Genomic DNA, 256,207 nt, shown 5'->3' on the forward strand with positions numbered 1-256,207 from the left:
GTTGGCCTCTTGGTGATAGGCAATCAGTGATAAAACTCTGTAGCCCAACTTTGTAGGCCAGTGCTTATTACTTAGTGTTGTCATCTTGTGTGTGTGGTGTTCATGTAGATATAATTTCAAGTGGTTTGCATTGTGAAAATAGAATAATTAAATGCTATGCAGCCATGCAAGCATTAGAAAGGAAAGTCTAGGCTAATAGTTCTTCATACTTCTGCAGCACTTAGCAGATATTAATTTTCTGATTTCAGCATTTAGCTGCAGTTATCATTTATTTATTGTTATAGGCTATCTTTGTGTTGGGGCGCAAATTAACGGCAGGATGCCTTATTACTTTTTCAAACTGTTTATTAACAAGGTTAAGTTTAGAGTGATTACATGGGTGCGTACGGTCCAGCGTTGTGAAGAGCTTGCTTCCTGCGGGCTGCTGGACAGCGTCATCAATTAGTGGCAAGGGGTAATTGTCCTTGACTGTCTGTGCATTCAGCTTCCGATAATCGACTACAAGTCTCGGTTCGCTGTTTTTCTTGCATAACTTCCTCATAACTTCCTCCATGACAGCAAATGGGTACAAGGAAGTGCTGTGCCAGTTCATACTAATTTTCAACTTGGTCACTGAGAACATAAAACCCTCGAAAATGCGAATATGAAAGCTTGGCACCTAGAGCTAGTGCATTGGATTCAACTGCTGAAATTCAGTTCAAAATTTACTAGTAAGATATCAGGAACAACCTAGCAATTCTATGTTGGGATATCACACTTTGTACATGCAATGCTGGCTTGCTGACACCATAGACAAATCCAGGCAGTTGTTTCTCTCCAATAGAATGACGTAAGAAAAGCTGTGTGTAGAAAAGCAGCTGGCTAAACTGTACCACTGTAAGCATTGCGTTTTCTCTAGGTGTTCCCTCATTCCTCTTCTTTTTTCCAATGCAGTTGTATATGGGTCCAGTGTTGCTGTGTCCTCAGCCGCCATCTTCCCCGTGGAGCATCCAGCAACTTATCGGAAGAGTCAGGGCCGATCATGGAAAATGGAAGGCCATTACCATTGTCAATACTGCCCGTACCGATCAAAGTTTTCTGCTAACCTTATAACACATGAGCGGACACACACGGGAGAGAAGCCTTTCTGCTGCTCTTTTTGTAATAAGTGCTTTACGCAGAGGAGTGGCCTAAATGGGCATTTGAGGACACACACTGGAGAGAAACCATTCCAGTGCAGTTTCTGTTCAGAGTGGTTTGCCTATAAGAGCACCTTGCAGTCACACATGCAGAAGCACTTTATGTAGTTGGCAGCACGCTGCAGCGTGACAGCTAGGACATTTGACTGCATTTAGAGCTGTGCCATGCACATTCTTAGCACATTTTGCTAGCATAGCCTTGTCCTCTGCCAGTTCAGCTTCTTTCCAAGAGTTGTGATCGGTTTTTGTTTAGGTCACTGGGAACGTGCATGTGCACTTAGCCCAAACACACGTGTTTTCAGAATTTCATGTGCATTATATTCATATCAGTGTTATGGCCAAATAATCCGCATTCAGTAATTGCCTTCTCCATCTTTCATGCTACTTTAATGGTGACTGGTGTCAATGGCAACAGTGGCAACTACTGTCTGTATTTCATGGCTGAAAATACATTTATTGCTTTTTTTTGGGTGGCTTGAAAAGTTCGCCACCAGAAACTTGGATGCGATGAACTCTCTAACCTCTGTGGACATGTCGAGCATGTGGTGGAACTGCTTGGATACCTTGTGATGCAGCTTTTGATGTCGATCACTAGAATGCAGCCTAGTGCTGTCAAAATCATGTTAGGCAAAGAATAAACTTTTGAGGACTATAGCATGCTTTCTTTTGTTGTGACTGAGCACTGAGGTATTTCCAAATGTTCCCAGAGAGAGACACTTAAAATTCAGTGCAGCAGACAAGGCGATGTCAAAAGACAAAATGAGCTTGCGTTCTCGACTCGTATGCTGCACAGAGTTTCAAGCTGCAAACCTATCATAAGTTCAGTATTCTATTTGCTGCGAAATTGAATTTATTTCTAAAGATAATTGGAACTATTTATAAGCATCCTTAATAAAGTAATAATATGCTGAATTCTGCAAGTTAATCGGTATATAATTAAGTCTTGATGCAACTGTAAAATGCTGTGGTTTCTTCACACAGTGAACAGTAAAGAGGGTTTCTTCACACAATGAGCAGTAACGAGAGCAAGAAATAGTTGACCTTCAAGAGGTTTGTACTTCCCACTGCTGGGCTACCTTTTTGTGCTTTTGATGACTGGTGTGTTTACCATTGTGTGTGTCTAGGTCGCGTTTCAAAATCTTCGGAATGCCATCATGGTCCCTGAAATTTGCATTCACACTTCCAACAGAGGTTGCCTCTTTTGACTGAACCCTCTGTATGAGACAGACTGCAGCTCAGCAGTGGTCAAGGTCGCAGTACTCTCAGTTGCTTTTTCCCACATGCCACAATAACCCGCAAGTCATGTGACCTGTGGGTCCCATCAGTTCTTGCTACTTAAACACACGGCTCAGTAGAGAGGTTTTGAGGCACATCGACGGTAGCATGTACGTACTATATCATTCACGGCGCATTTGAAGAAACAAATGGGAGTTTCGAGGTGAAACCCATGATTTGTTTACTTATCTTTAAGCCAGTTGTTTACTGGCAGCTGACACAGCAAAGAAAGTAGAAAAAAACCTGCCATCTAAGTCATTTGCTTTTTTTTTTAGCAGAATTCAGCAAATTATCCATTTTAGTTGCAAGAGATCATTTCCATTTGATGATTTTGTATCAGTGCTTTTCTCTTGTGCAATAAGTTGCTTGTGTGCACATGTCTTTGTTGTCCCTGATTTTGTAAGTGATATATGTTTTTACACTTTCTGAAATGCACTATCTAGTTCTCTAAAATTCACTTTAAATTGTCAAATGAGGATAACGGGTCTTAGCCTATCATCCAAGTCGTTTCCTTTTTTCATTTGTTGCTGGTTTAAATTTCTGTGCAGTGTGTGTTATATAAACATTCGTAATGTGATTATTTTTTTTCCTAAATGAAATTGCAGTGCAGAATTTCAGCTGTACTTGAATTATGTAGTGAAACAGTTTTCTCTGTGATAACTGACTGTGCAGTGAGCGGTATGTCTGTGATATTTTTGTTTGATCAAGCATTTCAACACTATACCCTGAGATCTTCTATGCTTGTCCTAAATGTTGACATTTATGTGAATGAAATCTTCAACCTATCATTGTCATTCTACGCAGCATTAGTATGTGCCAAAAGAAGCAGAAATTTTATATTACTGTTAATCACAGGGATGACAGCCATCCTTTCATCTCTTCAGGGCTGAAAGCCTTGAAGTTTAGGCTTTAAAATAACATATTTTTCTTTTTATTGGCAGGACAATACTCTGCCTTATAGCATTTCCGCCTCTCAAGCATGTTCCTGGTTTATCTGTGTACTTGTCATCAGCTCCCATTGTGCGATTTAGGAAACTTTCAGTGTGTGACTATATTTAATCGCTGCCTTTGTTATCAACCTTGCGTTTAAATGACCTTGCTCAAAATGGCTTTTTTGATACCTGTAATGTAATGGTTACTGAAAACGACTACATTCTGGTGCTCTTGAACCTTGTGTAGAGTTTGTAGTGCAGTTTTTGTATGATGATTCTAGCACTCCCTGAAAGGCTATGTGCTGTCATGAAATATGCTGGCATTTCTTCAAATACTTTTAGTTGCCACTGTCCATTTCATAAGCATTTATTGTGAGCTAAGAGGAACATAAAAAAAATTTAAGGTTGATATTTTTCATTGCCAAGTGGAAATATTAGAATGATTTTTTAGAGTTGTTTGTTTGTATGATTGTTTCTAGTGTGTTCTTATGTGGTTAAGTTCCTACACTGCAGCTTGTATTATTTTAGCACTTGTGATAGCAGTTATGACATCTGAGCTCTTACCACCTGTGCATAGCCTACTTGAAAAATCTGAAATCAGAGGTAACAGTGTGCCAGTGATGGCAGATTGCATTGTGTGATATTAACAGCTGTGTCTGAAAAGTGGTAAAAAAAGCATGGTGAACTAAATTGTGCCAAATATTAAAAGAACTTGCTTAAAATTTCATCATTCATTGTTGTACTTGCAGTTGGTTGCTTACACAGGTACGTTTTTCATCAGACACTGTCCCAGCAGCTATTGCCTGTAATGTTGCACTTAGCAGCCCTGGGCAGTGTTTGGAGTTCAAATTCTTTGCCACTTGCTATAGGGATTCCAGGGGTCTTATAGTATTAGTTGCATGTTTTCTTTGTTTATAATTATGCATTAGACGTCATAATACATGGTTCACTACGTGGTATTTGCCTATGACCATGAAATAATTTATAATTATAATGCAAATCAGATCTGTAGTTTTTGCTGTATTTTTTCATTGTTTTGGAATGGTTTCAAAATCGCAAAGAATTTGTATGCTGACCTGGAATCTGCTGGCATTGTTATCATCCTAATGCCAGCGCTCTGTAGAGGCAGTTTTTGTGAGTATTCAAGTGAAATTTAAAAGCTTATCATATAACCTATAGTTTCCAAATATATGTTTTTAATTGCAGCTCATAACCGGTCAGGGCAACAGCTAATTGCACTTTCTTAGCCGCTCTTCCCCCTCCCATGTAGAACAGGGAATTTGGGCAAGCCTTCTTATTGGGCATGCCCAATCGACCTGGGCAGGTCTGTATTTTTTTCTTCCTGCCATATCGGCATGTACAAATTAAGGGAGGAGAGGAGGAGTGTCATTTTTATTCTGCGATATATTCGGTGTAAATGAAGCGAGCTTAAAAATTTTTGCAATGCAGTGGCAAGCGATGGAATACTGATCGCTCGTGTGCTTTCCATAACTATGGTACTTATCACTTCAAGGTCCCTTGTACCTACTTGCTTTAAATTAGTCATCTATGCAGTATTAGTATGAATTCAGATGTTTTATTTCTTAAGCTTTGCATCAGAAAGGGAAAATATCCTTTTTTTTATGTATCTTTCCAAAGTTATTTATGCATTTTTTCTTGTGTTGGCATTGTTTTTAAGAGTCTTGCATTTTGTTCATTCATAAACGCACAATATTGGGTGAAGCTCGTATGTTTGATTTGAGGCTCTCAGTGCCTACCGTGTTTTTCATTATTTTGTCCTATTCCTTCAGCCTGTGATAAATCGATGGTCTGAGCAAGACTTTGTGTACTGTTCGGCTCATGTGTGTACTAATGGCATGATCTCTGGCCAGCTACATGTATCAATGCACATGGCTGGCATACTGACGGTTAAGCACCATTTTACGGGTTTTGAAAATTCTCATGTTGATGAAGTATTATTTTTGCACCAGAAGCCAACGCATTCAGTTTGTTTTTATTACAACTGACACCGGATATGGGCTATTACTAATATAGCAAATATTGAATGTTTCTCTTGAGCTACCTAAAGGTTTAGGAATGCTTGTACAAATTTGAGTTTCATTATGTGATTGTAATTGAATAAATGCTTGATATGTGTTTTGTTTATTGCTAACAAAGCTCATGTTTATTTTTTTGGACAATGCCACTATAGAAGGCAGTGTATTGGCAATATTATGCGATGGAAATATTTTTAACACCTTCTGTGTATCTGTTCAGGTTTCTCAGGTATGATTGATGATCCTTAGCCAAGTGGGATCACATTTTGTGTGCTAGTTACTGTTTTGTGCAATATTCGGTTGCATATGTTTGAGACAACATGCATTCATCAGCAGTGAAATGGGAGTCTTCTCTTTATTGTGACACTGATGAATATACACAGAACTGATCACATGACTTGTGTCAAGTGCGCGATGGCAAATTGAAAACATAATGCTTGTTTTGTAAGCAAGCTGACGTCAGACCTGCACAGTTTTGCAGACAAAAAAATAGAGTACAGTTCACAGCCAGTTGTTGATTCGAAATCTTATCGGTATCTTTATGATCTAACTGTAGTGTGTAGTTCTAAGGTGAGGCCTGGTGGCTTCACTGCCTTGGCCACTATTTTATGGCTGCTGCACCTCTGTCGACTTGACTGGCGACAGGTGACGCATAAGCTTGCGGCTTCTCCGGTGTTGTGTCAATGTCCTTGCGCCGATGACTGTTGTCCCGCCTCTGGCAGTAAGAAGAGGTGGTGTCGATTCCTGCGAATGGCACAGTTGTCTGTCCCAACCCAGTAGGACCTTGGTGCTTGGGATGGTCGAAGGATGATTCTTGAGCTGTATGAGGCAGCATAATGCTTGTCAAATTATCTCTCCTGCCTGTTTCTGTACCTCTTATCTTTCTCCTGGCAGGAAGTAGGACGCAAGGTTTAGCTAAAACTAGATGCAAGGTATTCTTGAGCGCAATTGTCGGCTCATGAAAGGTAGAGCTGGGCTGTAACCCATAGGACCTGGCAAATTCTGATTGTTAAATAAGATAATGTACGGGTCTTCTGCTTTCTTCAAATGTAGCTTCAATGTCCTTACCGTGCATTAAGCTTTGCCGTTGGCTTGTGGGTAACAAGGACTATAATCGGATACAACTCAAGAACGAAATGAGAGCTTCCTGCCAATGACAGATTTTCATGACACCGTGGTTAGTCCTACTAAGCCTTTGTTAATTCCCATTTACCTACCACCCCCTGCAATTTCACCCTTGCAAGTTAAAGGTATTAACCACGATGTTGTGAGAATCTGTAGACACTCTCGGCTGGAGAGTCCCCTTGAGGGGCATTAGCCACTTGGTTCTTGAGTTTCATCCGGATATTGTTGTGACGTGCGTGAATCCATACACTTTTGAAAAATTCTTGAAAGCAAATGAGGCAAACTGTGGCCTGTTGTCTGATATCACTGTGTTTGGGGATGCCATGCCAAGCGAAGATTCTGTTTAGACGGTTGATGACCGCCTCTGATGACATGTTGTCCTTCAGCAAGGCCAACTCTGGATAATCTGGAGTGATAATTCATGACAGGACATACAGCATGTTTCATCTCGAACAAGTCGCCACCGACTTAATTTATTGCTATGGGAATAATGCACACTTTCGGTTGCACATACGCAGCAGCCAGTCGTAGCTTTCAGTACATCTTTGCTGAACCCAGGCCACCAAGCCAATTTTCTTGCTTTTGCTCTGCATGGGACAATACCGTGGTGTCTTTCATGAATTCGTTCAATAATTTCTTCCACGTGCTTCATGGCACAACATCCTGAGCATCTTTTAGAAACAGTTGATTGCAAACTGAAATGTTGCCATAGACCGGCCAGAACTGTTCTGTAGCTGCTGGTAGCCTTTCTTTTCTTGGCCACCCTTGCTGGCAGGCTTCTAGCAATAATGAACACTGGTGGTCTTTTGAAGTGAAAAGCTTCACTATGCCAGCTTTTCGAGGCGTCAGCGGGGCCGCAAGTTTGACCTTGAATGTAGCTAGACGTCACTGTGGCCGCAAGTTTCACCTTGAATGTAGGTAGTCGGGTTCGACACATGACGTCAGCTACAGCAGCGACACCAGCGGCTGTTACACGACCATCTTGACTTTGACCCTCGACCTTGACCTCCGGTCAAGCGGGAAAGCGTCTGCCAGCATCGCATGCGCATGTCATGAAAGTGGGTTCAGCATAAAATGCTGGTGCACTTTGATACTTTGATGTGTTCTGCAATGCCTACAGCAGGCCGAAGGAAAAAGAAATAAAAATTGATTTTAAGGAAAGCAAATTACGCCCGCTCACATATCTGGGTGGACACCCCAGCTGCACTGTAAGGGAAGGAAAATGAAAGTTGCTTTTAAGAAAAGGAAATGATGCCTGTCTCACATTGCACCATTTCCTTTCCCCAAAAAACCATTTTCTTTTTTAATTCGGCTTTCTGAAATTATCTGCAGGGTTTGCCCATTGTTTGGAACCAAATTTGGTTCCTTATCTCCGCATACAACAAGCAATAATACAGTTGTAAATTTCATCGAAGCTATATTAAATATATACTGTCTTGTGTGAGTGCCTTTAATGTCATTTCGAAGAAAGCAAGATGTTTAACAAATAACAAAAAATCCCTACTACTGTGTTTTAGTCACTATGGCTATCTATGGCAACCGCCAGTTGCTTGACCACAAACGTAGCCAGGGAGATGCAGCTTTTCGCTTTCGGATAGGGTTAACCAGATCTAAACCACCAGCAATTTTTTATTTCTCTGCTCGTGTGATGTCAAACATACCTTCTGTAGCAGGAAACCCTTGAACCATTCTATTAATGAAAGCAGACGCTTCACCTTCAGTCAAGGCGCCTTAATTGTGCCATGGTTATCACCGCTCTGTCGTACTCTTGCTGAGGTGTCTGCTGTCACAATGTTAGTGTGAAGCAGTGCCTATTGAAGCACATTCTGCATCCTTGGATCCATGGTGGCGTGGTGTCCATAGAATCATGGCGTAGCAGTGGAAGTAGAGGCCCATGATCTGTTTCGAACACAAATTTCATACCCTGTCCAAGCTATTTCCGTGACCTTGCAAAACACTTGTTCTTGTTGTAGTCCCCGAGACCAGTCGTGGTCTTTATATAGAAGGCTGTGTAGAGGTGCACTCGCTAGAGAAAGAGGAAGAGGGAAGGTGCACTCATTGGTGCTGCTTCTGGAAGGAACCTAGCAAGATGGGTCATCATTCCCAGACTAGAACGAACATCTGTTACGTTCTGTGGCCGGGAGAATTCTGTGACAGCCGGCACTTTTTCAGGACGCGGCTGCTCTGCCCCAGCTCCAAAAATCATGCCAAGGAAGGACACTTCTTTGACCGAAAAAAGCACTTTTCCTAGACCATAACGCCTTCACACTATAGCCTCTCTAGCACTTTTTGTAGGCGAGAGCCATGTTATGCCTTATTCGCGCCATACACCGAAATATCCCCCATGTAGTTCAAAACATAATCTAATCCTTTCAAGACCTGCGTGAACTTTCTCTGAAAAATTTCTGGTGCCAACGTAACACCGAAAGGCAGTTGTCAGATGCAACATATGCATATCCATCGGCAGTACAAAGGGAGTCCTCTGTTTATTGTGACGGTGTTCAATATATACAGAAGTGACCACATGATTTGCGTCATGTGCTGGACAGCGAAGTGAAAACAGTATGCTTGTTTTATTCACAAACTGGCATCTTAGCATATGCCTTGCACTAATGCTGAAACATGAAAGTCATGCAGTTTAGCAAAACTGCCCATTTCCTTGTGTGCTTTATTCATCCTTGTCAACGTCATTATCAGAACAAGTCCACTACCTGATGATGGTCTTATTCAGCAGTCTGGGATTGCCCCTGCAAGGCACAGGTATTCTTGTGTAAACCAAGGCCAGGTGCGGATTTTAGGGGGGGGGGGGATGCAGGTGTGACCACTCTAGCCCAGGGGAGAGATTTTTCATACAAAAATCACGCTAACTCCATCCTTTTTTTTCAAGGAAAAAAAAATTGGAAGGCACACATAAGCTCAGCCTTAAGAGTATGACGCGATAGCTTTAGTGGGTTAATGCCCATGTACGCAGAAATGTGTAAATTACACAGAATTGCATCATTCTCTACTTAATATTCATACATCCGTGGGAGTTCTCATACTACTCTTTATGCAGTGGTGCAGCGGTTAAGCAATTCATCACTGCTGTGTGATAGCAGGTGCTGCCATTGGCAGAGCTTGTGTGACTCAGGTTGGCATTCCTGAGCGATGAATCATTAATTTAACTGCAACCTGTCATGGTGAGCAGTTTGCTCACAATCCGATGGGCTGGTTGTGAGGAAGCCACGAGGTCACGTGACATAGGTGGCCCACTTACCTCCTGGGTGAAAATCAGCTGCATATGAGTACTTGTTAATGAGTGGTTGCTTTTCAGCTTTATGTCCATTGTGATGAGCCACTTATGTCATATAAGCACTGGTTTGTCATGCTTGCTATATTTGTGATCTTTACTTCCTGATTTACTGCTGCAGCTTGCATGTTGCAGTAGTAGAGACAGCTTTCAGTGCAGTCCATTTCCAGTGTTTATTAGTCTTTCGGCCCTGTCTAGATCATAGCTAGCTTTTTTTTTGTTATTACATTCCAACCTTTTGTGCAAGCATCCACATAGTATACATATTGTTGTTTGACTGAAATTGTATCCCTTCCTCTTTACAGTGGAGACATCATGACATTGAGTGCAACGGTGTGTTTTCTGAAGGGAAGGGGCTTTTTTTTACGCAGTGCTTTGGCCTGTTTTACATGAATCCTTTATTGTGTGGACAAAGTGCTGCACTTTTTTGGCAAGATTTTGTTGCCAAACTGACAAGGAATCTTTCCACAAGCCTTTTAAGTTGCATGTTTACCACTGCCTGCTGCATATTTTCATGTCTAATTTTTTTTCTTTATTATTGCCAGTTTATTATTCACTTGTTCCTTGAAACTTTCTCTATGTACCTGCGGTTTTGCTAATTGAGGCTTGTTTACAAGCTTTCAACAGTGTTCTTAGGTATATATCTCTCCCCATCCCACTTCAATCTTTCTTTTTTTGGGTGTCCTGCTATAGTGTTGTAGAGCTGATGGAGTTTCGGTATTTTTCAGGCTGATCCTTGACAGCCTGTCATTGAGCAGAAAAAAATTGCTGCAAAGCCATCATCAAATGACTCTGTGGTGAATAATGAACCCTGTCTGTCTGGGAACTTCAAAGGAGCCTTGAACAAGCTTCTCGTGAATCTGCATTTTCACTTTGTAGCAGGACCCGCTGCGGTGGCTCAGTGGTTAGGGCGCTCGACTACTGATCCGGAGTTCCCGGGTTCGAACCCGACTGCGGCGGCTGCGTTTTTATGGAGGAAAAACGCTAAGGCGCCCGTGTGCTGTGTGATGCATGATGCATGTTAAAGATCCCCAGGTGGTCGAGATTATTCCGGAGCCCTCCACTAGGGCACCTCATTCTTCCTTTCTTCTTTCACTCCCTCTCTTATCCCTTCCCTTATGGCGGTTGCGGTTCAGGTGTCCAAGGATATATGAGACAGATACTGCGCCATTTCCTTTCCCCCCCAAAAAAACAATTATTATTAAACCAATTATTGTAGCAGGGATAGCATTCTGGGAAACACAAGGCCAGTTCATGCTTTGTGTATGACGTCATATTCTTTTGCGCTAATCATGAAACCATCTGAGGTGTTGCATACCCTGGATACCTTGTGATTGGATACCTTGTGTGTATCCAATTCACTTGCATTATATCATTGAATTATAGTAAGTCCTTGCCTGTCACCTAACTTGTTTGATTTTTTCCTTTACGAAATTTGTAAAATTATACATACTATTAGTCACCATTCTTCATTTTGCATACAACCTAAAAGGAGCCCAGCAGTTTTCACCTGCAGCAGCGAGATAATGACATGGTCCTGCTTTAGTTTAAAACCATGGAGGAGCTCCTCAAGAAAAACTTTTTGCTTGGCTAGTTGGTGCATTTTTTTTGCCATGTCTGCCTCTCGTGTTCGTCCTGTGTTGCACTGACTCGTTATCGTAGAACATGAAGGAGATGCATAGGGCCATGTTAAGTGGGGTGTAATTGTTATTTTTTAATGCCTTAGCTCTTGCAATTAGGTGTTTTTGTTCTCTACCTTAGCTCATTGATTTTTTTCTTCCTTCATTTTCTTTTGTGCTTACCTTGCGTGCACTGTGAGTCTTCTTGGCAGACCGACATTGTGCGCCTTGTAGTAGAGAGCTCCCTTCCCTTTCTTTCTTCACATATTTTTGGTATAGTTGTACAAAATCATTTGCAACTAATAGTTTTGTACATAACAGTTGTAATATAATACATGTAGCAGTATAAAATAATTCTAGGTACATGACACCTCAATCTGCTGTGTATGCATAACCACTGCACTTGTTACATTGTTAATTCAGTGCAGATATTGTGCTTATGTAGGTTCAAACTTGTGTCACAACATTCAATATATTTAGATATAGGGGTGTGTCGAAGAAGAGTCGAGCAGGGCGCTGTAGCTTTCTTGCTGTGAAGTGATATGTGCAAAACATGAGGGGTGATTCATCAGGAGCTTGGCTTTCGTAGTCTGATCACACGGCCGTAACTTTAGGTATTGGCTTGCCCATCACCTTCAGCATGTAGACAGCGCTTGATATGCTGCCCACCTGCAAGTGAGAACCAAGATGGAGTCTTAATTTTTTACTGTGAAACAAATGGAGACGTAAACAACTGGGGCAAACCTGAATGAGTAGTATGAAGAGGCAGATGAGGCCTACAGCAAGACTCTTTGCCATAAGGAACCTTCTAATTTCTGGACCACAGCCCTGCAAGATGCATAAAAATAGTGCGTCTCATGACATGAAAAGAACCAATTTGCAGAACCGCTTCTTAGCTCTACAGTTTGGCTATGCTGCGTACTGCAACAGTCTTCAAAGAACTTACTAGTTAAGGTGCTGCTGGTTTGCATTCCCTGCGTGTACTGACTTCTTGCCTGTGGCTTTCAAAGAAGCTGCTTTTAACTCCTTCGCATCTCTGAGAATTGTTAATTGTTAATGTGTGTTCATATCTCGCATTTTTTGTCTGCCTTTCGAGGGTTTGGATGCTGAGTAAAGGTTTTTTTGATAATTTATTATTAAGCACAGTTTTTGCCAACTGCTGTGCAATGCAGAAGAAAAAAGTTATGGAAGAGGAATTAAGCCACATTGTCTTTGTGTTTTCTGACATGGCATGTGCACTAAGTCATCTACATTGTAACCCCTGTTGACTAATGAGCATATCAAAATGCAAAAAAATACTGTTTGCTTCACAAGAGTAGCGACAGAGTCCAGCCGGTTTGATCAGTTAACACATTTCAACTAGTGAAGCTATAAGGAGTTAGCTCGGACACCTCACGGCAGTTACAGAAGCTACTCTCAAATGCATTTCAAATGTAACAGCAAAATAGTGGTACACAGTTGTGCCTTAACGCTGACTGGCAGTATTTTTTTTATTGTTAATGTGGCTACAATGGAAAGCAAGTATTTTGCACACTTGTTTAGTGTAAGCAGCACGCATGATGTGATAAAATTCAGGTGCAAATCAGCTCTTGTTAATGACAGTTTTTGTTATTTTTGTAGTGGTGACTCATTTAGTTGGAAATGCTAGATTGGTCTTACAATTTCTGCAGTACTCACATTTTGATAGACTGCTACCGCTTCCACGTCATTGTCATAGTAGAAACAGCTTCCCATATAGTCCATTTCCAGTCTCTCATAGTCTTTGGGCCCCGCTCCTCCACAGCACTGGAGCTTGATTTGGCGACAAGAAAAGTAAATATGTAATTCCACTCAGCAGAGGTGCATTCTTTCCCTGTGTTGTGATTGTACTCACCTTGACTTGGACATTATCCAAGAAGTATTCAACATCCACAAATGAATTCTTGGACTTCGTTATGAGTCTTCGAATGGCACTTGACAAGTAAATGTCCATCTGCAGAAGCAGCATAAAACATGCGCATACCTATTTGGAATGCACGCACAAATATGCAAGCGTGCACTGACTGTTCTGTACCTGCTTTTGCATTCTGAATCTTTGTTCCTTGTGCAGGCACCCATGCAATGCATAGCTGAAGAGGCGCAGTTTTGTTCTAACTTAGAGCTTTGGGTTTACATGGCAACAACTGCATTGAGGTGCCGGCTGAACTTGACGCCGTAATCACATTTTTGAGTTGGAGGTCTTCAATATACCTTAAAGATGTGTACACCTGAGGCATGTATATAACAGCTAGATTTCATGCTGAGGCTATGTCTGAACTGACCATTGAATGTATTGGAGTAAACCTAGAATTTTGTGTTTGCCAGCACTAAATTGAAACCACGCATATAAAACAGGATTCTGAAGCCACATAGAATGCTGCATGACAGTGCTTTACATTGCTTAACATACATACCGCTTCTCCTCTGGCATGCTTCCACACCAGGCCCATGACAGCCAACTCAAGGATGACGAAGAATACCATGCAAACATTGTACTGCCATGAAAAAAAAGGCATATTAAGTCCAATTCTGTAAGTTGTATAATTAATGATTCTGCATTTAAAATGTACAGAAGGATTTTCAAACAAGTGCATGCTCTCTCCCTACCATTAGCATGCACAAGTCTCACCATACGGGGGGAAGGGTGCAAAAGTTGATGGTAGCGCCTGTTCATGTCTTCTGCCCACCGGGAACAATATGGTACAAAACTTTAATTTGCACCCCCTTCTCCCTTCTCCCCCTCTGTGCACGCCTATGCCCCTCCCCCCTCCAAGAAAAGAAGCAGTCTCTGTGCACTTTGCTTGTGATGCAATTTAAGAACCCCTCCATTACATTTTTCATGGGTAGTGGGGAAAAAAAAACGCGTAGAAGCCAGAGAGCGCACGTAAAAAAATTCGTTATTGTCTGTCGTTCTTTTGATGTTTTTTACTTCTAGTAAGGGCAATATGCATCTCCGGAATTTGCAAGGTTGTGTGGCTGTTGTGAGTGTTCGCATGCACAGAATTAATGTCCTAAACGCCTTGCTATTGCGCTCCGCCTGCCTCAGCAGGTGTTGGTAGAAGAGAGGCAGTAGCAAAGAAGACGGGGGTATAAGGAGAGGGCGAAGTTTGGACACGCATGCGCATGCAGTTTTCACGCCAGCCCCTTTGATCATGAATAATAATAATAATTGGTTTTGGGGGAAAGGAAATGGCACAGTATCCGTCTCATATATCGTTGGACACCTGAACCGCGCCGTAAGGGAAGGGATAAAAGAGGGAGTGAAAGAAGTAAGGAAGAAGAGGTGCCGTAGTGGAGGGCTCCGGAATAATTTCGACCACCTGGGAATCTTTAACGTGCACTGACATCGCACAGCACACGGGCGCCTTAGCGTTTTTCCTCCATAAAAACGCAGCCGCCGCGGTCGGGTTCGAACCCGGGAACTCCGGATCAGTAGTCGAGCGCCCTAACCACTGAGCCACCGCGGCGGGGCATTTGATCATGCGCAGTTCTCATTAATTGCAAACTAGAAGTTGATTTTTTTTTGTAAGCTGCAGGTGCCAAGGAAAGCGCGGATGACAGAAACGCTTCGGAGCCAACCCGCACAACTGCATCTTGCACAGCATTTCGAGCACGGCGTTTGCCGCGGTATAGTTTCGTTTTCGCGCCGTCGGCCGTTCGCGCTCATGCTGCAGCGGCGGTGGATCTGCAGCAGACGCAACAAGATTTACGCCGCCCGTAAGGATGCTCGGTGTTGGTGTGTGTGTGCAACTCGCCATAGCTGCATACAACTCAAGAACGAAGCGGCAAATGCCCCTCAAAAAAGTCCCTCCAGCCAATGGCGTCGACCGATTCTCCCCCTTGACCTGTCCCCTTTGACCTGCTGGCGTACGTGAAATGGCAGGGGGAGGAAGATGAATGGTGAATAACTAAGCGTTTATCGGATTAACGGCGGAGTCATGAAAATCGGTCGACGCCGTTGGCTGGAAGGCCTCCTTTGAGGGGAATCTGCCGTCCAGTTCGTTCTAGAGTGGTATCCGACTGTAAAAGCCGCCGAATGCGGTGGCAGCCAAGCGCCGATGGAGTTCCGTTTTGCCGCGGTATGCCGTCGCCGTTCCACACGCTCTAAACGTAGGCTGTCGAAACGCCTGCACGCGATAAACCACTGTCGTGAAGTGACATTCGCGACGTAGCATACGCGAAAGCTGTCACAGTTGCAACTGACACCCGAACTTGTCAATATGTGTTTCTGTGGGAGCTCGGGCGGTACTGGCTTACGAAAACGTAGCAGCCGGGAAAACGCAGCACACACCTGACAACATAACAGCGCGGTGTTGTACAGTATCGCGCAAATGGTTGTTGATGGAAAATTTCGCCATGCGGTATGACGGGGACAGCTCTAGCTCTCTCTCGCCCCCCCCCCCCCCCCCCCCCTTCGCCGGAGTGATGCGAGTGGCCGCGGTCATGGTATACCTGCCTGACGTCTGAACAGAATCGAACCAATAGCAACCTCTTATCCGACATACGCACGAGCGTGGGACGAAGGAGGGCTGCATGGAGCTGAGGGCTGGAGGGAAGGAGACTGGAGCCGCCGCGGTGGCTCAGATTATGGTGCTCGGCTGCCGATCCGAAAGACGTGGGTTCGATTCCAGCCGCGGCGGTCGCATTTCGATGGACGCAAAATGCTAGAGGCCCGTGTACTGTGTGATGTCAGTGCGTGTTAAAGAGCCCCAGGTGGTCGAAATTACGCAGAGCCCCCACTATACGGCTCCCCTCTTAACCTGAGTCGCTTTGGGATGTTAAACCCCCAAAACTTTAGACTGGGCTATCCATTGACTGTAGGCGACACATATTGCAGCTCTAGGTCTGATATAGTTTTTCTTTGTGTTCTTTCTCCTGGCTAGATTCATGTTGTATAGGTCCCTGCGCTTCCAAAAAGAAAGCGTCAACTACGTACTATAGCCGCCGTGAGCAGAGCGATTTAAACAAAGCAGTCATCTTGAGAGGCTGCTTTTTGCTGCATAGCTCTTAACAATGCGATTTCCAACCGCATTCAGGGGTGCTGGAGTGATGCTTTTTCTTTTTTTTTTCGTGCAAATAATAGAGGAAACAAATATGTATTATAATGTGCGTGGAATCCGAGGAGAATTCAAGGCCGGCTCTCGGCAACTCGAGCTCCATTGAAGAGAACCGGAAATTTGTTCGGATTGTGCGGAGTTTCGTATTAGCCTTTTTAGCATACTTTTGACATTGACCGAAAAAAAAGTGCTGATATGAATTCGCATGAACCAGAAGGTTTAGTTACGAGAGATAGAATTAACGACAGTCGGGAGCATTATAAGCGAGAAAGAGCTGGGTGCAGGCAGGGGTCGACCTATGTCCGTCAACTTAATCATTCACCTCAAATCGAAGAAAGCACATTGCTCGTATAACTTATACATAAAAAAAAGGAGATGGCCGTGACCCAAAGTGGGCACACGAAAGTGAAGTGGCATCTGACCGCGATGAGGAGGCGCTTGTTCTGGAGGAAGGCTGCGCCGCAGCCCAAGAAGCCGACCAGCAGCAGGCAGGCGCCGACGAAGATTGTGGTCACACTGGCGGCCGAGTAGTTGTCGAACACGGCAAAGTACTCGGCGATGCGGCGCACTTCCAAGTCCGAGCGCAGCAGGCCGCCCAGCACGAGAAGCACGATGCCGAAGAGCTGCAGGCACGTGAGAGGATCGAGAGTTGCGCTCAGCTTAATGCGCGGTAGCGGTTAGTCTATACTTTAACCAAAGCGGTTGCGAAACTGCGCTGCAACTTAATAATATAATTGGTTTTTGGGGAAAGGAAATGGCGCAGTATCTGTCTCATATATCGTTGGACACCTGAACCGCGCCGTAAGGGAAGAGATAAAGGAGGGAGTGAAAGGAAGAAAGAGGTGCCGTAGTGGAGGGCTCCGGAATAATTTCGACCACCTGGGGATCTTTAACGTGCACTGATATCGCACAGCACACTGGCGCCTTAGCGTTTTGCCTCCATAAAAACGCAGCCGCCGCGGTCGGCTTCCGGTTATGTCTTGCGGCAATTTTCGAAAGTCAGCCTATATGCGTCGCCTACGTCTGCGACATGCGAGCTATCGGGCAGTGTTCGCCCCGATACTTCCACCTTGACCTTGCATAAGCGTTTCATTTATCCGCCACAGGTGACGTTGCAGAATTCAATATTTATGATCAATAATTGTGCTTGTTTTTCTGACGCATTCTGTGGGGAGTTTCAGGGCTGGCGTTTGTAACTGTCTGCAGTGCTCCAGGACTGCATGCATATGGTGAGGGTGAGCGAAAGACGTGCTTCAGCCAGGTTGGCCTTCCTTGAACCAAGCTTGGCTGGAGTGACTGGCTTCGGTGGGGCAGTGAATTCTGGCCAATATATGGACGCCACGCAGTACCATACTGTGGGGCGTTATACGCAGAACACGTGTAAAGAAAGTATCGGCACTGAATGCAAGCATGCTTCGATTCTTCTCACATATTGATACACAGCCGTCCCAAGATCGAAGGTCCGACATGTGGCAAATGCAAAAAAGAAAAGGCTAGAGCAGGGGTGCTCAAATTCGCGTTGATAACTTCGTTAGCTTGGCGTGGTTTTTAGCCTTCGCAGCGTCGAGAAAACAGCGCTCTCGCTTCGCGATACTACAAGGTATGTATTGATGTCTCTTTGTTCGATGGAACCATCCCGGACGCGGCGGCAGCATTTCGATGGAGGCGAAACGCAAAAGGCGTTCGTGTATTTTGCGATGTCAGTGCACGTTAAAGATCCCCAGTTGGTTGAAATTCGGAGACGTCCGCTACGGCACCTCTTTCTTCCTTTCTTCTGTTAGTCCCTCCTTTATCCCTTCCCTTACGGCTTGGTTCAGGTGTCCGCCGAGATGTGAGACAGATACTGCGCCATTTCCTTTCCTCAAAAACCGATTTTCAGTTTTCACTTAAGCTCCGCCTTAAGGGCATGACTCGATAGCGTAATGGGTGAATGCCCATGTATGCAGAATTGGCCATTCTCTGCTTAACATTCTTAGGTCCCCAGTAGTCATCATTCCTCTCTACTGCGCAGTGTTGCAGCGGTTAGGCGATGCCCCATTATGCTAGCTGCGATGGCAGGTGCTGCCACCTGTGGGGCTTCTGCGACCCATATTGCTCTTCCCGAGCAACATCTCGCGACCAGTCATTAATATAACTGCCACCTGCCACGGTGGTCAGTTTGCTCGATATCCGGTGGGCAGGTTGCGATGACGCCACAAGGTCACGTGACCTAGGTGGCCCACCTGGCTCCTAGGTTGCTTCTTTAGGAATTTTTCGTGGATTTTTCACTCATGGTCAGCGACGACGCTGGATTTTCGGCGACACGGGCTTCGCGTGATAATCTCCCGACAGACGCGTAGTAGCTCCGTCATATCTGCTAGTGTTACTATATAAATATATGCATCCTCAGCGGCCTCCTCAACATAAGCTGCTGAGGTGGCAGCCTCTTCAACATACTTCCTTTCGCTCACCTGTAACAGCAAGACAGCGAGACGTCGCTAGCAACATGATGTTCACATTGTGGTAATCTTGCTTTGATCGCAAAATATCTGAAATCGATTTCGATGTAGCTAATGCGTTTCCCATTCGCATATATGTGTTCCGACAGTGTAAACGCTCAGTGTAAAGGAAGTAAATACGAACTCGAGCTCTTTAAAAGCGAGTTTACCTAGAGATCTTCGCAAATCAATCGCGCAGTCACAGCGCGTGCTTAAAGCACGGCGTTTTCATGCAGGGCATCATACCTGTTTTCTTAGTTTAGTATTCACTTTCAAACGGCTAGGCGTGCGAAATAGCAAATCCATCTAACCATTAGGCCGAAATTCTTTGTTGTTTTACTTTTCGTCGGGCTACCAGCCGAAAGGCAGATGGGCTTTACCTTTAACCAGTGCTTAAAGTCTGGCTCCATCGAAGAAGAGTTCTCGAGTGAATCGAGCGCAAGTGGAGAGGGAAAGGGAGAAAGCGGCTGGCGATCTGTTTTACACATCGTTTTATACAAAAGGGAGAAATCATTGTTAAGTGCCGCATTGTGCTTAGTTAGTGACGCAGACCTGAAACAAACGATCCCCACGCTCTGGTGCTCGTTGCTGCGCAGCCTTGGAGTTGAGCGGCCAGCTCCGAGCTGACTCATGCTGTGAGAGCACGGGTTTCCTGTTTTCTTCCATCCTTGTAGTGCTACTAATTTTGTATTTTTTTTTCGTCTCGGGTTTTAGGAAACATGTTAATGATTTTTACTAAAAATCACAGCGGAAGTTTCAAAACCATTGACAAGTGTTCCGACCACCACTGGCAAGAATAAAAATGGTTTCTTGTTTGGGATTCATGTAGTCCCTAGATTCTAGCACGGGGGATCTCCCTTCCCTTACGGCGCGGTTCGGGTGTCCAACGATATGTGAGACAGATACTGCGCCATTTCCTTTCTCCCCAAAAACCAATTATTATTATTACTATTATCTCAGATCCCTTGTCAATTTTGGTTAGGGGTCTAAGACCCGCCGAGACCCTCCTGACTTGAACAGTGCCTTTAACCTTCCCGACGTCGCTCAACATTTCTATTCAAAACGTTTTTGATTAGCATAATTAGTCTACTCGCGTCCCAAGGAAGCTAATTAGTTCTTCGTTGCGAAACACAAACTGTTAATTTTTTACATACACATGCACGAAGTTTGGTTGTGCAAAGCATTTCCGAATGCTGAGAAATTATAACATCACAACTTCTCACAAAAGCCTTCGGGGTAACATAGGATCAAGTACTTTGTTTTTCGAAGATGCACACGACGTCAGACACCCGAAATCAAACGGTGTTATTACGGGTTACGAACGACATGCCGCCAAATTGTTTTAATAAATATTATTTACTTTCTTCTCTATAGGTAACATACAAGAGCGCCAAAGTTTCGATATGGCATTTGCTAAATTCGTCTGAAATAAATCAGTCAGATTCGGCTCGACCGCGTTGTGAGAAAAAGCTTCGAGTTCGCTTTGTGCACACAACTGTGCAGCGTCCGGAAGGGTTAAGGCGGTCACTCACAGCAGTAGCCTGTATGTGTGACAGCTCCTCAAGCCCCTATCAGTAGTTATTTTCTGCGCTGCGTAGATAACGGTCAGTATAAAAACTGTGATAAACGCTGCAGGCAAAACTAGCACAGCCAGTTCGCTTGAAGCCGCTTGGGCACATCAGATAACCATGCGGTGCGGTTGATCATTCGATATTTATGAGGGGCTTCATTCCCGGTAATTGGTTGCGCAACTTGCGCCGTCGGCGTGGTCTGTCGCAACAGAATACTCTCATGTTCTCCTGTTGGCCAACGAAAATGTTATCTGGGTAATCTGGAGAGTGGGCACTCGAGAGTGTGCCCTGTGCGGTCAAGTGGTACGGGTGGTCCTCGCCCAAGGTCGTTTTGAAGTGGGCGTGCTCGCATGTGGGTGGAGAAAGGGGTGAACTTATCCCGGTCATCTTTTCGCTCGATGTTGACTAGCTACGACGAAAAATTTGGCAGCTTTTATCGCACAGGACAGAAGTGCACTTTCCCGTATGCTTTTGCGTCCCTACGGTGACTGCGAAATTGTTGTTAATGTGTCTGTACTACCAGCAACGAATGAAACGCGAACAGGAGTGAGCTGAAGTGCCAACACAAAAACGCCAACATATTAGCTCTTGTAGAGGAAATACAAGTGAGGTTGATTAACACTTCTGAAGAAGACTTCACGCCTTCGAAGTGTAATTACCCTGCGGTAATATTCAGCTTTCCCCGGTTAAGAGCTTTTCATTTTGCTGTTCGTGGTTCAGTTGTCTAATATTTCGCGTTTCGTTCGTTGCTGATAGAACATAGGAATGTATTAGCCAGTGCTTAAAGTCTGCTGCTCCATCGAATGGGAGTCTCCAGTGATTCGAGCACGGGTGGAGATGGAACTAAAGAGGGAGAAAGAGAAAGCAGCTCGTGACCTGTTTTACCCATCGTTTTATACAATTTTAAAGGTCGTTGTTTGCTCAGTTTATGTCACAGACCTGGAACAAAGATTCCCACGATCTGCCAGTATGCTCGTTGTTGTTGTGTAGCCATTGGAGCCAGCGGCCAGCTCTGAACTGACTCGTGTTGGGAGGGCATGGGCTTTTTTTCTTCCGCACTTTGTGTAATGCTGCCAAATCACAGTGAAATTTTCCAAATGATATAGAAGAAATCTTTCGACCACCACTCATAAGCATAAAAAATTGTTGCCTCCTTCAGATTCATGCAGTCTCTGCATATAGAACGGGAGGTCTAGATCCCTTGCGAATATTGGTGGGGGGCCTGAGAACCCCCGAGACCCCTCTGAATCTAGGTATTTGTGTTAACTGAAGCTCAAAATGCATGGCAGCTCTAGCTGGCGATTCGTTCGCGTTGTTTGGAAGCAATGCTCGCTCTCTTTCTTTATATATACAATCTTTTTTGTCAACAAAAATATTATGGGGTTTCTGGCACTGTCCAAGGAACATTGCCGCAGTTAAATCGGTCTCTTGACGGTCTCTCCACCCCACAGGTGCGTTAATTTCCCTCGATGCTCATCCTAGCACTCTGTCTCAACGTCTTGGGGGGCATTTACTGTGAGTCGTCAGCCCAAGCCAAAGCCCTCATCGCTGCAATTCCCCCCCCCCCCCCCCCCCTTTTTTTTTAATGTGGAGATTCCGCACTCTCCGCTGTGGACGCTTCGAGCGCTCCATGCATGTCCTCGTGCACCGTCTGCTGCTGCGCTGCCTGTCGTGACAGTGCTGTGTGCTGCCACTTTGATGTCAAAGCACCATCTCTGATGTCACAGGTCGAGCCCTCTGACGTCACGAGAGCGAACGCTGTCCTTCGTTTGAATGTGGGATCCTGGTGATAACCTGAGAAGACACGCTCAACCAAGATGATCTTGTCCGTTTGAACCGCGCCCCTGAACGCTTTTCAGTCGAGCGTTTAAAGTTTTTTAGGGACTCCTAATCGGCAATGACAGTGAGAAGTTCGTGCCAGGAATGGTTTGGCAAGCTCAATGACTTTGTTTAGGCGGTTGGCTGGTGCTATCGTGTAGATTGGCAGGTGTAGTGTGCCACTGTCACTATACAGTAATGTGTGGCCTTACACAGCACATGCCTCTCTTTTCGAGTTCAAATCCGCGCTTCAAAAGCTCGTTAGGACACAGAATGGTTTTCTTCCTGCAGGTGGCCACTACAGGTACTCACCCATATACAGACGCTGCTGACGAGCAGGAAGTACCGAGCCACGTCCTGGAGCGCCATCTTGCACGAGGATGTCTCGGCGCTTGTCTCACCGCTCTCGCGCTGTCATCGCCACGGCCACGAACGTCTCCACCGGTGTTGCTTCTCGGACAAACAACATATCACTGAGGGGCGCATAAAAAATGGCGCGGGCCTCGACCGCGCCTCTCAGGTGTAACTGCCGGTGCGCGTGTGCCTACCTGGCCGCAACCTTATCGCCCAGCGCAAGCTGGTTTATCTCTCCTGTTTTTTTTTTCATTTCTCCGTCGTACCCTCGACCCACTATCTGTGTATACGTACCTGGATGTATTACACGTAGGTGAGAGAGAGGTCGCTGATTGAAGTGCGCGCTTTCCCCGCCCGTCAGCAGACGGGAGTGTGAAGACGTGACGTTCGCCATGCTATAGATGAGTTCTTTGAGCCGGACATGCCTTCGAGCTGTGCACACAAGGCGTCGCTGCAGGTTTAACGGTTTGCACGATCGACGGCCGACGGATTGCGTGTACGGTCGCTCTACAACTGTGCGTGCGTGCGTGCCTGCGTGCTGCTGAGTCGGCTCATAAATTTCTTACCTTTCGCCTTAAGCGCACGTGCATGACTCAAAGCCGCTCGCGCCATATCGACGCTTCTTTCGTGGGTGGCCCGTCAAAGGTCAGCAACGCGTAAAGTATAGCAAAAATGTAAGATCGCCTCACGGTCTTTGGCAGTTACATGCACCGTACACAGGCTGTTTAAACGCGTGAAGCTCGAAAATCTGTCGCCTTTTTGTCCTTTATTCATCTTCTCACGCACTATGGCACCCACTCTGCATCGCTGCTCGATGACTGCACTGCATCGCACGTTGTTTACGTCTGGTCTGCAGCTTTTACGAGAGGCCATAAAGAGCACTGAGACTTACGGAAGAAACAGTACGTACTTTACTGCCACCAGAAGAACGACGGGGAGTATAATGTGTTTTTTTTTTATTTTTCCGAAGCTGGGTGGAGCAAGCGGATAGCGATGCAAAAATTCGGCTATAAGGCGCATACATTTATGCTGAACGTTTATTCTGGATTGATTTATCTGTGCTTTAGAATAAAATTTAAAAAAGTGGCCCACATTTTCCACCGCTGTCTTCATGACACTGAACTGTTGTAATTGTACAAATAGGGGCTACGGCATATAAGCGAACGTTGGAAGCACAGGAAGGATCTAAATGCAAAGTATATAAGCAACGATGTTCAGGGGAGTAAAACTTATGGGCTGTGGTCTTCCGTAGTGGTCTTGTTGAGGTTCTTTAAGTCTCGCAATGTACAGGTCAACAGACTTTGTGTAGATATAAAGGCAGCCCAATGACAAACCTGTCCGACAGTACTTTGTTTCATATTCAGCCGGTCACAATGAACAATAGAACTGTTTATACAGGTATCACGCCTCGGAATCCAGAAGGATAGCTCGGGCACGTGCGGTAAAGACGCTTTAATGCATCCTATATAAGATTATTCGCTCATGTCTGCGCAAATTTTGTGCCATGCGCTTAATTCGGTCAGCCCCTGTATGAGATCCGCGCTATTGTCTAGTTGCGCATGATACTTTTATAACCGCCGCACGAGTGAAACTCCCGATCATAAATCAAAGAGCGATGCACGTACGAGGCGGCAGCCGACTGGGCAGAAAATGCATCACGTTCCTTTTTTTTTCTTAGGGGGTGGGTGGTGGGTGGGGGGAGTTACCTGCACAATGAACTTAACTATGCATTGGCGGGTACGTAGTACACCCTCCGTCATAAAGTCTTCTGGCCACAGCGTTCACTTGTAGTGAATGCCTCTTGAATGCTTCGCGTAGCAGAGCATTCAATGTACACGTCAGGCAGCAAGCTTTTCTAGTGCGAGAAAAACCTTCTTCTAGCATTTCAGGACCCTTTAGTCTTTATACCGTGATGGCACCATTATGCGGCTCAAGCGAAATGCCTTTGGCCTGAAGACTTTTGACCAAGACCGCACATATGCAAGCTACTCCCTCCCGATAAGGTCTCGGCTTGTCCTTTCATGTGTAAAGAGACAGCAGGATTTAGCAGAGTTGCTTGATCCTTTTCAAACGCGAAAGGCGCGGGTTTGATCCCGGCCGCGGCGGTCGCATTTCGATGGAAGCGAAATGATAGAGGCCCATGTGCTGTGCGATGTCAGTGCTTGTTAAAGAACCCCAGGTGGTCGAAATTAACTGTAACCCTCCGCTACGGCGTCCCTCATAGCCTGAGCCATTTTGGCACGTTAAGCCCCATAAACCATAAACCTTTCCAAATGTTAAAGGACGAGGGAGGGTGCGGTGGAGTAGTTATTGAGCTCTGCCCGCACCCGGACCGTAGATGTGGTCGACAAAATACAAGCGCCATTTTTCGCCTCACCTTACTTCGTCCCCTTTGATACGGACATGCCCGCGAAAATCTCTTGACTATAGGCAACTAATAAATACACACATATCACCTGCGCTGAGGCATTCTGAGCTATATTCGTGCAAAAAGGTGCAGCCCTCGAAGGATTCCCCCGTTGCAGCAATCCGCGGCCAAGACCCATGAGCTTTGTCCTTTCTTGATCAGCACACAGCATTCCTCAACTCGGCGCGTGCCACGTGAGGAAATGGTTATAAGATAAGAGGAGCCAGAAGTGGTCTTGCATGCCAGCTGAGGCACGTGCGCAGCCACGCAGCGGAAAGCGCACTCTTGCCCTTCTGAAAGCTCAGCATTGTAAACGCCAGTGACGAAAGGCTTCCGGAATCCAGGGAACAGCGGAAAGCCGGACTTGGGGTCGCCGTTTGCGAGACCTCCGTCTGAGCACAGGCGCCCTTTAACAAAAATAAAGATTACAGGAAGTTTTACTCGGAGCCAAGCTTTCTGAGTCGTTATGCGTCACCAAAGTTTCAAATCTCTTGAAAAGGAGAGGAACTTTCGCCCTCTCCGCTCCGAAATCGGGGATTTCCACGGATATGCTGCAATAGGTTTACTACAACCCTTAGAAGCAAACCTTTGGGTTGCTTACTTTTGACAGAGGCTGCATACGTCTTCAAAAAGGCATTAAGTGGTACATATATCACCGAAAGATATTGGATGCCGATAGTGGGCACATTATCGACAAACATTCCCGTCGGTGTCGTGGAATCGGATCCCACGGGCGGCATGTGGTTGTTTTTTTCTTCTACTTCCTAATCATCTTTAAGGCAAAAATGATTACACTACTAATCTTCCGTTGATCAATGCCACAAATAAAAATTCCCCTGTGCGTAGGAGAATTTTTTTTATGATTCCCTTGGTTTCAGTCACTGTTGGTTCCTTTCATATGTATGCTTACATTCGAGAGGACTTAGCACGCAGTAAGTATGCACCCCAACCCCTGATTGTGTCTACCGTCTTCTTTCCTCCCCTGTATGCCCCGAACCGAAGCGAATCTGTAACATTACCTTTTCTTCTGCAGCATTCAGAAGATCAAGGGGCTGAGAAAGACGAAAAAATTGCAACGTTTGTTGATGTATATAGTCAGTCGTTGACCTTGAGTCCGTTTTTGAACAAACATACTTGACAATGTACCATGATGGCGCAGCAAAAAAGTAGAGCGTTGCTGGCCAGGCTAAAGTCACGGCCTTAGCTACGACACTTCGATGTTTGGCTTCGCCATTATAAAGAGACAAAACTATGAAGGGAGCGGTTATGTCATGCGGCCGGCCTTCGCAAGCCAAGATTTCTTGAAGCCGTTCTCGCTCAGGTTTCTCCTGGCCCGAGTCGGCCCCCCGTGACTGCCGGGACAAGTAAAACGCACCACGAGCCGTTACGTGGGGTCGACTTTCTCCTCTTTGTTTTTTTTTATGACTACGCTCCAAAACTGTCACCTGGAGCATATGCTCCTTCCATTCATCTATACGTCTTATTCGCTCCATTACACCACTAAAGCAGTGAACGTTTGGATGACAAAAATACGTCCATTCCGGTGTATTTTCCAGTCTGCTATATCTGGCTGCTTTTCATCGCTATACAGCCACGTGACAGTCACGCATAAGTTAGGAAGGGTAGCGCAGACTCGGTAGTGCAGTGACTACCAACCGAATGAAGTTCAGTACCAGCTGCTGGCAAGGTAGATGCCATTGGCAGAAGGGTCACATCTGAAGGTCATTTGGCAACGAGCGCACCCTGGGCTGGCCATAGTGCTCGCTGCGCTGTTGTGTGCATCTGGCGTGAGCAGGGTGAAAGAGGTAGTGCGAGCTCTCTGTAACTGTCCAAAGAGCAGGTGTATTGGCATCCGCGTGTATACAGAAATGTCTATACAGTAACCTCAATCCGCGTGCCGCTAGCCCATAAGAACTGCCAATGACGGGATCAAGGGGGGGCGGTGGCCATCCCAAAATTTTTCAGGGCCACAGAAAAAAATTATAGGAGAGACTTAAGTTCCGCCTTAAGGGCATGGCGCGATAGCGTTAATGGGTTTATGCCCATATATGCGGAATTGGTCATTCCTATACTTTACATTCATAGACCCCTGGGAATCTTCATACCGCTGCTGGCGCTGAGGGTAAGAGATGCGCCATAGCCTGCGATGGCAGGTGCTGTCATCGGTGGAGCTTGTGAGACATAGGTTGCTCTTCCCGAGCAACCTCTCGCTACCTATCGTTAAGTTAACTGCCGCCTGCCACGGTGGACAGGTTGTGGTGTCGTCACAAGGTCACGTGACTGGCGCGTATCTTGTGCCGCAGCTTGGCCATATAGTGTGGCCACTCTACTCCGGCCGATTTTGTAGCGAGAGCTACACTATGCTAGCTCTTCGAGCTTTCAGCGTGGCACCCCGTGAGCTCCGTGTTGGCGCCGGTTGGTCACGTGGTGCCGGTTGGCCACATGGTGCGGAGCAGCTTTCCAGAAGAGGGTTGTAGCGCCGAAAAAGACAACGCACAGGAAGCGAGACGGGACAGGCGCAGCTGCGGAGCAGCTGCTGCTGCCGGCGGCGCGCCGGCGAAACCTGAAGCTTTAGCGAAACCGAGCTGCAACACCTGTGCGCATGCGCCGTGTCGAGTGGGGGGAGAGGTGTCGCAGCTGTATAAGTAGGCGGCTCGGCGGAGCCGCCCGGGCAAAGATGGAGAGCGGAGGAGAGGACGAGGTGAGCTCGACGCCTCTGATAGAATCCAGGGCTCGGCGTTGGAACGAAACCAAGAGGAGGCGGCGAGCCGAGGAGACGGAGGAAGCGCGTGCGATACGCCTCGATAAGCGGCGTAAGAACGACGCGGTTTGGAAGGCGCGCCTAGCGGCCGGTAGTGAAACCACGTCCAGGGACGAAGATGAAGAAGGAACACCCAGCTCTCGCGTCACTCCAGGTTTAACCAGAGCTAGACCACAGGCAATTTTTTTTCGCTCTCAACGCTGATGACGACAACGCAACGAGGAGTACACTTCGTGATAGCGCAGCCCGCGTACGGTCCCCCTCGTTGGTACGTGCAGATCTCACCACTGCATTTAGTGAACTTTTGAATGAAGAGCAACGCCACAATGGGGGGGGGGGAGGGGGGGGGGAGGGGGCGCCATCATTCCAACCTCCCGCTTCCTCGCGTCAAGGCACCACGAATATCCTGTCGCCGTCCCTGGAAAATGCGTATGCTTACCCTCCGTGAACCGGCTCTAAAATAAAAATGTTTTAATGTGCTAGCACTTAAAATGGCTATTCCTCGCATTTAGCAGACGTATGTTTGTTCGTCTGAAGCATGCCTTATGGCTGGCTGCCCACCTGCCCTCCAGGTTGTGGGCAAACTGCCCATCATGGCAGGTGGCGGTTCAATTAATGACTGGTCACGACAGGTTGCTCGGGAAGTGTAACCTAGCTGGGTCCACCTCCCGCATGCGAGGCAGACGCTCAAATCCTTAGGGCACCACAGCGGAGCAAAAAGTGAATTAATTGGAAAGCATTAGTTGGCTCATCTACACGGAAACCCGGCGTCGCCCCAAAAGTGGCGGCGTTACAAAACTCCTGATTGGTCGAAGTGGTGTGACGTCACGGAAGGCGGGAAAATACGAAATGTTAACCAGTAATAGTGAGTACTAGTACTTACAACAGCACTAACTACAAATGAATATAATAGAATTACAATAGAATTCAAATAAAATTAGAACAGAAGTAGGAAAAAATTGGAATACAATTGCAATGCTTTTGCATTACTTGCACGTAGGTTCCTTAAGTGCCTCCAGCATTTTTTTTAGAGACGTATTTCAGATAAAATTAATTTTCGACCCAAAATAAACACCTTGAAGAGATCTCTTACCCCTGTTATTCAGTCTTCCCTGATGAAACAGTTGAAAGAGATCTTAAAAGGACGGGTCCTAATATATAAATGTTAGATATTTCAACATTCACTAAATATTTATACTTTTCTTATCTATATATTGTTCAAAGGCATGTTTGTCTGATGTATACAAAACTAATATTGACATGGGCAGCTTTATCAACATGTATACACGAGAAGTGAGCAACAGCATTCAAAAAGTTTGCTCGGCTACTGAGCCGGAGTTCCCGGGTTCGAACCCGGCCGCGTTTCGATGGAGGCGAAACGCAAAAGGCGCCCGTGTGCTGTGCTGCGCGATGTCAGTGCACGTTAAAAATTCCGAGGTGGTAGAAATTATTCCAGAGCCCTCTGCTACGGCACCTTTTCCTTCTTTCACTCCCACATTCCTCCCTTCCCTTATGGCATGGCCAGGTGTCCACAGAGATGTAAGACTACTGCGCCATTTCCTTTCCTCAAAAACCAATTTTCCATCTTTTTTTTCAAGAACATAAGGAAGAGTAAAGGACAGGTCGCTACTTTCCTTCTCAAAACCCGCTCTTTCTCTTGAATAACTAGAGTAATTGGATACTCTATGAATAACCAGCTAGGACTGTGCCCAGTGGAGATGAGACGAAAATTAGCAATGAAAGGGGCGCGCGGGGAGGGGGACCAAAAGGAAGGACATTTGTTAACGGGTACACAGTGAAAAATGCACTCATTTTGGTCCGCACTAGCACCACCATCCTGAATAATTAGAATCTATTCCCCCAGTTTGGGTATACTGCCTTGCCCGCTGTGTTTACAGCTTAATTTTAAACAGAGGGAGGGGGAAGTTTTGCAAACATCTTTTGTGTTGCACAAGCTCGTGGTGGCCACTGCGTGCTTCAAGTAGGTAATTTTTGTATGATGCCATACTAATAGCCGTGGGGACAACAAAATATATTCATTAGGGTTTGTGTTGGAAAGGCGCACTCGATGCATTTGTAGAGTGGTACCTTCTTTTGCTATCAGAACAAAGGTTCGCCATTTAAAAAAAACAACACAAAAGCCATTTCTGCACACAGGTTATGCGACCAGGTGGACACAAGGATAGAAAAAAACTTTGCTATTGACCTCTCGGCCGCATTTTAGCTTACAGGGATATCAGGGCTGCCATGAAGGTGTACCACTCATAGTTTACATGAAAATTCCTGGAGACAGATGGCGATAAGTGGATACGATCAAGCTTTCTAATTCAGCTGTGCTCCAGCAACACATGGTGGCAGTGTGATGTCAATTATAGTAGAATATACTATAGTGTGTTCTAGACGTTATACGCCAGTGCAAGCCCTGTATTAGGAACCTATATGGGCGGTTGCATGCCATAGACTGTTTCATTTGGGAGACTTCCGATATAGCACGTCCGTATTACTTCCCAGTGTGACATAGATGATTGCATGTGGCATTTCATCTGCCAATGGTCTATAGCGCAACAGAAGAAATGAATAACTCGTTCACTTACGGACAGTGAAATCAACGAAACGCCATAGGCAACTGCTGTGTCACATTGGGAACGTTTTGAGCCAATCGTTACTGTCTTGCTGGCGTAATAACATGAACTGAATAGAAAATTTGGAGATGGCTATCTCTGAACACGGGAGTGTTATTAGAATCACCAAATGATAAAAGAGTTTAAAAATACGACTGTCCCTAAGTTCCCAATATAACCATGCATGCAAACTGCAGCAACGAGTTTACGAATCGATTCTAGTTAATCACGCGTCCCTCATAGCCAGAGTTGTCGAGACGTTAAACCCCATAAACCAAACCACCTAGTCAATCAGAAGACTGAAAGCAACAATTATTCTCCCACTGTGTGCTCACCTGGTCGCGTAACTTAAAATGTGAAAACAGCTTTCACGTTCCAATGCTTGTTGTCAGCAGCGTTTAGACTTTCGATGGAGGCAAAGCGCAAATGAAGCCCGCATGCTGTGCGACGTCAGCGCACGTCCAAAGTGGTCGAAATTAATCCTGAGCCCTACACTATGATGTCTTTCTCTCTTCCTTCTTCATCAGCTCAAGTGTCCACCGAGAATGGTTGGGACCCTTACTGCATCTTTACTTTCCCGATAATCAATGATTATTGCCACCATTCGCTGTTTGTTTTAGAGCAACTATGAAAGCCTAATTTTGAGCACCTGATAGAGTGCTTTTTTTTGCAGACAGTGCAATATGGCATACAGACGGCAACAAGAATAGCAAACGACATTCACGTGTTTAAGCAATTTTATTGAAGTAAACATTTCATATAAAATATACTGCACCATCCATGCCTCATAATTCGGACAAACAAGCACGCTTGCTTGATGATGTGCGATTCCAGCTGCAAACGTCGTTTCTTATGAGAACAGAACAAGAACAGAGAAAAAACAACAGCGACATAAGACAAAGGATACGCAAGGCTTTTCATAGAAATTTGAATAAACATAACAGTGCGCGAAGGCTTACAACCTGATTGTCACAGCTTTCTACACCCCTAGCAGGTTCCTGCTCCTTGCATGAAACGTCATAAAAGTAAATATGAACCAGCTGCTGCGAAATGCAGTATTTGGGCAGCAAAAAAAGAAAAACACTTTGCATTGGTAAACTCAAACACAACACAAATAAGGGTGGCCTGATAAAATGTCCAGCTTGTACAATGGCAAACACTACTGTGTGATTACATTTAATCTGAATAAAAAATGGGTTTCTTGGATAAATGAACATTGGGTTAAATAGATCTCTGTTAGGAAGCATGATCCTGACTAGGTGCCTTAGTTAACCAGGTGCGGGGGAAGGGTGCTTTGGGATAGCTAGCACAGCTATATACAAAACAATACAAACATGAAACTAAGGGTTTGACCTTGGCTATATGGTATGGTGAACGCATGATAAGCAAAGCCACTGCATGCACTAAATACTTTACCGCATCATATAAGTCATTAGTTGTCTTCCTAGACAGCACACTACTTGCATGCGCAGGTCAAGAGGTAAAACAAAGCCGCTTACTGTACAAACTACCCATTTTCATGACTAGGGAATCAATCAGTTGTGAGCACTGAGAACATGACAATGTTCACTTGAAGTAGGAACAAATATTGTCATGAAGTCCAACAAGTTAGGAGAATAAGAGAACAAATATTGTGCCAACAGCCGTGCTACATGCCACGGTAAATCTTACTTTTAAATTATAAAACTCTATTGCTTGAAAATTCCAGAATAGCAAATACCCATTGAGCAAAACTCCACATATGCTTGACTCGAGACAATGACCTGCTTAAATTCTTCAGAAAAGTTTTTCATTTTCACTTAATATACTATGTTGCTGGCAAAGGTTCCTACTATCACCGTGGAGACTTCACAGCGCAAAAGGCACTACACAAGCAAGATGCATGGTTTTATAACTGCTTCCTCAAAGGAAGTACAATAGAACCTTGCTGATAAATTTTTCACAAAACCATGAAAAAGAAATGCAATGCCGAGAAACAAAGAAGCTGAATACAGAATGTGAAAAAAACTACATCGTAGTACAACGCATTCTTTTGTTACTTCCCACAAGCGCAATGTGCTTCTTTCGAATTTTCAAGGTTTTGCACTTTTGCGATCATCGTAAATGCCCTGCAATGGTTTTCCATGTGCGCTGAGCAGCTTTTGGCAGAAAGGAAGGTAGCAGCGAGAAGGGAGCAAGTTCGAACTGCTCCTTTAATCCTGAACAATCATCATCTATTGGCATCTACAGATGATGCCTTTCAAGCTGCAGGGGACAAGAAACAAGCAGATGACAGGAACAAAAGCCTCAGTGCTGGGCCACGCAAACTGCATCTCGTACAGAGCTGCCCATGTGCTCTCTATCACGGCATAGTTTCGTTTTTGCTCCTTTTGTCCTCCGTACTCGCATCACAACGGCGATGGAGCTGCACCAACAACCGCAACAAAATTCATAAGCGGCATGCCAGCGCGGGGCACTGTGCCGGGAGCTGCCGAATGCCGTGGTGGTCAAGCGCCGATAAGTGCAGACTATCCCGCTTTGACCGTATCACTGTCACCGAGCCGTGCGTGCTAAATTTTGGCTGCCAAAATGCCAGAAGGAGGTACACCATTACCATGAGGTAACATTCACGATTTACCATGAGGGAACGGTGTCACAAGCGTGATGCAAGAGCTGAGTGGTATTGCACTGGTTTCTATGGGTGCTACGCCGAAACTCTCTCATGAAAACATAACAGCCAGGAAAACGTAGCACACAGGAACGTAACAGCAAGGTTCTACTGTATTGAGGGTACTGTGACCAACAACAGAATGGCACAACTCTGGACGGTAAATTATTCCAGTGAAATGCTCTGTTTGCAATGGGACATGATGGCTACTAGCACTGTTACAGCACAGCATGTAAGGCACCAAAGCATGCATGCACAATATTACGTGCTTAATTACAGTATGGAGATGCTGATTTGCATATGTATAAGTTTGTACTCCTGTCACAATATGGTGTGGTGTAAGTTTACTTAAAAGGCACTTTGCAAAAGGAGTCAAGCACTTCAGAAGAAAACGTAAAAAGTAGTGGCCACAACTCTGGCTACAAAAACAACAATGCAGGCATGACGGCAGTGCTGCTGCAGGAATGCAAAAGAAATGCACCACGGCCAGGCGGTCTGGAGATGGGGGCCACAGCCATGTGTAGTCTGCAGTTGTCTACAGCTTGCAATACAGGAATATTGCCAGAGATATGGCAACCACCTATAAACAGCAGACAAAAGAAGGTGAACATGGTAGCTCATATAAAGAGCCATGAAGCACTGTCATTTACTGCTCCAATGAAAACAAAGGCATCAAAATTTTCCGCTCGTATGTTAGCCCCATGCACATTCAAGTCAACACGCATCAAGGTGTCATCAAAATAACTGTTAATATTTGAAAAGAATCCCCAATTCTGTGAACCAAACAGACGCCATGTACGTCACCACCTCAGTATGCCAGAAAAGCCTCCATGACAATGGCAACGCCCTTAGAGCCACCATGAATTTCTAAGCAATTAAACTATCTAGCAGGGACGTGAGAATATTCGAAATTTCGAATGAAAATAAAAAATGTTTGCTGTATGGTTCACATTAAATTCGGGAAGCGGAGATTCAAAGTTACTGAATAGGCGGCAGCAGTCGCATATCGCCGACTGCCATAAATAAAGTGCTTAAAGCCAAGGGGGTCTCGGGAGGGTCGCGGACCTCTCCCACCAATACCGGCAAGGGATCTGAGACCCCCCTGCTAGGCTGTAGCGACTGCGCGAATCTAAAGCAAGCAACCATTTCTTATTCTTCTTGTCAGCGGTGGTCGAAACGTTTCTTCTCTGTCATTTCAAAAATTTCACTGTGATTTTTATTAAGATAATTAACATGTTTTCTAAAACCCGAGACAGAGAAAAATACAAAGTTGGCAGCCCCACACAAAGGGTGGAAGAAAAAGGGAAACCGGCGCCCTCACATCACGAGTCAGTCCAGAACTGGCTGCTCAATTCCAAGGCTCCACAACAACAGCGAGCAGACGAGCAGAGCATGGGGATCATTTGTTTCAGGTCTGTGACATAAACTGAGCGAACAACAAACTTTAAAAATTTATAAAGCTATGTGTAAAACAGGCTGCCAGCCGCTTTCTCTCCCTCCCTCTTCACTTCCATCTCCGCCTGTGCTCGAATCACTAGAGACGCTCCTTCAATGGAGACAGGCTTTACGTGCTGCATAATCTGACCATGACGAAACAACATCTCGGCAGGCAACTTACCTAAAGGACGAATTGAAAGTGCCAGGATACAGTGCAAAAACATCCTCGTCGCTTTATTATCTGCCATTTATTGTGTGGACTGGCTGCCGGACTTGAACATTATGCGTAATTCCGTAAGTGGGCTTTCCCACATGCCAATTTGGTTAAACAAGATGGCCGACCACCAACTTGGAGCAATCACAAAGCGAAAGAGCGCAGTTTCTTTCTATTCCCCCACAGTGCATTTCATACTTCATGCCCACACCCATGGCGCCTCGTCCTGTCACCTTCACAACATTTCTAGCGAGCACGGAGCAAGACTATACAGGAGGTGAAACTCCCGTCTGCGCGAGCGAGCGCAAGCAACCAGATAAAGTAACAGTTGTTGCATGTGCCGACGGGGGCGCATGCAGTGGCGGCACCTTGCGGCGCCTCGTAGAAGCAGCAGGGAAAAAAATTTTTTAAAATGCAGCGCCTGGGCAGGTGCTCCGGCGGCGCGCGCTCAGAGCGGACGACAAGCAGACGAGACGGGTGTTTACTTCAGCGGGCACGCCGTGACCTTGTATTTCAGTGGTTTCATTCCAGGCCACCAGGTGCCGCCAGCAGGATAGTGGCGCCGCGGGCTCGTGACCTTTTCTGGTCGCCGCAGACGGGGGAGTTTCCACTGCTATATAGTCTTCCTCCGTGGTAGCGAGAGCTCCACCACGCAGTTTTGTCAACTTTGATATGCAGGAAAGCCGACTTGCGGGATTTCGCATCGGCTCAAGGATGTGGGCCAAGTCAGGGTGACACCGGTGGGGCAAACAATGGTGTAGATATCTCGTCTATTGCATGGTGCAGTGTAGCCCATGCACATCTCCTTGCACTTAACAGCAGGAGTGAAGATAGAGCTCCCATCACTAGGGCCGAAAATAGCCCCGCCTTGTTGTTAGGCTTCGAGCTTTGTGCCAGCCTGCGGCGACGGTGGCTATTGGATGCATATCAGCCAGCCACCCGAACCCAGCTGCACATTGCTGGTCATTTCCTTTCTTTTTAAGAAACAGTATCGCCATTCCAACACCAATGTGTGTTCCTCTCGCTTACGTGCACATTGTTCTCACAATTTCCCAGCATGCCGAAACCACACGCTTGTCACGTGCTGTTCGCAAAGTGTGCGGTGAAGCCTTCTGAGAAGCATTGTTTAAGGGAGGGGGGGGTCATTCAATTATACGACCTTCGGATCACTCGGAGATTTGTTCCGGTCCCTTCAGTCCGAGTTAATGAGACTTTGCCGTGAAGTAGTACTCAGCCCATCATGTTATTTTATTTTAGTTGTGATGTAGTCGTATGTCATTTCACTGACTCAACTCTATGACTCCTTTCTTATGACCATATCAGAGGTTTCACTCTCAAGCTGCCTAGTCAAGGAGCATACATTTCTGTGCACATCACCTTTTTATATTGTGCCAAACCTAAATTGCTAAATTGGTTGCAATGGCTACCTGAAATTACATACACACACACACAAAAAAAAACTAAACAAGGAAGTCTATCCATTTTTTACATTTTTTAATCTCTTGCCCCACCAAAGAGACATTCAATACTCAAAGACTTTTTTTCTACCATTCATACTGATTCGAATTTGAAAACTAAATATTTGCATGCACCTAATATCTGCCTTAACCGAAAATGGATGAATTCGATAGTGAATCCGGGAATCATTAGTACTAGCTGAGCTTCCCTTTAGATGGTGTTAAGGGAAATGGATTGATGATCGACGGCAGTAAGATGCTATATGCCTTGCAGGTTTGTGGCTGCTTGATGACATTATCTGAACACTTCGCGAAAGGTTAACTGTTTGCTTACAATTAATACAGAAACACGCAACCAGAGAATTACTCATAAGAAGACTAACTCTAAGAGAAACCTGATGAAATCAGCTCTCTAGACTACCACTATGCATCCAAGATCACGTGACCCAGTGACAGTGAGCAGTCAAAAACTCGCAGCGGTAGACCACTCCGCTTTGAGTGGTTGCATAGCGGACTTCGGACAAAAGGGTGTGACACCACCTAGCTCCCCTGTGCACAGCAACATTCAAAGAAGGGACAGGGACAAAAGGCTGTTTGTTCCCCGTTTCACTTCTGCTCTTCAGCCTTCAGTGACACCGTCAAGTCATCTTACCCCAAAATGCCTTCAGTCATGGCTGCAACTCATCCCCTACCACTGCTGTCAAACGGAGAGATCTAAAATGGACATTGTTGGCATAAAGATATGCACAGTGCAGCAAAGTCCACAGCACCGATGTTCAAGAAACTTAATACTAGGCAGCATGCATTGCTTATACTCAATAGATGCAGCCATATCTTTATTATAACAGAGGTCACACAGCAGTTTGAAAGCATTACATCAGAACTGAAAGTTATTCCATTTAGAGCTTATTTACTGCATATTTAACACTGCCTTCCTAAGAAAAAGATAGAAAAATGCGTCATATAAGCATGGTGCCTTTGATTTCATATGATTTTATTCTTCATGTAAATGCATGTATTTCATTAAAATGCTGCCAATATCGACCTGCAAGAGTGGCCTTCTTTTAAGAGCAAGACCAAGTGCATTGCTGCACGAATCCCTTGCATTGTTTTAAGATTTCTGCCATCTTGACCATGCTTCCTTGACCTTATTTAAAGCTTGAGCAGAATGATGTGCGAATTTTACAAAATTCCTTACTTTAGACAAGACAGAAATAACGGCAGCGTCTAACCTTTGCAGCATGGCAGGTGACCTTTGCAGCTCTGCTTGACACTTAGTAAATAGATAAGGGGACTTCCCATTTCTAAAACATGCTTAGGAAGCTTAATGATTCTGCTCTGTGCTGTCTGATAACATAAAACTTTACCAAAATTGTTCTTCTCTACATTTGTAGCTTTTCAACTCAGCTGTCTGACCAGCTAGAGAGAGGACAATGCAGCAGCCTTCTAATGCTTACTGTCTCTTTCAGTAAAAACAGTAATCACTCACTTGTCACTCATGCTACAACTGCTACAGAAATGGCATGACCAATATCTTCCTTGTGATGACAAGGGATGTTGGGTTTTTGAGAACAAAGGCCAGATGACATGAAACCTAGGCTGCTTGCACAAGTTCTATAGCACTTCAGGAAAAGAGGGTCATTCAGCCCTTTTAGTGTATATACGTTTATGCACAAGCCACCACTCAATCATGACCTCAGTTCGTTTGCTTTTGACAATAAAAGCTTGGTGGCATTGTTGAAAGAAAGGCACTACGGGAAATGGGCACCCTCATTGTTTTTGTTCCTAAACTTATGCTTCAAATAAGAGCTTGGAAGTAAAAGCACAATAAGGCATTCAAATCCAATTTCAAACATTCAAGTGAATAACATGTAGGAATCTGTGAAAGTCCTTGCTTTTCAGGAAGGCATGCAAGCCTACTCATCTTTGTGCGAAGAAACATGCAGCAATGCCGCCTTTATGAATGCCAGAGGGCACCTATAGTTTTCCAGCCATTGCGTATCTTCTGATTCCGTGCTTTGAGTCAACCAAAGAGACCAGTGAAAGGTGAGGAATGTGACATTTAGCCTCGTTAACTACAACACACACCATGTCTAATATGGTGTTTAAACAGTAGTGTGTGGTGCCCACAAGCACAACATGCAGCGGCAATATAAATGCAGTGGATCTGATACTGGTTATTGCAGAATTTTTACTCTCATTTTTATGGTGCAGAACAGTTCACAGATTCAAAACACAGCATTGTCATGACTATTCAAGCCAGTGTAATGCAGTAATCTGCAGCGTAATGTGACAAATACAGCACACTGAATCGTTTCTTGTTCCATTCCCTTCTCTGTTGCAATTGACCATTTGCGGAAAAGTTTCCGCGCATGCGCGGATGGATGGATGGATGGATGGAAGGTAGGAGCGCCCCCTTTGAAACGGGGCAGTGATTGTTGCCACTATGCTCAGTTTTTTTTTCCTTCATTTTTGTTTACTCTGCTGTAAGTTGTTAATACAATTTGCCATTTCCTTTAAAAAAAAAAAGACCGTCTTCCTACACTTTAAAACTTATGTGGTGAAGGCACAGCCAGCGCCCTCTGTAGGCGATTTGGTTTTGGTTGCAAAACATGAGCCGGCCGTGCATTCCTGCGCTGTAGTGTGCCGACTAGGTGTAACCTGTAACTGCCACGTACCCGCCATGCAGCTGCAACATTTTTCTATCTAAACTAACCACGCATTTTGCAACTGCGAGACTTGGATGTAATAAAAGCCTCGATAAGATACAAGACGCAAAAGACTAAGCTGTTGATGGAGCCAGTAAAGAGCGTATCCAGCACGTTTTGAAACGGGTGTTCCTGCTACATTTCGCGCTGCTACGTGCACACAGCTCGGTCATTCTAGAAGAGTTTTGGCATCGACGCACGTGTGTATTCGGTGAAAACTGGATGATATATGTCCTAGTATGATCATTCACCATAAATGCTACAATGTCAAGCTGTGCTATCTGAACAGCGGGAGCACGGCAGAGCGCAACCTCACGTATATCCGCGCATTCTAATGCTCCCGCGACCCATTAGCATGCAAAGCAACGCTCTGCCGTATCAGCACGAGCCGGGATCGAGATAGTACAACAGGTCGTTAACTAATCAGTTAAATGTGGCCCGCGGAAAAAGGTGCTGTATGAAGTTAGCAGAAACTCCTGCCCTATCAAGGAAGCGCAAACATAAATGCCTGCGCGCATTAGGAAACTGCATCGTTATACTCGCCCGCGCATAGGCCCACATTCATGCACATTTTCATTTGGTCATTCCGCGTTCCGATGAGGTAGCAGAGTGCAGGTATTGCCACACATGGTTGTTTTTCAGGCTACAGTGCGAAGTGCTCCGCCCCGTTTCTAAAAACGGAAATAGGATGTCCTCCTCCTCTATCATCCTCTTTCGTTGGAAAACTCACGTTTCCGGAAAAGAAACAACACTAAAACAACAAAACAAGCGCACGTGAAATGCTGAACGCTGCCTTGCACATGTTTGCTCGAGAAGACCTTTGCAACCAGAAGTGCCGGCAGAGCTTCCCTGTTTGCACGACAGGTGGCGCTTGCTTTTCCGCAAATGGTCAATTTGTCTCATGCAGGTTAGCTTTCATGAGTATGTATTTGTCCTCCACAGGGGAAAGTATCTTATAAGTGAGCAAATGGAGTACACAACCCAGTTTTGCTTATTTAGTTCATTTACAAAAGCCAACAGAACTATTTATCTTGAGGTGAGATTGCACAATGTTCTTCCTGCTCCATATGTGCATCTCTTGAGCTCAATTCCAGGTTCGTTATCTGACACTGTAACATGTACATGTCAACTTCAGTGGCACAGACGATGTGTCTGCAATGTCGTGAGCTCACCTGGGCAACGACAATGCCTAGTACCAGGAGACCTATCTTGAGACTTTGCTCACCGAGAAATGTGGCGATAGCTTCGCCACAGCCCTGAAACAAGTTAACAGCAAAAATATACGGCCATCAAGTAGCACTTGCTACAACCATAACTTTTGCTAACAATGTTTGACACATGCATATGTCAAGCACTCTTGCTGCTAAGTAGAACAATACATAACGGTACTTGAAACAGTGTAGCAAATATCCTTTTCAAGGTCCTGAACACAGAGGAACCCAGTGCAGGCAGAAAGGAGTAGCCCAACAACAACAACAATGCACGCACACACGCACGCGTACCACAGCCACTATTAGAACTACTGGACAAAATGCAAATTGCTGGCAGAGGCACATCTTGCCGAACCTAGTGCAAGCTGCTAACTGACAAGTGGCACACCTTAAGATGGATATTTTACAAAGCACAACCTTGCTCAAAGATGAAGCCAGACTGCCATGTAAGTGAAAAAATAAGCTGTTATGTCAGTGTTGTGCTGCGTAAAAAAAACAACTGTTCAAATGCTTTAAAGGTCTACATACATTATTTTGGATGCTTGTAGTTTGAGACCAAAGCTTGCTTGTTACTCTTTCCATTTTTATGTTTTCCAGCATATTGTGTGCACAACACATATGACATAAAAATGCAACTAAGAACATCAGTTAGAGAAGAGAGGATGATGAAGGGGAAGTAGTATGCAATGTGCATGCAATTATTTATTAAAGGAAATTATTAAACAGAGCTGGAAAAATATAAGGCTTAGACAAGACAGACATGACCAAGGAGCAAGGATGATTCTGCAAACACATTAAAACTCTGAACACTGCAGGATTCAGACTGCCACTATATAACACATAGCTCAATGATCAACTATGTAATCCATTCAATAAACATCTACATCTTTTATTTACTGAAGGCCTTCTTCTAATACTTTTCATTTCTGCTCCTCCAAGGCCTAGGTGCATCTGTATGTAGCACTCCATTCATTCCTTATGAGTAGTGCACCACCTTTTTTCACCTGAACTCATTTGCATTACTTTATGCCAAATCAGCCCAGCTTGCTCACTGCTCATTGACCCATAACAACATGAGCAAGATTTGTTAAGATGGAGGCAGTAATTGTGGTAACATGAAAGTGACATAACTTGTCCTCAGTATGATTACACAAGTTTCACATCATCCATCTGTTCACAGCTGAGTTTCGCCAATTAAGCTCAGCCAAAATGTGCAAACTCAGTTCCAATTATCTAAAGCCAGAATTGAGGGATATGTCTTAAATTTGCAGTTAATTAAATATTCATTTAATTTAAACATCTTGTGATCACTGTCTATATGCATCCTCTAACGCAGGCACTGTACAATAAATTTCACTGTAAGGCCTGATCAGCATAGTACACGTATGTGAATAACAGCTCTGCAAGTTGAGGCGCACTGTTTGCCTCAGCTGTGGACGGCTGCTGTTTCTGGATTTAACTGTCCTTGTTATTGTTATCTCTCTGAAATCATGCAGCATCACAAAAGCTAGCACTTGCATCAGCTCATCTGAGACAGAGTTTGCACAGCTGCTTTCGCATGGAAGCCGTATGCAACTGCTTTATAAGTAGAATCGACTTGAGTGACGTTAATTAAATGAGTGGACTGAGGGGTATAAAAGTCCCGAAGCTAATCAGGCTATGAGGAACATCATAGTGGATGGCTCCGGATTAATTCAAACCTCCTTCGGTTCTTTAATATGCACTGACATCGCACAGCACATGAGTGTTTTTGTATTTCACCTCCACCGAAATATGGCTGCCGCAGCCAGGATTAAAATCCCAAATTTTGGATCAGCACCAGAGCGCCGAAGCCACTGAACCACTATGACTGGTTAATTAACTAAATGAGTGATGGCAAGTGACAGTTTCAGTTTTTTTCTTCAGAACATGAAATTAAATTGAAAGGTAGCTGAGGCAGCTTTTATTAAGGCAAAAGCATTATGTGGCCCATTAGCAATGAAATCCGGTATCGGCGTCTAGGAAAAGTAGTCTGGAAGACCCCTCACTGATGTCATCAGCAAAGAAAGCAATGTGACGTCACGATCGGCCCTGAATAGGAAGTGACGTGGTGGCTTGCTTAAAGCAGCACTTTATACGTACGCGTATGTCGTGTGGTCTTTCCTAACGGCCTTGATGCTAAGGCCTTTGACCTAAAGGCCTTCACCGGAAAGGCCTTTGAACCATTAGTACTACTAGTTACTAACTAGTACTTACTAGAAAACAAATATACGTAGTTAACTAGTAGCCCATGATGACACACAAGTGCTTTTGCATTCACAGCATGCAAGTAGTCTTAAGTGCCCTCCGTAATTTTTGTGAACAGTAATTTTTCCTGTTTGGCCCAAAAGCAGAAACAGCAAAGCAAACTTAATTCCTTGATGCCATCATGTATGCATGTGGAAAAAAATGCTCTAGAAAGCTTATCTTGCCACAGCTTGAATGAAAGCAGGTGGGACTTGCAACAAAAGCCATCTTGGTTCGCAATAATGCCTGACAAAACTTATGCCTTCGGTTGCCTTTTCAGCATAACCGAGGGCTCGAAAGTGATATTGATGCCATTAGTGTGCATTGACGAATGAAAGGCATGATTCCTAGCAGCTTTTTCTCGTACTTTCTAGATATTTCTAGAGATCAAAAAAAGGGTAAAAGGATGGCCAGTATTATTAGTGCAAGACATGGTTACTTTGAAATTCTTTCAACTTTCCTTCAAAGAGCTGGTTTCACAATAGTGTGCAACATTTATATATGAGCAATGGCATAGATTTTTGAGGTTGTAAAAGTTCCAACAAACACTTTCCATGCTTACCAGGATTATATCCGCTAATGTAATCCACTAATACGCTAATGCATATCAGGTGTGGAGCTTGGAAGATGGCTACTCCCTGCTGTCATTAATTTATTTCATCACGTCACCTTTAGCCTACTTCTCGTACGTGTAAATGATGTCACATGCAGCTTCTGATTCTGGGGGTCGAAACTAGAACACCGGAGTAGATGTTCTACAATAAAAAACTATTCGATAAATCAAGACACGAGAACACTGAACAAAATATGAACAACTGAACAAGAAGAAGCCTGCCTGGCAAAAATTTTATTAAAGATACAAAGAGCCTGTACAGTACAGCTGGCACACTGTAATGAGAAAAGAGGCTTATTTGAGGACAAATTTTGCTCAGTCCTCCGAAGTGTTCCCCGCATTTTCCAAAGCAATAAGCTAAAATAGAACACAAAGTAGTAACACATGTCAAGTTTCTATGTCCTGTAATGTGAGAGAAATGCTGACTGGCCTAGATGCTTCAAACGACTAAGTGCTTCAATAAATACCACTTCAAATAGTTCCTACCACTTTGTGAAGGACCGGTGGGAGTGGCTTTGCCTCTGTGTAGCAGCTTGCTGGTATCTCCAAGCCATTCCTCCTGTAGTCACCTGGGCCCTTTGCCCCACAGCAGGTGAGCTGGAAAGTAAGAAGCCAAATTATACATCAAGAAAGAATAGTACAGGGAGTATGAACCATGTTTTGGTAACCAGCCAGCAGTAAGCATGATTGCAGTCTCATTCATTTGCATGAGTTTGAGGTATTAATAGCAAGAGGACTGCTGTATTGCAGACTGACTAAGAAAAAAAAACTGGCACTGACAGTTCGTTTCAAGCATTTATGGATGGAGACCACACAAAGATACAGCAACAGGGTAGTGTGGCGTGCGTTGCTTTCATCCTTAATTGATCATGCTGATACAACCACATCACACTGATTAAGGAACACCTTTTGTCAACAATGTACAGACACCTTACTTGCTACTGTGTCATTTAGTGGGGTTTTCATAACGCCTTAGAAACTCTTAAGCTCTGGAACATTTAAGGCAAAAAACTCCGCTTCAAAGATTTCAACTGCTGGTGATGGTAAATAGGCTGCACTTCATGACCCGCAAGCAAACCTGGTGGTCTGTCTACCCTTGAAAAAAAGCTGTACTTCCCTGTGTTGTCAAAATTCAAGTGTAATAATGAAAAATGACAGCCAACATAACAACTACACTTGTAGCATGTTTTGCTGAAAACGTAGCACTTTAGTTGTATGTTTTATAAAATGTCCATATTACTCAGTTTAAAACTGCACTGCAAATGTATAGAATTCTATACAGAAGCTGTTCACCTGGCCTTGCACGACAAGAAAGCGCTGCAAACACTGTACAGCAGCTTTTTACAAAATGCACATGACTCGGCATCAAGTATGTAGTTTTGTTTGAAGTGTGAAAATGACACACTGAAGTCTTCTGCACCCATTTATATGTGTGTGTGTGCTTAAAAAATAAAGAGGAAGAGGTAATAAATTAAATAAGAAACAACAGAATAACACTTTGGACTTTCACAACCAGCATGTCATCACTGCACACCAAGACGATAAAATTCTATGCATGCTTCAAGTTGGAAGTCAAATTTGTGCACACACCTAGAACTAATCTTCTAACAAAAAAGCAAAAATAAAAGAAGAAAACAATTTTAAAATAAAAGGCTTACGCCATGCTGCAAGTCGTGCAGGAAGTTTGGCAGCCCAGATTTCTTTGCTTCTATGAGTGTGTATAATGTCGAAGTGACGGTGTTTTCGAGCTGCAAAACAGAAGAGAGTCAAAAGAGGAGAAAAGCAAACATACGTGCACCATCACTCAATATCGTCCATTTTTCTCTACGTGATAAGTGACAGTGGGGCTCACAATGAGAGACAGGCTGGAAAGCTCAAAGGTGGGAAGGGGAGAGCGGACAATGAGAGAGCAGGGAGCACATGGAGACACTCACCTCGGCACTGTTTGCGTACTTCCAGACAAGTCCCATGGCCACTGTCTCCACGATTACAAAGCCAGACATGATGATGATGAACTGCGGGCATTGTACAATGAGAGATATGAGCACAGCTTTCACAGAATGGAGCCATTGAGTTTGAGGCACAGACTGCTATTGCATGTTATGTGTGGACATTTTGCTTTCACCTGAAGAAGGACAGAGGATAGATAATGGAGACCGAATGAACAAAATATGTTGGATGTCTGCATGCACATTACCATATGTAAGGTTCACTAACACAAATCATGAGCAACTAGCAATCTCTTTAGCTGTATATGCTCTGTATTAAAATAACAGAAGAAATGTAGTTTACTATGTGGAAGGAAGGATATGCCTCCATCACAAGGACACTTAGACAAAAATTATACTAAGGATGTAGGTGCCACAAAATCATAAGCACCTAATCTAGACTCAGTAAACCAGGTGTTTTCACACTTTGGGGCAGTCTCACTTTCCCCCAGTTTACACATACAAAATCAAAAGAAATAGGAAGAAAGAAAACATGACAATGTTGTGACTGAAATACAAAGATGACAATTCAGAAGGAAATATGTGCAACTGCTTGATACTGGTGTAAGCTAAATAAAAATGAAAGCTTGGTTTGCATTCAAAAACGGAACTTAATTTTACTTCTGCATCAAGCCTAAGAAACAATGAAAGGGAACATTTGTTTATGCAAGAACTGCCTTACTTAGGTAGTATTGACTAGTTGTATGGCAGTGAGATGATCCCTTTTAGTCTACTTATATCTGCACACCTACTTTCAACTTTGATCATATGATGGCAAGTGAAGCAACCAAGTTTTATGGTTGAATGCATTTTTTTTTACCCTGGTGCTCGAAATCTGCCACGAGTGCAATCCCACTTGCATAACAATCATTTTCAGCCCAACAAATCATAAGTCAAAGTGCTTTCAAAGTGCTGTGCAGTGCATTATTTGTAATGTTACAAAAATTGTTCTGCCATAATCCAAATGTAAGAATACCTCCTTTATATTGCGGTCTGATTTTAATGACTTCAGGCAGCAATATGGGTAAATTTTATAGGATAAGTGATTAACTAGGCACATGGATTTCAAACTTGAAGTACTTGACACAAGCCAAAAAATGTGCAAGGCATATGGTTGTCAAAATAGTAATTTTGTATCCAAGGCAGAAAACATATGATTGCTTTACAATTGCTCAGTAAAGCCAAACGTTATTAAACACCTTAATTCACCCAGATGAAAACATATAAATGGAATCCAAGTGGTTTCAGCAAAGGTCACCTGAGTGGAAATCGGCTAGTTGCATTAGTTTTAATTAACCAGCCCCAATCGAGTGAGGATTGGGGAGCAGTTAGTGCCTGTGACAGGACAAACGGAACACTGCCAGTCCCTGCTGGGAACCAGACAGAACATAAAGCTGAGTTTCAATGGAAACAGAGCATATCTAATATAAAAGAAATATCGGGCCCCATCCTCCTTGAGACCATTTGGAGGCCAATTGCACATTGTGCCTATTTACATAAGGGGAGAAGTTTCTGCAACTCTGCCGGAGAAGCTACGGGCCTGTGGTGAGGATTTCCACAAGCATGCTGTCTTCACAAACCAACCATGCAAGCCTAAAAGCTGATAACGCACACTCATGGCTGCTATAGCAGTGACACCATGCACCTAGTACTAAATGTGAGTTACTGGGCTCTGCTAGATTCACTGCGGAGTGAGATACAGTTAAGGTGCAGTATGTGCACACACAGGTGTGACTAATTAAATATTGCTGAATGGTTCCACTTCAAGCCACCGGGTATCGAATGTTATGTTTCCAGCTGGGACCATTTCTGCCCCTACTAATTGGGCTTCTCATAAAATCCATTTTGACACTAGCTCAACAGGCATCATTATTACTGCGATTCATTCTAGTTGGAACCTGCTCCAGAGTAACCTAGCCTACTAAGACCCATTCTACCTGAGACCACCTGATCTGAACTATTTTAAATGGGACTAGCGCCACAAACGAGTTTAACGGGGGTCTCTTAATTTATAGTGAAGTATTTTCAGCGTAGATATATAAACATCAGTGGACATAAATCTTCAGTTCTTGGATAAGCAATCTTTACAGTGTAATGCTTTTAATGGTGTACGCTATTGAATGTTTTGAAAACACTTTTATATAAAAATATATCCCTATTTCATTTCAAGCATTCGAACTGATTAAGTCTGATTTCTGGGCTCTTGTGAGTACAATAGCTGGAGTGTGAGCACTATGTGGTGCTACTACTTAAACATGTAGACAAGCAAATAATCGTGCCTGAGATACAAGACATGAAGTAGAAGATGATTTCTATAATTGGATACAACTCAAAAACGAAGCAGTAAACACCTCTCAAGAGAGGCCCTCCAGACAATGGTGTCGAACGGTTGTAATGAACTCACAGTTAACCCCAGAGCGTGACATCACAAGTGGCTGCCAGGTGTCATTATGAAATGGGATTAACCGCGACATCGTTGGTTGGAGGACCTCCTCTGAGGGGTGCTTGCTGCTTTGTTTTTCAGTTGTATCCAACTATAGCTGTAACCAACTCTTAGTAGGACCTTTCTTCACTGCGACCAGATCAAACAGGACCACTGCAATTGAGTCTAAATTAATTTAAGCTACAGCTGAGTATAACTCAGTCTAAATGGCTTGTTTAACTGAGACAATTTAACTTCACCACTACATCTGGGCCCGGAAAGTGACACAATACATGCAGTTTTTTTATTTGCAGCTCTTTAAGTGTCGCATATAACTGGATCTTGTTATGAACTGTTCAAATGCTCAGAAGACTGCCAGTCATTATTAATTGACACTCATGAAAACTTGGGTTCACTGAGTGTTTTGTTCCCTGTACTTGCATATGATCAGCATCATTCATCACGTTCTGTCCAGCGCCACTCACTCACCAGCTATTCTGAGGCATTCCCTGAATAGCTCTAGTGATGCAGTCGAAAGTTTGGAACAATAAACAAAATTCTGGTACAGTGTTCAAGATAAAGGACGAATTCCTCAACTCAAGGAACTGAAGTAGTAACAAAGCAAAAAGGTCTGGCACCACAAAACATAGCTGGAGGGTGTTAATGTGTCTGATAGCTGCATGCCTTCGAAAACATGAAGTAACGCACCATAAGCAGGAGCCAGCCAACAGCAAAGCAGGCACCGCAACAACCGCAAACACCAAACAGTAGCACTGTGACACCTGCCACAAGGGTAAACGTTGCGGCAGTTGGGTAGTTTGAGAATTTTCCCAAGTGGTCGTTGACATCGTGGAGGTTCGGGTTGTTGAGCACAATAGCAGCCACGACAATTGCCGCCACTCCCAGCAGCTGCACGAAGAAAAATGAGCAAAGCACAACTGTAGAATGGTATCACGTTCTGCACATGTGCAGACAGTCAACCACCTGCGCTGCTTGCCACGCATGCTATACGGATTATTTAAATGCTCTGTATTTCCTCCGAAAGGCATGCCCCTCCTAATGAGCTATTTAAGGGCAATCAGAAGGCTGCAACACCGCCCATTATTCAATTAAGCGCGTTGGTGCAACCTCACGCGAAAGGCTGTCGTCTAGCGATACACACGCACACTCATTCGTCGCTTTTGTTTCCGCGCTTGCAAATCAGTCTAGCTTCGCAAAAGTGAGCTCTCAGCCATTCTCAGCGCGCTAGGCTGTTGCGATGTGCGCGCTGTTGTCGGGCAAATACATGCGACCTTGCTGGATAAACCCGTGGCGGCAAAGCACCAATCTCGCTCTATCTGGTGGTCGCTGCGTCGAAACGCGCCTCGGGATGGCAGTGACACATCGGATGCATATTCATACGTACCGAGATCGTCAAGTTGAGGGCGCACAGGACGCCCTTGATGAGGCCCAGCCCGCAGGCCATGCTCGTTTCGGGAGGGCTCCTGTCCTCGGGCCCACTCCGACTACGCGCTCCACTTCACGTTGCGTCAAGATCGGCCTCCCGACATGACACGGACGTCAACCGCACGCACCAGCGCCTTCGCTCACATTCAGTTGACGGGCGCGCACCAGCACAGCACATACCACCGGCCTGCCGTCGGTTTCAGTCGTGACCTCCGTGGAAATTGCGGCAGCCGCGCACTTCCTCAATCGCGCTGACGTACGCCACGCTTCGGTAGTTCACTGCGGCCGTGCGCGAGCGCCTGCCTAACCGCACGGCGCGACTGGAAGTGAGGAACTGTGGAGCCCGCCCGTTGCAAGCTGCTGCTGGTGCTCCTGCGCTCAGACAATCAGGAAGCCGTGTTGCGGCGTTCCCGCATGCCCTCTGCTGCGACTCTCAGGCGCGGCTCGTGCAGCTGTCGTCGTAGTGCGGCGCGCCGAGCCATTACGTGACCTCTGCGAGCGTTCGCCTTGCCGCTCCGCGCGCTCGCTCTCCCCTTTCCGCCCTCGCAGTGGCAATCGGGAGAGCGGCCGACTTCTCTGCCTACTGTGACGGGGTCTCGTCTTTGTAGGGCATCGCTTGTTGCCGGCGATCAGTGGCGCGGCACGGATGATGCGATCGGCGACTCTTGCTGGTACAAGGAGATATTCGCGATAGCGTAAAATTAACGACGAAAGCAGTACTCTAGCTTAGCGACTTCTAGCGAAAAGAAAAAATAGCATCGGCTGCCGTTCGTGGAACGCTTTCAAGAACAGTCAAGTCTCTCCGCAACAATGTGAAAGAATGCGTGCACGCAACGCAATGTTTACATTACCTCGCGGTTCTCTTTAGAAGCCCTTCACTTTTCTTTCGCGAGGTGGCGCAAGTTGCCTTCCTCTTTTTGGCGCGAGTGGCTTACTTTCGCGACCATGGGTGAATTTATCATTTAAGAGCAGAAGTTACCCCAATCGCTTTATTAGCCGTGCTTAAGAACTTGAGACAAAGCCGACATTAACGCAAAATAAGCCACATTAATTATGGGCGTCAGATGTGCCGCGGTTACACAGGTTGTACCGTTGTACTTCTCAGTACAACGATGCAGATTCCATGGAAAAGCAAGCGTAGTAGGGGGAGGCAGAAAGTCAGGTGGGCGGATGTGATTAGTAATGGATACTAAAGCACAAAAAGAAGAGCACACGGAAGAAAGGCCACACACGACAAACGCTTTAGGTTAGATTAGGAACTTTGAGGGGATAAGACGGCCGCAGCTGGTTCAGAGCAGGGCTACCTGGAGGGATGATGTAGGCTTGTTCTGCATTGGACGTAGTTCGGATGATAATTGTGCTCCCAAAACAATGACAACAGAATAGCGACCGTTCAGATAACATGAGGTCGTATTTGCTTGCTGTCTCCGCTGTTGTACTTACCCTCGAGTGGGCTGCAAATTTACGCGTCGATTTAAAAGTGAAAACAGCATCCCACACAGCATATATACTGTCTGAGGTACGCCAGCACGCGAGCTCGCAATCCCGCTTTTCTGGCCATTGTTGTTGTGCAGACGCCGTGTATCACCTAATTTTCTATTGTCAACGAAGGTTTGTTGTTCCTGCTTGCGAAGATTACATGTCCATTGAAGTCCGGGTTGCAGAAGCGCTCGAGATGGTACGCGGGGGAAAAAAAAAAACACGAAACTGTCCGAAGTAAAGCGGCCAATGGTGCCGGTGCTCGAATGGTGCGAGGCGTTTCATGACGCGTAGTTCCTTTCTTTCGAGCGTCGACATCATCATCATCATAAACCTGACTACGCCCACTGCAGGGCGAATGCCTCTCCCATATCTCTCCAATTAACCCTGCCTTTTTGTCAGCTGCGGCCACCGTACACCCGGAAACTTCTTAATCTCACCCGCCCACGTAACCTTCTGCCGCCCCCTGCTAAGCTTTTCTTCTCTTGGAATTCACTCCGTTACCCTTAAGGACCAACGGTTATCTTGCCTTCGCATTACATGCGCTGCCCAAGCCCATTTCTTCCTGTTGATTTCGACTAGGATGTCATTAACCCGCGTTTGTTCACTCAGCCACTCTGCCCGATTCCGGTCTCTTAATGTTACATCTATAATTTTCCTTTCCATAACTCGCTGCGTTGTCCTTAACTTGAGCTTAACCATTTTCGTTAGCCTCCACGTTTCTGCCCCGTAGGTGAGCACTGGTAAGATACAGCTGTTGTATACTTTTCTCTTGAGGGATACTGGCAAACTGCCATTCATGATCTGAGAGAACCTGCCATATGCACTCCACCTCATTTTTATTCTTCTAGTTGTTTCCCTGTCATAAGGGATACACACGAAAAAAAAATGTATATAAATTTAGGTTCTTAAGGCAGTATAGTCATAACACTCGCGAACGTTAGGTACAGTCTTTGTCAAAAATATGCAGCCCAAGACGTTTGCTTCCAATCTGTGTAACGGGGCTTCTTAGTACATTCGACAGTTACTTAAATTCCTCCTCCCTTCATGAGATCAAGGTCCCCGAGTATGCAGGAGGAGCCGCACTGCAGCGCTCAGAAGCAGGCCCCTTGGGCTGCATACTTTTGACATACTCTACCCACTTATTGTATGTTACAAAGAGTGCCTTCCTATGCCAGCAGAAATGGTTGTAATTTCGACGGTTTTAGTTTTCTAGTGCCTGTCTATTGAATTATGGAACCGTATTTCACCTGAGTCATTCCACAACAGCGAACAACAATAACTGCAATGAACTTTGCAAGTATTTTTTTTCTAGGGACAAAATAGTACTTGGGAAGGCTATGAAAATATTTTGGTGCTACAGAGAAAAAGAAGGGTTTGATAAAAATATTTTTATTTGTTGTTTCATACAAATCATGTAGAGCGTTCAGCGCATACTGTGGTCTCTATTTTATCATGCAGCACAGACGCACTAGTCTTGAAAAAAAAAAAAGTTGATTCATGCTGATAAATGGCTGAAATTCATTTTAACTTTATTGTGACGAGAATAGTTTTGTCGCTTTAAATAATTGTAAGTGAAGCTTTTATGACCTGAATATGAATAGCCTTGCATGGTAAAAAAAGAGTGTATTTTAGAATTCGTATACATTTCTTCTCTATACTGAGAAAAGGACTATGTGTCTGGAATGCTTCAAATACGAGAAGACATTTGCCCTTACATCATTCTTAGTAAAGAAGTATGCTGTTATGTTGATGACCATGATGTAACTGCGGGCTGCTGATGGGAAAACATGGCTGCTTCCGTTTTCACTCTCGTTGCTTGTATAATAAAATATGGTGAAATTGGAGGCAGATAACATCCATGACGAATGGCAGTGATCGTGTAGAACTGCAAAGCGTGGCTTTAGGCCACGGAGGTGTGTAATTGGCGGCCTCTCTTGATGCCTTGAATAAGAAGGCAGGAGAAGACCATGGCGATGATCTGAAATTACAATAGCAGCTGGTTAGGCTGGAGCGTGATTCTGCGATTCACTCACTCACTCACTCACTCACTCACTCACTCACTCACTCACTCACTCACTCACTCACTCACTCACTCACTCACTCACTCACTCACTCACTCACTCACTCACTCACTCACTCTCCCTGACAAACCAAACTAGCACGGCTATACGAATAATATGTGGCCAGAACGCACCGCTTAATTTGTATCATTATAGTTACGCTGGTTACACAACCAAGCACATAATTCACATAATAATTGCAGGTCATTTGCAGGTCCCAGAAAATGTGAGGCGAGACTTACCAATAAAACTTCCTTTGATAGCAAGCATCCGGAGCTCATAGTTTCTAGCAGTTCAAGCAAATTTAAAGGTGCGTCGAAAACAGGCGAAATTTTTTCCGTCTCGCACGATGAACGCATGCTGACCGCGTGAGCAGTGCGCGCGGCGTTAGGGAACACTGAGGGCCAAGTATAACACTATTCGATTGAGCAGTGCATACGTACCAGAGCCAGGAGGGTAAAAAAGCTGATGAGTCCAAGGCCGAGTCCGTTGCGCAGAATGTACTTCTGCATCGCCTTAGAGCAGCCCTGCGCGAAACAAAGTCAAGGTTTGAAGCCTGCATGCTTACAGCTCTTCAAAAACAAAATCCCACCTTTAGCGCAGGAAAGGAAGCAAGAATGGAGAGGGTGACGGAGGAATAGTAGGAGGCCGAGTAACGGTCAAATTTCATCCGTTCGAACTTCCGGCTTATTAAAATTGACGCCGTGGTCCAGTCGGCATCGCGTTTTATTAAGACAAGCCCGAATAGCCACCTCTAATATTGAACTCTGCATAATTAGAAATAGTTTCTGTCCTTAGAGATTGATTTATCGATGCTCGACAGCATTACCATTTACCTAGCTTCTTTCCTTGCTGTTACGTGCAAATGCAACTGGGGCACGCCCAGTGGCCTGGCCCCTATTAAAGGGACACTGATGACGAATTGAAGTTGGCCTGTTTCTATAGGGTACGGCATTCTAATAACAAAAACTTCTCGCGCCGAAAACGAAGCATTTGTTAGCTAGAAGAGACCGGAAAACGAAATACAGGTGTCGCCACTACCGGTCGATTTCGGAAGTAAAATGCGTGCGTCGGCAACGATCTCCTTGCGCGGATCCCAGAGGCTATACGCTACACCGCCATTCACTTCAAAACAGTGGCAACCCTCCCTTTTCGGTAAGGAGGTCCCGAGTTCGAATCGACTGGCGAGAAGACTTTTAAATCAAATTTTCTCGCTAATAAATGCGTCTTTTGCTGGCAGACAAACTTCAACATAGCCAGACAAAGCTGGAAAGTATTTTTTAGTGATAACTATGATTGAATAAGGCCGTTTTCAGTGTCCTTTTAATACGGTCGGGATCGGCCAGCCGGTACGCGAGAGCGGTGAGCGGAAATGACGTGAACCACACTGAAATAAATCGTCTGCAACGATTTGAAAGCGTTCATTTTTTTTTTTGTGCGTAAGAATGACTCATGATTGGTCGGACAGCAAACACTAGAAGAAAAAATCGGAGCAAAATAGAATAGGAATCAAATATAATTCAGCAAATGTTGTACGAAGGCTGATTGGTGTAACATGTTAGTATCCTGGAAATTTCTTAGCAGCGCGCAAACTTCTTTACTAATGTAATGAAATATAATTATGTTATCCTGAATCTGAGATGTGGTGGGGGTCTGTGGACTTATATTTCCAGTCATATATTTTCAACAGGCGGCAACTGGTGCTCCGGCAAATCATGAGCAGATGTTACGTACAGTGATAATAATAATAATTGGTTTTTTGTGGGAAAGGCAATGGCGCAGTATCTGTCTCATATATCGTTGGACACCTGAACCGCGCCGTAAGGGAAGGGATAAAGGAGGGAGTGAAAGAAGAAAGGAAAAAGAGGTGCCGTAGTGGAGGGCTCCGGAATAATTTCGAGCACCTGTAGATCTTTAACGTGCACTGACATCGCACAGCACACGGGCGCCTTAGCGTTTTTCCTCCATAAAAACGCAGCCGCCGCGGTCGGGTTCGAACCCGGGCGTACAGTGATTCATAATGAGCTTTGAGGATTAGACTCTTGTCTCGAACACATTAAGTCCGCGGTCGCAGTCCACAGACAATAGTTCTATAATACACAGACTATAGTTTATGGCAGCAGCCCACATGGGAAAGGGCAAGTGAGCCAGCGCACGATCAGGCGCCATTCTTTATCTAGAGCTGTCGTTATAGCGATTGCCTCAAGGCATGAACGGAATGATTAAATGATTGGGAAAAGGTGTGCAGAACGAATGGGGTAGATATTGGGGCCCCTGTGTGAAAGCAGGGCAGGACATTGCCGAGTCGTTTAAGCTCAGTTCATACCTAAGAATTCTGCCATTCGCGAGCTTGATCTCGGCCTACGTAACGCGCAGGACATCGACCTGGAGTTTATCCCTTGAAACGAATCTTTGGTCGCGGCCCCCTGCCTTCAGCTACTGTACATTTTATACGCAATATTAGCAGTTGACATCGGTTATGGCATCATCTGCTTCGGACCAGTGTGAAGTCACTGGTTCTTTATAGCAGGACAAGGGACTTTTATTAAACTACAACCGAACCTTCGCGGCCACGAAAGCTTTTGCGTCCGAAAGTGTAGCTCAAGCAAGTTTGTGCGAGAAACCTTTAAATTGCATATATTCCACATTGCGGAGGCTTGCTTTGCGGCATGACTGCAAGAAAATCTTCACAAATGAATCATCATCATCATCATCAGCCTGACTGCGCCCATTGCAGGGCAATGGCCTCTCCCATGTCTCCAATGAGTATGTACTCTAAACATGAGTCACCGTAAAAGAGTAAGCCGTCACTACCGAACATGGTCAGGGCATGCTGCCCATGCCCAGGGTAGATTTCTGTCACCAGATATACGGAATACTTGCGGTCGGCAGCGGAACCGGGCGGCCTCTACAAAATATGAGAAGTTCTCGCAGTTACGAGAAATTTTAAAACGAGGTTTAAATCTCCTTTATTTACTGACCTTCCTCGGCGCCGAGTTTGAAAGCATTCTTCTATTGCTAGCTGCTTCAAGTTACTATGCTTTGGGGTGGGAATACGGCTCCGTCGCCAGCAGTAAACATGTTGATGATTATGGATTTTTATGGCGCAAGGGCGTCTATGGCCAAATAGCGCCATGGCACAAGATATATTTCTATTACTCAAGGTGAGGTCAAAGACCCATTTTCCAAGCATTTCACCTCTTACTAGCCCAGCACCAGGACAGGGGAAAGCTTGTACCCATTGTATCACCGGTAGGTACCCGGCGGCAGTGGGGATCTAACCCCGCACCTCCTGCATGCGAGGCGGATGCTCAACCACTCGGCCACCGCTGCGGTGCAGTAAACATGTGTATTTAGTAATCGAAATCTACCCCTTAACCTGGGTAGCACACCTTGCCCCTAAAAAGGAGTGCGTTAGAGGACGGCTTGCTCCCTGGTTACGCCCTTACAGGGTAATTCATGTTTGCAGTGCATCACCATAAGTACACAGAGACATGTTCAACACCCACAATGCCTTCTGTCGAAGGCTGCATACCGTCTGGAAAAGGTAGGGCCGTTGGCTGTCTCGGGGGTCGTAGCAGCTGGGAGGGATGGCCACGCCGCTTTCGATGTAGTCTTGGGGTCCACGGCCTCCGCAGCAACGAAACTGCGCAACATTTCGGTTACGACCTCTGCCAACAGTAGCCGACGCTTTGCGTCGTGCCAAGTGGTGCAACAGCGTTCACTTCGAGACTATGACGTTATCTTGGCGATGAAATACTAGATATAAACGTCGCAATGCTCCCAAAATGCTAATGCCTCGGCACCGGTGCGGTAGAGATGCATGTATGGAGGTGTACAGCTGTACTGAGGCACCAGCCTGTTTACATTAAGGTTTTGCAGCTATCTTCAGGGGTAATCATGTACTGCAGTAGTAGTGCTGCACGAATTTTGGACGGTCTGTCAGCCACATTCCTTCGAGCCCGTTGTGCCAATCGGTGGCGCGGGCTGGGCACTTAATTTTTTTTTGCCCATTCTAACATATGTAGCTTTCCTCCGTTATATACAAGGAGGAATCTGTGCTCACTTCAGCCTGCACGAAAAGGACCGTGTCCATGTCTTCCTCTTGGGCCTTGGGGTCCTTGTCCCTGCGTCCTCCCGTGATGACGTCCTTGAAATGTTCGTTTAAGGCGTTCTCCATCTGCAGGGCGGACAGTCGCACGAGTCAGGTCAAGCCTTTCATCTAGGGTCTTCATAAAGCAAGAGGAGAAGCTCAAGACCGCAGAATCTACGCACCACCGTGGGCGCATGTGTCTAAAATGTTAAGGGAGAAAGTGAGACTGAGAAAGAGTAAGTTCCAGTGATGTAGGAGAGATGAGTTACACATGTTGCAGGACTTGTTACTCCTGAAAAAGTTGCAACAACGAGTTGGGAAAAGAGGGAATGGAGAGTTGAAGAGACAATAAAGTAGATGTTGAGGGCCATACTGACACAGCCACGCTACTCTCGTACGCTCGAGTTGATCCACAGTCATCAGTGAAAAACGCTTGAAAAGTGCTGACCAGCTTGAAGCCGGCTTACGTGAGCAGCATTCTCGACTACTCGACGTGCAAGCTTCGAAACATTAGCTCCACAGCCATAGCTTGTGTTTCGGAGTACGGCCAGTAATAAATTAGGATGGGAAGAGCTTCTGGAAGCGGGAGTGAGAGCGCCTCAGTCGCTACAACTTCTGCGTACATTTTACCCTTAACGAGCACATTTGCATACGTGGCAAGTTGAACAAATGGAAAAGAAAGTGCTACAAAAAAAGCTAGAAGAAAGTGCGTGCAAAACAGAGGTCACTAGCTCACTAACAGAGGTCACTAACAGAGGTCACTAGCCAGAGGTTCATAGGGTTCTTGGCGTGGCAATTTCGTGGTCTGAAATAAAAATGGCGACATCTGTCTCTTTACACTGAATGCTCCATTGTTACCTTGATACCTACAAATATTTATTTATTTCAGCACCCCAGTCCTTTTATACGGGGCGCTGTACGGCATAAAAACAGTGTCAAACGTTTGCAGCCCACCCTCTTTTAGCCAAAGTTAAATGCAACGAAAAAAAAAACGACTTAGGCACATAGTACTAACCATCGCCTACGCGCAGTGCTGCAACAACTAAAAGATAGCACTTCCGTTTAGGTATTGCAGCTTGCACTCTTTGATAAAGGTCGCGCAGCGTGCGACATTCACCGCGAGTCACCTGTACGACCTTTGTTATGCGAGGCAAGAGATTAATTCGTGACCTTTATACGTCTTCTATTTGCAGCCACTATTCGTGAAATGAAAAAAAAATGGCTGCGAGTCTTTCAACATAGCCGCTTAGCTTATGCGCTCTAGGAAACGTACAGAATTGAGGCCACACACGCCAGACCATTCGTACAAATGTTCTTGATCTGACGTCCTTTATTCCAGACCCTCGGCTAGTTTAAGTAAGAGGCTCTTTTGTTACGTTATCTGGAGGTCTGAATAAGGCCTTTCGAATTGGGAGTCACTCAGAGTGAGGATATGTACATCGGTATATGCTTTTGTTTACCTTGTTAAACTTTCTTTGTCTATAGCATTCGTTCGCTGTTTTAAGCTTGTTTCGTTCACAGCACCGCATAGGCTCCTACTGGAGTTGGGCTTGATAAAACGGACAGTGAGGACAAATTGAAGCTGAAAACGGAGCTTTCATATAAGCCAGAAGAGGGCAAAAAAAAAAAGATAAGTTACAGGTGTCACCAGCCGGCTGATTCCGAAAGTAAGTGTGGTGCGTCTACAGAGTTTATCGGGTGCGGATCCCAAAGGCTAGGCAACATCGTCATTCACTTCGAAACGCTGATCACGGAGTCCGTTTCCATGTGCAGCCGGGGGCAAAAGTCTCTGGACCACGTGTTCCTCAAACGAAGCCCATAACTACGCTATTAGCCGGCGGTTGGAGACCCCACTTGTGAAGACGAAAGGACAAAATTTTGACTTTCACCTCCACAAGTGTGGCCTCCAGCCGCCATATAATAGCAGAGCTGTCGGCTTCATTTCAGGAATACGTGGTCCACAGACTTTTGCCCCCGACTGTACACGTCACAGGTTGTGATTCGAGTGGCGGGAAAACTTTTAAATGCAATTTACTCAGCAGTCAGTGCGTCTTCTGCCGCTGGGCTAATATCAACGTTAAAGAAGAGAGATATAACCGATTTTCACTAAGAACAATAATGCGATGCAGTTATAAACAGCGTATATTTAAAGCGGCTATAAGGAATATGTGAAGCTAGAATATAAAAATGATCAGTATGTCAAATCTTTTGGAATACACTAAGAGTCCAAATGATACAACCTAAGAGCCTGCGAGCATTAATCCTCATCAAGTCTTTTCGAGCCTGCTTACCGTTGAGCTGTTGACGTAGGAGAAGGCCAGGGCCATGACTGCAATCAGGAATACCGCGATGACCAGCAGAATGACGAAGTACTGCAAGAGGCGTAAGAGTCGCTGCACTTACTTAGAGTGCACTCTGGAAGCCACTCAAAGGCTTTGAATAACGTACAGCATTACGGCCTAACGCAAACCCTGCAGCGCTGTGGATTCTTGAAAGTTTGCCGCATCCAATCAACGGGCCCATTTCACGAAGTTTGTGGCTCCTGACTGGTTCACGCCATGGCTACAGCATCGCTGCAGGCTACCGTGGTTGGTCAGCGGTATAGCCAGTCAGGAGCTGATTCGGGTGGAGAAAACGCATCTAGACAACTCGAGCTCCCAAAAACGACGAGCGGTTTTTGATAGGCTTAGTAAAGCAATTTTTAGCAGCGTTTCTGTAAGAGAAAAAAAAACAGCAGCGTACTGTTGTGCTCTTGCACATTTCGGCAGTGCTGTTCATTTAGTTTTGTTGTCGAATTCTTGGCACACATTAGAAGCGTATATGATTCGTGCAGCTGAACATTTAAGTTGTTTAGAAAAAATAGTGTTAGCCGAGCTTGAAGTTTACGCATGCTTTGCACATTTTGCAAACGTCAACGAAGGCTGTTGTTTAGACCGGTTTCAACAGCCCTGGAGAATGGGCTTAAGTGTCAAGCGCGATCTTCGAATTCGGCACAAGTGACGGCTCACCGCTGCCATTTCCAAGCACAACGAATTCTATACTGAACATTTAGACATGGCAGCGAGCAATGCATCCTCAACGAATATTTCAGCGAAGCCGAAGCTTGCAATGGACGCTGTGTGCGCGGAAGTTATAAACCGTCGAGAGGTACACGACTCGTTTTAAAATTTGAGAAAGTTGAGCGTGGGATTGAGCTTTGATATACATAGAGCTTTTGTTTACTTTTTACAAATTTTTATTTAAAATGCTGTGAGAGACGTCGGGTCCGTTCAGCTGGACTGCACAGCAAGGCGGACATTATGTACCTGTTATGGATAAATAATTAGATTATTAGACGATTGAGCCAGCTTCTTACTTAAAAAAATAAAAAAACGCTCGCTAAAACCTTGTTCGCTATTCCTTTTGCATTATTTCACGCACCAAAATAGGGCAAGTGTGGAGCCGTAAAAACTATAAGCTCGCAAAAAATGCCGCTGCCGCAAGTCAGAAACGCTGTGGAAGAATCCGGGCGTGCTCGTGGCAAAATGTGCTCTTTTATTCTTGTTTGCGTGCTTTCGGAGCTTCCGTTGAGGCTTTGGCTGCGAAAAACTCAGCAAGTGTGAAGTGGTTGCACTCCGCTTTTGTGTAGTTGTGACAGGCGTTGCAGAAACTGCGGGCGTCATGAAAGGGGGGGTGGGGGGTCATTCGCTAATTCCTACGCGGCAATAATAATAATAATTGGTTTTTGGGGGAAAGGAAATGGCGCAGTATCTGTCTTATATATCGTTGGACACCTGAACCGCGCCGTAAGGGAAGGGTAAAGGAGGGAGTGAAAGAATAAAGGAAGAATAGGTGCCGTAGTGGAGGGCTCCGGAATAATTTCGACCACCTGGGGATCTTTAACGTGCACTGACATCGCACAGCACACGGGCGCCTTAGCGTTTTTCCTCCATAAAAACGCAGCCGCCGCGGTCGGGTTCGAACCCGGGTCCTACGCGACAGTGAGCACTGATTTCGGACAACCTTAACAAATATGCGGTTTTCTGAAGTGAAACCTGAGCATCCTCCAGGACCCCACGAAGCAGTATCTTTTCACAGAACAGCTAAGCAGGCCGTCGCTTTTCTTAAAGAGAAAAGACGCATTCGAACATGACTTCTCGCTTCCCTTAGCGCCTATAGTAACTTGGGTCATCTGCAAGGCCATGCTTATAGGCTAAGAGGCCTCCCCATCGCTTCGTAAACCGTAGGACGATATCTGTGAAAATTACAGGACAATGGCGAGAACGTATAGAGCGGTTGGCCTTTTCCTCCTGATCGCGTTAGGAGGAAGGCGGGCAGCTACCTTTTGGATCTTAAGCGTATAAATAGACCTGTGTTGCAGAATAAGCAGACCACGTTCTCCCCACCTCTATCCCCCCCCCCCCCCCCCCCCTGCTTTGTTTATCAACCTGTATGGTCCGCCTCAAGAATGAAATTAATTTCGGACCCCGCTATGGCCGGTGTCTGAGTGTGCTGTTCTCTCTCCGCGACTAGTCGCGCCAGTAGTTGCCTGACTGCCAAGTTGACTCACAGCGTATTGTCTGCCGACGTACTATCGGAGACAAAGGGCCTCCAAGACGCGCGAAAAGCGGACTGTGCGCATAGGTTTCACATATCTGCACAGAGCTGCAGTTCATTTCACCGCGACAGATTAGAGCACTCGAGTCCGGCCTTCGCCTCCGCCAGTTCCCGGGCTTGTAAAAATCGAGCTATCGTCTTCGATTGCCACTCAGGCGTCCTCCACGGAGCCTTTCATGCGCTCGATTGTACACGCTTTCAAAAGCGCTGCTTTAACGATGCTTGGTGCGCAGGGAGTGACCTGCACAGCGCCTGACGCACTTCCCGGTTATTTCAGGCAGCTCTTGTGTCAAGGCACGCGGGAGCAGGCGCTCTCGATCCTTGCACGCCGCCACCCTCCATGCATTCCCACGACGCCAGACGCGGCCGCAACGCGATAGCGCGCTGTCGTGGTCGCTAGGCAACCGATGGATGGAGTGGGCGAAGGGAAGAACCGTTATTGCACGTCCCGCTCCTGTCCTTATCTCCGCCCCGATACGCTCGAAACAGAAGAGGAACAGCGTCGCAGGGAAGAGAAATGCTCGCGATATCTGGGTGGCGTCAAAGTGAACTTGCACCACCACCAAGCAGGCATGAAGGCGGCGCCCTTTTGGTAAACACCTTCTGACATCTGACTCACTCCGACGGTTCGCGTCACGGTTGCTGCACCTTTAATACACTTAACCCTGATTTCACGCTGGTTTTGCAACGGCCAACCTCAAACGGCAAGCAAACAATGCAAAGGGACTGGAGACGACTCGCTATTGTCTCTGCTCGCCTCTCTTCGGCGGAGTTATCTGCACTCGAGTGCCAGATAGACGCGGGAGCAGCTCTCTGTTTTCGCAGTAATGCAACGCCGGCTGTACGCTTACCGCGAGCTGTGCGCCGACCACGGGTATTCTGCAGATGAGCTCGACGCGAAGCGGAAATCCAGCAAAACGAGATGTGTTTCCCTGGACGGGCGCGCCACGCGTTGCCTGGTTATGCTACACACAAAACACAAATGCGCATATATTGGAGCAAAAAAGGAGTAAAATGACCTCTGGCACGCTCCCTTCTATATAAAAGAAAGTACACTAGGGGAAAGTTTACTCACTTTTTACTCATTTCTCTTTAGAGTGTAGGCTTAAGCGCCCTACGCTAGAATCGCATCTCTTTAGAATTATTTCATTTTTCTTCACGAACATTTAAAGGCAACACGCGGGGCCCAAGGAAATGGCGTGGCTTTAACTCAAGCAATGTACGGATCTCCTTCTCGTTGCGTGGTGATTGGCTTCTACGTGCTATCGGCATGGGAGACAAGCGTTAGGGATCTGGTTTGGTTTGGTTTAAGCTAGGTTTATGAGGTTTAACGTCCCAAAGCGACTAAGGCTTTGAGGGACGCCGTAGTGGAGGGCTCCGGAATAACTTCGACCATCTGGGGTTATTTAACGTGCACTGAAATCGCACAATACACGGGCCTCTAGCATTTCACCTCCATCGAAATGCGACCTCCGAGGCCGGGATCGAACCCGCGTCTTGCAGGTCAACAGTCGAGCGCCATAACCACTGAGCCATCGCGGCGGCTCGAAAACATTGGTCTGCGCAGAAAAGACCATTATCAATGCTTCGCATCGCTTACGGCTGGTCCCCTTTACACTTACCCCTCCGGAATGACCATCTCAAAGAAAAGCGTCATAGACAACTCGTAGTTTTATTTGTGAGCCTGCGCAGTTATTCCACACTCTTCAGTTTAGTGGACGTTCACGTCGAACGAGAAACATTGCCCCTCACTTCTTTCATTTCATTTCTCCATTCTGCCTGCTATCGTTTATTTCCGCTGCCCCAGCTCAGGTGCTTCAGTATCGATGGCAGATGCCGGGGCTAGCAAAAATCTTTTCCTTCCCTTTTACTATTATTTTAATAAAAAAAAACCACGACCACCACCACATTCGGGTCACCTGGAGCTTGTAACTGACAGCACCTCGAAGCGTGCATGTAGTTGCCGAAAACACATCGTGAACGAAAAAAATGCAGTGGTCTTGTGCTTTTCTCAATAGCACAACATCAAGTACCGGTAAGAGTCGACGGCAATAACAGTGCGCACGAAAAGAAATTGCCGCAAGCGACGTTCCTGCTGTACACGGGAACAGGGCGATGCGAGGCGCTCCTGTCATCCAAACGAATCGGCGACTATTTACACTGCCAGGCTGTTCCCATTATTATGGCACAAGGGGGGTTGGTAGAAATCCCCTAGCTAGCGCGCATTGTATCGTAGCTGATCTGCACTAGTTGACTGTGCGCGCATGTTCACGTCTTGTCTGCTTGTCGGAAGCAGCGGTATCTATACTTTCGGAGTCAGCGTTTGGCGGTCACTGACTTTGCATAGGGCGCTGAACCGGCAAGACTGATACGTGACAGAATTGGTCCACGGCAGCGTAAGAATGCCATTGTGTGTACATCTCCGCGAACACCTGCGTACTACAACACCAGCAAAGCGCTACCTGACACGTGACCTGACAGCGCGTGCCGCGGGCCGCTTCTAAAAGCATTTTTGCAAAAGATATCTGTACGCCGCAACCCTCACTCCGTCCCCATAAAAAAAAAAACAAGAAAAGACTTCGAACGATCCAGTCAGTCTAGGCCCGGTGTTTTCGTGATATTGCAGCCGCGTATCTTGGCTTCCCTCGCCTCACCCGTCGTTCATCTGTGTCTATTTCTTTTCTTTTCGTGCGCACCGTATCCACAATTGCTATTATTATAATTCCAGGCAATGTCCATTATAGGACGAAGGCGTCCCCTATCTTCTGCCATTGTTTTCTAATTAGCCCTATTCTACGTGGGCCGCCTCAATTTTAACCCAGTAAAGCTCATAATCCCATCTTCCTTCCTGATCGCTGCCCCTGGGGTCGTTTCTCTTACCTTCCACTCTGTTGTTCCCACAGACCATGTGTTATCTCTTCGCCGTAGAACGTGTCGTGTACAAGTTCATTACTTCTTAATATCTGATGGGATATCATCAAATTGAGCTTCTTATCTATTCTCGCAGTTTTTCGTTACGCGGCTCGCTGTGCTATCCTTATCATCATCATCGGCCTGGCTACACCCACTGCAGGACAAAGGCCTCTCCCATGTCTTTCCAATTAACCCTGTCCTTTGCCATGGCTGCGCCCACCATATATGCCTGCAGACTTCTTAATCTCATCCGCCCACCTAACCTTCTGCCACCCCCTGCTACGCTTGCCTTCTCTTAAAATCCACTCCGTTACCCGTAAGGACCAGCGGTTATCTTGTCTTCGCATTGCATGCCCTGCTCAAGCCAATTTCTTCCTCTTGATTCCGACCAAGATGTCATTAACCTGCGTTTGTGCCATGGCCCACTGTGCCTTCTTCCTGTCTCTTAACGCTGCACCTACCATTTTCATTTCCGTAGCTCGATGCATTGTCCTTAACTCAAGCTGAACCCTTATCGTTAGCCTCCATGTTTCGGCCCCGTAGGTCAGTAGCGGTAAGATACAGCTGTTGTACACTTTCTTTTCTTGAGGGATAATAGTAAAGTGCTATTCATGACCTGAAAGAACCTGTCATATATGCGCTCCACCCGATTCTTATTCTTCTAGTTATTTCATTCTCGCTATCCGAATCTGCGGTCACTACCTCGCCTAAGTAAGCGTATTCAATTACCACTTCCAGCACCTCGCTACCAATTGTGAACTGCTGTTCGTTCCCTTGCTAGACTGCTTAACATTACATTAGTTTTCTTCATATCAATTTTTAGACCCACCGTTCTGCTCGGCCTGTCTGACTCATTGATGATGCTTTGCAGTTCATGTCCTGAGTGACTTAGCAAGACAATAACATCAGCGAATCGGAGATCACTAACGTATTCTCCATCAACTCTCATCCCCAACTGTTCCCAGTCGAGGCTTTTGAATACCTCCTGTAAACAGGTGGCGAATAGCGTTGACGAGATTGTGAATTTTATAGCTGACTTTATGGAAGACTATGGTAGTTGTTTAGCTGCTACAGATATCTTTCAGTATTTTTGCACATTGCTCTTCTACACCCTGATTCCGCAGTTCCTGTAGTACACTCGAGAAAGGCTAGCCCTCCAGCCGAAACGTCGTGAATTAAATCCTCCTTTATTGAACTTCTGTCCTTAATTGAACTTCAACGTTTTTTTTGTTGTTGGCATCCGAGCTTCGTCCCCATAGGTTGGTTCTGACAAGTCAGAATTGTTATATTGTTCTCTTGACGGATGTTGGTCAGTTGCTACTCATGTCGTAAGAGCGCCTGCCAAGTGCAGCCCGCTCCAGTCTTATTCTCCTTAATGTTTAAAGTCTCACGGTGCGGATATGCGCTCACTACGTTGCCTGAGCAGATGTACGCCCCTTGACTATTTATAAAGGCCACTGCCTTAAACTGTTGGTCCGTTTATAAAATGAGGTTGTATCGTGATAGTCTTTAAGCCTGCCGTGCAATTTGATACCTAGGAAGCCAACAGTGAAGGAAACAAAGGAAAGCATAAGGGAATGCTTTAAGCTTTCTTTTAATTTGTCATGTTAATAGGAAAGTAATAGTGTAATTAATTCATGGCTGAAAGATAATTGTCCATGTACACTGCCTGCTTTGATGCTCAAACGTGCTGTTACGTCTGGAGACGCCAACATGCCAAGAATATTCAAGCCACTGGGAATCATCAATCTACAGAGGCTTCAAACGGCCGTCGATGTGGTTGCAGCGCCACGAGTGCAGGTGGTGGCGTCTACAAGGGTCCTTCCCCCCCCCCCCCCCCCCTGCTGTTTACGGGGTGAAACGGCCCTCCGCTGTCTGAGAACGGCTTTGGTGAACCTGTCTTTTGTTCTCAACGCCGGACCCACCCGGGACGTTTCTCCCGGAGGGGACGACGGGGGAGCCGGCGAGCTGCGGGACTGCAAATGAGCCGTGGCAAATGCGGCCGGGTTTGACTAAACCAACGTCGCCGGAATCCTCGTGCTTCGAAAACAACTTCGTCTTAGACTGTGCTTTTCCTTATACGTGGAACCTTCTGCAAACTGCAGTGGCAACCTTTAGGTCCCACGCTCCACGTGAAAGCTTCTGCAAACTGCGGTGGCAACCTTTCGTTCCCACGCTACCGCTGTGAAGTGCAGGTGACTGACCTTCGACGCTGCCATGGGACCCCCTTCGGGCTATTCATCACTGAAGCCTGGACAGCGCGGACCATAATCTGCCAGAAGTGGCAAGAGTGTGTGGCTGGGGGCGTCCTGGAAGGCGGACCCGGAAGACTGGACACGTGATCTACATCACAGTGATTCGACGCATTTTTAATGAACTAGATTCCCCAACTAGGGACCTGGGGACAGCGGACCCTATTTAAGCACCGATCTGGCGTGTGTTCAGCCAGCTCCCGATTCACTCTTTCAATCTATGTATAAATGTAAATAAACCCTTCAGTCTCTTCTTCACCTCGAAGACCCTCTCATCTCTTCGTCAATCCCCCTACAGCAGACTCCCGATCCGGAACCCCGGGACACCGGCCTTGGCGAGAGACGGCACAGGCGAACCAGGGGCCCGCATCTAACAACTGGTGGCAGCGGTGGGATCGAAGCGCAATCCCCCAACACCGGTGGCCTGCTACAGGACAGAAGCCCCACACCTAACAGTGCGTTGCAATTCCTGCCATGAGTTACTCAGCAGAGCATTGCCACTCAGCAAATCACTACTTACAAAAGGTGTTCTTTATTAACTCCAGATACTTATTCCTAGTACCTCCGCTAAAAGCGCAGCAAGTAACAACGGTATGATTGTGCCCTTATGCCTGATGCATTTCCTGACTGGTGCTCTCCCATTGTTTACATGGAGGACTAGTGTCGCTGTGCAGACCCTACAGATATTTTATAGCATAGCGGCATGTGCTTCCTTCGCACAGTGGTTGCAGAATGCCTGCATGACTGCTGATGTTCCAGAGTTTTTTTTTTTTTGTACATAAGCATTGCATTAAGCTCAGTTCAAGCGGCGCGTGGGACACATACGGCGTAGGCTGTGCGTACTTGATGTGGGCTCTGCGTAAAACTGCCTATAAGAGTCCATTTGTACGACCAACCGTGTTCCTTTTCCTCGTCTTGTGCGTTTACCTTGTTTGATCTTTCTAATAACTATCTGTTTCCTGAAATGAGAAGCAGTGATCAAAAGGCGCGACTTTCCCGCTTGCTTGTTTTCACCTAACCCGCGATACTGTTGCAGCGATAGTTGTGTCGCAAGGGTCAATTCAATGACGTCACCACTCCAGGATCACGTGCTTATCTCCTGACCAGAGAGGACAGAGCACTGCCGCGTTCATCGGCTGGCCATTGACAGTGAGGTCACGTGATTGAGGCCCGTGGTTTTGGCGCCAGCGACGGTGGGCCCCTTATCATAGGGTCACGTGACGGTGTAAATGAGTACGGCTGTCCCCCGCTCCCAGCTATCAGTTGAGCACACTCACGCCGGTGAGCATGACGGGCGACTCGCGCATGGATCCGCAGCAGCCCAGGAAGCCGACCAGGAAGAGCAGGCATCCGATGAAGAGCCCCGTGGCGGCGGCGCTCCGCACGCTCTGCAGTCCAGCCAGCGGGGCCTCGTCCGTCGGGGCGCCCGCCAGCGCCACCGCCGACACCACGATCACGGCCAGGCCCAGCAGCTGCAAAAGGAAAGGCGCATGGTTTCGTTTACGGCCTCCGGATGGAAGGTTCCCGCTTCTGCGTGGCGCCCAATTTTTGAAACCAGAAATCTGCGACCTTTTTACGTTGTTAACAAGATACTTTTAGCATATGGCGAAGACGTAGTAGTGTAAGCGTATAACGAAAGAGTAGGGTGCCGGATGCGCATGCGCAGTGGCAGGTGCGCGCCCCCACCTGTCCACTGGTCAGGTGTTAGGCGAGGTGGCGCTAAAACTTCGTCTCTTCTCAAAAACTCCAAACGTTTGTCTCAGCGCGAAGGCACGAAGGACGAACATACAGGGACAGTACTCTCTCTGTAGCCCCGCCGCGGTGGCTCAGTGGTTAGGGCGCTCGGCTACTGATCCGGAGTTCCCGGGTTCGAACCCGACCGCGGCGGCTACGTTTTTATGGAGGCAAAACGCTAAGGCGCCCGTGTGCTGTGCGATGTCAGTGCACGTTAAAGATCCCCAGGTGGTCGAAATTATTCCGGAGCCCTCCACTACGGCACCTCTTTCTTCCTTTCTTCTTTCACTGCCTCCTTTATCCCTTCCCTTACGACGCGGTTCAGGTGTCCAACGCTATATGAGACAGATACTGCGCCATTTCCTTTCCCCCAAAACCAATCATTATTATTATGCTCTCTCTGTACTGTCCTTCGTGTCTTATCGGACAATTTTAGTGCAAGGAAGATGTATTAGCTTGGACGCGTACTGGGTCAGCTGACCGCCTATATACTGCGCATTCCCAGGGATAAATGCACGCCCCCGTGTGGCCGCTCCTGCTGGAGGATCACCAACAGCAGTGAGTTGGCGTACGACCTCTGGGTTGTTTTAAAGCTCTCCAATTCCTCGTAGAAGAAAACAGAATAATAATCGAGGAATGAAAAAGTACTCGGTGGACTACGGGGTCACGGATGTATTCTGATAAAAAAATAAACTGGAAGAGATTACAAGGAAAATAAATGCATCCACGGTAAACTCGACCTAGCCTTTTAAGGCTCGGTCCACCTCACCGAGCTTCAAGACTTCAAGATCAAGGCTTCTAAGATTCATTAACAATATTATGCGCTGATTGTTTTCATATCCACCAATTCTGGACAAGAGCATTTTTGAGCGGGAAACCGTTTATGAACGCAATTTTTTCATATAATCTCAGATTTCACTATGACAATCAATGTATCCGCAGATAACCCGACGGCAGTCTTGTATTTTTTTTTCTGTTCATGTTTTTGCTATCTTCAAAAGCTTTCCGCAGTGGTTTTCTATGGCAATCTTAACTGTTCGATGCGATCAATGGAAACACTTTAAAAGAAAGATTTTGCTACATTTCAGAATAGTGGTCCATTACCTTCAATATTTTCATAACAGTGTCTTACAGTTTTACAATTTTCAAAATTTTTGCCCAAGAAAGCTGGACATACTTCACGCACTCAATTTCTCATGTTCGAACATGCTCGTGTTCTAGACTTCCTTTGCTTCTCAAGCAAAAGAATTCGAAGCATGGCAGACATATTGAGACAGAATTGCAGACCAAAGGAATGCTCTATCCCTCATCGTGAAACCACCAAACGCCAGCCGGCTTGGTTACAAGAGCCAGAGCTGAGCGATGACGGAAAGTTCTATGCGCTATGAGCGGACAGTTCATTCGTCACTGTTTTAACCCAATGGAACGGTAAAGATCCTCCACAGGACACGCACAATCAGCCTTTAAGTTCCTTCAGCATATTCAGAAAATTAATTTCAACGTCGATTTCAATGTCAGCGTTCAAGCAAAGCGGTAAATACATCCTGCATAAACGTTGTTGCGAAGCGCATACGTTTAAAACACGCTCTTAAACAAAGCCAACGTTGTAGTGCATGCACTACAATTTCGCTGTTGAGATTGTACAGCTCAGTGCCCCACCGCCTACGTAACATTGTCATGCACTTCGTTGTAGCCACTCATTCGCAACACTGGGTCTACCGTTCTCATCTCAATTTATGATGCAGACACTACTAAAGTACTTGATGCGACGGTGGGGCGTCGAGATGAAAGGTCGCTAAGAAAATTAATTTCGAGAAAAAAAACAAAACACGAGTCCTTGTTGGTGTTAAATTTGATCGACTAGCGCAAATGGCTGCATCGGTGCCTATTCCGACGAGTGCGACAGGTGAGCCAGCAGTGATTGCAGCACTTCTGTGCAAGAAGTGCACAAAGTGTAATGTCGGTATCCTTGAGACCTTCAAAACTTGAGAGAGGTATTCGGTTCCAATGCTTAGTGTACTAACATGCAAAATAAACAAATTTCTCCCCATTGCGCAAGTTTTATTCGGTGCTTCAGCGCTTAATGTAAACCAGACCCCGAACTCGAAGCATTTTTTAGTCCTTGTATTTAAGTACCAAAAGTCACAGTGTAATGGTATGCTACGTGGGGTGTAGTGTCTCAGAGATGCACATTGGCTATGATAGACGCCACAGAGAAGGGCTACGGATTATTTCTACGGTTTTTTTTAACATGTTGTGACATAACACAGCGTTGACATCACACAGCATTGTTTCATTTCGTCTCCATCGAAATGCGGCGGCCGCGGCTTGAACTCGATCTCGTGTTCATGGACTGAGCCGCCAAATGCCGCAGCCACTAAGCCGCCGCATAAATCAACGGACAGCCTGGGTAACAAACCGTTTCATAAATAAAATAAACGACAAGCGCATTTTTATGTGCCACTTACTTCTGGCGGAGCTCGTCGAAAATGCAACTGAACCATATAAACATATAAAACAAACCCAGAACTTTCCAAATGAGGTTAAATGCAATTGAAAACAAGTGCCAAGATTCAAGTGCATGATGGAGGGTTAAAAGGGGTGCTGCAGTAGCATACATTTTTTTTTTCAGGCGCTTGTTTTTGTGCACAGTAAAAAATAAAAAAAAGAACGCTTCAACGTAAGAGCTTTCTATTATATAGCATGGATATTTCGAACTTAGCCTGCGTCCATTGTTTTCCTAGAACACTCTGCGCGAAATTCTTCGAAACAAACGTCCAAGCACAGCTTGAACTCCACCAGTGAAACGCATGTGCCTGTGATGAGCTCGAGGCAAAAAGAGGTACAAGATCCCGTGCAGCTGTTATGAATTTCTCACTTCGCCTCACTCCTGAAGTGCTAAAAGCAACTTGCGCCTTTCCTTCTTCGGACGTCAGGTCCAACATCCGTGCTGGCATTCAGGCGGAGGAAGCCAGCGTACTTTGTCATAACGTCCGTATAATGCCCAACTCGCGCTTTATTACTTCCCCCATTTCCCTCTCTCTTTGGGCGCACTGCCGCAGGTCCCGTCTGCGTATAACACAACGTGCCATTAAGAGATATGTTTGGGACATGAAAGTGCGCTGACCGCACTGTTGTGTGCATGACTATGTACGCGTGAAGCAGTGAGAATATTACGTCTGACGCGGCGGCACACTCTGCGTAGCAGCAGCATTAGCACGTTTAGGAATCATTCAGAGCGTGCTCGCGACGGACGTTGGCCCGCGCCGCGCCACGGTACAACCACATCACTGCCACCCGGAAGCTTTACGGCCACCGATAGCGCGACGGGGGATACATCCGTCATAAAACCACTATCCGTGTTGCCGAATTCATTGGTAGGAAAGCCGTGTCCTGCTATCTTTACGCAGCAAAATAAAAACAAAGAATTCATGAACATCGCGCGGCCAGCGTACACATATGCACGACAACTGCAGAGGTGTGCAGGCGGTTTTATGCATAGAAGTATGGCCAACAGGTGGCTCTGCCAAAGGTATTACGCGGAGACTCGTACCGGCTGCCTTCGCCACTCGTTTCGAGTAAAAAAATTCAGAACCATGCTGAGTTAGAGCAAGGCATGCAATAGGTGAACATGTCGTAATATAAAAAAGCCAGTGTTTACTAATCTGAGGCTTTAGTTGCTACGAACTGGAATGTTATATATTTGTACATGGATCCATGTGCAGACAACCTGCTGTTGCTAAATAAAGGAAATGGAGCAAAGGAATGACACTGTTTCGCGGTAGCAATACCTAGTATATGCGCCACTTTCAGAGCGCTGTCTCATCTGTGTAAAGATCACTTCAAGGCGCCTGCAGATGTACTGAATAACGAGATGAATGTCTTCTATAAATGCATTTTGCCCTCTTCTGTAGCCTGTAGAGCAATTGAACGAGCTGCCGAGTGAACGGCAAATGAGCGTGGTTCAATAGAAAATGGTCATTGACCTTCTTGACCACAATCGTAACCTACAAACCTTCACCGTCGCTGCTGTTTTGCATCGTAGTTATGATTTCTAGTTGTAGTATAACGCTCATATTTCTCGAGCAGTGTTTTAATCGCAGTTTAGACAACATATTAAAGTTTCTCTCCAACCCCCGCCTTTTTTTCTGTAACGAGCATTAGGCCACGCCTGTTGCGGCCTTGGAAGGTTAGTAAGGATGGAGATGTTCTCAGTCAACCATGCACTCCATCACTGCAATGCGTCTTTGGCACCAGACTTGAGACCCCCTGCTCTAAAAGGCGGATGGGGGCTGCTTGGTTGGCAGTGGTGTGAAATGAGGTCTGATCTCTTTCTAAAATTTTATGAATGGTTGCCATTTGGCGTGTGCATCTGCACCTCGTTTTAAACTATTACGTAATGAGCTCGAGCTAATTGCCATGTGCGTTTTCGTGTTTCCAGTGTACACACATACACACGCGCTCCCCCCTCACGAACACACACACGCACGCAGTCTTCAAGCACCCGTCCTCCAGGTACAATGCACAGTACTCCAAGCGGGTTCTCACGTGCGTTTTGAAAGCGACAAGGGCGGCTTGCTTTTGATCTTTCCCACGAGTGTGACCGTGCCCAGCTGAGCAGATATCCTGCCTGCACTGCCGCAACACTGGCTTCTGATAGGCGTTGCAAGAGTGGCTGTTTCTTAATTCACCCGTAAGGACATTTTTAATGAGAATATGCGAGCAGCTGCTGGCAGGCTTCAATGTGCGCGACTTGTATGCAGGCTTTAACATTGCATACAATTTGTATAACTCTGTAAATTTTATGGACTCTCATTTTCGTAAACGAAACACTTAGGCAACTATCTGACGTTTCTGAAAGGCGAAATGCTTTAAAAAAATTGTAGGAGCAAAGTTCAATTGGTGTGCATTTATTGCAGTTTCTTGCTCAATGAGTATAAGAGAATCGGAACAATATTTGTATGTTGTATGTGTTTTTAAAAAATGCTTTAGAGCATAATGATATGGAAGGCAAAAAAAATTGCTGAGCATTAAAGGGAAAAAAATGAGCTTCGCCACTAAGGGAAAAAATAACCTCTATGATTCTTCAGGTCGAAATAGCTGCATCGTTGCTTGCATTACACGTGCTATGCTGCGTTTAATTACGTACTGACATAAGCACTTTAAATTTGAGGAAGCCTTAGCCAATTTGATCAGAATAAGCTTCGAATGTCCTGACCATAGATTACCTGGAGGCATACGCTTGTGCGATGTTGATACATGCTGGCCACAGTTGATGAGTGCAGGGGTAAATGGCGCATACCAGCTGTGAGGGATTGGCGAGTCAGAGGCAGTGTCTTGCGGTGCTGAACAGCACGCGGTTATCGACGTATTTTTCGTCACTATTCTAATGAGTCCTCACGGTGGGGGATTTCGTACTGGGCGACTTACACGAGCACCTAAACTGTGACGCCCATTTTAAGGGTATACTTTTGCAAACACAATTCCCATGACTACCACGAGCCATAATCCATGATCACACTCCCGCTGGAATAATCATTCGAATGTGGCCTATCTAATATCTTCTTTACTAGCTTCATTCTGATGACAACATGACAACATGACAACCAACTAGCCCAGCTTTCCGCCTTGATTGTACCGTGTTGACCACACAGCAGCATCACGTTTGATTTGATGAAACGCTTTCTCTGTCATGTTTGTGCATTGCCTTTATATGGAGTTGACGGAATACTCTTGGCGTAAACTACGCGCAGAGTGAACGATTTTCATCATAATCTTCAAAACAATTTGCGGTGTGCAAATTACTAGCAGAATGAAGGGAGAACATCTCGTCATCGCTAAGGCGATTGAGTGACATTTTTTGTTGAATAATCTTGTTCAGATAATCGCTTTCTTATCTCGGATTGCAAACATAGATAAAGTCATCATCTCACCTACAAAGCTAACTTTAGAGTTGAGAGCCGTGAGCCTTAAGTATACGAATTTAAAAAAAAATACCCGTTCAGCCACACTGTCGCGGTAATTGGAACCCAGATCTGTCACGCTGGGTTATCCGGAATATCGTGTCTGAATAAATTAGGCAGGGATGCTTTGCATTGTGACGAATCGAGTTTAAGAAAAAAATAGCTATTTTTATGGATAATTATAGATAAATTCCCGGTTTAAAGTGGCTTGATCTCAAACAACACACAGAGAATAGATATAAAGCGGATGAGGCACACAGCCGTACTTTATATCCGTTTTGATCGCCACCTGCTGCTGGAGATGCTCTGGCATGGATCAGATGCGACGACTTTTGCAAACCAGATCATGGCTAGGATACAGCCGTAGGATGTGCACTATAGACGTAGAAGGTCGGTCTTTAGTAAATATATTCTAGATGCTCTGTATATAAGGAAGCGCTTGGTTTCAATAGACGAACATATCACACCGAGCGATTATCTAGAGGACGAGCACAAATAAAATCCGCTTTTTCAGTCAGCATGCAATGCCTCAAAAATGTGTTTTTGAAAGGCGCCGTATAATGCGAGGTAATTAAAGCCTCACGGTGAGAAGACAGCTTAATTACGCGAATTAGGTCGAAATTTGCATGAGCAACGCGAGCTGCATAGCTTCTTCATGGGAAAAGAAGAATTCAGGCATAACTAAGACATTCTCAAAGAGCACAAGTGCTTGAGGAAAACAAAATAGTGAGCTTCACACAACATTTCTTTCTTTTACTGCGGGTATAAGAGGGTGAAAATATACGGCCTGTAGCGCAGTTGTGTTGAAAATAAACGTAAACACCGTTTATAGCCTGTAATGACGAAAAGACAGAAAAACGTGATCGCTGAAAGTACGTTAAAAAATGGGCCACCCTTTTCGTCTTCTCCGCTCTTCGGCGCCTCGAAAGATCCCTTAACTCTGGATCAAACTAAATTTCTCTGCTAAAGGAATTTAAAAAAAAAGAGATGGCTTAAGTGCAAGGCGCGCCTTCCATTTTCGCGTTGTATATGCCTCTTTTTCCTGAGTCCGACTTGCGCGGACTTCCAAATGAACCCTCATTTGTGACTCTGAAGAAGCAAGCCTGGTTTGGGTTAGAGGGGTGAGGGGCAGTTGTCGGACGAGTGAGCCCAGGGCAGACAAAGGCATCTCCGCATAGCTGCAGGCCTCGTCCCTGTGTCGTCGACGAAGACTGCGCCGCTCTCAATTATGTGAAAGCGCTCTAGAAATTTTTTTCCTCCTGTGATGACACGAGCTCGACGGCCCCCGTTCTTCTATGATGAAGAGGATTAAAATAAAGTATAAAAAAAAAGGTGGACGCCTCGGCACAGGCTTCCGTCGGCGCGAAATTAAATCCCGCCTGCCTGTCTGCCTACTCCAGCTATGTTTATCATTTCTTTCAATCGAGAGAAACTGTGACTGGCTCTGCGCTTTTATCTCCATGAGGTGCGCTTCGGGCTATATTATGCCGCTCGCCGCGCTCCAATTTTCGTTGTCTGATCTTTGTACCCGGCTGCCTGACTAACATTCCCATCCCTTTTCCCTCCTCCACCCTCACCTGTCTTCTGGGTGAGTTGAGAGAGATTTATTTCTTTGTTTTGTCGCTGAGTCATGCTCTAGTGACTCGTTTTTTTTTTTTTTGCACGACGTGCAGTTTGCTCTTCATTAGTTCCGCTATAGTTGATTACAGAAATAATCCCTTAATGCGCAGCTGCTTATCCTCATGGTTTAGCACTTTTTTGGTTCCTTACATGGTCCGCTGAAATGTGGTTCTCATGGCTAGCTGAATTTTTAGGGAATATTTTGTCACAAAAAAATAAAGCAATTTTGTTGCGAATCTACGTCTGTTTATTTCTTCCCGCTGCACTGTTTTATCATTCATTGTACAGTCCTTGCATTTTACTCCGGAAACTCATCCCATTCTATTCAAACGAAATTTTTAACCAATTATATCCTGATTAAAACCACTGCTTATTTTTTTAGTTTTTTTTTCGGAAGCGACGAAGTGGAGTTACCTGGCTATACCGGCAATGTTGACGCATATATATGACCGGTATGCTTTTCTGAGGTGATTATACTTTAGAGCCTCAAGGTGCATCAACTAGTTCTTATCCGCTTTGATGGCAAAATTAAACGAGAATATGCTAGGGAGGAGATTACACGAAGTGACAAAAGTGTAGCCACATCAAGAGCAGCAAAAATCAGAAGGGCGCTCTAACTAAAGCGAATAAGTGGTTATCACTGTTAGTATCGTGAATTTTTTCATCGTAAATTTCAACAGCGAAAACACATTCTTCAACGTGTATTTATTTGCGTCATACAGGTTCCCTCTGATGATAAGTGTGGCCGTGCCGAGTGCTTTTGTTTGCAGTTAATTACTGAAATATAGAGCGCGCATGAAAGACATTCCACTGAATCAAAAGCTAATCGTTGAGGACGAAAATAAACCGAAAAAGAAAAACTAACTAAGTATGTGAACGCATTAAAGACTGCTACTAAAAGCCTGCGCTTAAATCTGGTCGGCCAGTGAACACATACGCGACGGAAGAGCTTGCTAAAATAAGCCCTGCTACTAGTTAAGCGCGTTGTTTGGCAAGCATGTATCTAACGGCGAATATATAAGCTAACAACTAGAATGCTATGGCGAAAACGCGTGTATTGTCTATTCCTTGTGACGACGCTAACAGGGGAACCTGTTTGTTTCCTGCGGTAAGCGCCGACCAAGGTGTTTGCATTTTCGGTGTGTGTGCGTGTGTGCGTGCGTGCGTGCGCGCGCGCACACACGCACACACACACACACACACACACACACACACACACACACACACACACACACACACACACACACACACACACACACACACACACACACACACACACACACACACACACACACACACACACACACACACACACACACACACACACACACACACACACACACACACACACACACACACACACACACACACACACACACACACTGTCCCTTGCTCCGTGGTAGTTCTTTGCACAGTTCGAAAATGAACTGGCGTTTCTAATTTTCCCCTTTAACCGCTGCGCAGTTATCAGGGGAAAGTGCGTTTAAAGCGTTTAAATGCGGAAGAACTTATACGCTGATGTGAGTCTACTACACAGGAAGTTTGCACCAGCGCGCGCTTGCTGCCATTACCAGTGTTTGAGGCATGTTTTACATCTGTAGCACTAATGTTGCTAGAACAGCTCAACGGGATGAATTGTCGCCACCTGGTTTCGGTGTGTACATCATTGTTTTCAAACGGAACTAAACAAAAAGGGCCGCTTCGCGTATTTAACCGAATAAGCGAGTAGTGCAAATGGCAGCTTCCGTGTTCCACGCAAGCGCGCGCACTAACCAATCGTTCGCTTTCTCAACTTCATTCGCAAAACAGGTCGGCGTCCTCTGGTTTGTCCTTGCGGCACAGAGCAGGAAAAATAATTTATAGCTTTAGGCAAGCGGTTGCCGCTTACGTAAGTAACGGGAGCAAAAGGAGAGGAAAAGAAACAAACAACCTACAAGAGCTGTTCGCTTTAGCGGCGTTCGCGATATCTACTACGCCTCCAGCGCCGCATACTTTGAGCGTACAGTCGGCCGCACGCGCGCTGTGTGCACAGCCGCTAATGCGTTCGCTAATAGCGTTACCCAAATATAGCCGGATGTGCCCTGGAGCAGATATGTGTATGCGCGCTTTTGCTTCGTTTGCACGCTTGTTTCTCTGCGAGCTCATACGAAAGAGCGAAGCTGATTAATTTTGCTTTCTCTTTTTTTTTCGACGCACGGTGCAACGGTGCCGTGGTACTAACCGACAAACTGTACGACACGGCCACTCCTCGCGACTTCTGCGGCTGTTTTGCTTTCTAGTTGTTTGTCGTATGCAGTAAGCATCGGAAGTCCTAGCGCGCAGTTCTTTTGGATTGCTCTCCGGTGTAAACATGGTAGAAACCGCGCCCCTCTGCCTATCTCGGCTCTCCGCGCGTTAAATGTTCGCGGTCCGCAAACGCGATGCAGAGCGTCCGAGGGTCGTGATTCATATGGACAGACGGTGAGTTGGTCGAAGCTTAGAGAATGCAGACAACTTGACAAATGAAAATGTCAGTGCTGACGCATAGAGGCAGTAAACAGTTTGTTTCCTTAGAATAAGTGGAACGTATCATCCCTTACAAAAATTAGCTCTAGTGGCTTTGCCGTTCATCTGTTGATACAATGCGCGAGGCTTCAATCTCGGCCGCGGCGGCCGTAATTCGATGGAGGCGAAATACATAAACGTCCGTGTGCTGGGTGGTGTCAGCGCACGTTATAAAGAACCCCAGGTGGCATAAATTAATCCGGAGCCCTCCACTATGGTTTCTTTCACCGCACATGTGACGTTTCTGGACGTTAAACCCCACAATTTGCAACTTGCAATGTCATCAAGCATTGTCTTTTCAGCGAGCTTTTCATAGCGATCTCAATTTGTTTCCTGCTGCACAAGGAATTGAATAAACATTCGCGGATGATAGATAGATGTGCAAAAGGAGATCTACGACATTCGACAGGTTTATTTGGAACGATCTGCTAGACGACTTTTCTTTCGGCGCTTTGGCGATATATGTCGATGAACGGGATATGCACCGAATTCTCCGATGATGTGCACCACGAAGGTTGGAAACACTGCGATTAGCATGCAGCGCTTTACGAGTGCACTGGGCTAGAAATCGAGCTTGCAGGTAGAGTTGATTCATATGCACACCTTGAAAGCACGTGCACAGACACCACAAGTACCGCGACGCTTAGCACTTGTTCGTATCACTCCTTGCATGGGTACACTAGCCCCATATCACTGGATACGAATAGCTATTTTCACTGCTGTACAGCTCAGGAACAATGGCTAGCCATCCTTTAAAGGCGTCCACTCGCATCATGCAAAATGTGCCTTCCGGATAACCAGAAGAAAATGACGATCAGGGTTCGATCTGCGAAAAGGGTTTGCATAGAGGCAGCGTTCGAAAAGAGGATCAAGAAATAAAGCTATCGACAGCAACGAGATGGAAAAGCAGTGTTGTCGAACTGCAGCGCCCGACGGGGCGTGATGGGAGGCGTACAGTGGAGCAGGACATACGCACCCAAACGGCGAGGTTGACGATAAAGAGGCAGTACTTGACGCATGTCAATCCGCACGAGTTTCCGCCGCCATTCTTGCTCTTATTGCTCACGGGACGGGCACGCGGGGGCTGCTTTGCCCCCTGGGGCGGCGGGGGACCCTTCGGGACGGACCCTTCGGCCCCGGCAACACCTCTGTCGGCCATGTTTCCGCCGCGAGCTCCTTACTCCCGTTACGGCAGAGCTCCGCGCTGCGTTGTTTCTCGTACACCTCTCGGCGAACCGTTGTCCGGCCTTATCGCGGGGAGGGGCAGAGCGCGCGCGTGTTCGCGCTTATCGCCGCCGACGCCGAGATGGTTCGCCCGAGAACTTTGGTCCTCACAGCGCGTGCGCGCGTTCCTAAACGCCGTCTGCTACTGTCAGCATTATTGTTCGGCGCTTCGCGTTTGTCTTCCTGGTAGGCCCACCGCTGTGTTTTTTTTCTTTTTATGCTTCTTAATTGGGAGACCTTCCAATCCCGTGCTTCTTGCTCGGCCGTAAGCAGTGCATGGTCGTGGATATAACCGGCCATTTCATTTCTTTCTTTTTTAGTTCTGAACCGTGCATCTTGTTCCTGTTCGCCACGCCATTGGCCGACGTTCCTGACAGCGTTTATCTCTAGCCAATGACGGATGAAGAAAACACGATTAACCGCAACTGGATCCGCAACGGACTAGTTTATATGAAGAGATTGGGTTCGCAGAAGGCCCCTCAAAAGTTTCTGAAGTGTATTGGCGGTGGCCCGAGCCAAAAGCTTGCTCGATTCTACCTGAATCGAGCAATCCGTACCTGAAGCGTCATTCTTATGCCAGTCGCGAATCACGGCAGGTTACGAAAGCCAATGAAGCTTGGTCGTGTATAATCTATAATAAAAATGTGCGTTTATTACCTTTGATGCTGGAATTTAAAACCTGACTGTATGGGCCTCCTTGCGCATACACAAAATCTGTGGCATGCTTTCATGTACCTTTCATGTCCATGTCTCCACTTCACCGAGTTCGCATAAATTGTTTGATTAATTGATTGATCGATTGATTGATTTATTGATTGATTATTATTTCCAAACAACCATTACCGAGGCTTTTCGCTCTTTAACTGGGTTTTGTCTTTCCTCTGGCTAACCAAGCACCCGCTGGCACGATGTCCGAGGCGCCGGGCGACCACGAGCCGTTCCCTGGACCGACATAATGCAGGGTAATATTAATTAGGCCTTCGTAATTAAAAATAAAAACAAGAATAAACGATGACCAGCACACAAAAGCCGTTTCTGGCTGTAAGGTATGTGACAAAGTGCACAGAAAGCGCGGACGCAATTGTGGTCGTTAATCATAGAACTGGCCGTAACACTGATTATGCTTTTTGGATGTTGCAATTAGCGTGCATGTTTATATCGGGAATATGGAAGCGCTCGTAATCTTATCCGGTTTCATTTAAATCACGGCTCTCGCAGCACTTAAGTCTTCCAGAATATTGTCGCGTAGCGAGCTTCGCAGGTTTCGTGCGCCAGTTTTTCCAACAAGCTGAATGTGTTCTTCTCCCCGCGGTGCGACTGTTGCTGCCTTTGTGCTCGCTGCTGTGCGGGGAGCCATTAGAGGGGCTCACACCCCGACATTTGGCAGAGCCGTTTTCTCTCTGACTCTTTGTGAGCAGGCGTGGTGCGGCCCCCTCCCCGGCTTTGTTCGAATGCCTAGTTAGAGTAAAACGCACTGAGACGCACGGTTAGCTGCCTGCAGGGGGACAATGTCTTCCAAGGCCGTGTCCGAGACACCAGAGCGGGCGCGCGGACCCCCCGTGGTTTCCAGGAGAGTCGCGTGAAGTGATTGCTTCGGGCAGCAGACTGCCCAAAGACCAGATGCGTCGGAGACGAGCCGCGAGGGCTGAGAGCGCGGACGGCGGGTCGCGTGGTGCACCGACTGGGAGGTTTGCGTTCCCTGTGTTTCGGATGTCGTTTTGTGTGTTTGTATCTGTGTGCCAAGCGGAGATGCGCGCGTCTTCGTGGAATTTGCGCGGTGCTCTCGAGTAAACAACCTCGTGGGCACCGGCGTGCTATTGGCTGCTTTCGTTTTAAAGAAATCGTTCTCATTGGCTTCGACAGCCGCATTTCCGATTGGTTACTGAAAGTGTCCCCAGGATCCTGGGCAAACGTATTTAAGAGGGGGTTTTGGCGCGAGGAACGGTGGAGAGGAACGGCTGCGGCCCTGCTGCTCGGGACCTCTGCTCGGAAGATGTTGCGCGCCCCTTGGTATGACTGACGGCGTTATTATTTACTCTTAGAGCTTTGTATCAGTTTGTTGAGTTTAAATGATGTTTTGCACCCATTTTAAATAAACCAAGTTAATTCATGCTACCCACCGGCACCTGCTGGTCAACTTCTTCGAGGCGGCGGAGCGACCGTTCCGTCCCGACGTACGCTTCGTTAAGGCGCGCTCACACTAGCGGGAAGCTTCCCGCACCGGCACAGCGTCAACGTCGACGCTGCCTCGCAGCTCCTCAGAATGACGCTCACACTGCGCGCGTTTTCTCGCTGCGGTTGTCTTGGAATGTGGAGAGAGGAGGCGCTGAGGGAGGACCCGAACGAGCAGAAAGAGAAGGGAATAGTCACGTGACACTAGAGAAGACTGGAAAGCGCACCCTGCTAGTTCCCCTCCCGTCGCCCTGGCAAAGCAGCCGCCGAGTGCCCGGCCGGCCGGGGCCGGCCGGCCGGACGCGCGCAGCCTCCGCCTCCGCCGACGGGGTCACTGAACTGGGACCGACGTCACGGTTCACGGTCGGCGCCCATTGGCTGTTCTGGTCACCGGCACGGGAAAAATAGGTACCGAACCCATCGCTCCGCGGGACGGCAGAGCAGGCTGTCCGCGGGAGAAAAACCGGCTTGCGCGGGAAGCGGCACGCGGAAAACGTCCAGCGTTGCGCGTTTTCCCGCTAATGTGAGCGCGCCTTTACAATATTTTGACGTTGCGGCATACCCAGATGCGGTCGGCTACGTATGCAACCAACTATATTAACAGCCTTCATTAGAGCAGAAAGCTCCGCCACAGCTGAAGCCATAGAGTGGCCTTCGCTATTCAACACTAAGACAGACTCAGTAAAATGGTACACGTTATCACAGGCTCACAGCAAGCCTGCCGTGATTATATGACTTACACGAATGGCAACCCTCCAAAAAGAGCAGTAGAACTCCTTGCTGCTACCCAATTACAAGAACAACACCCAATTACTTGGACGCTGGGTCATGCAGGGTTAGAGGACAGCTAGGCGGCTCATGACCTAGTTCTGGCGCTGAATAACCGGGCGGGTATTTCACAACCTTACCTCACACCCCTTGCGTCCACATATAGCGAACGACTAGATGCGCTACGCTTAACCGTAAGAAATACCCTCCACATCACAAAAAGCTAAGCACAGCAGATGCTGTTGCCTGGCTCCGAATACAGACAAACTCATTTCGAAACCTAGTAAATACAGCAAAATGTATCGTTCAATACCCTGACACCTGCCCGAGGTATGACGCAGGTCCCACACTTTTCCACGCTTTGTGGGGGTGTGCCGAGAACCCCAAACATTTAAAAACGATACACTCGTCTTAAGAGCAGCGGGAGGCTCAACCGACTAGGTGTATCCTTGGAAGATGAGCTAAAGCTCATCGACCAGGTTCGTGTAGCAGATCGGGCCACTAGTTCTGTAATGAGGGCCACACCCATCTGTTTGTCAAGCTACTAAGACCAGTTTCTGAATAAAGTCTGCTCTCTTTCTCGCCCAAATTACAACTCAATCTGAGTAATCGCGCATGCCAGACAGTGGCGATTGGCACGTACCCCGCTGCAGTTATCAGCTTCATCTGTTGCTGTGTGCCCTCTGTAGATGGCGCCACACGTAACAGCGGCGACGCATCGAGAGGGGTTTTGCGCGGATTGTCACAGAATTGCACGCATAAGTGCGCGGATTGCGCTGAAAATTTAATGAAAAACTTTAGGAACATGATTGTGCAACGCGAATTTCACCAAACGAAATTCTAGGGAAACGAGAGCCTTTATGTCCCTGGTACAATATGAATGCGAAATGCTGCGATTCCAAACTTTATTGCCCGCTGCGGTGGCTCAGTGGTTAGGGCGCTCGACTACTGATCCGGAGTTCCCGGGTTCGAACCCGACCGTGGCGGCTGCGTTTTTATGGAGGAAAAACGCCAAGGCGCCCGTGTGCTGTGCGATGTCAGTGCACATTAAAGATCCCCAGGTGGTCGAAATTATTCCGGAGCCCTCCACTACGGCACCTCCTTCTTCCTTTCTTCTTTCACTCCCTCCCTTCCCTTACGGCGCGGTTCAGGTGTCCAACGATATATGAGACAGATACTGCGCCATTTCCTTTCCCCAAGAAACCAATTATTATTATTAAAACTTTATTGATTTTAAATTAATTCAGCCACTACAATACTCCTCTCACTTTGTGTCCACATGGTCACAATACTATACATGTCCAAACAACTTTTGTACACGGATTAATTTCGAACGCCTTATAGAGCTATCTTTCCAAAACGTCTCGACAAAAGCCCTCCCAAAATCAGCGGATGCTCCCATGAGGACGAGCCGTTCTTTGTTTCTGCACCTCCCACTTTTGTAAAATTCCACATTCGACTTTAACCAAAATAAATGCGTTTAATTGCCGCAGTGACCGCTTCAATTATTCCGGCGCTGTCATCGGCTATTCCTTGTCGGGCATATTCGTTCTTATTTAACTTTATGTGGCGGCAACCGTGCACGAACGGAAGGCGTTGTATGCGCGAACGTATACAAGCTACGGGGGTAACGGTTAGGTGAGAGAAAGTGAGAGATTTACGTCATGCTGAAAGAGGAGGGAAGAGAGCGGTCGGGGCAACGTTCGCGCGCTGCTCGCCACACCATGTAGCTTTCGAGCGTGATGAAAGGGAAACGCAGCGTCGTAAATCAAATAAACGGCGCCTGGCAGGAAAGACGATTTTCGCTGAAAAGGCAGTCCTGACTTTCTTTTCTGCCTTTGCTTTTGCCGGAAACGAGGTTACTACAACAAATGGCACGGCGCAGCATTTTGCTTAGCCTTGGGTGGTTGCGATCACGTTGTGACCTTTTTTTTATTTGGTCCTTTTTCCTTCCACGCAACTTCATTCTGCCGCTAGCAGCAGCGATAACAACATAAAAATAGACAGTTTGTTTCGAGCTTTGAGGTCAGAGCGCTTCTAGATACTTTTATTTCCGGTTGCTGGTTGCAGCTGTTGTTTAGCTGCTTTTGTTGTAATTGCCCACATGTACAGAAGCCTTGCCTTCAGCCTAGATGATTTGAAGGCGAAATGTGTTACTGGAAGGCTTTTCGCTCCTCCTCCCCCCCCCCCCCCCACCCACCCCGTTACAGCGGTGCCACCCCAATGCGGAGCAAGCCCTGAAAATGTGGACAAACAGTTATAGTTTGCAGGCTTGCCACCAAGTGCTGAGTGGCACTGAACGTAAAAAATTGCCTCGCGAATTCCGAATGTTTAGTACACCCCATTGATTTTCTATGGCCGTCAAAACTAGTCGATGCGAGCGCCGGAACCATTTTACAAGTCAGGTTACACACCTCGAAGCATGAGTAAGCCTCTAGTATCAACATCTTCGCGTACCACTCGCGGCACTCTTTTGTTTTCTTTAGATTACAAAGAAAAACATTTCCATTGAGTTACCGCAGCACTCGCTGCTGGCGGCCGGCAGATGGAACTAGTTGGTAGCGTCCAGGAAAGCTGGGTATGTTTAGCGACGATCATCACTGCGTTAATTACAAGAGCAATTACTCGAATCGAGTAAGAAATTCGCTGGTGTATATCTCTTAACCCGGACATACAGCGAGAATTCTACAAAATTGAGTAGTATAGGAAAACGACCCTCTCTATGTTTTCAATACAAGGCGTTTCGCCCAAGACTGTTAGCTATGATTAAAAACGTGATTTTTTTTTCGTTAGAAAAGCATTTTGTTCAACATGGTATTGTCGCTGCCGGTGGACATTAAGTACAAGCTAAGATGTGTTAACTAGCAGGTTGATTAACAAAAATGTAATATATTCAGCTTTTAATTTATTACAGTTCAGCGCCTTAGTGTCTTGAGAGACCTATACCTCATTATTAGTACTACTCTTATCACTCTTTAAAATTTCGAGAACGCGATCATGGTCGGCGCTGCAGAATGCGGAATCTGAGCCCTGCTTGCGCGCCGTACCCAAACTGCGCGGCTGAGCAACCCACGCAGACACGCTATACAAGCGCCCGACCGCTGCTGTTGCCCGGGGGCACTGCGACGAAGTGTCACGGCTCTACTACGCTAGAGTTCTCCTCACTTCGCGCACGCGATCGCGTGGCCACCAACCTGCTGCGCTCGAAGATGTGGAAGTTTGGCGACAAAGACGAAGGTCTGTTGATGATGATGATGATGATGATTTGTTGTTCGTGTCATCGTAATCAGATAGGCTGCCCTTCGAGAAGCCTCAGCTGAGGCAACAACACAAGTTGTGCCGGCGAACAGAGTAGAATGACTTTTGAGAGTCCGCCCCTAACTTCACTCACAGCCGCCGCGGTGGCTGAGTGCTTACGGCGCTCGGCAGCCGGCCCGAAAGACGCGGGCTCGATCGCGGCCTGGGCGGTCGAATTTCGATGGAGGCGAAATTCTTGAGGCCCGTGTGCTGTGCGATGTCAGTGCACGTTAAAGAACCCCGGGGGGCCGAAATTTCCGGAGCCTTTCACTACGGCGTCCCTCATAGCCTGAGTCGCATTGGGACGTTAAACCCCTATAAACCAAACCAAACCAAACCTAATTTCACTCGGTTAAAGAACTTCGAGGACGTCGCCGTGAACGCGCCCGTGGCCGCGAGCGCATGCTTCGGCGTACCCTGAGGTACGTGCCCGTGAAGCAGACCGGAAACGGTCGCCGACAAAACAAGTTTGTTATGCGAAGCGGTGAAACCGACAAGTGAGAACGAAGCTTCTCGGCTAATTCAGATGGCAACCCAGTATTCTTGGCGCTATTCAGAGCTGCGGTGTCAATTCAGTGTTAATTTGGTTCCTATTTCGATTCAGTGCACACTGTGTCATTAGAAGGACCTTCTACTGCTTCCCGATCATCGCCGTTCAGTTTATTTCAGACTCAAGAGAGTTGCGAACCGCGATAGTGGCATTCGGGCTTTGGCGCAGCAGTTCAGCGACAACCCGTTCAGCTCTGCGCGTTCGGCCTGACGCAGACTCAACCAGTCTGTCAGTTTGAGTAGCAGCTTTACGCTTTACCGCCTAGATCATCAGCAACATCACACTGAGGCAGGGTGAAGCGCCCAGCTAGTGCTTAAAATTCACTGCGGCTTTTATCGTCGCCTGACATTTATTTTCAGTTAAACTCAACCTCCACAGAACTTGTAGAGCATGGCTCGAAATGAGACAAGTCGGCTTCATGTCAGCTGAATAAGACGAATCGAGACGCAAGAAGAATACATGCGACACGTTTCACCGGCCACAACAATGGTGCTCACGATGTGCGAATGAAAACAACTGTCATTGTAAAGCTGATGAAAAAAGAAAACTGAGAAGCGTGATGCAGCGGTGCCCTACAGTGATGGCCACAGTGGGCATGCAGCTCATTCCGTCATTTCTCTCCTCTTTTCTCTTCTTTGCGCTGCAGGTCATTTTTTGACCGTTGTGTGCGAACAATAATCATTCTTAAGCTGTCCACTTTGGTTGTGACATCCCACTCCTGTCCAGAAGACAAATTGACCTGACGGCGGATAAATCGTCCGTGAGAGCAAACTGTGCATACATGTATCCTTATCGCCGCGTAAGCTGGGCTGCAGTCTTGTTTTTTCTTGCGTGCCTACACTTTTCTTCTCGCTTTGAAATGCACGGTCTTGGCCAGATGTTACCGGTTTTCTAAAGGCGCGCTCACACTAGCGGGAAGCTTCCCGCGCCGGCGCAGCGTCAACGTCGACGCTGCCTCGCAGCTCCTCAGAATGACGCTCACACTGCGCGCGTTTTCTCGCTGCGGTTGTCTTGGAAGGTGGAGAGAGGAGGCGCTGAGGGAGGACCCGAACGAGCAGAAAGAGAAGGGGATAGTCACGTGACACTAGAGAAGACTGGAAAGCGCACCCTGCTAGCTCCCCTCCCGTCGCCCTGGCAAAGCAGCCGCCGAGTGCCCGGCCGGTCGGCGCCCATTGGCTGTTCTGGTCACCGGCACGGGAAAAATAGGTACCGAACCCATCGCTCCGCGGGACGGCAGAGCAGGCTGTCCGCGGGAGAAAAACCGGCTTGCGCGGGAAGCGGCACGCGGAAAACGTCCAGCGTTGCGCGTTTTCCCGCTAATGTGAGCGCGCCTTAAGTCTGGAGGTGGAGCGGGAAACGTGTCGCGCCACAAACACTTCACATTACTTAAAGGGACACTGAGGAGAATTTGAAGTTGGCTTGTATCGATAGAATAGCAGCTCCTGATCACAAAAACGCCACTCTTACTGAAAACAAAGCTCTTGTAATGTAGAAAATAGCAAGAACCAAAATACAGGTGTCGCCGCCACAGGCCAATCTCGCAAGTACAAGCGTGATGACTTCCTAGGACAAGAGGCGCCACCTTGGAGGAATTTGCCTTACTTCATAGAAGCCACGAATCTCTGAGGCCGGCAAAGGAAGGTTGCGCACCGCACCGCTAGCCGTCAGAAATCACGGAGTCTACGTTTACGTCACGTATCACGTCACTCCGTTCTGAGACGTCATAAGAGTTCCCTGAGTTTGAATCAGAGCAGCAGGAAAAACTTTTTCATCTTCGAATCCAAATTACTTTGAAATAAATGCATCTTTCACGCCCGGACAAGCGGCAACAAAGTCATGAAATGCCGAACTATCAGATTTTGCTAACAAAAAAAATGATAGAGTTCTCCTCAGTGTCCCTTTAAAGGGGAGAACTGTCGTACTCACCCGTCCGGAGCTTAACAGTAAATTATATAGTAAAGGGTAGTGCAGTAAAGTCTTAGGAAAAGTGGGTTTTTTGGGGTGTTAAATTATGGCTTTTGCGGTAGGTGAGTTTCTGGTTTGATTATGGTTTTTGAGCTCGGTGAGATGAGTTTATATTGTAGAAACGGCGACCTGGCCCCTTCGCATTGAGGAGCACGGAGGGAGCACTCCTGAAGAGCCGCTCAGCAGCTAGCTGACCCACCATAGGACGCAGATGGGCGGGTGAAATTTCAGGGCGTGCTAGAGGTCTGGAAAAGTTTAGCTACCACTTGCCAGTAAGGATCCCCAGTTCGCGACAGGTTTAGTTCATCCTCGTCTGCTTATAGTTATTCACGAAAGTGATTTGTGGCCGTATTGCCGACTATAAGAATAAAAGAATAAAAAGCTCCTTAACATGTAAATCTTTAGTAAGTGGCGAGGGCCCGTGACCGCACTCGTGACTTACCGACAATGAATGGGTTAAAGTTTTCGGATAAAAATTATGCTTCCTAGGTGGCGCCCATTTTCATGGCTTCACACCCTGACACATTTTGGCGCACTGGATCCGAGGTAGTTTCAGGGCATGCTTTCCGTTAGCGACATGCCATAAGTGAGCACAGTGAGGTGCAATTCATAAGGAGGTGGGTAGAACAAGGCACCTGCTTCACGAGTCTGATATCTAAGACACCAGTGATATTCCCCAATGGTACGACTTCGGGTGCGCTATTCAAACTGAGTGGGCACCCGCCCCCTTCGTACTCGCATCCGCAGTATTTAAAATTATTGGGCTTATTACTCTGCTGCCCTAAGCGTGGTACTGAAGCGCTCACACGTAGGCACAGCGCATGCCGAACTCCCCAGTGTAGCGAACTTTGATGTCACAAATGCTTTGTTTGCTTCTGACGTAACTTGTTATCGTGAAACTTCATGTGACCCTTTGGCTGCCTACTGCCTGACCGGTAGTAGGCATATGCGTGGGCCGTGGTGCTCCGGCACATCAACCCAGCCGCACCTATATGGACCTAGCATTATTTATATTTATGAAGGAAACTGAATCAGCGAGCACAACTCCTCTTTACGTGGACCATTGAGGTCAGGCACACTTTTCATGATGCTGTTTCAGGCTTTATTGCATCAAATGAATGAAAAATATTAGAGACAGCTCTTACGCTAAAAGCACAAAGTACAGGTGGGCATTCATCACAAGGCGTTCACGGTGGTTATAATAATACCTGAACTTGCTCACATATTCTCTGATGCTGTGGAGGTTGCGAGGGAAACACAATACCAAACATAAATAGCGCGTGTGACCCGTACGATTTTTGCACAAGCATTTGGTAAAACTCCGCTGGCTATGTAAATATCCGCGCGACAAAGTAATACATTCATACAGCCAAGCTGATTTGGCAAACTTCAAGTACTTGAACGGTACTACATTCAACAATATACAAACATGATTCACAACACGACATCATTAAGGAAGCTTCACATAAACTGATGGAAATGATGCAACATCGAGTTCTCATGATAGACAAGTGCCAACAGTCGCACCGTACGGATCTCGGAAAAAATGAAGAAATCATCAACCGACAGCGCACCTTTGCTTTTTTATTAATAATATCTGATATGCCTACGAGAGTGCATACCCAGCACGAAAAGAAAGCAAACATAACCAGTGGCGCCAAATCGTCGACAAAATCCAGTTGACCTGCCAGTGACGTAACGGAAACTGTAAGAACTGCAGTCATGTGCACGCATTTAGCAGGCTATTCTATTTGTGTAAGGTTAAATGATGTCTGTAAAGATGTAGTCGTATGTTTCTGCAGCTGTTTACGTCAGTTAATTTTTTGTTAGCCACAAACACACCGTAAGGATCGGCGGCCGAAATACTTGAGCAAGGATGAGAATATCGTGGAGAGGTAAACTTCGATACTGTTGCCCGGCAGCGCTTTCGTGCTCGCTCCTACGTTTGCGTTGTAAAGCAACGCGTGATTCACGTAGGCTTTTTAATGGTTAAAACGTAAGGCTGTCTTGCAGTGACGTAGGAAAAACACGCTCAGGTGAAACAAAATTCTGGATATTAAATATTAATGCATGCTTTAAACTTCATCATACTGTGATAAAAAAGTTGAACTCGCTTTTTGCATTTTATATGCCAGTTGGTTATAAAGACTAGCTATAACTGTTTTCTGTATGCCGTAAATAAAAAAAGAGTATGTATGTTTATGAAATTTACTATTTCGTTCACTTTACTTGCCTCATTCTGGTTATTATAGAGACCGGAGCAAAGGTAGAAGGCAAAGAGCATGAGAAAGGTCTCTGTTCGGTGCGCGGTTCGGTGCACAGGCATTACTGATATGTAAAACCATAATTGAAAACAAAACTCACTTGCATTTACGCAACCTGAAATGTCAATGCTGCAGAAGAGAAACGGCTATGGATCTTTGCTTTAAAACACCTAGGGAAAAACCTGAAATAATGCATTTCGAGTGAAATTTTCAGAAAAATCGAAACATTCAAAGTGCTCTACAGAAAACACAGACTTCGAATGGCAGCACTATTGTAATATCAGCATGGTCACGCATGCACAGTGACGCGGTGAAATTAATGTACAGGTGACAAAAATTCTTTCTTTTTTTAGGGGAACAAAAGAGGGAAAAGACTCAACAATGAAACGGCGTATACGCCAACAAAGCACTAGAAAAAAGAAATGAAATGAACTCAATACTTTCTTCCAATATTATATTCTTCAGAATCTTTTTCACAGAAGTTTTTCACAGCAATTTAGTAGAGATGGTGTTTCAAACTATGCGTTGCCGTCCCTAACGTGTCGTAACCATAAGAATTTTGCTGTTATGTGTACGAAGCAATATTCTACAGAGAAGTTTACTGAGTTGTAAAGTTTAATGTTCTGGACATGTTGCAAGAGCCTATAGCAATATAGTTAATTAACCTTTATCAGCAAACATTTTGTGAAGAGTGGATCTGTCGGTAAATATTGTGATGCCCTTGATAGTTTTCAAATATGCAGCGTTACAATTTCTCTATACAAACCCTTTCAGATCATGCTATGACTTAAAATGTGACACTTGAAAAAAAAAAACAAACAAACCTGCATGGATGTAACAAAAGCTCAGGCTCGAAACAAGACCATTGTAATGAGTATGTACTACATTGGGCACTTTTCATCGATAGCATGCTATCGCGCAGGCTATTATGGTAGCGTTAATATAAAATAGCGTATATTGCGGGATAGGACGGCGATTAGTCTTTGCCAGCATCTAAGGTGCACGCTGGGACGAATTGTGGTTTTCGCCTAAGTACATGTGCGTCCAATTTTTATAATGAAAGTGCGTAGTTCCAAGAATTGAACACTCCTCTTCGAAGGGCGCGAAAATTTGTTGTAAAAACGAAACAATAAATTGGCTCATATTCTGATGAACCAAAGTCTGTGTTAATAAAAAACTATATATTACGACAATGCCGTGTACCCACTAGTGACCAGCAAACGGTATACTTGATAGCAGAATCTTGATGTGGGCTAGTACTAAATTGATACCCTGTCTCTCTGTGGGATTACAATATTTGGCAGTAGCGGGAAGCCTTTGACAAGCAGCTACGTTAAAAAACACTGCGCTATAGGTAGTGAAAAATATTCGCTAACATTACTCGGAAGATCTTTACGATTGCTTTGAAGGCTCGTGAAAACTTGGCGGGGACAAGACGGTAAGCGCTGAAGACATTTCAACGTCAATGCTTCGCAGTAATTTCGATCTTTTACACGGTGATTAAAATGTTGTGAACTCTGAAAGCCCTTTGTCTAGAATGTTGTTTACCGTCAGAAAATTCCTGTTCTAAAGCGTTTTGCTGAGACAAAAGAATATCGTGAAAGTTGTACACTGACAATAGCCCTAGAAGAGTTAGAAAAAAAAAAACGTTCTGACCATGAGATGCTTTGGCTAAAGGTGCGTTTGGCTCACATAATAGTTGGCTCTGAGATACCCTGATCCGCTGGTATGCTGCATTGTGAGCGAGATGACACCCAACATTTGGCTCAGATACACTTATAAAGGTTTTTTGGCCAGGCTAGTTTCTAAGTAGAAACCTATTTCGGGGGGCGGGGGCAACGTGCAGTGTCATAAGAATTGCCGGCCAATTCCTTTCATTTCTTTAGATCCTCGCTGACTCCTAGAAGCATTTAGAACAGTGAACTACAATCTCAGTCAGTGAAGTATCCGTGACCTTATAGACTGTGGTAGCCGCCTGGGCTCGTTAATATATAGTTTTACCCGCACTGACGGAATGAGCTTTGCACAAAAATCGCAGGATTAATGGCGAATCCCACTCGTCGCTTCGGAGCGGTGGATAGAATACGCGCAACGGTAACATATATGCGGCACACGCTGACGCAGTCCTGATTGGCCAGCGAAAAACAAACATGCTCCAGATGGAAGCCAGGCTGATTCTGTTACCAGACACATCTGGATCCGTAAGTTGGGGCCGGTATCGACGCTCCAAATTTTCGTTTTCACCAGCGTTTCATGATGACGCATCATTTGAATTCTGTAATCGTCTCTTGAGGAGCGGCGTATTGTGTTGTGTCTTAGGAGCCACGACAACAAAGACCTCGCTCAGGGGATGTATACATACTCGCGTATGTACACACGCCTCTTCGTCACAATAGTTGAGCATTGTAATATCCATGTAGCCAGTGATTTTCGGTCATTTGTTTCACGGTTCAGGAGAAATTTCTTGAACATGCATATCGTAGGACACGTAGAGGGCTGTCCCAACGTCCCCAGGCCGCAGGATCGGCTTTTGAACCTTTTAGCGGGGAATTTACGACACCACTGAAGGACAGAATCCCTGAAGGGTGGGAAACGGATTCATTATTGCCCCTGAAGACCTTCGTAGCTTCACAGGCGCCATGCCTGCCTGAATTTACTGCTCGAAAGCAGATCCTGTGGCCTGGTAGCTTTGCACAAAATCTGTTAATTTATTATTGTCGCCAGTGACACTACACGAGCTATTTGAGCCACTAGCTCTCCCAAATGATAAAGGTGAATACACATCTTTGGGATCAGACGATGCCATTTAAGCAATTAAAAAAAAAACCTCTAAGGGTTATCGGGGGACACTTTAAACAGAGCGCTGGAAACAAGTAAACATGGCTAGTCCATTCCGAAAGTTCCGGCGAAATCCGGCCCCGAAGCGGAGGTAGTTGCGTCAGAACATCGAGTAAAACAAAGCGTCTTGCCGATTAAGGTCGATCTGTGGAAATCGCAGTAATAACATGACTCCTTGTGACAATTATGACACTGAACAGTCCAAGAGACGCAGTGCTCGACTTTCGGGGTCACAATGAGCTTAGTTGTAGCACGTGCCCTAAGGATGAAAGACCGCTTGTGTTCAGGCAGTGCAGTACTAGCAATTGCGGCGTGCGACAGCACTCACAACATGCTTTGGCAGTAGAGGGCATTAAAAACAACAAAAAACAAACATGGAAAAAGACAGAAAATGCAAGCAACGACTCCTCCCCCCACTTTCGACTTCTCCTCTCTACTAAGGTGAATAAGTGACAATGATAGCTGTACCTGCATTGTGCTCAATGACTTGTGTCCACCTGAGCACGTGGCATGAGCCCGCATGAGCACATGACCGCATGACATGTGGGCGCATCCAGAAGAGCACACGCTTCTGGGTCAACCTGAATATTATTCTCGGGCACCAGCAGGGAACGCGGATAGTTTTAGGCTACGACATAGCACGACACCGAAGCCGGTCCGGTTGAAAAGGTTAAAGCCGAAGCTGAGCGCACACTGCAATATTGGGGCAAATGCCTTTATGACAGAGGCAGCCTAATGCAAGCACCTGGCTCCACGGATATGTGGGCACTGAAAGTGATCCTGCGCGGAAGAAATTGAAGCACACTCTGCAACAGCTATGTGAAAAGATTGTGTGGATGCACATGGCATGTACACTTGCCTTAGGTATCACGTGTTCTGGCTAGCACATGGGTGTCATGTTTGGCCATGAAGGCTTGATTTAGAAACTTGGGGTGAAGAATGTTACAGTGCACAGGCTCCGGTAAGAAGCGGAGGCTTTGTCTTGCTGATTTTGTCAGCCAGTTTCGATGAAAGTAAACTGACAACAAATAAAACGCTTGAAATCCGTTATCCAGGAAAATGACAAGCTTGTTTCGCTAATTCAAATGACAGCATTTTCGATGGAATGATTTGAGACGTGCGCCTTTGCGTTAGCCTATGCACATGGTTGCTTAGGACTGCGCATGTAAGGATTCCCTCACGGACTCACATCGAGCACATACTCTCCGTTAATTGCTTCGTCATGTGTTAAATATTATATAACGTAAACGAGCACTTTGATTGTCCGGCCAAACACAAGCATCCTAGGGCTCGTAGAGCAACCAGAAAATAAAATGCAGCTCAGAATTCAACAAGGTGTTTAAATGTTCTGAACGCCCCAAAAGAAACAGAAAAATAAGAGACCGCGTAACCATCCACCGTGGACGGTACTTTGCAGCCGTGGTGTGGGGTACTGTGCGATGGGGCAGCTAGTCATACTCTGAAAGACATCAAGTACACAAATCTTGCGCTCCTGGTAGGTACAGACAAAACGTCATAGAGAAAGGTAAGGATATTGCCCTCCACAACACGCCACAAATTAAAAAAAGAAAGGAAACGACGACACAGATACTAAAATAATGCGTAGATTCTTTTAACTTAATGATGTGTTCCAACATCCAGGTTGACCTGAAGGCAAAGGTCAAAAGCTTCACGTGATTCCAGCCTCGTGAACTGTCCTGCAGAACACGAGGATGTTTTTACCGAGGACACCGGCCAATACAAGCGCTCGTTCCCAGCTTTGCTTTTATTTAATGATAAACTGCAGCACAGAAGAGCAGCGACAACGAAGGAACCCAAAGACAAGGGCGAAATTGCTTTGTCCTCGTCGCTGTGCTGCTACGTTGTCGTTTTTTCTCCTCTGCTGCAGTTTTTCATTAATAATGCAGCAACTAGCTCAGCAATACACCTTATTTACTTTGCCTTTAGTTCAACTCTGGCTCAATTAAAGCATCGGAAGTGGCGAGACTGCGTCTATTTACATCAATTTAACAATTAAAACGGTTAGTCGATTCACACTTCTATCGAACACAGGGTACACAGTTCTTCTCGGCGCCCACAGGCTGACTACAACGGGACAGGCGCCTGCCCCTTTCTTCTTCGTCCTCGGACACACGGGCGCCCTCTTCAGGCAGGCGCTCAGGTGGGCATCCTGGCGGCTGCCAGCCCCAACCAGAGCGGCAGCAGGACGAGTGCCGCCGTCAGAGCCGTCGTCCGCGTCGCCGGAGCGGCGTTGCAGTAGTCCGCGTTGCAGAAACATCGCACCATGCTCCAGGCCCGGCTGGACTCCGTCAGGCAACCCTTGTGCGTAGGATTTTGGGGAGCACAGTTTCGCCTGACGTGCTCGAAGTCACCTGCGGGCGCGATTTATTGATTAATGGCTTACCAGGTACGTAGCCAGAAATTTTTTTTCGGGAGGGGCCCGAGGCAGTTGCATACGGCGAAGCTCAGGTGGGGGGGGGCATGCCTCACATGCCCATGCCTAACTGCGGGGGGGGGGGGGGGCTCTTGGGTACGCTCATGTGGCTTACTTTTACGTTCTGGAGGAGCTCCATGGTTCACGAGACATTCCGTACAGTAAAGAGATTAGGACTAATTTCAACGACCCAGGGATTCTTTAACGTGCTCTGAAATCTCAGTACACGGACTTTCTTTCATTTCGCCTTCATCAAAATGCGGTCGCTGGGGACGGGGATTTAACCGGCGAGTTTGAGCTCAGTACAAGAACGATAGTGCCACTAAGGCACTGCGTCGGGTACCTGCACGCAGCACGGCTAAGACTGTAGCAAAGGTTGCGTGATGCAAGGAGGCTGTTGCGAGACTTCAGCAGCGTTGGAAGTGACGTGGGCCTATACCGTGGGGTATCTTGAAAAGAAGCAGTGCGCAAACATGGTGCAGTGCGCCTGTGAGTGTTGTCAGTTTTTTTTTTACTCGCGGTCCTGTCTTTTCTTTCGAGGGATTGACGATTGGGGTTTTATACGAAAACAACTATAAGAGCATCGATTTTGCACCAGAATGTCCGAATGCTGCAGCCATTTTACACATTCGCTATGTAAAGGGAGTTAGCAGCATGCTACAATAGTAATGCATGGGTACACAGAAGCATAAAGCATACAAGAGTCACAAGGAGCGAAAACACAGAAAATAACTGTTAAAAACCAGTGTACACAGCTTTCTTGCCATGAATTGGTCTTCTGGATTCCTGACACAAGCCACCAGCGCAAACCGCTCCCTCAAAGTACATCAAAGTCCTCTTCCAGAAGCCTGCTACATAATCACAGAGTAGATAGAACAGGAGATTTGTTCTTGCAACGTCCCTTTTGCGGCACTCTGCAAGCATCTTTAATGTAGCCGGACTTAATCAAGCCACTTATTATGCCCCTCGCATGCCATGCTGCACATTCTGCTCTGCTCGCTCACCGTTCAGGTCGTTCTGCGAGAAGAACTCGCATCCGTGGGCGCACTCGTGCGCGAAGTTCTTCTCTGGATCGAAGTTGGCACGTGTGCAGTAATCTGTCCGGTTAGCCTGGTTCCTCGGCGTCCAGCTGCATATGTAGCACTGCACAGCCTCCCCTGCGTCGTGAAAAGAGAGGGAAATGTTTAGCAGTGAAAACTACCAGATGGCAGTTGCCATATCGTCATCTCTCAGTGCATTTACAGGTTGGTTAGAGGGTCTCATCTTTCCTGACAAGATTGCGTCTATGTAGATTCTGTTTCCGGTGCGTATAATACGAGCGTCTTTTTTCCCTCACTTGTTCACTGTGTGCCACATTTTTTTTTCATTTACTACCTCTGCTTTGCATTGTCGTTGTCTTTTTGTTGTTGACTTGGAGCGGGACTTTCCTTTTCTTTGTTGTATATATTTTTTCTCCACTCCTGTAAAAGCCCTTCTTGGGCTGACAGTATCAATAAACAAACAACAAACAAGATGAAGCGCACTGGGAGCGCAACGTGTCGCGTGTACCAGTCGCGCTCAAACTGCCGCAAGGAAGTGTTCTGAAGTCAACACTTGCTAGCGATGACAACCGTACTGACACTTGAGAAGAAAAAAAACTCACCGGACGGTTACGACTATGCAAAACGAGATTCAGCGATAGCTGTTTAGGCGTTTAGTCCTATGACCACTGGTGTAGTGGTCACGTGATGCATTCCTGCACTGGCAGGCGGCTGTTCTAAGCACAGCCACCCGTAGGCTTATGCGACCCAGGTTGACAGGCGCAACTGGTGGGTGGTAGTGCTAGTGCACCCACCGGTCACGCCGACGGCCACGGCGTCGAGAAAGCCAGGGACGGGGGCTAACAGCTATCGCTGTAAAAGTGCATGGGTCGTGCAGTTATCTAACAGCATACATTTTTAATTAAAACCCCGCACTCACAGGCATCGCCTGAGCATGATCTACTTTTGTTGGAACACTCGGTATTCGGATGACGGCTATGCTGGTCAGGCCGTCGTTGACAAGCGCTGCCAAGTTAAAAACAAGGTTGCAATCGAAATCGAAGTGTGATGTGCGTTTGGAAGTAACTTCACGTTCCTGGGTGTATCTTCAATGCAACTTTCGCATGCTGCAATTTGCGAAGCTGCGAATAAGTATGGAAGTAAAACGCTAAGGCGCCCGTGTGCTGTGCGATGTCAGTGCACGTTAAAGATCCCCAGGTGGTCGAAATTATTCCGGAGCCCTCCACTACGGACCTATTTGTTCCTCTCTTCTTTCACTCCCTCCTTTATCCCTTCCCTTACGGCGCGGTTCAGGTGTCCAACGATATATGAGACAGATACTGCGCCATTTCCTTTCCACCAAAAACCAATTATTATTATTATTATTATTATTCTTTCACTCCCTCCTTTATCCCTTCCCTTACGGCGCCGTTCAGGTGTACAATGATATATGAAAGATACTGCGCCATTTGCTTTCCCCCAAAACCAATTATTATTATTATATAAGCTTCACACACCGAAATAGGTGGGCAATTGTCATGGGCGGAACAAGCGCAGAGAGCCAATTCGAGAGGTTCGAACAAAACAACAGTGATATTGCGTTGCAATAAGAATGCTTAATGAGTTCATTTTCAGTTGCATTTTGTCACTTTGGTTTTGTATATTTCATGTTTTTGTTTGCAAAAAATTGACTTAGTTTTTGTAAAAGATCCATATTCAAATAAAAGGCTTCAGAAACTTCCCGTGTAATTCATCACGATGGCACGATAAAATATATGAGCATCACGGAACAGCGGCTTACAAACTGCTTTCTTTCTATTTTTACCCTTATGTCCTTTTGTCTGTCCACACGTGGTGCCATGTGCTGACTGATGCGAGCTTGCCCGGTCACCCAAATACAAAATGTGCATTTTTTGTCTTTGTGCCAAGCCTTTCGTATCTGGAGAGGTAGGGCCGAATGCACCAGTCGTCCCTCCGTTAATCTCTATGATAGGTAATCTGCATTTTTGGATAGGCATTATCAGTGAACAGCCGTCTGGATGTGGCTTTTTGGTTTACGCCCCCTTCCCGCATGCGCATGCCTCGAGATTATTAATGTGCTGCTGTCGTTTAATAACCTTTCCTGTTGCGAGGCAGCGCCGTGTTTGTCTTTTTATCTTAGTCCGTGCTTTTCGCGCTGTTTAATTTGAGTAGAAGTCCTTTCGAACTAGCCAGTTTTCCGTGATAATTATTTTTGTAAAGGGTGATCAGTTCAACTGAACGGTCCTCGTGATAAAAATTTCGTGCTTCCTGTCACAGTGGTTCTAAAGATATTGCTATTTAGTTAAATCCTTCTGTCAACTGCTTCACTGTTAGTGCTTGACTGCGTTAATTGCTTCATTTTACCTCACTTTCACAGAAACATGTCAGGAAGGAATGTTTTGCAGAGGTAGGCGACAATTGCATATATTTGTTGCAGTTGCAGATATTTCCGAATTCGTCTAAAAAGTTCACGCACGTGAATTCAAGCTGTGCAAGTTCCTTCTTTAGAAACATTGAAAAAAGCTTTCAACCACGCTCAGCCTGGAAGACATCGGCAATCTTCGGGCAAGCAGCAAGACTCCTTTATAAGAGCAATAAAATTTATTCACTCACTCACGTGCACAGGAATGTCATCTTACTTCCCGCAGGCATAATTCGTGGCTGATAACTGAACGTCCGGTGTATGTGCGCGTGCGCCGTTTGTAGCGCACCGCACAGCAGGCACTTGCCCCATGGGCACATTTAGTGCTGCGCACAGCCGCTAGGGGGCGTTTCATGGCCCGGAGTCAGCACAGGTGACCTCAGACGCTCCACCCGGCCCTTCCCGTGACTCACACTGTCTTCGATCCGGTGTGCTGCGCTCGTGGAGGTTTTCTACACTCTAAACACTAATACGTCTATATAGGAGTAGCAAGGGAATAACCTGTGGTCTAGTGTACACACTTTCGTAAAATGGTGTCCGCTAGGGGACAGCTTATTCCCTTTTTACACCTTTCTGTTTAGAGTGCAGAAGTGCATTTATGTGTGACGGCGGCACATTGAAGCTTGCTAAGACTGGTGCGATGGCGAGAGCGTTGAGCGCCTTAGTGGGGTGGAAAAGCAAGGCGCCAGAGTCGGACGTTGCCACCAACGTCCTTCACTCTTACAGCATTTATGACTTGAGCACTACTCTCAGATGTCAGTGGTAATTTAATGTAATTATTTCCTTGCTCACACGTATGTATGTGCGCACATGCATGTAAATGAGTTTCTTTGCTTGCATTTCAGGACGTGGGTGCGAACTTAGGTATAGGTGTACACCAAAGTGAATTGTCAGAAGAAATCCCTCTATGGAATCTACGGCGGAGCAGAGGGCAGGTGTACTTAATGAGGAGCTGTGAATAATTGAAGCTCTTCGGTGCGCTTTACTCACTCCGTGGTTCAGTGATTTGCATTTAGGGCATCTTAAAGGGGCTGTGAAAGGGGCTCTAATAAAGTTGCGGCATGGCTGGGATATTAAAGCACGCCGGCTTCACGAATACTGTCCTGCAAGAATTTTTTTAATGCGCTTTGTAGAAACTGAGTTAAAGGTAGTCAAAAATTTGAATTTCAGGCGTCTTCGCGCCTTTTTCCTCTCCTCTCGTTACTTTTTGCTCACGCTGGAAGGTAGGCGCTCCTTCGCCGGACACCCTTCTGGGAGCGGAGCTTCCCGACCCGCCGGAGCTAAGCGGCTTATTGGCCGCAGCCACGGTAGCTTCCTGACGTCTGCAAGAATCTAACCAATGGCCACCTCTTTACCTTGTATACGTAGATGCGAGCAACGGAGGAGGGTGCGAGCATGAAAAAGTCGCCGGGAAGGGGCTCGCCAACCTCTCGCGCGTGATTGCGGGCCGTCTGCTGCGTGTAGAAGTCCATTATTTGGCTCTGGTTTTCATTGGCAACGCAGCGCAGTGATTAAGTGAGTTAATGTGCTCTCCTCGGAAGGCGTTTTAGAGCCCCTTTAACGCTCCGCTGTTCTCAACATAACCTGTCGTACCCCCGTTGCCACCCAGGCAAAGGATGGACAGGCAGCGAACATATTTTGTTTATTACTACAGCACCTTGCACTCGCCTTGAAGGGAGCACTTCAGTTTCAGCTTTCCCCTGAGCTATGCCGCTCTGCCGCAAGAGAAAATCCGCGGAGTTCTCAAGTCTTCCTCGTCGGTGACTAATAAGTCAAGGTGTGGGCATCTAACCCAAGACGGTGCCATAAAAAACAAGGGCCAACTCAGGAGTAATGCAAATCTTTCGGCTGGTCGCTTAAACGTTGCCTAAGAATAATATAAGGTCTGCCGGTCTTGTACAGAGCACGTGCTATTCGAAAATATCCTCAAAATAACCTTCGCAGTTTCGTCTCGCCTTGAACGGCGCAAGGCAAAAATGAAAGCCATCCTCCCGTCCTTCGGTAGATGGCTCCTAACGCGTACAGCAATCGATCACCGGTCGTCTCTCGTGACGTCATTTTCGCGATCTCGGTTGCAGCATCGTGCCTTTTGTGGCCGGGAATAGGGCGTGCTGGTAAAGGGGGGAGGCATCCAAGGCCACACCGGCGGCACGCGTTGCGTCATCGAAGGCACCTGTTTTCCGTCACGCGAGCTGCCCGCCGACCGCGTGCTGGGGACCCCCCGCCGTGGGCGTGGTCGCACGCTGAAGCCGGCCGACGCCCGTTCCGGCGCTGCCCGGTCCAAAGCGGGCCATACGAGCAGGCTGGCGCGAGCTTAAACGGTGTCCTCGTTTCGTGCATTATTGATTAATGAAGACACCTTCCCGCAGGTGCCGTGCGGGGCGCCGTCGGAAGTTTCTTGCAAAGAATAATTTTGAGGATTACGAACCGGGAACTCCGGATCAGTACCCGGGTTCGAACCCGACCGCGGCGGCTGCGTTTTTATGGAGGAGAAAAAACGCTAAGGCGCCCGTGTGCTGTGCGATGTCAGTGCACGTTAAAGATCCCCAGGTGGTCGAAATTATTCCGGAGCCCTCCACTACCGGCACCTCTTTATTCCTTTCTTCTTTCACTCCCTCCTTTATCCTTCCCTTACGGCCGCGGTTCAGGTGTCCAAAGATATGAAACTGATACTGCGCCATTTCCTTTCCCCAAAAACCAATTATTATTAAATATTATTATTATTATTATTATTATTATTATTATTATTATTATTATCATTATTATTATTATTATTATTACGCGGGGCGTCCCTTCACGACGGCTCTTTCCTTTTCACTCATCGTCACTGGTATCGGCGAGCTGTGATCACCCGCCCAATGTAAAACACGTAACATATGTAAAACATTTTGTTTTTGGAGCGAAGTCTACATTGGCCACGAACTCGCAGCTTCGCCGTGCTCGCATTCCCGCCGCTGTCGCACCGCACCACGTGGCAACCACGTGCTGGTCACGTGACCAACCGCGTGACGAACCACGTGGCAACAACTAGACAATCAGACTAACCTGGACTTGCAGTCAAGATTAACCAAGGCTAACCAAGTTGTGCCTTAGCTTTCGCTACGTATATCCTGGCATAGCCGAGCTAAGCCACTGCCAATTTTTTTCAAGGCTTTCCCTGCCCGTTGCCATGATCAATTTGAACTTCTTCATTTTGAGAAACAGCGCAAAAGACGGCACACAAGACAGACGACAGGACGAGCGCTGACTATCAACCAACGTTTTTATTTCAGAGGGCAGGAATATATAGAGTTTGGACGCTGACAACAAATACACAAAGAGGCAATTATGACTGGCACAACTCATCATACGAACGCGAGAGGGAAGGCACGTGTCCCGCCGGCTGCTAACGTGATCTGAAAGGGGGGGGGGGGGGGGGGGGGGTTGAAGGAGCAACAACAGAAGCATAAACCGAGAAAAAACCAACAAAAAACCAGGAAGGGCTAACAAAAAGAGGTTTGTAAACATCGACAACATGAACCGTGCGGCTCAGAGGGTGTCAGTGAAATGGTTGTTCAGTAATGTGATTTCCTTAAGGAACATGGTGAGGGATGGTGTGCTGACGCAGGCTTGATTTTTGAAGTGGATGATGAAGGCTTCCCAAATTTCGCGTGCGCGCTGGTCATGGTATTTCCTTAAAATGCGTGTTTGGTTAAGCAATAGATGAGTCTTAGCAATTGGAGCAGTGAATAGCAAGGTTACAACCTGTTGTCAATCCGAGGAAACGGCGGTGCTCGCGGTGCTCCAATCGCATTCCGGAGTCAGTTCAGATGTTACATAAATACAGTATGATAACGTGTTGGGTTTAATGTTTGGAAAGACTACGAGTGCTCGATAAGCGTAGTAGTGGTTGGCTCTGGATTAATTGCGATCACCTTTATTTCTTTAACGGTTGCATTTTACCTCTATCGAAATACGGCCGCCGCCGGCCAGGATTCGATCCCACGACCTCCGGTTCAGGAAATGAACGGCGTAGCCACTGAGCCATGGCGGGAGGTTAACGTGTAAACATGTTCCTAGGTTCGATACAATGATTGGCAGGTGGTATGCTCCAGCTTTAACAGCGGTGCAAGGCTTTAGCGAGAAGTAGCAAAGGAAATGCAACTGGCTGTCGCTGAAAAGGAGCCGGATTTACACGCGTCCTGGCATTCAGTCAGTGTATTGAGGCGTGCATTGGCTATGACCAAGCTCACACCTCTCCAAAATGAACGAGAAGTTTACTTTGGAGTGTGGACTCGTCGGGTCACTGACACCCTCTTCAAAGCAATCATAATTACACCGCTACGTCTGCCGCAGCGGTACACAAACCGTTCGAAGAAGCTCACCAATAACCTGTAATTTCATCGAACCAGGTCGTGAACACAGCAGGTGCCTTCAACTTGTAGGATACGGTGGATCCCCTCAGCCTTGTTGATTAATCTTAAAATTTGTTGCACTTCTTTGTCTATTAAAGCGCTTTGCCACGACTTTTTATATATCAGTAGGGATAAGCGAGCATACCCTTGATGCACGTAAAGTGACTTCAGTGCTCCCCTGAATTTCTTTTTTTTTTTTTTTTTACAATATGAGATGTGCCAGAAAGAGAAAAAACCCGTGTATGCGTTGTCGTCCTCGTCGTCTACCAAGCTGCGCTGGGATACGAGGGCACCTCGCCTCACACGACCGCGTTTCTCCTGCTCGTACGATGGGACAGTCAATATTCTTTTATGCGCACGCTCGGCAATCTGCGCAAACGTTTTGCCGCGTGTTTGTTCGACTGGTGAATTCGTTTGCCCTCAAGATTACGCTACAGGGACCTGTGATGACAGTGGGTGGCTGCTCTTTCCGCTTTCGAACGGCATGCGTGGCCTTCCTTATCCAGTACACACGTGCACGGCTTAGAATCTGTTTCTTTAGTCTCTTGTTCTCGCCGATGCAAGTGCAGAAGTAAGGGCAGACGCTATTTTTGGATTCAAGCCAGCGTCCCTTGTTTCACCGCGCTGCCGGTTCGGCAGTTTGAGACCAGAAGCACCACGATGGTCCGTCCCTCAAACTTCAAAAAGCAATTTATTGACAGCTGTTTTTTAACGGCCTAGGCACATATACGATGCTCTCTGGATTCGCTTCTTTTCTTTCCATTTCTTCCGTGCAGAATGGCAGTATAGGGAGCTGTCTTGACCTCCGGCTAAAAGCGCCCTCAGCCGTGAACCAACGCAAATCCCATCGGTCAACCTCTCTTTTGCGGGGCGATCGAACGGCCCCAGGCAGAGCTCAAGAGGGCGTGTAAAACGCCGCGCTGTTCCGGCGACAGCCAACGCTAGCTAGGCACGCGATAAACGACGCCACCGCCGCCGTAGCCCACGACAGTCGAGCAAGAAAGCTCGTGGCGGTCTTGGTGGTGAGGGCGCGGGATGGTGCAGGCGGAGTAGGGTGGCGGAGGGCTGAGAAAAACCCCGGGGGCTCTTTCGGGGCTCCGGCGTCGCGGACGCGTCGCGGTGACAGATCGCCTCCCGACGCTGCTGCTACCACACACGCCGCTGGCCCTTTTTGCCCCGAGCTGTATTCTACTTCCTCGCCTTTCTGTTCTATCTTTCACTTTCGACACTTTCTCTTCCTCTCCATGTGTGTCTAGTATCCCGCTCGGTCCTGGCGGCTCTGTGCGCCCGCTTCGCCTCTGCGTGCTCCGTGCAGACAGGGGAGGCCCATGGACTTAACGCGACGTTTTCATTCTCTCTGCTTCCCTTTTGTTTTAAGTGGTGGCGGCTGGTCCCCTCAAAGCCTGTTTGATCTCGGCGCTCTAAAACAGACGCCTCTTCCACTCTCGGGCAATTTAAGGAACGCGCCCCATCGAGCTGCTCTTTTTCTTTATTTCAGTTCCACCTCCGCGCGCGCTCGCGCCCATCGTCCTGTCTCCAGGCGCCTGCGCCAATCGTTGCTGCGGCTGACGCGACGCGCGCTCCGGCCCCAAAGCTCTATTCCGAACGTGGAGAGGCAAGGCGTTCTGGAAGGCGCGTGCATTCCTTTCCCGACGCACTCTTGTTTATTGTTTTTTTCTCTCGTCGGCGGTCTCGTCTCCAAGAAGCAGTCCGTCGTCGTGCCAAATACGTTCCGGCGCGCCGGTTCCACTCAAACCTATAGGGTGACGTCTGTTTACAGAGAGCACGTGCGCAATGTGTATTTCGTTTTTATCGCGCATATACGCGCTGTGGTGCTACAGTATGCGGCGTCGCCTACAGCAAGCTCGATAGACGGATTGGAAGTGAAGGGCAGAAACGCGCTATAGTGTTACAGTATGCGGCGTCGCCTACAGCACGCTCGATAGATGTATTGGAAGCGAAGGCAACAGTGGCAATAAAGTGAAGAATATAACAGGAAGATGACGCTGCAAAACTTCAGGGTGCGCGATAGGTTCGCTAGTGGTTTTCATTTTTTCATTGCAATAGCTTGGCTAGTGGATAGCTAGTGCTTTTCATATTGGTGCTTCTATGGGCGTTTAAAGCGATTTGGAGAACGAGCAGCGCGAACTTGATTAAAGAGTCTTGGCGCTTTTGATTACAACGCGTCGTGTCAACAAAGCGGAGATGAGTTTTGGTATCGGCTTTTGCAAATCCGCTACGTCCGCAGCATGCAGTTCGAGGACTTTGAAAGAAACTAGCCCTCGAGGAAAGACGTTTGTTTGCGTAAGAACTCGGGTTGTGCCAGCGCAGGCTAATTGGTTCAGGTAATTATCCCAGCTATGGCGAAGCGTGTGATTAATTTGCCTCTTAAATGCTGGCGTGTACGCTAAGCTGGATCGATTTATTCTTGAGCTCGCAGCTGCAACAACACCGCCGCTGATTCCTGGGCCCGCTTAAGCTTCGCTAATGATGTTGCCGCCCTGCCGCATTTGTGGCACCAGCTTTGAGGAGTTGCGCGGAAACTTCGGTGACCGCAAATCGTGATGGAAGAGTGTCTTACTTCTCGGTTTATGTCGGCCACACCATTTGAACGAAGTCTCAGATAAGAGAACCTTGAACATGGCGCTATAAAAGCATCATGAAGGTGGCAGTATTTGTATGCCAAATGGTATTTTTTCGAAGCCGCAGTATGCCACATCAAAAAAAGAGGAAAAGAGTGTGTCAATGATTCATCTGTGAACCTTGTTAAAGCTGAGATTTCATATCTTGAACGGTTTTGTTGATCGCACGTGAGGTTTCTGTCTGCGCATGCCTAGATTTTTCTGTATATTTGCTCGTTTTTCAAGGAATAAAGTCAGATGAAGTTAGCGCTTGTCCTACGTCGTTCGTCTACTGTTTGTGTTTTTTTTTGGCGCTACTGTTTTTCTTTCTGGATCGAAATGAACCATCTAGCCCAAACAGAAGTTCTTCTAAAGTATGATGTGTGTGTGTGTGTGGGGGGGGGGGGGGGGGGAGGGGTCAGTTCAATGCCTCGGAGGAAAACCAGAAGAGCTATCACTATGCACTACCCGAACACGGCGCCTCTGTCTGAAAGCCCAGGTAAATAATCATCCGAATCTTATTAAGAGCGGCAAAAGGCCCCCACTAACGACAGCAAGCAATCTTCGCATTTTCGTCGCAATTATTAGCCCTCCTCTCCAAAAGATCCGGAGACCTTTCAGGTTTATTGAAATACTGGTAGCCTCTTTCCGGTTCTGTATCGATCCGGTTTGTTAAAAAAAATCCAAACAAAAGAAAAGTGTTTTTATACGTTGAGGTTCTCCGCTATTCCAAACCCTCCCTGCAAGCACCGTCGTCTTCAAAAAAGAGCAATCCTCGTCATCAATAACCCCAACTGGCGTCGAGGAGCTGCCTTTCCCTATATGTGCCCCCCCCCCCCCCCCCCCCCCCCCACCCCCCCGCGGCCTCCCGTAGACAGACGCCAGCGCTTCCTTCCCTATTTCCCTAAACGAAAGCCTTCACCCAGCGGGTCGGAGCGAGCTCTTTTGTCGCCCGCTGTCACCGAGAGGCTGTCCTCTCGGTATATATGTGCTCCGGAGTGGTCGCTTTCCAAGGAACCCTCTCCATCCCGTGCCATCGCTCCCGCTGAGAGCCTAAAGTGCCCCGTGTATAGGCCCTTCTTATTTATAACGAGAGACACGGGTTACGTGGCCCTCGCCCCGCAACGATCACAGTGCCAAATTCCGTGCAGCATTAAGGATGCTTGAAAGCGAGCAAGTAGTACATACACTTTACTGTGGGCCATGGTTGGGCGCGCATTTAGCTAGTCTTGTCACCTGCTCAGTCTAGTGAGGCCGACTACAACTCAGATTGCGCTGAATTTAACGTGTGGAATATTTGAAAAGGAACTCAGTAGTGCTTACAAACGGTAAAGAAATTGCTGCAAATCAAGGCGTGTAAATGCCGCCAAGATTCATACAGAACAAGTATGAACACGAAAGACAGAAGTTAACTTGAAGCAGACAGGACACACGCCGTTTTCGCATCTGTTTTATTTCTGCGAGAGCCTAAGCCGCCCCTAATTGCACTACATTAAGCGCTCACACGCAATAAACGACGCTTATACTTGGTATGATTGGTTTTGTATTAATACTAGCGCAAGTGAATTGGCGTTACGGAATGCATTTCATCCTTCGTCTGAACACTCTAAACAAACACCGCTTTCCACCAATTCTGTTTGGATAATAACTTGGCGGTGGTTAATGATGTGCAAATACCTATTCCCTAAATTGAAAAGAGCGTGCGATCTTCGACTATAAGCTCGTAAACTTGTCCAGGCAGTGTTTGCGGTTAGTTGGTTACGCATCACATATTTGTCAGCAGCTGACTTAATCCGGAACCCCCGGCCTATGCTAAAGTTGCCATAGATTTGTGTAGGTAAGAAACGTGTATATATAATTCTCGCCCAGCAGGCACCGCGTACGACAAAAAAAAAACCTCGTGAACGCAGTCTTTTTGACCCAAATTCGACATCATCGCAACCAGGCAAGGTACGTGCATTATAGCGGTATAAAGGCAACTAACGCTGATCTCCAAATACCTGTCTCGAGTGCCAGGCGCGGTGATTCGATTTCAGCAAAGCCCGTCATTTACTTCCATTTTAAAGGCGCTCTCAATCTTAGCTTTATGCTCAACTCAGAGCACTGATATTTATGCACACATTTTATTGCATTATAGACATTCGGCGTCTCTTCGACATATGTGCAACGCTGTGATACACCGAACAAGCCGTGAAGCAGAAACAGAAAAAAAAAAATAAGTGCCTCTTTTGACTCTTTCCTCGGCACTACATAAGCCATGTATCCAGCATACGTGGTACTGCACAGAAATAGCTATGAAGAGTGCACGCATTCTCTTCTTCAGGCTCGTAAAAATTTCACTTGTGAGGGTTCTTGTATGCGTCAGCGACCCCCGCCGGGTTAAACAGTACATTTTTTTGGCGCTTGCTTTCTTGTGGGCGGGGAGATTGAAATAAATGGTTCCCGATGCGACGGTCTACGTTATGAACTTCGCGATGGATTTTATGCGCCCGAAAGAAATGCAGGAAGTTGAAACTGATCCCCTCACTTCAAAGGCGAAGCTGACGCTACACAAAGAACACCCGCGAAGGGGCTCACTCCCGTATGGACGTGCTCATATGACAATGCCATAAATTTCCCGCCGGGTAATATTTCTTGCGGCTGACATCATCAAGTGTAGGTTTTCGGAGATCCTTTCATGGAATCTTTGGCGCGCTTCCAAATTTATTTTTAACATCAGCCCTGCTTTTTGCACTTGAACATGCCATTAGGCTCGAAGTGACTTGACACGGTAGTTGAGACTGGCTGCATGCGAGACCAAGTACACAACGAACCAGTCACTTTCTCAATGTTGAGATGCTCTCGCTTCTGTTTCTCAAATTGCAAGTGGACCCATATATACACTTAGACAGATCGGGACTCGGGCAAATAAAGAGTAACGCGTCAAGGAAATCGTTTTCGTCTTAAAAATGATTTTTTTTCCAACTGTAAATAAAGATGCGAGAACAGAGCTATCCTCTGATTTTCCTTCTTGTGTGCTACGTTTTATTCTTTATGAGCTGTTTTTGTTCGTGGCTAAGAACTACCACAAGCTTTTGGGCATTATCGAAATAACCGTCAACATTATATACAGTTCAAGGTAACTATGCTGCACAGTAGTCTTCATCGTGAAATGAAGTTCAGCAATCGTGTCTGTCACGAAAACATCGACAAATGAAAAAAAAATCGTGGACGATTTAGCATGGTTAGGCCGAATACGAATTAGGTGCTCCAGCACTTCGGTCTTCGCTTCAGTTTCGGTGAGGTTTGGTATAAGAGGACAGTGCTGTGTGTTCTGAGTCCACTGCGCACGGATGGAAGTTGAAGACGACGACATCCAAAGCACAGCGCGAGAGACTAGCAGTGTCCACAATAGTCTTCCTGTGGAATGAAGTTCAACAATCGTGTTCACAGATCTGTCCTGGCGGTTTCCCCACCGTACCCGTTTTGTGCCCAACCTGAGACGATAGATCACTTCCTGCTGTTCTGCCTCCACTTCTGTTCTTTGAGGAGGCGCCTATTACAAATTCCGTTTCGCCTGTTGGGTCTGCCTGTGTCCTCTGCGGTTGTTCTTTCCATTGGCGCTTCTTTGCTTGAACGAAGCAACAGGAGTGTGCGCTATGCTGTGCAAAATTTCCTTCAAGAAACGCAGTTACTCCCAATCTCAGTTTTTTCCATTTCCACTCTCATTCAGTGCGAAATTGAAACATTACATGCGTTGTATACGAATATGCACACAAAGCCATTGTCCCGTCTTCGATATCTCTGTTGATAGGACCCCTGCCGTTGCGTCGTCCAGTCTGTCAGCCCTAAATATATATCCCCTTACTATGCTTTTCCCCACCTAAACGCTCCTGTTTCCAGCCATTCACCGCTTGTGTCTTGGCCACACCCCCTAGTGGGCATGTGCCATCTTTATTTGAGGGCCAACCAAGAAACCAACCTGAGGCCAGCAACAACGACACGCAGGATGTTTGGCTGCGAAAATGACGATGCAGCAGCCAGCGAAGCTCATCTGTTCGCACCGCAGCGGGTTCGATACCCACTCACGGCAACATAGTGTTTTGCCATAAAGTGTTCTGCATAGTTGGCCATAAAACCTGCTGGCAAGAATCAGGTGTGCAGGTGGGCCACCTGACAGAGGCTTCTGACAAACAAACATGCGTAATGTGTCTGGGATTGGGGGGGTTTACAACCTTTGTCCGTAAAGTTTCGAGACTGGTTTATTTTCTTCTCTAGAAATGATTTGCCAAAACATATGCTGGTGCGTATGTGTAGCGCCATCTTTCAGGCTAACCTGAGATATTTATGTTAATTGCTGTTTCAGTCGCTAGATGCCACTACATGTAGAAAAATACGTTGTCACTAGTCGTCTGCGCATTCTAAACCGTGAGTGAAGGGGGAGAGATGGACGTCCACCTCGAACAGCGGGTAAACAAAATTCTGTGTGAAGCTTGGCAAGACAACCACACAGACGTATGAGCTCTTTCGTGACGCTTAGGACCACGAGACATTATCGCGGGCGCGAGTTTTCGAGTGGTACAAGAGGTTCGTTTCGGGGAGAACGTCGGTGGAAGATGACACAAGGCAGGGGCACCCTTCAACCTCACAGAATGAAAACAACGTGGCTCGGATCAGGGAAAGCGCACAACAAGACCGCACCATTACCGTCCGCATGCTGTCAGATGCTCTCGACGTTAGTAAGACAACATGCCACCAAATTTTACGTGAGAAATTGGGGGAAACGAAAGCTGAATGCCAGACTTGTGCCGCACTCCCTCACACAGTACCAGGACATGCGGGCATCAATGAGCGCTGATTTGCTCTCCGAGGCAGAGAAAGATGCTGCATTCGTCGGCAGCATCATTACTGGAGACGAAACATGGTGTTTTCAATACGATGCTCAAAGATGCAGAGCGCCGAATGGTAGTTCACAAGCTCCCCGGCGTCGAGAAAGGTGCGGCGACAGAAGACTAAAACAAAGACAATGCTAATATTTGATGCCAGAGGTGTCATACACCATGAGTTCGTCCCACAAGCGCAGACGGGGAATCAAGAGTTCTATAACCGCGTGCTCCAACACATGCGTGATGCACTGCGACGCCGTTGCCCCTGACTTATGGGCATCTGGACAGTGCAGCCTTCTCCACGATAACGCAAGGCCGAACACTGCTCTCAGCGTGACAAATATGCTCGCCAAGCACAGCATTACTGTACTTCCCCATCCGCCATACTCGCCTCACCTCTCCCCATGCGATTTTTTCCTGTTTCCTTGTGTGAAGAGAGCCCTAACAGGTCGCTGGATGGGGAACGTGGAGGACATTCAAGACGCCACGACAAAGGAGCTGACAGCTCTGTCAAAAGAAGCGTTTTCCAACTGTTTCCAAGACCTCAATGAGCGTTGGAAGCTGTGTATAATAGACTGTAAGGGAGACTGTTTTGAAGAGGTGCTGCATAAATGATTTCAATGTTAAACGCATTTTTTAATGAACTCAGTCTCGGAACTTTACGGACAAAGGTTGTAGTGCTGGCGCACTAAAAACAGCGCGATTACGCACTCCCGTGAAAAGTGCATTTGCCTTTGTTAACTTCGTGCACAACAGCCTTGACAATGTACGCACTGCTTTTCATAATTCGGCGGCAAACGCAAGCAGCAGCAGTCGTAGCAGAGTGAATAGATTCATCGTTTCAGGTCAGCTCACCTGTCGTGAACAACAGGACGAACGCCAAAAGCGAGAATGTCACGGCCAACGCTGTAGCTTGGGTCATCCTGAGGCTGGAAGACGTTCCGTCCGCTCCGACAAAGTCTGTAAAGAGATATAAAAGAACACCAGGCAATAAATATTGGTCAGGTTTTCGGGCACATGATATACAACGTAGTCTATTGGTAAAAGTGTCATGCCATGTGCGGTATTCATCTTTCTTTATTTTAGAATTTAAGGTACCTTGTCGTGGTCGTCGTCATCATCATCATCATTATCACCAGCCTGGCTACGCCCCTGCAGGGCGTTAATGTGCAAGGTACTGCTGTGACATGTTACTTATTCCCAGATACATCCGTAAGTACTGGTTTTCTTTATGATGATACAAGATATTTCAGGATATTACGACCTGAAAGGTAAGCCATTGACTTTATTCCGCATATAACGCTCGCAAAACCTTCGAAGCACTCTTTGAGAAGCCTTGATGAGGGACAATTGAGAGCCACTTTTAGGACCTCCTACAACGCAAAGTTGCCTTTACAAGTGTAAACACATTACGCTGATCAATACCTCTACGCAGTTTTCCCAGTTGTGAGTTAAATGAGCATGAAAATCTTTAAATACGCTGTTTAAATATATCAGAGGATAGGGAAAGAGAGACGAGAAGATAACTAAGAATTCCTCGGTTGGAGAAGAGGGAAAGATTTACGGCAACATCGTACTAGAACATTTTGGTAGGCTAGTTGGTGCACGTTTGACAAACAGTCTACACAGAGCGCTGCCATAGAGAAACGTTGCCTGCCAAAGATTTGCAAGCCTTGTGCGCTCTCGGACAGTATACAGGCATATGTTCTCCGCGCGAGGCCCATTCACCGTAGCACCACATCTGAAACCGCGCGCCCCCAAAAACATTCCATCAATTCAGCGTGCATTCGCTTTCGATACAACTTTATTTTCCAGCGCATCATCGCTGCTTCGATTTACGGTCGAAAAACAAGATTGTGATCGAAACAAGGGCTCGCGTTTTATAACGAATTTTCTTATTCGTTCTATCGGGTCGGTTCAGTTCGTCTGTTCTGCCTTTGATATCCTAGCCGCGTCTGACATCGCTTGTTACAAGAACTACAGGCCCTCCCATGTAGTAGCTAGCTGTAATAGAGCGAAGCAAGAAGTTCGGTAAAAGAAAAAGCGCAAAACATGGCCAAATCTGGAACGGCTTGCCCGAAAGTGCCTCGGGAACTCATGCACGAACGTTCCACAAGCACCTTTCAACAACAGAGGGACCCTCATATTTCTTGCTCCACTCAGCTCGAAACAGGGCCAAGGGCTTCACCACATAAACGTTTCTCATCAGAGCAAAAACCGGCAGGCCCTCTATTGGACCGGGCTCCTTTGTGTGCTCGGGTACAGATGGACAGACGCGGCGCGTGGCCAATGTGGGTCAAGCTGGGTAGATTGTATGTGGCATCTCATTCGTGGCTTCCCACTCGCACAAGGAGTGCTTCTGCTCTCCCCGGCTACTCGAGCTCTCTTAGCCATAAAATGAGAGATAAAAAAGAAATCGGAAGATTGACCCTGCTGCCCCTCGGGCACCCCCTACGCATACATACCGCAAAGCGCAATCACGGGAGTGCTTTCACGTCCACGGCGGAGCGTAGCAAACGGGATTCTTCGATGTGATTCGAGGAACGGGCAGGCGAGCGCGAGTCCCTTTGTGTACGCAATCTCGTCGTAGGCTTTTGTCTCTGGTCAGTGGGGTGGAATGCTTTGGAATTGTTTAAATGACTGCGGAAAAGAAAAGAAACTGAGGCACTCGCTGCTTGAAATAGCACGACGGCAAAAATTGTTCGTTTTTTTTTTTTTTCGAAATACATCCAAACAACGAAGGGTAACTGCAGGATTAAAACAGAATTTTGCCAGTGATTGAAGCATATCGCGCATGAAAAAGGAATGGCTTTAAGACGTACATGGCGTTGGAGAGAATCAGTGCGGTTTTCGTTGGTAAAATATTAACGGGTGACACTATGAAGCACGGGAAGCTCAGTTTCATGCCGTGCCGTTGAATTAAATGCTTGAACGTAACCGTTTTAAAGGAGGCGAAATTCTATACAGGCCCGTGTGCTGTGCGATGTCAGTGCACGTAAAAACACCCCAGGTGGTCGAAATTTCCGGAGCCCTTCCGGCGTCCCTCATAGCCTGAGTCGGTTTGGAACGTTTAAACTCCCATGAACCTAAACCTAAACGTAACTGTTTTAAAAGGCTGCGTGCCAAAACGTGCGCAAATTTCTTGGCCGAATAAGGCGCGCTCTTATCTCAGTGAAAACCTTCATTAATTGTCGCGCTGTTGCGTTTAAACATTAATCTTCTCTACTGTGTCTTCGTGTAGAGCTAAGATTCTTCCGTTCGGCATCGGGCATATTTGATGTAGTGTGTGGGCGGTAACAATTGTTACTCTTTATTTCCCGCATTTCAAGCTGAGATTTCACTTCAGTGTGCAAGCACAAAGAACTCTGCAAGCTAAGACAACGGCCATTTTCCGAAGCGCTCTACTCCCAGCTTGAGACGCAGGCAGAATTTTCTAGTTTAGCTTTTCTAGTTTAGTTGAGCTAGCCTTGGCGAAGTTAAATACACTTGTCATGAGGCACAGGCGCCAGGAGACGGTAGTGGGTTCTTTCTAATTTATGGAGGGATAGTTCGAAGCTCTTGTTTACAATATGGTTGCAGGATAACAATGCCCCGCAAATAAAAACCACCGGTCATAATACGCTACGCTGCTCGAAGCGTGACTGCCCTTAATGTAGCTCTCTAAATGATCTCTGTAACTGTTTCTTTTGACGAATCTCAGAAAAACACAAACGATTCTGTACTGTAGAGGGAGCCGTACAAAATCTAATTAGCCCCGATTTCTTTTCGGGCAGTTTGGTGGGGCCCCGCCGCGGTGGCTCAGTGGTTAGGGCGCTCGACTACTGATCCGGAGTTCCCGGGTTCGAAACCGACCGCGGCGGCTGAGTTTTTATGGAGGCGAAACGCTAAGGCACCCGAGTGCTGTGAAATATGTCAGTGCACGTTAAAGATCCCCAGGTGGTCGAAATTATTCCGGAGCCCTCCACTACGGCACCTATTCTTCCTTTCTTTTTTCACTCCCTCCTTTATCCCTTCCATTACGGCGCGGTTCAGGTGTCCAAATATATATGAGACAGATACTGGCGCCATTTCCTTTCCCGAAAAAACCAATTATTAGTATTATTATTACTTTGGTGGGGACGGATGTCTTGCCTTATATGCTTCGCCTATATGAGGCACGGAGGCGTTGCCTACAGAGTTCGTCTAGTTTCTAGACAGACCGCTTTGGTGACTGGAAAACCTCTGTTCTCAATCTCGGGCCGACCGAAAGTGCCGTTTCATACGACTGTACAAACATGCACGTAGCCATGGACAAGTCAATCTTCCTACGCAATCCGGCTCCTCGGAGGAGCATCGCACGCTGTAAAAACGTACACAGAGCTTAGTGGGGGAGGCCGGAACCCGGAAGTGCGGAGGCGACTATATCTCGGAAGAAGAACGCCCCCCTGTCTCCAACCCCTTCTTGGCGTCGCACGTCGACGGACCGTAAGGGAAGGGGGTCAGTGGCCGGGTCCAGATCGATAAGAAGTGCCCACCGTATACTGCTGTGTGGGCCACTCCAGAAAACGGAGGAGGCGAGAGAGTGGGCGCTAACTTCGAGAGGAAGAGGGGGAGGGGGAATGGCACCGTGCATAGCAATATAGCAATATCGCGCATCAGGATCTCGAGCGCCTCTAAGAGGCTACCTTTGTTCGCCCAAGCGGCGGGCAAAAATCTACGACTAATCACGGTCACTCCAGCCATTTCTATCTCTCCCTCTCTCTTTTTTATTCTTTTATTTTTTCTTCTCTCTTCTTCGCCTTGCACATTATGTGTGCGTGTGCGACTGCCGAGAGCGCTAATGTGCTCCAACCGAGCAATTTGGCAGCGTGCACCCAGTCGTCAATGGCTCGAGCCTTTTGTTCGGGAACGCCATCATCGTACCCTTTTGCCCGACCTAGCTTTCTGTCTTCCGCTTCCTTTTTTTTTTCCGCTAGGGGGATGAAAGTGCTCCAACTACGGGGGTGGAGTATCGCCTCGCGTGACGATGCGTGGAAGATAAATTTTCGCCATGATGGCGGGTACCTGGATCATGCCAGACAGTTAGTACTGGTGTGATATTGTTAACAGGAGCGTTAGTGACGGTAGCTACTCTCTCATACATACAGAGGTTATTATTATTTTTTTTTCAAATGAATCTACTAGAAATGAGTAGATCCCTGGGCCCTGTGGAGCGCTATCAATATATCCTGAAGGCATTTTTTCCAACGCACATATGTTATAATAGACTCCATCATATGATCACGAACCGCAGACGCGACCTACACCGGATCACGGCCCCTCAAGCACTGAGCCACCCACTGTAAAGGCGCCGTTGCTGAAACTCTAGAAATCAGTCTTGAGGAAGACGCAAAAATTCAGCTCGGAAACGCTGGGAATCGTTGTTAGGTTTGGTTACGATTGCGCTGTTCCTTGCTGGCTATATATTTTCTCTTGAAAATCTAGAAAGCGTAATCGTGGTTTGAACTCCAACCTGGGATATGATCATGCTTAAATAGTCACATGGAGCGCTCATCGGTCTTGGTTTGATGTGACGGCACTCTTCAGCTTGCGTTCATTTTCGACGCACGTCAATGAAGTCGAAATGACCGAACCAATTTAGGGCGCTAGGTAACTGCAGCGCTAAATAAAATTCAAAGATAGCACTAGGCACAAATGCAGCAGTGATTCGGAAATCGACGCGCTGTTGACAGAAGGCGATTATTTTCGTTACAACTGAAATAATAGCGAAAATAACCTCCAAGAAATTGCCAGACACACGCGTTGTTTCTAACATGCAGCCTCGTCTGACAGACAAGCCCGTTATTTACCAGCAGTTGAATGAATGGAAGATGCCCTGACAAATACACGGTTTTCCAAGCACGCAGTAGCTGACGTTTCAAACGCACACAAGCGCCATCATGGGTGAGTTATGGATGTCAGTTTGTAACGACCTCACAGTCCGCGGCTCTTTTCGCTTCGTGTTTTTGAAACAGTGCACTCTAAACACCCGTTTCCTGTTCTCGAGGCCGCTAACATGGACTCATCTATTTTGCTTCATGCATGGCAGTTTTCCGGTATGACATCAGTAGCTGCACGAATTGCTTTTTTCGTTGCGGAAAACGTCGGAGTCCTATGTCGTAACGGAAACTGTCGCTTAATCTACTGTGGAAAAAAAAAAAGACTGATATGCAGGTGAATTCGTGCTCAAATAAGCCAGGGCGAATACACAAACAAAGAGAGAAGAGGACAAACACGGCGATTTCTCACACATTAAAGGTTTATTAAACGAGTAGCATATTTATAATCGCGAGGTATGCCCATGCGGAAAGGGGCGTAAACAAAAAAAAAACACTACCGGACGGGCGTTATGCAGATATGCAGATTATCATACAGTCCTGAAGCCTTTCATATACATGGAGTGGTTGGGTGGAAGGCGTCAACTGTCTCTTCGTTCAGCTGTAATCAGCCTTTTTGGCTCGGCATTATCGGTGAACACCCGTCGGGTTGTGGTTTCTTGTTATACGCCCCCTTACCGCATGGGCATACCTTGCGATTATAAATGTGCTACTCGTTTAATAAGCTTTCCATATGTGAAGCATCGCCGTGTTCGTTTGTCCTCTTATCTATTTGTCCTTCTTTATTGCGCGAGTTTATTTGAGTATGACTCCTTTACAACTACTCCAGTTAGCAGTCCCAATCGCTTTGCGGATGAATTTGGGCCGTTTTCGGCCGGTCAGTTGGACGCCCGCGAGAGTATGCTACGGACGGTCATATTATCTACGTGACCCACGTGGTCCCCATGTGGAGACCACTCACTTCTTGGTCCACATGATCACGTGCTCATCCGGATTATTAAGCACGAACATCGCGCAGAACATGAGTGTTTTTTTTTCTTTCGCCTTTATCACATGCCCAAAGTTGTTAAAATCAACGCCTACTGAGAAGTTCGCGGTAGCGTGCCGTTTCCCCACCTCGGCCGAGCAAGGAGGTGAAAGTTAACACCGGGGCCATTTGCCAATGTCTGCGCCATGCGCATTTCCGGCGTGCCCTCCTGTTTTGCTTCCCTGCTTTCAGTACGCGGGTTGACGACGGGCCGAAACCAGCATGATGACCGCGCGCGCGCGCACACACACACACACACACACACACACACACACACACACACACACACACACACACACACACACACACACACACACACACACACACACACACACACACACACACACACACACACACACACACACACACACACACACACACACACACACACACACACACACACACACACACACACACACACACATACATATATATATATATATATATATATATATATATATATATATATATATATATATATATATATATATATATATATATATATATATATATGTATATATATATATATATATATATATTCAAAGGAGTGATGGAAGGATTCTCGGAAAAATTGTGCTTTCTGCTACTGCCGCCTAACGCAAAAGTATAGAATTACCCGCGGCTCCCGAGAATTTTGTTCTTTAGGAAATACGGGCTATTAGCGCAGGCTTGGCGCAGATTACTCGTATTTTGTCAAAATGGAGCAGCATGTAGCAGCCCTCGCCTTCTGGCGCAGTTCGGCGCAATTGGCCCAGCAATAACATAACTGGAAGCGCGTTTCATTTTACGACCAAAATTAAGAAACACGTAAAGAGCATTCTTGTTTACGATCGAGCTAAGATTCAGGTCAGACCGTTGAAAACAAACGGTTTCACGGTTCTTTTCCGTTTGTATGAAGGGTCACCTACGATCGCTTCTTTGCGGACGGTCCACTAAGGATGGGGCTTCCCTCCTCCTCCTCCTCCTCCTCCTCCTCCTCCTCCTCCTCTCTTCGCCGCACTTTTTCTCGCTCGCGATCGTTATTGGTCGTTACCAAGAGTGCCTCTGGCATCGTGCCGAGAGTTTGGGCGTGTACGGAACGCAGTTTTTCTGTGTCTGGCACGAAAACGGACGCAGCCGTCTTGCTGTGCAGTGCTTCCCACGAGAACAACAAAAAAAAAGACACTCGGTCCACCATTCGAGGGGGATCGCTTTTTGAACGTTCTTATGTCTGGCTTGCTCCCATCACGTCTCCTGGAGAAAGATGGATGGGACTTTAAGTGCTCTGGCATTTTCAGATCACGAAAAAAAAAAAGAGAGAAGGAGACAGAGAAATCGGAAGAATTTCTGAGCCGGTACATCAATAGTCTTCTCATAAAGGAAGCGTGCTCGCGAACTTCACTTTCTATTTGTTTTTTTTTTTGCGCACAGAGGATATTACTTTCTGTACATTTTGTAGAAAATCATCCCGGAACAGCGCAAGAAGACAGGAGGAAATGCTTGAGCCTAATGTGAATTCAACCAAAATTTGATGCTTTGCGTCTAGAGTTTTGTCCGGCTGTGGCTCCATGTCTACCAGCGTGGCGAAAAGAAGGGATAGAGAGAGGGGGAATTATACAGGACGGAGGGCATGCGTCAGATGCAAAAGTCACCGCGACCACCGCATGCATTTCATATCTCTGGCGCTTTAAACGTAGACGTTGTCCGGATCTATGTCTTACGGAAGTCCCCTGTTATTCCTGTGTATCTTTTTATTCCCTTTCTTTCCGCTAGTAAATCCAAAGCGTGGTATTACTAACCAACTATCCCGGACTTATTCATTCAATGCGGCCATCACACATAAAGTTACTAGCTTTGTATGAAATTCGTAACACTTTGATGTCATTTGTGTTAGCAGCGCGATGATGCGTGCACGAGCAAGTAGACATCACCACATTTGAACGAAGTGGGATTTCACAGTGAAAACTTCGTGGGGTAATTTTACTGGAAATAGCGGTAGGGTTGCCTCTTTTAGTGTATACACACCGAGAATAGCAACTACGTTTCTGCAGCCTATATACAGTTTTAGTTTTCGCTGAATGGCATAACACCTTAGTGTAACTGGGCTGCACGGAAAAAAAAAAATTAAGCAGCGGGGCTCTTATGAAGACCTCCACACGACAGGTCCAGCTTAACGCTTTCATGTAAATGAAGGCAGTCTGCGCGTGCTCTTTCCTAATTTCCTTCCATGCTGTTATTATCTTACAGCAATAGTGAGCTAACAGAATGCCGACTTTTTTTTGGCAGCCATTCTACTGACTAATACTGACATCCTTTTTGCTCTTACACAGCTATGCATTTGCAAAAGTTCGTTCACCGTACGTACATCTACATTGACAGCTCATCACGTCACAGTGCCCTCCTATTTTTTTTCTCTGCTGAAATGCTCCTGCGCGACGTCTTTATTTTTGCCTCCTCACGTTCTCTGTGCATGCCTCTAGTTCGCCGCATCGGTCATCGCCCGACAGAAGCGGCTGACGTGAGCGGAGGGCGCGAGAATGCTTCGAGCGACGCATTCCCAAGGCACGCCTCGCGACGACATCGACACCCCCGGCTGCCATCATGCTTGCTCCGAGAGAAGTTGACACCGCAGAGCGCAGGGCGCGTCGGAAGCAGCTTCTCCCCTCCTGCATGAAAAACCTCGCCGAGGAATCGAACACGTCGCTTGCGAACCGGATCTCGCTCGGTCGGTATTTTGCCGCAGACATCAATCCGCATCAACCTTATTCCCGCTGCATTGCAGCAATCTATCATTCTGATTTTTGTTTATCAGTCCAGAGAAGGGATGTTGACGGGATGCGACATTTGGGCGCCTACAGGTCTTCTACCCTTTGTCCAAGTTCACCTCCTTCACCAGTTGGTTCTCACGAGTGAAACTTCACGCCGCCAGTACAAAATCAAAAGATATGCTGAACAGATACCCTTCAGAGATTAGCATTCCATGATTACTGTCTAGCATCTTTCACTGGCCGATTATTTTTTTTTCGTTTTATATCGAAGCTGTTAGCGGCTTTTGGTGGTGGTGTGATTGGCGTCAGCGTCGTCGTCTGCTTTGAGAACTGGAGTAACTTATCGCGTGACCATGACATCACCGTCCCGCAACCAGTGACGTCACGTCTGAGCCGCCCAAGAGCGCTTCCACGGGTGTTGGTGTAGCCTTTTCAGTTAATCGCTTATCGCTAAAGTACGAACAGCTGTGGTTATTAACTCATCAATCAGAAAGCATAATTGTAAAAACAGTTTCAGTTTCCTTTTTATTCATTGCCTGCCGCATTTTGGGAGTTGGAGCCAGATTTGCTAGTTATCCACTTTAATTAATTAATAATTGGTTTTTGGGGAAAGGAAATGGCGCAGTATCTGTCTCATATATCGTTGGACACCTGAACCGCGCCGTAAGGGAAGGGATAAAGGAGGGAGTGAAATTAGTCTTTCTCATTTTTTTTCCTAACTAGAGACGACTAAGACAAACAATGGTAAACTTTACAGGACCAGGCAAGCGCATTTTATGATCAGTCACAGATGCTGCTAGCTGCACTTATTGTATCAGGCTCGGTCAGGTGATATGCTTGTTTAGAGTAGTGTTCACCCACTTGTATCCTCGTGTGAATCTCGTGTGAAGCCTCGGTGTAACTTCGGGTAAGCTAGGGTAAGTTCGGAAGGGCGTCGCGCCAGCTGCAGCCAATGGGAGGAGGGCGTCGCGCCAGCTGCAGCCGAGTGGAGAGAGGGTGCGAAGATGAAGAGCGAGAAACGGGGTTGCGTGCACGGGCAGATGCCAGAAAGAAGAGGCGAAGCCTCAACACACGCTTTCGCACCTGTACTCGGTTGAACTACGTCAAAGCCCTACCACTTTTTTCAGCCAATTGATGTTCTCGGCTATAGCTTCACGTGCGACCTCGTACAGGCGCATCACTTAACACTTAGCCATCGGCTCGTGCTTTGACCGCCATTTCGTAAGCCATCGCCAAAAGCGTAGAAGGCGTTTCTATCTAACGGTATTTTGCCCCGTTTACCACGGTTATGCCGTTATGCTCTGCAACGCACGCAGCGGCTTTCCTAAAATACCAGGGAGGACGGTGTTTGTGCTTCATACAGGAATTCAGGATCACTTTAACGACGTCCATTCATCACACCCAGAGCCTGCAGTGTGCGCAGCTGGTGTGGGTTTAATGGAAAAGAAATGTAGGCTACAACAAAAAAAAAACGAGCTTCTAAGCGTCCTTCCTGACTTTTATAGTTCGCGTCGGGTGTTCGCATGCTTGTTGGCGTATTAAGTTTCCGCACATGCGGGGAAAATAACCACGCAGGCGAGGAAGTATGACGAAATGAGCGACCCAGGCAGCGGCGTTCGTTGGCATCCCCGTAGCCCACACCTGCATGCTAGCCGAAATGGATCCGTGATCCCAGGATAGCGGTACGCCCACCACCGCGGGCTGGCGGAGACTCCGCGGGGCTAATCCAGGTCGTGGGCCATCCGCACAGCGGAATCAGGCGACCGCCATCTGTATCAATCTGGGCACCAAGCCCACGACGCGGTTCCGGGCATGCCGTAAGCTGGGCCGAGGAAATTGAACGCGGCGAGGCCATGAAAGAGAAATAAGTTCCTTCCTCGTCTCTGGTGCGCAACAGTACACGGGTCGGCGATAACGTACGCGGCAACTCTTACAGAAACGGTCTATAGACAGTCTATAGACTTCTTATAGACTCTGTGCCTTCCTGTAGATATTTCTTTTTCTCTATTTATAGTCTATAGATTGTCTATGGACAAAAGTATACTAAAAGTGTATGGCCATAAATCTATAGATTGTCTATAGACTATCCACCGGATCTGTATTGCCTATAGGCTGTTTGCTAGGGTTTGCCCATAGAGTCTATAGACTTTATAGACAGAAGTCAATGGACAGTCTATAGACTGTTTAAAGAAATTTTTATAAGGGGACGGAAGAGAACCAGGAGAACGTCGAATGAAAAAAAAAAGCACAGGGACAGCTAATACTATCATGTGTTGGCAAAGCGATAGCATTCCAAGCTGTTCATGCCTTTGCCGGAAGTGACTAGTGGGGCTTATGAGATCCAGGTTGCTGTTCCTGAGCTCTTCCCGTCCACCACCTGCCAACTCCACCTGCCAATGTTGGCAGGTGGAGGCTTGACACAGATGAAACTGGTCTGGTGACGTCACTTTCCTCCAGCCTATGGGCAGTCTCCTGTCTGGTTACGTCACGTTCGCCAGCCAATGAAATTTTTCGCTCTGTTGACGTCACTTATGACGTCACTGTCCGCTAGCCAATCAGGGTTTCTCTGGACGACACACGAAAGATAAACAAATTACTGGAAGGTTTTTCGAGTTAAATCGCGGATAAACGAAGCACGCGCTCATAACAAAGAGAACGTACGCGACGCTTCCAATGCTAATACTAAGGTCCAATAAAACCGCCACCCTGATTCTGCCTCGACGAAAGCTAATTAACGAAGCGAGGTCGCAGCACGTCGTAAATCAAACGGAGCAGTCGGTTCATTGAGCCTTTGGTAACTGCAACACTTGTGTCTAATGTGCCTACACGTACTATAGATTTTTGTTGTCGTTTGCGTGGCATCTGTGTCCTGTTCTTATTCCGTTCGTGTTCCATTCCTTCGCAATAGCAACTGCAACCCCTCTTATTTCAGCGCACGTGGGGGATGTTGCTCGCCCCACCTCTCTTGCACGAAGGGTAAAAGTAAGCAGAAAACGAGGGTCCTTTGTTCGCCTTCGCTAATTGAGCACCGTCGGGTGCCAAACAGTACTTTCTCTCTCTCTCTGTCTTTTTTATTCTCTCGCGTGTTTGTCTTTCGGAACTCGTAAAGCTAAAGTTTGTATTCCGGGAACGGCCAACCCATGGTCGGATATTTGTGGGCATTTTTTTTACTTGAAAACGCTCCGTGACATTGTTCTGTCTATATAGACCTCATTCATTCTCGCATTTAGCGGGACACACGTGATGTGGCCGGTGGGAGATGCCATCGGCTTCGTCTCGGCCCTCTATTGCCTCGTCGCCATTGTGTTAAAATATAGCTCCAATGTTTCAGTAAATAGATAGGTGTGTTGGGAGATTGGTGTGTGGGCTGTGTTCGTTCTTTTGAGAATAGTTTTGACGCACTAGTGTGGGGTAGCCAGCCGGGAACTATTTGGATAAGGCTCCGTTCTTTTTTTTTTCTTCTGTCGTTCTCTCTCAGTGCACTCGATCTTAGCTCAGCGGCAAAAAGAAAAAGGAAAAACTTCAGAACTTCTCATGCACAAAAGAAAAAATCACAAGCTCCTATCTGATGTGAACCTGTGATTAGAACCTTTTTTCGGTGCACATAGTCTCTAACGTGCAGATATTTATTTTTAAGGGCCTTTAATAACAGCTATTCAGCTTAATTGTGAACGCTTTGCACTGCAATGCTGAAACATGGCAACCTGCTAACCTTTTTTGCCATTGTATCATTAACAGCAACCTTACTGTCGTTTTAGTCCTAACTTATATTAAAAGTTAGCTACTCATCTTATATCGTAAATGTTATTTTTGCAAATGGGAACCTTATTCTTTCAGATTTTTGTGATCAATAGGTTATTTGCTTTGTTATGCACTTCCCCCTGCAAAACCTTGCTAGAACTCCAGGGTGTTCCGATATACACTAACAGGTGTGCTAGGGGGGCAAAACCTTCAATCACGTTACAGTTCCCTGAACACAGTGGCATGCCGGTATCGGCGGACAACTATATTTCACCGAGACGAGCCTTAACGCTGTAGTACTGAGCGTTCTCGCAAGCCTCGCGAATAGTCGATAAATCCCAGTGCACTCTAGGGAGCCGTTCCCTCGCAGCAGAAGCAGCTGAGCCTGATGTGAGAGCGATTCCGAGCAGGTGGCGGTGCGGTGCACAGACGCAAGAATTCGTCCTTGACACCGGTGCAGGGAAGCCGTCATGCGATCGATGCTGGCATCCGATCGATGTGGCGCCGTCGGAGAGGAGGAAAGTGCGGGTGGGGAAGGGGTCACCCTCTACCGGGACAGCCTTGGCCCGGACATTTGTCCCTACGGGGCGGAGGCGGCAGGGGAGCGAAGGGCGTGCGCCTCTCCCGTCGACGCCTTCTAGTTTCCGATCCCCTTTCCCCTTTTGCCTCTCCTCGTTTTCGGGGTTACCGGGCCGTGCGCTCGGCAACGCTTGGAGCACTGAATTGAGGATCAGTGGCGCAACTTTGCACCCCCCAAGGTGTCTTTTCTCGAACTGCTTTCTTTTCCCGGAGATTTCGTACTCTTTTGCATTCATAGCACAAGCCTCGTTTACATGAATGCGACAGAAGTCGACTCGAGTCAACTTTTTGAGAGAAAGTGCAAAAACATCAAGGAAAACAGGAGGACGAGTCACTTCTTTTCATCTAAAAACCTGCTCTTTCCCTCAGAAAGCGGACTGGAGTCGACTTCTGTCGCATTCATGTAAACGAGGCTACTGAAAATGTGATAGCTAGCGCATTAGAAGAGGCCTCAGTCCTGCAGGGGATGTAATCTGGTTGATCGCGGTGATGATGATAATGATAGAGAGATAGATTCACCAGGAACTGCGTCGGCGTAGTAAAGCAGGGGGGGGGGGGGGGGGAAGGGGCGGTCAGATATTGTTGGCACTTCTAAAGCTCGGATGAGAGCGGAGAATCTCGGTGTTCTACGCGATAGCGTATACAGCTCGTTCGGTCGGAAAGCCGTTAGCGCAGTCGGCACCGCGTGTCGGAAATAATCAGAGGCTGCGTAAAAAATCGTATTATGATAATTTGTGGTTCAAGTGATTGGTGATCGATTGGTGTGTGATAGGCGATAACGAGTTAATGAAATCATTGTAATTAATTGACGAATTAAAGAAATGAAAAAAAATGAAAAAATGGGGTTCAAAGGAGTCAAAATTCTCAGAATGAAAAAGCCAGTGGTTGATGATGCTAATTAAAAAAAATAGACTGTGTAATTGAAACAATTGAAATGAAAAAACTGAAAAATTCGTTGAAGGTGCCAAACTGCTCAGAATGGAAAGCCTAGCCCACTACGACCCACCGCGGTGGCTCAGTGGTTAGGCCGCTCGACTACTCATCCGGAGTTTCCGGGGTCGAACCCGACCGCGGCGGCTGCGTTTTTATGGAGGAAAAACGCTAAGGCGCCCGTGTGCTGTGCGATGTCAGTGCACGTTAAAGATTCCCAAGTGGTCGAAATTATCACAGAGACCTCCACTACGGCACCTCTTTCTTCCTTTCTTCTTTCACTCCCTCCTTTATCCCTTCCCTTACGGCGCGGTTCAGGTGTCCAACGATATATGAGACAGATACCGCGCCATTTCCTTTCCCCAAAACCAATTATTATTATTAACCCACTACGCTATCGCGTCATACCCTTAAAGGCGGAGCTTAAGTGCCCTTTCCTATTTTTCTTCTGACATTTAGTTCTTCCCCATGCCATCTCACCCTTCGCCTTTTCCCCGCCCAGAAACAACTTTATCCGGTATTTAATTGCAGCGTCCAAGTAACCAACATTCTGGCATGCCTGTTGAGCTGGGTGAGTTGAATATGCCTTGAAATGCTGCTTGCTGATTATTCACGCTACAGATGATAGCATACCATTTGAGCATGCTTTCAACATCAAGACAGAAAAATTAGTCGTGGCGGCTAAGCACTGATGGGCAAACAATTGCATGCTGGACTCAGACACCCTGTATATAAAAGGACTTGGCAGCACGCTCTGGCGTGCGTGACCTGGACGGAAACCCTAGCCAGCTGAGCTATTTGCAAGAAACATTTTAAAAAATTGAAAATTGGTTGTTGGGGAAAGGAAATGGCGCAGTATCTGTCTCACATCTCGGCGGATACCTGAACCGCGCCGTAAGGGAAGGGATAAAGGAGGGAGTGAATGGAGAGAGGAATGAAGGGGTGCCGTAGTGGAGGTCTCCAGAATAATTTCGACCACCTGGGGATCTTTAACGTGCACTGACATCGCACAGCACACGGGCGCCTTTGCGTTTCGCCTCCATCAAAACGCAGCCGCCGCGGTCGGGTTCGAACTCGGATACTCCGGATCAGTAGCCGAGCGCCCTAAGAAACATTAGCCAGATAGGTTTTTCGGTAACTGGCTGTTATTCTCAACTTACGCCAAAGCAAGATGATGGAGCAAAAAAAAAAAGAAGCTTTGAGAGCTTTAACAACAATGAAAAACCTCCAAAAACATCCAAAACGAATTAGCCAGAGGGGTTTTTCGTCGTCGTTAAAGCTCATAAAGCTGCTTATTTTTGTTCCATCATCTTGCTTCGGCGTAAGTTGAGAATAACAGCCAGTTACCGACGCTCAGGTCACAGAGTTCTCGTATTACAAATGATCTCAAAAGGACGTTGAAACTTGACTCGAACCGTATGGGGCTCGTTTCATTTCTGGCAGTAATTGACTGCCTGTCCCACTGCACCCGCATAGCCTCGGTAATTCTATTCCTGAACACGGGCGGCTGAGGCCGTTTTTCGTGAAGCTCCACAGCGTCTTTTAAAACTGCATGCCTGCGGTTAGGCAAGCGCGCAGTCTTTTCTAAGGGTACGCGTAACCCGATCAGAGCAGAGGGTTGCGGCGCAAACGGTTACTAATGGGAAACTTATGAAACAGACCTGCCACGTAAAAAAAAATACTTAGAGAACCCATAGTTCTCGACGACGCTTCTTAATGTTTTTATAACCGGCTTCCTTGGAAATCTGCTGTGAAGCAGAATCTGCTGTGAAGACGACCGTTTCTTGAGCAGAACTCCGCACAAAGTGACTAGCGTTGCTTGCGCCACCTCTTCACTGGCGAGTGTACTATTCAGGACACACAAAATGCGAACAAAGCAATAGAAATTAGAACGCTTTCAAACGAAACAGGTTAGATAATAATAGCGCCGACAATCAGAATAGTCGGCAATTGCGCACAAAAAGCGACAAGCTATCCCGCTGCTTTTTACTTTCTGTGGATTCAACTTTTTCTGCGTCATGATCTTTGCTACGTATCACTTGACTTTTATTTTCCCATGATACTACATTACGGCTATCGCGACTAGTAAACATAATCGGTGAGACGTTCAACGCCATCGTGAGAAACGACGCGAGAGGCTTATAAATAGCGACTTGCGGGACCAACGAGGGAGTTAAAAACACTCATTGAAGCCGTTTGCACAACACGCGTGGTAGCGACGGCTCCATCTTTGGTCAGGCTCGCATCGCTTCACCATTGCGCCCCACTTAAGGCGCCGCGTGTTCTTCGTCGACATCCCGAGTGTCGAACGGCCCACGAGGGGAGCCGAAATTATTGCTTTGGCACTCGGCCGCCGAAGTTGGCGTCGTGGGCGGATAACAAGTGGCTGCTGCTTCTCTTGTAGAGGTGGTGGAGGGTAGCGGTCTCTTATTCATAGACAGTCTCCCCTTCCTCCACTTAATTGAGCCTGGACGCGACGACAACTGGAGTGTGTGCGCCTTCGAAAGAGCTGCTGACGAGCGCGTTTGCAACTCCGCACCACAGGGGGTCGACCGGTCGGTGGGCGTGGCAGAGGTCAAAAGGAAGCTAGACATTTGTTAGGCCCGGAGGAAGATACCACTCGCCTTAAATGAGTTCCCAGAGCGCAGTCGTACACAAGGAAGTAGGTCATTAAAGTCCATTTGTTTATAGCCATGGCGCCTTGGGAAGCTAAGGCGCAGATGAACGGAATGTTGATATGCCTCTCGTTAAAACTGGCCCGGGAATTACCTCTCAGGTCGTTCTGAAGAGTGCACATATAGTGGTGTTGAGGAAACATGTTCCTAGCCTACAGGCTTATTGCCTAGTTTGAAAAGACTACACGCCGAATCTCATAGATGGCCTGCGCGCTACACCACCTCATACGAGCGTCCGAAGAAAGGTAATCGCATATGAGGCTTTAAAGTTTCCACCGACGACGTCTTCCTGGTAGTGTTGAGATACGCTTGAATGTAATATCCTGAAAAGTTGTGGAATTCCTCCAACAAAACATTACATATCCCGCTTTAACGGTGTTTCCTCATTTCTTTCGTTCTTGCTTTAGCGACCGCGCTGTGGGAACCGAATAGGCAGTTTTAAGCACCGCGTTCTTGTGAGGACTAAAGGACTTCAGTGACGCTTTCCGCGAATCACATCCTGAAGATTTGCGGCTCCCAGTTCTCAAATTTTCAAAGGTAATCATCCATTATCGTTCCACTAACTTCCGCTAACCTTGTATTAGCAAGCAGAAACGGGCACTTCTCTGCTGTGTTTGTACACTTGAAGACTTTGGATGTTGTTTTCAGTATATACAAGACACCACAACAGGCTTCAACCACGATGTGCATTACATATTTCATAGCCTTCAGGCTTGGAAAGACCAAGAGACGCGATATAAAAAAAGTTAAACAGCGTTAACGTTGACAAGAATAGGTACCAATTATAGGTTATTATATCAAAGCAGCATGTACAAGAGAGGCCTAGAGCTTATTGCACTGGTCTTTGCTGTCACGCTCTCATAAATGGAGACAATGCGCATTCAGAATATGCATTTCTCATTAGTTTAAAAACTTTTACGAAGGAATAGAGACCTTTAAACAACCGCTTGCGATTTACCCCTACCACCTTGAGTCTGGTAGCAGAATAGTGAACTTTGGCAGCAGTACCGGCGTGGGGTGTTTGCACCCCGGCTTATAGAGCCCTGCGGGCCAGCAGTGGTAACTGCAAGACGGTAAGTTTTCGTATAATGCAAACCACAAATGACTGTGGAACACTGCACGCCATCTCAGGGGACTGCGACCGACGGCTGCAGAAAGTAACTGCATGCTTTCTTCATCACAAGCTCAATCCAGAAACAAAACTGAACGCACGCAAGAAAATGACCGCACAAAATTGCACCGCACACACAAGACACACAATTTGGAAGAAGCTGCCTGCAAGCTCACCAAGCATGTTACCAAAATACAAAGCACGACAGAAAGACTGCAGGAAAAAGAATTATGATCGCTTTATAAAATCAAAGTATCACTTCATCATCGATGCATGCATTGTTGTTTGCAGCGAGTGCAGAGAAAGCCATTAAAAAATAAAAAAAAGATGGAAAAGGAACAACGCTCTGGAATTATATCAACGTGTAATTTCGCGAATTAGTCTAGGCGACGTTTTATGAGCCCGCTGTATTAGCGACCATAAAAAGAAACAGAGGCAATTTATATGCTTCAAGCGCGTACCTCTCGCCTAATGGGGCATGGTCGCGGGGAGCCCCAGTATTTTGTCAAACGCCGCTCCTGACGACAGCGTGCGGAATAGCTCCTCCTTCTATCGCCCTTCCACCTTCGACGCTCGGTCTCGTTCGCCTGCTAGCTGCTTCAAAGACAAGAAAACATGGCGACGCAGAGGCGCCTTCGGCTCCCCGACTGAGCGCTCTTTCCTGCACTTTTTAAAAAGCCCCCGGGCACCAAGAAAGACCCTCGCTTTCCGAGAGGCATGTAGCAGTGGAGGGCGTCGTTAGAGCGGGTCTCAATTTTACGCCCTTTTTTTCTCTCGTCTCGCTATGTCTTTCTTTTGAGTCTGAACATTACTTCTGCAAGAAAAGCCCCGCGTATATCCACACTCTTGCTTGCTTACTTTTTTCTTGTCTTCTTAGTGAGAAGGGGAGCAGCAGGAGAGGAGGTAGAAGGCACTGAGAATCTTGGAGCGCCTCGACGACCGGAACTACTCAATTGCTTCCGCTGAGGAACCAATTAAGAAACCCGGGTTCAAGAAGTAAATTGCTATTAGATTATGCCCTAATGGCCCAAAGCAAACGTTGAAAAGCGCTGAAGACTTTAACGGAGCCCCGAAGGGATTTATTTTTACTCTTTTTTTACCTCTTTTCATTCTCAAGTGCGTGGCGCCAAGGAGCTTTGCTTCATGGCGGGGCTAACGCTGGTCGCGTTTCAGAACGTGCTATAGTGAGGGGAACCGCCCTACTGACTTGAGGCGGAAGCAGTGAAGCAGGATCGTCCTAGCTAGCCCCAGGTGACCGTCACGGTCACTGACGAAATGGCCTACGTGCTTTTGAAGGGCACTGCACGTATTGCCTCTCTCCACTAATTAAGCGGCTTCTAAGTTCTCCATGAGAGCATTGTCATCCCTGCTGACAGGTGGCTTAAATGAACAAAAAGAAATACAGTTATGCACACGCAACACAATGTAATATTTCGATCACCAGGCTATAATGCAACCAAATGCAATAGCAACGTTGCTAACAGAGATTCTTCTGTGTATGCTCATGTAAACACTTCAGGTATGCTTTACTCCGTATATATGATTATTGCCACAGAAAGGAACTGAATAGTACAAAGTCAAAGCTTGAAGAGCTAGCGAAGACGACAAATACGAAGACTTCAATGGGGAAGAGCGATCCGAACCTCGTGGGTCTGTATAATGACAAAGAATAGCACAACTATGTTGAATGTGATGTTTGAGTCGAATTTTTCTGGTGCGCACTGCACGATTAAGGGCGGAGTAGGTGGAAGCAATCAGAGGGGTGGGGCGACACCTTCAAGACTTGTAACACATCAGTCTGTTCGGATATTGGCGGGCATGTTTATCTCATTGCCGCCACTCACGATTGGCAGCCGTGTTTCTTCGGGAAAAGAAAAATTAACAATATTACAAACAAGCCGTAGGAGGAAATGAAGTACTGAATGAAGGCTGCGACGCAGGTAGGACGTCACAAGCCTGCATCACCGACGATGCGACGATAAGCACAGGAAGAAGGAGCAATCGTTGTTACATCGGTCGCAGCACGGCAGACACTAATTAGCCCCAGCGACCGATGCTATCGACTAATTGCCGCACTTGACCGTGGGTGCACCCATGCCGGGCGGAAGAAACGCGTAGTCGCAGAGCGGGTCACCCGCAAGCGCGAGCCTTCGGGCAATCACAGTTCAATCTAAGCGTTTACTGCACCCTCTTTGACCTTCATTCCTTACGCAAACGGAAAATGCCAACGGCGCTTGAGCGGAGACTGCGCAAGGGCACTGAACGTCACGAGCTGATCAGTGCGTGCGATTAGAGCTCGAGTCTTCCGGCTTAGACTGTCTAACATTTTTGTTTGTTTGTTTGTTTGTTTGTTTGTCATCGCAACGCAGATGCTTGCGCTGGAAAGAGAAGGCTTGTTTACGAAAAGCCCTAAAACGGTAAGAAGGACAAGATGAGCAAAAGTGTGGTCTTGTCGTTCGTCATAAGCTTCTCTCTCGACAACTAGGATACAGTTCTCAGCTTATCCGAAAGATAGAGGTCAATCGCAGGCACCAATCTTCCCTCATCCGGTGACAGGGAATAATAATAAAAAAAAACTCGCAACCGACTGTCGCGCGGCCCCTAACGGTAGTCGAAAAGTTCACCTCTCCACCTATCCGAAAGCGAACGCGTTTGTCGAGAGAGAGAGAGAGAGAGGGGGGGGGGGGGAGGAGCTTTTTCGGGAAACAGCGCGCGCACAGAGATGCGGGTGAGCGACGGCACGTTTTTCGATGACCTCGCTACCGCCCCCGCAAGTCGCACGCGACCCCGAAGGCACCCACGGGGGTGACCTGAGGAGGTACTGCGGCCGACCGAAGCGAATTCGGGTGCGGTCGCAACCAACACATGAGGGACGTCTGTCTGGAGTGAGCGACTGGGACATCGAAGACGTCAGGGACAGCAGGGAACTATAAAAATGAATGAACGATAGGAGAAGAAGAAAAAAAAACTAGAATAAGCGAACATACCAGGGAAAGAAAAATAAAGGAGTAAAAGACGAGTAGACGCGTCAATTTAAAAACGACCGACTGTGGGTGTGTGTGCCGCTGAAAGAAAGATGAATGCAGAAAAAAAGCCACAAAAATGCCGAGAGCGAAAGGCAATCAAAGATGAAGGAAAGACTGGTGAGAAGCATCATGGGAAGGAGGGCGAAAGGAAAGGGACGACGCTAGCAGCGCTGTTTGCAAGCGCTCGGCTTCCCCGTCGACGTAGTCGATGGTCGTCGGGCTGCCATGGCGGGGAAAGGGTGCTAATTTTAGGTCCCCCAGCAGCTCAGCTGGGCGAAGGGAGAGACGCTGTCGCCCTTGCCTTTTGCTGCTGCCGCCGTTGGTGCTGGGCTCCGGTCTCCTCGTAACACCAGAAATGGTGGCACGCGAGCGGCAGCAGTTTTGCTTCTGGCTGTCGTAGCTCCATACCTCATACACGCTTCCTCCACCCCCCTCCCGTCGAGACGTTTTTCTTTCTCTCTCTCTATCGCGGCCAGTTTTATGGAAGACCAGCAGAACGCGCGGACAGAAACACGCGCGCTCCCGAAGCCGCCTTCCCAGCGAGCGAGGTTATGCCTGTACGCAGGGAGAAGCAGCTCAGAGCTGGCGGTATATTAGCACCCTCTGATTCTTTCCTCTTTTCTTCTTGTTTCCCCTTTCCTATCTTCGTGTTTTTACTTGCCACGAAAATACCGCCGACCGGCGGGATTCCTGGGCGCTTACGTAACGGCTTTGCCGTGTTACGAGGGCCATGTCTGTCGGCTTTCTCGCATGTTGCGTCGCACGAGGCTGGCGGACGACAGGAGGCAGATTGGCTCTCGCGCACCTGGACAGGGCACGGCTCTGTGTGTGCGTGCGTATGGGTTAGTGCTAAAGGGGAGGGAGAGGGGGCGTCCTCAGGGTCCTGTCGGACTAGTTCCGTGCAGTAGTGCTGCCATAGGGCAGACTCTATGAGGACACCCCCGATTCGAAGCGCGATGCATGTAGGGTCAGATTTTTTCATTGTAATCAGAAAGAAATAAAAACCGACGAATACACGCTGAACCGAATTTTTAAAAAAATTTGGTTTATAGACTATTGAGTTAGTGTACCAGTCATACTGAGTCTAACCGAAAATTCACCAAGAGCTAAAGCCAGGAGTGCTGCCGAGGCAATTGGATCGCTGGATTAAGTTGTACTCTAATTAGTATCGCGGTTGTGCGTCTTAAGGCATTGCTGCAAGGCCTCGGGAACACGCCGCTGTGAGCTCCACGTCCTCGCCAAGTGCGTTGTCTACTGCGTAGCACTATTTGGTCACTTTCATCACCCGCTCAGGGCCGTTACTTGTTCAAAACAAAATATAGACAGCAAATTTTTTGTTGCGTGTTTTCTACTGTGTAATCATGCGTAAGACATTAGTATACACGGAATACATATACCATACTGCATTCGCGTGTGATCGCTAAATAATTTATTAGCGAAATGTTTACCTCACGTAGTCTCGGTTTCGCCTTCAACAGCCCAGTGATGGCTGTGACGTCAAAGTTTAGCATAGGTTACGTGAGGCATAAAAATAACGATACAATCACTGCTTCGTCATTTTCATCTGCTACAACGCTTAAAGCCAGTATGTCTAAAGAGTCGGAATGACCATAATTGAAGAAGCTGCGTTTATACTGCGATTTTGCTATGCCTCCGGAGACCTACTGCAAACTTGGACAACGCAGATGTTGAAACTGAAACCGAAACGGCATGAGAGACAGAATTCAATAAAATAAGTTAATTATTGCTCGCAGACGAACACGACATGGTGATCCATATATGTCATACGCACCTTTTCTGAAAAAAAACAGAAAATATACAACCAATGTCTGTGCTCGTTTAAGCAGGTGTAAGAAGGACACTGACGGAAGGACTAACGTAAGTGTTATAAAGCCATTAACGCGAAACCATGCGTAAGCGTGATGCAAAAGTGTTATGTTCTGGCCACCACGAAGTCTCAGCCGTAGTTTCATCGCTGCCGTCTGCAGGTCGACGGCGAGATCCGCTGTTCTCTTGCTATACTTTTGCTCAATCCAGAGCAGGACGAAAGCATGACAACCCAGTTTTTAAAACTAAACTTAATTCACTTTAGTGAGTGATGCTTCGATTATTTAATTTCCCCGATTTGACTTTTTCTTATGACGAAAATACTTGTATTCTAGCAACGAAGCTGTAGGTACGACCATTCCTGCGTTAATTAGGCGTAAATCGATTACTAAAGAAAAGCCAAGATAAACTGTGCATGACATTTGACCACGGAGGGATAACATTACATTTCGCGAATAACAAGCAGTAAGTCAGCCGCAGAAAATAACATCAGCCTATAAAAACCCCTAGATATAAGGTGCTCTCGAATGCGAAATAGCTTAAAGGTTTAGGTTTAGGTTTATTGGGGTTTAACGTCCCAAAGCGACTCGGGCTATGAGGGACGCCGTAGTGAAGGGCTCCGGAAATTTCGACCGCCTGGCGTTCTTTTACGTGCACTGACATCGCACAGCACACGGGCCTCTAAAATTTCGCCTTAATCGAAATTCGACCGCCGCGGCCGGGATCGAACCCGCGTCTTTCGGGCCGGCAGCCGAGCGCCATAACCACTCAGCCGCCACGGAAATAGCTTAAAGGTGCACTAAAGAGGAATCTGAACTCGTCTTTTTACCGCGGGAACTCTGTCTACACGTTCTGGGCATCTTAGAAACTTCGAATTATTGTCCTGTGTGGTCGATCGCCCTAATTAAATTGGATTAAACGTCCCGGCTCCCGCCTTTTTTTTTTTTATCTAAACGCAGTAGGCAGGTGGAGTCGACCAACGCGTGGAGTGCCTTTCAGCCAGTCCAGTGGCGGCTTCGGTTTCGCTTTTATTTTGTTTTCTAGGTTTCTGTGAATAAACAGCTTGACAATATAGCCGCAAATTAGGCCCACGGAAATAAAAATCCACGTGGACTCTTTAACTTACGTATGACTCCGCCAATGGCAGAGCGGCAAGCCGACACGGGACTGGCTGACGCGTTGGTTGACTCCTCCTACCTACCGCGTTGAGTTCAAAAAAGAAGGCGGGAGCCGGGACGTTTAATTCGATTTAATTAGGGCAATCGGCCGCACAGGGCAATAATTCGAAGTTTCTAAGAATGCCCGGAACGTGTAGAAAGAGTTCCCGCGGTAAAAAGACGAGTTCAGATTCCTCTTTAGTGCCCTTTTAAGGCATTTTGGAGGGCCAGTTGGTTATGAAGTATCATGAAGTGAAGGGTGCAATGTGAGACACACACACACACAATAGGATGAGGAATGACAATGAACACAGCGCGCTCTCATCCTTCGTCCCACTGAGGGTGTGTGGTCTCGGATTGCGCTATTCACATCGTGATGAAATAGCTTAGAGCACGAGCTCAGGTTGACCACTTCTCTAAAAAAACAAACACCTGCTGGGCGCCATTGACAACGGAGAGACTCCAATGACAAAGGCGGGCTCTAGAGTATCCATATCATGCGTCTGCAGCTTTAGCACATCCTTCGCTGATATCGCAGGAGCCACAGCTACAGACTGTGCACGTTGTCTTTCTGGGAAGCGGCGGTTAATTTTAACCAGTGAGCAACAAATTCTAAGAAATTTCTTCCTGGCCATTCATAACTCAGGCAGCAATGAACCGTCCTTACGTGCGATCACCTTTGTGAATTTCGTCTCCCATTGCTGATGACAGTTTTGACTTCCCCAACATGGGCGGGTATTCGCAATTAATGGAACAACGCAACATACGCGGACGACATTCAAGAACACAAACAAGCACTGTGCCGTCGCTGTCTGTTGCGCTGGTATAATAACTATGCAACTATAGCCACTGACCCTAATTACAAGACCAATTCGGTCATTTATATTGTGGATGACAGGCATTCCACTCAGCCGTAGCATTGCACCGTGACGCAACTGATGCGAAATAATAACGCTGCTTGGAGAGTGGAAACATTAGAAGTGTTTGTGGCAGCCTTGTTCGGGAAAGGCGGCGGAGAGCGCAAACATGCGTAATGCCTTCTTTTCCGGTGCAACTTCTTCTCGAATTCCTTTCCTTTATTTCACAACGCGAATTTACGTGCGCGTGTTTAGAGCCCATAAACGCAGGCTCTTGCCAGCATACGTCTGGTCACGGCACACTGTTCTGTGGATCAAGCGCGAGCTACATTCCGGGGCGTGCGGGGTATGCATACGTCAGCGTCGATGGCATGCCAACCGGGCATAACTCGCTCCATGCGCGCCCAATTGGACAGAAGCAAGCTGTGTTTCTACTGCGGCGATTTTTCTTTTTACCGACATCTCGTATTTAGTTGCCTTAGAAATAACGCAAAATTATATCTCAGCCATTATTAAAGGAACCTGTAGGCTGTAATATTCTTTTTTTTCTTTGAAATAAATCAAGAAAACGCCGCAACAGGACACTGTGTGCAGTACGTTTTCAGGGTTTTTTGTTGTATACTACGCAGAACCACTGTTGAAGAGGTTCCGAATCAGTGTTCAAGCTTTGAAAAGAGTTTGACTGGAAGGAGCCTTCGCGTGTCGGGGAAGCAGACTAAAAGGCCGAGAAGCGCTTGCACGCATGGGGAAATCAGGTGGGTTTCCATGGAACCGGAGGGTTCGAGTCCAGTACCTTCATCCCATGAGCAGGGTGTTTTACCACTGGGCGACTGCTGTGTTATTAATTTGTTTCGATATAATCAAAGAATAGGTACAACTACGCCAAGAGAGTTCAGAAAGAAAACAAAAAGCAAATATATTGTTTCTACATTTTACATTAATGCATTGTACGTAACGCGTTCCGACCTTATATTAACAGTATTTCTTCTTGCACTCTTGCGCTACTCTTGAGTCCGTAAACTAATCCCACCGAAAACGAAGCACTTCAAGACACCTCGGCAAACTTTGCTAGGGATCCTTAAGTGTCTTTATGTAATTACATGTGTGCTTTGAAAAAGAATGAATGAATGAATGATTGAAACCCCTTAAATATTTTGATTTATATTACAAAGATATTTATATCTCTCACTCGTTTCTTGAGTTGAAACGCGTTCACCCACAGCACAGGAGGAAAGGAAAAAGAACACGCCTGTCATTACATAAAACACCTCACGTTCCCTAAAGAACAGCACCGTTTGAAAGCAGGCACATATTTTTTGTCTATCTGTTCATCGGCAGTCACCCATAGAAGAGCAGCACAACCTCGCAACAGCCTCAGCCAGCCTACAAGCGACGCCTTTACACCGACAGCAGCAGGCGTGGCGTCGGTGCCTCTTCGCAACCGATCTGTGACAGAGCGCCCACTGCCGCGGAAGCCAATGCGGTCACGTAGCGCTGCGTCCGCGTAACAAGTGCGGCTGAAAGATACGGTCCGTTAGGCACTGCCACCCCTCCCTTTTACCCCAACCCGCTCTGCATGAGTTGCTGCTCCTGCACCAGTGCGCATGGGCTCTTGCGCAATGCGACCAAGCGCTGCGGTGAAGTATCCTTTCCCGAAATCGATACGACTGAGGCGGCGGGTGTGCGAGCGCGTGCGGAGTGCGCGCAGTGGCGGAAAGTGCGCGGGCCCACGTGTATTGCGCACTAAAGAGCTTAACACAAAAGTGCTAAAACGGCACAGTTGTGCGAAAGGTACGGCGAGCGCCGGTTAATTCGAGAGAGGATCGGCAACGTATCAAAGGCTCCTGACTGGGAGGAATTCATGCGCTGGCCAATGATGTTAGCCAACGATATAAAGAGAGAGATACGCCGAAGACGAGCCAATGAGGAAACGCCCTAATTACGGGCAGACGTGGCACTGCGACGTCTGCTCCTTACTGCGTTGGCTTTCGGCTAGTCCTAGCTATACAGCAGCGTTGTTTAAGCTACTGACGCAAGGAGTCGTACCACACATGAAATAAACATTGCAACTACAACAAGAGAGTTACCCTTGACATAAAAGAAAAGCCGTTACAATCCAAGGAAGCTTTCTTTCTCACACAGCTTGACGCATAAGTACTTAGCTGTGGGGATGAGACTGAATAATATAGAATAATAAATGCGTTTACTGAGTGGAAGTGATGACCGAAGTAAAAGAGATTGACTCAGAGTGCAATTCGCTGCAAGAACGGCATAATCACTGGCGTGAAAACTTCTATTTTTGCAACGGTATGTGCTGGAATTACGCGCACATCTTCAAAACAAAGAATAGCATACGTTTCGTTATGAGGAGATAAAAAGAAACAATCAGAATACCGATGTCAGAAGAAGGAAGTTAGCCTAGATAAATAGAGTAAAGCTTGGAATGACGTTTGCTGCATCTCATAAACCGAATTGTATGAGAGTGCTTAAAAACATTTAAAAAGAATCCTGCATAAGTAAGTACAGTTAACAATAAGTGGTGTCATATTTTGCGCATCTCTTGGTAAATCGTCGACGACACATAGGAATAGACGCCTAAATCAGTTTTCAGTAGCACAAAATAAAGCGAGGTAAGCAAGACATTAGCTCTTTCCACTTTAGCTCTTATGTATCCGAGCGCAAAAAAAAAGATTAAAATAACACACGTTGTAGAGAAAACATATAGGTTACACTGAACAGTTTATTAATTTTCCCTTCCCCGACGAAAGACGAATACACCTGGGTAAGGCTATGTTATTTATCTTGAGCATTACACTTGATAGCACGCTTTATTCTTCTTTCTCAAAAATACCTGGATTTGTCATTTTTTTATTAGATGTATGTTACAGATTTCTTTTTTAACTACTACTATTAACGTGATTCTGGCATCCAAATCTAGAGCGGATTAGTTCCGATTGCTGTAAAGGATGGTGGCACGGATACCTGAATATGCAAAATTTCGACACCCAGATGTCCAAAAGTTAAAATGCCAAATTTAATGTCGTCTCAATTACGGATTTCAGGGCCAGTTCAGCTACGACGCCGGAGTTTTAACGGCTGAAGTGTTCACTCAGGTCAGATATTGATTTTAGGAACGTAAAAACGTACTGCTGCACTGCGCAGAAGATTTGCGCACAAATCACAGTTCTTTTTCAAGCAGCTTTTCAAACTTGTTTTTGTGTGCTTAAGTTTCGTACAGTTGGATATTTTATATGAGACATAGCACATTACCATCATTTACGCCTATACCTAATTTATAGCAGAATAGCCAGCAATGCAGCGCTTAGTACGCCCTACTTTCTACGTTAAGAGAGCGCAAGCGGGGGAATAATTAAATGACGTCAAGAGGTTGTGCAGAGTATAAAAGATTAAGCACCAACCCCTCGGAAGTGCCGAGGATCTTAGAACTTCACGCCTAAATCCTCTGCCTCCCAAGAAGCAGGCGCTTCCGTTAAGGATTATTCACTCCAGGTCGGAAAGATTAAGGGATTAGGAACGAATGAGTTTCAAGTTGCCTTTTTATTGGCATAAATGACTGCCTTCAACAAGCTGCTAGCGCGATGCAAGAGAATAACGTTATTTTTTTAGGATAGATTAGGGATTTAAGCACATCCTATTGGGGAAGCTCCCTGCAGGAGGTCATCTCACTCCATATAACCGTGCTTTTGTGGGAGCGAAGAGAAAAATAACGCAATTAACTATTATGCACAGGCAGGAAGGATGTAAATCAGGGTTTAAGGTGTTTTGGGGTTTCGGACGTGCTAGACAGCAAATGGCATGGCAATGGTGTGCAGCGATTCTAAAGTCTAAGTCGGCCTTGGAGCCCCGATGCCCCGAACATTAGAACGGGCTACAGCGTAGGCCAGGCGGCGTGTGGGGGATATTTTACGGCCTTGGCCTCGACCAAACCTCCTTCTCTCTGCCTGTGTTCCGCTTAGACTCGTTGTTCCGCTGAAGAACATTTCGCTACGTCTCTCGGCACACTCTGCATCGTAAATGAAAGCGGAATGGCTGTGCCTGCTTGTAATTGAAGCTTGGTTGCTGAGTCGAAAATAGGCGTCGTACTCCGCGCTATGTCCAAAAAGAAGCGGACTAAAACCGAATACGAAACGTATTTGCTTTCGCATGGAGTCCTTGATGCTTCTTTTAAATTGAAGCTGGTACCATTCTTGTAGTGCGAAAACAGCGAACAACAGCGCATCCGGCTCTTTGTCATTTCGTCGCTAAATCTGACCTTCGCAACTGCGCACCGAGCGAGGAAAGAAGAGCGAAGGCGAGCGGAATAAGTGTCTGTTTCGCGCCGTCATTCAGCGAGCCACCGAAGCGTGGCGGAGGCGTCGGGCCCAGCCTTTGCAATTTAGCGTCGAGAAGCGAGCTGGAGCTCTCTGTTGAGGGGCTTCGTAGACCGGGCTCAAAAGAAAGAAGAGTGGGATTCGTTATAGGAGACTAAGAATACAGCTGTAAATGTCGTCGTGGAAAAAAAAACGTTCGAAGTAGTAACGGTTGTTAGCCTGACGACGATGCTTCTGGCACTGTCTCGTCGAACTGCAGAATTTTTTTTTTTTTGTTAGACTCCTTGTTTGCGAGTACTTTGGATCTGGAGGACGAAAGCTATTTGAATACGGCGAAATAGACTGTTTACGCGTAGAGCCAAGGATCGGAGAACTAATTTTGCGTTCGAGCGCTACAGCCAAAAGGAAATACGAAATACGTAGCACCGCGACAGCTACCATGGTTGTCAACCATCCCTGTCTTTATTCTTAGCGAAAAAGAAAAAAAAAATCAAGAGCGTTTATTGGTTGCAAACTTCGAAAGTTCGTTTCTTCTCAATGTGACTGGATGCCCACAGTTGACGAATTTTCTAACTAAATCTAATTCTTTTTGGAGTAAAATGGAAGTAACAGACAATGTATAAATTAGATAAAGAAGCAGAAAAAACTTGTGTAACGCCAGGACTCAACAAAAGTAATTATACACTCCGTGAGTTAACAAGGAAGCTGTCGATTGGTGACTCTTATTAAGATTTTCGAAAGAGCAGGAACAAACAAGAGAGGAAATAATAACGACGACGAGACAGCCGAAATGCAGAATCATTTCCGCTCTTTGTTCTTTCCGAGCTGTCGGCGGACATTGCTCAGATCCCGCAAATGGCCGCGGTTAATTAAGGACGGCAACTGGGGCGAAACGCTGTCCCTTATTGTATTCCATATTTCCGTTACTTTCGATGCCTCTAGTCTTGGTTGCTCTCTTCGCGCGCGTTCTCGGAGGAGGTTCCGAACAAAGGGTTAGCAAAACGCAGGTTGTGCCACTCACTCCCACGTGGCATTTTCCCCATGCACGACGTGAGAGCGGAGACGGCCCGGCAATTTGGTTCTCCGAGTGGTCCTCCACACAGAGTAGATGGCGATGGGTTCACGTTGCCTTTGATGTGCTTCGGCACCACTTGCTTGCGATCATCAACTCTGATTACCCCCCCCCCCCCACCCCCCAACCTCATTTGTCGCTTGTTTTTCCGCGTGATTTTGTCAGTGCGGAGTGACGTCTTTTGAGGGGCTGCGTTGTTCGGAAACAAGCATGCTGCCTTGAATTGGCTCTCACTTCGCGTGTTGTGACTAATAAGTTTTTAGTTGTGGAATTTTGGGCGCTTCTGTGCATAGGCATAGGGTGGGTGCAGCTGGCAAAGGACAGGGTTAACTGCAGAGACATGGGAGAGGCCTTTGCCCTGCAGTGGGTGTAGTCAGGCTGATGATGATGATGGTGGTGATGATGATGATGATGATGATGGTGATGATGATGACCAGCTAATTCGAGGCCCGGGAGAATTTTTGTTTTGTGACAGTATCCGCAATAGGAAAAAAAGTTCGATCTGAATATCTGGCAAGTGAAATGACGAGGCGATTGTTGTGCGCTCTTCACATTCTGCGTCAGAGTTTAAGCTATAGGTAGCAGTACTTTTCAAGCAAGCTAACACACACAGGTTTAAGCAAACACACGCACGCACGCGCTGATATCGGGCGTCCTCTCTTTTCCTCCGCATAGAGAAAGCAGGCTTCCGCGTGAAGTCGCCGTGCGTACGCAATAGCTCGGTCGATCCTCTTTACAAAACCTCCGTTATCTTTTTACACCTTCTCTTCGTGGCCCAGTTTCGCTAGAAGCGTGCTTCCTTGCCTATGCGGCGCTAAGTGTGCGGACGACTGCGAGCACATACGCCAGCAAAGCACACTCTGAGTCTGCGTCGGGCGCACAGCCTGTTGACGCAGCGTTCCAGCCGCCGCCGCCGCAAAAGGCGGCAATATATATATAAACGCACGGGCAGAGAAGGGGTGACTGAGAAGCACGAGAGGTGGAGGAGGAAAGAACAGCGCGCCGCAACAAAGTTCCCGGCTCCGCCCACCAGCGCGGGAGGTAAACACGGGATCGCAGCCTCTCGACTCAAGGGCGCAGCGCTGTTCTAGAAACAGCGCAAACCTCAACTCTCCCCTCCCAGCTGCGTTCTTCTTTTCTACACCCGCGCTTACCGTCTCTCTCTCTCTCAGCCGCACTGCTGACCCGGATGGACGATTGGTCCCTTTCGTGGTCTTCGCCACGGCGCCAGATGTTTCTTCCACTGCTACCGAGGCTCCAGTTTCGAGTCCTGCGCTGATTAAGGCCCCTCACGTTCACACAGGCAGGTGCTTGTCGACGACAACGAACATGGCCCCGGAAAATCAAATTTTACTGAATCTCGCCGGCTCCACCCGCTCTCAGGGCTGGCTTGCCGGAGAAAGAGTGTGTGTTGTTTTCGAGCAAAGGAAGCTACAGTCCGTTGCACCGCCCGCCCATTCACGGTTCACGAACCGATCACGTCTTAACATCTGCAAGGCAAATGAGATGACCGTTCCCTGGGGAAGCCGGACCACCGCAGTAAACGCGCGCTATTTTTGTTTTTGTCTCTTAGCGATACTTTTTCAATATTGGGTTTCGCCAGCACTGATGACAGTTTGCACCCGTTGTTGGGCTTGCTTGTTTTTCCTTGCAGAATACAGTGAACGTGAGCGCATAATATATTTGTGAGCATCAACTTCAACCGTAAGTTAAAAGGGCCAGAGACAGCAAGAGTATTGACAGAAACAGTGGAGATGGAGCCGTACTTCTTCTGAGCGAGCCGCTCGTTGGCACACTCCTTACGGAGGCAGGGTATGAATTCATCGGCTTCTAGTGAAGCGAATTTGACGCGGACGAAACGCAGCTCGCGCTAAGGCGACGCAATGCATAGGTAGGGTTCCTGTTGTTTGGTGCGGTGGGGTGAAGTTCGGATGTCGCTCATCAAAAATTAACGTTTACAGTGTGGTGCCAAACCCCACATGTATTTTCGATTAACACTTTCACTGTCACAGAAAACGTCATATTATCAAGGTCACTAACCCTGACATAACTCACTCGCTTGAAGGCGTCAAGAGGGACTGCACACCTCGCCCTTCCCGTAGAAAGACCGTTATAGCGGGTGCTTCACAGAACACTTTCAAAAATTTTACAAAATAGGTTTTTGGGGTAAAAATATGGCTTTTTCGGCATAGTATTACCAGTGTTGACGGACACCAAAACACCGGTGAAACTCATTAAGTAGTAAGCTGGTTAACTAATTTTAGTAAACTTTTTTAACTAGTAGAGTCAGGCGCCTAGTTGTAATTCATGATTTGTAGCCGGTCGTTAGTAATAGCCATGTCAGTTTTTAGGATTTCGAAAACACGATTACCCTCGCCGCTGTGGCTCGACAAATTTGGCTGCATTGAGCGAAAATACATGGGCTTTCGAAAGCATGCAGGCAAAGCAACACCCCCAGTGCACGTAATGAGCAGATTGCCTTGATCACTACGCTGTCATTATGGGCTTGAATCCCCATTTATCATTAGTTAAGTCTTTTCCATTATCTCTGCTTGCTAGACAAAAGGGAACTGCATTTCATCTGGTCATAACGAAAACAACAAACCATAACTTCCTTTCACAACGCGTGTCTGCGCGCAAGCAAGTAATGTAATGAACACTGGCAGCTGGGGATGTAACTACCAGTAACTCTACTACATCGAATTCGCACGGCCTCTGCTCGCACTCTTGCCTGGATGCATAATACGGGCATGGCATCGTCTCCGCTATGTTCTTTATGTGGTGTGTGCGGGGATATCGAACATTATATTATGTACTGCCCAGGGTACAACGCGGAAAGGCAGGTGATGTTCGCTTCCTTCAAGAAGACAGGAACCCGTCACAGTACAGTTCAGGACGTTGTCTACCCGAGTGGAAACCAGACATGCAGAAGGGAGGCTGCACGCCATCTTTTAACATTTATGCAGGACACGGATCTTGTTTCTAAATGGTGACAGCAGGAACGGACTATGGCCTACTGTGATTGAATGTTTGCGTAGATGGTGTCTTCTGGAGTGGACTATGTTATACTGTGAGTGAATGTGTGCATGGACGGTGGCGCTGCAATGGACTATGTTCTACTGTGGCTGAATATTTGCATAGATGGTGACTTCTGGAGCGGACTGTGATGTGTACTGTGTGGAGTGATTGTGTGCATAGAAGGTGACTGAGGGAGAGGAGTGTGTGCTATTATAAGAAACTGTGCGCATAGCGGGGTAGATGCGACAGGCTTTAGGACATTATTAACATTGAAGAGACGCTACGGTGGAACAATTTCCGGCAGAATGAGCAAGGCTAACCCCACCTTTAGCATTCAACACCTCAACTCAACTCAACTCTAACTACCAGTGCAATTACGCGGAACTCACAACCAATTATGAGTGATGCGATAAATTTGCTGCTGTCAGCCGCAACTTGGTCTTATTACCATGTTCGACAAGGTGCAAAGAAGAGCCTCCAAAACTCCGCCGGACGACAGTCAAGCAATCTTTACGCGCATCACATTCCCTTGAACACGTAATTCCCTTCATTTCTTCTCACGGCTAACGGAATCTGCTGGCAATTACATTCCGCAAACAGTTCTGTACCAAAATGCTTCATTCACGCTTGTTAATTTTTAGCTCCAAGGGGACGTATACGTGCCACCATGGCTTGTTTTGCCTCTCCAACGGTTTCATTTACAGCCAGTCGGCGTTCGCGCAATTTCTATCGTGCAGCCCACACATGCAGGAAAAAAATAAAAAAAAGAAGTAGTGTCATTAACGACCTGCGCTGCCTTCTAGTCAATGCACGTACCCTCCTCGAGGGAAAGTTGAACCAAGTTTCACTGGACTAATAGGAGCCCCTGGGGTTCTCATCTTTAATGCAGCATCTTTTAATCCGCGCAAGCGACCACCCCATGCGCAGTCCGTGTACAATGCATTTTTAAGCAGTCCACGCGTTGCCAGCTGACAATGAAGGCAGCGGGAGACTTATACCGGATGCATTTTTACTCTACTTTTATCCATTCCTAATTAGCTGCGCAGTCTCACACCTTGGCCTAATTAACTAGCGCGCGCGGAAGGTCTTTGTGTCTGCGCGCTGCGTGTGCCGATTCCGTTTCAGACAACTCTGGCGCACCTCCCGGTGTTAATGCGAGTCTGAAAGCGATCGCTGCGCCCCCTGCCTCGACGTTTAGGGAGAAACGCCGCGGACTCCTGCATCGCTTCCGGTGCGACTCGCTGATCTTGAGAAGCAGTTCTCAGAGACGTGTGCCGCGAAAACTTGACTCTTTCTAAGTTTCGAGTCGGAATACGCAGCAACTTCCTGTTTCAACTGCTGTTGAGAGAACTTTTCTTCCATTTTAGTGTCGCTCTGTCGCGGTTGCTCCTTTGAATGACCCGCAGCTGAGGAGAGAGATAGGGTAAACAACGGGTTTTAGTCGATGCCTTCCTTAGATTGCTTTTCTTGCTCGTTAACAGTTGGAATATGCAGAGTTGTGAGAGCTTAACGAAGGTTTTGACCAATTCTGGAACGTTGAACGCATAGCGGGACAGGTACAAGGGCACATAATGAACCATGCCGCATTTATTTATGCATTTACTTACAACGTGTTGCAGCCGGAGGGCGAAGCGGGTCAGAGAAAAATGGCAACGAACGGTCACCACGACGGCACCGTTTTAAATGGAGTACGTTCGAATTGCTTTTCTGCACAATAGCGACCATTTAAAGCGATTAAAGTAGATGTAAAATACACTGTTCAGTATGCTTCTCCTAAAGAACGTTGTACTGTACATTTCATAGATTTTGATTGGCCGGTTTGAAAGGTTGCAAGCAGAGGTTAAACCTTTCGCAAGCAAGCACCTGTCACGCACTGAAAATTTTCTGGCCGTTACTGGCCGGCTTATCAAACAAGCAGCCAATCTTTCTAATTTTAAAATGCATCTACGTGGCAACACTATATATGCAGCCGGTATTCACCTGTGTGTTAAAGGCATATATATATATATATATATATATATATATATATATATATATATATATATATATATATATATATATATATATATATATATATATATATATTGTGTGTGTGTGTGTGTGTGTGTGTGTGTGTGTGTGTGTGTGTGTGTGTGTGTGTGTGTGTGTGTGTGTGTGTGTGTGTGTGTGTGCAGTATAGAAAGATAAACGTATTTGGTTGCTAGAGGCAAAAATTCAAAGTTGAAAACGCTTCATTTAGCCATAGATTTATTTTGAGTCGACGTTTCGGAAAGAGCCTGTCCAGTCGACGTTTCGGACAGAGCCTGTCCAGGACAGGCTCTTTCTGAAACGTCGACTCAAAATAAATCTATGGCTAAATGAAGCGTTTTCAACTTTGAATTATATATATATATATATATATATATATATATATATATATATATATATATATATATATATATATATATATATATATATATATATATATATATATATATATATATATATATATATATATATATATATATATAAAGGCTATAAAGGCTGCTGTCCGCCAACGACGGCAGTGAGTCTAAGTGCCGCCTCCTGGGCTTTACAAGAGCGGGGGCAGCCTCGTATCCTGGGAATTTTTTTTTATTACCCGCGTCAGAAATAAACAAATCACTCGTTTATTTCTACTCGCCCAAAAGCCTGTTCAGGAGCTCTGAACGTGTCAGAAAAAAGTGAGGTGACATTCATTGCAGTGGACAAAAATTGCTTGAGTTAATTTGCTTGAAGACAAGAACAGACATATGGTAGCAACAATATATATATATATATATATATATATATATATATATATATATATATATATATATATATATATATATATATATATATATATTGTTGCTACCATATGTCTGTTCTTGTCTTCAAGCAAATTAACTCAAGCAATTTTTGTCCACTGCAATGAATGTCACCTCACTTTTTTCTGACACGTTCAGAGCTCCTGAACAGGCTTTTGGGCGAGTAGAAATAAACGAGTGATTTGTTTATTTCTGACGCGGGTAATAAAAAAAAATTCCCAGGATACGAGGCTGCCCCCGCTCTTGTAAAGCCCAGGAGGCGGCATTTAGACTCGCTGCCATCTTTGGCGGACAGTAGCCTTTATAGCCCACCATTTGTCCCAAATGTCCCAGACGCAGGACCTATCTCAAAGCTATCTACCCCAGTATCTCTAATTGCCGGACCTCCAGTTGTCTTCTACGCAATGCCCAGCCGGATGAATCGTTCAGTTGGGGAGCGAAAGAGGGCGCCGGAGAGGAGAACACAAAAATACCGACAGGCGTTTAGATACAGATAAAAAGAACAAGCCGGCATGCGAATGCGCTCCGTAATCGCTGCAATTGAGCTCTTCATTATCGCCCACTCGCGCTCTCGTTGCCTGCGCCTAAGCCCAGTCTGCCTTGTGCCACTCTGTATATACATTCGCCGGCTCCATCTGGTGGCGCTAATGGGCAATACAGGGTAAGGAAGCACGCGCGTGGAATATCCTTGAGCCACGCACGTTCCACGTTCTCGAAGCATCTGTTGTTGTTCTTTTCCCTGGTACTCATCGAGGGCCCTGCCCAGCGCGTATTAACATGCGCGTACCCGTGCGTAGTATGCGAGGGTAATTTGGATGCGGGGGACTACGAACCGCATCCGTAATCGGAGCAGGTCCGCCGACGAGGCTGCGCGCAGTGCATCATGGGCCGCGTACCGCCCACGTACGGAGACCACCGGCGCGGAGATTGACGAAGAGGGCAGAGGGACGCGGTTTCTGCGGTGAACGAGGAAGCGTGCGTAAGGCGTATTCATAAGCTGTGAATGGTATGAATGAGCTGGTACAGATCATAGCGGGATTGTCCTACCACTGTTGGAAGCATTGTGGCGTGTATTTGTAAATAAAATTTGCAGTTCTTTGTAGGCCTTTCGGTGGTTTCAATACGAGTGACCTACTGGCCCGAAATTGTACTCTTACTTAGAAAGGTTACACGCCCCTTCAACCCCCAAATGTGCAGATATGCGATCAAGTGATCTAATTTCGAAGGAACACTGTGGCGAAAAAGAAATACCGTCCCGCATGAAAAAAAAAAAGAAAAAACTCTAGCGGGAGCCGTCGTACATATCTGTTCTTAGATCTCACTGGCCTCCGAATGCACCTACTGCAATTAGATTTCACTTGAAGCCCTCCCTACAGTCTGCCGTACTCAAAATTTTGTGTTTAGAAAGCCAAAGCTGGCGGGCACCGCAAGATTGATTCGTGAGTGACAACAGTACGTGGTCGCGGTCGGCCAGACTGATGCTCCGTCGTTGACACTTCCTATTGATCATACAGCTCTAAGCTACAGACAGTAACGGACTATGATAACGCGTTGGCCCGTCAGACCGACAGGCCTGGAACGCTTCCACTGAACTTTGCTCGCGCAGTGCTGTTTCGCTTTCTTATTTTCTAGTGCATCGCCTACCCTGAATGGCCACAGGGCACGGTGAGACTCAGTTTCACCAGTTCCGGAACGCTTTCACTTACAAATCCTTGGTCTTCCCGAGTTCTAATTCAAAGCCCTTCCCGCGTAAGACGGGCTCGTGATGCTAAGTGTGAACAGTTCTGCAAATTCGATCCCTCATTACCTGATGGCTGCTAAAGCGCCACACCGGCACTACACAGCTATGTACAGTGAGACAGACTGTAACCACCAGTTGAGGTTCGGTTACAGCGGAAAAAGCGGTTTCGCGGTCAGTTGTTCTGGGGCTTCAGTTTCAAGTTCTGCCCATACGAAGTGGAAGTCAAAACAAAAGGTTGTAAGTTGGACGGCGCCAGAACAGGTGACGGCAGCCCACAAATAGCAGTAACGCGCTTCGTAATAATAAAAGTAAATACTTCAAATGTTTAGCTGAATTTTAAGAATCTTCAAGTTCCAGGATACTTTCGAATCCATGTCACATTAGAAATTCGACGATAAGCACTTAACGCGAAGGCCATATCCTATACACGCGAAGGGAAGTACAGACCACCCGTCCGCAAGTGCGCTCGAAATGGGACTCAACAGCCGCTCCGATGGAGCGCTCTCCGTCTTCGACCGAGTCGCGCACCGGCACGTGATCGATGGGCCCGAGAGGAATACGAATGAAGGCGGCCTTTGGAGAGAGCGCGCGAGAAAGGGGACACCGAGATTGCGGAAGAAGGGATGCGAGCGCTTGGCTCCTGTCCGCTGTTTGCTGATGGACGGTGCGCGAAGCGCCGACGGGAGTCGTGTAGTCGTGGCACACACTCAGCAAAGCGGCGGTGAATTGGTTGCCCTTGATGTGTGGACGGCGCCAACGACGACACGGTGGCGGAAGTTGTTGTTCGAGAGTGCACCAGGAGCAACAACAACGACGACGACAACAACAACAACAACGACGACGACGACGGCGATAGCAACAACGACAACGACAACAACGACGACAACAACGACGACGACGACGATGGCAACAAACAACGACGACGACGGCAACAACAACGACGACGACGACAATAGCAACAATGACAACGACAACAACGACAATAGCAACAACGACGACGACAACAACAACGACGACGACGATGGCAACAATAACGATGACGATGGCAACAACGTAGACGACGGCAACAACAACAACAACGACGACAACGACGATGGCAACAACAACAACGACGACAATAGCAACAATGACAACGACAACGACAACAACAGCTCGAGTGAAAGTTACCGTGCACGATTGCAGCGTTTTGATGTCCCCTCGATGTCGAACGAGGGTTGGCAGAATTAAAGACAGCTGGTGACACCTGCAGTCGCCTCGAATATCGTTTCCTCAGAACATGACACCAAAGAGTGCTGGCTGTGAATGAAGCAGAGATACATCGGCGCTGATTTATGCATTTATACACCTACGATGCTTCCCCGTCACGCCATTTATAAATGGGCTCCGGTGACCTTTACTCGGTTCATATAAAAAGCCTCTCGTTGCTGAAACTGGAGCAGGTATTCGCGGATGAAGGGCAGAAAGATGTTCGCACGTAGAACGGTTCGTGATTGGTCGGCATTTTGTCTGACGCCACTAGCCACTGGCCTAGAAAGTTTACCATTACCCCAAACAACTGCAATATGTGGAAAGGGGCCTCGAAATTGAATAAAAAAAGGGGGAGTAAGTTTTTGCGGTCCAATAGAGCTGCAACTTGTTAAGCCCCGTCGTAGTGGGGGGCCCCGGATGACTTTCGGCCATTTGCCTGAAATTGTTTACCACATTTGGAATGTCTACACAAGAATAATAATAATAATAATTGATTTTTTGGGGAAAGGAAATGGCACAGTATCTGTCTCGTATATCGTTGGACACCTGAACCACGCCGTAAGGGGAGGGATAAGAGAGGGAGTGAAAGAAAAAAGGAAGAATTAGGTGCCGTAGTGGAGGGCTCCGGAATAATTTCGACCACCTGGGGATCTTTAACGTGCACTGACATCGCACAGCACACGGGCGCCTTGGCGTTTTTCCTCCATAAAAACGCAGCCGCCGCGGTCGGGTTCGAACCCGGGAACTCCGGATCAGTAGTCGAGCGCCCTAACCACTGAGCCACCGCGGCGGGTGTCTACACAAGAGATTTTGACATTTCACCTTCCTCAAAGTGTGGCTGGGCTTGCACCTGCGACATCATTCTTCTCGGTAGGTGAACGCCATAACGACTGATAAGTGATACAGCAGGTAGTTTCTCAATTACCTGACGCCAGGCCCAGCTTCGATGAACATGCACCCACCAAATGCTACATGGGCAAACGTATATTTCGGATCTATGTTTGATACAAATAAAAAGAAATCAAGCACAAAAAGCACCGCCTCGCAATGGCACGGGGCAATGACCTTCTCTGAGCGTCGCGTTGCAAGGTGACTTTTAGAGCCAGACGAAGAATGACTCACAAGAAGGATTGGCAAATATCGCGAGAGAACAAGCGAAAGACCGGACGCGTTCGCGCAGGTGTTGGTCAAGGCAGGCTGCTGACGGGCGATTGCGACACGACGACTGCCGTCAGGTCTCAGCGCAGCAGGTGTCGCTGCAAGGCCCCGATTGTGTTCGATTTTCACTTAGCGGGATTTCAGGCGGAAAGAGGAGGAAGAGATAAGACAAAGTGAAGTTTCCTGTCATCTGTCATCCGCATTGATTTCTTTTTACCCTACATATTTTTTTCCTTTCAGTTTACAACCCGAGGAGTGGCTTCCAGTCTGGCCACTTGTTTATTTTTGGTCTGTCGAAACAGCGATCAGTGTGTCTCAACGTCGGCCATTAAAAAGAGGAAAGAAACCGGAGACAGAAGGTATATGTGCGATCTCTTCAACGCTTTGGACGCGAGTTATTCGGCAGAAGAGAAGGCGTACCGGAAGGCAGCAATCTATATATTCCTGGAGCAAGCAGTAAATTTTTTTTTAATAGCAAAGGAAAAGTAGAAAATCTTCGGCGAGGAAATAGACTGAGGAGTTTAAACAAACAAACAAACAAACAAACAAAGGCGTGGAGCGAGAAAAAAAAAGGCCAGAAGTGTGACTCTACACGAAACCAGCTTTGAAACGAAAGCGCTGTATGTCCCGTATAATCACGCTAGCTAGCCTGAAGTGCCGCCTTGGAGAATTTGGGAAGCAACGAACGTGTGCGCACATGTATCTACGAATTCGCGAATAGAAAGGACCACGCATTCTCAGCGCGCTTCGGTGATGACGCGTACGAGTTTCATAACATATCTCTCGCATTCTGCAAAACTGCATGTTCGGACAGAAGTAAGGTATGTACCTACTGCCTAGCAGCGCTTTGTACAGTTCTGTCTATACTGTCCACACAAACTTCCTTCGCGAGCTCAGCTGTCACTCGGATTTGGCGTACGAAGGAACAAGCTCTACCTGTCGGAAAAATTCGATCCCAAAATGCATTGTGCCGCCTCCTCACGTGCGGCACCACCTGCCGATGACAGCGTTTCGCGCGAAACGCTCTGCGTGTGCCTGCGTTTGTCGCTCGCGCTCGTTTATACGCCGCCAGCTGCGTTTGTCAATACCAGTCGATGCATGCATACATAGGTGGAAAGTACGCAACTACCATGGGTGGCTGGCCCACGACATCAGGTCTTGTAGTCGAGGCAGTGGAATTTAACGAGGGAACACCGAGGGCAAATGGAAGATGTGCTGTATCTATAGGCCTCCTGCATGTTTGGAAACAAACGAGGTGGCGCTGCAGTCGCTAGCGGGCTCGCGGTAGGCAAGAGGCCAGGGAGTGACGTCGCGGAGAGGTCTTGAGCGCTGGTTTTCAAGCCTTGTAGGCGTGTTTTACAGTTATCGAAGTACACGGGCTCGCGCTGGCTACATACGGCGTATTCAGAGAAACAGTTCTCTACTGTGCATTGTATAGGTAGGTGGTTAGTGGCAAAAAGAAAAAACGTTTCTACCGGTGATTTATACGCATGACATTGAATAATGGGTTGGCGAAAATAATGAAGCGCCGACCAAAAGGTGTCAAGATGGAAGGACGTTTCGACTTCCACACGGAAGTCTTGTTCACTGATCAGTGAACAAGACTTCCGTGTGGAAGTCGAAACGTCCTTCCATCTTGACAACACCTTTTGGTCGGCGCTTCATTATTTTCGCCAATGTATTCACCCGACCAGACGAGATTTCATCGAACCTTAGATTTCATCATGAATAATGGGTTGTTGACACTGTGCACTAGCCGTAACAGTTTTACATCGAGACAGTAGAGATGGGAAGCGCTGGCTTTGTTTCAGCGGAACAGACATGCGTTCACCGTTACCGTTAGATGGCACACTTGTCGCGCAGTGTGAAAAGTGGGGACAGCGTCGTGTCCCCGATTTCCTGTTTCACGCGTAAGAGCTGTTTCTGGCCGTAAGATCACGCACCAGCCAGGCTGACTTCTTCCCTTGCTAAACTGGTCAATTTAGTGAGATTTTTTATTTTATTTCTGATACTATTTTCTTTCCAAGTCCTGGCCGTGACGAAAAATTATGGGAATATATTGAGTTCAGATTTATAAAATTACGCTTTTTTAGATGTGTGGTCGTCCAAAATTGCGGGGTGGCTGCGCTCCTGATGGTCCTGGCATGTCGAGAATTCAGCGGATTTCCGACGCCGGCGCACCACCCTCTTAATATCACGAAGAAGAGAGATCAGAGGTTTCGTTGATTTCAGTGCCGCATTTCTTTGATCAAAGCGAAAGCGAAGAAGCCATAAATAGTGAATAAACCTAAAGGTTCGTTTTCTGACCTTTCATATTTTCTGCGATTGGCATTACTCACCCCTTCACAATTGATTAACGAATGAAAATACAATGATACTATTTGTCGCGAATGATTGCTGAGACGTCGAGGAGTGTAATAAATTTCTCGATTTTTTTTTCCTACGTGTGCAGACCACTGTTAGTTATATTTGTAAGAAACATCTTCATGTAACTATGCACGCATAAGTAGAGAACACCTAAAAAAAGAACTAATAGCGTCATCATACAGAATGTCTCAGTGAACATGCTGGTGTAAAAAAATTTGTCCACTTCCTATTTAATTATTCAAGACCCGGGGGTAACTTGACGAGGATGTTAATCATAATCAACCGAAGAACTGTAGCAGGTATGGCTGAAAAAAAACGCATTAATGAAATTAGCATAGCAGTTTCATATTTGCACCGAATTTGGTTAAATATCTCATGCATAAATAACGAAAACACTTTCCTTTGCCGCGTCCCCTCTGAAACGCGCTACGTGTCTCTGTTAGCAGCCCGCCTGCGGCTGTTTCTTTCCAAACAAGCTTCGCGATCATGTACTACGTCATGAAACAGATTATGACACATGCATGATGCAATGAAAAAGCATGCGGCTTTTAGCACACTTAAAGTACGCTATTCTAAGCACGCCAACTTGACCGCGCAAGATTGACACAACGTACCAGACTTCTTTCTTCTCGAATCAAATCATTGTGCCGGTCGTATCAGAAATAGTTCGAAGTGAATATTAAGTGCCACAAACCGTGCCGCTACACGTTCGTATAACTTTTACACACGTTAAAACACGCTGTGCTATCAACAAAAGAACGCATTCCTTGGTGGCGAGTGAAGCTGCCGGAGCCCAGTGCACACCCGCTCAAGGTGATAAATACGTGCGCAGTTACATATGTGCTTTTTTTTTCTTTGAGCAATTTTAAGCGTACTATGCTGATGTTCAGGTGAATGGACGCAGCAACTTCACTGCTATGAAGTTCATTGAATGGCAGCGCCGATCGAAACCCAGACTTCGCGCTTTACTACCGCGGGCCATTTCCTGATGCGGTACTTATCTGAGACAAACCTATCAAGAATAATTTATTTTCTTTTTATGCTACTACGGGGATCCAACAATGACGCATCTGGTCAATACATGCTGCTTCTGCAGTGCGCAGGCATCATACAGCCGCCGGTAGTTGCGGCAGCTGCGGTAGGCGGAACATGTTTTGCCTACCGTGCAAAAGTCGCTACTGACATCAGCGCCATCGCATCTTCGTGACGTCGAGGCGTGAAGGATGTCTGTAGGTTACTGCTTTCTGTTGACGAAGCAGCTGCTCTCGCTGCAAACGGAGGTTTTTGTAAGATATAAATGGTGACCAAATTAAAGGACAGGTGTCGCCGCCGCCGGCCCTTTTCGCAAGCAAGCTTCAGTGACGTCAAGATATTTTTGTTCTCTTTTTTTGCGTGCGCGTAATCATGAGGTTAGCCTACATCGTAATTAACTTCTAAGGAGCGATAAGAGAATCCTTTTTGGTCTTGATTACGTGAGTTTGAATCGAGTGGCAAGAAAAAAATATATTAATAATAATTGGTTTTTTTGGGGGAAAGGAAATGGCGCAGTATCTGTCTCATATATCGTTGGACAGCTGAACCGCGCCGTAAGGGAAGGGATAAAGGAGGGAGTGAAAGAAGAAAGGAAGAATAGGTACCGTAGTGGAGGGCTCCGGAATAATTTCGACCACCTGGGGATCTTTAACGTGCACTGACATCGCACAGCACACGGGCGCCTTAGCGTTTTTCCTCCATAAAAACGCAACAGCCGCGGTATATTGCATTTTGAAATTCTCAGTGATTTCTCTCTTTTGCTGTCGACCAAACAACAGCATAGCCGGAAGAAAATTGGATGGAATTGTTCTGTTGGTCCATACAGGAGCATTTCTCGATGCCCCGAAGCAGCCCATCTGCGGGCTGTATATAAATAAAGCTGCGGTTTATAGCAACGCAGAATGAAGTAGTTATCGGAGTAATTTAAATGAATTTAACAAACTGAACTTTTTCCCAACTCCGAATCCTCCTAGCACGAGCGCTTTCATGGCGAATAACAGGAGAATGAAAAATCAGAGAAACCACTCGCAAATGCGTGAGGTAGCCCCGCCGCGGTGGCTCAGTGGTTAGGGCGCTCGACTACTGATCCGGAGTTCCCGGGTTCGAACCCGACCGCGGCGGCTGCGTTTTTATGGAGGAAAAACGCTAAGGCGCCCGTGTGCTGCGCGATGTCAGTGCACGTTAAAGATCCACAGGTGGTCGAAATTATTCCGGAGCCCTCCACTACGGCACCTCTACTTCCTTTCTTCTTTCACTCCCTCCTTTATCTCTTGCCTTACGGCGCGGTTCAGGTGTCCAACGATATATGAGACAGATACTGCGCCATTTCCTTTCCCCCCAAAACCAATTATTATTATTATGCGTGAGGTATGAACCACCCTTGTCTGGACGTAGGTTTATACCTCAAGAAGCAAAAACGGCCATAAAACCGAACCGCGTGTTTCGCGTTATGGCCAGCCTCATTTCTCGAAGTCACTTCTTTTACCTTTCCCATACATCGCCAACTACCGATTCATACCGAGATCCTGCCGCGGCTACCGTCAAGGACGAAAGAAAGAAGGAAACAGAGAGGGGAAGAAAGATGGAAAGGAAAAGCTGCGTCTTCCTTCACTCCGTGTCCACTCTCTCCCCGGCTCTGCGGGCAGCACACGGATAAAGAAGAGCCTGCTTTAAAAAAAAAATAAAACGATCCCATCACCTGCGTGGCCCGCAAAAGCCGCCGGGTCCGGCCCGTCCGCTTGCCCTCCTGGCCTCAGCGGCGGTGCGTGGCTGAGGAGAAAGTACGCCCTATGCGGTTCCGAGCTGAAATACCACTTCTGCGTAGCGGCCGTTCCACGAAGACCACCGCACGCTGGGCGGGAAGAGAGAGAGAGAGAGGGGGGGGGGGGGGGGGGGGGGGGACGGCGTGAGCGGGCTGCCGGCGGCACAAAACGAGGCACGCACGGAAGCAGCTCAAGAAAATAGAAAGGAGCGCGGCGAGTCTGCGCGTGCGTGTTGTGCGCACGTGTGCTGTTTGCTGTGCACGTTACTTTCTCGTTCCCTACGTTCTCGGGTCGGCTGATTGGGCCTTCCTAACCGATACCTGAGGCGGATCTTGCATTGTGCCTCAGATCACCGGTTGCCTCGCGTCCCTCATGATTGGACTGCTGTAATATGCATGGCCTGCGAATATAGCGGTGCAATGAAGGGTTTAACGGTGATTGGTTCGGGAAGCCGGTGATCTCGTCCGGGGGGGCGCACGTCGGACTCGCGCGGGGGAAGATTGCAGCTTCGGATTTGAATTCCCGTGCAGAGAACAGACGGCGCGAGATGAGGCAATCTGGGGTACGCCAACGGAGGTAGTGGGAAGACGCAGGAGAAATAAATGAGTGTGTAAGGAGCGCCTAAGGTTGAACGTAGGAATATAATAGCTTCTACATCCTGGATTTTTTGTTTTCTGTATGCATCTGGTATCGTACCTCCGAGTTGTAGAAACAATAGACACAAGTCCAACCTTCACACATCATTTAAGGCTTTCTGCGCCAAACGAAGGTCGCAGTAAAAAGGGGCCGTTATGTTGGCGCGTTGTGCTTCCAGTGACGACGACGTTTAAGGTTCAGGTACCACATCACAATCTGACATATACGGCGGAAGCACCAGCCAGGCAACCACAAGAAAGATTGATCGCTCAAATGGAGCACATGTACATCGCATGATCGCTTGTGAGAAGACCATTTGTATGTGTCTTGTTTAGCGCAGCTGTAACTACTGTTGTTTTTCTCGTTGTATTTTCGAAAGCATTCCGAAATGCATTCCGCTCAAAAATTTACACCGCTGACTTACAGCCGCCGCGGTGGCTGAGTAGTTATGGCACTCGGCTGCTGGCCTGAAAGACGCGGGTTCGATCCCAGCCGCGGCGGTCGAATTTCGAAGGAGGCGAAATTCTAGAGGCCTGTGTACTGTACGATGTCAGTGCGCCTTAAAGAACCACAGGTGGTCGAAATTTTCTGAGCCCTTCCCTACGGCGTGTCTCATAGCCTGAGTCGCTTTGGGAGGTAAAACCCCCATAAATTAAACATCGCTGACTTAGGTAACAGCTGCATTGTCACTAGTCCGTTAACCAAACCTGTATGGTTCAATCTCTGCAAATCTAGGCGGATTCAGGGGGCAGGAGATCCGAAGGGGAAATTTTGCATTGAGAAAACATGCTGTGACCCATTTGTTCTACGAAATAAGTCTAGGAAATTCATGGTTCAAATTGGGCCACCCCCTCCACGACTGACCCATAAATCCACCCCTGGTCCAGTTTGAAACAAGACGCTGGATACTTGCTTGTTATTCTGAAGTGAGACTGAGGGCAGGTTATGACGCACTGGCCCAAAAAAACAAATCCATCTGGCGCTCGTCTTAAGGCTGTGAATCCTGTTGGCACGCTGCTGGCTACGGCTCGTAACAGCGCGTGTATATTTAGGTTCCCATAGGGGAACGCTTCGCACAGCTGTCTGGCAGCGTTATGAAGGAAGCTGCACTACTGAGGTCGGTTTCATAACGTTTTGCGTGACTCATGCGCACGGCCCAGACCGTACGCCATTACTGAGCCGACAGTAAAGTCTCGTAGTCTCTTTTTAGGCAAGCTAGACGAAGCTCGCAATGCAACGGTCTTTAGAAACGTGTCGTCGTTCAAGCGTAGAAAGGGGAAAAAAAAAAACTTCGTTGTCCTCACCGATTATTATGTGGTATCACTACTCGTCTCATTGCCTCTTAGAAGCTCCGTGCAAGAATGCCGAATTGTTTACAGGAACAAATAAAGTTGAGGCGGATTGGCGGGAAGATCTCTTTCAAGTTCTCCTTGACCAAGCTGCTGTGCGGTAGGGGCACAGAAGGTCAGTTCATTCAAAATTCCCCTACATGCACGGGGTTCCTAACGACAAAATAATTATCGCATGTGACCGACTATTCTCGGAAGTCATACATACATGGCAGCAAAGAAAAGCCACCGAAGTCGCACTGTAGGTGTGAAATTTTACACTTTATCCGCATAGGGCAGAAAATCGCGGATTGAGTGATCACATTTCTGGGAACATTTTTTTTTCCAACCCGACAGCCCTGTTTTATGCTTTTTAACTCAAAAAAGAAGGGCGAAGAACATTTACCCCAGCATGTCAATGGTGCAAGACAGAGCACCAATCACTTTCGCAGGCAACGTTCGCCAGGCAGGAAGTGCTGTCAAGAAGAAGGTAATATACCGCACGATCACCGGTCACGCGCGGGCTCGACAGCACAGCCTTGTTATTAAAATTACTACTGGTTATTAAACACTGCACTCGAGCAGGTGCTCCTTACCCGAGCGTCGGCTGCTCCTGGGCTACTCCCGCCGCCGCTGTCTGCGAGACCTTGCTGCGCCGTAATCCACACCAGTGAAGGTACCTGAAGGGCAGCGCGTTTTCCCGCCAGGAGCACGCAGAGGGGAGGAGAACGAGCCACACACGCTGCTACGAGCGTCGCGCGCACCACAGCCCGGGAACGGAGAGAGATCCCCCGCCGACGGCGCCCGCGCTGTTGTCGAGAGGACTGGCTGGCTGCAGCCGTGGCAGCCGCTGCGACAACGGCCAGCGGTCTCCTCCCCTTCCTCCTTATCTCTCTCTCCTCCTCCGCACAGCACGGGAGAACGGGCTGTCTTCTCTCTCTCTCTCTTTCTACTACCACCCTTCTCTTTGGCGTCGTGCTTTCTCCTTTGCTTTTCGCTCCTCGCCCCTCTTTCCGCCGTTAGTCGGGCTCTCTCTATCTCTCTCTTTCTCTCTGTCTATCTCTGCTGCTCCTCCCGAGAACGCATCGATGTGGAGCGCCCGAGGCTGACCGAGTTTTCCGGACGGGACTTGGAGCTCTTTCTTTCCACTTAAGGAGAGCAGTTGGCGCCGCAGAAGCGTTTCCCATGATGTACTACATGCATGCCGTGCACGTAGCCTGCGATGCCTCTTCACTGCCGAGGCGGAATGGTGTCGGGCTGGGTCTAATTGAACTATATGTCTGCGAAGCACTGGGATGGTTGAGCCCAAAAGATAATTTTTGCTTACGTCCTTAGACGCCGGGACGTGTGTTATATAGAGGGAACTTTCTTCGCGCAGTGTGTTGAATTCGATAGCAAGTTTCATTAAGCAGCAGCGCCAGCTCTTGGCAGTTTTTTTTATTTTTTGAATCATGCCGTTTATCTCCCGACCCCTTCCTGAATCGCAGTACACTTAATTCTAAACCAAGTGTATTTGGCATCACAAGATATTGGTAACTGTTTACTAGCGAGTCTCTTACCACGACTAGCGAAAGCACACAATAATATTATTGTAGCTGCAGATTGAGGTACTCACGTTCTACGCTTAGTAACTGCGTAGCGCACGGGCTTAATTAGTCGTGATGAACTAAATGCTATCGATTGAACGCCGTCATGGAGAACACCGGATGCGTTTAAAACGTTATTGGGTCTAAAAACGGACATTCTAGGTTTCTGGTCACCTGTGGCATCCGGTTGGTGCTTGGATGCATAGATATGTAACGTAACATTCGTGTATTGAGAGCCTGTGGTATCAGGAGGAGGGAAGCCTGGCGACGTTCCTGGCAGGGGACTGACTGCAGGTGAGCTTGATAAGGAAGGAGTGATGGTGCTGAGCCCCTTTCATTAACTGAATGCATTTAAAGTAAGTCTGCTATTTGACAACGTACTCTCTCTTAGTTGGTGATGGGACTTACCGCTGCTATTGAACTAAAGGCCAATCTCTTAACTCCGTCAACTGTGCTGTACAAACTATCACCTGACCAATCTGATTTGAGCAAAATGAGAACATGTTGGTATGGCACAACTGCCGGTGTGAGCGTACAGGAAATAATTCGAATTACTTACAAGCAATTTTTTTACACACCCTATATATGGTGCATGGTCACCTGTGAGGATATTTTTTTTTTTTTGCAGCTTCCATGGGATCGAAACTTTCGCGCTCGGGTGTAAAATACGACAATGCATTCGTCCCTACAAGATCTGGTCAGTTGTGTTGACCCGCCGCGGTGGCTCAGTGGTTAGGGCGCTCGACTACTGATCCGGAGTTCCCAGGTTCGAACCCGACCGCGGCGGCTGCGTTTTTATGGAGGAAAAACGCTAAGGCGCCCGTGTACTGTGCGATGTCAGCGCATGTTAAAGATCCCCAGGTGGTCGAAATTATTCCGGAGCCCTTCACTACGGCACCTCTTTCTTCTTTCACTCCCTTCTTTATCCCTTCCCTTACGGAGCGGGTCAGGTGTCCAGCGATATATAAGACAGATACTGCGTCATTTCCTTTCCCCAAAAACCAATTATTATTATTATTATTATTATTATTATTATTATTATTATTATTATTATTATTATTATTATTATTAATATTATTATTATTATTATTATTGTTATCAGTTGTGTTGGCATACTTCCTATATTACGCACCACCCTGAGCGTCTTGTTACTAAGTATTTCTTTGGTAGATATGTACTATGTAGTTAAATAATAGTCCAATGTATACTGCAACCAGCAGTAAACGGAACACGGCTCCACGAATTCAGTTAAGCGTGACCCAGGGAAATTACGCAGGCTCAGTGTGCCTTGTATGCGAGCGTTCTAGCACATTTATGCTCCAGGATATTGCGCTTTCAAATTCCAATTATCCCTCATGACAGTGCCCTTACACCACGGGACCGCGCTTAGTTTACTTTTGACGCAACTCGGCATTGCTTACAGAAGCTCTTCAGTGTTTTATAGTCTCGAGGCATGCATTAAACTTTCCTCAAGATAACGGCGCGTGCGCCAAATCTCCCCCTACAGGTACGCCTAAGGTTCTCTGCTTTGCCTACAGCTTCACACAGTGACGTCAACTCTTCTTCCTTTCATCATTTTCTTTGGTATAAGTAGAGCTATAGTGAAAGTCTGCAGGCCCCGCTCTTCAGCACTCTTAACACAAAAGCGACATTTTTCTTTTCCTGTTCGGGAATCGCTGAATAAATCTCAGAAAGGCTTCAGCTGAGCACTAGAATGGCCTGACAGGCTCCGAGATTACACGCCCTTTGTCTAACTGGCGTCCCCGCTCTGTCTAGCTTGACTGGAGAGGCAGGAAAAGCGAACCGGGAAAGTTGCTATGCTCGTGGGAGCATTTGTGCGAACTTTTCTTACAGTTCATCCTTGTTTCCTAATTTGCCTACGACGCCCCCGCTGTGCAGTCTGGCTGTTCTCAGCCTTTTTCCTATGCACGCGCCTCGACTCGCAGCTGCCCAAGCGATAAGCGTCAAAAAGAAAAACTACTCGTTTGCAAAAGCGGCTTAAAAATGCGCTAAGCGCAGCTTAGCGTAGCTGTATTGATAAAAGCTGTTTTATACTTCTTTTTTCTGTCTTCCTGCGGCGTGGGAGAACATGGCACTGGATGTCAGGCTGATTTACGATTCTGAGAAAAATCCACCGGCTGCGATGGGAAGCGGAACGCGGTGAAATTTGAAGGAAGTCTCAAGGGCGTTTCGTAGGAAATCTGCATGAGCGGGGGGGAATAAATCGTGGGAGGAAACGCAGACAAAACTGAGCGGAAGGAAAGTATGTGAAACAAAAAGACAAGCAAAGCGAGTCGAATGCGTATCTTTTTCCTCTTTCTGACTTTCTGCATTCAACCTTTATTTCTTCATTCCTCTCGTTTCCACTCGTCGTTGCTTTTTGAAGCGTTCCCCATTCCTTGATTTGCGCGCATTTTCCCGCATAATTTCTGCGTTGCCTATATTTATCCTTGTCAAAGTTACGGTAAGTCTTTGTTTTCTGGAACACCGCCCACAAAATGCAGCAAAACGAATGTGAATGTGTGCGGAAATAAAGAAGAAAAGAATGAAACTGACGAATGAAAGTTTCAAGGACGAAAGAATAACGCGTGGATCAAAAGAACGAGAAAAGTAAAGTTAAATTTTAAACCGAAAGAAACGACACAAATTGCTCACGTGCAGGCAAAGCTTTTCCATCTCACAAGGAGGTCTAGTTATTCAAGCACTTGCTTCGCATGAGCGATCCACAAAAATAAAAAGCAAAATCAAATAAGCAGACACAGTCTTGTGATTCAGGCATTGTCGTGATGAATTTCAATAGACCCAGCTGCATAAAGAATGCCGGCAATTCTTGAGTGCGACAGGTTATATCGCAAAAGCCCGCCGGCGGGAATGTAGTACCAATCGCAGCAAAAGCTTTTGGCACTCAGAATTCTATCGCCATGCATTTTAATATATTTCCAGGTAGAGTCTATAACACAGACCCAGCTGCATAAAGAATGCCGGCAATTCTTGAGTGCGAGAGGTGATATCGCAAAAGCCCGCCGGCGGAAATGTAGTACCAGTCGCAGCAAAAGCTTTTGGCACTCAGAATTCTATCGCCATGCATTTTAATATATTTCCAGGTAGAGTCTATAACACAGACCCAGCTGCATAAAGAATGCCGGCAATTCTTGAGTGCGAGAGGTTATATCGCAAAAGTCCGCCGGCGGGAATGTAGTACCAGTCGCAGCAAAAGCTTTTGGCACTCAGAATTCTATCGCCATGCATTTTAATGTATTTCCAGGTAGAGTCTATAACACAGACACAGCTGCATAAAGAATGCCGGCAATTCTTGAGTGCGAGAGGTTATATCGCAAAAACCCGCCGGCGGGAATGTAGGACCAGTCGCGGCGAAAGCTTTTGGCACTCAGAATTCTATCGCCATGCATTTTAATATATTTCCAGGTAGAGTCTATAACACCGCCTACTGAATACCAAGAACAACTTTACTGGCGGACCTCGAAGAAGGAACCTCTGCGGTGAATTAATAACATTATGAGGGACACCTAACGACAAATGAATTCAGCATGCGGACTTCATCTAGTGCATGTGTGAATGGATCAACCTGGCGCTGGAAAGAAGCAGTACAACTTAAGCGAGATTGTTCTTAATGCAGCAGAGGAAACAATGCGTCTGTAGGTAGCGAAGAGGGCCATAAAGACTACAGCCATAATGATGATGTAGGCGAAGAGAACAGCGAACCCCTTGCACTTAACCACTGCAGCTCAAAAAAGAACCGATGAGCGTTCAACGACGTTCTAAACGAACTTGAGCCTAGCAGCTCAACGCCACCGCCACTGAGACAGCTTGACGTGTCTGGGAGGTGTCTGGGACGTATCTGGGACGTATCTGGGACGCGTCTCCAGAATACTTCCAAATATCCTTCGGGACGGTGACGTAAGCCTATTGGGCGCTTGCTTATGCTGATTTTACGTTATATAATAGTTACAGACGGCACAGTGGTATCTGAAACACGAAGCCCCTCAAAACACACAGGAAGCATCGCCAGCTGGCACGTTATCCGTCACGATGTGAAATCGGGGCGGGAGGGTCAAGAAAAGTAGGTCGAACGTTTCCACCCAATTCCCGCTAAATGAGCCTCACATAGTGTCCCGTGTACTAATTTGCACGCTGCGAGACAGTTGCACTAAAAATCAGGCAAATCTTTTATTTCGACAATATGGCCTCGCAATCCTTTCAGCCAGCAGTGCTTTCTTCCGGGGTTCAACGCGCGTGCTGTTTTGTTCGTAACAGCATCGCCGCCTCGCGTTGGGAGGCCGAACGAAATGCAGACCGCCATTAAGGCTAATTGACCACGCCCCTTAGGACGTCCCATTTGCTTGCTTCTGCCTTCGCCCCAGTTCTGTCACCCGGGGATGACGTATGCATACATATTCGGCTCCAGTGGGACGGCTATGCTTCCTGCCGAGTGAGCTGTTTCACCGCTGTTTGGCAAACATACGCTGCACGCGAGACGAGACAGTTTGGCGACTCTCTCCCTCTCTCTTGTGTTTCGCTTTCACGCTCCGTTGTTGCTGAGTGAATGGGGCAAAAAAATGTCACAATAAAGAGAATGATCTGAGCGGTCTGCCAGAGGTCTTTGTTGAACTATTTCTTGTTGCGAGAAGGTTGTTGAATTTCGAAGTTTATTTACGAACTTTCTTCACAAGAAAGAAGGTCGCTAGGGCAGAAAGCTGCGCGAGTAGCGGCTTGACGAGGCCCTAGCTCTAAATGTTGGCAGTCGTTAGCGGGCGTCAAAACAGTAGTATGTGTTACTTGCTACACAAGAAAACAAACCAATAATAATCTCTTTTTGTGAGAGCAGTGCTGTCTCTGTGGACCATTTCTTTTGAAACCCGTGTTGTCAGTCTGTCAGCAGATTAAAACGTTCTTGATAGGAAGATAACTTGTAGTGAAGAATTTTCTCCAAGGCCTTTGAAAAATGGGATAATATTGATATAAGTCTATATTTTTCAAACGCGTGCTTGTCCCCGCCTTTAAATACTAACACAACTTTGGTAATCTACATAAGGCTAGGAAAGATGCCAGAGGCCAATGACATATTAAAAATGATCGCAAATGGCGTGGATAAGCATTCAATAACAAACTTTATTCGTTTAATGTTCACATTATCAACGTCTTCTGCATTACTGTTTTTCATCTGAGGAAATATTTCGGTTATATGTATTGGTGCTAATACAAACCAGTGATCATGCTTTTCTGACGTAGGTAATAGGATCTTCGTACTGATTGTAGAAATAGTGTTTGCGACATTTGTTAGGTAATCATTGAATGCGTTGGCTAGTGACGTAGCATGGAGCCGTTTATCACCGAACACAATTTCTATTAGTTCATCTTTCTCTTCATAAGGACGCAAAACTGTTCATATTTTTCTTCAGCGTCTCCGGATGACTCCTCACAGCGTGCCCGAAGAGGTTATTACAGTACTAGCGCTTCGCTTTCTTGAGGGAAGCATTTATCTTATTTCTCCAAGTCTTGAAAGGCGCGAACTCGCTCGTGCTTTTGGATTTTATGAATTTGTTGAATAAATGGCCTCTAATATTAATCCTTCTTAGTAATTGATTGGTCATAAATGCAACAGAGGGCCTCAAGGAAGACCCTGTAGGCGGCATCAAGTGAACCGCTTTCGTAAACCTCCAGCCAACAAGTACTCGCGATAGACTATTTAAATGTCTCAAGCTGTTTCAACCTAATCGCATGCCTACGAAATGTTTTGGGCTCACGTATGTAAGATGTAAAAACTGTTCTGGTGAGAAGAAATTAAGCTAAGTGGCCACTGATGTCATATGTGATCGTTCCTGACAAAACTATCTGGTCGGGTAAGCAATTAGATATGGAGTTGTCTATTAATGTAGAACTCGTGTCCGTTATCCTGGCGGGACCATTTGAAATGTATTCGAAACCACTCACAAAAACGAGTTCTTTGAGGACATCTGAGGCATATAATAAATCTATGTTGAAATCTATGTTGAAGTCTCCTTTCAGCAAAAAGACAACACTTATTACAAATAGCGTAGTACAAATAGCGCAGAAAAAATAAAGCAATATTTTGAGACGCGTGGCGATATAGCAGAGCAAATATATAGGATTCATGCTGCAGACAAAGCATTTCAAAGGACTCATTTAGTTCAGTTAATTCTGAAATTACACAACAGTCAAGACATTCGTCGACCAGCATCGAAACACCTCGCCCTCTTTTTATGTCTCCCCGGATAAAAGATGCTGGTAACACTGCAAAACAAAGGGTCGTGAATCATAAGTGTACCATGTCTCAGTAAGTATTGCCACTTTAAACGAGAACTTCATGCTATCAAAGAGTGTTTCAACATCATATATTTTCGACTGCATTGAAGAGGCATTCAGATGAAAGATAAACCAAAAGCTTTTTTGTCACGTATTACGGAGGTGAATTTATCAGGGCTTAAGTACACGTTAGGCCTCATTCAAACAGAAAATCGTTTGCCTGCTCAACACAAATTTAGGTGCTCAAAGAAGCTAGGTCTCTTTCATCTTTGATTACTATTGCTGTTTCACGACTCTCTTTGGACCAGGACATTCCATTTCACATGGCATATGAAGTCATACCCTGACTCCTTAGCCAAAGACTTCGCTGCCGCCAACAGTGCCATTGCACGCTTAGTCATGTTTTCGCGAATGCATGAGTCTTCACCATTTTCAAGAAAAGCTTTTTGTGCACTAGCCGAGAATCTCGTACTTCTTGGCGTGCAAACACAACGATCACACGTCGCGCTTTCACTGGCTTTGCAGACAACCTATGCAGAGCCTTTAAAGCAGACTTTTCGAGCTTCTCCGCTCCCAGCTTTGCTGCCACTTGATTTACCTCCCCAAAGAGGTCCTCTCCACTTGTCTCAGGCAGGCCATAAATTTCAATATAAAGGCGCCTGTTTTGCCATTCTAGGCTGTCCACGTCGCGCTTAAGTTTTTCAATATTCATTGCAGTACTGTCTATATCGAACTTCTTTACTCGTCCTCGTATGCTCTTTATGTTGTCAGCCACGATGTGATGGTGTCAAATTGGTCGGAAAGCAGCTGTGCCGGTATTTCCATGCTGTCTATTTTATCATTAAGGGGAAGGAGTGAAGTCAGCTTCTGATACGTTTAAACAACGATACCTTTCAGTTCAGCAATACATTTCAGTGCAGCTGCCGAAGCGTTAGATTTCGAGCCGCCCGAACTACAAGCTTCACACTTCCACGATATGATACTAGAGTCACGCTTGCTGGTAAACATGTTCTCAGTCATACCGGAACACTCGACGTCATCGAAAGACAATTCCCATTCAAAGCAAACAATGAAGTTTGCGTCAACCCGGAGCTCAGACCGACATGCAACAACAACGTGTTTGAGCACTGCAGTGTGGAAGCTGGAAAAACTGGCACAGGCACCAGACAACTGTGTCAGCATTGACAGCCGCAAATAAACGTAGCAAGGAGTAAAAGCATGCAAAACGACTGACCTGGAATGTAGAGTACAGCGTTCCTTTCAAGTAACGGGTTGTCTCATGCCACTGCCGACAAATGCGTCGAGCGATGCGCCCCCCTAGGGTAGAGTGCAGGTGGTAGCTTTCTAAGTTCGCAGCAGCGCCTAGCAGGCGTCTGAGAACTTCCCTAGGGTAGAGTGCAGGTGGTAGCTTTCTAAGTTCGCAGCAGCGCCTAGCAGGCGTCTGAGAACTTCCTTGTTGGCTAGCACGGCAGCGCGGTAAATTCGACGGTTATAGGCGTACAACTGCGGTGAATTTTTGCAGAAGTTGCGTTACAACTGCAGGTCGAATGCGCTGGATAACGTTGCATACGACGTGTTGTCTCGTGCCGCTGCTGCCGCCGAATGCCATTTCAAGAAGACTTCGAAACTGCAAAAAATGTGAAAAGAGTGCGGGAGAAGAATAATGGTAACAAAAAAAAAAAACGGCGTGAGTCGCTGGCTGAGTGCGGCACGCATATTATGCTGAGGTTGTTAAAAAAAAAAAACTGGAACTGGTGCACAGTTTTGACGGGTCTTCTCAATGGCGCAGTGAAGTGTTTCCTCACTGGCATAGACGGACTACAACCGGTATTTCTGACTCAATGTTAGCCTACTGTGTTGTCCGAACGTGGAAAGGGATCTAGGGAGCTATAAATATTCAAAACATATCTTTCTATGTTCCTGTATAGCAAATTTTAGCAAAAAAGAAATACATGGCTGAGCTAAAACAAACAACGAACCTGGCACGGCATCTATGGAGATCCACAGATGGAGGTGTGGTGACCGACTTTCTCGTCTTTTGTGATATATCGACTGCAGTATACACTCTGCGAGCTGCTTATATACTCCTCGAAGTTTGGATTGCTTGTCGTCGTTCATCGAGTAAATGATTATTTGCGTGCTGGTAGTGTTTTAGTATGGCTGCATCTGATAAGCTGTAATTACCAACGTCGGGATGGGACCTAGTTGGCCTAATATACCTGTGATACCTATGGTTGCTAGCTGACCGACATACCTGACCGGAATATCTGACTGACATATCTGGCCGGCATATCTTACCGACATATCTGATACAAGCCGTCTGGCGATGCTTTGTTCAAAATGCTCTACATACCTCACCGTGTGAATCTCTGTATGGCGAAGCGCAAGTGATGCACATGAGGGGCAAAAGACAAAAAGAAACCTTGGAAGTTTTGAGGACATCTCAGGGGGACAAGTGCGTCAGCGCCCCATCGATATTTGCCAGCAGAGAAGAGCTTCAGTTCCTCACAAGATAGATTTGATCTGCATGTTTTCTACTCTTGTGGTTTTGCGCCCATGCATATCTCATGCCAGGATGTGAAAATCATGGCTACGAAATGATCTTTTTTTTGGCTTTTGTATTCTCTCTCTGCCCCTGCCCTCGTTTTTTCGGCTGTCATGGAGGGTTAAATCACAGGAGTGTGAGCAGCGTCGCGACAAAGTTTGACACATTCCCTTTCTTGGGCTGTTGAGCGGGGACGACAAGGCGTTTAGAACAGGCTAATAGGTGTCAAATAGGGCAAGGTCTAAAGCAGGTTGATGGTCTTTCAACATCGCTTACGGTGTGTTAGACAGTGCAGTGATAAATCATCGCTTCCGTTTTATATCAATTTTTTAACTGTCCTCATGCGTCGCTACCTGAAGTAATTGCATGCACTAATTTTCCACCTTGAGAGAGGCCGTCCAGCTTTGTCAAGTTGTCAGCGAAGTCTACAAAAAGGTGCTTTTACTCGGTGTTGAAGGGGTCGCTGTCGGCGTCGTAGTCTGTCGTATACAACCAACACACTACTAAGTTACGTTACGTTCGGCAAAGTTACGGAGCCAAAAACTCTCGCGTAAAGCATGCTGGCTAATGAGAATGCTGACGGAGTGCATTCGCCACGGAGTCCGCCCGCCCACGAGGACTGCCACACACACTATCTCTGCAGCGACCGGACGACGCCCGCCAAGTGTGTCTCATTCGCCCGGGCACCCGAGGCTGCTGCCGTGGCCTTTGCTGACGTAACGCGAGGCGAAGGTACCGCCTGTCCAGCCAGCGCAGGCGTTTTGGAGCTGACGCAGCGCGGCAGCGATCGCTTAGTCAGCGTCGGCCAGGTATAGAACTCTCCCACGCGCGGACTTTTATTTTTAATTTTTTTGCCCAAACTTGGCGGGAAGCGCATTGAACGCGCAATGGAAGAGCATTCAAACGGCTCGCTGTTCTGTGGAGGCGTACAGCTACTGGGCAGTTAAAGCTTGTTGAGGCTATATGTATAGCAGTAACAGCCACATATGTGTATATTGACTGGAGGTATGCAAGGACATTTTTTTTTTTTCAAAGTGGTTGCGAAGCGAAACATTTTGCAGTGATTTATTTATTCATCAATACTGCCAATCCCTGCTTCGGGGATTTTTACAGGAGTGTGTTCTGGCCGCAGGAAAACAGTCGAATAGGCATAAAAACTATTTCAAGTATTCAAAAAGTACGGTGAGAATTATGGGGACAATAATAATAGGCATTGGAAAAGCCAATACAAAGATAACCCATAAGTAATTGTCACCTTTTCCCTTCATAAATGATTGGGAGAAATACCACATAAATACATGGAATATACAAATACATGTAAAACCCCCTAAAATGTTACAAAAAGTAAATAAAAATCACAGTTTCTTTCCTGACAATACACTTTGGCCAGTTATGCATCCGCCCCTGTGAGGCTGAAAGGTGGGAGTTCTTGCGTGCGCTGTCTTCGGGATTGTAGCGAGGCTTTGCTGAAGTGGAGCTTTGTCAGCATGTTGTCGAGGGCAGGTATCGGTTGTATATAGCAACACCTAAAACGACCCCTATAGTGTGCTGACGGCACTGATGTGATGTAAACCCGTCTGAGAATGGCTATTTCACTTTTAACGGTACACGGAGCTGTTTTGTAGAAACGGTTCAGTTGACGTGAGGGATGGGTTCTGATTTTTCAGCGCCGTTAAATGGCGTTGCACAGCACAACAGCGAAAACGCTGTTCATGCTCTGCTGTTTGAACGACATTTCGAACTTATTTAAAGGTCCTTTCGCCACAGTGCTAGTCTTCTGCTCAGTCACTTCCTCTCTTGAAATATCAGCAATGAAATGTGTGACTGAGTTTTTTTTTTTTTTTTTTTTGTCGAGCTGCAAAACTTTCAGTAAACAAAAGATGCATTTTTCTCCAAGAAACTTGCTCTGCGCTTTCGCAAAAGCCCCGCCGCGGTGGCTCAGTGGTTAGGGCGCTCGATTACTGATCCGGAGTTCCCGGGTTCGAACCCGACCGCGGCGGCTGCGTTTTCATGGAGGAAAAACGCTAAGGCGCCCGTGTGCTGTGCGATGTCAGTGCACGTTAAAGATCCGCAGGTGGTAGAAATTATTCCGGAGCCCTCCACTACGGCACCTATTCTTCCTTTCTTCTTTCACTCCCTCCTTTATCCCCTCCCTTACGGCGCGGTTCAGGTGTCCGCCGATATATGAGACAGATACTGCGCCATTTCCTTTCCCCCCAAAAAACAATTATAATTATATAATTTCGCAACTGTTCTTTTAGTTTGAATGTGGAACCCTTTCGTCTCCACTCAGTCATTTCCTCTTCACATTCCTGGCGACGTTAATGTTACGTGTACATATTATAGGTAGTTTCTGTAAGTTCAGCTGCAATGTCTACTCAACTGTACATTTACATTACGACGAGAATTCGGCACCTGGCGGCGGTGGGTCTCTCACCGGACAATCCGGATTCCTATATTGCCTGGACGCAGGGTCCATATCATCGTTCACTACTTGATTTCGTTAGATCAGCCCACATTTTTTCATTTATTTAAGCATTCTACTCATATCTCTCATTTCATAACCTTTATGCCCTGAGGCAATATACATCGCTTGAAAAAAAAATTACGTAAAACATCTCTAGACGCCAATTCTGGCAAGAAAGAGCTTAAGATGATGAAAAGGAATCGGTGAGGGCAATTTGTCGAAGAGTTCACTTTGGTTAAAGCTCTTAGCTGCCGCTCGGCGGTTAAGGACCATTGGCAACGCTGATTCCGTCCTACCCGTAGATAATTCAGCGCAATTCGCGATTAGTTGGTCCCTATTGTTGTTTTCTGGACATTCAGGGCTGCTGCCGGACTTCGCAGTATCACTTTGCGTAGATACGCGGAAAAGCGGACAAGAAGAGCGGCCAATGAAGACTCGCTATTCTTCTTATAATCTTGTGTCCGGTCTGTCTTATACTTTTTTCGGTCGCGAAAAAGGTCAGGTGCCCACAATTCCATGAGATAGCTGTTTCACACACAAAAAAAGAAAAAGATTTGACAAAGTTCATTGCGCATGCGCCCCCTTACCGGAACCAATGAAACCGCCATCTTAGTTGTAGTCTGCGGTATCTATCCAGGGCGCTGTCTGCGCGACAGCCCGTTTGGCGTCTGGAGTGGCAGATCCGCTCGCACTGCCTTTCCGTCATGGCATGTATTGTTTCCGGGTAATAAAACAACAACAAAAACAGAGGTGTTCCTGTCGGTCTGCAGCCGGTATTACGAGTATTTTTCGATACTCATAATGTCTTTGCTATGTACACATAGCGTGAACGCTACACTGCTAGCAGTTTCTCGCGTTATTTGTGCTCGGCTATGTTCCGGTATGCAGAACAACGCCGCGCTCTCGATCTGCTGGCGCCCCGACGCCGGCGTCAGGTTCACGGGCGCCCAGGTCCCCGCCCAAGGCCCCTTCGATGGGCCAACACAATGAGCTGTCGAAATGGTTTGCGAGCTCCGCCGCTTCCTGCTGCACGCAACGATCTGAGCTGCGCGTCAGCAGCTGTGGCCGACGGCCGTTGCTGCAGTACTTGGCTCGATGCTTATACGGCAGCCAGTCGTTCGCTGGCAGGAAATTCACTCAAGCCTGCGGTGATCCGACACCGAACACGTGCGCACGGTGGCTCGCGTTTGAACCCTGACCACTGTCGCACAGTGTTAGTTGCGGAATATCGCAGTGCGTGGCTGAAACGCATACATCGCAAGCTATACAGCCAGCAATGACGGTTTCGTTCATGCGAATCCAGTGTTTAATAATGCCACTCTAGCGTAGACAGCAAGAGCTTGTCTGTGTCGCAAGGCGAAGCGCTGTGGCGATGGGGTGCAACATCAGCCATTGCATGTGTCGTGGGTCAGGATGTTGCACAAGACGGGTTCCAACCCTTGTTGCTTGTCCGTGCCATGTGTCGACTTTTGCTTTGTTACTCTTCCGCATGCTGCCAGTAAGTGGTTAGCGGAAACCGCCTGTTCTTATGGCGTAATGAAACGGCACAAAAGCACACCGATAATTGATACCCGTGTTTCTTCACCTATTACGCATCGTTGGCTTCGCGTCGTCATTCCGTTTGAAAAAAACAAAGACAACACAAGAAAGAACTGAGGCACCGCGGATTGCATGTGGGTGCTGTAATTTGCGGTTGCTGTTCCTAGCTTTCAAGTCTCGCTACAAGAATCGCACGGTCTTGCCGTCATTGTAGGATGCATATGAGGTACGCTGGCAACAAGACAGGACCTGGTGATTTAGTAATGTGACGCTATTTTTTCGCAGCAGTGAATGGTGTTCCCTCTAGATGCACAGCGACAATCTGCAGTTAACTTGCCCCTTCGTGAACATGATTGTTGCAGTATAGTAAGCGCTCTCGCTACATCGTGTGAGACCATAAAATGAAATATTTTTGCAGCAAAAAGCGAAGGAAACGAAATAGCTTTAGAAGCCAAATAAAATATTGCTCAGCTTAGAGCCTTTTCAGAGCATTATCAGTGACTTTTGTGCTGCTTTCAGAATGCTTAATTTCCAGGAAATAGGAGAATAAGCATGGTCACCTCAACTTTGAGTTGCGCACCACTTAGATTCGCCAAGGGAATACTTTATGACGGCTGGCTAGATTAAGCACTCGGTCGCCCTCGACGTCAGTCATAGTCAGGAAGCAGTTTCTGGGGGAAGGTCTTAAACTTAAGCTCTGTGTAGAAACGGCTGCTTTTCGATTAAGTCAAGTCAAAGAAACCTCGCATTTGCGCAGGTCCATAAAAACCCGACCGCGGCGGCTGCGTTTTTATGGAGGAAAAACGGTAAGGCGCCCGTGTGCTGAGCGATGTCAGTGCCCGTTAAAGATCCCCAGGTGGTCGAAATTATTCCGGAGCCCTCCACTACGGCACCTCTCTCTTCCTTTCTTCTTTCACTCCCGCCTTAATCCCTTCCCTTACGGCGCGGTTCAGGTGTCCAACGATATATGAGACAGATACTGCGCCATTTTCTTTCCCCCCAAAAAACCAATTATTATTATTATCTTGATTGGACAGGCAATGACTGATGCGACGCAGACTTCACTGACGATTCTAAGCTTGCTCTAAGTGAAGTATGGAGTGCAAAGTATGCTGATCAGGCCAATGCCACAGCATATTTGTTATTTTGTATAATCAACTTCAGAATAATTTCGGATCAATTTTATCATATTTTGCCTTCATGTAATGCTCGTCGCTAATAATAATTTTTAACTGCATATATATTGCAAAATATGAGATTTAGATTGTCACGAGTCGTGACTGCATGCATTTGTGAGAGCAAGTGGTTCCGAGAGTAGCGTATGGAAGCTAATAATTAAAGGGAAACTAGGACATTTACGCAGAATAGAGGGCCGTTTGTGTGCAGGCACCTAAGTCGACATCACAAATTAGGAGCTTCAGCCTCGTGTGCTCGAAGACCCGTTTCAAGACAGATGCATTCTTCTTCCTCTAGCTTTTCTCCCTAAGCACGCATTCATCATCATCATCATCATCATCATCATCATCACCACCACCATCGGTCCGACTAGGCCCACTGTAGACACCATAGCATCATGATACTGAAACGACTACCGGAAGGCGATAGCATAACTACAATTGATAACATGTGCGATATTATCCGATCTAATCTATCTAAAAGGGTATTCGACCGCACGGGATTTGAACTGCCGCAAGGTTCAATTTGAGTGACATCTTGTCGATAGACTTGTGACATGATACAAGTGTTATGCTACTCTCTTCCGCCCCGCGTGGCTGGGGCCGTGCATTGCAGAGGAGTACGTTAAAGTTATTTAAAAGCTCTGAGTCACACGACAGCAAACAGCAAAGTCACCATAACGACTATATAGAAATAACAACGGGCAGTCAGAAAATACTGCTCATAAACTCTCAAAGTTGAAGCACACGCTCTCACAGTTTGAGAGTTTGGATGCATTGACGAGTTAATAGGTTAGTTTTTAGCATGGTGGCACTAACAAAAATACATGGTTCTTTCAGCATGGCTTCAAAGTTTTCGGCAAAAAAAGTAAACACGAACATATTAAGCACCAAAACTGTATCTTTTGTCCCCTGAGCAGAAGAACATCTGTATAGATCTTGATCTGATCGCCATTAAATAAATTTATTTCTCTCTCTCTCTCTTACAAGTATTAACTGCGCATCGTCGCAAAGAACGAACATAGCCCAAATGTAAGGGTAATTATTTCAGACCGAAAAAAAGCTTAATTTTCATTATAAATCGTGACTGATAGTCATAAGAAAGGCTGCTCCACCAAACGTCACAACGGAACGCTTGAAGCGTAAAACGCCGTTTATCGTGCGGCAGAGTACATGATCATACCCAGCCATTATGGACAAAAGCATTTTTGAGCGAGAAGCAGTTCACCAACGCATTTTTTTTTCATATAATGTAAGATTTCACTGTAACAATCAATATATGCGCAGATCACCTGACGGCAGTCTAGAACTTTTTTTCTATTAACGTTTTTGCTATCGTCAAAAGCGTTCGGCATTGGTTTTCTATGGCAGTCTTAACTGTTCGATGCGATCGATGCGAACACTTCAATAGAAAGATTTTGCTACATATCAGAATAAAGGACCATCACTTTCAATATTTCCATAACAGTGTCTTACAAGTTTTCAATTTTCAAAATTTTTTGCCCGAGAAAGCTAGATTTGAGATAGACGCGGGAGCCTGTCCCAGTGAACAACAAACGCGACGCGTGGAAGTGCCCCTGCCTTCCTGTCGCAGCTGCAAGGGTTGGCCTGAATTCACGAGTGCTCACTTAACCTGAAGAGTACCGGCTGGCGTATCGGAAAGATAGGCGCTCGCGTGTGTCCTCCCCTTCAACTTCTTGATCCACTTTCGCGCTAAAGAGGCACGTTGCGCTGGCCGTTACGTTTCAAAGGCAATGTCCACTTTACGCGAAGTTCGTGCATGCTCTATGTCCGCGTTGACAGGGTGCAGTACACTGTACGCAGAAGTGCAAGTTTATCTACGGCACTTTCAGCCTCACAGTAGAAATCAATTTACAAAGGTTCTTGAGTGGAAGGCCTTTAACTTTAAACTTCACTCTGGCTTGTGGCATCCTTAAGAACGTGTGGCAATACCGAAGTCACAGTGCCTAATAGCGAATAAATGCCGATGTAATATAGCATTATAGGCCCCAAAACATTAAGAAAGCCGTCTGTTCAGCTGCTTAGGAAAACAGATAATAATAATAATAATAATAATAATAATAATAATAATAATAATAATAATAATAATAATAATAATAATAATAATAATAATAATAATAATAATAATAATAATAATAATAATAATAGTAATATAATAATGATAATAATAATAATTGGTTTGGGGGAAAGGAAATGGCGCAGTATCTGTCTCATATATCGTCGGACACCTGAACCGCGCCGTAAGGGAAGGGATAAAGGAGGGAGTGAAAGAAGAAAGGAAGAGAGAGGTGCCGCAGTGGAGGGTTCCGGAATAATTTCGACCACCTGGGGATCTTTAACGTGCACTGACATCGCAAAGCACACGGGAGCCTTAGCGTTTTGCTTCCATAATGACGCAGCCGCCGCGGTCGGGTTCGAGCCCGGGAACTCCGGATCAGTAGCCGAGCGCCCTAACCACTGAGCCACCGCGGCGGGTGAAAACAGATATTAAGAATTATGTTTTGCAAAGGCACAATTCACTACGACGCACAAAGAAATAATAGGATATGCAATCTAACCCGGGTACACTGAACTCAAAGGGGATCGCCAAAGAGTTCGATGTAGGAGCCACATAGTTCGATATACAAAAAAAATGGCAATAGATAAGGTTATCTGTTGTCTAGAAGCACATCTCGGCCAAATCCCGAGTGCTCACTCAGGCTCAACCGCAAAAGTTCGGTATACCTACGGGCTCCCTCAAACTCGCACTAACAGAGGCTCGGACTTACTCGAACTCATGAACTCAAGCTCGTTTAGGCTCACAACTCACTTGGGATCACTCAGACTCACCAGTCATCCGAGATCAACCACTCATAGCGAAACACAACTTACTCACAACTCATCTAGGCTCACCCACTCATTTCGATTCACGACTCAATTGGGCTAACTCATTTCGACTCACGACTCATCTGCACTCAATCATTTCGACTCGGGGCTCATCTCGACTCACTCAATCATATCAACTCTCGGCTCATCTGCACTTGCTCATTCGGGATTACTCGCACATTTCAACTCAAGAGTCACCAAGCTCACCTTGACTCAGGACTCCTGTAAGCTCACAATCGGACATTTGACTTGTTTTTGAGCCCAACGGCCCAAGTTACGAGCCTAAAATGCCAAAAAGGTCGAACACGGTGATGTGATGAGCTCTTGTGATGAGCTCTGTAGCCAGGCCTGGCTGAGAGGCCTAAGTCCTGCAGCCGATAACGATCTGAATGTGAATCCGGACTCACCCGCGACTCAGATAATGATATTAAATGAGCCTGAGTTAGCCTGAGTGAGTCCGCCGACCTATGCATTGAAGCAAGAATACATTGCATCCACGATATGTATGCGCTTCACACAGCGATGTGCAGCCCGTGGCAGCGCATCGCTCATTAGGCGTAGCTAGGCCTAATCTGCATCGCAACGAAGCCGCTGCGGAGGTGCTTTGAAACCAGCCCCCGCCTATGATAGCACTTGCAATCTCTTACCAGTACAAAATCTCGTACATAGGTACAATCTTTCTCCGCAACGCCTTCGGCAACGAAGCAAGCCAGGAGAAAGTCGCCGCCAGGCTTCAGCTCGTTAAGTTGGCTTCACCACATGTAGCGATGTGGCATGGAAAGTGAATAGAAAACACCGAAGGCCACCCTCAAGCACATCCCAAGTTCAACTCATGCGGCGGTTCCACAGAGCTGGTGTTGCCAACAGGTTTCCAAGGTCACCGATCGAAAAGTGCCGTTAGGAGAAGCCACACCTGCTGGGGCACCGGCGCCGTTCGATATATCAGATGGCTGATGAAATTGGGGTTCGATATACAGCGCAACTGTGTCATAATTTTACACAAGATACATAGGGCTTTCAAGGGGATAATCTTTGTGTTCGATATAGCCAATAATTTGAAATATCCGGTGCGATATATCCGGACTCGACCATACACATATTTAAATTTATGTTTAGCAATGACACAGTTCACTGCCGTTGGCGAAGAAATATATAAAGTGGTACTCTGCAGCTATAATGCAAGTCAATCAAGAGAGACTGCAAATAACTATATGAGGAATCACAGGAGGACCGGGTTTGCCAAAATAAGTTAATAAATATAAAAGCTTGATGTAACCTGCTTACACGGCGCATGCAATCTGCTTTGTGCGAGACATACCTAAAGGGACGCGCGAAACAACTGCATGGCCCACTAAAACCCTGTATTGAAATCTGCGAAGTGTGTACATTTTCGTAGTAATAGGAGTCGCAGGCCAAAAGGCTTCGAGTTCACAGAAAAATTCCTGACTTTTTTTGACGGCATTGTATTATTCGCTTCACTTTTAGAAAGCGGCTTACTTCAAATGTTTCAATAACGCACACGGTTACGAGTAAACGAGCGCAAAAAAAAAAGTCTGCCGCGCGTATGTTGAAGACAAGCGCTGTCCTCGGAGGACAAAAACGGTTGGTGGCAAGCGAAGCGCGTACGACTTGTTTTTAACCGTTATAAATAAACCGCGGCCTTCTCTCCTAACCGTCACAACAAAAAGCTCTGAAGTTGCGGGCGCCATTCTGCCAAGAGTCGTTTGCATAGGATTCCCGTTCCCGTGGAAACAAATAGAGGGAGCTGGAAGCATCGCTACGCGGTGCCAGACTGCGCAGCATCTTCTTTGTAGAAGCTGCCTTTGTAGAAGCTGCTCTACACAAGAAGCGTATAGAGGCAAAGCCTACTTTCAACGCCATCGTTCGAGAATAGGGGATATTGAAAATTCCGCAAGTGCGCTTTTCCACATAACATTGTGCCAAACACAAGATGGCCGATTTCTCTGTAAATAAACAGTGTGGGCTACAGGACAGTCGCTAAGGGTGTGGACAGAATGTAAGAAACGTATTTTGGAAGAATCGCACAAAAATAAATCTAGCGCTTGTTTTGTTTCAGCTGGAAGCGCATGGTCAGCCCTATTGTCTTAGGCAAGTGTTATGCGAGAAAGCGCACTCGCGGAATTTTGAATGTCCCCTATTGCCACCCCATTTAGCACGTTGCCCAAATACACGCAGGAAGTATTCTACGGTCAAGCTCTCTAGAGTACTAACCTTTCTTCACTGCGTTATCTTTTCGCTGAGGCAATGGAGGGAGTTTATTCTGCGTGCACGCTGATGCATGAATCGTGGCCATTTTTTTTTTTTTGAAGATGCATGGCGGTTGCGTTTTTTTTTTCTCGAAGCAACTGATGTGTTAAGCACAGTTTTTATGTTCAAGGGCGAAATGATTTTCTAATCTAATGATACTAAGGTTCGAATTGCGGTCATTTCGCACGCTATTTTGAGTAAAAGAAACACGGAGTGTAAATAAATGAACTCCCGATTTCGTTAAACTAAATGCGACGTTGGAGCGCTAGCACAATATGTATGGACCCTTCGCATAGGTTACTTATGACGGATTTACAGACAATGTTAGCGGCAGCTGGATTAACGTGGTTTAGCCTTTCCACTTGGCTGCAGCTGGCGCGCTACCCTCTGTATCACTTGGCTGCAGCTGGCGTGCACGTGTTTCATCATTTCCACGTTGCTGCAGCTGCCGCGAAACCGGTTTTCTTTTTTCACCAGCACACCGCCATGCTTCACCAGGACACATAATGGCTTTATCGCCTGTGACTAACCCAGGGCTACCACACGAAAAGGAAATGGGGATAGTCCTCTCTCCACATTTCCCCCCGCAACCCGCCGCCTGTCTCCCTCTCTTGGTCTTCCCTGTCCCACTTGCATTTCCCTCTCCTCAGAAAGTGGAGAGGGGTTTGTACCTCTCCACTTTGCCACTTGCCAACCGTGGCAAGTGGCAGCTGGAGGCTTCACCCACAGACAGGGCGTTAGTGAGGAATCTAATGCTGACGCACTGAAATATCCATTTCCACCGATAACTGAAATGGGGGGGGGGGGGGGGGGGGAGGGGGGTGCTATATACTGTGCACATGCTGTGTTTTGCTGGGGACAAGGGCATGCCCCTAGGTTAGAATAAAGAAAATGAGCCTAAATTTAACTTCCTGTGAACATGTACTTCGAAAGAGGCACACTGTTTCGGACGATTTAAAAAGACACCTTCAGTTCTTAGTGCCTTTTGGTTGCAATGCCCCGAGGTAAGCTCCGATGAATGCTAGCCCTTGTTGCAGAAAGGCAGAGCCGACAAAGGACGGATTGTCTGGGCGTTGCGGAAATGTTTATTTGTTTTCTGCGAAGTAGAGGAGCGTGAGGATGTTTATTTCAACATGGAAGGGCCAAGGAGCTAAGGAGGGGCGTACGGAACCAGTACAGGATAAGGAATGCGTTGCCATCGAAAGCAGCTGTCAGCCGGGTTACTCCCCCCGAAAGAGGCAACGGCCAGGGTGGCAGACAGACATGCATCGCGCGCGTTGACATCATTCTCTCCTTTCCTTCTTTAAGCCTTGTATTGAGTCCTGACGCGGCTGTTCTTCATCACTTTCTCCATGGCCCAAGGATGACAGCTGAACGTAGTAACTCCTCAGAAGAATGTGGGGCGAAATCAACAAATATTTCTTGTTGATGTCAGTGCCTTTTGTGATACATCGGGACCTTTATTTTTCGACTTTCTTGGTTGCACGGTATGGGCTCATTGGATGTCACAACTGGCCAATGATTGTTTTTCTGCCAGCCAAGCAGTGCTCTTGCATAGAAGGAGTTTACTTGCATCATAAGTTTATATACAAATTTACTTGCATCATCATATATAGCCAGTGATTAGTCTTTGGGCTCGGGCGCAAAATATGTAATGAATATTCAGTCCTAGTAAGTGCAAGATGAGGTTGACAACAAATCACAGTACATTGTGAGCACAAAAATTGCTTGTCACAACAAGCGAAGCATATAAATTACAGAAATCATTAGACAGTAATATACAAAGTAAGCAAATCCACACGCACAAACTCTGTGGTTTAGTTTTAGCAGAGATGATTTGAAAGTGGAGATGAAATTGTTCCTTTTATTTCGAATGGTATTTCATTTCATTTCATATCTTAACTTGAACAAGTTTAAGCAGTCTTTTCCCGCACATTATATAAACAGGGCGCAGATTCGATTTTCCAGCCGGGAAACTTCTATTTGTAAGTAAGGAGGACCACAAAATTGGCACGCGGAAAAGGTGATTGTGTTTTACAACACAGTTTAAAGACAGCTCTTTTAAGCTCACCCACAGTATCAAAAACCAATATGTCTAGAAGATCCACTGTTCAGTGGTCCGCTGTGTGAATCCACTTTCGAGAAATTAATTATTCTTCATGTCCGCTTTTGCATGCGCCAGATCGGATCAAAGTAGGCGTTATACATCGATCCCAAGGTTCAACACAATATGACAAACGATAGTGAAATAACGCGAAATAAATTATGCGTAGTACACTTGAAACAAACTGTCCGCGCCCCTGATGCAGATGCCAGCTTGACGGACGCATCGATATGGGCCTGCCAGTGTGTGTGAATCCGAGGTTACTTTGGGATATTTGAAAGAATGCTTTGAAGGAATGCACAGTAAGCAGTCATTCATAATTATTTTGGTGTAGTTAGAAACAACAACACTATTCCGCGAATGAAATATATTGTATTTGTTTTACTGATCTTAAGAGGTACAGTTTGTTAGCTGAAAACCACTCAGAAACCTTTTTCAGCTCTATGTTGACCTTTTCCTTTATCTGATTCAAATTCTCTGCCGGCATTACCATTTTTACTGAGGTTAATAAGTCAGGTAAGTCGAAAAGGTTTATTTCAATGTCGGTCTTGGGCACTGGTCATGAATTGGCAGGCCTACTCTTAAAGTCGTGCTCTGTAATGTTTATATTCTCAGTGGCTGCTTTTAACTCTCATGGGGCTACCTACCATCTGTGAAATCAAGGCTGATAGATGGCGAGCACTGCCAGTCGCTGGCTTTGCAGTTAAAGGTGAGGCTGTCCACTTGCGACGACGCTGAGGAGTGATGTGTGGAGAATATTTTGAAAATGTGGCCCCAGTTAGCATTCTAGCTGTTAAAAAAGTACTGGCAAGATTACTAGATTTATATTAGTTTACTCCGTTGGTATGTAAATTAGCCCAAATAAATGAAGATGAAATTAAAAATAGGGTGACAAAGAAAAACAATGTTCGATTTATTGCGGAGCTGAGAGTAATTTTTAGATCTGAATTTGCTTTTTCTGATAATTCCAGAAGAATCGTGTGTTTCGCGAAATATAAACTCGATACAATTGCTAAACCGGCGAGTTGGTAATACATTCTTCCTGAGTTCCTCCCTCCTTCATCGCCGCCTTTTGCGCTGTTACTCTCAAGAACGTAACGTCGGCTGCCTGCTGTGGTGACGAAAACCGATGCTTGCGAAATCCATATTTCGTAATCGCGCATCTCTAATTTTTTTCCGCCGGAGTAATTTTTTGCACCACTCCCACCGATTTGAGATAAAGAACAGGTGTGTGTTGTTTTTCCGTTCTGATATTTTTTTTACATCGAAATATGCTGCAAAGCTGAGTGCCATCGTATTTTACGACTCTCATTCGCGGGCATAAACCTGAATTCTAAATCTATGTCGTCTTCTCTTAAATTGTTTTTGGGAAAAGGAAACGGGCGCAGTATCTGTCTCACATATCGGCGGACATCCGAACCACGCCGTAAAGGAAGGGATAAAGGAAGGAGTGAAATAATAATAAAGGAAGAAAGAGGTGCCGTAGTGGAGGGCTCCGGAATAATTTCGACCGACTGGGGATCTTTAACGTGCACTGACATCGCACAGCACACGGGCGCCTTTGCGTTTCGCCTTCATCGAAACGCGGCCGCCGCGCGGTTGGGTTCGAACCCCTTGCGCTATCGCTTTCCGAACAATCACTTCACGACTTCGTGTGGCAGCAATGAAAGCGCCGACGGTACATCTTCTAGCACCTGTCTGACGCACTGTGTGGTTGTTATGAACGGTCCTTCAGACATTCTCCGACGGTGCTTGACGCAAGCGAATGTCACTCCGACGCGCAACTCTTCTGTCTCGGCTGCGGTGGCGGCCTTTAAACGGATGCGGCTGCATCCTCAGCGTCGCGACGCTTTCGAGTCCTAAATATAGCGGTCGACCGCATCCGGTGAAATAAGCGTCTACGTCGGAAGAACGCGGCCTGTCTCTCTCTACGAAGAATTACAATAGAAAGCAGCAAAAGGCGCAGGGAAACAACATCCTATTGACTCTGAAGAGATTAACAAGAAGATTGAAAGAATCCGAGCTGAGATAAACGGCGCTATGCCACCTGAGGTTCCGTCAACACTTGGGCACCAGCAGTCTCCTTTCAAAGCCTTTAAATCGAGGAAAAGACTGAGATAGAGAGAGATGAATGAAGAAAGGAAGGAATTTTGCGTGTGTGTGTATGGCGTGTGAGGAGCGTGCACGGTTGCAGAAATTAAAAAAGTAAAAAAAAAGCAAGGCTGACGCAATGTCGCTTGGGCCGTGGGTGGCGAATCAACAGACCTGAATTGAGTCGAAATAAAGGAGTCGCAAGAAGCGAGACAGTGTACGGCCGGTTTTACTTTTTTACTCCTTTATTTCTTTGTCGTTTCAGAGCTCTGCTACTTCCTGGAGTAGAATATTTGTTCTGCTATGTCAGTAAACGGTTCTTTAGAATTTGCGCTCATCCAAGTCAAAGTCGAGTGCAAGAAGACGCGAAGGTCGCACAGAACTGCTTTCGTTTTACTAACGGCTTTTCTGTTGGAAAGCTTGCTCCCCGACACTTCTTCGCGAAAGAGTACCCGTCGTTATCCGTAGCACTTTTTGACCGGGGTTACATCAGACCGTGTGGGGCTCAAGCAAACCGAAGCAGCATGCTTAGGCTAAGGATTGGAAAGATGCTCGCGCATAATAGTTGGTTTGTTTGCTTCTGTTTAGTTCGAAACAGTACGAGGCCATTTTTTTCTGAATGATGTGCTAATATGACCGATACTTCAGAAGGCACGAGCGAAGTATTACCACTAAGGCACACAATTAACGTCTGCCCGTCTTATGTCCTTCTGTGTCGTTCTTGTCTGTTGCAATGTAATATTTATTATGTAAGGACATAGCAGCTTGAAACGTTGTAGTGGTTCAAGAAACTGTGTCGAGTCAAAACACATCACAAGCATTTCCTATATCTCGAGCCCTTGGAGTTCTTATAGCCACGCCTAGGTAGTTTCACGAGCTGCCGATGGTCCTGACTCGCATTAGCAGCCTTTTTTTTTAATCGAAACACTAATACCATCGGGATTAAAAAAGGATCCATAACCTCTATGGTGGTATATATAATTGGTTTTGGGGGGAAAGGAAATGGCGCAGTATCTGTCTCATATATCGTTGGACACCTGAACCGCGCCGTAAGGGAAGGTGATAAAGAAGGGAGTGACAGAAGAAAAGAAGAGGTGCCGTAGTGGAGGGCTCCGGAATAATTTCGACCACCTGGGGATCTTTAACGTGCACTGACATCGCACAGCACACGGGCGCCTTAGCGTTTTTCCTCCATAAAGACGCAGCCGCCGCGGTCGGGTTCGAACCCGGAACTCCGGATCAGTAGTCGAGCGCCCTAACCACTGAGCCACCGCGGCGGGGCCCTGTCTATGGTGGTCAGTCTCGGAATCTATGGTAATTTTATTGTATTCTCAGCAATTCAGCTTATTTCGTATAATCAAAAGTTCGGTTTGATTAAGTCCACAAGATGTCCAGAATAAGTATGAAAGGCTTCGTAGTGGCGTTGACCTGGGCGCCCCTCTGGGCTCTCCGCCGGACAGCGTTCAAAGTGTGATCAGAGGAGCTGTTTGACCGCACCATTCGCGAGTTCCCCATAGGGGCCATGTATTAAATAGGGCGCATTGACTGGAGTCGCAGCTTCGAGGTTAGCGGATTTTCGCCCCACTTGCGGCATTCAGATGAACTGGAAAACGTTGCTTCAGTGGAGAAAGAAAGGATCTAGGGTGCCGCCAATAGCTGGGTACGCAGCTTGTAGGCGGCGCTACAATCTGCTAACCTCCAAAAATTGGTCGAATCTTTCAACTGGATAGTGGATTCAGAGCTCCGTAACTGGTCGGGTTAAGGAACTCTGGTGCAGAGGGCGGCTCCTTGAAGCGCCGTCACGACCGTCGTGCCTCCGGGGCCGTCCTCTTCTCGTCACGCCTCGGATCGAGCCGTGCCGTTCAAACACGCTGCGTCGCTGCTACCCGCCGCACTCGCAGTCTTCGCCCCGTGCTATCGGTCCCGTCAAAACACGCGCCGTGCATGCACGCGCAGGCGTTCGTTCCTTCGGCACGCAGAACGCCAATGAAGTGCGACCGCTTTGCACGCTCTGCGTGCCCTGTGACGGACATTGCAGCGAAGCAACGGACCGTGAAGTGGATGACGTCTTATAGCCACTGTCTCCTTGTATTCACACAACACGTGTGATGGGCGTTTTGAGGCTGTCTCTGGTTCAGCCGCGTGTCTTCCTGTTCTGAGACAGAATTTGCTCCGCACACGCGTGGCATGACCCCATTCTATTTTCCCTTCAAAAGGGGCACCGACGACAGATTGAAGTTGGCTTGTATCGATAGATTGACGTAAATTAACGGCAAATTCCGCGGTTTTCTCTGAAGATGGAGCTTTTGTAAGCTGCGGGGATTAACGTCCCGAAGCGACACAGGCCACGCGGGACGTCGTAGTGGAGCGCTTCAGTTTAACCTAGGCTATCTGGGGTTCCTTAACGTTTGCTGACATCGCAGAGTCCACGGTCTATTTTGTATTTCTTCTCCGCAGTATTACGGCCACCGCAGATGGGATCGAACCCGTGACTATGGGATAAGTAGCCAAACGCAGATACACAGAACCACAGCGGTGGGTGAAAACTGAGCTGCTATATGATGGAAAACGACAAAAAATTCAATAGGACGGTGACGGCTGTTCAGCGATAGCTGTTTAGTTTTAGGGATATATTCCTGGCGCATTGGTGTGTGGTCAAGTAATCCCCCCTGCACTGGCAGGTAGCTGTTCCAAATAGAGCCACCCGCTCTATTTGCTTGTGGGAGCCATGTTGACCATGACATAATGTCACGTGACATCACGTGACTGTGACATTAACGCACCCACCGGTTACGACGACGAGAAAGCCAAGGGCGGGCGCCTAACAGCTATCGCTGTAAAGAATAAAACACCGGTGTCGCCACCTCCGGGAGCTTTCGCAAGTAAGTTGCATATGTCGATGCAGTTTTTAAGCCGCGAATCCCGGAGGCCACACTACGCCGTCATTCACTTCAAAAACTGTGACCACTCAGTCCATTTCGGAGTTGTCGTCACGGTTCTAAATAGAGTGGCGTGAAAACTTTTGAATGCAGTCTTCTCAGCAATAAATGAGTCTTTCGTTGCCGGGAAAATAGCAGCATATCGAGAAGAAGATATAGCATCGGCCTTTAAGAAAAGAAACTGGATGTAGTTTTCTTCAGTGCACCTTCAATGGATAGCTACTGGGAGCCATGAGAGAAATTTCTTCTCGGCTGGACTGAACTTTATTATGGCGCAAAACTGGGCAAGCATGCGGCGGTCACAGTGAGTTTATTGGTGCGTCATACCTGCATGCGCAAGAGAAAGTCTGGGAGTCCGTCTTGTTCGTTGAACCGTGAGTTTATTTGAAGCTCTTTTTGTAATCCTGCACGCCATCTTTTTTCACCCGGGCCTGCTACACGGCTACTGCTTGTGATGGTGTGAAGTTCGAAAGCATAGCTCGTGCGCCCGTGGAAGAATGTACAGAATTATGGTATCAGAAAGAGGCAATGAAGTGAACGCGAGCATCCACGCCGAACAGACATGTCCGTGGGGACAGTTAATTAGAACGCGCTTTAGAAAAGAGCCACTATTATTTTACTGCACTGGGGGACAATAATTGCGAACACACACACACACACAAAAAAAGAAAATTGGGGGGGTGAGTGAGGGGTATCCGGCACCACTTCGAAAATATGTCAGACAAAATCGCAGAACGCAGTACACCCATCCCATGGAAAATGCAGTTCGTCGTCAATTTAAAGCTGGCGCCTGCTGATCGTGTCTCAGTTATTTTTACAGAAAGGTGAGGAACAGGCTAGATGGATATTGGCTGCTGATTCAGCTCAGCTATTATACTGTTTGACTGTTACTTTGAGTTCTCTGTCATTCAGTTCCGAATGGCCAGCATAGTCAGCATGCAAAGACGTCAGCAGTTCACAAACCGTTTCTACGTCCCTTCTATGCGTTGCGGCAATAATGACGCCTTGTAAAGAAAAAAATAGCCTCGTTAATTCAGCATCCTGCCAGCTGCTGCCTGCTGTATAGGTTCCGCGAAGCCGGAACGGAGTAAAAAATGCTTCTCAATGGGAGCGGATGGAGGCCTTCACATCTTCATTTCCCTCTGCTCTTGTATGACATTGTTCGACACGGATGCGGAGAAAAAGGCAACACTGCGCCCCTTCTTTCCTCCAGCTGGTAAACGAGGTCCTACATAACTGGCTCACCACTAATATTACACTGATTACTTTTGCCAGTGCACGGAACAACTCCATTCGCGAACCAGTGCGCTGGTTAGCGTGTAATCTTAAACGTATAAAATCTCGTAATATCCGAAATGAGAAAGTTTGAGGTTTGCGGGCGATGCCGACTCGCTCATGTTTACAGGGGACGGTGCTTACGAAAACTACTGTAATTGGGCGGCTGTATTGGAGAAGTATACTATTGTGCACAAGGATACATCACTGAACAGCGACTCTCCAAGCGCTTAGATGCCACGATCCCAGCAAATGCCGATAAGCCTATCACTGACTGTGAATTACCAGGACATTGGGTTCGTAACAACTCCAGAAAAAAAATTAAAAGGAAAGGGCAAGTTACACTACGGCGTAATGTGTATTTGTTGAAGTAACACGGTGGTTTGGGCTAGTTGGTTGCTATTCACAATGCAGACAAGTTTCGCAGCATGAATAAAACGCACACAGAAGACAAGGAACAAACAAGACAGGACTGTGCGGCGCTTCCAACTGATTTTATCTGCAAAAGCTCGACGTTTAATTACATTCAGTTACCATGAGGTGAAACCTAATCACAACCATCCAAAAAAGCCATTTCATTCTCTAGAAATGACAGTGAAGGCGTGCTGATGCAATTGTCACCAGCTTTCCTAATAAGAAATGCTTCGATAATTTCCCGCTGAAGCTTATCCTTGGCGTGATTCAGAAACTGCGCCTTCTTAAGCATAGGTTTGCATTTGCAAGACCGGCAGTGTACGGCAAGATGGCCGCTGATACCATCCTTTACTAGATTGAATTGTTCTAGCGCCCTTTCATTAAAACAACGCCATGTTTGGCCAATGTACACTTTTTTACACGTAAGAGGAATGCTATAAGCGACCTTCATTACACATTTTGTGAACTTTGTGACGTGCTTAATACTGCACGGCGCCTTCTTCTTTCTCGTTACGGGAAAGAAGAAGGCGCCGTGCAATATTGCTGGAGAATGAAATGGCTTTTTTGGATGACTGTGATTAGGTTTCACCTCATAATAACTGAATGTATTTAAATGTCGAGCTTTTTCAAATAAAATCAGTTGGAAGTGCAGCACAGTCCTGTCTTGTCTGTTCCTTGTATTCTGTGTGCGTTTTATTCATGCTGCGAAACTTGTCTGCATTATGTAACGTGGATGACAGCCACAGTATGTAGAGGCCATCGTGAAACAATCCTAGAAGCAAAATTAATGACGGTGAGGCGAGAACGGCCGCATCGTATGCCTCTGCAGCCAACTTAGCTCGCCAACGAAGATCACGATTGAGACGCAGTTTAGGATACTTGAGCGCCTCGGGCGCTCCAAATGAAACGATGGTAATGTGTGCACCTACACGTTAAATTTAACTTTGTGGTTGCTAGAACTTCTTACGACGCAACGGAAGGGTGCCTATACGCTCTTTTCTATTCATCTTCCCATTTAGAGCACGACTATATAGGTGCTTGTGAGGGCGAGGACACGATGGACGATGCAGTCGTCAGATACTGTCGGACGCCCTACCGAACCTCGCGCGCTCCACTGCGAGCTCTCGCAGTGAAATGCTTGGACCTAATTTACGACCTCGATCGCTTTAGAAGACGAGTGTCCATGAAGCCTCCTAAAAAGCCCCCTTGGTCAGATTTGTTGTACATGTGGCGAAGTCCACCTTTTGATCAAAACAGGATTTTTGCCGAACACGTTTTTTTTTGTATTTTTTTCGTTCGTTTGCAACAACAGCTGTATGGCAAAATTTGTCCGGTGTGAACAGCTGTCGTCGCCAGTTCTTCACCCGAATCAAGATTGGGTGGCCCTCTCACACTGACTCGCGCTATTGCCTCTGCTCATACCCAGCGCTATTCTTAAGCTGCGGGGCTGGCTATCGTAGGACTGGCGCTGTTTGTAGTACATGTATTGCAGCATGAACCGTCTTGGCATCCTTTTATTCTTTTTCATTTTCTTACGGCCGCAAAGCTAAAACTATTTAAAACCATTAATTAAAAAAGAAACCCAGTGCATATAGAGAAAGAAAAGCCTGTAATAAAAAAAAAACAAGAAAGCGACTTGTAGAAAAACATGCCAGTTATTAAGAATCTTGTTTTTAAACATAAATTTTTACTTTTTTATTTAAAAAGGACCGTCAGCTTAAGTTGGCGTGTAGCTACAGTGTACTACCTCGTTCTAATCACAGAGACCACTCACACCAAAAACAACGCTTTTGTAAATTAGAACAGACCACAGTAATAAAAAAAACAAGTGCTGCCACCACCGGCCGATTTCGCAAGGAAAACGCATGCGTCGACACCGATTTTCGTGCGGATCTCAGAGGCTAAGCCCCACCGCCATTCTCTATAAAACGGCGGCACCAGTCCTTCTCGGTATGGGCATGATTAGTTTTAATCGAGCGACAGGAATATTTTTAAATTCAAACTTATAAATTACATGTCAACATAGCCAGAAAGAGCCCGATAATCAAATTGTAATTAAGTACAATAATTGGATGTAGTTACCCTCAGTGTCCCTTTAAGGACGTGAGCCCGACAAGATAAGACACTACGGTTATGAGAGGCAGGTAATTGGAACGCAGGGAAAAATCATGAGAATATACGCGTGCACGCATTCATACGCGCACGCACACACACACATTCGTACAAAACATCCACAAGGTTTTAATCTGAGCTTATAAAGACTGAAAAAGCGAAAGCGATCGATGTCACTTGAAAGGAGCAAAATGTCGTTGCCACCCTGCAAACGCCTTAATACAGATAAGGCCCGTCACAGTGCTCGATAATATAACGTGCCCATAAATAATTATTCTGACGTCTAGAAATATCAATAACCTTGAAGACGCGGGTGGACGTACCGGCGCATAATGGCAGAAAACAGTTCTAACGTTAAAGGTATCACTTTCCGAAGAATGCTTATCCTAATGACTTAGGTGCACCACAGGGGCTTATAGTTATGCATTGACTTATTGATTTTCGCTGAAAACAATATTGACACGTGTACTAATCTTTATCGGGCGACCACGTTTCGCCGCCTAACAAGTGTTATCGCACAGCGCGGGACGCTTCTGCATCTATCCGAAGTTTCTGGCAAGTCATCGATGCTTCTATTCGCTGTCTGTTGTAGCCGAACCTTATGTTATCTGATTTCATCACCTGACGCGAACGGTGTAGAACTTTGTGGAAGGCACGCGGGTCCCAACGATTAGTCTGGAACATTCGACGACTGCTATATAACAGCCGACGCGCTTGACCCGCGGATCCGATTTTCGACGATCGCCGACCGTGTTCGCCGCAACCGTTCTGCTGTAAGTGTAGCCTCTTTTTGTGGGCACAGGTTCGCCCAATAAAAGTTAGTTTTGTCTTTCACAGTATTGCTACTGTGTTCTTCAACGTCACCACCACGTGACAATATATACTTCGATGTGCTTTTGCACTATGGATTAGCAACTCTTTGATGATCCCCATCTGAAATTAACAAAACATTTGGTAGCTCTTTTTTGTACCGCACTGAAAATTTTAACTATTAATTAAAACTATTTAAAACTATTAATTAAAAAAGGAACCCAGTGCCATATAGAGATAGAATAGTCTGTAATACAAAAAACAAGAAAGCGACTTCAAGAAGAACATGCCAGTTATTAAGAATCTTGTTTTTAAAAACAAACTTTTTACTTTTTATTTAAATGCATTTTTTATTTCACGTGAATAAAAACAATCTATTGCAAATCACCCAGACGAATATTAAATTCAAAGACGCGCTAGCTTTCGCGTTATAAGCTATGAAAGGCAAATAACATTTTCAAACAGTAAAAATCTCATTCCGCTTTTTTGGACTGCTGATATTCCGAAACAAAACAAGACCACTGACCATGAACGTAGTGCTATTGCTTTCAGCAGACACATTTTTCCATCACTTCTAAAGGTGTAACCAAAAGCTTAGAGATCGCTGCAGAGACTGCATTGGAGAAATGCTAAAGCATTAGCGTTTGCCGCGAAGTTCGTGGCTCGCAGTTGACACCTTTCTACACCTATTCATCCACTCCGTTAAGATCTGACCGCCACGCTTCGATCTCCGATGCTACCCCTCGACGATGTGAACTTTTTATTGCTGCACTTTGATTGGTTTTAGGCGTGACGTCATCAGACGTATGGACCACGTGACGTCATCAGACCGCCACTTTTTGATCTGCGATGCTATCACTCGATGATGTGAACTTTTTGTTGCTGTACTCTGATTGGTTGTAGTCGTGACGTCATAAGAGTGCGACGTCATCAGACGTATGGATGACGTCGCACTCTTGTGACGACACACGGTCTCACTAATTAGCACAGATAATTAACACGATTAATTTCTCAATTAATGGTCGACGTCAGTTACCATAATTAAGTAGCATCATTGATTATGATCTGTAATTAGGGGTATTACTTATGGTCATTAATTAGGATTGCTATTTAATGCCATGTCAATAACCGGTGAATAACGACACACCATTATTATATCAAGTGTCCCACACATACGGTCATGACTGCTGATGCCACCAGCTGATGACGTCACATCAGGCGACACCATCTGCGGACACATTTTTGCGTCCACGTTTTGCGGACACTTCCGGTGCCGGCCTAGCCTAGTAATGCATTCGCATCTAAAAAAAGAAGTCTTGGGATCATGTACGCCATGATAGTTCTCAGAACAACCGTGTTGTGAGTGCATGCGCAAGTACTCCTTCTCGCTAGGTATCACGCGCATATGATAAGCAAGCAACCCTTCAATTAGTGGAGGTTGCGGCCATGCAGGACACTGAAACAGCCCAGTTTTACTGCGGCTTAACATTTAAACCACGGGGAACTTTTCGCGCCCAAGTGCAAGTACCAAAATTAACCAAAGACTACGCGTTCCCGTGTTCACCTTTCATTCCAGCCCGACAGTACCCGGGATTGGGAAATAAACTATCCTCCGCGAGGTGAGCATGTTGTTCAAGCTGCAGAAACCTAGAAGACGACGAAAAAATGAAAACAGTAGTCTCACATGGCGGCCAAAACTGTGAAGAGAAATAAGACGTGTAGAAGCGTTGATGGAGGGGTGCTATCTATTCAACCCCATCGACCAACACCATAGTATTAGGGGCAAGTATCGAGGAGCTCTGCTGTGGTCACACAAGTTTTTTTTTTCTTATTATCTCTGGTTTTACCCGCTCCGCCAGCAAAATATGCACGAACCATGGGAACGACGACGCCGTCAAAGAGCACGACTGCTGCAAACGGCAACGTGCAAGTAGTCTGCGCCTGGTTACGGCCAATCCGCCGTGTGGGTATGTGCCATTTTGTGAGGTAAACAACAACAAAGCAAACCAGCATGCCAGCTTGTGTGTGTGTGAAATGGGCGAATAATATTCAAATTTATTTTATCTTTTGAATTAGAAGTTTACAAGTGGATTGTTGTTCGCATGTTCCGATTTCTGTTTCTTTATTGCACTGACCTCTTGAAAACGTGAACTGTTTGAACCAGGGTATAATCGGCAGCGGAAACAACGTTGCAGCCAAGGAGCAGCCGAAACTTGAAAGACTGACATCTCATTTGATAAATTTACGCAAATAACTTAATTATCACCGCGACTCTAGTACTACTGCTGAAACGCGTGAAACGTCAAGAGCACGAAGGAAGACAGGAAGTTTTGCGTATGCTTTCTAATTTCCGAAATTTGCTGTCTTGACGGCGACAATTCCAAGTTTCGCAGCCCAGGAAAACGCGCTCTTTTAAAAAAAAAAAGAAGCGCCAAAGCAGCGCTACTACAGACGGGAAATACGCGGTCTGTTGAAAGCAGCGAAAAATAAATAAACTGATAAAGAAAAGTGCGGCCCAAGCCACTGTCTGCTAGCGCATAAGAGCGCCACGCGCAGCGAAGCTTGGGCGTCTACATCTACAGAAGCGTCTTGGTATCGCTTCATCATGAGCATTTCGCACCAGATAAGAGACAGACGGTCGTGTGAAGAAATAAGAAACGTCATGCCGCTGCAAAAGCGGCCAGCATGGTCCGCATGCACCGGAGAAGCGGCGCCGGTGCGTCGTCATGCTGCCGCCTGTGCACGTGTCGAAGATCGCATGGGGTTTAATTGAAGCGGGGAAGAGCGGAAGGGGGAAGGGGTGGTAGTGGAAGAAAAGATATGAAAACGATCGGCCACTGATCGCCGATAACTCTAACGACGCACACGGCGTCTTCGAGAACATTCTGCCAGCGTCAGTAGCGCATGCGCAGCCTGACAGCCACGCTCAGACGACGCCATTCTGCTTTCCTTGCTGTCAGAGCTGAGGGACGAGCGATGAGGACACGTCGCAGTGCGGTGCTCCTGCACTGCGCTCCTTCTTGCCGTGGCTTTGTCCGCGTTGCCAGCTGGTTGCTGTCGTCTTCGCTATTCCCCGGAGGCGCCCCGAAACTGTTAACCCTCGTGAACTACCGAGGAGCGCGGTCGAAATTTTCTCCGAGCCAGGCATCCGTGGCTACGAAGGTGAGTGCGAGGCTAAGCCTCGCGGCGTGGGCGTCCTGTGTTCGTGAAACGAGGTCTTGGCTATTCGCGTTTTGCAGTGTGGTGCTCCTTGCCGTGGCTTTGTCCGCGTTGCCAGCTGGTTGCTGTCGTCTTCGCCATTCCCCGGAGACGCCCCGAAACCGTTACGCTCGTGAACTACCGAGGAGGGCGGAATTTTCTTCGAGCCAGGCACCCAACTACGAAGGTGAGTGCCGGGCTAAGCCACGCGGCGTGGGCGTCCTGTGTTCGATAAACGAGCTCTTGGCTATTCGCGTTTTGCAGTGCGGTGCTTCTTGCCGTGGCTTTGTCCGCGTTGCCAGCTGGTTGCTGTAGTCTTCGCTATTCCCCGGAGACTCCCCGAAACCGTTACCCTCGTGAACTACCGAGGAGCGCGGGTGGAATTTTTCGAGCCAGGCATCCATGCTACGAAGGTGAGTGCCGGGCTAAGCCTTGCGGCTAGGGCGTTCAATGTTCGTGAAACGAGCTCTTGACTATTCGCATTTTGCAGTGCGGTGCTTCTTGCCATGGCTTTGTCCGTGTTGCCAACTGGTTGCTGTCGTCTTCGTCATTCCCCGGAGGTGCACCGAAACTCTTACGCTCGTGAACTACCGAGGGGCGCGGATGGAACTTTCTTCGAGCCAGGCCTCCGGCAACGAAGGTGAGAGCGGGGCTAAGCCTCGCGGCGAGGGCGGCCTGTGTTCGTGAAACGAGCTCTTGGCTATTCGCATCAGAATATTCGCATTTTTGCAACCAGTAGCACTGGCGTGTCCCTCATAGCCTGATGCGCTGCGGGACGTTAAAACCTAAAAAACAAAAGGCAGCACTGGATAACAGTGTATCAAAATTAACAGGCTTGTATATATTGGTTTCACGAAGCGCCGCCATCGGGTCTTCTTTCCGTGACGGAAGCGCAGCGGGCTAGGATTCGCGGCGCGCACATATTCCGACTTAGCTGACACTAGGCAGGGTAGCTCAGAATGCCCGCTGTCGTTTACGTGATGGAATAAGCACCCGTTCCGAATGCCTTTGCGGCCCAGCCACCATGTCGCGTTACGCAAGAAATTTGTCTAATCTCCTAGTGTGGTCTGCCGTTCAAAAGGGTACGGCCTTAAAGCCACTGTGCGTGGGTGTAAAGGAAGAAATTGGTCTAATCTCAGTGTGATCCGCCGTTCAAAAAGGGTACTGCCTTAAAGCCATCGCGTGCGCGCGTTTAGAAATTTGTCTAATCTCCTTGTGTGATCCACCGTTCAAATGGGTATGGCCTTAAAGCCATCGCGCGCACGCGTTAAGGAGGAAATTGGTCTAATCTACTGGTGTGATCCGCCATTGAGCCCTTGAGTGCTCTTGAGCTCTTCAACGACATGTGGTTTGTGGCCGTACGCGGCGCTCGGAATTCTCGCCAGCCTCGTCCAGCATCTCCGAAGAACGGACGCTGCCTGCGGTCTGTGGCACATCGTGTTTCCGCTGCAGCCAAGGTATCGGTGGTCAACTTTCCTTATCGTATTCTGGCTCCAGTCTGGGCACCCGCCACTGCGGCTCGATTTCTCGGAGAAGCAGCCGCACCCTTCGCTACACGCCTGCCATGGTGAGTATACCAGGTTTATGCTGGCATTTTTTTCGCTGCAAGCTGCTTTTTTTTTCAGATTTGCGCGTCTGCTCCAGCAAACCACCGCCATGCATGTCAGCGGGCACGCAGAACCGTTCTACAGCTCGCTTCTGGCCTGTTGACTTGTAAGCGTCGTGCCATTCCTCCCATGCTGCCTGATTGCGACTGCTGTTTTCACCTCCCATAACACCAGAGCCACAATTTAGTATTTCTTTTTGCAGATTCACGGACTTTTCGCTCTGCCTTTCTCCACACGTCATTGGATCTGTTTGGATGCTTTAAGAGTAAGCTTCTGAATTCTGTATGCTTGCATCCTTGTTACAGCTGTTCATATTTTCAGATTCACAGGCTTTGGCTCTGCCTTTCTCGATCCACACGTCACTTGGATCAGTTTGGACGCTCTAAGAGTAAGCTTCCGAATTCTTATGCTTACACCCTTGCTACAGCTGTTCTTATTTTCGCAGATTCACGCATTTTGGCATTGCCTTCCTCCACACGTCAAAAATCGGTTTTTGGGGAAAGGAAATGGTGCAGTATGTCTCATATATCGTTGGACACCTGAACCGCCGTAAGGAAAGGGATAAAGGAGGGAGTGAAAGAAAGGAAGAATGAGGTGCCGTAGTGGAGGGCTCCGGAATAATTTCGACTACCTGGGGATCTTTAACGTGCACTGTTATCGCACAGCACACGGGCGCCTTAGCGTTTTTCCTCCATAAAAACGCAGCCGCCGCGGTCGGGTTCGAACCCGGGAACTCCGGATTAGTAGTCGAGCGCCCTAACCACTGAGCCACCGCGGCGGGTCCACATGTCACTTGGATCAGTTCGGATGCTCTAAGAGTAATTTTCTAAATTTTTCATGCTTACACCCTTGTTACTGCTGTCTTTATTTCCGCAGATTCACGAACTGTGGTTCTGCCGTTCTTCACCTGCAGGGACGATGCTAGTGCCCATGGATGCTTTCACAATCCGCGCCTGACCTCCATGCTTTCCTCGCAGGTTCCCGTTTAGAAACCACAGGAGTGGGCACACATCGGCTATCCCGTGCTGCCAGCAGGGAGGATACTTTGGCGCCATACCAGCGTCGTGCATCAATCTGCCGCTCTGCCGCTGCTGTCACAAATGGTGAACTGTCCGCAGGCCAGATGCAGCTAGAGTAAGCGGCCGCATCTTATATGCACTTGCATCTATTAGTTTCATTTTTGTCCCGCAAATGCGCGGTCTCCGGCTTTGCCGCATACTCCATAGCCACTTCACCGTGCAGTGTGGAGCCTACACCGCGCAAGAAAAAAGGCACAAGAGGAAGAGAGCGGGCAGGTCCAGATGATCGGCTGCTGTGGACCCGGGAGACCAGACTTGCGAAGCTCTCTGCCCAGTCTACCAGAACCGGGGGCCTGCCGTCTCCTCCTTGCTGTCTTAGATGGCGGGTGCTGTGCTGGGCACTGCCAACTGCTACCAGCTTGGAGATCCTGCCGGCACCGCAGGCTCTTCGTGCTTGCCTTCCCGCTTGCGGGGCCTGCTGCCCATGGACGCTTTCACAATGTGTGCGCGACCTCCATGCTTTCTCGCAGGTTCCCGTTTAGAAACCACAATAATGGGCACACATCAGCTATCCCGTGCTGTCAGCAGAGAGCTCCTCCGCCATACACGGGTGACCAGACCTGGGCAGCCATCTCCTTCATAACGCAATCAGACTTGGGAAGTGCCTTAACCTCCGCTGCAGTGGCTCCGCACCCGGCATCCTGACTATCATCGCGAGATCAGGCCTGCGGCAGTGCTTGGCCCCACCACGCCTACATCGGACAGCAGCTACTACCGAGTGAGCCACACATCGGTCGTTTTCCACGCTGTCCACTCCGATCCCTCAATTGCACCTCGCTCCCACTGCTGGACTGACCACCATAGACCGGTGAACTCTCCTCATGTTGACTCATTTGTAGTGTTATGTTTTCCCTCTTCCTAGAGTTCCTATATCTGCCATTTTCATTGCAACCTTTTTTTTCTTTCGCTATTTGGCTCGGTCTGATACGGCTTACTTGATCCTCTGGGGTTACGCCTCTGAAGAAATCACGAACCTGCCCTTGGGAGTTTTTCCCCTCAACCTGTCTCCGCACTGCTCGGTCACTAGCTCTTTCTCAAGCGGCTTGTTGGCTTTGCTGAACTGTGACATATGGTCCTTCCACTAAAGGTGGCAGATTCCTTGCTCTTTAGTGGTGATAGAACACCATCGTTCATATATTCTCTTCCAATTGCTTGTCAACATTGACTGACTTTGGCTGCAACAGTTCTGTCGTTGCGAATGTAGTCTGCGTGACAAGTGGGACAAATCGGAAGCCATTCCACATGTGCAGGTTCGTTTGCTCGCGCTGCCCTGATCTAACAAACCTCTTCGGAATCATATTATTGGCAGAACCACTGTGAACTTGGAATTTCACTTTTTATCCCTTGACATGGAAGGTTGTGAAAGAGTTTGCTTTGCTTGATGCTTCTGACAGCTTTGCACATTGTTGCAAAATTGTTCCACTCATACCATGTTTGATTCCAGGCAATAGATGTTTCTCGCACGCTCACGACTGCTTTCGCAATGCTTGAGTCTCTGCAAGGTTACTTCAAAGTCTTGCGTTCTGCCTTCTCTGTGCCACTGAATCAGTGACAGTGGCGATTGCCTTTCATTACCCCTTCGTTCATTCATGGATGAGGCATACGCTCACGACTTGCTCCAGCATCAAAATTCCTGCAGCATTGGCCATTATTGCAATCACTCTTGTGTTGTCAAGGAGGACAATGATCAAAGCCCTTCCACATGCGCAGGGTCGTTGTTGTCTGCTCAATCTGTTGTTGCTTCGCAAACTTCAGGAACGCATTCACCGCAGCTATGCTGTCAACTTAAAATTTCACTTCTTTCCATTGATAGGTTGCGAATGAGCGTGCTTTGTCGTCTCACAACACGAGCACAGTTTTTTCTCATGCTCGACATTTGCGACACCTTCAGTGCGTTTGCACAGTGTTGCAAAATAGTTCCACTTCTGGCCCTTATTGCATATTTGTTTCGGGGCACAACGGAAGTTTCTTGCACGCTTGTGATTGTATTATCAATACCTACAGCTCTCCACTGCTTGATTCATGGTCTTGTGCTTTGCCTCCACTGCGTCAGTGAACGAGTGACAGCAGCGATTTTCTTTCATCGTGCGAACATATACGGCCACTGTTGAACAGTTCTTTGAACGCTTTGATTTCCTCCTTGGAAGATTCATGCACCAGGTATACTCTGATGAACTTTTCAAGAATTGGTAACCTGCTTTTGTCCACTCTTACTCATTCTTGTCCTGCCAAGTGGGCCATACATAATTTCACATGCACATACTTGTCACTGTCTTGATCAGATCTGACGTCACAAACTTCTTTCAAATCATTTTCATGGCACCACCACATCAACGAATTTTACTTCAGTTTAGATGAAAAGACTGCAAACGAGTTTCCTTTGCTCGATTCCTGTGAAGTGCTATCGCTGCTTTTGTGCACTGTTGCCAAATAGTTCCACTTCTTGCTCTCCTTGTTTCATTCCAGGCAATACAGCAGTTTGTTGCACGCTCATGATTTCCTCCACAGTACCTACAGCTCCGTACTGCTTACTTCGTGGTCTTGTTTTGCCTCCTCTGCATCAATGAATGGGTGACGGCGGAGATTGCCTTTCAGTGTGTGAACATCTTCGGCTGCTGCTGAGCATTCATTCAACGCTTTCATTTGCTACATTGCTGCTCTGACGATTCGTGTACCAGGCATCTCTTTGAGCGAGAACATGCTTATGTACATTGGCAACTTTTGCGTTCACTCTCGCCTTACCAAGTGGGGCAACAAGAGTCATTCCACAAGTGCGGCGGGTTTATTGCTTGCTCACGCTGCCCTGATACATTTTCGGGATCACATTCATGGCAGCACCACTATCAACGTAGCATTTCACTTTGCCAACATTGATATGCAAGGCTGCGAAGTTTGCTTTATCCTCCTTCGCCGACAGTTTTATGTTCGCAGTGCTTTTCTTCCTTTTGCACTATTGTCAAATTATTCCGCTGCATGCTCTTATAGCATATTTGATTCATGGGACCGCCAGCATTTCTTGCACACTTATCAGTGCATCCACAGTACCTACAGCTTTGCATTTGGGCTTTGCCTTCTCAGCGCCAGTGAATGGGTAACAGCAGCGATTATCTTTGATTGCGTGAACATCTTCGGCCACTGTTGAACATTCCTTCAATGCCTTGATTTGAAACTTTGTAAATTCATGAAGGACGCATAGTCACTTCCTTTTTGAACATGCATTGCTTTGCTCGACATTGCAGACGGATCTACACTGCTGAAAAAAGTTCCACTCACTCCTTGATTCCAGGGAATAAAGGCATTCCTCACATGCTTATGACTGCCCCAGTAGCAGATGCAGCTATGCAATACTTGTTTCATGGTCCTGTTCTTTGCGTCTGCACCACCGAATGCGTTACGGCAGCGATTTGCTTTCATTTGCCGCTGTGTGGTCATGCACCAGGCCTGCTCTCACGACTCGCTCTAGCATCAACATGCCTGTGTCCATTAGCCAGTGTTGCAATCATTCTTGCATTCCCAAGAGGGACAGGATCCCTTCCACATGATCGCTGTCGTTTCTGTCGTCTGCTCGATCTGTCCTTCCATCGCATCACATTCGCGGCAGCACTGCTGTCAGACTTCAGTTTGACTTTCCTCCTGTTGACATGGAAGGTTGTGAATGAGTTTGCTTTCCTTGACGCTTGTGACTGTATCGCTGGTTTTGTACACTGGTGCAAAATAGGTCCACTCTTACCATGTTTGATTGCAAGCAATACAGGCATTCCTTTGACGCTCGTGACCGCCTCAGCACTACCTGCATCCATGGAATACTTGTCATGGTCATGTTCTTTGCCTCTGGACCACTGAACAGGTGACGGCAGCGATTTGCTTTCATTTGCCGCTGTGTGGTCATGCACCAATCCTGCTCTCGCGACTCGCTCCAGCGTCAACAACATGCCTGTGTCCATTTGCCATTGTTTCAATCATTCGCGCATTCCCAAGAGGGACAACAATGAGTCGCTTACACATACGCACGGATGTTGTTGTCGTCTGCTCGATCTGTCCTTCCGTCGCCAACTTCTTCACGATCACATTCGCGGCAGCATTGCTGTCAGACTTCAGTTTGACTTTCCTCCTGTTGACATGGAAGGTTGTGAATGAGTTTGCTTTGCTTGACGCTTGTGACTGTATCGCTGGTTTTGTACGCTGGTGCAAAAAAAGGTCCACTCTTACCATGTTTGATTGCAAGCAATACAGGCATTCCTTTGACGCTCGTGACCGCCTCAGCACTACCTGCATCTATGGAATACTTGTCATGGTCTTGTTCTTTGCCTCTGGTCCACTGAACAGGTGATGGCAGCGATTTCCTTTCATTTGCCGCTGTGTGGTCACGCACCAATCCTGCTCTCGCGACTCGCTCCAGCGTCAACAACATGCCTGTGTCCATTTGCCATTGTTTCAATCATTCGCGCATTCCCAAGAGGGACAACAATGAATCGCTTACACATACGCACGGATGTTGTTGTCGTCTGCTCGATCTGTCCTTCCGTCGCCAACTTCTTCACGATCACATTCGCGGCAGCACTGCTGTCAGACTTCAGTTTGACTTTCCTCCTGTTGACATGGAAGGTTGTGAATGAGTTTGCTTTGCTTGACGCTTGTGACTGTATCGCTGGTTTTGTACACTGGTGCAAAATTGTTCCACTCATACCATGTTTGACTGCAGGCAATACAGGCATTCCTTTTACGCTCATGACCGCCTCAACACTTTCTGCATCTATAGAATACTTGTCATGGTCTTGTTCTTTGCCTCTGGAACACTGAACAGGTGACGGCGGCGATTTGCTTTTATTTTCCGCTGTGTGGTCATGCACCAGGCCTGATTTCTGGACTTGCTGCAGAATCAACAACATGCCTGTGTCCCTTATCCATTGCTGCAATCATTCCTGCGTTCCCAAGAGGGACAATGAATCCCTTCCACATAACCATGGTCATTGCTTTCATCTGCTCGATCTGTCCTTCCGTCGCCAACTTCTTCAGGATCACATTCGCGGCAGCACTGCTATCAGACTTCAGTTTGATTTTTCTCCTGTTGACATGCAAGGTTGTGAATGAGTTTGCTTTGCTTGGCGAATGGGACAGCACCACTGGTTTTGCACTGCCGCAAAAAAGTTACACTCATACCATGTTTGAGTGCAGGCAATTCAGGCATTCCTTTCACACTCATGACCGCCTCAGCACTACCTGCATCTATGGAATACTTGTCATGGTCTTGTTCTTTGCGTCTGCAGCACCGAATGGGTGACGGCAGTGATTTGCCTTCATTTGCCGCTGTGTGGTCATGCACCAGGCCTGCTCTTGCGACTCGCTCCAACATCAACAACGTGCCTGTGTCCCTTATCCATTGCTGCAATCATTCCTGCATTCCCAAGAGGGACAACAATGAATCACTTCCATATGTGCACTGACGTTGTCATCTGCTCGATCTGTCCTTCTGTCGTCAACATCTTCAGGATCACATTCACGGCAGAACTGCTGTCAGACTGCAGTTTGACTTTTCTTCTGTTGACATGCAAGGTTGTGAATGAGTTTGCTTTGCTTGGCGAATGGGACCGTATCGCTGGTTTTGTACACTGGTGCAAAATAGTTCCACTCATACCATGTTTGATTGCAGGCAATACAGGCATTCCTTTCATGCTTGTGATGTCTCAGTACTACTTGCAGCTATGGACTGCTTGTTTCATGGTCCTGTTCTTTGGGTCTTCACCACCGAACGGTTGACGGCAGCGATTTGTTTTCATTTGCTGCTGTGTAGTCATGCACCAGGCCTGCTCGCACGACTAGCTCCAGATTCAACATGCCTATGTCCATTAGCCATTGTTGCAATCATTGCTGCGTTCCCAAGAGAGAAAACAATGGATCACTTCCACATAATCACGGTCGTTGCTGTCATCTGATCGATCTGTCCTTCCGTCGTCAACTTCAGGATCACATTCGCAGCAGCACTGCTATCAGACTGCAGTTTGACTTGTCTTCTGTTGACATGCAAGGTTGTGAACGAGCTTGCTTTGCTTGATGCTTGGGACCGTATCGCTGGTTTTGTACACTGGCTATAAATAGTTCCACTCATACCATGTTTGATTGCAGGCAATACAGGCGTTCCTTTGACGCTCGTGATGCCTCAGCGCTATTTGCAGCTATGGAATACTTGTTTCATGCCTTGTTCTTTGCATCTGCACCACTGAATGGGTGATGGCAGCGATTTGCTTACATTTGCCGCTGTGTGTCATGCACCAATCCTGCTCTCACGACTCGCTCCAGCTTTAACAACATGACTGTGTCCATTTGCCATTGTTTTAATCATTCGTGCATTCCCAAGAGGGACAACAATGAATCGCTTCCACATGTGCGTGGATGTTGTCGTCTGCTCGATCTGTCCTTATGTCGCCAACTTCTCCAGGATCACATTCACGGCTGCACTGGTGTCAGACTGTGCTTTGACTTTTCTTATTTGGACGTGCAAGGTTGTGAAAGAGTTTGCTTTGCTTGGCACATGCGATCGTATCGCTGCTTTGCACACTATCGCAAAAAATTCGCACTCGTACCATGTTTGATTGCAGGCAATACATGCATTCCTTTGACGCTTGTGATGCCTCAGTACTACTTGCAGCTATGGAATACTTGTTTCACGATCCTGTCCTTTGCGTCTGCACCACCGAACGGGTGACGGCAGCGATTTGCTTTCATTTGCTGCTGTGTAGTCATGCACCAGGCCTGCTCTCTCAACTCGCTCCAGCATCAACAACATGCCTGTGTCCCTTATCCATTGCAGCAATCATTCCTGCGTTTCCAAGAGAGACAACAATGTATCCCTCCTTCCGTCGCCAACTTCAGTCGTTGCTGTTGTTTGCTCGATCTGTCCTTCCGTCGCCAACTTCTTATGGACCACATTCACGGGAACACTGCTGTCTGATTGCAGTTTGACTTTTCTTCCGTTGACATGCAAGGTTGTGAATGAGTTTGCTTTGCTTGGCGAATGGGACCGCATCGCTGGTTTTGCACTGTCGCAAAAAAGTTCCACTCTTACTATGTTTGATTGCAGGCAATACAGGTGTTCCTTTGACGCTCGTCACCACCTCAGTGCTACCTGCAGCTATGAAATACTAGTTTCATTGTCTTGTTCTTTGCGTCTACACCACCGAACGGGTGACGGCAGTGATTTGCTTTCATTTGCCGCTGTGTGATCATGCACCAGGCCTGCTCTCTCGACTCACTTCAGCATCAACAACATGCCTGTGTCCCTTATCCATTGCTGCAATCATTCCTGCATTCCCGTGAGAGACAATGGATCCCTTCCACATAATCACGGTCGTTGCTGTCATCTGCTCGATCTGTCCTTCCGTCGCCAACTTCTTCAGGATCACATTCGCGGCAGCACTGCTATCAGACTGCAGTTTGACTTTTCTTCTGTTGACATGCAAGGTTGTGAACGAGCTTGCTCTGCTTGATGCTTGGGACCATATCGCTGGTTTTGTACACTGGCTCAAAATAGTTCCACTCATACCATGTTTGATTGCAGGCAATACAGGCTTTCCTTTGACGCTCGTGATGCCTCAGCGCTATTTGCAGCTATGGAATACTTGTTTCATGCCTAGTTCTTTGCGTCTGCACCACTGAATGGCTGATGGCAGCGATTTCCTTTCATTTGCCACTGTGTGTCATGCACCAATCCTGCTCTCGCGACTCGCTCCAGCTTTAACATGACTGTGTCCATTTGCCATTGTTTCAATCATTCGTGCATTCCCAAGAGGGACAATGAATCCCATCCACATGTCATCGACGTTGTTGTCGTCTCCTCAATCTGTTCTTATGTCGCCAACTTCTCCAGGATCACATTCACGGCTGCACTGGTGTCAGACTGCGCTTTGACTTTTCTTATTTTGACATGCAAGGTTGTGAAAGAGTTTGCTTTGCTTGGCACATGCGATCGTAACGCTGCTCTGCACACTGTCGCAAAAAATTCGCACTCGTACCATGTTTGTTTGCAGGCAATACAGGCATTCCTTTGATGCTTGTGATGCCTCAGTACTACTTGCAGCTATGGAATACTTGTATCATAGTCCTGTCCTTTGCGTCTGCACCACCGAACAGGTGACGGCAGCGATTTGCTTTCATTTGCTGCTGTGTAGTCATGCACCAGGCCTGCTCTCACGACTCCCTCCAGAATCAACATGCCTATGTCCATTAGCCATTGTTGCAATCATTCCTGCGTTCCCAAGAGACAACAATGGATCCCTCCTTCCATCGCAAACTTTAGTCGTTGCTGTTGTTTGCTCGATCTACCCTTCCATCGCCAACTTCTTATGGACCACATTCACGGGAACACTGCTGTTCGATTGCAGTTTGACTTTTCTTCCGTTGACATGCAAGGTTGTGAAAGAGTTTGCTTTGCTTGGCGCATGCGACCGTATCGATGCTTTGCACACTGTCGCAAAAAATTCGCACTCGTACCATGTTTGATTGCAGGCAATACAGGCATTCCTTTGATGCTTGCGATGCCTCAGTACGACTTGCAGCTATGGAATACTTGTTTCATGGTCCTGTCCTTTGCGTCTGCACCACCGAACGGGTGACGGCAGCGATTTGCTTTCATTTGCTGCTGTGTAGTCATGCACCAGGCCTGCTCTCACGACTCCCTCCAGAATCAACATGCCTATGTCCATTAGCCATTGTTGCAATCATTCCTGCGTTCCCAAGAGAACAATGTATCCCTCCTTCCGTCGCGAACTTTAGTCGTTGCTGTTGTTTGCTCGATCTGTCCTTCCGTCGCCAACTTCTTATTGACCACATTCACGGGAACACTGCTGTCCGATTGCAGTTTGACTTTTCTTCCGTTGACATGCAAGGTTGTGAATGAGTTTGCTTTGCTTGGCGAATGGGACCGCATCACTGGTTTTGCACTGTTGCAAAAAAGTTCCACTCTTACTATGTTTGATTGCAGGCAATACAGGTGTTCCTTTGACACTCGTGACCACCTGAGTGCTACCTGCAGCTATGAAATACTTGTTTCATGGTCTTGTTCTTTGCGTCTACACCACCGAACGGGTGACGGCAGCGATTTGTTCATTTGCCGCTGTGTGATCATGCACCAGGCCTGCTCTCTCGACTCACTTCAGCATCAACAACATGCCTGTGTCCCTTATCCATTGCTGCAATCATTCCTGCATTCCCGTGAGAGACAATGGATCCCTTCCACATAATCACGGTCGTTGCTGTCATCTGATCGATCTGTCCTTCCGTCGTCAACTTCAGGATCACATTCGCAGCAGCACTGCTATCAGACTGCAGTTTGACTTGTCTTCTGTTGACATGCAAGGTTGTGAACGAGCTTGCTTTGCTTGATGCTTGGGACCGTATCGCTGGTTTTGTACACTGGCTCAAAATAGTTCCACTCATACCATGTTTGATTGCAGGCAATACAGGCGTTCCTTTGACGCTCGTGATGCCTCAGCGCTATTTGCAGCTATGGAATACTTGTTTCATGCCTTGTTCTTTGCATCTGCACCACTGAATGGGTGATGGCAGCGATTTGCTTACATTTGCCGCTGTGTGTCATGCACCAATCCTGCTCTCGCGACTCGCTCCAGCTTTAACAACATGCCTGTGTCCCTTATCCATTGCTGCAATCATTCCTGCATTTCCAAGAGACACAATGGATCCCTTCCACATAATTGCGGTCGTTGATGTCATCTGCTCGATCTGTCCTTCCGTCGCCAACTTCTTCAGGATCACATTCGCGGCAGCACTGCTATCAGACTGCAGTTTGACTTTTCTTCTGTTGACATGCAAGGTTATGAACGGGCTTGCTTTGCTTGATGCTTGAGACCGTATCGCTGGTTTTGTACACTGGTGCAAAATAGTTCCACTCATACCATGTTTGATTGCAGGCAATACAGGCATTCCTTTGATGCTTGTGATGTCTCAGTACTACTTGCAGCTATGGATTGCTTGTTTCATGGTCCTGTTCTTTGTCTGCACCACCGAACGGTTGACGGCAGCGATTTGTTTTCATTTGCTGCTGTGTAGTCATGCACCAGGCCTGCTCGCACGACTCGCTCCAGAATCAACATGCCTATGTCCTTTAGCCATTGTTGCAATCATTGCTGCATTCCCAAGAGAGACAACAATGGATGCCTCCTTCCATCTCCAACTTCAGTCGTTGCTGTTGTTTGCTTGATCTATCCTTCCATCGCAAACTTCGTATGGATCACATTCACGGGAACACTGCTGTCCAATTGCAGTTTGACTTTTCTTTCGTTGACATGCAAGGTTGTGAAGGAATTTGCTTTGCTTGGCGCATGCGACCGTATCCCTGGTTTTGCACACTGTTGCAAAAAAGTTGCGCTCATACCATATATGATTGCAGGCAATACAGGCGTTCTTTGACGCTCGTGCCTGTCTCACCACTACCTGCAACTATATAATACTTGTTTCATGGTCTTCTTTGCATCTACGCCACGGAACAGATGACGGCAGCGATTTGTTTTCATTTGCTGCTGTGTAGTCATGCACCAGGCCTGCTCGCACGACTCGCTCCAGAATCAACATGCCTATGTCCATTACCCATTGTTGCAATCATTGCTGCATTCCCAAGAGAGACAACAATGGATCACTTCCACATGCGCACGGATGTTGTCATCTGCTCGATCTGCCCTTCCGTCGCCAACTTTTTCAGGATCACATTCAAGGCAGCACTGCTATCAGACTGCAGTTTGACTTTTCTTCTGTTGACATGCAAGGCTGTGAACGAGCTTGCTTTGCTTGATGCTTATGAGCGTATCGCTGGTTTTGTACACTGGTGCAAAATAGTTCCACTCATACTATACTTGATTGCAGGCAATACAGGCATTCCTTTGACGCTCGTGAGGACTCAGCGCTATTTGCAGCTATGGAATACTTGTTTCATGCCTTGTTCTTTGCGTCTGCACCACTGAATGGGTGACGGCAGCGATTTGCTTTTTTTTGCCGCTGTGTGTCATGCCCCAATCCAGCTATCGCGACTTGCTCAGCGTCAACAACATGCCTGTGTCCATTTGCCATTGTTTCAATCATTCGTGCATTCCCAAGAGGGACAAAAATGAATCCCTTCCACATGCGCATGGACGTTGTTGTCGTCTGCTCGATCTGTCCTTCCGTCGTCAACATCTTCAGGATAACATTCACGGCAGCACTGCTGTCAGACAGCAGTTTGACTTTTCTTCCGTTGACATGCAAGCTTGTGAATGAGTTTGCTTTGCTTGGCGAATGGGTCCGTATCGCTGGTTTTGCACACTTGCAAAATAGTTCCACTCATACCATGTTTGGCTGCAGGCAATAGGGGCATTCCTTTGACGCTCACGACTTTCTCAGCACTACCAGCAGCTATGGAATACTTGTTTCATGGTCGTGTTCTTTGCCTCTTGACTACCCAACGGGTGACGGAGGCAATTTGGTTTTATTTGCCTTTGTGTAGTCATGCACCCGGGCTGCTCTCGCGATTCGCTCCGGCATCAACATGCCTGTGTCCATTATTCATTCTTGCAATCATTCCTGCATTCGCAAGAGGGACAACAATGGATCCCTTTCACATGATCACTGTCGTTTCTGTCGTCTGTTCGATCTGTCCTTCAGTCGCCAACTTCTTCAGGATCACATTCGCGGCAGCACTGCTATCAGACTTCAGTTTGACTTTTCTCCTGTTGACATGCAAGGTTGTGAATGAGTTTGCTTTGCTTGGCGAATGGGACTGCATCACTGGTTTTGCACTGCCGCAAAAAAGTTCCACTCATACCATGTTTGATTGCAGGCAATACAGGCATTCCTTTGACACTCATGACCGCCTCAGCACTACCTGCATCTATGGAATACTTGTCATGGTCTTGTTCTTTGCCTCTGGGCCACTGAACAGGTGGCTGCGGCAGTTTGCTTTTATTTGCCACTGTGTAGTCATGCACCAAGCCTGCTCTCTGGAATCTCTCCAGCAACAACATGCCTGTATCCCTCCTCCATTGCTGCAATCATTCCTGCATTAATTCCTAGAGGGACAAAAATGGATCCCTTCCACATAATCACGGTCGTTTCTGTCGTCTGCTCGATCTGTCCTTCTGTCACCAACTTCTTCAGGATCACATTCGCGGCAGCACTGCTATCAGACTGCAGTTTGACTTTACTTCTGTTGACATGCAGGGTTATGAATGAGTTTGCTTTGCTTGGCGAATGGGACCGCATCACTGGTTTTGCACTGTCACAAAAAAGTTTCACTCTTACCATGTTTGATTGCAGGCAATACAGGCGTTCCTTTGACGCTCGTGACCACCTCAGTGCTACCTGCAGCTATGGAATACTTCTTTCATGGTCTTGTTCTTTGCGTCTACACCACCGAACGGGTGACGGCAGCGATTTGCTTTCATTTGCCGCTGTGTGGTCATGCACCAGGCCTGCTCTCTCAACTCGCTCCAGCATCAACATGCCTGTGTCCCTTATCCATTGCAGCAATCATTCCTGCGTTTCCAAGAGAGACAATGGATCCCTTCTACATAATCACGGTCGTTGCTATCATCTGCTCGATCTGTCCTTCCGTCGCCAACTTCTCCAGGATCACATTCGCGGCAGCACTGCTATCAGACTGCAGTTTGACTTTTCTTCTGTTGACATGCAAGGTTGTGAACGATCTTGCTTTGATTGATGCTTGGGACCGTATCGCTGGTTTTGTACACTGGTCCAAAATAGTTCCACTCATACCATGTTTGATTGCAGGCAATACAGGCGTTCCTTTGACGCTCGTGATGCCTCAGCGCTATTTGCAGCTATGGAATACTTGTTTCATGCCTTGGCCTTTGCGTCTGCACCACTGAATGGGTGACGGCAGCGATTTGCTTTCATTTGCCGCTGTGTGTCATGCACCAATCCTGGTCTCGCTACTCGCTCCAGCGTTAACAACATGCCTGTGTCGTCCATTTGCCATTGTTTCAATCATTCGTGCATTCCCAAGAGGGACAATGAATAGTTTACCCATGCGCACGGATGTTGTTGTCTGCTCGTCTGTCCTTATGTCGCCAACTTCTCCAGGATCACATGCACGGCTTCACTGCTGTCAGACTGCAGTTTGTCTTTTCTTATTTCGACATGAAAGGTTGTGAAAGAGTTTGCTTTGCTTGGCACATGCGATCGTATCGCTGCTTTGCAAACTGTCGCAAAAAATTCGCGCTCATACCATGTTTCATTGCAGGCAATACAGGCGTTCCTTCGACGCTGGTGATGCCTCAGCACTACTTGCAGCTATGGAATACTTGTTTCATGGTCCTGTTCTTTGCGTCTGCACCACCGAATGGGTGACGGAAGTGATTTGCTTTCATTTGCTGCTGTGTGGTCATGCACCAGGCCTGCTCTCGAGACTCTCTCCAGCATTAACAACATGCCTGTGTCCATTAGCCATTGTTTCAATCATTCGTGCATTCCCAAGAGGGACAAAAATGAATCCCTTCCACATGCGCGTGGACGTTGTTGTCGTCTGCTCGATCTGTCCTTCCGTCGTCGACATCTCCAGGATCACATTCACGGCAGCACTGCTGTCAGACTGCAGTTCGACTTTTCTTCCGTTGACATGCAAGGTTGTGAATGAGTTTGCTTTACTTGGCACATGCAATCGTATCGCTGCTTTGCACACTGTCGCAAAAAATTCGCACTCATACCATGTTTGATTGCAGGCTATACAGGCGTTCCTTTGACGCTTGTGATGCCTCAGTACTACTTGCAGCGCCTTAGCGCTACCTGCAGCTATGGAATACTTGTTTTATGGTCCTGTTCTTTGCGTCTGCACCACCGAATGGGTGACGGCAGCTATTTGCTTTCATTTGCTGCTGGGTGGTCATGCACCAGGCCTGCTCTTACGACTCGCTCCAGAATCAACATGCCTATGTCCATTAGCCATTGTTTCAATCATTCTTGCGTTCCCAAGACGGACGATGGATCCCTTCCACGTGCGCATGGTCGCTGTTGCTGTCTGCACAATCTGTCTGTCCATAGCTAACTTCCTCAGGATCACATTCAAGGCAGCACTGCTGTCAGACTGCAGTTTGACTTTTCTTCCTTTGACATGCAAGGTTGTGAACGAGTTTGATTGACACTTGGGACCGTATCGCTGGTCTTGCACACTGTTGAAAAATAGTTACTACTCATACGATCTTTGATTCTAGGCACTACAGGCATTTCTAGCTTGCTCATGACTTCCTGAGCAGTACCAGTAGCTATGCAGTGCTTGTTTCATTGTCTTGTTCTTTGCCTTTGCACCACTGAATGGGTGATGGTGGCAATTCACTTTCATTTGCTGCTTTGTAATCATGCAGCGGGCCTACTCTGACGTCATTCTCCAGCATTGACTTGCTTGTGTCCATTTCTTGCCTGCACCTTTGCTAAGTGGAACAATGAAGCCATTCCACATGGAGAGCCGCCTCGGTGGCTGAGTGGTTATGGCGCTCGGCTGCTGGCCCGAACGACGTGGGTTCGATCCCGGCCGCGGCAGTCGAATTTTGAGTGTCGGTTCTTCAAACTTCAAAATGTTGGTGCTCACTCATTTGTTCTTAATATGATTAGGTCCCGGATCATCTCCCTTTATTTTTGGTGCAATGTTGCAGTCTAATTTTGAGCTTGAGATAAGTCAAGTGCACATGGAACCTTTTGTCTTGGTGTTGTACTCTCCCTACATTTTTCGCACAAAAATACTTGTACACTTGGTTCGGCATAAAGTGTGCGTCAGACAGCTTCAACAAGCAGTTGTAGTCAAATTCGTAATGTGCATTTGCAATCGTTTGCTCTCCAAGTTGAATGTGCTATAGATATCTTGAAGGTTTTGCTTTCCGACCATTAAAAGATGAACTTTCATTTCCCAAAATGAGCGAGCAGCATCCATTGTCTCGCGGAATGCTTGTTTGACGGTGTTCCATTGTTCAGGAGCGTTCCTGTAGTTTTCGAACTTCGGTGGTGGCGATGTCTGCCCCTTTGGTCGTTTGCTAGTTGAGGTAGGCATTGGCTTTGACTTCAGACTCCATCTTTCAAATGAGTATTGTTTGCACTGGTAACTCTCTCATTATCAGATAGGGTTACACGTGCTGGCCCTCTTGCTACCTGCATAGGCTCCATGCCTGAAGAGTGCCCGAGGCCCGCTTGCACTGGCAGGAAACAGAGCGAAACCAAGGCCACCACTAGGATGGTGGCGCCGGGAGGAGCATATTCGGACTACACTCCCAGCACCAGCGGCCTCTATCTACCACATCGGTCTTCCAAGCATCGTGAAGTGGACTCTGAAAAATATGTTCTTCTGCCTTTCTACCGCGGTTGCCTTCTAAGAGAACATCACAACCTAACCTCTGCCAATAAATGCATACACCCAATCTTCCCTGCTTCGAGTTTTCCTGTCGCCACTTCTCTGCCCACTGGCATTAGCCAGTTCGAGCCAGACGTGGCTGACAAAACGGGTCACAGTTTTGCAGAGCAGACGGAATAGTAAAATGCTTTCATACTGCTGAATTTTCGATGGAATGAAATTAGCGATCGGTGAAGAGTGCATCCTACTCTCTACAAGGTGGCTAAAGCGTCGAAGAGGCAGCTGCGAGCGATCACGATTTACCGAATAAGGTCCTATCTAGTGGACTTACGTACAGCTGGTGCAAAACTCGGAAATATGCTAGCACAGTGCCGCTTTCTGGACACAATAGTTTAGGGATGCCGAACGGTTCACTCTACAACCGGCAGTTACAATATACACAGAGCCTTTGCTCTTTCACGTAACCATCGTGTAGCTTGAAACGTGTGTAAAAAACTGGAGGGGCATTTGAGGTCCACCTAAAGGGTATGAAGCGATAGAGTATTGAGTTAATTCTTATATGCAGGAGGTCATTTGCTACTTTACATTCATGGATCCATGGGAATCCTCAAACCCCTCCTGGTACAGTGGTTACGTGATGTGTCACTGCTCTGCAATGGCAGCTGCTCCCAGTGGTGGGCCTTGTGTGGCCCAGGTTGCTCTTTCAGAGATCAAAAATAAAGTAAATGAAAATTTAACTTACAACCTGCCCACTGTGGCAGGTGTGATGCTGCAAAGTCACGTGACATATGTGGCCCACCTGCCTCCTAGGTTGCTCTGGGCACCACCTGTCGGAGTCATGCTCGTGATTTTTCGCTTGCAATGTTGACACCGGATTTTCTGCATAACAGGCCTTTCAACGCTATCGCGTCAAAACTGCAAACTTCTAACAAGCCCTTGGAAGCCGAACGAGACGGTCTTATAAGTCACTTAGCCCTACTTCGGGGCTCCATAAGCACAATTACGGTAAGCATGCATACACCTCTGAGCCTTTGTATTGAGAACCGCTCCTTCACGGCTTATCTACCCAGGCAGCCATGTCATGCACAAAGCAGTGGAAACTTTCCACATGTTCCAACTGCTGCACAGCTGGCACCCGCCATCCCCTAGACTCTGTGTCTATTGTCATACTTCGCTCTCATTGGTTGACTGCGGTGTGAGGTCGAGATCTCTGCCGTCCTGAATTAGTGTGACAATGAGCACAGCTTTTCTCCTAAATGCCAGTGCTATGAGTCGCATTAAAACAAAGCAACAATACATTCCTTGGTAGGGAGCCTCGGGGTGTGCTTAGCCGTTACGATGAGGACTTTCCTTCGTCTGGAAAAAGCACTCGTATATCAACCTGACTACGCCAACTGCAGGAAAAAGGCCTCTTATCCTTTCAATTGGTTTAAATAGGGCCTTCAGTCTGATTAGGAAGCCTCGCTGAGCGGCAGGAAGCTGTGATGTGGGAAGGGTGTTAGGATGGGGAGTATGAACTTGGAAATCTTGTCCAGGCAGTGTGGCTGCTAACAAGGATTAACCAGTTGACCTGCAATACTGTCAGTATGTTGAGGTGTGGCTCAACAAATAATGGCCTTCGCGTGCATTTCGAACGTCATGCGTTTTGGCGTGCGCGCTGCAACACCCACCAGCTGACGTCACTCCGTGACGCACGTGCCATCTTTCTTTTCCCACTTGCACTGCTGTGCTTGCTGCCATTTGCGGCTCCAGAGCATAGAGGCCAGTTAAGGTGACGAGACATGTGCGACATGGAGTGACATGAAGTAGTGGGCGCCGCAGCGCACTTGCCAAGAACGTGCGATGCTTGAAACGCACACAAAAGCCAATATTTGTTGAGGAACAACACCAAAAATTGCCCTTTTGAGGAACTAAAAGATCTATGCCTATTACTAATGATCAGCTGCAGATCTTCAATAGCAGCCTGGTGCCTATTTGTAATAGTTAAGAAATTAACTACTAGAAATAGTTACCCAGATTATGAGCTACCAGGATCTACCTGTTTTCCAATGTGCACCAACACTGGCTTCACAATGCCGTAGATGTCATCTCTATACCTCAAAAAGACTACTTTTAAAAATTATGGTTCACATTCACAGAAACACCCTGTTAACCAGAACAGTTGTAGAAATCGTAGCACTTCATTAGAAAGGTCAAAAGAAGCCAAAAGCTCATTACAAACTTGTTCAAAAAGCCAGAGCCTTGCTTCTATTCTGTTTAGAATTAAAGTTCCTGTAACTTTGGACCGCCAGGGGGCGTCGAGGAGTACGGACGCGTTTCACGTCGGCTCCGCGAAATCAGTGATTTCATGGCGGATTTTTTCCTACGTTGACCGTAAATGTCCTTGAAACCTGTTTTCTAAGGTGCAAGCAACCCGAGGATACGACATTTGTGCCTGTAAGTGCATCTTTAAAGCCTATATCGTCACTCCAAGTTCGCCAGCGCTACACGCTACGATAGGCCTACTTCGACCGGGAAGGCGGCGACCGGCGAGCTCCCGCCATCGCCGACCGCGCCCGGCTCCACGATGACGATGGAAGTGGCGGTGGTGGGAACCGACATCGACCCCAAAGAAACCGAAAAAGAAGAATGGATTATGCGACTGAAGAAGCGAGCGGAAAAATTGGAGAACAACGAACGCCACCTAGGACACCCACATGGTGCCGGGAGATGCGGCGGCAGCGAACGCCGCCACTGTTGCGACGACCGACGGCAGCGACACGAGAGCCTACAGAGAGGCGGGACGGAAACTCGCTGAACGTTCAATAGCCTCAGACCTCCCGAGACTTCCAGCGACCGGATGGAAAGTAGTTCTGCGTCCCAAAGAAGGACTCACAATGCTGAAGAGCACCACCGAGATGAGAATTGCGGCGGCCATCAGGGAGAACGCCGGAATCAAGGACGAGGAGGCACTGAAGGACAGACTAGCTATAAACGCCAAGCAAGGAACGATTACCTACCACTCGCCTAGCTACGAAAACGCGAGGAAGGTGGAGAAACTTGAAACTGTCAAGATCGGAGACAAGGAACGCGGTGTGACCACCTACATGAACGCACCAGAGAGTTGCGGCAGGGGAGTCATCCATGGAATTGATGTGGAATACACACACAAGTATGTACTAGAAGGACTGAACATTAACGGATTCAACCCTCTAGTCATAGATGCACGAAGAATGGGGAAGACTAAATCTTTCCTAATCACCTTTGAAGAAGAGAAAGTACCACACAGAGTAGTCTTGAGCGGAATCACTTTCAAGTGCTTTCTATACAAGAAACGCTATGAGGTCTGTTACAAGTGCGGAGGACTTGGCCACCGCTCGGACGTCTGCGACAGTGAGGTGACCAAGTGCCGCGGCTGTGGCATGACATCGCCCCCCGAGGGGCACCAATGTACACCGCAGTGCCAACTATGTGGCAAAGAACACTACACCGGGTACAAGAGGTGCAAAAATCTCTTTCGCACCCCTTATATTGTCAAGAAACGCCAATGGGAAGCCAAACAGGAGGCTGAAGAAGCGAAGCAAGAAGACCGAAGGAACAGCCGCTCCCGTGATAGATCCGGCAGCAGAACGAGGTTTCGGTCAGAGTCGTTCCCCCGGCTACAAACCGGACAGCAACAGCCACGCAAGGAGCAAGCTGCAAAGGTGAGCTGGCCAGCTAAAGTTTCCCAGGACTCCGAGACAGTTAAAGAATTAAAAGAACTTATTAAACAGCAGGCAGATCAGGTTAAGACTTTAACTGATTATATTAAGAAGCAAGAAGAGCGGATCAAAATGCTAGAAACGACAGCTAAACAACCCGAGGAAAACAAACCGCAACAGGAAAAGGCAATGGCGCCTATGCAAGTGGAGCAGGATAGAGAGGTTGAGACAGAGAAGGTTGAAAAACCCCCTTCAAAAAAGAAACGTACCAAAGAGTCGGATCTTGAGACCAAATTCGAACAACTAAACGACAAACAACAACAGGACATGAAACTGCTGAACGGAACACTAATGCAATTCATGAAACAAGTCACAGAAACGATCAGAGCAGAATTTGCAAAGCGAGACGCTGCTCTCACGGCGGAATTTGAGAAAAGGGACCAATGGATATACGCGGAATTCCAAGCAACCAAAAATGCCTTGGCCAAAGAACAATAATACTATCTGGCAGTGGAACTGTAGGGGCTTTCTGCGTAAACGGGCCGTTTTACAATCGTTCCTTGCAAACGGAGACAAACCCGAAATTATAGCTTTACAAGAGTGCGGGAAAAACGCGAAGCTGCCCGGTTACAAATCGTACCCGGGCCGAGGGGACAACACGCAGGTTGCCACCCTTGTCAAACGCAACGTTACCGCGCTGCAGCACGAGACAGGGCACGTCCAATTAGATCACACTCTAATCGAAATGATACCACGTAAGCGGAGAGAGAAAAGACTATTCGTCTTAAACGTATACAGCTCTCCGAAACAGAGAAAGGATTGCGGCTTCGACAGGCTATTCGAAAAAACGAAACAGATAGCGGGCAAAAACCCTATCGTCATTGTCGGGGACTTTAACGCTCATCATCCCGCATGGGGATACAAATATACGCAAATCAAGGGCAGAGAACTCTGGGACAGCATTCTCCACAATGAGCTCATCTTGATCACTGACCCCATCAAACCAACAAGACAGGGCAATAGCGTGAGTAGGGACACTACACCTGACTTAACACTCACCGGAGGCCAAATCACGGCAAGGTGGTGTAACACGGGGGAGGACCTAGGAAGCGACCACAAAATTATTGAGCTTGTGGTAGAAGACGGACCGCCCACACCGAGACCCAAAAAGGTCGCAGCGGTAAATTGGGATCTATTCAGGGCGAACCTTCCTACCCGAGACGCAATCAGGGACATAGAATCTTGGGGCACAGACCTTCTCGCAGCAGTTAAAGAAGCCACCGAAGAGGTGGAAGCAGACGAAACGCAAGAGGAGGTAGACAGGTGTATGATAGGCCTGTGGCGCAAGAAAAGGGAGCTAGAAGAAAACCTCGCTCAAAACAAGGGGAACAGAAACATACGTAAGCTCCTAGCCAAACAGAATAGAGATATCGAGGAGCACGCGCTGAACTTAACCAGACAAAACTGGGGTAGTATCTGCGAGCAGATGGACCGCAGAATCAGCAAAGCCAACACGTGGAAAATGCTCAGACATCTCTTAGACCCGGACAAGACAAAGTATGAGGCACGACAACAACTACAGAAACTCGTATATAAATACGAAGGCACTAGCGATCAACTAATCTCTGAAGTGAGGGACAGGTACTTGAGGTGCACACCACCCACACCCCTCCCCGAGTACAAGGGCGCAGAGAATCCTCTTCTAGATGGGCCCATCACCATCGGAGAGGTTAGGGCGGAGTTGAACAGACTCAGAACTAAAACTGCGGCAGGTCGAGACAGAATCAGCAATCGCATGCTGAGGAATTTGGATGATGCATCAATTAGAAACCTAACAGCGTACATGCAGGAATGTTGGGACAAGGGCCGAATACCACCTTCGTGGAAAGAGGCCAACCTAGTCCTTATTCCAAAACCAGGTAAGAAACTAAGTCTCGAAAACCTGAGGCCCATTTCGCTTACCTCATGTGTAGGTAAGCTAATGGAGCACGTTATTCAAACGAGGCTAAACAGATTCCTAGAAGAACAAAAGCTTTACCCCGACACAATGATCGGATTCAGGACACATCTTTCTGCATGCGATGTTATGCTTCAACTTAAAGAACAAGTGCTAGACAACAAAACAGCTGATACCAGAGTAACAGTCGGCCTTGACGTGGCCAAAGCTTTTGACAACGTTGACCACGCAGCCATACTAGAACGCTTAGAAACTCTAAATGTAGGGGGAAAGGTATACAACTACGTGAAGGACTTTCTTTCAAACAGAACAGTTACTATCAGCCTAGGAGGGAAGGAAGAGAAAGGCATAAGGCTGGGCAACAAAGGTACTCCCCAAGGCTCGGTCCTATCACCGACACTCTTCAATATTGCAATGATTGGCTTACCACAGAAATTGACGCGTATAGAAGGGCTCAACCACACAATATACGCGGACGACCTCACCCTCTGGGTTACCAGAGGCAGTGACGCGCACATCGAAGGTACCCTCCAAAGAGCGATCGAGGAAATTGAGTCGTACCTAAAACAAGTAGGACTCAAATGTTCCGCCGAGAAATCTGAAGCGCTCTTCCTCGGCCCACAAAAGAGACAAACAAAGCCCCATGAACATGGGATAACGCTAACGGTAAACGGGGACAAAATACCATCAGTGGAGATGATTAGAGTACTGGGTCTTAGGATACAGACAAACGGTAAGAACACCGAATTGATACGAAAACTCGAATCGAGTGTAAGCCAGACGTGTAGGCTACTCAAAAGAATAGCAAATAAACACGCGGGAATGAAGGAGACAAACCTCTTAAGACTAGTTCAGTCATTTGTAATCAGCAGAATCACATACGTGGCACCATACCTACGGCTAGCCAAAGCAGAAAAAAACAAGATTGAAATCCTAATTAGGAAGGGCGTCAAAACCGCTCTGGGCCTCCCCCCGTACACATCCACCCAGAAAATTCTGAACATGGGGATTTCAAACACCCTAGACGAGCTCATTGAGGCTACCAGAGTAGCGCAACAACAACGACTTCTACGCAGCCATTCGGGGCTAAAAATACTAGAAAAGCTAGGCTTCGAACCTCGAGCGCGGCTCAAACACACGGAGAATATCCCAACAGACATAAGGAACAAAATCAGAATCCCACCACTCCGCGGCGGAATATGAAGGCAGAACGGGTTTCGTAGCCCTGGCGACCAGGGAGGGCGGAGACCGAGTCTCGTGCTGCAGCACCCAACAGAGTGATGCAACAGCGGCTGAAGAGGTAGCCATTGCGCTGGCTTTAACTCAACGGAATGTTAGGGTGATTATAAGATTCCAAATCGGCTATCCGCAACTACAACGCAGGCAGGGTATCTGTCGAAGCAGTCAAAATTCTCACAGCCGGCCCGACACCGGCAGAACTAATTAACCTTGTTTGGACTCCGGCCCACGAGGGCCTCCGGGGAAACGAGACAGCGCACGCATTGGCCCGAGGACTCACACACCGGGACCCCAATGCGGTCTCGTCGAGTAGAGAGTCCCTTCAGACGAGCGAGGAGATGAACACGTACCAAGATATTTTTAACCATTACAGATTAGGAAGACAGACATTACCTGGAGCATGCAAGGGCCTCAGCAAAAAGGAAGAGGTCATATGGAGAAAGTTACAGGCGGGAGTTTTTCCGAACCCACTCGCACTAAGCAGATGGCATCCGGCGATCCAAGACCCCAGGTGTAAACAGTGTAATGAAATAGCAGACATGATCCACATGGTGTGGACATGCCCTAGCCACAACGAACCAGACAGGAATATAGAGTCCTGGGAGGCTTTAATGGCCAGCCAGAAAGAAGAAGAACAAAAAGAAGTCATCCGTCTGGCCCTGGACACCGCTGAATCCCAAGGGATCTCAGCCTGCTGAAAGGGGAGGAAGATGACGGCGGTCAAGACTCGTCTTTTTCGCCCTCTGATTCCTTGACGGGTGCAAATAAAGTTATTTTATCATCCTGTAACTTTCAAATACTATGTCTTTCATAAGAATTTTGCACTATCAACAGGATAGACTCAATAACCAAATGCAAGTGATTATTCATTGCACACCTCTAATCAGCTCGGTTGCTACTGAACTCCCCACCTGGCTGACCCAATCATTAGGTCTTTCTTCTAGCACTTGCCAAGCCGTTACACTATGTTAACAATGTCCTTTCCAATCTCACCCAACTATGTAAGCACTATAGACTAGACTTCTAGTTCCAACCTTACACGGTCAAAGAAGAGCTGGCTGCTATACTTCATCTCGCAAGTTGTTTGCTGCACTGTGAAAGGTAGAGCTTTTTTGTCACATCAGGGCCAAGGAAGACAACAAATAGTCCCTCAATGAGCAGCGCAGTGATTATTTTTCAAACAATTGTAGTCTAACCCACTTATGGAGGCCACAGTTATATACACACTCACTTATCACAAACGAGGGCAGCGCTACCGTCAAGATATGTATTAGGGTAATAGCATTGCATCTCAGATACAAGAAACACCTGCGGCTCACAACATGGTTACTGTGAACGAGGAGGCGCTGCAAACACGGTCCTGCAGTCAAAGACCATCGCTTCTTGCAGGAACAGAGAGCGATGAGCATCTCCAAGCCACTGTCACCCCCTTCTCTTCTTCCGATGGAAACAAGTGCGGTGACCCCCCCCCCCCCCCAAGAAAAGCAAAAAACAGTAAAAATAAATAAGCAATATGAAACCTATGGAATGCCAACAAAACTTTTTACTAAATACAGCTGCCAAAAATGCACGCCCTAAAAGGTGACCCCTAGCGCTGGTCACCTTTTAGGGCATGCATTTTTGGGCAGCTTCGCATTGGTGACTTTCTGTGCACGAGAATGAACGGGAGCGGCAGGTGGTCACTATTTTTCATTAGGAAGGCTTGCAAGGCACAGGGCTTTGCAAGCTGCGTTCTCGTGCACTATATGTAGGACACAAAGGCCTGAATGGTCCTCAACATTTTTTTGTTATTCGACCAGTGTTGGGCATAAGTTTAAAGGGGGCATGGGGATGACAGGCAATACAGAGTGGCTTGCTGAGTTCAACCATGACACAGCGAAAAATTAAAAAAAAACATGCCGCACACCATGGCACACCTTCCCTTACTGCAGTGACCACACTCTGCCACCAAATGCGATCAGCAAAGCCAGCCACTTGACATGGGCATAACACGTCCTCAATGTGTCCTGTTTGTGGTGCATCACCAGAGCATACTGCTAGCAACTGACCAACCAGGAGCAGCGACATCCCAGTTCGAATTTATCTGCTCCCCAGCGCGGAATGGTAGGTCCCGTGGATGGAACTGTGAAGTTTATCAAGAATTGCTTTCACAAACCAGCGTTTATGGGCCCAGGAATGATGGAAGACACTGTTGAACACCATGTGAGTTTGTGGAAAGGCGTCGTTGATGTGCAGCTGGCCCAGCCTGATGTTGCCTGGGATGACTTTGTTGTGCGGATGATGATGCCGACATCAAATAGCCATACACTGACAAAAATAATAGTACATGAAGCACAAGGGCTTTTGCACTGCTGGGAATCTGATGAGGACGACCTACCATCTGCTATCGTGAGCACTTCCATCGTGATAAATTATATCACATCCCTAAACAAGCTTGGTGCTTTTACATGCCCCAAAATCGCATACAGTAGGTGTTCTTGCATTTCATAGCACTGACATAACCATTAAGGCTAGAAATTGTATCCATCATAATGTATTAATTGGCAACGCCATGAACCAGCACATAGGTCAAACATCAAAGTAAACTGTGATAAATGCAATACAGCTCAATTTGGCTGCCCTTGCTGTGCTAGTTAAAGGGAAGCTGGAATGTTTTTTTTTAGAATTTGTGATTATTCAAGAATTCCAATCTCAGAAGCTTCTAGGTAACGCATGCACAGTATTCTTACACTAGCATTTAAAATGGTGACGTAGTCGTCGATCAAAACCGAGACGATGTTCAGGCTTCTCCTTACTGCATTTGGGAAGTGAGGGGAAACTCTTACTGGATGTCATTATTGCCGAAATTTCAGATGTTCGCTGCCTTCGCCTGCATGCTGCTATGCATCATCCGATGCCGCCAAACAATGCTTCGTGAGCCTCACTTTCGATGGCGTTGATTCTCTTCCATGAAACAGCAGTCTTTTCTCTGGAAGCGTTGTGCCGTCGTATATAACATAATTACCGGGGCCCCTGCCCGTCGCTGTGCACTGCTAACGCGAGAGCGACAGCGGCAAGTGACGTGCGACACCGTTGTGCGAAGCATTTTTGCCGTGTCTCTTCTCTCGATCGTCGCTCGGATCTGCACCAACAGAAAATTTTGCTCGTTGCCCAGAAGTCCCCTTCGTGATTAGCCAATCAGACCCCCACACAGCCGTTTCCGGTTTGTCACTGTTTATCAAATAGCCAACATAGCTTCTCCACCGAGATCGCCTCAACAATCGGGTCGTCTTGGTCATCGCCGCCGTCGAGAAAATATTTGCTTTGCTGTAGCTGCGAGGCAGACCCACGTCTGTTAAATAATGAGAACAGTATAGTTGTTGGTTACGTAGGGCTAACAACATTTAGAGCAGGCTATACGAGTGGACGTACTTTAGGGAGAGATGAGTGTCGAGCCACGGATGCCGGCGCTCGATCCACAGTGCCGCTGCGCAACTGTATATACGTGCAGAAACACTCGCAGCGTGTATTCTTACTTGCATATCCTCCTGAGACCCAGAGTGAATTTAAGATCGTGAATTTTGGTGAAACATTTAAAAATGCCCTCTCTGAGTGCATTGCTAGAAAGTGTCACGCAGTTTTGCGGTATCATGAATTCTTTGGGCATGGCATAATGTCCACCATATTGGACATCAGGTCTCAAGGCCTTTGTGTACCTATATTGCAGGAGAAGCAAGTAAAGTGAAATTGTTGTATAAAGAAAGAAGACAAATTAAAAAAACTGCATAAAAATATTTATTGGCATCATCGCATGAACTTTTCAAGAGAAATACAGCTGTTTATTTTCAAAATACATTGCACATCAGTATTGCAAAAACCTTCCTTGTTTCACATATCTTCGTCCAAAGTTTTTGCCATTTCTGTTAGTACAAAAATTTCAGAATAATTTAAGAAAATAAACATAAAAATTAACTGCAGCACAAAATTGCTCTAAAGTAGGATACAATTTAAAAAAGCAGCACTTAACACGGGGCCACAGTCCGCGGCGTATTGTATTACTCCGCCACCCAATCACAAAATTAAACGAAATCAGCTTTTAAATGTTTGACTCTATTAAACAAGCCAGGTGTCAAATTTTTGGAGCTTATAACTTTTTCTCGTGATTAGATTCTTGTTTAGGCAACAAGAGAAGTTTTAACAACGGACTATTTTTTTGTCGTGAAGGAATTCTGTGCGCCGGTCCTGAATGTGGGCGGAGCTACGCTGCAGACTTAAGTTGTATCCGACTATAGCAAAATGCCAGTGCTTTGAGTGTGCTTCCTCAAAGCGGCGTCTGTCTTTGGTGATGCAAAAAAATATTTGGCATTTTGTACAGTAGAATTTTGTTTTCTTTGAACCTCCTTTTCGGAGCAGCATGGGGGATGTCAGCCAGCCTTGGCATGTGGCCCAGTGTTTTTGTTCTAGCCTCACTTGGAGGCAGGGGAGGCCGCTTTTCTGCGACACACCAGAGAGTGTCATCATCACTGCTTGGTTCGCTGCACTGGCTGACAAGAACCTCAGCTACCGACACCCGAAACTCTAAGAACTTTAAGATGTCTTTTTGCTTCTTCTGTAAGCTGCGCATGTCTTGCATGTACAGAATCCATGTGTTACACAATGCCATGTCAAACAGGTGCAAAATACAGCGTATGGTCCACTTCTTAACACGTGCCTTCATGCGGTAGAAGCTTAACATGCAATCGGCTATGTCAACTCCCCCCATGCTAACATTGTATGCCTGCACAATGTGGGGCCTTGAGACAACTATGTCCTTTTTTTCTTTGGCGCACCACCGCCGACAAGTATCTTCTGATTCTTTTCCGTGCAATGATGACATGAGTGTCACTGGTTTGTTGTCATACCATCTGACAACGATCTGTTTGTCATCTGTCCGCACCCATATCTCTGATGTGCCTCGCCCTTGCACTTTAAGCTGTGATCCAGATGAAAGCTTGACGCTCTTTGGCACACGGTTATTCATAACTGTACTAGTTCCTGCAATCTCCTTTTCGGCCAGCTTGTCTAGTAGCCCCGGGGAAGTAAAATACCTGTCGAAAAAGAGCTTCGTCCCTTTGGTCAGGCTTTGCGTCAGCCTCAAAATGGCAGATTAACCAATGCCAGAGCTCCCTGGATACAGAAGTGACTTTTTCCATAGATATATCTCGAAATTGAGAATTAGGACGGATGGGCTGGCTTTGGGCTGGGATTGGGTTTTTTAGCAACAAATTGTTTGAGTTGGGTACGCCCACTGAAAGGAATCATCTGCTCGCCAATACTGAGTTCTTCACAGGGAAGACGATGACAACACTTCAGCACCTCCACAACTAGTGGCCGTATCCTCCATAACCTGTCCTGTGCTTTTACTTCACCATCTACCTGGAGGGCATTCACAACTTTTAGTCTCGACCTTAGTGTGAAATAACGCACCCTTGTCATGTTGTTTGCCACTAAAGGCATTCTCGCTCGTTTCGCCCAATACATTCTGATCTGAGGGTAGCCTAGACAGGACATTGTGATCGAAATAGCAAAAATGTTTTCAGCTCGCTGTGTGTTGTGCCGAGGCTTTTTTCTGTCTCGGCCACATGAGCAGTGTTTATAGCTGTTGATATCATTTCCCACACTTCATCCGAAATGTATTGCTGCAAGTACTCGAACGGTTTCCAAAAGACTCGCTCCCCAACGTTGTCAGAGTCGACGCTGAAGTCTGGCATCCATGTCTGGGGCGATCTGGAAGTGTATTATTTTACTACTACAGCAAAATCGCCCCAAAAATATTACAAGCTACAACCATAGACGATGCTCCTAACGAGCTCAGAAAAGGTGTTTCATGAACCTAAGCTAAGGAAAGATTCGGTTTTAAAACTACATTCGAGTCTTTAGGCCTGGCATAGTGAGCCTCACCTGTCACTCATTTTCCAAAGCACAGCCCTCTTTGGAGGAGCAGCCGCAGTCGGCACAGGTCCTCAGGTCCTGCTGTCCTCATCCCGCTCAAAATCTTCTAGATGAGATGAAACAACAACGTCGGACAGGTTCAGGTGGGTCGATCGCCCAGCCGCAATTCTTTCAAAGATTCGCTCCGCAGTTGAATCACTGACGTGTGGTCGATTTCCTGTAACATGTGCAGTCATGGCGCCTTGATGAGAAGAAAAGGAGACAGCAACAGACAGGCATAGGGAGAAGAGAATGAAAACACGCCAGAAGAAACGAACGGGCAAAAGAATGTGGGCTCGGTCCCGTTGTCCAACATATTGGACATCACAATCTCATGCACCTGCACAAACCACTGATGCAGTTCTAGTCCTGTGTCTGTAACCAGCGCATCCTTGGTGCATTAAGGCAGAACATCCGCGAGTGAAAACTGAAATAAACCGCGTACAAATAGCGAAACTGCACTTGTACGCACGCTCCTGTAAAACGCTGCGCTGCTGAAGGCTGCCATTTTGACCACCTCCCGCAAGGCCTGCTCTTGTCCAATGCTGATATAAATCCGCAGGTGGCGCCACTAGATGTCCAATTTATTATAATAAAATTAATAATAATAATTGGTTTTGGAGGGAAAGGAAATGGCGCAGTATCTGTCTCATATATCGTTGGACACCTGGACCGCGCCGTAAAGGAAGGGTAAAGGAGGGAGTGAAAGAAGAAAGGAAGAGAGGTGCCGTAGTGGAGGGCTCCGGAATAATTTCGACCACCTGGGGATCTTTAACGTGCACTGACATCGCACAGCACACGGGCGCCTTAGCGTTTTTCACCATAAAAACGCAGCCGCCGCGGTCGGGTTCGAATTCGGGAACTCCGGATCAGTAGTCGAGCGGCCTAACCACTGAGCCACCGCGGCGGGGCAACCAATTTATTGGACAGGCGGTTTTGTGGCCGACACAACGACCGTTTTTTCTGCCGTGCCTACAGTCGCCCAAACCTTTGTCCAATATGTTGGACAAAATACCCATAGTTGGGTCTCAGTTTGCTCACTTAGAAGCAGATTACGGTGACAGTTTATGGGAGTGTTTTTACTAAGCACACCAAGCACACCTGCCCCATGAATCCGTGATGCGACTTCGTCTCCGCAAGCACGCCGGCTTGGATATCGCCGCTGTCGCTACACCACCGCCATACAGAAAATGTTTCCTTTGTCCTGGCTATGAGACACATCCGCAAAATTTTAAGAGCGAGAAGAGGTTACGGGCGTGTTTACTAAGCTCGAGTGCGCAAGCACGTCGCCTGCCGCCTTCGCTTGCATGGAGATTGCGACGGAGCGAACGTTGCCGCACCTCGTAGCCTCGTCGCGCACTGTTTTTCCCGCACATGGAGCCCACTCTTTAATTACGCCACCATTTTAAGCGCTAGCGCATTCGGCCATTTTAAACTCATCGAATTATAAAACCTCTTCATTTGCCCTTTAAAGAAATGCATCACTTCTGAATTCGTTTCTCCAGTTCCGTGCATGCCCCCTGTACTTCCGTATTAACTTTGGATGAGTGCGCGGCTAGAGTAGCCCGAATTCTTAGCTGGCTTACTCTCGGAAGTAGAAGTGTAGATGGAAGATATGACCATTCTCCGAATTCGATGGTGACAGTTCTTTCGTGAAAGAGGAGGTGGACAGCCGTTTGTGGCATTAGAACTGTAAAGCTGAACAGTCAAATCAAGCCCTACGAACAACTGTTGGCGCCAACACATGACAATAATATGTTGGCTGCAATTTGGCAGCAATGCCAATATGACAAGCAGATGACCAGGCCTGCACTCACTCACCTGTTTTGGTAGCAGCCGCGGTGCCTGAGTGCCAAGCTGCGCCTCACAGCACCACCGTAAAACTTAACACAACTAGTACAGCTAAATGGAACACCTTTTGAATGAGGCACCAAAGCTGAGGCATTGCATAGGCGGCATGCATTGCACACACGATCGAGCCATTACACAGTAAATTTGCAATTATCTTCTTTTTCTGTTAAGCTCCCTAGTCTGCAAAAATACTTTCAAAACGGTCTCAGTAGGAAACAGTACTAGTGTTCCAAAGGCATTTCTTCCACTATTCGAATAAATCTTTTAGTACATGCGAGAAATGTAGTCCTTAGAAATAACTGTTGCTCGTTAGCACCGCTGAATTTTAAAGTAACTTGAAAAAAGAGCATATATTATTTTTAATTGTGCAAAATATGGAAAGAAAGAAATGTTCGTCAAGTAGCTGGGTTTTCTTTCCGGCAGCTGCGGGTAAATAAATTTGCAATGACGACCTTAGGCGCTGGCAATGTTCTACGTATAGGGTGCCTTGATGATCGCTCGCCTCCGCTTTCAAGGTGGGGACACCCTTTGTACCGCCCCAGGCCGCCGCGGTGGCTCAGTGGTTATGGCGCTCGGCTGCTGATCCGAAAGACGCGGGTTCGATTCCGGCCGCGGTGGTCCAATTTCGATGGAGGCGAAATTCTAGAGGCCCATTTACTGTGTGATGTCAGTGCTCGTTAAAGAGCCCCAGGTGGTCGATATGTTCGGAGCCCTTCACTACGGCGTCCCTCATAGCCTGGGTCGCTTTGGGACGTTAAATATAATAATAATTGGTTTTTTGGGGAAAGGAAATGGCGCAGTATCTGTCTCATATATCGTTGGACACCTGAACCGCGCCGTAAGGGAAGGGATAAAGGAGGGAGTGAAAGAAGAAAGGAAGAATAGGTACCGTAGTGGAGGGCTCCGCAATAATTTCGACCACCTGGGGATCTTTAACGTGCACTGACATCGCACAGCACACGGGCGCCTTAGCGTTCTTCCTCCATAAAGACGCAGCCGCCGCGGTCGGGTTCGAACCCGGGAACTCCGGATCAGTAGTCGAGCGCCCTAACCACTGAGCCACCGCGGCGGGGCGGACGTTAAACCCATAATACCAAACCAAACTTTAGTACCAGCCCGCGCCGCCGTTTCCCTCCTCGCAGCGGCATGTTGGGTCCCACGCGTCAGTTGCGTACAGAGCGCTATGCGTGTGGCGTGTTTGTATGCGGTTCTGTGGCGACCGAAATAATGCGACTGGACTGGAAATAGGCAGTGCACAATTGTTTCGCTCGTGGCAGTAATATTCTGGCACTTGAGTGTGCATTATGCAGGAGGCAGTCGTTCTAACCACACGGAAATCGAAAAGTTATGAGGGATTGCTGTGTTCCCCACTGTGACTGCCTGCACTGAAAAAGGACAACGGTTATTTAGCGCTGAAAATGACAGCGGGAGCTGTCCTCGCCTGGTTCACCCAGCACCTCCACCATGAAACGGGCTTTATTCGTAGGTGAAGATCTTGTGCGAAGCCCGGGTAGAGCAGGCAAGGACAGGTCCGGGCCCAAAACAGTTGTCGTTTTAGTCTCGCGGTGCGTGTCAGCTCCTCCTCTGCAGCTGCCGATTATCTTTTTTACATGTGTTCCTTCGTAGTTGTCACTTATAAGTATCATCTAGGTCGTCGAATTCAGCAGAATATAATGCTGCATTTGTTGTTGGAACGTAAGGACTGTTCACAAGGCTCCAATTTTCTCGGGTGTGCCAGCAGCGCGGAGGATGACCTCTTGAGATCCCCTTTTCTCATTACTGCCCCATATGTGGAGAATCCCAAGCGGTATTGGCAAATTTCTCTTCCAAATGGTCCGTCGCCACACTGCTCAGAGGTGTAGAGCTGTGGCACGTGCGTCTGAAACCTAATGGTCACACTTTAATTACTTCCCTTAGTGGCTTGTTCTGCAAAAGAATCATGCAGATGGTTTTGTTTAATTCGCTCTTAATATAGTGTTGAGTACATGTATATTGACCATACGATGCGACGACGTCTTGCTGATTCGTAGTTGCCAAGTGGCCTTATTCGAGGACAAATTTAACTGATATGTGTAAATTTTTTTTCAAAACCTTGCAGAAAAGAAAACATCAAAAGCAACTGTATCACGAAGAAACCTCGCAACGCCAGCCGCTGCAAACCACTTCGCTTGAATCCCATTATCCCTGTCAAGCTAAACCAAGAAAGAGCAGTCGGAGCAATACGGGCCGCTTCCCTCGCTTCCGCGGAACCGTCTGCTCCAGTTTCCAAAAGACGCTGGTTTGTCGCCTCACTCAATAGTGTTCGGGCAGTGCAGTAGATCTCTCATAAAGGTATGGGTCTGGACTAGTTGGAAAGCCGCGTTTGACGTAAAGCGCACAGAAAGACACGGACGACTCAACACTACAGACAACATGAACTGGTGGGCGAGTTGGTCAGACATGGTTCTTGTAAACCAGCGCAACGGCTCGAAGCTTGGAGCCGTTGCGCTGGTTTACAAGAACTACAGACAAGCATCTCATATCCCCGCAGCTCCTTTCGTTGGCGTCACGCAGCCACGACTTCGCTTACTGACGCAAAGCATTCAGGTACTGCGCCAGGATATCTAGTAAGCTGGCGCAAAGTAGAGGGGAAAAGTGAGAGGGGTTTAGAATTTCTTTGACATAAAGATAAACTGAACAAAATGAAGGACGAGAGTTCACATACTCGCTTGCCAGCGATAGCGCGCCGAAGTTGCTGCTGTTGTTGTTGCCTTGGTCACATATGGCACATACCCACGGCTGGGGATTGGCCAGGGTTCAGTGGGGAGACCCCATAGAATAGGGTAAACTGGTGTCAAGCTAATGATTGTGCCTTGGGTGAAATTTCACAGTAATTTCAAAAGAAACGGAAGAAACAAAATGTCGAAGTAATATGGGTACTTTACTGGGAAACATCTTTGTCGTCATGTTCTGTAGAAAGCACTTGGAAAGTTTTAATCCTCGCCTCTCCTTGGCGCAATCGACTGCAGGACGATTACAGCTTTTCTGGCTTATGTCATCGGCGCACGCGTTTGTGGTTTGGCGGCCACAACATGTGACTTTTGACAGCTTGGTGCAGAAGGCGTACGATGTGTACTGAGACTGCTGCACTGAGGAGAATAAAGGCCGCTGCGCGTAATGGTGCGTCTGTAATCGGGAGAAGGCTGGCGACAGAAAACGCTCCAAACATACAAAACAAAGGCGAAAGTAAGCAATTTCGCCCATTGGTCAATGCATCTTGGCGTGAAACCTCGCGTTGTGTGCGCGATGCAGCAGTTGGAGGTCAAGCTATAACAGACTGTCTTATTCTTGGGTGTTCTCCTCATGCTAGAAAAGGACAGCGGCTACTTCGCTTTGCTCGGGAGAGCGCGCGAAGAAAAAAAGTGGGAATCTCATGTCAAGCGAGACGGCTGGAAACCAACAGAACCCCAAAGTATTCGATGCAAGGCATGCGAAATGCTTGCATTCCAGAACAGTTTTTGCTGGGGGGGGGGGGGGGGGGGGAGGTTTAACCCACAACTTTAATGTTCCATCCTCGTAAACTGAAATTAGCAGCTAGCCGTCAAAGGCGACTTCTCGCACTTGACTTTATGGTGAACGAGAAGCTATTTGGATGGCAGTCTTTGGCGAATATAAAAATGTAGCTCGAAATAAGTAATCCTGTTTGTTTGAAAAGTGTTGCAATGTAAAGTATCCTGGTGAACAGATCCCACTGGAGTATCACCCGTTGTGAGGCTGTAACGACTATTCACAAGGCGCCTAGGTTCTCTGCATATCAGTTGCGAAAGACGATATATTTTTGCGGAACGAACTCTGAGTCACTTTTTAAACAATCTATGCTACCGCCCTAGGGCGTCTTGGGAGGGCACCAAATTTGCGGAATATCACGTGGTAGAGGCAGTTTTCTGTTCGAGACAGCCCGCCGCCGCATTGCTCCCAATGAGCCGAACGGGAGAATGGGACCCAACATGTCGCCGTCGAGAGCGGTGTCCTCGCCCCATGGAGGAAGAAAAAAATGCTTCACCCTGAAAGCGGCGCTGGCCACTAGCGCCATCGATTGATGGAGTTCCGATTCTGTTGACTTCAGCGGCATCTAGTCGCCGCTACGCCAACTGAAAGACATGAAGCCCTCCGAGACATTGGTAACTTCAGTGCTTCGCACTATCATTTCATGAATTCCAAACAAGAAACTATCCGAAATATCTTTTCGTTAGCTGTACGTGTGGTCAAAAATTTCCCCTAAGTGAGTGGGCTGCGCGAAAATGTATAATAGGGTCGTATTTAGGGTCTGTGGTACTCCGTTGGAAAACGGTCTTCGTTACTGTGCTAGAGATGGCGCTGGTTGTCTCGAGCAGCACGGGCTTTCCATTGTTCGGTAAGGTACAGTGGCTAAAGTAAGCTTAGCTTCGAGGCAGCCAGCCCTCTCTCGAGAATGGCATAAACTCTAGTCCTGCGTCGCGGCCTCCTAGTTTCCGGCGAATGTTCTGCGTGTTCCAGCATATTTAACCGATTTCCAAAGAGAAGAATTAACCAGCTTATTAATTTTGCCTGAGGTGCGGAGAGCCTGAGGCCTCCACACTCGCGCGCGCCACGCACGCACGCACATATTTACCCACGCGCATATTACAGTACATCGAAACTTTAAATGATTTATGCTTGACTAATTTTCCATCAAGTAGCAGTATATCAGGGTTTTTTTTTGTCGGGGTTAGCAATCAGTAGCCCTTGTTTTCACTTTTTTTTTTCATAGAAGATGGAAATGAATGCTACAATACGCGTGCGAACAGTTCATGATAAAAATAGGATCGCCAAATTTTGTAATTTCATCTTTGATTGGCTGAACTGATGATTATCGTGAAACGGATTCGTCCCGTGCTTACGATATATTTATTGAAAATCTGTTAGAAAGTTACGACGCAGCATTTCCAACGCAAACTCTGAAGTAGCATAGAAAGGGCAGGAAAGAATGAATGACGGGAGCACTCTCCAAACGGATCGTACGAAAGAATACAATGTTTTCTTATTTCCTGAAAACGAGAAGCCGGGATAACTTAATTTGGTTTGAGCTCTTTCAGAACAAAATAATAGCAGATTTAAAGAAGGCTATACTTTTATTTTGTATTAATGATTTTTCATCTATATTACACAACCCGAAATTACTTCGGCGAGGTATTGCAATCCTAGGAAGCAAAACAAATGATCTTCTCACTGAACTGCGTATCAGGGCGGTTAATTATGCTGGGTCTCACTTGCCAATAAACTTATCGATCACTTTATAGCAGCAGGAGCGTACCATTGGCTCTATTATACTCTCATATGGCTTGAACAGTAGACTCATACTTTACTTTCAACAGTACCGATTCTATATTTTCGTTACCTACTTCAGTAGATGAAGTCGTTTCTATCATTAATGCTCTTAGGAACACGTGCTCACCTAGAGATGATGAATTGACTGTTTCCTATCAAATGTGCAGTTAATGGCATGGCTGACCCGCATACACATATCTATAAATGCTTCTCACGGGGGTATTAAAATTAAAAACTAAGGTAACTAAAAGTTAAGCGTGCTACAGTGTTGTTCAAAGGAGGCAGCAAAAACGACCCGATCAATTATCGTCCAATTTCTGTACTGCCACTTTTTTCAAAAGTAGCTGAATGCGTACTTTACATCTTATAAGTTAAAAGATTAATTTTAAAGGACAGTATGGCTTTCAGCCTGGTGAATCGACTCAGACAGCACTGTTAGATATTAAAAAGTGCATAATTAATAATGTTGAAGGTAGGGCTTTTCTGCTGGAATTATTCTAGATCTCTGCAAAGCCTTCGATACCTTTAAGCTTTCAATATTACTAAAAAAAATGAGTGGCTTACGAGATTCGGGGAGTTGAAGATAGGTTATTTGGGAGTTATGTAAGTTCGGAGACAATACACAAAGGTACACAGTGCAAAATCTAATTTTGGTATGGTGAATTTAATGCAACTCGAACCGACGCCCTTCACCGCTATCAACGACTAGCACTATCGCTATCATCACTATCACTGTCTCTAGCATATCGCTATCAGTAGCTATCGTTATCACTACCATCACAACACTATTTCTAGCAATGTCACTATCAGCAGCTATCATTACATTATTTTTTTACTGTCTCTACTATTACTACTATCATTACATGCGTGTTGCTTATCCACTTTTACATTTTATTTTAATTACCATAAAACTTATTTGACAGTTCGTGCGGACAACTTCCATCCACGCCACTCATGAGCCAAGAAAGGCTTATGCCTTAAAAAAAAAAAACATATTTTGCTCTTGTTCATTCTCATCTTGTAAACTGCAATATCTTGTGGGGTAACTGCAGTAAAATCGATTCCCACCAATTATTTTCCCTCAGAAAAGAGCTCTGCGTGTATTGTGTACAGGCCCAGCTACCGAAACAAATATTCTGGAAACTTTTCATCTCCGTAATCTTTTTTATTGTTACAACTTGCAAGAGAAACGGCGGCGCAACTAGCACAGCACAAGAAAGAACACGACATATGCTACTTGAGTTTGGCGGTTATTTTCTGCAGGAACTCAAGCAAGATTTCATTGCCTTCCGTAATATTTACCTGTCGAGGAATGCGACTTATGATTTACCTGTCATTTCTCTATCCACGACTATCCAGTGGGTTGAGCGCCCGTCTCGGCTGCGGGCGGTGGTTGGTTCGAAACCCACCGCCGGATACCCACCGGTAAAAATGGGTACAAGCGGCCCCCGGCCTGGCGCCCGCCTTTCTTTAGGGGTGTTCGCTTGGGAGAAGCTCCGTAAACCCCGCTGCACCCCTCGTGGGCGAAGCCCCAGTTTCGGACAACCTCGGAGCCTGTTAAAGGTGGTGTCGCGGCCAATGTGGCTCGAACTTTCATCACCTGCAGCAGCAGAGTTGCGGAGTTGCGACGCCGCGGTCGCCAGACCTCGTTGGTTGCTAGAAAAACCTACCTGACGTGAACGTGCGCCGCCACTATCGTCCTGTGGACGTTAAAAAGTACGCCGATAGCATGAGACGCGGCAAAGCATCCTGCAGGTTACTTTTGATTTGGTTTTAAACATCCTGAAGATCGCTGGATTACACTCGCCAGTCTCGCAAAATCTACGCGCTGCGAATCAATTTATTCGGACACGCTCGGCTTTGGACTCCTATGTGGTCCCAAATGATTTCTTTCGTGTCTCTTACCTTGTGCCAGCAGACTCCATACAGAAGCTCTCCGAGATGCACCTTTCATGTGGAAAGACGGTCTATGTTTGGATAGTGTATGCTTCATCAATGAGGGAAGTACCAAATGAAGGAGGATATTCATTAAAATGTGAAAATAATGAAGGAAATTTGATAATACACTAGCTGCCTTTTCATGAAACCACTGTGCTATCCTGTTATTTGTTTAAATTGCATGATTGCGTGGCACATCGAAGTACGCAGTGAATCTGATACCTGCCACGGCAATAAAAAGAAAACAAGCTTAGTTATCGCACCATTTGACACGGACGTGGTTCACCGGGGTTCGTTTTTTTTTTCTCACTCCGTCTATCATTTGCAAAGTTATACTATACAGTGGTTGTTTTGCGTTGCGTATAATTTCGTGGACAGAAACGCTGCTCAAAGATTTGGCCACTGCAACTCAAGTTACGACTTAATTCGGGACAAGAACCGTGTCTACTTAGCACGGTTGAGGCTTTCCCGTACTCTGCGTAAAGTGCAGACATAAAAAAAAACACCGGCAAACTTCTGGTCATTTTCACTATTTCATCTGTCATGCTCACACTTGCGCCACTCGTCAGATCTTGTGGTACAGTCAAAAAGCCATCGTGAAGAGGTCCTTACATAGACATGTGAAACAGCGCATTTACTATTCCTAACAGCGGAATTCTGATAACTATATGATTTATTATGATTTACATGATAAATAATGTCCTTTAAAGCCCCACTAACTGTACTTTCGGCCCAAAATCTACCAGCCACGAAGGCTATCGTGCTGTGCACCCATGATCACACGTTTAAAATCATTGCTGGCCGACTACTGCCGTGGTAAAGCCCATGCAGATGCTGGAACATTCCCAAAGCCGCCGGCTGCATTCAGTGGGGCATCCTTCTTGAACATATAAGCGAAGCTGCCACCAACACAAACTCCGGACAAGAAAGAGATAACGAGTGCAGCAGCCGCCAACAGCCAGGTGCCGATCTGAGTGGAGTCTTCATCGCTGTCGGCATCACCGGCATTGTCGCTAGCGCGGCCATGGCTGCCCGTACGGTCGCCACTCTGTTCGGAAACTCTGTCTCGTGCAGGTATGTTGTGAGGCTGGTCTGCTTTGTGGTGATCTCTCGGTACCCGGCCCCGTCCGCTGGTATCGTAAGGTGGATGGTGTTGTGGAGGATAAGGGAGCTGACCTCTTGGAGGATAGGGCGGGTGGCCACCCGGAGGAACGGGTGGCGAGCCACGGGGAGGTAGGGGTGGACGACCGCTTCCACCGGAACTCTGTTAGGTTTTAACAAGAGCAACTGGGATTTATTTGGTGCTGGACTCTTACCGTGGAACTTCGTGAAGAATGTAAGTGAGCTAGCTAAAGTTAAACAAGTGAAGAAAAATCGTCCATTAACAACATCTTCTCCCTAGGTAGCGATAACTGCCCGTGCGCCCTGGACCTTTGGGGCGGAGCTCGAAGAAGCAGCAACGCGATAGGCCAGCCGGACTATCGCGAGGCGCAGCAGCCGATTTTGATACAGCAGCCGTGCCCTGCGATTGACCTGTTGGCGACACGTGACCTCTTCGCCTTCGCGCTCCGCCCAAGAGTCTAGAGTGCGCGTGCGTTTGTCGCTACCTTTAAAAAGTAGAGGACCCTAAGCCCCTACAGGCAGCGCTCATAGCGTATTCACAGTAGTTGAAAATGATGACAATAGGCAAACAGGAGATTACATCTGCATAGATTTGAATGGTTACCCAAGGACACTGGCACTGAGAGGGTGTTTGCCGTGCAGTTACGATGAACGCCAGCAACCTTGAAGTTGCATAATAGTGATCATAGCCAGCATTGTCCAACGTCGAAAGTCTGGACTGCCGTAGTCACGCATACATAGCTTGCTCAGTTCTGACGTGATTAAGCTGATGACGCCGCAGTAAGTCTGAATAGTCTAAATGTGTGATCAAGTACTTAGCGAAGCGATGCGGGAGGGACGGGACACAGTGGCTCTCAATGTGTCCCGTCTATGCCGCGCTGTATCGCTTCGTTGTGACGCACCAACTAGCCCAAACCGCCACTTTAATGAACAGTCACGTGCTCAGTTATGATGGAACCGAACCTTTTCTATCATCACTATTGGCAGTTAGCGGTTATGAATATTTCAAGAACTTAAAATTAATTTGTGTAATGTATTGAAGGCAAGGAAGGAGTTCAAGCTTTCTTTCTTGATGAAAATTTTAATGCATAACTAAATAGTAGTGAACAAATAGCAGCTGATTAACAAATTGTTTTAAATTTTCGTCACTTGTGACTACGTTATCATGCAGCACAGAACCGCGCCACCTTTTTGTCGGCACCTTGGATCCGGCTTAGTTTTAATGCAGAGGAAAAGGCACAGTGTCGGAATACAGCAGGCGTATAGTACTAGGTGCCGCAATCATTTAGGCCTTCGGTTTTGAATGACGAGTAAATGTGAAGTCGTGGTTCAACTCCGAATTATTTCGCAACTTAAACATACTAAATGAGGCACACTTTTTCAAGCTTTTTTTCTTTTGATCTCGCCGTCCATCGCAGTCGTACTGTTCATCGGAATAATTTTTCACTGCATTGTTTAAGGGCTTGTGGACCATGTCGAGTTTTAGACCAGCTTTCTATGCTTCGGAAGAAAACCAAGATCTTTTTTTTTCAGGAATTTTCTAGGAACTCTCCAATCATTACAGCTACGAGAAGTAAGCGACCGAGTTTGCATTTAAATAAGACACTAGTGTCTATTTCGACCACTTCGTTTATTGTCAGGTTTCTGGTCTCAGGTTGTGAATCATTTCGCTGTAGCCGGAATTAAAGCCACATCTTCTTCTGCAAATGTACACAATGAATTCCGCATATTTGCTTCATCGATCCTGCCGTCTACCAATAGCTTCCCGATAGGTTCTTAAGGGCTAACATCAGAAAGGAACCTGCACAGGAGGATCACTATATTCGGATACAACTTAAGTCTTCAGTGAAGCTCCGCCCATACTCAGGGCCGTCGCACAAAATTCGCCAGACAAAAAAGTTGTTCGTTGTTAAAATTCCTCTTGTTACCTGAACAAGAACCTAATCACAAGAAAAAAAAAGGCTCTAGAATTTTGGTGCCTGGCTCCTTTAATGCAGTTGAAGATTAAGAAGCTTTGATTTACTGTTATGGTTGGCCAGCGGAGTAATACAAGACGCTGCGGACCGTGGCCCACTGTTACAAAATTTTTAAAAAGTTGTGCCCTGCTGTAGGTTAAGCCATGTAGCCAGTTCAAGGGTCACCATCCTCTTGAAGACGCGACCGCACTCCGAAAGGAAAAGCTCAGAACTCACGCAGAGGCCGCTGTTGCTTTCACATGTGCTACCCGATGGGCAAGCGTTGCATGTAGGGCCAGGCAGGTACACCGGCGAGCCTATGAGGTTCCCGCTAGAGGGCAGGAGGGAAAGATGAACCAGTGTGAGAAACTGGGCTCTATGGGACGTTGCATGTTGAGGGTGCAGTAGGAGTGCATGCTCTAGAGGAGCAGAAAACATGAGAGGAGCCTAATTTTCATACGCAGTGTGCTAATCTGCCTTCCAGATTTCTTCACATGGTGTATTAGGCATTAAATGCCTAAGCTCCTGTAATATACGTTGTGGGGCTAGTTGGTTCATACTCAGACTTCTTTTATGCGCACAGAAAGACGACACAAAAAGACAAGGTAGACAGGACGTCCTGTCTACCTTGTCTTTTTGTGTCGTCTTTCTGTGCGCATAAAAGAAGTCTGCTTAAGCTCCTGTTCCCAGCCACTTGTAATACGGACACTGCTGACGAGTTTACACCAGTAATTAGATGCTCCAACTGAACATCCGTGTATGCACTATACTGTCAGCAAATCTTACACCGTCTGCCCTTAAATTCATGCAGTTTAGGGCGTATAAGGTGCTTCCAATTATTAAAAGAATGGGACAAAATAAAGTCAGGAGATGTATGCACAACGATACAACAATGAGGAAACCTTGCAGCGAGCACTGCACAGAGCCCACTGCGCATGCGCTCACTAACCGGAAGCAGCCAAGCCGCCATCTTAGTTGTAGGCTCTCGCGGCATCGTCTGCGCGAAAGCCCGATTTACTTTCACCTTTGGCTAAAGGCGCGAAACACGCACAGACACGAGGAATGTAGACGGGACTGAGCGCCACTCAACTGCTTTATTCGGAGGCGCCTTTGACCATATACGTACACTTGTCAACTAGCCCAACATCACGTTCTTTCCCGCTTTGTCTGCTTCATCGGCATAAGATGCGCTTGCAGTAGCTTTCCACGTGGCATCTGTTGTGTTCATCTAAAGGAACCAAAGGCGTCACTACGGAGTTTCTGGGGTGTACGATATCGATTGCACCAGGTGCGGCGCTGAGAGGCGAATTAGCTGCTATATGCGAAGGGAGGAGTGGGGCGACCATGGCGGCGACGGTGCTCTTGATTCGTGTTCTTCGCGTTTAAAATTTTACATGTGACGATGGCAACACGTTTGAATGTCACCTTTTCGCATTTTGCCAGCAGAACATATTTACACATACACATGTACGCGCTTTTAAGCCATAGCACAGTGTTCGCATTTCTTGCCACCTCATTTTGGCCTCTTTTTAATTTTCAGTGTGCATAAAGGCCTGCAACGCTGTCATAAAACCTCTGTTGTCTTTGTAACTGCGTCAGGCTCCTTCCCTTACAAAAATTTATTTAGACAGTCTATAGACTGTCCATAGACTTCTGTCTATAAAGTCTATAGACTCTCTTTAGACAAACCCTAAAGAACAGTCTATAGGCAATACAAATCCTATAGACAGTCTATAGTCAATCTATACATTTATGGTCATACACTTTTAGCAGACATTTGTCAATAGAAAGTCTATAGACTATGAATAGGCAAAAAGATATATCTATAGGAAGGCAATAGAGTCAATCAGAAGTCTATAGACTGTCTATAGACCATTTTTATAAGGGTTGTTTAAAATAAGTCACTCGCTTGTACTTGTTTATTTTTTTAAACCCCGAAATAAGCGCATAAATGTATTCACTGTTTGGTAGTTTATCAGCAGGAAAGCTCAGCAGCTCAAGCGAAGAATATAAGGCTGTTACAAACGCATGTGTTCAGTTTAAAATGTTCGGTTTAAAAGGGACACATTGTACAGCTTCTCTGAATTAGCTCTCCTTGACCGCTTTGTGAATTCTTCACTCAAGTTATCAGCGGAGGTTTTTCACTTGGATCTGTTTCAACTTCTCTCACTGTACCTCACCTCGGTGCGTAGTTGCAAGCGAAGAGCCTCATCAGTCTCCCGTTGAGCTCGTAGTTAGTGAAGCCGCATCCTACGTAGCGCGTCTCAGCCCAAGACATCTGGCGAAGAGAAAATCGGAATGTAAGTACAGTCAGGGACAAAAGTCTCTGGACAGCGCGATCCGTTAACGAAGCCGGTAGCTCTATTATCATTCGCTAGCTGGGGGCCACACTTGCGGTGGGGAAAGAACAGGTTTTTGACTTTCTCCTCCACAAGTGTGGTCTCCAGCTAGGGGGTAATAGTAGAGCTATCGGTTTCGTTTCCTGAGCACGTGGCCCAGAGACTTTTGTCCCTGACTGTACACCACGGACGATTCTGTATCACTTCAGTAGTATTGCCACCATCTGACCAATAACTTCAGTAGCTGTATACCAGTTCACCTTTACGCAGATGTTACAAAAACGCTTTATACAGTTAAACGTATACCAATATTCGCTTTCTATATCTTCTACACGTATAACTCAGCTTGCGTTAACTATGGTGGACAGTAAAACTATAAGAGCAGAATCCTTTGCTCAAAATAGATTGAAGGTTCGCATTCCACGAGAGCTTCGGTCTCAAGCTTAAAAAATTTGTTATAACAACACGATTTTCAAAATTGTAGGATCGCTGTAGGTAAAATTTTCTCTTTATACTGAAGCCATTCGACTTCAGATGCTTCGTAGAAGCATGTCCTGACATACGTTTTTCTATTTCTTGCGGCTTTCCTTGGAAGCCTTTGCGCTGGCTTGTGCCTTGATAACGCAATCAGTTTTACAAACAATGCGAGCAGTATTACAAAGTAGCAAAGTTCACCACGTGACCAAAAATACCGATCGTTGAATAAAGTTCGGTTAACGAAACTCCTGTGAGACACCAGCGCAGATTACCTGCGTAAAATGCGTGACCACGCCTCCGCCTCCAGCCTGGAAGGACGAAATGGCATTCCGGTTGAAGCTCCTGTATTCAATGAACCAGTCACCGATCCACGACTTGGCTTCGGTGACGGTCTGTTTAGACGAGTCTACAGCCCAGCCGAAATTCTGTCCCACGGATGTGAACCTGCCTGCGTACCGAAAGCAGGCATTTTGAAGTAAAATAACTTTTTGCATCTGTTTCGAGTTTTTTTACAAAAGTGAACATAGTTTAGGAATGCGTCAAAGCCCGCAGTGGCCGCCAGGAGCGGCTCCCGCGCTTCCGCCGTGAAGCTCTGTAGAAACAATAGAACAAATGTGATGGTATCGATCCAGATGTCGATGCAGGCTCTGTCACTCTTCCTGAGGCCCTAGGGTTTAAACATAATAATGGTCGTGTAAATAAATATTCGGCGGAAGTTAGCAAAATACGATTGGAAGATTGGTGGCTCAAAACCAGAGGTGTTTAGTTATTTATTTTTATTTATTTATTTATAGATACTGCGATCCAGTACAGATCATAGCAGGGTGGAAAAAAAAGACAAAATACAAGCATATAAACACACATTTGCAGGCACTTTTCAAACATCAATAAAGAATTATAATTAACAGTCTCGCTATTAAGTTTATTCCATTCAGTAATTGTCCTCGGAAAAAAAAATATTGAAAGCAGTTATTTCGTGCGTTCAAAGGGGTTATTATTAGTGCATGCCTTTGTCTCGTGTTACAACCTGAGGAGTAAGCAAAATAATTAGAAGTATTAACTTCATAATGACCTTTTATGAGCTGGAAGAAAAACTTTAATCGACAGACACGATGGCATTCCGGTTGACTTAAGGTTACATAAGGTTACAAGTGTAGGAAGACGTATTTAAAGAAAGGGGGGAGTTTTAGTAACCTTCTTTCAGCAAACCATCAGTGATTGGAACAGCTTACCAGCTTCGTGTGAACGGTCTCTTGACCTGATAAGGGAATATTGTTAGTTTTTTTCTGCTTGTTTTGTTAGCTTGTTTTTTGCCTTTTCATGTCATTTCCCGCCGCCCGTGTTCTGTTTGCATTTTGGTATTTTTGTTCAATTTGTGATCTGTTTCTGTAATCCACTCCTGCTTTGGTCTCACGGCCTGCAGTGTCATAAATAAATAAAAATAAATAAATAAATATAACACACTTAAACAAAAAAAGAAAAAAAAGCTGAGCGTGGTGGCAACTGCCATCCCCCGTTTCAAAGGGGATGTTCCAACTTTCCATCCATCCATTTATCGATCCATGTAGGACAGAATAACGCGCGACTTCTGTCGAGTGTTACTACTAAAACTGCCTCTGTAGAAAAAAAAAATCAGCATGGCTAGGGAATGCGTTGTATCCACATTTGGGTCAGGCCTACTGCAAAGAAAGATGATGGTATGCAAGACATTTTCTTCACTTTAGTCGAGTACAGTTCTTCTGAAGCCACTGAGACCATCGCTACTTTGATCGGGAAAGTCGGTCAGTTTCTGTGTCGCAACTGAGACTCCACAAAAGTCCGTCGTCCACGTCTGAGGCTGACACGTTCCCCGACGCGGGAGAGGAGGCACCGACCAATGTAACGCAACAACAATGAACGAACAGCCCGAGAGCGCGACCAAATAAAAAGAAATGTAATCTTATGGTAACTTCGTATGCAGAAAGGATGTCTCCGTATGTATCCACTGGCAAATTGCATACCGAAAGAAATAATTTCTCCTTCCAGATTCTGCACTTTGTAGCCCGAAAAATTGGCTCACGTGTCATTTATAGATGACTTTAATACATTTATTAACGCACTACGAAACGCAAGGTTCATCGAAGTTGGGACTAACAATGCTTGAACTGGGTCTGCTCTCGAATTACGCGAGCAACGACGAGGAAAGGTCTCGGTATCGACATTGCTCTTGTGAGGAACATGTACGTACAGTGATGTCCACTGTGTTCAGGTTTGCATTGCATTTAGTTGACAATCAGAGAATACTATGCGCGCTTGATAATTACATCCAATATCTTACACACACTATAAAGCAACAAGTCACATCAGTCTTGCAAAATAAGCTCTAAGTGAGTGTTATATGTGAGACATAAATGCACAGCAAGCACACTTTGATTACGCTGTTGGCACATGACATTTTGATAAAACATGGTAACAAGACATCAGGCAGGCTGCAGCCAGTACGCATATAAATTCGCAGGTGGGGTGAGTAGTCTAATTTATATTCTTGCTTGTTCCGAACAGAATTGTTTTCGGTTTGACCTGCTACTGCGAATGCGGTTTGGAATGCTCAAATTGTTTGATTGTTCGCCAGTTCAGTTTAGTTGATTAATTCGGAGTGAGAATTTCTATTAAAAACCGATAACACAATATTATTTTGAATATGTTAAACCAATACAAATTACTTCAGTCTGCGAAAACACACGTTCGTGATGTGTAGAAGAACACACACACTGGTGGCAGCTTTAACTCTTCTGCGTTGTGTTTAACTGAGAAAAGGCTCCAAATGATTGGCAATATTGTTGTCCGCAGTCCTTGGCATCAGGCTTGCATAGTTTAATACCGCCGTGCGGATATTGGATTGACAGACAGATTAGAGTATCTAAAGCAGCGCACCAGAGAAATATATATGTATAATACACACACACTTATGACAGAAGCCAACAGTTACCGAAACCAAGGTTTCGTTGACTGTTGGCTTCCTTCATAAGTTTGTCAAACGAGCCCCTAATTTCTCCTCCCTATATATAGTAACATAACTTTAAGTGCGTCTCATTTCCATTTGGCATTTATAGGAATGTTCTCCAGCCGACAGCATTGCCGTTCATAGTACGTCTTCCGGATCCAAAGTTTCGATTTCACAGAAGACACAGCACTCTTGGTTTTTTCGTACTCACTCGTGATTCGGGCGTCTCTGTGGTCGTGCTTGCTGAAGTCGCACTGATCGGTGAACGCCTGGGCCACTTCTGCCAGCTCGTCGTCCCACTCCTGCAATGTTGTCAAATACCGGACAGTGCGTCAGGCACTTTCAGATGTTACTGCATTCTTTTTAACTCATTTGGGTTAATTGAGACTCAGAAATGCGATTTAAACAGACCTGACGCAGCTGCCTCTCTGCACAAAGATAGTGCATCAGGCAGGGGCGGGCAAACAGAAGTGGACCCAATGTGAGGCTCACCATCTTATACATGTTCTTTGCCGTTGGGTACCCTGCTAGTCGGCCTTGCGCGATTCGGGAGCGGTAGTCGTTGTGCGTCTGTAGTGCCTGGGCCTTGATTGCTGCACTGAGTCCACTGATCGCAGCGTCGATCTTGCATCGGGGGTTGGGCGGCTTGCAGGCAGTGTGCGTTATGCCTCCTGGCCGATTTTGGTACTCGGGCCGGCACGCGGCTTCGGCACTATCCAGGTACATCGCGGCCACCGACGTCACAGCTAGGAACAAAGGCGCTGTTGAGGAGAGCTCTGCCATTGCCTCTAGCCGATATTTTCTTCGTCTTCTTCAAGCATGGACGGCCTGAGACATCATGAGCTGAAGCTGATCGACCGTCAACATGTCCAGACGTCAGCGCAAGTCACCGGAGACCTGAATAAGGCACCCGCCCATCTAACTCTTCCAACCTTTTTAAAACCAATAAAGTTTGATCTCTCTAGCGCGTGAGGCCAGGCTAGTTGGTATTCACTTCACAAATTCATGGTTTCTATCGGAAGGAAGGAAGTGGATGTTGCACAAATACAGAGGACACATTCTAAACTTCAAATGAAGTTTACTGCAAACACAGATGAATTATGTGCGATCCACATTGAATAAAGTGCTTTGAAAGAAAAGAAACTATAATAAGCACCAAGAAACACTGACACTAAAGCATAGAGACAGTCAAGAGTAGAGAAAACGGAAAAGACACCACTGAAGAAGAGCGCGTCCATTAACGTACGTGCGTGAGTCGACCTGGCAGTAGTAGACAAAAACAGGTGGAATCAGTGCAATATATTTAGAGTCGTTTGCTGCACCACTTAATTAAAGCACGTTGCAGAGGCGCGTTGAACTTAAGACTGGGGAGGCTGATTCATCAAGAAAATGCAAAAAGAAAGATTTTGTGTTTGAAGGAGACATAAATGTGGTATGTGCGGGACATTTTTTGCACATTATGTGCAAGCCTCAGCGATTAGAATGACAGAATTGTCATATTTTTTACGACTGCTTTGCGATCAGATTCTGGAAAAAGAAACGACTTACCAAAATGATCTGCCGCTAGGCGAGTTCTAGAAATCTAACCAACCGCGCGTATTGTCCCAGTTTTACTTGTAACATTAGGGGCCAAACATTCAACGCAGTCACAGAAAACAAAAAACGCTATCAAAAATAGCTGAATGTGCTGAAGCACCTGCGTAATGATAAAAACATTGAGTAGCAATCAGCAATATAACTTACGGATGCAAGCAAGGCTTTCGACTCGGTAGCTGAAGATATTTTGTTAAAAACATAGGATATTATTGGGATTTCACAGCCCCTTTAATGTACTTTTGAAGGGCTATTTCAGCAGTCGGTCTCAAATTGTTACACTAGGAAACACTTTTTGCGTCGAAATGATATTAAACTCTGGAGTGCCTCATGGCTCAGTGTCATCCCCGCTATTGTTCAATCTCTACGTGAATGACTTATCATACAATGTTCCTCGATGCCAAATATTTCAATATGTTGACGAGACGATCCTTGTTTCTGCTAACTCATGTTCTACAACAGCTTTGACCTGCCTCCAATCTGTTGCTTCTCTGGTTAAGGACTGATGCCTAAAAAACTCGGTCTCCATTAAAAAAACTAAACAAAAAACAGGCTACTATGTTTCTGCAATATTAACAAAAAGTTATTCCATGCATCACGATTTTTTTCTCCATAACTCTAATTTCTATAACTGTTTCTGCGCTATAACTGTTTCTCCTATCCCGCACTCGGACAGTGCGAAATGTTTGAGAGTAAAAGCTTTGATAGTTATGACTTGAAATTACAATCTAATGGAATGGCATTGTCATGACATTGCTTTGAATAACATCAAGACGAACGGATCTTTTTCAAGGTGACAGCTTAACTACAGGGAGATGTGAGACGAGAGAGAATCGAGCTGAAATGCGAGAGATACCTGCTCCAACAAACTGTCATTTCATAAAAAAGAAAAAGCAGCTGTCGGCGCTGTCCTTTGTTGAGGAACAAGAAAACAATAACCGGCGACTTGAAACGGAGGTGCTCCGTTTTCTGTTTTGTGCCGAAAATTTTGAACAGTAGCCTGTATAGAATATTCGGGCGAAGTCGTAAGCATGCTTTGGTGCAGTATGAAGAGAGCGCCATGGAAAGGGAGAAAAGAGAGAAAACATTTTTCACACCATGAAAGTCTGTCGCCTGCGAGTGCGATGCAGCGGAAAGACTCACAGATTAGTTGTCTGGTTTATGGCACGCAAGAGAAGACGTCCTTGTGTCTTGTTTGTCTATTGCCCGTGCCTGTCTTGCGTCGTTTGTAAAGAAGACGCACCGTTGTACGCTCTCGGTTTACGGTGCCATGAGGCGAATTAGTGAGCTAGGCGTGAAGCGCTTCGTCCAAGAAGGAAATGAGGAAGGTCACATGGTCCAAGCAGATCTCGGAGAAATAAGAAAAAATAAAAGAAAAACACTGACACTAATAAGACCTTTCTGAGTAAAAATAGTATTCTTGAACAAGTATTCCCACTCTGCTTACATCCTGATGGACGTGAACAAGGACACAGCGAAGCAGCCTCAACGACTTTGGGATCATAAAATTAAGGGAACTGGCAAAAAAAAATCTTTACTTTCCCGCCGTTCCCGTCACTTTCATGCAGGGAGTAGATTTTTGCTTCTGAACTTAGTGAGCCGGATGCGCTTTGTGAACGGGGTCCGGCAAAAAATGATAAAGCCTGCAGTTGATATTTCTTTTTACCATAGTGCGGGAATTAGTATTGTTTCAGAGCCCGTGTGAGCGCTGAGGTAGGCATAGGTAATAAGCTTTGCCTGCTTAACAAGTGCGCCATTTGAGGCGGTAATGTCAACACGCGTGAAGGTTGTGCAACCTTCACGTTACTTGTATGCACAGTCACTGTCAAAAGTAAATAGAAGGCGACTCTGTCGAAAAAATTGTATTTTGGATCTAAAGCGTATTTATCGAGATTGCTGGTGCAGTGAGTAATATGCACATTCACAATTGGACTGCATGCATATTTTCAAGGATGCATGAAATGAGGGCGATAGAAATAATTTTTTTTGATAATTTCGCCCTCTATTTACTTTCCACAGCAGCTGTACGTAGTTATTTATTGCCAATGCGTGTCAGATTTGCCCAAAACGTGCTCTATTCCTGCACAAAGGGTCATGGTCACATATGCTGTGGAAAGGCTTGGTTGCAGCCTACGAAATGCCCCTCACACTTTTCCTGCGCGGGCGTCTGCAACGACTGTAGAGCTTTCTAACAATGCCTGGAGCGATACGTCGTGGCCTGATGTCGAAAAGAGCTTTTCCAGGCCGCTCGTGGCATTCAGTGTAGATGCACGAAGCCGTGGTCGGCGCAGTGCATGCCCGCAGGTGATGACGCCAACGCGCAGGAATCGTAAACCGCGTGCAGTTCTCTCGATCTTCCAGCAGCTGTCAACCGCAAACCAGGGTCAACGAACACTTAGCGATAAGTATGCGCACGTATGTGTTATCGTGTGTGTAGCATCATTCGTCGCCCTGCGCTCCTAAACGTCTCGGCTTAGAAGACATTGAGATAAGCCGCCCACGTTTCTATAAAAGCCGCCGCGGTGGCTCAGTGGTTATAGTGCTCGGCTGCTGATCCGAAAGACGCGGGTTCGATCCCGGCCGCGGCGGTCGAATTTCGATGGAGGTGAAGTTCTAGAGGCCCGTGTACCGAGCGATGTCAGTGCAAGTAAAAGAAACCCAGATGATCTAAATTACCTTAAGTCCTTCACTACGGTCTCCCTAATAGCCTGAGTCGCTTTGGTACGTTAAACTCCCACAAATATAAACCATAAATTTAGTCAGTAATTTCTCTTCTTCAATATTTTAACTGCTGCTCATGGTACAATGGTTTCGATCTATTTTATGGCTATAATGAGTTGAAGTGAAAATTTTACTCACAGTCAATCGCCAAGAAAGCAGCCACTGACATTGATGTGGCAGTTTTGGACGGTATGAAAACGTGTATTGTTTAGAACAAAAATCGGTCGCTAGTCTGCGCTTGTTGTGCATCTTTAACGACCTTGTTTGTCTGTGCGCAGTTACATAAGCGATATGTGATCATTAGGAAGAACATCCATGAGTTGTGGAAACAGTGCAGTGAGCTTGCATGATATCCGTCCTACACAGAGGTAGTGTCACTTCGCGCAGAACAATTGCGCAATTAACAACGAGCTCTATTCGGTGTCTTGTCCTGGCCTTGAAAATGCGAAAACCCGGGAGCACGAAATCACCTCACAGGAGAGGCGCCGGTGGGAGCTTGAATACGACCGCCGGACTTGAGTAAAGTGCGCAAAGTTGGAATCGATACGAAACTACGGCCCGAAGCGAAGTTTGACCTCGTCACATGCGTTATAAGCAGAGCGCATAGTTCGCTTGAAGTCTCGGTGCTTGCGATCTGCCCCATGACAGCTAGCCGTGACAGGCCTCTGGTCCTCCAATATGCAAGATTAAATGTCGAAGTCACGAACAGGTCGCGTTGGAACGGCTTCCGGATTGCGCTGATGTAAAGAGCAAAACGCACGAAGAGCGCTGCCCCAAACGGCTGAAGGGGGGGGGGGGGGGGGGAGCTTACCCGTTTGGTAGAGTTTGTTTGGTGCCATACAAATATATCGCACTCACTTGACTTGTGAACTGAAGTCGCAGTAGCGGCACCCGTAGTTTCACTGATATAAGTTGCATGTGTTAAAACTACTTTAAATTTCGTTTCGTTGTACTTTTATAATAGCGCATCAGCCATAATTTATTCAGGCTTGCTTTCTTTGAGGCTACCAAAAGAAGTAAAAGGTGATTTCTTGTCAAAATTATGATTTATTTGACCACGTATTATTAGCAGTTCAGTTCCTAGTAGTTCCCTTTTAATATTTTACATGTAGCAATTCAGGTGCATTTTGCCCTTTATTAAGTTACATATACAACTGTCTCTGGTGCGATACATTGCAGAAGTTGTAACAAATGGTAATAACAAGAACACAGTATTAGGTTGTAATATGAAAAAGGCAGTGTTCTGGCAAACTCTTCAGGAGGCAAACTACGCAACGAACCGCCAAGGTTATTTCAGATTTTGGTGACATGAAAAAAAAAGAAAACTTAAAAAATCTTCGGGTCGACTTAGTTCGCGACCAGCATGTTTGAAAGTACGTCGTGTCTTAATAGAACCGGATTACGGCGGGTGCTGAGTTTTAAGATGTACCTTAGGTACAGAAAAGATCCGTTAGATGTCAGTCGCTTATCAATGGGCCGCACACTGTGGCTTTTCCGAGTGGGAAAATTCCTCGCTACTCAATTACAGAGTGGTAGATGTCTGGGCGCCTTCTTTTCTCGTCAAAAATTTGATGCTTTAAATCTTCCTCGAAGGTCGAGAAAAACCGTTAAAATTAGATTTAGGCAGAATTTCGTGCGAAGCCCGCAAATCAGCTGCACGATTCAGAGGCTCGTCACCATCCTTGTATACTATAATCTTGAAACTCTTGACGGGCGCATAAATCATGCTGTTCATTTCGAGGAATGATTGCTTCTAAAAAAATCAAGAAAGAAGCTGGCGATAGTGAGAAATGAGAGAGATAAGCCAGAAACGAATGGGCTGGAAGAGGAGGAAGACGAGGAGGAGGAAAGGCAGGGAGGTTAAGGTTGAATTTACAGGGCGTTGTAATTTTGCGTCACCAGGATCGAGGCTAGATGTATGAAGCGCTACCGCAAGGAGTATAAAGAACAAAACAGACGGAAATGATGACTGATGGCATCAATAAATAACTTTTATTATATTTTGCACAGACACGCTGTTTTCACTTAACGATCACATTTCTTCTTTTAACAAGTATCGCTCGCAGCCCTTTTCTAAAGCCAGCCAAAGGGGAGGAGGTTTGGCTTTGCCCCAGAAAGGATACGTTTTAGCGTAGTGAAAGAATTCTCCGTAGTCAGCGATGAACGTACAGTTCCTTACTGCACATTTAGTAAAGACTAGGGCATCGGTAATCTACAGACCTTCGACTGGCGGCAAATGAAAATTTTGCAAGTTTTTAGACGCTGTGCTGTCGCATGCCTGTTCTAAAAATTAAACTGTGATAATCATGGGAGAGGTAAACATAGACATGAGCTCACAGGTCATGTGGTCATGAGAAGTGAAATCACTTTGCCACGTACGCACGAAAGACGCTAAACTATATACCAGAGTTACAGAGAACAGTGTCACTTCAACTCACATCTGCGTTACAACTTAAATAAAAATGGTATAATTACGGGAATCAATGTAACCGACATAAGTGAGTACTTACGAGTATTTCGTTTTACATATTTCAAGTATGCCAACATTGTTCGTTGGGCACCTTGCTATCGCCTAATAATAAACGAATTTCCATTAGAGCAATTTAGGGAATAATTTGCAGCTATAGACAGGCAGTCGGTCTACGATGAAAATGATATTAACACAACTTTGTATGCCTCTCTTGCAGGCATACAAAGTTCTTACGACTTGTTTTTCCCGTTACGGTATGAATGCATCAGAAATAATAAAGTACGAAAACTTGGATAAACCATAATGTGTATACGACATGAAAAAGATGTATTCGATGTACCACCATTTTGAAAAAATGCGTGATGGAGAACTATTTGCAACATTTAAAAATTTAGTAACTAACTACTAAGAAAACTACAGAAAGAAAACAAAATGCACCCCGTTTGGTTTCTACGGCAGTTTTTAACTACTCGGTGCGAGCATAGGACCAATATAAAAAACAAGATTTTGCTTCGCATCGGAAGATTAGACCATTCCAATCGAAAAACAACTATATTTATAATATTATATAGTTCACTTACAATTAATTTTTAAAAAAACATCCCTTCCGTTTTCTATGGCAGTGTTTAATACTCGGGGCGAGCGGAGGACAAACTTTAAAAGCAGCATATTGCTAAGGATTGGAAGGTTAGACCATTTTCATCAATATGTTCGTAGCAATATCTTAGAATATTCTGCAGTTGCCTCACAGTTAAAAGTGATGTCCAAGAAAGCTGGACTTGGACATTGCACATCTTTCACTGCCGTACATCGAACTCAGTGGCGCGTCTCATAACTTTTTTTTTTACTGGACGTACCGAAAAGAACACCAAGTGAGTGATTTTGTCTTGCCATCGGCTGTAGAAAGAAATAGAACGCACATGGTAGTGTATTTTATCACTTTAAGTGAATGTGCTATGCATGCGAACCACAGAGCTCAATAAAGAATCACCCATGTGCTCGTCACTAATGGCAGAAGGCAATCTTCTTCCGCAAGACTTTTTTCGTGCTTTTTGCTCATGATTCATTGTCAACACCTCTCACAAACATCCCGCTTCTTTCTAACACCTTTGTTCTTGCACAGACTTCGCCATGTTAAATGCACAAAAAGACAAGACAAAAGTCGAGCAGCAATTTTCGCTAACGGCCGTGGCCGAAGGAGACGCAAGTTTCTTCCACCGACAGCTCGACGGAGTTCTGGCGGAAGAGCCGGCGGCCCGAGAACAGTAAGTGCATGAGTGCAAGAGTGAAACGCTCGCCTGAAGAACGGGCTTCTCCGGCGAAGCACACAATCTAATGCATGCATGAAGACAGATTCATCGGCTGCAGCTGAGTCGAGCATGAAGTGGCGCTTCCGGTTTCTGTCAGGAGAGACGAGGGACACTCTTCTTAATACCACAGCAAGCTGCATATGTGAAAAACAAACCCGTTGCAGGAAATGTAACCTGCAGTCGTCCACCGCTAAGCTGCTGTTTACCGCAGAGCTGCTTCGCAGAACGGACGGGCAGGAACGCCGACTAACAAGAAGCTAAGCAAGTGCCATCGAAATTTTCAGTTACATAGGGAAAGAGGCGCTCAGATACAGCGCCGCTGTCATCGGTGTGAGGTCATTCGCGTTGCACGTTGTAAGAGCGATTTTCATATGAAATTAACAGTATTCATTAACAGTGGTGGGTAATGACGCGCTGAGACTAGAATTGGCATAGTATACGCTGGGGAGAAGGAAGGAAACCCCAAGGGATCTGCCCTATGACTTCTGCGACTCTCTGGTGCGCTCAGTGCGGAGAGAAAAGATGAAGCGCCATCTGTGTTCCCAACGGTGAAAAACAAACTGCGTACGGAAATTCTATACCATTATCAAGTACCTCTCCTCTCCTGGAAGGTTGAGAGAGGGCAGGAAGATGGGATTCTTGACAACACAAAACAAAATGAACAAAGGTTGAGGGGGAGCCTCAGTCTGCTAGAGAAGGTCTCGACAAGAGGATTTCTCTTCGTCTGGGCAACACATTCATTATTGGCGGGGGTTAAATGGGGCCTTTGCTCCGAGAAGGAAACGGGAGGAGGGTGTGATGTGGTAAAGGTGGTGGGATAGGAAACGTGAACTTGAAAATATGCTGTCGAGACAGGCTGGCTGCGACAGGTGGCATAGCCTCGAATCTGCGTGACAAGCTCAGCCAGGAACGAGCTACCTAGTGACAAAGGGAGGGCGGTCGTTTGTAGCCCAGTTTTCACTCAAACGTTCACAAGCAAGACAAACTTTGTAATAGCAAAGGGAGATACAGATGAAGTTCTAATCACTTGTAAGGACGCATACAAAGTGATTTACAATTCACTGTCACACATGCAAAGTAACACTAAAGAGAGGTTACAATACAAGAGATCTTGCACTTAAAGTGCACTAATACACCTGAGAGACAAGCGGTACACAACACAGTTTGTCCACCGGGCACTGCAACAGTCCGACGACCGGAGGATCACGATGGGCCGCCCCGAAGACTGGCACGCTCTGCCTCGCTGGTCCGTGGCTGGGCGAGTGGTGCCGACCCTCGGTCCACGCTGTCTGCTCGGAACGTACTACTTGCCCCGCACGAGATTTCGGTAGCACTCCTGGCTAGATTTCTAACGCAACTCTGGGTTCTCTGCCTGTCACGAGTTCTGCTCTTTTTCCGCCTTCTACTAAGGCTTCTCTTTCCCTTGCGTTGTTCTCACTGCTTTTTCTGTCGGAACACTGATCGGGTTTTCTGGCCCGAATAATACATGGCTAGCACGTCTCTTTCCAACAGGACTGACACTAGTCAAGTTGTTGTTACACTCATACAATGGTACATGCCCACAAGGGGAGATTGGCCAAGAATTGGGGAAGGGGGGCACCGAGAGTTTTTCGGATAATTCCTGGACGAAAATGAAACGAATGCTGTGGAAGGAAGAAGTAAACAAAAAAGGAACAGCGAAATGAAACGGGAAATGCATGACGCACACAGGAGATCGACACTGAGTTTTATAGCCGAGTGGTTAAACGATAATGATAATTGTAAGAATAAAAATTATACTGAAAAATTTACCAAGGTAGCTGATTTGATGCCATTAAAAAAATTTTGGACGGCGGTAAAAACAGACCTGTGGCTGTACCCAAGTATGGTGGCTCCAAACGACAATATGACTGGACTGCTCAAAGGCCAAGCTGTTGTAATGGCTTCTCTAAAAACCGTTTTGTCATCATGGTGTAGCGGCGACAAAACAACAAAAAATGGTCTATGGTTTCATTCTCACCACAAAATACGCAGACGAGATTAAGCGCCAACCCAGACCTGTGCAAATAAAAATTTAAGGGTGGGATCCGGCAGCGGAGCCTTGATAGAGATACCCGAAGCTGCCGTGGATGGCATGATTTCCTGCTCCACGAATACCTCAGGTGCAGGTAATCATCAGATCTTAAGAGATCCAGTTGTCATTCTTAACCAATTCTGTCTTGGAAACCTCGCTGCTGTGATGTACGCTGTAGCAGGAACGATAGGAAGCACGGGACCATTGAGGGACGCCTTTGCCAGGCAGTCCACAGTCGTGTTGTTCCATTTCCGACCAGATCTCAGATTTTCTATTTTTGGTGCGCGCTGTTATCTTTGCGCGTGCGCCTCCAGTGCTCCTATACGCGCTCCTCGTTTTTGGAAGCCGCATTACTTGCAGGTGAAGGAGGGCGTTCGAGTATCTCTCTATAAATTCAGGGGGCAGCGAAACGTCAGCTTTTGGACGTATTTTAAGTACGTCGCCTTATTTCAGATTTCCCGTTGGAAGACCTTATTCAGGGAGTTCGGGAGAGGGTTTCTATCGGTTATGGTATTTTTAAATGATATTAGATGTTTCATATAGACGCCACTGTCTCCACATATTCTTGTGCGCGTTCTAATGGTAGCGCTGGTGTCGGAAGTCAATATCCGCGGCGCTTTCGGAAACATCCATGTCGTTTCGTCTATAAATAGACCTGTTTTGTCGGTCCAACGTCAGGAGAATTCAATTATAAGCAAATAGTTGTCAGTCCTGTTGGCTCTGCGAAACACTTTTAGGTGACGACAGAGCATAAGTACTTATCTGGATACTGCGAAGGAAGGCAAACGAGTATGGTGTGCCACGTGGCGGTTCACAGTGCTTGGCTTTTACAGCGTTGGGCTAGCGCATCATCGCAACATGGGGATCGCGTTACGAGACAGTGCTTTCGTACAGCGCTTGCACACAAGTGCCACCACGGCGTACGACGCAATTGCAACTGTGTTGTTTCATTGCAGTTTTTTTTGGCTCACTACTCAAAACTTTGCAGTACGTATGAAATTAGTTAAGACCATCCCCATTTACATCGAACCGGTGATAACTGCTGCGTAGCACGAGTCAAGCATACCTGTTCTGTTGTACGGAAACGAAGCTGGTCCAGTTTCCCACCCAAAACTTTTGACGGTGACCGCTTACGTATGAACGAATACACGATCTTACGCACTCCCATAGCCAACCATTAAGCCGTAATGAAAGTCTTTACGATATAGATGTCCCCTGGTAGTAACCACTGAAAACAGGTTGATATTTTATTACGTTTACGAATTTACGCTTATGAAATCACAGATGTCAGCGGCACATATTTTTATGCCGACAAAACTTTAGCAACTCAACAGCTTCTTTCTGTATCGGTGTGGCAGCAAAGCTTCGCATTAAGCATTCATTAGTAGGCTGAGTGATCCTGTACAGATTTCTATGTTGAAAGCCAGCCTGAAAATAATGTTCACTCAAAGGCAGCCTGCAAGGATAAGTGCTTATATACGGCACTCATTTTTTCAAATACGCCAGAACAAGAGTTAGTAAGCATGCCGAATCCTCCGGCAGGATCAAAGGGTGCTCACTAAGAGAGGGCATGGCTCTACCTAAACAATACATTTCGAGGTACAAGAGCCTTCCCTTGTCGTCGACTATATACTTATCGCCTTAAAAACGGCAGCTCTCTGAACGTACGAGATGCATTTTAAGTATACGGGAATCTTTTAGCCCTCGTTCTTGACAAACTCTGGCTAACATTGACCAGGAACAACGGCTGGCAATAGGGCGAGCCTGAAGCCGAACATGAAATGAACTTTTAGAAACTTTGTCTAAAAGATATGGAGCTTGGAGCATGCTAAACGAACAGGCGCGAACCTTCGATGGTCAGATACTACTCAAGAACGAAGCGGAAAATGCCTCACAAAGGAGACCCTTCATCTAATGGCGATCGATTGTCATGATGTCGTGGTCAATCCGGCTCATCCGTTCCCTTGCACCTATCCCCCCCCCCCCCCCCCCTCCCTTCGATGTCACACTAGCAGGTGCAACCACGATGCCTTGCGCTATTCGGATTTCAATTGTGTCATTTTGCTTTCAGTAGAATCCCGCATTACCTTGTACCCACTAAGGAAGTTAATGCAACACCACTGGATCGTTAAGTATTGCAGTTTTGTATGAGGACACGTTTCACGGTGCAAAACGAAGCTCCGAAAACGGAGTGCATGCGGATGCAAGGGTGCCTGAAGTTTCTCACAGGAAGCAAGTTTTTAGCCTCGATTCCTTGCCGCCATGCAATAGCCAAGATTCAGCTGCTTAGTGCCGTATCATGATGAACTAATGGGAATAACAGTATTGTTTTAGTAGGTATGTATTTATTGCTTCGTATCGTTGATCACGAACTACAATGAGTTGCGAAAGGGTCCGTCTATGACCAATCTGTGCAACCA

General features: G+C 46.7%; 5 protein-coding genes, 1 long non-coding RNA gene and 1 pseudogene across 9 annotated transcripts; 1 reads left to right on the top strand and 6 right to left on the bottom strand.

Annotated features, from left to right (window-relative positions):
- Positions 1–11,783: 11,783 nt before the first annotated feature.
- Positions 11,784–22,974, bottom strand: LOC144129180 (23 kDa integral membrane protein-like). Its single transcript, XM_077663157.1, has 7 exons — positions 22,708–22,974; positions 16,952–17,152; positions 13,887–13,967; positions 13,328–13,426; positions 13,132–13,245; positions 12,199–12,282; positions 11,784–12,123 (listed from the first exon to the last, which is right to left on the bottom strand). The coding sequence occupies exons 1-7, from the start codon at positions 22,762–22,764 to the stop codon at positions 12,049–12,051; spliced, it is 711 nt and encodes a 236-aa protein (XP_077519283.1). The 5' UTR covers positions 22,765–22,974; the 3' UTR covers positions 11,784–12,048.
- Positions 22,975–31,257: 8,283 nt separating this feature from the next.
- On the bottom strand, positions 31,258–49,822 carry LOC144129181 (23 kDa integral membrane protein-like). Its single transcript, XM_077663158.1, has 7 exons — positions 48,906–49,822; positions 48,209–48,409; positions 45,025–45,105; positions 44,749–44,838; positions 43,577–43,687; positions 40,174–40,257; positions 31,258–33,765 (listed from the first exon to the last, which is right to left on the bottom strand). Exons 1-7 carry the CDS (start codon positions 48,963–48,965, stop codon positions 33,721–33,723), a joined length of 672 nt encoding a protein of 223 aa, XP_077519284.1. The 5' UTR covers positions 48,966–49,822; the 3' UTR covers positions 31,258–33,720.
- A 1,979-nt stretch (positions 49,823–51,801) lies between these two features.
- Positions 51,802–79,568, bottom strand: LOC144129182 (23 kDa integral membrane protein-like). The gene is made up of 7 exons (XM_077663159.1): positions 79,180–79,568; positions 67,620–67,814; positions 58,873–58,953; positions 56,555–56,668; positions 56,024–56,134; positions 52,932–53,015; positions 51,802–52,406 (listed from the first exon to the last, which is right to left on the bottom strand). Exons 1-7 carry the CDS (start codon positions 79,360–79,362, stop codon positions 52,329–52,331), a joined length of 846 nt encoding a protein of 281 aa, XP_077519285.1. The 5' UTR covers positions 79,363–79,568; the 3' UTR covers positions 51,802–52,328.
- Positions 79,569–89,258: 9,690 nt separating this feature from the next.
- Positions 89,259–168,308, bottom strand: LOC144129183 (uncharacterized). Of its 3 annotated transcripts, XM_077663162.1 has the most exons (5): positions 159,705–159,934; positions 157,081–157,233; positions 111,913–112,017; positions 96,720–96,872; positions 89,259–95,653 (listed from the first exon to the last, which is right to left on the bottom strand). In XM_077663162.1, exons 3-5 carry the CDS (start codon positions 111,977–111,979, stop codon positions 95,439–95,441), a joined length of 435 nt encoding a protein of 144 aa, XP_077519288.1. In that variant the 5' UTR covers positions 111,980–112,017; positions 157,081–157,233; positions 159,705–159,934; the 3' UTR covers positions 89,259–95,438. The 3 variants fall into 3 exon arrangements, with proteins under 3 accessions (XP_077519288.1, XP_077519287.1, XP_077519286.1); XM_077663161.1 differs by lacking the exons at positions 157,081–157,233; positions 159,705–159,934 and adding an exon at positions 168,214–168,308; XM_077663160.1 differs by lacking the exon at positions 157,081–157,233.
- Positions 168,309–195,296: 26,988 nt separating this feature from the next.
- On the top strand, positions 195,297–196,791 carry LOC144127530 (uncharacterized). Its single transcript, XR_013313538.1, has 3 exons — positions 195,297–196,369; positions 196,428–196,515; positions 196,612–196,791. It is a non-coding gene; the product is annotated as an uncharacterized LOC144127530 (long non-coding RNA).
- A 28,137-nt stretch (positions 196,792–224,928) lies between these two features.
- Positions 224,929–226,430, bottom strand: LOC144129184 (uncharacterized; annotated as a pseudogene). Its single transcript, XR_013313883.1, has 2 exons — positions 225,621–226,430; positions 224,929–225,446 (listed from the first exon to the last, which is right to left on the bottom strand). The product of XR_013313883.1 is annotated as an uncharacterized LOC144129184 (transcript).
- A 9,139-nt stretch (positions 226,431–235,569) lies between these two features.
- On the bottom strand, positions 235,570–244,373 carry LOC144129984 (CRISP/Allergen/PR-1-like). Its single transcript, XM_077664032.1, has 6 exons — positions 244,133–244,373; positions 243,852–243,942; positions 240,930–241,105; positions 240,022–240,119; positions 238,079–238,172; positions 235,570–236,028 (listed from the first exon to the last, which is right to left on the bottom strand). The coding sequence occupies exons 1-6, from the start codon at positions 244,364–244,366 to the stop codon at positions 235,570–235,572; spliced, it is 1,152 nt and encodes a 383-aa protein (XP_077520158.1). The 5' UTR covers positions 244,367–244,373.
- Positions 244,374–256,207: the final 11,834 nt, after the last annotated feature.

The sequence above is a fragment of the Amblyomma americanum genome, chromosome 4 (assembly GCF_052857255.1).
Source record: "Amblyomma americanum isolate KBUSLIRL-KWMA chromosome 4, ASM5285725v1, whole genome shotgun sequence".
Taxonomy (NCBI): domain Eukaryota; kingdom Metazoa; phylum Arthropoda; class Arachnida; order Ixodida; family Ixodidae; genus Amblyomma; species Amblyomma americanum.

Coding starts and splice junctions, on each gene's coding strand:
- LOC144129180 (XM_077663157.1), bottom strand. CDS start 22,764: ATGGCGCTCCAGGACGTGGCTCGGTACTTCCTGCTCGTCAGCAGCGTC. Junction 13,968..16,951: donor ACAAGCGCCTCCTCATCGCG/GTCAGATGCCAC, acceptor TTTTCATGGCAG/TACAATGTTTGCATGGTATT. Junction 13,246..13,327: donor TGGATAATGTCCAAGTCAAG/GTGAGTACAATC, acceptor CGCCAAATCAAG/CTCCAGTGCTGTGGAGGAGC.
- LOC144129181 (XM_077663158.1), bottom strand. CDS start 48,965: ATGGCCTGCGGGCTGGGCCTCATCAAGGGCGTCCTGTGCGCCCTCAAC. Junction 45,106..48,208: donor TTGGCTGGCTCCTGCTTATG/GTGCGTTACTTC, acceptor CAATGCCCGCAG/TTCATCATCATCATGTCTGG. Junction 40,258..43,576: donor CACCGGTCCTTCACAAAGTG/GTAGGAACTATT, acceptor AACTTGTTTCAG/GGCTGTGGCGAAGCTATCGC.
- LOC144129182 (XM_077663159.1), bottom strand. CDS start 79,362: ATGGCCGACAGAGGTGTTGCCGGGGCCGAAGGGTCCGTCCCGAAGGGT. Junction 67,815..79,179: donor TCGTCAACCTCGCCGTTTGG/GTGCGTATGTCC, acceptor TTCCTTTTGCAG/CTGCTGGGCCTGGCCGTGAT. Junction 53,016..56,023: donor GGCCCTACCTTTTCCAGACG/GTATGCAGCCTT, acceptor TGTTTCGCGCAG/GGCTGCTCTAAGGCGATGCA.
- LOC144129183 (XM_077663161.1), bottom strand. CDS start 111,979: ATGACCCAAGCTACAGCGTTGGCCGTGACATTCTCGCTTTTGGCGTTC. Junction 96,873..111,912: donor CGTCCTGTTGTTCACGACAG/GTGAGCTGACCT, acceptor TTCACGACGCAG/GGGAGGCTGTGCAGTGCTAC. Junction 95,654..96,719: donor CTCGCAGAACGACCTGAACG/GTGAGCGAGCAG, acceptor TCGCGCCCGCAG/GTGACTTCGAGCACGTCAGG.
- LOC144129984 (XM_077664032.1), bottom strand. CDS start 244,366: ATGTACCTGGATAGTGCCGAAGCCGCGTGCCGGCCCGAGTACCAAAAT. Junction 240,120..240,929: donor TGGTCACGCATTTTACGCAG/GTAATCTGCGCT, acceptor TCTCTTCGCCAG/ATGTCTTGGGCTGAGACGCG. Junction 236,029..238,078: donor AAAGCAACAGCGGCCTCTGC/GTGAGTTCTGAG, acceptor AAAACCTAACAG/AGTTCCGGTGGAAGCGGTCG.